This window comes from Talpa occidentalis, unplaced genomic scaffold (genome assembly GCF_014898055.3).
Source record: "Talpa occidentalis isolate TD23 unplaced genomic scaffold, MPIMG_talOcc4v2.1 talOcc4.4, whole genome shotgun sequence".
Taxonomy (NCBI): domain Eukaryota; kingdom Metazoa; phylum Chordata; class Mammalia; order Eulipotyphla; family Talpidae; genus Talpa; species Talpa occidentalis.
The window spans coordinates 32,158,474-32,405,257 of record NW_023604295.1 but is presented as its reverse complement, the minus strand read 5'-3'; the positions used below and the strand labels follow the sequence as shown (position 1 = coordinate 32,405,257).

Genomic DNA, 246,784 nt, shown 5'->3' with positions numbered 1-246,784 from the left:
TGGGAGACAATAAAAATGTAATGCTGTCCCTTCCAATTGTTGATTGGAGTCAACAATTAATATAATTTGCTAGGTAAATAGCTACATACCAGTTACCAGAACTTGTGTTGATTTCTCCTATAAAAGAAGATCCCATTTGGAATAGCAAGTGCTATTAGAGTCCTGATTCTTAATCCACTGTTTCTAAGTGAATTCTCTAAGACATACCTGCCTTTTACACTGTCAAACTGGTGAGTTAAATGGACCTTAGATAGGATCTTTCATCTTTGTTTCATAGAAGACTTTGATATTGGCACTAATGTTTGTGATTCTACAAATTTTCACTATTTTGATAGTAAGGGAACATTTCAGAAGCTCTTCTTACCACAATAACTCTTACCCTCTAGGTTAAAATACCAATACAGGGATTATGCACTTCCTAAATATGGTAAAATAATGATGGTAAAACTCCAACAAAATACAACCAGTTGAGTCCAAAACATCAATTGCCAAAATTACAGGAACATGTAATTGAGAAGTTAATAGCATGTTTGGGGTGAGCCAATCTAGTGTAGATTCAGAGCCAGTGTTTTCCAGGCCTATCTGTTCTGGTTAAGGTTTGGCACCACCTAGTGGAAATGATCTATTCCAGCTTAACAGTTGAAAGGGTGATTCTCAGTCCTCCTGTGGATAGCTAGCACTTCCAGAACAAACATAATAATGCCAGGAACATCTTGATCAGTTGGCATTTATTTTATTGGTTCAAGTTAGAATATTGGATTCTCCTCTACCTCATGTTATCCACAGAAACTTCCTACTGATGAATAACAGTCATTATCACTCCTTTTTTTTTTTTTTAAGTTAGTACTCTTCATGAAAGAATTTCCCTGTTTCCTGTTCTTTGGGACATAGAGCGTAGATGAACCACTAACAAAAAAAAAAAGAAATCCACTACAAATTTCTCATTTCTTTATTTCCTCTCCCAAATATCAAGTAATGTTCAAAAATAAGAAAAAATAGGAAAGAAAGAGATAAAATCTTCATTTGCAAATGAGTGTATAAAATGCTGAGAAAAACCAATAGAATCTAAATATTACACTAAAGAAAGTTCTGTAAGTTTTCTGCCTCTAAAATCAACCTACAAAAACTAATAGCATTTCTCACACCATCAATCACCAAGTAGAAAATATTGCTAAAATTAAATTTAATATGAGTAAATACTATTCATAAAAATCAGAATATGTAATATATTTGGGCATTAGTAAGATTTCTTGTGAAAAAAACTTTTAAATTGTTATGAAGGACATAGAAGAAAATCTGGATAAAAGCAGAAACAGTCATACTCTTGGGTAGATGGCAATATTAAAAAGATGCTAATTCTCCCCAAGTTAACCAAAAAATCTAATGCAATCAAAAATCAAAATTTCACGTGGAGTTTTTGAGAAACTCAATATGCATCACTACAATGAATCTGAGAACATATATTAAAGAAAACAGATATTTACTAGAGACAGGGAGGAGAGCAGTCAGTACAAATGGGGTTTCACTGGGGATGAAAGGCGAATGAGTAGGAATTAGCCAAAAGAAAGGCTTAGTGGAGGTAGAGAGAGCATTGCAGGTGGGAGAACCACAGCAATCAATCAGTGATAAAAGCACTAGTAGAGATAACCTAAGGCAGATTAAGCAACTACAAGACATTGTATTTCACCTATTAGATTAACAAAGTTTTTAATTGACAATGATGTTGTGAATATTCGTGATTGCAACAAGGAGTGAAAAATAAAGCTTTTCTGAAAAGTTGATAATATGTTTCCAAAATCATAACTAAGACCATACTTGTTGACAATTTTCCCTCCTTGAAATCTATCCTAAGCAAAAAAATTAAAACTCAGATGTATTTTATGGACAAAAATAGTCATTAAACATTACCTGACACGTTGAAAAATTAGGAAAAACAAAACAAAGTGATCAAATAAATTATGTACAACCATATGGCAGAATATTATACAGTCAATAGTATACATAAATGCTAGATATAATATCACTTTTAAAAGCAGAGGGGAAAAAAAATCAATTGGAGTGTTCCATTGCCAACCAAACTTTTTAGTGCTCAGTGCACAATTTGTTGCTTAATTATAACTTGAGTAAAAACTGATGATTGAAAACAAGTATGATTTTAAAATTCTAAACGTTTTCTAAGATTTTAACATATATGCAATTTTGCATTTGTACATCCAACAACCTATTAACTTCCACTTTGATGTCTCATGGCATCTCAAATTTACTGAGTTCAGAAACAAACCCTTATCCTTCCCACCAACCTCCACACCACTCTACAAAATCCTTTTATTTCAGATTTCCCCATCTCATTCTGGAGCAAGACATCTCTCCTTGCGTAACCTTGACATCTCCATTCCATCACGCCTCTTCAAGTCCGCTCAGTTCAGTCTCCAAAATAAACCTAAAATATGTCCATATCTCTCCATCTCCTTGGCCACCACACTAGTCCCAATGGTCTCTCTCCTGGGTCATTAATTACAATAGCTTCCTAACTAGCCTAGCTTTTACCTCCTTTCAACCCATTCTCCATTTACATTACAAATGGAAATATTTTGTAATACAGTTACAGGGCAGGGAGAGGGGAACCCCAGACCCCGCAAAACTGCCTGCTCTAAATAGGTTCTGCCATCCACCGCATCAACATGAAACATATGAGACTTTATTTTTTTTTTAAAGATTTATTTTTATTTATTTATACAAGCACTGGGTACAGTCAGAAGCATGGAAGGACGAGAGAATTCACCAGAGCCAGAGCGGGGAGCAGAGCAGGCAGAAAGACCGAAGGACACTGCTGAGGGGAGCAGTGGGCGGCAGGAGAGGTCTGCGCACCATGTGGGACCCTCCTCTGGTGGCCAGGGAGCAGCCAGGGATCGAACCGGCGTTGCAAAGGCTGTGGGCAGCTTCGCAACCCATTGCTCAACCGCTGCGCCACTGGGGAGGCCCGAAACATATGAGACTTTAATAGGAAAGAACTTTAATACAATTAGGAACCAATACAGGAAAGGCAGAAAATATAGTTTCTAAGTCAAGCACCCAAGTTACCCGTCCCCTCGTGGGTAAAAGTCCATCCAAATGGGATTGGCCCAGAGCAAGGCCTCAAAGCCTGCCCCAAGTCTAAAGTATCTTCCTGTGGGGACCCACAGAAAAGGATCAGTAACAAGCAGACAAGTCTGGAAGGAAAAGAGCAAAATCAAAACCAAGACAAAAACCTCCATTGTCACTTCCCCACGGGTCTCTCACCCACATCTGTGTCACCCAGTCCACCACCAAAAGGCAAGCGCAGTTTCTTCACGTGTCTCTCTGCTCCATGTGCCTCCTCCAGGTCTCCTTCTAGCTCCATCCTGCTTCCTTCCTTCCTCAGTCTCCTCTGCAGCTTCTTCTCTCCCTGCTCAGCTCCACCCTCCCTTGGGTGGGGCAGGAAACCTGGAACCTCCCCCTTTCCTGGGGACCACCCTGTTACAATACAACCTGTTTATATTATAAAATACAAATTAAGTCAAACCCTTCCCTGCTTAAAACATTTCAATAGTTTCCCATTGCTTTTAAATAATATACAGTATCTGTTCTATGGCCTATGTATTAATGGCTAAGCTATTATGGGTTAGACAAAATTGTCCTAAAATCTAAATGCTTTATATTTACTAACTCATGGAATCCTGACAAGGGTAAGAGGTAGATATTTTATAGATCCTATTTTATAGCTGAGGCAACAGAGGTACAGAAGTTAAACTGTCTACGGTCACCAGAGAGGCAGGGCTCAGTCTCAGGCCTTCCAGATCCTGCTCTCTTCATCATAAGCCCCCTACTGTGCTTGTGGAAACCTCAAGGTCTATTCTCACAGGAATTCCCTGGTCTGGTTTCTGGGTTCCTGGAGCCAGCAAGTTTTTACTTCATCATCTTTGTGCCGTGGTTGATCCCTCCCAGGCACATTATTCCCTGATCTTTAAACAACTCACTTTTCACCCTCATAAAAAGGGAATGGTAAAGTAGATCATGACACATGTTTACAAAGGAATACCATAAAACTGTTTTAAAATGTGAACTAAATCTATGTGTACTAATATTTTTAAAATTCAGCATATTTTAGGATTACTAAGTAAAAAATAAATGCCCAGAATAGTATGTTAAAATGAAAAATTATGTATAGGGACTCCCTGGTGGCACAGGGGTTAAAGTCTCAGTGCTACCAAGCTATCACCAGCCACCTAGGCATGAGTTCCAATCCCCAGCCAGGGAGCTAACCCACATGGTGCAGCAGAACTCTCCTGTCACCCACTGCCCCCCCTCAGCAGTGTATTTCAGTAGATCTACCTGTTCTGATCCCCACTCTGTCTGGTGAATCCTCTCATCCCTGCATCTCTGGCTTACACCCCAGTTCTTATATGCATAAATAAATACAAAATAAATATAGAAAAAAATTTAAATTATGTATAGCATGATACCATGTGTTCAGTAAAAAAAAAAAAATATTTGTCCATCAAAGATCTAAACAGTTATATACTAAATTTTTAACTGGGGTGACCTTGGATAAAAACTGAGGAGTGTGGGCCTACCCGGTGGCGCAGCGGTTGAACGCTGTGTTGGGAAGCTGCCCGCAGCCTCTGCAGTGCCAGTTCGATACCCAGCCTCCGCAAGGGTCCCACATGGAGCGCAGACCTCTCCTGATGCCCACTGCTCCCCTCAGCAGGGTACCTTGTCAATCTGCCTGCTCTGTTCTCCCCCCTGGCTCTGGTGAATTCTCTTACCCTCCTGTACTTCTGACTGCACCCAGTGCTTGTATAAATAAATAAATAAATCTTAAAAAACAAAAAACAAAAACTGAGGAGTGATATGCTGTCCCGGTTGCCACCTAGACTCAGAGCTCAACCAACTCCCAGCGAAGACATCATAGCCATGGCCATGCAGAAAATCTTTGCCAGAGAAATCTTGGACTCCAGGGGCAGGTGGAGGGGGCCTGTACACTGCCAAGTGCTGATTCCAAGCAGCTGTGCCTAAGGTAGCTTCCACAGGTATCTGTAAAGCTCTGGGACTAAGAGATGGAGATAAATCTAGCTACCTGTGGAAACAAGTCCTGAAAAATGTGGCCCTGCTCTGCTATTTAAAAAAATAAATAAATAAACAAGCATTGTAGAAGAAAATGAAGAAATGAAGAAAATGTTGACAGATTTATGACTGAGTTGGATGGGACAGAGAATAAATCCCTGGTTGCATGCAAAGTTAGAGCATCCTAAAAGGGGGTCCACCTCTATAGACACATTGCAAATCTTGCAGAAAATCCAGACCTGGCCCTCCTAGACCCTGCCTTCAATGTGATCAGTGGAGGTCGTGCAGGAGTTCAATCTTGACTTTCAGTCATCCAATGATCCTACACGGTACATTACTGGGGAGAAGCTGGGAGAGCTGCACAAGAGCTTCATCAAGATCTATCCTGGGGCCTCCCTGGTGGTGCAAAATGTTAAGCACAGCACTATGAAGCTATCCGCAGCCTCCACAACACGAGTCTGATCCTGGCAGCCAGGGAGCTACCCACATGGCGCAGCAGACCTCTCCTTTCTCACCTGCTGCTCCCCTCAGCAGTGTATTTCAATAGACCTGCCTGTTCTGCTCCCCACTCTGTCTCTGGTGAATCCTCTCACCTCCTCCCGCCACCCCCCACCCCGCACCTCTGACCTATATTAACCCCAGTTCTTATGCATAAATAAATAAATCTAAAAAAAAAAACTATCCTGTGGTCTCCATTGAGGACCCTTTGACAAGGATGACTGGGCCATCTGAACCTCATTCTATTCAGGGGTCAACATCTGGATTGAATGTGAGAATTCACAGTCACCAACCCCAAAAGAACTGCCCAGACCATTGAGAATTGCCCAGAATTGCTCAGATTGGTTCAGTGACCAAAGCAATTCAGGACTGCAAACTGGATTAGTCTAAGGGCTAGCGGGTGATGGTGAGCCACCGACTCCAGGAAACCAAGGACATCTGGCATGGTGCCAGGGCTTCTGCACAGGACAGATCAAGACTGGTGTCTCCTGCTACTCAGAACCAAATATAACCCACTTGAGGGAATAAGGAGGCTTTCAGGGACTAGGATGTCTATGCTGGTCAGAAATTCGGTAATTCCAAGGCTAAGGGAGAAACTGGAGCCCTCAGGACCCTATAGGAAGATCCAGAACTTTAAGCCCTTCTCCTGAACTAAACACTGGTGCCAACCTATATCTATCTATCTATCTATCTATCTATCTATCTATCTATCTATCTATCTATCTATCTATGTATCTATCTATATATATATATATATATATATATAGAGAGAGAGAGAGAGAGAGAGAGAGAGAAGACTAGGAAAGAATGGAAAACAAGACAAAGTGTCTTCTTTTTTTTATTGCACATACATATTGCCTAAATTATTTTAGCTCCAGTCTATATTAGTAATAAAATAATAATAATTCTAAGACAAAAATTTTCTTTATAGGTTAAATATCTGAGCTCTGAAATTTTTTATTTCAGTATTTTAATTTTCATCCCTTCCCCAGATTTCTTTAGGTGACTGAAGATCTCTAATTTTTAAAAGTGGTTTTCCTTTAGTGCTCAAGACACCCCAAAATTGTTTCACCATAGTTATTTATATGTTATAATCATAATCATCATACTAACTAAATTTTTTCTAAATTTCCTCTAAGTTCTAAGCTAGTTCATGAAAATCCTCCTTAACTAAGTTTCCAAGTTTTGACTTCCACATTTATGTTTCTAAGGAATGAGTGCTCTTTACATTTTATTGGGTATTAGTTTTTTGAGGCTACCCCTACATCACTCCTATAAGGATCTTGCTTATTCAATGTAAGCTTTCCATGACCATCTCTATACTGGTAATTCTAGTTTTGTATGTTCTACCTGGCTCTCCCCTGAACCCCAGATTCTTATAACTACTACTCACAAACATTTCGCTGTCCCACAGCATCTGCAAATCTACATGTCACAAATTGAAGTCTTCATTTTGCTCCTCTTTTTCCTTTTTTTAGTTAATTTACCATTGTCCTTCTGCCTGGTCGCCCAAGCCAGAAGATAAGTACTGGTTTAGTTTCTCCCTCTCCTTCACCTCCACATCCCAGAAGTATCTTGAGGGACCTCTTCTGGGGGCAATTTTGACTCAGTCAGGGTCCAATCAGGAAAGATAAATCACGTAGTTTATCTCCTTCTCCTCATGATCCGAGGTCTATACTGTACTGGAGAAGGCATAGCTGTGGCTCACTGGATGACATAGAAGTTGCCAAAGTGCCATGCTGGCAGAACTGAACAGAAATCTGCCCTCTGGACTTTTTAAGAAATCTTCCCTCTAGAATGCCAGGTAAAGCTGTTCATAGGGCAGTATCTCACCTACAAAATCATCTGGCATGGTGCCTGGGGGAGCTGCCAGCTGCAGGATGCTGCTTGATTCCATGCACTTCTAGGTACTACAGAAGCTGCAATGCTGCAGGAGCCAGAGGTCTCTTCAAAGTGGTTAGGGTTGCAAGTGGGGAGCTCTGGAGGAAGCTGCTGGTTGCTTGAAGCCGCTTGTACCCATGCACTGCAAAGTACATATATGAAGATATTCTCTGCACACTGCAGGTCAGTGCAGGAGAGAACTGTGCTCTCTAAAGGAGCTAGTCACTGGGAAAGCTTCATGTGCCACAAAAGCCTGTGAAACATTGGCACTAGAACAAAGAGGTAATCCCTTTCCTCATATAGTACCTGTCCAATATCTTACCTAGGTGACAAAGCTTCAGTGTCAAGTGGCAAAGAAAAATATTTAAAGGGCCATATCTATGCTCACTGAGCAAGGAAAAAAGAAAGGGTGAATTTGGAGCAACAAGCACAGCAACTCATTTCTATTCAATACTCTCTAACACCATTGCTACTGTCCTTTTTTTTTAAGATTTACTTTATTTATGCATGCATGCAAGAACTGAGGTCTAGGCCAGAGGTGCTGGGGGGTGAGAAAATTCACCAGAGACAGAATGGGGAGCAGAACAGGCAGATCTACTGAAATACACTGCCGAGGGGAGCAGCAGATGAGACAGGAGAGGTCTGTTGCACCGTGTGGGTTAGCTCCCTGGCTAGGAATCAAACTCCTGCTGCAGTGGCTGGCAATAGCTTGTTAGTGCTGACATCTTAACCCCTGTGCCACTAGGGAGGCCCCACTGCTACTGTCTTAGTTCAACCTTACTTACTTTCTCCTTTTCTTTTTATTCCTCTTTTTATTCCAGGACTAGTGGTCTAGATCACGGACCAAAATGATGTGTGAATTTGTCAAAGGAGGCCTTTCCTCTGGGTATATAAAGCACATTGCCTGGCCCTCAGCTCTCATGGACTCTTGCTAGGTACACAATGCACAGCTCACAGCAGAGTCTTGCTTCTCATCTGCCCCCAGTCTCCAATCCAACTTGCTCATATCACTCCTCAGATCCATGCTCCATGATGCCACTATTTCTCTCAAACCTAAAATTGACAATATAACCACCTTTATAACCCATTGATACCTCCCTATTTGCTATTAAATAAATTCTAAACTTCTTAGAAAGGTATACAACATCCTCACTGAGCTGCTCCTTGCCTTCTCCAGTTTGTTGAGTAAATGAGTAAAAACAGAACAAGAAACTGAAGAATGACTAGTGAATTCCAGAACAAAGTTGAATACCAAAAAAGAGATGTTGGGGAAGAGTGACGGAGTCCAGCTCCGACTAGGGCACGGTCCCCACAGGACAAGTCTCGTAGGGGAAGTGGAGGGATGAGGGAAGGGGGGAGATGAGGTAGATGAGGTAGTGAGGAGACACTGACACTTGACCAGTGTGCAGATATGTCCTACTGATAATCTCAGCGGAGCTTTATTTATACATCAGAAATTGTTATTTGATCATTACATTATGCAATCATGTGATTTTTACTTTTACATTGTTTCAGAAATTATTTTTGATCATCAATCATGCACAGCCCTTTCTTAATTTTCCCAGTCTATGATTTACTCGGTCACTTGGTTACATTAACTTGGTTACATTATTTCCCTAGGTGATGTATGTTATTCAGAAAATAGGAACAGGATGGGCCTCCCCCGTGGCGCAGCGGTTGAGCTCTGGGTTGCGAAGCTGTCCGCAGCTTCTGCAACGCCAGTTCGATCCCCGGCCACTGGGCAAGGGTCCCACATGGCACACAGAGGCAAGGGTCCCACATGGCACGCAGACCTCTCCTGCCGCCTGCTGCTCCCCTCAGCATTGTACTTCGTCAGTTCTGGCTGCTCTGCTTTGCTGTCCTCTCTGCCTCTGGTGAATTCTCTCACCCTCCCGCACTTCTGACTATACCATGTGCTTGTATAAATAAATAAAATAAAAATCTAAAAAAAAAATAGAAACAGTGATTTATGCATAAATCACAACAGTGATTTATGCAGTCAAACTAGGTAACTAAAACAAGGCTAAGCAGGCATTGCAAAATCGAGGGCGACTTCCCATTTTCTATATAGAACCAAAGGGTCCCGGTGCCATGGGAACAGTATGTGGTGTGTTTTTCTCGGCTACTTCATCTCTGGGGCGCCTCAGGGTCTTCTCTAGTGGGGACTTTTACTGGGCTCAGTTCCATCAGTTCTATCAAGTGTGGTTTATTAAAGAACTCAGTGTTACTATGGTAACTGAATTACAAACTGGAGGACGTGGAGAATTATCAGGAATCATTTCATCATTAATCATGTTAGAAAGTATTTTTCTCAAACTACTGAAGTGTGCATACCAAAACTGGCATTCGTGCCAACACTCATTGTGTTATTCTAAAGCTTATAGAAAATTTCCATGGTTTCAATAACTGCCACAAACAAATGAAAGGAAGTAGCAGAAGCCAGCTATGGAGTTTTCTGACTTTTCAGAAATTTTCCCCATGCCCGGACCTTGTCAGACAGCATGAGTAGCATGGCCCGTGCCAGAAAAGGGTATAGACTCTCTAAGGGACTCAATAATTTAAGCTATGGTGGGCCTCCCTGGTGGCGCAAGGGGTGAAGCACCGCACTATGAAGCAATCCACGGCCTCTGCAGCATGAGTTTGAAACCCAGCCGGTCAGGGAGAAACCCACATGGCGAGGCAGACCTCTCCTGTCTTGACCACTGCTCCCCTCAGCAGTGTGTTTCAGTCAGTCTGCCTGTTCTGTTCCCCACTCTGTCTCTGGTGGATCCTCTCACCTCCTGCATCTCTGGCCTGTGCCCCAGCTCTTATATGCATACATAAATAAATCTTAAAATAATAATAATAATAATAATATAAGCTATGGGAGTGAGCCTCAGACAGAGTACTCCCAAGTGGGAACATCATTTCCTACTGCATATACACCCTCCACCAAGACACAAAGTTCTTATCTTTTTACCGTTTTCCTTTTATCCACATAGTCCCACCATCAAGACCAGTCAAGGCCACCCTTTTAAAATCTATCCTCTCATATTGTTTACTCTCGATTTTTGCTGCCATAGAAGATCAGCCCTATTAGCTCCTATTAATTTGATAGGTGTAAACCTGTATTCCACATGTGTTGCATCAGCAGTGATAAAAGAAACAGGAGTCAAGGAGCAAGGTGTAGGATGCAGGATACTGCTCAAGAGCAGGATCTTGGCCTTTTTATTGACAGAGAAGGGTGGGTCAAACTGAAGACTGGATTTTGGGCTTTCGAGAGGGTAAGTACAATCACATACACCAGACGCCCACCCATGGCTCCAATCTTATGAACAAGGTGTTCCATTGATCAATCCCTGGGCAAAAAGCACATCTGTCAACAGCCCACCCCCCCCCTTCCCAGTGATACCTCTGGATGTATACCTATTATCCCAGAGTGATCAAGCGTCCTGCTCTTGGCTAACTTGAAAAGAGCCTTGTGGGCCTCCCTGGTGGCGCAGCGGTTGAGCTCTGGGTTGCAAAGCTGCCTGCAGCCTCTGCAGCACCGGTTCGATACCAGGCTGCTCCCCCGCATCCGGAGGAGGTTCCCACATGGCGCAGACCTCTCCTGCAGCCTGCTGCTCCCCTCAGCAGTGTACTTCGGCCCTTCTGCCTGCTCTGCTCCCCGCTCTGGCTCTGGTGAATTCTCTCACCCTCCCTCGCTTCTGACTGTACCCAGTGCTTGTATAAATAAATAAATAAATAAATCTTTAAAAAAAAAAAAAAAAGAGCCTTGTACTCTACACCCAAAACATGGCCATTCATTCAACAATCTGGCCCTGTTCTAGGCTGGAGATACAGGTAAAGTATGATACATCTCCACTATGGAATACTACTCAGCAATAAAAAGAAATTAAATACTGGTAAACACACACAATGTGTGAATTTTGAAAATGGTTCATTAAGTTAAAGAAGCCAATCACAAAGGACTTCATTGTTATGATTCTGTAACAGGGTGGTCCCCAGGAAAGGGGGAGTTTCCCTGCCCCACCCAAGGGAGGGTGGAGCTGAGCAGGAAGAGGAGAAGCTGCAGAAGAGACTGAGGAAGGAAGGAAGGAGGATGGAGCCAGAAGGAGACCTGGAGGAGGCGCATGGAGCCTAGAGACACGTGAAGAAACTGCGCTTGTCTTTTGGTTGTGGACTGGGTGACACAGATGTGGGTGAGACCCATGGGGAGGTGACCATGGCAGCTTTTATCTTGATTTTGATTTTGATTTTGCTCTTTTCCTTCCGGGCTTGTCTGGTTGTTTCTGACCCTTTTCTGAGGGTCCCCACTGGAAGATGCTTTAGACTTGTGACAGGCTTTGGGGCCTTGCTCTGGGCCAGTCCCATTTGGATGGAGTTTTACCCACGAGGGGATGGGTAACTTTGGGTGCTTCATTTAGAAACTAGACTCTGCCTTACCTGTATTGTTTCCTAGTTTTATTAAAGTTCCTTCCCATTAAAGTCTCATATGTTTTGTGTTGATGAGGCGGATGGCAGAACCCATTTAGAACAGGCAGGTTTGCGGGGTTTTGGGCTGCCCCTCTCCCTGTCCTATAACAATTCCATTTATAGTAAATTTATATAGACGAAACTAGAGGACAGTAGATTTGAAATTGCTAGGACTGCTATGGTTGTGGGGCAGGCTGAGGGGGGATGGGAAATGACTTAAAAGATCGCAGGTTTCTGAGGTTGAGGAAACTGTTTTAGAATTGTTTGTGGTGGGGCCTCTCTGGTGGCGTAGATGATTAAGCGTCAGCACTATGAAGCTGTCTGCAAATGATGTCGTTTTTTGGAGTCAGTGGGTTTGGAGTGCGGGGGTCCTTGGGTTTGTAACAGGGTGGTCCCCAGGAAAGGGGAAGGTTCCAGGTTCCCTGCCCCACCCAAGGAAGGGTGGAGCTGAGCAGGAAGAGGAGAAGCTGCAGAGAAGAGACTGAGGAAGGAAGGAAGCAGGATGGAGCCAGAAGGAGACCTGGAGGAGGCACATGGAGCCTAGAGACACGTGAAGAAACAGCTTGTCTTTTTGGTCGTGGACTGGGTGACACAGATGTGGGTGAGACCCGTGGGGAGGTGACAATGGCAGCTTTTATCTTGATGTTGATTTTGCTCTTTTCCTTCCGGGCTTGTCTGGTTGTTTCTGACCTTTTCTGTGGGTCCCCACTGGAAGATGCTTTAGACTTGTGGCAGGCTTTGGGGCCTTGCTCTGGGCCAATCCCATATGGATGGACTTTTACCCACAAGGGGACGGGTAACTTTGGGTGCTTCATTTAGAAACTAGACTCTTTGCCTTACCTGTATTGTTTCCTAGTTTTATTAAAGATCCTTCCCATTAAAGTCTCATGTGTTTTGTGTTGATGCGGCGGATGGCAGAACCCATTTAGAATAGGCAGGTTTGCGGGGCTTGGGCTGCCCCTCTCCCTGTCCTATAACAGGTTCACTGAGGGAAAGGTTTCACCACAGCTCCCCTTTCAGCGGCGCACAGCAGTTTCCCAAGACAGAGACATTAGTTAGATTTGAAAGAGCAGGTTTATTAGAAAAGGGACAGAAGAGTAAAAGATACTTGCATAAACACAACTGGGCAGGACAAGCTGCCCCCAAAGGGGCAGGTTTGCTGAGAGAGGCCTGCATGGTTGCAGGCGGACAGCCTTGAGGAGAGCTGCCTCCACTGAGGAAGGTCAGTGAAGAGAAGTCGAGGCATGATGCAGGTCACCGGCGGGCAGGAAGACTACTGCTTTGTAGAGGGAGTTGGAGAAACGAGGAACCTGCGTAGTCACAGGTGGGCAGAAAGACTACTGCCCCTTTGTGGGGGGCAGTGTTAGGTTTTAGCATCTTCTTTTGGCAGGGAGGGCCTTATCTTTTTGGGTGGATGGTGCATTCCCCTGACACTCCCTATAGCAGTCTGATAGTTTCTGGATGTTGTGCCTCCCAATCTGGGCGTTGATGCCTAAGGCTCTTGGTTTCTATAACTGGGTTAATGGCTTATGCTAATCCCTTCTGCCCTGACCTCCTTGTGTGCGTTTGTTCTTGACCTTGTATCTCCTTTCCAGTTTTTCTATTTTTATCCTCCATCATAGCCACTGCCCAGGTGTTTGATCCCCAGCCAGGAAGGTGACACACATGGCGCAGCAGACCTCTCCTGTCTCACCCACTGCTCCCCTCAGCAGTGTATTTGTCAATCCGCCTGTTCTGCTCCCCACTCAGTCTCTAGTGATACCTCTCACACACACCCCCAACCTCTGGCCTATACCCCTGCTCTTATATGCATAATCTCAAAAAAAAAAATTGTTTGTGGTGATAGCTGCACAATTTCACAAATATACTAACAACCATTTGAACTGTACACTTCATATGAGAGTACGGCATAGTATGTGTGTATATTCATACATACAACGGCAGAAACCTGTGATCTTTTAAGGCATTTACTTGTGGCACCACTTAATAGTCAGACGTGCCTTTAGCACTCAAAATCACTGTGTAAAGCTGTTTAACGGTTCTCACTTTTTAGACCACTAACTTCCTCAGGGCAGACTGTGCCGGAACCCGGCGCATTAACGTCTGGCAAAGTGCTTTGGTATATATAATAGGTGCTCACATGAAGACGTGTTCAAATAGGCAGGAAACAATGTACAACCTAGACTAAATAATTCAAGGTAAAGCTGGGCAACCAGTACACGGCCCTTACACCACGAAAGGCACAACAAAAAACAGCAATAAAGCGGAAAGGAATGAAGGAGGGGAAACTGAGTGCAACATTTCTGTCCCTTTCGCTCAAGCACGACGGCTTCCCTGGAGTATAACACAAGCGACGCAGGCGTGGCCCGCCGCGGCCACTACAGAAGCCTTCCAGCGCGCTCACTTTCCCGCCTCACTGAGCCCCAGGGATGGGGGCAGGGCCGGGGGAGGCGCGGGGCTGACGTCACATCCGGGTCTGACCTCGCTGCCGCTAGAAAGGGCAAGTGCGGGGCGGGGCTAAGAAAGCGCGCGTTCTGGGAGGGGGAGGGGCCGAGTTTAGGAGCGCCGCGTCACGTCCGGAAGACTTAGAGTCCGTGCGGAGGCGGTGCGGAGTGCTTCGGCTCTGGGCGGCTCGGAAACCAGTGCGCTCGGCGAGGCTGCGGCGGAGCCTCCGTAAAGAAGGTGCGGGAGGTTGGCAGCTTCGCTGGAAGCACGTCGAGCGGCGATAGCAGCTAGGAGTCATGAGCGACAGCGGCGAGCAGAACTACGGCGAGCGGGTACGTAGAGGTGTTGCAGGGGGCGGCTGTGTGGTCCCAGCTTCTTGTATCTTTCTAGGCCCGTCGGCCTCGAGGCGGGTGATTTACACGCCGAAGTCTGAGGCCGGGAGCGATGGAAGTCAGGGGCTAGTTAGAAAGCCCCTGTGAAAAATATCTTTAGTCGTGAAGGAGGCCACCGGCGGGTGTAGGTAGCCTTGTCCCCGAGACGGCGGTTTTTTTTTTCCGTTATAAGGGGGCGAAGATTAAAAATGGCCGCTGCGTCCCCTCGGCGTTGGGGGAGGGGAGCAGTATCTTATTTCGCCGTTGCTCTCCTGCGAAGCCTCGCCGCAGCCATCTTGGACTGGCGGGCTGGGCGCGCTGCCAGAGGCACAAAATGGCGGAGAAGCCGCGCGTCAACGCGGGCCCGCGCCTCACTGTGCCGCTTGGGCTTGAAAGAAAAAAAGGCGACCTCCTTTGGCGACTTCCGTACTCAAGATAAGGAAGGCTCATCTTGTGGGCTCCGAAAGTATGGAGACTAGGAAGTTGGCGATTTTAGGAGGAGGAAAATGAATGCGGTAGACGAACGTTCTGGGCCCGTTAGCTTGAGGGGATTGTGCGCGGGCTTTGTGTTTGGGTTAAATGGAGTGCTTTTATTTGATCCCAAGAAGGTTTTCAAAGCAAAGGTCATTATAGATCTGAAAAGAATAGACCACGAAGACGCTGAGATTTTGCTTTCAGGAGTGTTGTCCCGTTTACCCTCTCCTCCCCCACCGCGATTCCAGGAGAAATTGTCAGGGAAGAGTGTAGGGAGTCGTTCATTTGCATTGTAGTAGTTTTGTGTGTGTGTTTCGTTGGGGTTTTTTTTTTTTTTTTAAGTCTCCGCCTTCCAAAAGTGGAGTTGGGTGAAGGTTGAGTAAATTGCAGGGATAAGACATTGTCGGGCTTAAACGGCATGTTGTGGTGATTGGTTTCAGGGCCTTGGTATTGACGATGCAAAAAAAAAAGGTTTGCCAGACTATTGCATAGCCAAAGATTAGGAGAATTTGTTAGTGTAAAACTGCCTAAAACTTGACACACACTTGATAGGAGTGAGTTGTTAGTATTTTTTTTGTCTGGTAGAGTCACCTTAATATCTTAGTAATAATTGACAGGTAAATCTATTGAAGTATCTTAGCACAGTCGTATAAAACAGATTCGGGGTGAATTGATAGAAGGGTATTTTAATACAATACCTATGTGAATTCCTGGAACCTTAACTCAATGTGTAACTTTGGGGCCAAATCGGATCAATTTGATTTGCTAAGACCTCGCCTTTATATATAAGGGTGAATATTGGGTTTTTCTATTTTTTTTCCTAACATGATATAGCTTGCTGTGTCCACGGTGTATGCCTGCGGTTAGGTTTTCTTAGGTAAACAAAGTTTTGATTGAGCTCACCAGGTAAAATTGTTTCTACCAGAAGTTGAATGTACTGTTGAAACTAATCCTAGGTGTTGTTACTAACTCAGTCGTTGAGAAAACACGACGACTGACTGGCTAAAGGGGCGCTCAGTTGAATGTAGCTGAGTAAATTACTTAAAATTGGTGTGCTTGGGAAGATGAGAAATTTGGCTGAAGAAGAGTAAATTGGCATATTTTGCAAAAGAAGGGAAGCAGTTGTAAATAGGTCCTGATTTGAGATCCAGCTCTAGAGGCATTGGCATCTCAGTTAATTAGAAATTTTTGAATTCGTTTTCCCCCTTTCTGGTACAAACTACGACCTAGTGTTTTTCACAGTTCTATTACATAGACTGGGTATTTACTGAATTCTAAGGAGAGAGTTAAAAGTTACGTGTCAGAAGTTGATACTTTTATGAGTCTTCTGGAAGAGATTTCTTTAAACTTTGAAATTTTGGGAAACATACAGTATTTTGCGTGGTGGTTCGTGGTGGCTTTCAGTTGGGGTAGTTAGAATAGACATGAAACGTGTTTCTGCTCATAAACAGTGTTTGGCAAAAGCGAAAAGAAAGGTAGATGAAACTGCTTAAATTTGCAATTAAAAAGCATAGGTAGAACAGGTCTCGACTAAAAACTTACTTTTGTAAATGTCTGAAAGCAGTGGGAAAGTTGCCTTCTGGGTAATCTTCGTTCCTGGTTTGGATAACTTCTCTGGATCCTGAAAAATTACTTACTTTCATTCCACTCTGGGTCCTCCTAAACTAAATTAACTCAAGTGAAGTCAATTCAGGAAATGCAGTCATGGTCTCCTTGTCCCCGGTAACTTTATAGAAGGTTACCAAACACACTTCCTAAGACCATAAATTCCTTTTCTAAATAGAATGAGGTGGTGTGTGATTATTAATTTGGTCACTCTGCAAGTGGCTTATTAGGCGAGTATGTTGAACTTGATCAAGTTCTACATACTTAGAACTGTGGTTGGGTGTGTTCCCTTGTCCTAGGATGAGTTCTTGGGATTTTTGTAGTTCGTGTCACACTTTTATTAGTGCACTCTTGGCTTGCACTTTTCTCAGTTTATCTGGCCAACCAACATAAAGAAGAAAATCCTTTTCCATCTCCAAAGTCAAGTCTTGCTCTTAACCAAACCGTTTTTTTTGCAAAGCGGTTGACAAGTTCCTTTGTTAAAAAGAGGCAATCTTAAGTTATTTTGATTCACAATTTGGAAGTATGAGAGCATGGTAAGAGTTAGCAAGTTTAGAGGTGCATGATAATTGGGGAATTGTTGAATCTTTAAGGCTCAACGATAGTCAGTGTTTACGTACATAGGTTTGTATGTTTAATCTTGGTTTGGCACTGTTTTGCTGTTCCAACAGTTTTAATCGCTAATGAGTCTTAAGATCCAAAAAACTCAGTGGACCAAATGAGTTTATATTCTGTGAGATCAAGATTACAATGGCACACAGTTTAGGAAAATACTGATAGGATATTGGCTGTTTTGTATAAGTAACATGTTTACAGTAGAGATACTATCTTTAGTCTTAATTTCTTAGAAATGAAATCACCTGGAATGCCATCCCATCAAACTGCCTTTCAAATTCTGCAGTTTTTCTCTTCTGCTTAATCTTAGATTGTCCCTTTTTTTTTTTGTTCTTTTGTTTTCAGCCTCTAATTCTGATTTTCAAAACTAAAACATCTCAATCTGTTTCTTTCTAAAGAATTTTAGCCATTGCACCAAATTCCTTAAATAAAGAATTGTGTTAATGTTGAGTGAGAGGAAAATAGTTGCCATTGTTTTGTTTCACTGAGTCTGGTTAGGTACAAGTCTCTTGAAGAAACCAGGTTGAATATTTTTCTCGATTTTAATTAAGAATGCTTTAATGTTGTGAATATTGTCTGGCACTAGATGTTGGCATTTTGAGACAGAAATTGCAAGTGATTACCAGGTAAGTACTACTGGTTTTGTCAAAAGGTTGAATAAGAATGCAGGTGATAGCACATGATGTTAAATGGAATTCACCTCATACAGCCCTTTCCCCTTATGTTGCCTCCAATAAAACCCAAAATCTGAATGGTGAATATTAAATCTCATAGTTGAGTTCACACTTTGCCCAAGAGAAAGATAATATATCCGTACGTCTTGAACCTTAGCATTGTGTGTAACCTTTTCTTACAATAGTGATAGAAAGGTGAGTGATGTTTAGGCATTGTTAGTTTTACCCAGTGTAGATTTTGTGGATGTGGGTTATATAGAATATCGTCACTTAGTCTTGATTTTTAAGCGTCAAGTCCAAAAAAGTTCTTCACTGTAGCAGGTTAGTCTTCAAATTCCCCCAAAATCTTTGCTTTGAGTTGAATTTTGGAGATTCTGTTAGATCATTATTTTATCAATGTTGATTGTTAATACAGGATGAATGAGGCCTGTTTTTGCATTGATTTGTATTTTTAGAAAGTCTTCTGAAAAGGTCAAAAAGCATACTTTAACTTTTGCTAGAAAGTATTGTATGTTATATGAATGTATACTTAAGAACTTGTGCATTTTTTTGCAAAATGATCTTTTAAAAGCATGAGCTTACAACTAATGTAGACATGTCAGTTGGTTGATATGAGCCAAGCTTACTGTAGCAGGATCAAGTATTTCTTTACCCCCTCCCAATATTTTAAAAAATTAGCTTTTCATCAACAACTTGCATGTTTTTAATACACGAATTCCGGTTGTAACCCCTAGTATCTTTTTAACAAAAACGTTGATGGCAAACATTTCTGCTTAGTTCTAAGGAGGATCTCTTAACCAAATGTGTGTAACAACAGCCCAATAGTTGATCTGGTTTTATTAAGTGGCCACATGAGCTGGATTGAAATAAAGTTAATATTTACAATACTTGGTTGTAGTCTTCGATTATAAAATAAAGTAAGGAATGGGGTAACAATGACAGCAGGAAGGTGCATCCATTTTTGAATAGTTGTGATATGTAAAGGTTTGGCCTCTATTCCACTACTTTCTGCATCTAAGCCCCATGTCTGTACATAATCTCTAGGAGGCCCTGAGGAAACCTGCTTGGGCATTCTGATTCCACGATTACATTTGTGCTGCCAGCAAACATTTCCCATTACATTTTAGTGATGGATATTAAAAAGGAAAATCAATTAACTGTGAGTCCCTTAAGTTTTAAAAAAAAAACTTATATTTTCCTGGATTAAATAGATAGTAGTTGGTGTTGAAGAGCTATGCTGAAAATAATGCTTTCTTAGAAAAGACATCGCACTACTTACCATAATAGCCATGGTGGTTTTTATGGCTGATAGGTATAATAAAAACTTTCGTTTCTCACCCCCACCCAGAGAAAATAAAACTAGGCCAGGATATTACTGACAGTGCAATTAGAACAATCATAAGATGCAAATGCAGGATAAGGGAAAGCTAGGATGTTTTATAAAGGCAGTATTGTGTCCAGGGTGTTCAGCAAAGACATGTTTCATTGAGCTATTAAATGATACTGTCTTTTTAAATATTTCAGGAGGTGAGCTATAAATTTCTTTCAATCTCACCACCTTTAAAAGTAGGGTTTTCTCTTTTGGACAGCAGATGATTTTAATAGTTCATTGAGGGGGGAAATTGTAAAAAACTGAGAACACCATTGTTGGAGTTGTTTGTTCTGCTTTCTTTGCATGTAGTGCTGGGTCGACTAGATTTTGTTTGATACTAGTCTAAGATGGAAATTCATATTATAAAATCACATTAAGCACTTCCTGGGGTGGATTGAATACTATTGTCCAAATTTTTAGATTGCCTGGCATTGTATTTCTTTGAAATTTTTTTTGATATGCTATACAAAAATGCGTGGCATTAAATACAGTTCTCAGTTTATCTAGCCAGATCACAATTTGTAAAGCCTCTTCAACCCTGAGCCTTGTCATTATTGTACAAATGAATTGTCCGTGCTTTCCTTTCTTGCACTTTTGTATTGACATGTCACTTTTTGACTAGAAATGTGCTTTTGACACTTACATTCTATTGATGAATACAATAAGTAAGAAGTGTGAAATGTAATTATAGATTTTAACATGTTAGATGAACAGTAAATGTTCAGTTGCGCACTTCACATTGAACTTAAGCATGATAAATCTATTTTGGAGTAGACAAATGAGATTGATTACCATATATCAACAAGAAATTATGTAGTTTCAGTTTTTTGAGCTGCATATTCTAGTTTTTTTTTTTTTTTTAATCCAAAACATCAAAAGGGATTTTTTTTTTTTTCTAGTTTCAGTTTGGCACTGGATTTTATCCTGGAGTTTTAAAATATTCTTCATCCTGTTCTTTTTCTATTAAGGTTAATGTTGAAGAAGGAAAATGCGGAAGTCGTCATTTGACAAGTTTTATAAATGAGTATTTGAAGCTCAGGAATAAGTGAAGCTGAAATTTGAAAAAATAAAAGAAAGAATGCATGCTAATTATCAGACCAGAAGTCCCACTTGTAGAATATTGAGCAATTTGTGTGAAGTGGGGAAGATGAAAGAAGTCAGAATTTGAAACGGAAGAATGAAGAAAAGAAATAAAAATGAAGTTAAGATAAGAAGTAATCTGGAATCAGAAAGCACTACGCTAAGTAATTACTAGTCTGTTTATGTGTCCCTGTATATTTTGCTAAACATGCATGCATTATTTGTTTAATAGAAGAAAATATATACAGGGTAAAGAAGTGCCTTCCAGGGGAAACGTTTAAATTAGGTAATTCTAATTTTAACCTCTTAGTCAAATGATTGAATGCAATTTTAAAAAATAATCTATTGTAGTCAAATATCAGGCAGGAATGAGGTCTCCAAGCATGGGTAACAGTTGACTTCGTGTTGTCCCCTCTAGACTTTTCCTCTAACTTTGCTGATGCTGGGGCAACAGTGCCTACCTCTAGAGTTGGAACTGGTGGTCTCTGCCACCCCCACCCCTTTGGAATTTTAATGCACTGACCCCTCTCCTTCAATACTGAGCAGTGATAGTAAAGTGTTTCGTAAGTTTGTCAAAGCTTTACTAAAGAATGTTACTGGGAAGGCGATGTGTCCAAACCCCCAACATCCAAATAAAGTATTGAACAGGATAGTTTTTGAGGCATTTATGAAAGCATCACTTTCCAGGTGGCATTAGTGGGAAACCAGGCCATTTGGGCCCTAACTTTAAAGGGAATGTTTTTGCTAAATTCATATGGCTGGTTCTTAATTCTTTTGTTTGGTGCCTTTTCCAGCTGTATAACTTATTACCAAAAATAAGTTGACTTTCCTTAGAATAAGATGGGTCATGCAAGTTACGGGAAAATCTAACTTACAGTGACAATAGTAGCAGATTCTTTATTCAGGAATCAGCTTATTCCCTTTTCTACTGTCAACAGTTAGAATGTGAAGAGGTATAGATTACATAGAGTAACTTTGTTCTGGACCCCACTTCCACAACCAGTGGGAAAATAAAACCTGTAGTTCTGTCATTTCCTTTCTGTGTGTTTTGTTTTAGCTGAATAGAAGAGTCAAGTGACTGGTATAATGTTAACTTTCAGTTGGATGAGACAAGGAAAGTGTCAATAAGTAGTAGTAGCCAGCCAACAGCTGTCTTCTACCCTGTGGGAAAGCCAGGAGTGTCACTTCTCCTTCCTAAAGACAACCTTTTTAAAAAAAAAAAAAAGCTTTGAGAGTTGTCAGATCTTAAATCTCTTAGGAAAAGTGACATGACATTTCCTAAAGGTTGCATTATTTTAAGAGTGTAGGGCCTAGTAAGTGTGTAGTTTGTACTTTTTATTCCTATGTCTTATAGGTGGTTAAAGTATTTTAGCATTTGTGTTGCCTTAATACTGATTTGTAAAATTTCTTTATATAAGCTAATAGATTAATACATTACAGATTAGGTAGAGCAGGGAGGTAAAAAGGAAGTGGATGACTGAAAGATCCTTGGGGTTCAAAAGAGAAAAGTCCTGATAGCCCTCCAAGGAGAAGAATGCAGTTTGGAATTGACTATATGACTCAAGCTGTATATAGACATGAAGCAAAAATACATGGATGCTAGTGGACGGTATCATCCACTCCAGTTTTTTTCCCTTAACCAAGGTCTCTTTGTCCCCAAGAGTGTCTTCACTACTTCACTGGCCTTTGGGGAGATAAGGAAGTGGAGGTGGGGGGGGACATGCTTCTTCTGGCACAGACAATGAAGTACAATACCTCAAGAAGGCTGATTAATGCCATTGGCAGGTAGAGCTGAGATGATCATAGAAACAAGGTTTCAGGAAGATGCTTTTGCCAAGGAAAAAATCATGGACACGGAGCATAAAGCTTCTGAAATTGACTAAATGGGTGAGACTTAAATAGCATCATAAATGTCTGGTGCTTTTAAGAATTGGTTCTTAACCGACTAAAGGAACCTGTAATTTTTCAACCTGTGTAGATTAAACTGTATACTTCTCTTTAAGCCACTGTCTAAATCTAATTTGCCGCTTCTAGGTATTTTTAATTACACCGGAGAAAAGTAATGATTATATGGTTACTCCCACTTCTGTCATTTCTTTCAAAGAGTTTTCTGAAATATTCTTAGATTAGGAAGGTGTATAGATTAAAATGTTTTGTTCCATAAGATCGTGAGTCCTTGACTTTTTCAGGAATTTCTGACTATTTTGTTCATGCTAACTTTTAAGTTTATGATCCTTTTCCTTGAGGTATTGATATCGGGCTAGTGCTACTTTTTGGTAGGGTTTTAATGTGTTGACATTTCTGGTTTTTTTCAGTTTTAAGAGTGGACTTGGACTTTCTTTTCTTTTTTTAGGGGCTTTCCCAGCTGCTCTTTGTAGATTTACCTATAGATTAAGATTGAAAGTTAATGTTAGGCATTTAACAGTTGACTAATAGTTTCAAGTCTCATATTTTCTAGACTAAATTTCTTTGCATATATTTCTTTGCATGACCAATGTAACTACAAAGGGGTTTGACTTCTACAGTATCCTGGGTGAGAAAACCAAGTGTCAGTGTGGAAGGGAAAATTTCTGCTTTCTAGTCTAAGAAGTGGTTGCTTGAAAAATGTGTATATTTGTGCATGGCTAGGTTACATCAGGTTGAGTTGTAACATTTTATAGTTGGAGATAACTATCTTTGACCTAAAATTTCATAAGGGGGGGTTTGTTAGTCTTATGTTCTAGTCTAGAAGTGCTCTCTTCCTTAGTGGACTGATTAGCATAGCATCTTAGCTTAGAATAAGACTTCTGTTTAATTAAGCAAGAGGTTTAAAAGGAATCTTGATTTTTTGGTATCCTCCTTTTTTTAATACTCATAGAATAGTTTCATTGGTATCTTTATCTCCTACACTAAGACATCTTAGCCAAGGCATCTTTGTATCCAAGAGTGTCTTCTCCCCTGCTTTCCTTTCTAGATCACTGTTTGCTCAGATTTCCATTAAAGGTTTAAAATCATTCTATGAAATAATGTGCCATGGGAGTAAACAAAGCCTTCGTAACTTTTGGGTTCCTTATTTCTACTTTCTTTTAGATAGTTTTTGCCTGTGGCAGATACTACCCCCATTTTTGAGAACTTTGTCAAAGTAAAGGTAAAATGTCCCAGTGTCCAGAATAATTGCCAGGAAAGGAAAGGGATTATCAGGAGCTGCAGTGCATCTTTCAGCCAGCCCTTGATGTTAAAGTCAGCTATTATTAATAATGAAGAGTAATGAAGAGAACCATTTTTTTCTTTGCGTGTCTGTGCAGTCACTAAAAGGGAGTGAGAGGGCAGGCTGTTGCATGATGCCCCTTCACACCATGTTTTATGATGGCTGTATAAATTTGAAGTTTCAGTAATTGTTTTAGTTCTGGAGACCAGAACTCATTTTAACTTTGCTGAGTTACTCTTCCTTGTTTCAATCTTTAAGTCTTAATTTGTTTCTTCTGCATAACATTAAAAAAAATTATCCCTTGAGCATTATAGGAAGAATCTTGCACATTTTCTCCATATGCTATAAATCACAGAATGTATGTTTTGGGCTGTAGTTTAAAATAACCTGTGTCTTCCTTCAAGAAGGTCTACCAAGATAGAAAGGTCTCTTCTGATAACTTTTGTCCAGCAGTTCCAACATTGATAACTACAGTGACTTAATGCAGTGTCCTTTTTTAAGATTGACCATTTCACTCTGTCTTGGGTGGGAAGAGTCAGCAATTTTTTTTTATGCCTTTTAATTTTCAGATGGGTAAGATTGTCTTTTTAGGTATTGGATTCTCCTTTGGTTCTGTCTTACGTTTCTGTTTTGATTCCTTGGCAAAGCTTTCCATAGTTCCATTGCTTGCTATATTTGTGTGCTGCTTCTGGTAAATTGACTTTTCCTTAGGATCATGGATGAACTAGTCCTGTTAATTCATTCCTTGGCTAGTTTCTTTAGAAGACTTTTTTGATGCCAGTCACCTATGCAGCTAGTCCCAATTTTGGATTGTATATATGTAAACTTTGCCTTTTGCATACAGTCCCTGAACTTGGTTGCTTCTGGGCCCTATGAATTAATCTATTGTGGTTTTAGTGTGTCTTACATAACTTCAATCTTAATCATTCCCAGTTTTCCATCTGTTTACTCTGGTACATCTCCGTTTACCTGAGGAAGCTGTAGATCTCTGGTACTTTCTCTAGTGATTCTGCAGAGTTAACTGCTTCTCTGTTGTAGTTCTATTTGGTTCTTTAAGGATCTTAGTGGCTTCCCACTGGTTAGATGTAATAGGGTCTTAACAGTCAAGTGTCCTTCAAAAGCTAGTCCTTTATTTCCATTACATTTCTATTTCGGTAGGGCTTGAAACATCATCCTTGTCTCTCCACTCAACAATAAGTACAACTTGAAAAGGTGAGATCTTACTTTTTTAAGGCATTTTAAAAGTAAGTTTTATGAATTTCATAGGGTTTGGTTTCGTTGATTGTTACTTGATTGAAATAGGTATAAGGTGTAGGTGTCATAGTTAATAAGGTTCTTTCTTTAGTCTCAATGGAGTAATGTTCCCGAAACACAGTCCTTGGACAGCTCCCTTAACTGCTTGGCTTTGGCACCCCTTTCTGAAGAGTGGGGTCAGTTAACTCTTAATCCCTGCTCCAAAAAAGGTGGAAAGGTCAAGTTAATTGACTTATGTCAGTTGGAGCAATGTAACTATTAATATCAGGTATATTCAGTTCCTGCCCTTACCTGTGTTTTCTTATCTTGGAAGGGGATTGCTTTCCCTCACCATTTACCTCACAGCAGCTTATTTGTTTTTAAAGTTGCCCAGAAAGTATACAAATTAAACTTTTGACATCTGCGTGTAGGAATCCCGTTCTGCTTCCAGAAGTGGAAGTGCTCATGGATCTGGGAAATCTGCAAGGCATACCCCTGCAAGGTCTCGCTCCAAGGAAGATTCCAGGCGTTCCAGATCAAAGTCCAGGTCCAGATCTGAATCTAGGTAAGAAAGACTGTCTTGGGATTTTCTTCTGTTACTCTTAGCTGTGAAATTGGTGTGTGCTTTGTAAATTAGGAAGCTAGAGAGGGTTAGATCATTTGTTGGCCTATTTAATACCGGTACTAGAAATGAACTTAATTGTAAGTTCTGGGAGAGAAGACTAAGTGGTTAAGAGCCTGGGCTTTTGGAGTTAGGGTTCAAATCTTACTCTATTTTTTTTTTCCTGACTTGGGCAGATTACTTAACCTTTTTCAACCTTAGCTTTCTTTTCTATAAAAGGCAAGTTAGTAATAGCACCAACTCTTCATAATTGTTGCAAGGATTCACTGAGTTTAAGTATGCTGCTTTATTAGTATGGCAAATATATTGGAGAATATGGCTTTCAGTAACTGCAATTCTTGATAAATAGGTGTGGTCTAGTATTATATACATGTATTTTACCACAAAAATACTTCACCAGAGCGCATTCTTTTTTTTTAACGTTGGTCAAAGGTAGGCTATACGTCTTGGTTTGCCCGGTATGGCCCCAGTTTATGCCTGTTATCAGGCTTGATTATAGAGTACCTCTTTTCTCTCTTACAACTTGTCCTGGTTTATATCACAATTGATAATGCTCACTCTAATTAAGAACAATTGGTTGATTTTAGTGGCTGGAGAAAGCTACTATGATGGTGATTTTATCTAAATGAATGGTGGGCATAATTGGAGGAGCAGAAAACAGGGTGGTATTCTGAGTTGAAGAGAACACAGATCAAGCTATGAAACACTATGTTTTCATGATTTTCAAAAGATAATTTTCCCTTTCTTCCTTAGTTATTTTAGGAAATGTTAGAAGAGAGATAGTGGTGGTTTTTTGCAACTTTTTGTAGAGTTGAAGTAAGACAATAGAGCAGCAAGTATAGATTCCACTTGGCACCATTTGTTAGTAAATGCCTGGCTTGTGTTCCGTCTTTTGATGTGTAACTCTAGAATAGATGTTTTTAAAAATTGAAAGCTGTGTCTTATTGTCGGTTATTCAGTCATAACCTCTAAGCTTTTGTCTTGCAGGTCTAGATCCAGAAGAAGTTCTCGGAGGCATTACACAAGGTCACGCTCTCGGTCCCGCTCCCATAGAAGATCCCGTAGCAGGTCTTACAGTCGAGACTATCGAAGACGGCATAGCCACAGTCATTCTCCCATGTCTACTCGAAGGCGTCATGTTGGGAATCGGGTAAGGTGAAAAAATTGTGGTTTTAAAGTTGTGGACCCAACTATAGGCACTTTACATAACACAAATTTTTTGTTGTTTTTAAGTTAGGACTTTATATTATTTTACACTGGAGTTTTCGCATTGAATAAGCATATTAAGACAGTCCTTTCCTTTATTTTTAAGCTATCTTCAAAGTGATGTCCAGAGGTTGCCTTACCAGTCACATTTATTTTTTATTTATTTTTAAAGATTTTTATTTTTTATTTATGCAATAGCTGGGGTACAGGCCAGAGGCGCAGGAGGGTGAGAGGATTCACCAGAGACAGTGGAGAGCAGAACAGGCGGACAGACTGAAAGCACTGCTGAGGGGAGCAGCGGTTGCGACAGGACAGGTCTGCTGTGCCATCTGGGAATCTCCCAGGCTGGCCAGGAATTGAACCCATCACAGTGCTGTGCTCAACCCGCTGTGCCACCAGGGAGGCCCCATATCAGTCACATCTAAACAAAACATTGTCACATTGATTGCGCCATTACAAAAGCATGTAGTACTGTTACTGAGGTCTTTTTGGATGTAATATGCTTTTTACAAAACGTTCTGTTCACTTTCCCATTGAAAAAAAGTGTGTTTCCATTCAGGTATAGGTTTTCCCGTACTAGTAAAGCATGAGTATTTATTTTACTTTGGGTATTAAGTTATGTTTTGAGCTTGGGAGTGTTTATTTCTCATATAAAATTATATGGGGAAAGTTTGAGCCTTCCCAGACACACAAAATAACTACCAAGTCATACCAAATGGGGCATTCTACTTTAAGGTAGCAAAAAAAACTTACTTGTATTGAGGCTTCTCTTACCTTCATGAGAAGTTCCAAATGGGGGGTGGTATTTGAGTGAGTGGAATGGAATTTGTCTACATAACAAAAAACTAGTGGAATAAAACGTTTTGGTAAATTCATTGTAGCAACTAGAATATCAGCAGCCTGTCCTTTTTCTTTATTGTAATGATTGCAAGAAGCGTTGGATACACCTATAGCTTCACTTACGTGTATATGTGAACTCCATGATACGGTTTTTCCAAGTAAAGAATCAAGATGAGCATGCCCTTCTGTTGTCTCTTACAGTGCAGAACATTTCCTTGAATGGGCATTATATCAGTATTTTAATCATTTATCCTTTTTCTCTGACTCAAAATGCTATTTCTCATCCTTCTGTTGGATGTTGTAAATGTGTGCACATTGCTTAGAAGTTCCTAAAATGTGTGATTGCTTTAGCAGATTGCCCTTCAGTCTCCAAACAGGATGCCAGTTTACTTTTCACTAATCTGAGCCCCTAATTCCCCACTTAACTCTAAAATTGAAAAGTCATTTCTTATGTAGTCTCTTCTGCCCATTCTCAAATACACTTGCTAGCAATATTTTCGAAAGTATTTAATTGATTATCTGCTTTAATTGATAGTGACATTTTTTGACTAATTTGTGTATGTCTGGGTTTTTTTTTTTTTTTTAAACTTTAGAACAAATTTTTTAAGTTTTAAAGACCCATTTTCTATTTCTAGGCAAATCCTGATCCCAACTGTTGTCTTGGAGTATTTGGATTGAGCTTGTACACTACAGAGAGAGATCTAAGGGAAGTGTTCTCTAAATATGGCCCCATTGCTGATGTGTCTATTGTATATGACCAACAGTCTAGACGTTCAAGAGGATTTGCCTTTGTATATTTTGAAAATGTAGATGATGCCAAGGAAGTAAGTAATGTCTTACTGTATAAAATACAATTCTATTAATTCCAGAGTACTGATGAACAAGTGCTAGGGTAAAGCCCGTTTTGCTTTTATGGCGTAAATAGTGTGCAACTGTGGTTTGAGTAAAGGACATTGTTATAGCAGCAAGTATTGGAGTGTTTAGCACTTTGAATTTATTTTTTCAGAAATAGAACTATAGCAGTTGGTCCATTAACCACCCCCCTCCCCTTTGTGGCCCAACACAGCACCCACCGTGTTATTTGAAGTAAGTCCCAACATACCGCTTCATACAAAAGCTATTGAAGATAATGGCATATATTTAGGGCTTACAATATTTCATCTTTGTTTCCATTGGCTATCTTCTAGAGTGGAGCAAAACATTTTAAAGGTAAAAGTTATGTCTTAGGAAAAAGGAAGTGGTTTTGATTATATATTTGGTGACAGATTTTTATATTTAACTTGAAGCAACATAAGTTTTGATATAGATACTAAAGTTAAAATTTGAGGGTGTGAATCTGTTCTTTAAACACATTGCTCTAGATAAAATTATCTTAGAGTTCTTTATAAAACTGAACATTTGAAAGCCATAAACTATTTTAAAGGTGACCTCATCTACTATTTCTCCCTCCTCAAATAAGTTCTGAGCCAGATGCTCAAGTTTCTGAAATGGAATTTTTTTTAAGTACATACCGTGTTAGTGTGTACTACTTGCAAGCTTCCTTCATCTTTTCTTTAACATTTTTTGCTTCCAGAGACATCCATAAACTTTTCTGTGAAGGATTACACCATAAATATTTTTGGCTTTGTGAGCTTTAGGCTCTCAGTTACAGCTTTTCAGCTGTGCTGTTGTAAAGCAAAAAGAAGCCGTAGACATGTAAATCAGTGGAGCTATGTTCATGTTACTTTATCATGAAATATTTTGAACTCATTTTTCCTCCTAGCCATTTAAATATTGGGGGATTCAGGATTTGTCAACTAAATAATGCTGTAAAATAGAAATAGTGTGTCACATTTATAATTGGGCATAATAATCATGTTAAGTATTTTGTGGGTTAGATCAGCCTTTGTAGCTTTTTGGTTAAATTCTGAGTTTCTGTTGCTAGCTTTTACAAATAAATTTACTAGGGGGAGCAGCTACTAACCTGCTGCTAAGAAGGAATCCTACTAAGATGTAGGACATGTGTTATGGTCAACGTTAAAAGAATTTAATGCACCAAAAAGTAAAAGGGAGTAATATGTCTGGTTTAAGTTTTTGGTGGAGGTCATTTATGGTTATTGAATAACAACTGTATATCCGTGATATATATAACTACTTATGTATCTGTCTTTCAAAGGCAAAGGAGCGTGCCAATGGAATGGAGCTTGATGGACGTAGAATCAGAGTTGATTTCTCTATAACAAAAAGACCACATACACCAACACCAGGAATTTACATGGGGAGACCTACCTAGTAAGTTTAATTTTAATGGTTAATTTTGTTCACTTCCTCCAAGGAATGGGGGGTGTGGGGACTCTGGCATTTCATTTAATTACACCACAACGAAAATCATTCTTTTCACTGGCTAAAACTATTCAGTATAGTACATTAGTAGAAACACTATTTGTACTAAATGTTTTGATCCTCGTGATTAAGTAGACCGCATCCCACTTAATCATAAAGTAATGCCATATATTTTGCTTTGCTGGGTAATGAAATGTTACTGATTAGGCCATTTCTCCTGATAATGAAAACCAAACCATATAATGGGGATGGGGCAGTTTATAAAAATGCTGTTTAAGGACATAGTAAGTTTTTATTCCCTTAAGCATTGGAAAACCTAAACCTTCAGTGTTTTGAAATGTGAGACAGTGCTTCCTTCCTTGGTCATTATGACCAGTGAATATTTTACTGACTGAAAGCTCCAAAATAAATTCATTTACTTTAAATACAGTGCACTTACAAGGAAGAGGTTTGTAATGTACTACTTTCAGTCTACTTCTGTAGACTAAAGATTTTCTCGGTACCACTTTCCTCATACATAATGTATTTTACTCTCCTCTGGGGTAAATGTGGGATTACCAAACTTGAGTTGTTGTTGAACACAAATTAGTAAGAATCTGCCTCCTTAACCATAAAAGCACTGGTAATTACTTGTATACATTGTATGTGAGAAGAGAAAAGGCAAAGGTGACTTAATTCAGCATAAGTGACTTCATGGGGTAAAAGTATTCATTTTCTAATTAACATAGTAGTAGGAAAGCATTGCCTGGAGATTCATAGTTACTAGCAGATATCTTTTTGTTGAGGGAAAAGGGATAAAGAGGTTGAAACAGTTGTCTAGTGTCCATAAGCTTGCTTGTGTGGCCTGTATGTTAACCCCCAAGACCCAAATGAGATAGTCACATGTTCTGCTACTGCTACTCATAAGTATCTGATCCATTTTTAACAACAGATATTAAATTACTGTTTACAGTGGCAGCTCACGACGTCGTGATTACTATGACAGAGGCTATGACCGAGGTTACGATGATCGGGATTACTATAGCAGATCATACAGGTGAGTTAACCGTGGAGATTAACATTGCCAAGAACTCGAAGGAAGCATCAACTCTTATAAAGCACCACTGTACCTAAGTTTTAGCCTTTACTAGAAGCTTTCCCTTTTATACTTAAAAAATCCAGGAGTAGAGTTTTAAAACACCGCTTTATAAAAAGCAATTTTTAAAAGTATCTAATGTGTCGATAGATAGAACATGGGGGTGAATCTTAGAGTGAAGTAATTATGAAAGGACAACAGAGAATATTATAATAGCTAAGGGGGTTTATTAGGAAAATGCTTGTTATACTTGAAAAACACTTCTTTATGTTTTGAGAGTACTTGAACAGATAAAAATGAAGTGACAGTGTATTTTGGCAAGGCAGGCAACTTAGGCCTTCCCTAGCCAAAATGTAATTTTGTGTAGTATGCATTGACCACAGCAAGTGAGAGGTGAATATTTTAATATATTGATTTAAGATTTTTTTTTAAAAAAAAGATTATTTATTTATTTATTTATACAAGCAGTGGGTACAGTCAGAAGTGCGGGAGGGTGAGAGATTTCACCAGAACAGAGAGCAGAGCAGGCAGACCAACGAAGTACACTGTTTGAGGGGAGCAGCGGGTGGCAGGAGAGGTCTGCAGCGGGTGGCAGGAGAGGTCTGCGCGCCATGTGGGACCCTCGCCCGGTGGCCGGGAATCAAACCAGCGCTGCAGAGGCTGCGGGCAGCTTCGCAACCCAATGCTCAACTGCTGCGCCACCAGGGAGGCCCAAGATTTTTTTTTTTAATGCATATAAGACCTCGGTTGTGAGGGATGAGAGGATTCACCAGAAACAGTGGGGAGCAGAACAGGCAGATTGACTGAAATACACTGCTGAGGGGAATAGCCAGCAAGGGTAGGAGAGGTCTGCTGTACCATATGGGTCAGCTCCCTGGGCAGGGATAGAACCCATGCCACAGTGGCTGGTGATAGCTTGATTGCGCTGACTGAGACTAACCCCTGCACCACATTTTAATTCATTCAAGCATTTATTTAGAAATGTTACTTGTTTTATCAAATTTGTTCCAGCCACAAGAGAGAGCTATAGGCCCATTTGCAAAAAGGGATGTCTTATCATTTCACTTACAAGAAACGAGTTTTTATTTCTGTTCTTTGATTTTTCTGCATTAATGGTATATTTCAGAAGAACTTGCAAAAATGAATGTATGTTGTTTTTCTGCTCTTACAGAGGAGGAGGTGGAGGAGGAGGAGGATGGAGAGCTGCTCAAGACAGGGATCAGATTTACCGGTATGCCAGGAGAGAATTTCCAATCTGTAAAACAGTATGGCTCACATAAAAACCCCACTTTACAAGTATTTTGATAAATTATAAGTGGCATTCAGAACTAGATTGCATAAAAGTTCATTTAGATACTATAAATGAATCTTAATGACAGGTTAGCAGATTGTCGGATCAATATGGCGGGATTAGACCTGATAGATTGTGATTATGATAAAAGTGTATCATTTGTAATCTGTGGAGAGTTAGACTATCTTGACATTTGTTTACAGAAGACGGTCACCTTCTCCTTACTATAGTCGTGGAGGATACAGATCACGTTCCAGATCTCGATCATACTCGCCTCGTAAGTTATTCTGATGATTTTCTTAAAAAAAAAAAAAAAAGATTGGGGCCTCCCCTGGTGGCTTAGGCGGTTGAGCGCTGTTCTGAAGCTGTCCGCAGCCTCTGCAACGCCGGTTCAGTCCTGGCCGGCGAGGGTCCCACATGGAGTGCTCCCCTCAGCAGTGTATTTCGTCAGTCTGCCTATTGCTCCCCTCTGTCTCTGGTGAGTCCTCTCACCCTCCCTCGAATCTTTACTTTACCCCGGTTCTTGTATAAATAAATATAAAAAAATAAAAGATTTATTATTTATGCATAGATAACTGTAGTGTAGGTCAGAGGTATGGGGGTGAGAGGATTCACCAGAGACATAGTGGTTGGCGGAACAGGCAGATCTACTGAAATATACTGCTGAGGGGAGCAGGGGACAAGCCAGGGAGGGGTCTGCTGTGCCATGTGAGTTAGCTCCCTGGCTGGGGATCGACCTCATGCTGCAATGGCTTCATAGTGCTGATACTTAACCCCTTGTTGCACCAGGGAAGCCTGATAATGAGTTTCTTTACATATTGTAATGGTATGATGTTTCCTGGCTTACCAAACTACAGCAACTGTTCCTTTGACAGAGATTGGATTAATTCAAATAGTTGTATTTTGCACACATAAACATATCCCACATTTTGTGTCTAGGGTAAAGGAAAAGTATATGAGAACATTTCTTGGAATCCTACTTTTAGACCTAATTAATGTAGGAAATGTATATTCTGTTGCCATTTGTGACTTCTCTTTGTAAGTTTAATACCCTTTGAAAACATCTGAGGGTCTAAAGCCTCAGCTCTCCCTTGCTGCTGCTGTTTCTGTTAATTATCTTGACACTGAAGCATATTTCTTTTCTTCTCAGGTCGCTATTAAAGCATGAAGTTGAAGACATTCTGAAACATGCCCTACAGTTGGGATATTGTTTGTGGACAATATTTTTTATTGTCTCCTGTTTAAAAAGTGAACAGTGCCTAGTGAAGTTAGGTGACTTTTACACCTTTTATGATGACTACTTTTGGTGGAGTTGAAATGCTGTTTTCATTCTGCATTTGTGTAGTTCGGTGCTTTGTTCAAAGTTAAGTGTTTTCAGAAAAGTATGTTTTGCATGTATTTTTTTACAGTCTAAATTTTGACTGCTGAGAAGTTTCTATTGTACAAAACTTCATTTAAAAGGTTTTTCTACTGAATCCAGGGTATTCTGAAGATCGGCGTCTGTGTGTAAAATGCTACCAAATGGCAAAAAGCAACAATAAAGTTTGATTTTTACTTTTCTTTCTAACATATCAATGCTTAGCAGAACTGTTAAGATTAGGTTGTCAGTAGTAAATTTCAGGACAAAAAAAATTGCCCGTTTTCCTCCAGTCCATGATACATACCATACTTAATATTCCTGCAACTAAGTGTTAAAAATTACGCTCTGTAACTCTGTACTGCTAGTATTAGAACTAAAGATCTTTCAATACAGCAAATGCTTAATGCTTATATAAATGTGGAATTGTCAGCCTTTATGTAATCTGTATTATATATAGCAGGGAATAAGAAGAGTTACACAGTGTATGCCTTTAAAAGGCTATTTCTTAAAGCTGTTACAAGGGGATAATGGTATTTCAACCTAGTTATCAGCAAGTGACAATACATTCCACCACAATGTACTCTTGTTGTTCTAGCTCTTAGATTATATGAAAAAACTTGGGTGCTCAGAGTTTGGGGAAAGAGAAGGGAACACTACACCTGTGTTGTGGATGATCTGAAGACTTTGCCTGTTCATTTTTTAAATATTATTTTCAGGTCCTTTGCTTACCAAAGGAGGCCCAATTTACTCAAATGTTTTGAGAACTGTGTTTAAATAAACGCAAATGAAATGAGAAAAAGGCTGGTACAACTCAGTTTACAAAGAAGATTTTTTTTTTTGTTTTGATACTTAACAGTTACGGTTCTTTCGTACTTTTTAGTTCCTAATGCAGTATCCCTTGGCCTGAGATACATAATTTTTGCTGGTTTTGGAAATACATACTACATGTTTATGGGAAATTCAGTGAGAGTGAGTCACTAGGCATTGAAACAATTCTCTCTACTTCAGAATGACTTCTGTTAAGTAATTTTAGTTTCCACGCGACCCAGGGTATACCTGAAACATGTATTACTAATCAGTTTAGTTTTGTTTCGATGGCCAATTCTAGGGGAATTTCTGTAGGCAGGTAATTAAGCTTTATGAACCTACTGACCTTTTTTAGTACTTAGATGTTGTTTAGTAAGTCCCAGTACTTTATAGAGCACTTTGCATGTTTTTAGTGTGTAGCAATTGTAGTATAGCATATACTTTAGTTCAAATAACTGAGTGCCAAAAGTGACCATCCTGGAATCTGAGCCTGGGCAATCTCAACCCATAGTCGGAAAACCTTTTTAAAAACCTCTGATCTGAGTAACCAGATGGTTGTATATGCTGGTGGCTTAGGCAACATTTGCACTTACTTGTCAAACTCACTGGGAACAGTGTCTCAGATATATCATGCTTTTGGTAGCTATTACATACACATGGAAATCTGTCCTTGCTTGTGTTAAGCACCCAGAAGTACTTAACACCATTCAGCTACATTTTTTCTATCTGTTCTCCGCCCATTTGGAAAATAAAAATTATTCTCATTAGACAATTGTTTCAAGTTTTAGTATGTGGCCCAGAAGTTGCATTATGAGAGAGTAGTTTAAAAGCTGAGAAGGGGGTGGGGGTGGGTGTGTAGGAGGGTAGGGCCAGCCCCAAGACAGCATCTGGTAGAGGTCTCACTGGGTTTCCCTAGCCAAAGACCCACTTTAATTAGTGTGAAGGAAGAAATAAAGATTTCCGAGATCTCTGGTTGGACCAGGCGGCATTGGCTTGCAATTAAATAATTTATATAAAGCTACTGGTTACTTTGCCAATTAAGGGTTCACTTTTTAAAGCTAACAGCAACTGAATTTTACTTTTGAATCTGGAGGAATTTTAATAAAGATTGCTACCACAATTACGTTCTAGACCTTGAAGAAAACATAGAAATATGAATTAGGTTTAAATGGACTTGAAAAGTTGAGACACCTTTCCTAACTAACATAGGAAAGGAAGTAGAGGATAATAGTGATCATCTGGTTCCTGAAAAGCAGCTGTTTAAGGAGCAATTTAAAGTGACTTAATGTCAAAACCAGGGAAGGGGGATGGCATCAAAAGTGTCTTGAAATTAATTCCCACTTCAGGCAAAAAAAATAAAGGACTTTCATATATACTAATAACACTATTAACATTGCTTATAACTGTAAGACTTGAGATTATTGAAACCAAATGCAGTGGTGGTTTGGAGGATTGCTGAACTAATTGAATTTTGATAGTCATGAAAGCACATTCAGGAAATTTACAGCATCCCAGAGTTGAAATGAATTTGGGAGGGAGGCATTTAAGAAATCCTCAATCTCTGAAATAAAAATATTGAATGTTGGCTTATAATTAAATTGAAGCCAGTTCATTGGCACTAAAGACGCTTGGGGGGTCTTAAGGAGAATCAGATGGTGAAGAGAAAGCTGATCCAAATATATCTGTCAGGTTTGATGAAACTTTTCCATACAGTTAAAGTTACACTAAGTTACCTTTGAGTCATTGACCTTGGATGACTGTCAAATGAAAGCTGTTACAACTCCCTTTATTGAGGGAGTTGTGCATGAGAGTAGTAATATTGGGGATTGAAGAGAGTAGTGGCTCATAAATGGGATGCAGATGTGACGGTTTACCTTTCTAGTCACTTTGGTCAGTGTGTGAGGTTGGTGGGTATTTTATAAACAGTTGTAGACTGAGAGAGTTTAATGATTCCTGTTAATCTAAAAATGAGTTTCACCATTATAACATCAGAAGCGGTGTGCATTTATCAGCTTCTGAAGGGTAGCAGTTAACCTTTCACCTAGCCGTTAGTTTTGAGTTTCCAGAGATTGTGATGCTATACCCTGTGGACCAAATTGAACCTGCTTCCTGTTGTAATTATTTTGAAACCACCATGCCCATTCACATGCATTTACAAAGTTGCTTTTATATACAATGGCATTGTCCAGTAGATGTGACAGACCATCAAACTAAAGATGATTACCGATACTTTATAGGAAAAGCTTGCTCTTACAACTGATCTAGTTACAAGTGCATGAAATAGGCATCACCCTGCTTAAGCCCAGTTTATACATGACTCTACTCAACTAACATTAGCCAGACTTGAAATACAAAGACCTAGGTAAAGCAAGTTTTCCCAGAGAGAACAATGAGTTCACACTGGCGATCTCAGTATATGGTAAGGGTTTGGTATGATTATCGGAGGGCTGGTAGCAATAAAGCAAAAATGACCATCCTCGCTTTGGTTACTATCCTAACTGCATTCTAACTATTCTGTGACCAAGCCTGAACTCTGATGTGAAGTAAACACTGAGGAGGAAATAACTGCAATAGGAATTGCATTGAGTTGCTTCCATTGCAAGGAGAGGGGGTAGTTTCAGTTTTAATATTCTGAAACTGGATTTCCTTTTCTTGTCATGCCAATACTTGTAGCACAATTTACCTGGGTTCTCCAGTTTTTCATGCACCATAGGTTCTAGTTTAGGGAAAACCCATTTGTGGAAGTATCTTAAGTCATCACAATTCTTAGATCTATTGTCAAACTTACTGATCTAATTTTTTAAAGAGATTTTATTTATGCATACAAGAACCGGGGTGTAGGCCAGAGGTGCCAGGGGGTGAGAGGATTATAAGAAGTGTGTCTTTTACATTTCTAAAACACTTAAGTGAACTTTTAGTGGTTTTTTTAGGGTTCATGAATGCACCAATACCTATCACTAAGTTTTCCAGAAAGTTTTGCTCTTCCCCTAGAACTGCATGAAAGTACCTACATCCTAGTCTTGTCACAATTCTATTAAATCCTCAGAACCCTGGTGAATTTGATAAACAAGCACTTGCTTAAATCTTGGGAAATCTGGGTCATGCCTCCTATACTTTGTGCTTTTAAAGTTTGCCCTGATCTTCCATTGAATCCCCAGACAGGTGACAATGAGACTAGAACACCGGTGCTTTCCAGTATTGTATTCACTGCTACAAAAGATGGGATGGTGGAATTATGCCATAGACTGGCACGTCATAGGAAGCGACTTGGATTAGAATACGTAAGCAGTCAGCATATAGACGTCATTGTCTTTATAGTCAGTTGAACATTGATATGTGCATTCAACATTTCTAAGTTCTGTCTTGGGAATACCGCAATGGGCAAGGTACTATGGAGAAATTACAAAAAGTTCCTAATTGATCGGAGAAGCCTACATTTAATATGACATTAAGTAGAGACTGAAAAAGGCAAGAGTCAGGTTATTAAGGCGAAGAAAATCAGAAGGAGTGGGACATTTTAGATCAAATGTAAAGGATACCAGTGAGTTAAAAATGGGGTGGGAGTTAGGTAAAATTAGGTAAGCAGGGGTCGGGTTAAACTGTCAGATTAATGATTTTATCAGAAATCATCGTTGCGCTTTACTCAAATTCCAATTAATGGAAAATGATTGGGATTGTTGAACAGAAAAATGACAATCGTAGCGATCTATTAAAGTGATAACGAGTGTATAATAGAATGAGCTCTCAATCTAGTAGTCACATAAAAGGTGATTTTATTCTAATACAGAAGATGGATTACAGAGCTAGCTAGCATAGGGATGCTGTGAGAACCCACTGGAGGGTCCCTGGGCAAGGCTTATTTGCAGAAGTTCTTTGTAACCATTAAAACTATACAGAATTTTGAAAACCTTCCATATATAGTCATGCCTCACATTCAGTAGAACAATTCTTTTATTCACTGTCTATGGAACTCTCCTTGCTAACATTTTAAAAAGCTTTATTACACTTATTTGCTGACCTTTTCATTACCTTTGTGGAGCTCAGAGTATTCTCCAAATGTATCTGGTCAGCTTTGCTGCATAATGAACTATAAAATCTCAGAGGCACACAAGTATTTACTGATCTCACCGAGGCTCTTGTTCATGTGGAGAGTAGCTGAGGCTGGCTGATCTGTAGTGGCAGTGGCAATGACAGTGACCGGTTGGCTGCAGTTGTGTGGGTCTGCTGCTTGTGTCTCAGCCTTGCAAGAGGACGCCGGCCAAAACATGTTCTCATGGAAACAGCAAGTTCAAACACCCAGGTATGTTTCAAGCTTCTGTTTGCGTCACATCTGACTTTCCATAGCAAAAGCAAATTACATAGCCAAGGAAGAAGAAAGGCGCTCTACTTTTGGTTGGGGAAATCGCAATGTTATATGGTAAAGGGCATAAAAAGGTAGTCAATTCAACCATGACATATTTTCCACACTGATACTGGAAGTGTAATTTTTTTTTTTAATGATTTATCTATGCGTACAAGAACCGGGGTATAGGCCATATGTGCAGGAGGGTGAGAGGACTTATCAGAGACGGTGGGGAGCAGAACAGGCAGACTCACTGAAATACACTGCTGAGAGGGAGCAGTGGGGTGAGACGGGAGAGAGCTGCTTCTCCCTGTGGGTAAGGTCCCTGGCCAGGGATTGAACTCATGCCGCCGTGGCTGGTGATAGCTTGATAGTGCTGAGACTTTAATCCATGTGCCACCAGGGAGGCCCCGGAAGTCTTTTGGTTTTTTTTTTTTTCGGCTTCCCAGCATCCATACTTCCTACCTTTGGGATATTTCCCAGACATAAGTGAGTCATTCTGGAAGGCACAGCACACCTACATCAAGTCTCACATTTTTTTTACCCTGCCTCTTTCTTCTGGCACATAGGCATGTAACCTAGGCTCCCTTGAGCACGTGTATCCAAACAGTACTGGTGACTCCCAAGAAGAGACCAGTAGGGAATCCATTCAAGTGGGTAAAGTGAATAATAGATTAAGTCAAAGATTTCACATAGGAAGTGAAGGTGAGGGTTTGAAGGTCGCTCCAGCTCTGGGATAGAGGTGTCATTGGGAGGGGTGGTGTTCAGGGTTTGGCAGTGGCTACATAACTGACTGGTGACTTCGGCCTGGTTCTCTCATCTTCCTGTAGTGTGCAAACTACCTAAATATGCTTTTTTAGCAACACAAAAAAGTTTGTTTTAAGTCAGCTGGCATTGTTTTGCATTGTTCACAATCAAGAAGCTTCACCATCACAGTACTCGTTTGTTTGCCGTGTCTAATCAGTAGCCATCTTTGTAGTCTCGTTTTCTCTCCAATCTATTCTCCACATAACATTGAAGGTGAATGTTTTAGAAGGTAAAGCAAATCACATTACCCCTTTAAAACCCTTCAGTTTTTTTCTTTTTGTATTTACATGTAAGTCCAAACTTTTTCTAGTGGCCTACACGGACCATTGTAAATTGGTCAACCCACCAGGTGTCCCCAACCTCATTTTACAACTTTAAGACTACGAAAGGCTGGCGCTTGCTTCCTCCACTTTAGTAACTGAAGTAGGAGCTACAGCAATGAACTAACCTAGGTAAGAACAGGAGAGAAAAGAGGAAAAGGCAAGATGGAGACAACTCAAAGCTGGGTAATTCCCTAGTCAATTTTTTTTTTTTTTTTTTTTTTTTTGCTGCCTGCTTGATCTTTGTAATTGCAATTCAGTTTGTTTTAAACCATACTTTAAATTTCCTGAAGTTCTAAAAATCTACAATCTCCTGATTGTTAGGCTGAAGTTGTTTTTTCCTCAGTATAATGCATATATCTTTCAAGTTAAAATTATCAGATTCATAAGACAAATACTTTATCTCTTCCCCCAATAAGATCGTCTCAATAGGATTTTCTTATAATTGTATATTACAATTTCCTACTTCAGTCTAAATGTTATTTGAATGAAAATGTTACCAAATGACTTCTGGGTTCCAGTTCAGCAAGGAAGGAACTTGTAAGTCACTGCTCCATTCTAACAAAAAAGTTGAACAGTTCTTTTCAGATCTGTGAGAGAGGTGAGGTCACAGGACAAACTGCTGCCCCCCAACTTGGAAAGAGGTGAAAGTGGAGAATCCACTTACTGGAGCAGAAATCTCCCAAAAGAGCCAGTAGGAAAAACTGAACTGTTATTAACATACTGCTGGAGGTTCAGTGTAAATAAATCTGATTGTCAAAAACTTCAAGTGCACTTAGGCATAGGAGGAATCCTTACACTTCTGTGAGTTTGCCTGGAAATCCCCAAAGTGAATGTAGGAGAGAATCCCTTTGTGCTTCTGTATGGGGCAGGATGGTGGGGGGAGCGGGGAGTTAGGGCCTGGAGAGGAGGGCTGTGATATCTGTTGTGAATTTCACCAGGCCAATCTGTACTTCTCAAAATCTGCTCCCAGGAGGAATTAACCTGATTCTAACCAGCTGGGGTTTGATCAGAGCCTATCTGACCTGGAGAAAGGGAAATAGTCAACTCCAGCACTCTCTAGCCTTACATATGCAAGAAGAGAAATACCCATTTCTAACTTTCTATCTTGTACCACCTGAAAGGATTTGGGGATAATAGTAGGGGACTGAAACACTTGTGAAGTTTGTAGTACAGAGGCATAGGCACACTTGACTCACATAACTAAAAGGCTATCATAGCAATATCTTTTACCCATCATGTACAGCTACCAAGAAAAAAATAAAAGACAAGAACTGCTAAAAAATATGTAAGCATAAAAACTAGGTTCATATATGTCAGGGATGTTGGTATTAGAATTGTAATTAAAACAACATTAATATGTGAAGGGCTTTGTTTTATTTTAACATTTTTTTTACTTAGAAGAGCTAGGGTCTAGGCCAGAAGTGTGGGGGGTTGCGGAGGTGAGAGGATTCATCAGAGACAGAGTGGGGAGCAGAACAGGTGGATTTACTGAAATACATTGCTAAGGGGAGCAGCAGGTGAGACAGGAGAGGTCTGCTGTACCATATGTGGGTTAGCTCCCTGGCAAGGGGTTTGAACTCAGGCCCTAGCGATAATAGCTCTGAGACTTAACCCCTAAGCCACTAGGGAGGCCTCTATATTACGTGCTTTAATGGATAAAGTAGGCAGCATGCAGGAACACTGGGAATATAAGTGGATAAATGGAAATTTTAAGAATAGAAAAGAATTGCTAGAGATCAAAGACACTGATGAAGAATGCCTTTAATGCATTTATTAATAAAGACAGTTGACGAAATAATGTCTGAGCTGGAGGAATTCTCAATAGAAACTGCCAAAACTGAAAATCAAAGAGAAAAAAAGAACAAACAAAAAACCAGAATAGAATATCCAAGAATTTTAGACAACTACAAAAAGTCTAATAAGTAATGGGACTATGCCAGAGTGATAAAAAGAGGAAAGGAAGAAATATTTGAAACAATAATGACAGAATTTTCTACAGGTTAACATCAGACTGCTGCAGACTGAATGTTTACCCCAAAGTTCATATGTTGAAACCTAATCCTTAATATGATATTTGAAGGTTAGGCCTTTGGGAAGTGATTATGTCATAACAGTGGGGCCCTCATGAATGGAATTAATCCCTTACAAAAGAGACACCAGAAAACACACAGCAAAAATTTATTGTCTCGTACAGTTGTACTTCCCAGCCTCCAGAACTGTGGGAAATGCTGGTGGTTTACAAGCCCTCCAGTTCATGATACTGTTAGAACAACCTGAACGTGAGACAGATTCAGGAATCTCAACACTAGTAGGATAAATACAGCAACAACGACAACAGACTACACGAGGCACATCATTTTCAAACTACAGATAAAGATAAAATCCTTCAGGAAATCAGAGGAAAAACATACTGTACCTATAGAGGAGCAAAAATAAGAGTTACATCTGACTTCTCAAAGCCATGAAAGCAGGACTACATCAAACTAAAAAGTTTCTGTACAGCAAAAGAAACAACAGTAATAGACAGCCTACAGATTGGGAGAAAATATTTGCACTCCATGACACTGATAAGGGACTGATAATAAAGATCGATAAAGAGTTTGCACAACTCAACAAAAACAAAGTGAACAGCCCGGTCCAAAAATGACCGAGCAATTCCACTCCTAGGAATCTACCCAAAGGACACAAAAATATTCAAATGGAAACCTGCACTCCTATGTTTACTGCAGCACTATTTATAATAGCCAAGATAGGGAAACAACCCAAATTCCCAATAATGATGACTGGATCCAGAAGATGTGGTCCATATACACAATAGAATCCTACTCAGCAATCAAAATAGTTAAATTCATGCCATTCACAGCAACATGGATAGAGCTAGAAGGAATTATGGTCAGTGAAATAACTCGGAAGGAAAAAGTAGAATAACAGATGGTTTCACTTTTAGGAGGAATATAGGGAAACCAAAAAAAGGGTTAAAAAAAAAAAAAGTCCTCTCTGGTGGCGCAAGGGGATAAGCACCACACTATGAAGCAATCCACAGCCTCTGCAGCACGAGTTCAATCCCCAACCAGCCAGGGAGCAACCCACATGGCCAGGCAGACCTCTCCTGACTCGCCCCGCTGCTCCCCTCAGCAGTATACTTCAGTCAGTCTGCCTGTTCTGTTCCCCACTCTGTCTCTGGTGAATCCTCTCACCTCCTGCATCCTTGGCCTGTACCCCAGCTCTTGAATGCATAAATAAATAAATCTTAAAAAAAAAACAAAAAACTTGCAGGCAAGTTAGATCTGAAGCACACAGTGGTGGGAGGGGAGACAGATGGGTCAAAATAGGGGTAGAAAGAGCACAAGGGACTATGGTGACAGTTCACGGGTGATGTGGGAGGTAGGAGAAATCAAATAGTGTACAAAAATAACAATGTAAGAAAATAAAAAGTTTAATAAAAATCTATGAAGGTAAGAAGAAATATTTAAAGTATTGAAGGGGGATAAAAACAATTTAAAATCTGTGAAACAAAAATAAAAGAAACAAAAAAAGAAACTGAAATTATCCTTCAAAAGTGAAGGAGGAAAAAAAAAGGTGGAGAAACCAAAGACTCTCAAACAAAAATGAAGTGAACTTGTTGCCCTGCAAGAAATGGTAGAAGCAGCTCTGTAGAGAACTGAAAAATTATATAGATCAGAAAATCATATTACATAAAGAGGGTCAGCAAAGAAGCATTAAGTGAAGGTAAAATAAAAACTTTAAATTTCTTAATTGATCTAACATGTCTGTTCAAAATAAAAGAAACCGTGCTATTTGTTTAACAATGTATTATGTATGCTTGTCTATCAGACACAGTATGCTTATTATAAGTGAAATGAATGACAACAGTGTACAGGGATGAGAGGAATTATAAATACTTTGTTACTAAAAGTACTCACATAACTTCATATCCCATGGATATTAAAAGGATATTTAAGGAATACTATGAACACCTCTATGCCAACAAACATGGTAATCTAGGTGAAATAGACCAATTTCCTGAAAGATACAATCTGACAAAAATCACATTTGAGTTTTGAAAAGGCCTCTATCTGTTAAAAATATCACATCAATAATTTGTAACTTTACAAAACAGCACCAGACACAGAAGCGGATCTGAAACTCACATGAATAAGGCTTCTGCAACAAAGGGTTGAAAGGGTGCACCTAGCAGCCAGAAGCGACAGAGATATGCTCTTGCCAAAAAGGAAACCCCATCAAGCGGGAAATGAGGCACACTTAGGAAGAGATCTCTAAGGTGCTGAACTTATCTCGGGGGAGTGGGGGGGGGTGCTGTGTCTTAACAACCAGAAACCCAACCCTACAATCCAGTATAGCAGAGATGAGCCTCTGGAACTTCTGCACTGAGGGCCAGAGGGATGTGAGCACAGGAGAGCCAAAGCAAAAGTAGAAACTAAGCACATGTCCTTAGCAGGCCCATAAACAGACTCATTTTTCCAGGGGCCCAAAGCAAAACAAAGGTCAGAATAGCACCGAATAGCACCAGGCCCATAGATGGAGAAAGGGTTGACCCAGGAGGGGATGTGGAAAATGATTTCAAGTATGTGTGGAATATAGAGAAACAAAACAAAGGGCCAGACAAAATTAAACCATTAACAGATCCTCCCTGGTGGTGCAAGGGGTTAAGATGCAACCTATGAAGCTGTCCACAGCCTCTAAGCCAGGGATCTACCGCAAGGTGCAGCAGACCTCTCCTGACTCTCCCGCTGCTCCCCTCAGCAGTGTATTTCAGTCAGTCTGCCTGTTCTGTTCCCCACTCTGTCTCTGGTGAATCCTCTCACCCCCACACCTCTTGCCTGTACCCCAGCTCTTGTATGCATAAATAAATAAATCTTTTAAAAAAAAAAATCAAACCATACAATTCCCACCCGCCCTTGTTTTGATCCCACTCCCTCCTCCCCCGCCCCCCCCATAGTGTGTCTCTGCTTTATAGTTGTTTGTTGATTTTGATTTTTACTTTATTATAATTAGTCTTTTTCCTGGTTCCTTGTTTAGGTTTTCTAAATTCCTGCTATGAGTGAGACCATCCAGTATTTTTCTTTTTCTTTCTGGCTTATTTTGCTGAGCATGATCCCTTCCAGCTCCATCCATGTTGCTGCAAATTGCATGAGCTTATCTTTTTTGATTGCTATAACCAAGATGAAAAATGAAAAATAATGTGAAAATATATATAAAATTTAAAAAACAATAATAAAAAACCTGAAAAAAAATTCAAACCAAAAACAAACCCAAGAGCTCTGACTGGATTTAAAGCAACAAGATGGTGAGGTGGGAGGAAGCAAAGTGGCGAGAGCACACCATAAACTGTGGTGGAAGAGACCTTGGTGGGTGTGGTGTGATGTGGTGACACGCATCTGAGGAGGTGTGATCTGGTAATGCTATCTGTTTCCCACTTAGTACTGCTTTTGCTGCATCTCACAGATTCTGGGAGCTTGTGTCTTTATTAATAGTCATTTGTCACCAGATATTTTTAAACTTCTCCTTTGGTTTTGTCATTAATACAATAGTAAGGGCGAGCAGACCTCTCCTGTCTCGCCTACTGCTCCCCTCAGCAGTGTATTTCTGTCATCTGCCTGTTCTGTTCCCCACTCTGTCTCTGGTGAATCCTCTCACCCTCCCGCGCATCTGGCCTGTACCCCGGTTCATGTATAAAAATAAATAAATCTTTAAAAAAAATACAATAGAAAGTCAGTAGTATGCTGTTCAGTCTCTATATATTAGAGGTTTTTCCTTTCAATTTGTAGTTGATTTCTTTTTTTTTTTTTTATAGCGGTATGTTTTATTTATTTATTTATTTTACTTATTTGTTTGTTTTGTTTATACAAGCACTGGGTACAGTCAGAAGCGCGGGAGGGTGAGAGAATTCACCAGAGCCAGAGCGGGGAGCAGAGCAGGCAGAAGGACCAAAGTACACTGCTGAGGGGAGCAGCGGGTGGCAGGAGAGGTCTGCGCGCCATGTGGGACCCTCCTCCGGTGGTCGGGGAGCAGCCGGGGATCGAACCGGCGCTGCAGAGGCTGCGGGCAACTTTGCAACCCAGCGCTCAACCGCTGCGCCACTGGGGAGGCCCTGTAGTTGATTTCTAATTTGATACCATTGGAGTCAGAGAAGATACTTGATATAATTTCATGAATTTATTGTATCTTCCTAATGTATTGATCCCTTATCAATATATAATGTCCACCCTTGTCTCATTAACTTCTTCAGTTGGAAGTGTATTTTATCTGCTATAAGTAGGACTATCCCTGACTTTTTGGTGTTCCATTTGCTTGTAGAATTGTTTTCTAGCCAATTACTTTGTGCCTAAGCTTATCTTTCAGTTCAGATGGGTCTCCTGGAGATAGCAGAAAGCTGGTGGGAATCCATCCATTTTACGAATAGTTTGGTCAGGGCCTCCCTGGTGGCGCAGCAGTTGAGCGCTGGGTTGCGAAGCTGCCGGTGGCCTTTGCGGCGCCGGTTTGATCCCCGGCTGCTCCCCGGCCACCAGAGAAGGGTCCCACATGGCGCGCAGACCTCTCCCGCCGCCCGCTGCTCCCCTCAGCAGTGTCCTTCGGTCCTTCTGCCTGCTCTGCTCCCCGCTCTGGCTCTGGTGAATTCTCTCACCCTCCTACGCTTCTGACTGTACCCAGTGCTTAAATAAATAAATAAATAAATAAATAAATAAATAAATAAATAAATAAATAAATAAATATAAAAAAAAAAGAATAGTTTGGTCATTTATTACAAAATTAAACATAATCTTACCATAGAATCTAGCAATTGTACTTCTTGGTATTACTCAAATAAATTGAAATCCTACATTCACACTAAAACCTGCAAGTAGATGTTTATTACAGGTTTATTCATAATTACCAAAACTTGGAATAAACCAAGATGTTCTTTTTTTTTTTAAAGATTTATTTATTTATGCATGTAAGAACTGGGGTACAGGCCAGAGGTGTGGGGGGTAAGAGGATTCAACAGAGACAGAGCATAGAACAGAACAGGCAGATTGACTGAAATACACTGCTGAGGGGAGCAGCGGAGGAGACAGGAGAGGTCTGCTGTGCCATGTGGATCACTTCCCTGGCCGGGGATCGAACTCATGCTGCAGTGGCTGCTGATTGCTTCATAGTGCTGAAACTTAACCCCTTGCACCACCAGGGAGGCCCCCAAGATGTTCTTTATTTAGTGAACTGATAAACTGTGGCACATGCAGACAATGTAATATTCTGCACCAAAAGAAATGAGTTATTAAACCATGCAAAGATATGGAGAAATCTTACATGCATATTACGAAATGAAAACAGTCCATTTAAAAGGCTATAAATAATTATTCTTATTTTATTACTTTAAGGAAAAAGTAAAACTTATGAAGACAGCAAGAAGAAAATATCAGGGATTGGGGGCATAGGGAGGGTGAGCACAAAGGCGTTCTAGGGCAGTGAAGTTCATCTGCATGATCCCACAAAGGCAACTGTCATTATACATTTTTCTAAACCCACAGAATATACAACAAGAAAAGTAAACCCTAAAGTAAACTGTATACTTTGGGTGATTATGATATGTCAACATAGCTGTATCAGTTGTAACACATGTACTACTCTGGCGGGAAATGTTGACAATATGGGAGACTAGGGGTGTGTTGGCACAGGGAGGCACTGTACCTTTTTCTCAATTTTGCTGTGACCCTTAAACTGTACTAAAAGAAATAGTCTTTTAAAAGATTAAACAGAGTTTCTATAGAACCCAAAATCCACTTCCAGGTATTTACCCAAATAATTAAAAACATATGTCCATACAAAAACTTATGCATGAATGTTCACAGTAGCATTAGACTTAATTGCTAAAATTTAGGAACCCAAATAACCCTTTAATTGATGAATGGATAAATTAAAGTGATATCTCATATATAGAATATTATTTGACAATTAAAAGAAATGAAGTACTGTCCCATGTTACACATGAATAGTTCTTGAATACATTTTGCAAAATGAAAGAAGCAGTCACAAAGACCACATATTTTATGAGTTAATATACATGAAAAGTATGGAAGAGGAAATTTTTATATACAGAGAATTTTAAATATAGATTAGTGGTTTCCTACGGGTGATATTTTGCAGAAGGAATAAGAAATGGTTTATAAAAACTACAGAGTTTCCTTTGAGGATGATGAAAATAGTCTAAAACTGTGGTGATGGTTACATAATTTTGTAAATGTACTGAAGGTGTTGTACACTTCATTTTTTTTTTAAGATTTATTTTTATTTATGCATACAATATCTGGGGTACAGGCCAGGGGCGGGGGTTGGTGAGAGGACTCACCAGAGACAGAGTGGAGAGCAGAACAGGCAGATTGAAATATACTGCTGAGGGGGGCAGCAGGTGAGTCAGGAGAGGTCTGCTGCGACATGTGGGTTCCTCCCTGGCTGGCTGGGGATCGAACTCATGCTGCAGAGGCTGTGGATCGCTTCATAGTATGGTGCTTAACCCCTTGCACCACCAGGGAGGCCCCAGGTGTTATAAACTTTAAATGGATGAATGCAAATGGCCAACAGGCATATGAAAAAATGTTCAACATCACTTGTAATCAGGGAAATGCAAATCAAAACTACCATGAGATACCATCTTACACCAGTGAGAATGGCACATATTAAAAAAACTAGCAACAACAAATGTTGGCGAGGGTGTGGAGAAAAAGGAACTCTCCTGCACTGTTGGTGGGAGTGCAAACTGGTCCAACCACTATGGAGAGCTGTGTGGAGATTTCTGGACCTACTAAACATAGAGCTTCCATATGATCCAGCAATTCCACTCCTAGGTATTTACCCAAAGGACACAGAAACATCAATTCCAAAGAGCACCTGCACCCCTATGTTTATAGCAGCGCTGTTTACAATAGCTAAGCTTTGGAAACAACCCAAATGCCCAAAAATAGATGACTGGATCAAGAAGATGTGGTACATATATACCATGGAATATTACTCAGCATTCAAAAAAGATAAACACATGCAATTTGCAGCAACATGGATGGCACTGGAAGGGATCATGCTCAGTGAAATAAGCCAAAAAGAAAAAGAAAAATACCGGATAGTCTCACTCAACGCAGGAATCTAGAAAACTTAAATAAGGGACCAGGAAAATGAATAACTATAAGAAAGTGAAAATCAAAATCAACAAAAAACTATGAACCAGAGACACTTTTGGGGGATGGGGGGCGGGAGGGGAGGGATTGGGGTCAGAATGGGGGGTTGCAATTGTATGGGGAATATAAAAATAAAATTTATTACAAAATGTAAAAAAAAAAAAAAAACTTTAAATGGATGGATTTTTTTTTTTAAGATTTATTTATTTATTTATTTATTTATTTATTTATTTATTTATTTATTTATTTATACAAGCACTGGGTACAGTCAGAAGCGCGGGAGGGTGAGAGAATTCACCAGAGCCAGAGTGGAGAGCAGAACAGGCAGAATGACGAAGTACACTGCTGAGGGGAGCAGCGGGCAGCAGGAGAGGTCTGCGCGCCATGTGGGACCCTCCTCTGGTGGCCGGAGAGCAGTTAGGGATCGAACCAGCGCTGCAGAGGCTGCGGGCAGCTTCCCAACCCAGCGCTCAACCGCTGTGCCATCGGGGAGGCCCTAAATGGATGGATTTTAATGAAATTGTTCAGAACTTCTAGTCTTTAAAAAGCAGTTGCAAGAGATTGAAAAGCAAGTTGTAGGAGATCGAACTCATGCTGCAGTGGCTGCGGATAGCCACATAGGCTGCATCTCAACACCTTGCGCCTCCAAGGAGGCCCTAAAATAACTATTTCAAAGAGATATTTGTACTCCTGTAGCATTATTCACAAGAGCCAAGAGATGGAAACAATCTAGGTGTCCATGAACAGATGAATGGAAAAAATAAAATGTGTTGTATTTCAATACAGTGCAATATTGTTTAGACTTTAAAAACCAGTAAATCCTGCCACTTGCAACAGCAAGGCTGAATCCAGAGGATATTATGCTAAGTGAAATAATATAGACACAGAAATTTTTCAGGATCTCACTTATATATGTGATCTTAAAAAGGTGAGCTCATAGTGAAATAGTAACAGAGAATAGAATGTTGGTTACCAGTTGCTGCGGGGTGGAGGAGAAAGGAGTTCAAATGATACATGCTTTCACATATAGGATGAATAAGTTCCAGAGAGCTAATGTATAGCATGGTGACTATAGTTAATAATAATATGCTATATGCTTGAATTTGCTATAGTCTCAACTTTCATAACAGAACTAGATATTGTTTAAAACTGAGAGCAAACAAACAATACAGAAATAGAGGCACTATATACTAGAAGGAATACTAGGAGAAAAGGTAGAATTAGTGATTGTCTCAGAGTAAAAGAACTGAGAGAGTGAAGCAGGGCTCCCTAATTGTGGGGGTGCTGGGTGCAACTTGCCTCTGGCCCCACTGTAGCTGAGTCCAGCTGTGGTTCCTCAAAGCCTCCATCCCATGAGCCTGCCCTGACTTCAGCGCAGGTTGGGTCTAGGCAGAGGCCAGACTTTTCCTTTTTATATCTGCTACAGGACCCTAAATGGACAAACAGGTTCAAGCAAAATGGACCAGTCAGATCCGAGTATTCCAGCTGCCACTCAACCTTGAGTTAATTATTCAGATTGAAAATGGAAAACAAGTTTATTGGTTCCAAATGCTCCAATCAGGATTTTAGGGTGGAGGACCTGAAGAGGAGGATATAAGGCAGAGTAAAAGCCAGTCAGTCAGCATCTGGCCTCCAAAAAGAAGCATCAAGCAGACAACCTCTGTGGGACTCAACAGACCTCCAGTGCTTCATAGACCTTTTCAGAGACCCAGCTGCTGCACCTGTCTCTAACCCTGCCTTTGCATCACCTGCAAGGAGCACCATCAATCTTAGCTCATGACTCAAAGAACTGTTTGCTGTTGGTGTATGCCTACAGCTCACAAAGAGCTGGCCACAGCCTCTGGTTCTCCTGGTGCTGTTGAGTTCATCACTGTCTGATTTGCCATCTGGGCCAGCCTTCAGACTGTGGCTGCTGCATTGTCATCTCATCTTCCATGAGTGGCCTTTGTTTGGGACTTTCAGACACTGGACACTATCTGGGGTGAGACAGCTGACCATTTGTGGCCTTAGAGATTATTTCTCCAATCTCTTGCTTGTTATATAAACCCTGTTGTTGCACCCTGAGATTGAGTAGTCTTGCAATTGAGCGTGTGGGTGAGAACCCACTAACAGTGACCTGTCCCTCACCTTGGGCACTGCCCTTTGGCACTGTCTTAAGTAACTCTTTTAAGCACTATATTAAGAAGATGAGAGAAGTAGAGACTCCCTTGTTTTTGTTTCTACGTTTTTTAGTTTTGTATGATTATTACATTATTTTGATAAAAATACCTTCTATAAAATAAATTATAAACAAATGAATTTGGCTCCTTCTTATTTATTTCACATATTCCAAATGAAGGAACTGATTTCACTGAAAGATGTAGAAATCCATGATGCTTAACTTGAGGTAAAAAGAAAAATAAATATGAAAGAAGTGTTTGTGTATGTCTGTGGTATATGGTGTTCAATAATGTAGACATGCTTTTCATCACTTTTTCTGATTAAGTTTTCCTTAATCTTCAAAGAGGTTAGTTGATGCTTCTGAATTTCATGTGGTCTGGGAACTTTGAAAACAGGCTCTTCTGTTTCATATTCCCCTTCTTTCTGTTGAGAACTTCTGGCTCAGTTCTGTGGCATTCCAGGAAATCTAACCACTCTACTAGTGATCAAAATTGACCTGTTGGGAAAATAAGAAGTGGACAAGAAGAGGGACTTATTATAACTCAAAAGAACAATGGAAACAAATAGGAAATACTACTTAAAATAAGCAAAGATTATGAGAAAATAAAACTCACTCTGAAGAACCCAGCTGTGTTTATGAGCTGTGGTCTTGTTAGTGATTGCAGTGATTGGCTGGTCTGGAGGAGTTATGCAAACCAAACATGTGGAATTGTAGATTAAATTGGAGAATACAAATGTTATGTTGTATATAGAGTCATTTTGGGAGCAAAGTGCTTCTGCTGTCTTTAATGTAATAAAGTAAAAAACTATCAAAATCATTAAATTATTAATAAATAGTTACTGTGTTAGATATTTTACTAGGCACTGAGAGTGAGGGTAATATGTTTGGGCAAGAGGAAACAGAGAAATTGACATATAAAGATCTCTGAATTTAACAGAAGAAAGTAGACAAATACTGACATAAATGTAACACATAAATTGGAAGGAAAGATAAAAGAGGTACAGGTAAAAGCCAAATTGGGGGAATCAAGGCTGGTGTGAGGAAGACAATGCCATTTAAGACTGTATTAGAGGGGCCTCCCTGGTGGCGCAGCGGTTGAGCACTGGGTTGCGAAGCTGCCCGCGGCCTCCGCGGCGCTGGTTCTATCCCTGGCTGCTCCCCGGCCACCGGAGGAGGGTCCCACATGGCACACAGACCTCTCCTGCCGCCCGCTGCTCCCCTCAGCAGTGTACTTCGGTCCTTCTGCCTGCTCTGCTCCCCGCTCTGGCCCTGGTGAATTCTCTCACCCTCCCGTGCTTCTGACTGTACCCAGTGCTTGTATAAACAAACAAACAAACAAACAAATAAATAAATAAATAAAACATGCCTCTATTAAAAAAAAAAAAAGACTGTATTAGAGAATAGGTGAGGCATGTGGGCTGGACCTCCTAAAAAGCACTCACATATGTCTATTTCTGATACTTATTAAGGGATTAATATTTACAGAATTAATGGTAAGCCTGCATCTGAGCACTGGAACCAATTTTTCTGAGACACTTACTGCCATCCAGCAGAAGGTAGGAGGGTGTCCAGCAAGTCACTACATGACCTGAAACTGCAGACACCAGGCACTAGTCAGCCGGACGCAGGGCCAGGGGAGGAGCTGCACCCTTGGTGTATGCATCTTTACTGCAGCTGTTGGAAAAGGGTCAGGCCTGCAAATTGCCTTTCATGCCACTTGTCAAGTGTTCCTAATTTTTTTTTTCTTATGTGGCCAGAGGAGAAATAAATAACAGTGATTTCCTTGGCTTTCTCTCCTGCAGGAAGGGTAGCTAGTTCAAATGTAGTATGGTAAACTTTGTGCAGTACTTGTAAACCCAAAGTTACAAGTTACATCAATATAATTATGCTTGTGGGTTTATTATTATATCCCTTAACAACAGTACAATGGATGAAACACTTATGTCAAGTTTAACAACAGAAAATAATAATTTGTTCACACACATTTTATATGTATATAAAGTAGGATGATACAGATATATGATATTATATGGTAAAAACAAGCATGAAGGAAATAAAAACAAGGTTCAAGATAGTGGTTAACTCTGCAAGGGAGGGAGGGATATACAAGGAGTTTCTGGTTATAGTTGCATGATTTTGTAATCTGAGTAATAACAATAGGAATGCCCTATATCATAAGGGCATTTCCTATGCTTATTTGTAGGCCCAAAATATCTAGTAATATTGCTTTGACTCAAAGGCTTAGTCTTCCTTTTAATGATCTGTATTGAAATATAATTTACATACTATAAAATTTATTGATTTTTAGTATGCAATTTTCTACTGAAGTGTGAGTTGTGAAGTGTGCAGTCATGTAATCACACTTAAATCATGATTTAGAACATTTCCATCACCTCCCAGAATTGAAAATATAAAATCAGTTGAGAAGCAAGGATTTATGTTTATGACAGAAGGTGATATTCAGTCAGACCTCCCACTCTAAACCTCTACAAAAGCTTCTTAAAAGTCATAAAATAGTTGTTTTCAACTGTTACATAGATACGAGACTGCCAACCTTAATGAAGTGTTAGAAATGAGGTGAGCCTCCACATGCCCTATCTGGTGGTATAAGGACGGGTAGCCTGAACAGAGAACAGCAGTAACTGTCACTTGACACAATGGAAATCAGAGTCAGGGCTACTTAATTACCAGGTACATGGTAAAAATTTTCAAGAAACTAGGACTACAGCAAGACTACAAGTCAATAAAAGCTATGTATGAAACACCCAAAGAAAGCATCATACTCAATGGGAAAAGCTAAAATACAATAAATTTATTTGTTTTGCACCACTAAATTTGGGGGTGATTTGTTATGTAATAATAGATAGCCAAAGCCAAGTGACTAAACTGAAGATTTGCCTGGGGCTTATTATACCATATGACATGAGGTAGAAACCCAAGCTACTTCTTGTCCACACAGTGACTCCAGTGTCTCAATACTTTTATTCATATTTTGTCCCAGCATCAAATATAATGGTTAATACACAATAGGTGCTAAAAAGTACTTGTCAAATTGAATTTATTCACATTGATAATAGATATGTCATCCTTGCTATGTTTACCTTTATCAGGAAAGATTTTTCTCTTTTCTATTCATGCCCACTTTAATTATTACATTTGAGTTTTATTTTCTTTGAATACATTTCTTTGATTCCAAGTCAAGTCAATAAAATTTTTATTACTATCACAAATAGACGCTGTTTATATTGTATTACCAGCTGCATAAAAATAGAAGAGAAAAATAAAGTGAAATTTTAAATTATATTGTGAAATTTTGCTTCATTTTAAATTTCAGATACCTCAGGTAATTTAGGTTGACTTTTGTAGTATCACAGGATATGATTAAGAAGATGAAAACCCAAGCCAGGGACTGGAAGAAAATGTTTACAAACTGTATATCTGCTAAATGTTTTCTATCCAGATATATAAAGAACACTTACATTTCACTAATAAAAGCACTCAGTCTGAAAAATTAGCAAGATTTAAATACATATTTCACATACAAAAAGACATGCGCATGGCTAATAAGCACATGAAAATATGCTCAACCACATAAGTATTGATATTTTACGTGTGCCTATTCAACTCTTAACTAGGGAAATATAAATTAAATCCAAATGAGATACCACTTCACACCCACCAGAATGACTATAATTATAAAGACAAATGAGGGAAGTGAAAATCAAAAGCACAATGAGACAGCACTTCATATCAGTGAGAATGGCCCATATTAAAACAACCAAATGTTGGCGAGGATGTGGAGAAAAAGGAACTCTCCTGCACTGCTGGAGACCAATGCAAATTGGTCCAACCACTATGGAAAGCTGTGTGGTTTCCTCAAATTACTACAAATGGAGCTACCATATGACCCAGCTTTCCACTCCTAGGAATATACCCAAAGGACACAAAAACATTAATTTGAAAGGAAACCTGCACGCCTACGTTAATTGCAGTACTATTTCCAATAGCTAAGTTATAAAAACACAACCTAAATGCCCCCAAACAGATGACTGGATCAAGAAGATGTGGTATATGTACACAATGGAATACTATTCAGCAATCAACAGCTATAAACTTATGCCATTCACAGCAACATGGATGGAGCTGGAGGGAATTATGCTCAGTGAAATAAGTCAGAAGGAAAAAGAAAAATATTGGATGGTTTCATTTGTAGGAGGAATGTAGGGGAACCAAAGAAGGAATGGGGCGGGGTGGGGAGAGGGAAGAAAAAACTATCAGGCAACTATAAATCAGAGACATTCAGCAGGGAAAGAGGAGGGAGAGGGATTAAAACAAGGGTGGGAAAAGCACAAGAGACTATGGTGATTGTTCATGGGTGACTTGATGGTGGAATTTTTTTTAAAGATTTATTTATCTATGCATATGAGCTAGTGTGTAGGCCAGAGATCCGGTTTGGGGGGGGGGTGAGAGGATTCACCACAGACAGAGTGGGGAGCAGAACAGGCAGATCTACTGAACTACACTGCTGAGGGGAGTGGCGGGTGAGACAGGAGACATCTGCTACACTATGTGGGTTAGCTCCGTGGCCTGCCCGGGGATGGAACTCGTGCTGCAGTGGCTGTGGATCACTTCATAGTGCTGCGTCTTAACCCCTTGCACCACCAGGGAGGCCCCAGTGGTGGGAATTTTATGGGGACTACACCTGAGAGAAGAAAGCAAACTGTGCAAAAATGAACAATGATGTAAAAAATATACATAGAAATAAATAGAAATTTTTTTTTAAAAAAAGACAGATACTAGGAGTGTTTGTAAGAAAGCATAAAAACTGGAACCCTCATACACTGCTGGTAGAAATGTAAAATGGTTCAGCCACTTGGAATATAGTTGAACAGCTTCTTGAAAAGATAAACTTGCATACAACCCAGCCACTCCCCTTCTAGAATCTATCCAAGAGACATGAAAACTTATATTCACGCAAAGAACGTGTATGCAGATAAATGTTAATTGCATCATTCTTTTTTTTTTTAAAGATTTATTTATTTTTTTATACAAGAACTGGGGTACAGGCCAGATGCACGGGATGGTGAGAAGATTCACCAGAGACAGAGTGGAACAGAACAGGAGGACTGACGAAGTACTCTGCTGAGGGGAGCAGCTGGCGAGACAGGAGAGGGCTTCACCATGTGGGATTCTTGCCTGCTGGCCGGGATCAAACCCATGCTGCAGAGATTGCGGACAGCTTCACAAAGCGGCGCTCAACCACCTGCACCCCCAGGGAGGCCCTAATTGCATCATTCTTTATAATAATCAAAAATTGGAAGCAACCAAAATGTCCATCAGCTGATGAATGGATGAACAATATGTGGTATATCCATACAATCAAACATTATTTGGCAATAAAGAGGAATGTAATTCTAATACATACTTAAACCTCAAATACATTATGCTAAGTGAAAGAACCTGGATGCAAATGCTATAATTCCATTTACATGAAATATCCAAAAAGGCAAAGTTATAGAAACAGAATCAGGGGTAGGGGGCCTCCCGGGTGGCTCAGGGGTTAAAGACAGCGCTATCAATCTATTGCCAGCCACCGCAGCACAAGTTAGATGCCTGGCCAGCCAGAGAACAACTCACATGGCGAAACTGACCTCTCCTGTCTCACCCGCTGCTCCCCTCAGCAGTATATGTCAGTGGATCTGCCTGTTCTGCTCCCCACTCTGGTGATTCATTTCACTACCTGCCCCCTCACACCTCTGGCTTACACCCCAGCTCTTGTATGCATAAATAAAAACAATAATTTTTTTTTTAAATCCAGATACTTAATTCGTTGGGTTATAATCCAAAAAGGAGGCTAACTTACAATCAGTGTTAGCAAATCTGGCAGAAATTGCCACTTAGTCTGAAGATACAGCTTTTTTAGACAGGGAAACAATTGTCTCTGGAGGAATCTGTTCAGGAAATTCTGAGCCACCTTGTTAAAAGGAAGTGTTAAATTATATATCTTATTGTTGCCAACTGTTTCTTTGGAAACAATTCTGGCTATGGACTCCATTCACTCATTCAGCAAAGTCATACAGCGGTTACTTATTTCCAAGTATTATTTGTCAAACTGGAGGGGGTGGGTAGTAAAAAATGAAAAGGTATGGCTTGATCTTAACCAGCCAGCATTTCAAAACTTGGGGTTCCATTAGAAGTATAGCACTTGTTCCTTTTCTAGGTACTATCCTCTCTTTGATTTTAGTGCCAAGATCCTCATTGCTTCCACTTCTTCGATCTTCCTGTTCAATCATTTTTTCCATTTAGCAATATTTCAAGCGTAGAGAAAATATAGAAAAGAATATGATAAACATTCATGTACCCAATTAGCTATTAGTTGTAAGATTTTTTTAGGTTTTGGGGCCTCCCTGGTGGTGCAAGGGGTTAAGACACAACCTATGAAGCTATCTGCAGCCTCTGCAGCACGAGTACAGTCCCCGGCCAGGGAGCTAACTACATGTGCAGCAGACCTCTCCTGTCTTGCCCACTGCTCCCCTCAGCAGTGTATTTCAGTCAGTCAGCCTCGTCTGTTTCCCACTCTGTCTCTGGTGAATTCTCTTACCCCCAAACCTCTGGCCTGTACCTCAGTTCTTGTATTCATAAATAAATCTTTTTTAAAAAAGATTTTTTTAGGTTTTAATTTTAAATCTTAAAAAAAAAATGTTATAGTGCATAGAATTGAAGTCCTTTGTATTCACTTTTTTTTTTTTTCCACAGAGGTTACTAACTGGTACCCGGAAACTGGCATCTATCATTCTACATGTTTGTATACTATTGTTTTACATGTGTATGTATGTCTTTATTTCACTATTTATAAATTTTATATAAATGTTCTATTTTATATTTTTCCTACAGTTTGTATCAATTCAATACATATCTTTTGAAGTTGATACAAAATTTACATCTATTTAGTATTCCATCATATGAATAAAGCATATAATAAAGCACAATTTCTTTTCTTTTTTAAAAGATTTATTTATTAATGCATACAAGTACTGGGGTGTATGTAGGTCAGAGGTGTGTGTGGGGAGGTGAGAGGATTCACCAGAGACAGAGTGGGGAGTAGAACAGGCATATCTACTGAAATACACTGGAGAGCAGTGGACAAGACAGGAGAGGTCTGCTGCTTCATGGGGGTCGGCTCCCTGGCCAGGGATAGAACTCATATTGCAGTGGCTGGTGGTAGTTTATAGCTGGTAATAGCTTGATAGCACTGAGACTTTAACCCCTGTGCCACCAGGGAGGCCCAACAATTTATTTTCTATCTTTTTATTGTGGACATATAGGTTGTTTCCATTTTTCTTGTATTGCAAACAATGCTGCAATAAACATTCTTTTACATGTTTTCTTACACAAGTATGTAAGGTTGGGGGAGAATTGCTGGGCCACTGGGTTTATAATCTTTTTCAACCTTAGTAAATATTTCCAAACTTCTCTTCAACATTGTACAATTTACACTCTGATCAACAGAATCTGAGTATTCCCATTTGTCTATATCTTCATCACCATATGGTTGTATCAGATAAAATTTTACCTCTATAAAAAATATAAAATGGTGTTTCATTGTGGTTTTAATATATTTCTTACTAATTGCTAGGGAGGTTGAGCATTTTTCAAATTTTTATTGGCACTTTATTCCTCCTCAATAAGTCATCTGTTACTCTTTCACCATTTTTTTCTATTGGATTGTTTGGTTTTTTGTATTGATTTTTGCCCTTTTTTGTGATGATCTTTGTAAAACAGAATTTTTAAATCTTAAATGTTAATCAATATATATGTAAATAAATATATACAATTTAGAAAGAGGGAGAGAGAAATTCCTGCCCAACTCCAAGATATAAAGGTATTCTAAATCATAACTTTATAACCTGCTGCACACTGTCTCTATCCTCACTATTCTTTTGAAACTGCTCTTGAAAAGTTACTGATGACATTTAAATTGCCAAAATGAATGGAATATTCTTAGTTTACATCCTATTGAACTTAGTGGGATTTTACAATATTAGTAATTCTTTTTATTTATTTATTTATTTATTTGTTTAAGCAAGCACTGGGTACAGTCAGAAGCGCTGGGGGAGGTCTGCGCGCCATGCGGGACCCTCCTCTGGTGGCCGGGGAGCAGCCGGGGATCCAACAGGCGCTGCAGAGGCTGCGGGCAGCTTCGCAACCCAGCGCTCAACCGCTGCGCCACTAGGGGAGGCCCCCAAATATTTTTTAAACAATACTGTTTTAACGTAATGAACAGTAGTCTCTTAATACCATCAATTTTTTACCTGTGTTCAATTTGCAATTGTTTCAGTGTTTGTATGTATGTGTATCATGCTTGTATCATGTTTACACAAGAGACATCTACATTGTGATTTGTTGATATACCTGTTAATTCTCTTTTATTCTAGTTTCTTCCTCCATTTCTTTTCTTCCTTGAAGTTCATCTAAGATGACAATTCATTTTTCTCAGTTTCCTACAATCTGTATTTTTCTGATTGCATTTCCACAGTGCCATTTAACACTTTCCTCTATCCTCTCATTTTTCCCACTGTAAATTGATAATTGGGTATGGAGGCCTGGTTGTATTCAGGTTTAATTTCTTCTGTAACAACAACTGCATGGGTAGTTTTGTGATCTTTCAATTACAGTGGTGGCACATGATGTCTGCTTCTCTCTTCTGATCTTAGACACTACTACAGATCCATCAATAACTTGATCCATTCATTCTTAGGACTTCTAAATGGTGATACCCAAAGTCTGTCTTGCCCCTTTCATTTATTAGCTTGAATACTTTTATGAAGTTTCCCTCCCACCTACTGTTTGGTTACCCAATGGTACAGGTCATAAAGGACAAACAGAATAAATGATGATTCTGTCTCAAAATAAGGAATTGTTTACCTGTATCCTGAAGCAGTGACCAATTAATTTTTAGTATTATTATGAACTAATGTTGACTTAAACACATTACTTTTAGGTACAAATTGCCCCATCTTTGGCCAGTGGGAGACTCTTAAAGTTGGCCTCTAAACCCTTAGATAAGCCCTTAGAGGTCTTTGATAATTTTTTTGCTCTTTGGTCCCAGGCATAAAATGCACCATTTTTCTCCCTCAAGGAATCTTAGTTCCTTCAGTAGGAAAGAGCATTTTAAGATCACAATCTGGGGGTCCTCCCTCGTGGCACAGGTGGTTGAGCGCAGGGCTGTGAAGATGTCCGCAGCCTTTGCAGCGTGGATTTGATACCTGCTGGCCAGGGAGCTACCCACATGGTGCGGCAGACCTCTCCTATCTTGCCCGCTGCTCCCCTCAGCAGTGTATTTCAGTCAGTCTGCCTGTTCTGTTCCCTGCTCTGTCTCTGGTGAATCCTCTCACCCTCCTGCACATCTGGTCTGTATGTATAAATAAATAAATAAATCTTATAAAAAATCACAATCTGGGTAGCAGTACACTCATTTTTACTGGTTGGTCATTGGTTTTAGAATTTTGAAACAGACAAAACTAGAAAATGGTTATTTTTCTAAGATAAAGTCATTGTGTGTTTGTAATGACACTTCTAATTTGAATCAACAGCTTATACTTAACTTCTATCTTACATCTTCATTTTCTTTTTCCCATACTGAGAATCCTGGTTCTTGGTGACACTGGGAATGATACTGAAATATCACATAATTACTCATTTTCTCCCTCCCACAATACACATTCAACACCCTCAATAACAATACCAACACTAACAACATGATTGCCATAAACAGTTTAAAAATTTTTAGGCAGTTCTTTTTGTCCTTAGGGTATATTCCACTGGGATAAGCAATCAAATTATTGTGTTTCAAACTCATTTGAAATAGTTCCCTCTGTGGTTGTTGCCACTAACTTGATTTATAGTTAGGTTCATTTGTTTTGTTTTGCTTTTAGTTTTTAAGAGGTTGTTTTTAAATCTTAATTTTGTTTTATAATTATGTAAAATATTTACATAGTTGCTGAGTCAAATCTACATAAAGTCTGGCTTCTAGTCCTCTCTATACTTGATTCCTCCTCCTTCTACGGATAACCTTTCGAAAAATGTTATGGCTTTTTCTTCCGTATTTTTAAAGTATAAGCAGTTTTTTTTACATAAATAGTTTTCACTATGAGATCCATTTTATCTTCTCTTTCCGTGTATCTTTTGGTATTGGTAATACTGTCCCCACAAACCATGTGGAACTCCCCTTCTATAGAAAGAGAATCTGACCGGACTAAGCACCAGGCACCATTCTTGGGACCATTGATAAGGACTTCCTGGCCTGAAGAATGGGCTGCAGATCAGGGTAGAAAGAAATCTCTCTTAGCCCTCAGCACCTTGTATGTGGCTAATGGAGGTAGAAGGGTAGCTAAAGACACTTTTCTCACAAATGCCCCATCTTTCCCTGTCAAACAATTGACTCGAGTTTCCTCTAAATGACCTGTTTTTTTGTTTTCCTCTGAAGATTTGATTCTTAGTAGAAACAGAATATCAATTTGTAGAGAAACCTGAGAAATCACAATTTTGATTTCCTGACTGGTGGGCGATAAGGGACGCTGGGGTTGTTCTAACCCCAGCCCACTACTGCCCAGAACCGACTTTGGTCCTTGCTTAATGGCAGTCTTGGGTGGATGCAGACTCCACGTGTGGGTTGGTGAGTCATGGCCCACCACATCACTGTATGTTTGCTTCTTGCTAAAAGTTAGAATGGAGAGAAACCTAACCATGTGGTGCATTTCTTAGTAATCTCAAAGACTACATTACAAATAGGTCAGATATTCTAGCTAACCCAAAGGACTTTGCACAGTGCATTCTATCCCTGAACCCTCGATTCTAGCTCTTAGCCCTGAGATACACAATCACAACAACCTGCAGGCTCCTACTGACTCTTCTGGACATGTCTATCTTCTCCCAGTTCTTGCTCTGCCTTCTCTTGATGACACCATTTCCTCTCTCTACTCAGAAATCAACTCCACTAATCTTAAAGAGTGCATCTAAGTATTATAGGTGTGACGTAGTGGATCCCTATTGATGCCATCTCCAGCACCTGGTTACTTGTGAGGCGCACAGGCTGGAAGACAGTCACAGGAAGGGGAGTAGTACCCAAGCTCTTTGCTAGCTCTAGGAGTGGGTTAGCCCTGGGAGGAGCAGTCTCTCCAGGGGCCACAAAGCCCTAGATGTCAAAGCATCAGAAATACAAAAAATAAAACAGCATGATCACTATATCCCAAGCCAGGGTTCAGATCTCTATGTAAGGATGCACTTATTTATTGACATCTTCCTCTGCTGGTGTGTAGGGGATATTTTTTAATATAATTATTTTGTCTTAATACCTTCAGTACTTTGCACAGAGCAGTCTTGCCCATTGTTAGCGGGCAGCACCAGGTAGCTGGGATAGAACAGCAGATGATGACAAGAGAGCAAATGTCATTGCTCTTGTAGAATCCTCCTTTTGTCCACATATAAATGTGAGGCCTCTCAGGTCCACTTTTTATTTTCCTTTTTTTTTTTTTTTAGATTTTTTTAAACAATTTATTTATCTACGCATACCAGAATGGGGATACAGGCCAGAGGTGCAAGGGATGAGAGGATTCTCCAGAGACAGAGTAGGGAGCAGAACAGGCAGACTGACTGAAATACACTGCTGAGGGGAGCAGTGGGCAAGTCAGGAGAAGTATGCTGTGCTATGTGGGTAGCTCCCTGGCCGGCCGGGGATCGAACTCATGCTGCAGTGGCTGCGGTAAGCTTCATAGGTTGCGTCTTAATCCCTTGCACCACCAGGGAGGCCCTCCACTTTCTAATTTCACTCCATACTGTCTCCTGACATAAGCTTCTTTGTGACCATAGTTCCATGAACGAAACAAGCAGATGATTCCTATGTCTGAATCCCACACATCCGGGTTCATACATCCAAGTAGCCATAGGTCTTCTCTCCCTGGATTCTCCATGGCATTTTGACTCAACATGCTCAAACTGAATTTCTTCCTCACTTCACTTCTCTTCTCTGTGTCACCCTCATCTCCCCATGTATTTTATCTGGAAACCTGGAAGGCTTCCTTTCCCCTTATGTCCCCCTCCTCCCTCATGCCAACCATCACTGGGTTCTAACAACTCACTCTTCGAAATATCTAGTGAGCCTGTTTTAGCATCTCTACTGCAAATCTCCTGCAACATCTCCTCACATCTTTGCACAACTAACACCCTCCTCGTTGGTCTCTCTGCCTTCAGTCATCTCTGTGATATAGACACACTTTCATTTTAGTCACAGAATCGGGGTTTGTTTGAATCCAGATCAGTGTTCAAATTTTTAAAAATTCAAAATTATAGTAGCTTTAGAATCTTAAATTAGTTCTAAATCCAGAAAAGGATATAATTGTTTTTTTCTTTGTATGCTTTTTTAAAATTATTCTTTTTTTTTTTTAAGATTTATTTATTTATTTATACAAGCACTGGGTATAGTCAGAAGCGCGGGAGGGTGAGAGAATTCACCAGAGCCAGAGCGGGGAGCAGAGCAGGCAGAAGGACCGAAGCACACTGCTGAGGGGAGCAGCGGGCGGCAGGAGAGGTCTGCGCACCATGTGGGACCCTCCTGTGGTGGCCGGGGAGCAGCCAGGGATCGAACCGGCGCCGCAGAGGCCACGGGCAGCTTTGCAACCCAGCACTCAACCGCTGCGCCACCGGGGAGGCCCAATTATTCTTTTTTTTTTAAGATTTATTTATTTTTACAAGCACTGGGGTACAGGGCAGAGGTGCGGGAGGGTGAGAGAATCCACCAGAGACAGAGCAGGGAGCAGAACAGGCAGAAGGACCGAAATACACTGCTGAGGGAAGCAGTGGGCGAGGCAGGAGAGGTCTGCTGCGCCATGTGGGAATCTCCCTGGCCGGCTGGGAATCGAACTGGTGCTGCAGAGGCTGCGGACAGCTTCACAGCATTGCACTCAACCCACTGCACGACCAGGGAGGCCCTTTTTGCACGCTTTTGAGTTTATTGACTTGTTTCAATGAGTATGTGTTCCCACAGTAGTTGGAAAAGGAAATCCAACAAACTATGCTAAATGGGACACACATTCATGTAAATGGCATGAAAAGGCAAGAGAGAATTGCCAGAGAAAGGGAGACTGTCATTAAGGAAGTTAAAGCAAGAGAGGTTCAAAGAAGAGGGACGGGGAGCAATCAATGCTAAGTGCTGCAGAGAGCACTCAAGTTGGATGACAACTCAAAAGGCCCATACAATTTGCCAACTATGAAGCCTTTGGTGAGCATAGCAAAAATTCATGAAGGAGGAGTGGCAGAAGCTGAGCAACTCCTGAGAGCTATCAAATGAGTGTGAAGAAGTAGAGCTAATGAAATTTGGCTATGAAGGACAAGAAAAAGATATGTCCGTAGCCAGTGGGAACATCTTTGACAGAATTTTTTTTTTTTTTTTAATTTATACAAGCACTGGGTACAGTCAGAAGTGCAGGAGGGGGAAAGAATTCACCAGAGCCAGAGTGGGGAACAGAACAGGCAGACCGACGAAGTACACTGCTGAGGGGAGCAGCGGGCGGCAGGAGAGGTCTGCGCCCATGTGGGACCCTCGCCTGGTGGCCGGGGATTGAACTGGTGCTGCAGAGGCTGAGGGGCAGCTTCGCAGCCCAGCACTCAACCACTGCGCCACCAGGGAGGCCCTGACAGAAAATAGTCCTAAGAGGAGTAGAGGTGAATGGCTTGTTAAACAGAGTTATAATCATCCACCTGGTAAAATAAACAAAAGGAGAAGATTGTGGCTTTACTGTCCCTTTAAGAGGTCTTAAGCCTTGGAGGGGAGGACCTTCCTGCTCTTCTCCAGCGGCAGGGGTGACCTAGTGATGTGAGTGATGGCAAGAGGTTGCAACAGCCAGGTGCTCAGAGCACAGGTAGAAGGAGTGACATGAGAACATCAAGACTGAAGCTGGAGCAGAAGACAAGACCTCACAGAGTGAGGTTAGTGTTTGCAGAAAAGTTGGGGTTGAGGAATTTTTTTTATCAGGCCCTCCCTCATGAACATCTATTATGTCTGGTAATACTTGTCATATGTGTCACTTCTGCATACACTATAAATCCCACAAGAAACTGATATAATTTAACTTGGAACAGGTTTTTTGTTTATTTCTTTATTTATTCATTGATGGATACAGTTCCTTCTTTATGCTGTAATTTGTGAGAATTTATTGAATTACTGGGCCTCCCCTGGTGGCGCAGGCAGTTGAGCGCCTCGCTGTGAAGCTGTCCGCAGCCTCTGTAGTGCTGGTTCGATCCCCGGCCCCGGCCGGCTGGCAAGGGTTCCACATGGCGCAGCAGACCTCTCCTGTCGCGCCTGCTGCTCCCCTCAGCAGTGTATTTTGTCAGTCTGCCTGTTCTGTTTCCCGCTCTTTCTCTGGTGAATCCTCTCACCCTCCAACACATCTGGTCTGTACCCCGGTTCTTGCATAAATAAACAAACAAATAAATAAATAAATAAATCTTAAAAAAAGAAGAATTAATGAATGACTGCCAACTGTCATATACTATAAGATTTAAATAAATTTTATTTTTAAATTATTACCATGATTATGATTCAGTTATCTGACTTCTCTAATTGTACTTTCCATATGAGAGGGTAATAATTATTAATATAAAAATATTGCTGTGTAAACTTATTATTGTGTAATCTTTATTTGTAAAGCTTTCATCAAAAATTTTTTAAAGATATTTTATTTTTATGCATACAAGAGCTGGGGTACAGGCCTGAGGTGTAGGGGGGTGAGAGGATTCACCAGAGACAGAGTAGGGAACAGAACAGGCAGACTGACAAAATACACTGCTGAGGGGAGCAGTGGGCAAGTCAACATGCTGCGCCATGTTGGTTCCTCCCTGACCGGGGATCGAACTCATGCTACAGTGGCTGCAGTTAGTTTCATAGGTTGAGTCTTAAAGCTTTGCGCCACCAGGGAGGCTCAGCTTTCATCAATTTTACAGATGATTGATAGAGGTTCTGGTTTCTAACAAGTTTGTTTTTCCCACACTATGCCCTTTTGACATTTTCTCCCTTTTTCCCTCCTATTAACCTTAGAAGCCTGACTTTATTAGTGTCCATTAGCTTTTTTTTTTTTAAAGATTTATTTATTTATTTATACAAGCACTGGGTACAGTCAGAAGCGAGGGAGGGTGAGAGAATTCACCAGAGCCAAAGCCGGGAGCAGAGCAGGCAGAAGGACTGAAGTACACTGCTGAGGGGAGCAGCGGGCAGCAGGAAAGGTCTGCGCGCCATGTGGGACCCTCTTGTGGTGGCCGGGGAGCAGCCGGGGATCGAACTGGCGCTGCAGAGGCTGCGGGCAGCTTCGCAACCCAGCGCTCAACCGCTGCGCCACCGGGGAGGCCCGTGTCCACTAGCTTCTTAAGTATTTTGCTTTGTCCAATCATCTGCTACTTAATGTCCAATATTTGTCTCTGTCATTATTCTTTTAAAGATTTATTTATTTATGCATACAAGAACTGGGATACAGGCTGGAAGTGCAGGGTGGGGGGATGAGAGGATTCACCAGAGACTGAATGGGGAACAGAACAGGCATTCTGACTGAAATACACTGCTGAGGGGAGCAGCAGGCAAGACAGGAGAGGTCTGCTGTACCATGTGGATAGCTCCCTGGCTGTGGATCAAACTCCTGCGCAGAGATTGTGGATAGCTTCACAGTGCTGTGCTTAACCCCTTGCACCACCAGGGAGGCCCAAGAAAATTTTTCTTTCTTCTTTACAATGATTATAACAGTTTTTAAGTCCTTGTCTGCTAATTTCAATATTTATAGTCTTCTTACCACTGATCTCTGTTAATTGTATTTTCTCTAGATATTGGATCACATTTTCCTTAATCTTCAACTGTATTCTAGACCTTGTACATTCTCTGTTATGGAGATTCTGGAGTATGTTATGTTTCTCTAAAGAATGTGTTTTTTAAACCAACAGTTAATATGATGAATTTGGACTGCAGACTCTGTCTCTTGCATGATTGCTCAAATGTCAACTCAGTCTGACCAATGCATATGTGGTTCAGAAGTCAACCAGAGATTTGGACAAATTTTACTCAGAATTTATGCATGAATAAATTCTGCCTCTATGGGAGAGATTTCAACTTTCCCTTTTTATCATCCAGGATTTCCCCGAGCTTTATCCTGTGGTGCTTTTGATAAGACAGACAGAAAGTGGTCTCTATTTTAGTAATCCCTTGCTGCGTTGACTGTGGTGTGTCTTTAAAGCTTTCAGCATTAATCTCTAAAAACGAGTATGTTACCCTGTGGTGTTCCTTTTTTTACCTGAGCATTGACTCCTCTTCAAAATCTCCCTGTTTTTGATTACTCTCCAATGTTTTGTGCTTATGTTCTTTGTCCAGTTTATAAAATTCAAAGGGAAGTCTGAGTGTGCTAATAGCTACAAAAACACCTTATTGTCTATTGTTTAAAAATCATATGCTTGGGGCCTCCCTGGTGGCGCAAGGGGTTAAGACGCAACCTATGAAGCTATCCACAGCCACTGCAGCACGAGTTCAATCCCCGGCTAGCCAGGGAGCAAGCCACATGGCGCAGCAGACCTCTCCTGTCTCTCCACTGCTCCCCTCAGCAGTGTATTTCAGTCAATCTGCCTGTTCTGTTCCCCACTCTGTCTCTGGTGAATTCTCTCACCCCTCCCCCCCTACCTCTGGCCTGTACCCCAGGTCTTGTATGTGTAAATAAACAAATCTTTAAGAAAAAAATCATATGCTTAAAATAAATCTTCAGGATTGGAACTTATGAAGGAAAAGATATTTAAAAATTTATATTTCCTCGTTTGCTTGCTCATAGATATTTCTCATTAAGTATTAATGAATATTTAGGAAATCTCATTTGAATTTATTTCATGTTCATTGAAATAGGCTTCTTTTATCAATTTCATTTTCTTTGACTTTTCTCCCCTCCTGTTAATTTGCTTTCTGGTAGTTTCATTTAGCATATGTTTGCTTTGTATTTAGAGTCATAGTTAAAAAAATAAAAGATCATTAACACTTTTTTTAATATTGAAGAATAAGACATGAGAGGAAATGTTTCTGTCTGAATTCTCATGTGAAAAAATAGGTGCCCTAGGTTGCTGGACCATAGAAGAGAATATTCTATAGTTATTAATATAGTTGACTTTGAAACAAACAAAATGAAAGGGTAATATAAGTGTGGTGAAACTCCACCAAAAGTACACTTCACAGAAATGAGTCATAGCCCTCATAAATCATCCACAATTCCATTTCCCATTATTTAAACTTTGTAAATATTTGGGCATGGTTATTTTTTTTTCCTGAGCATATATTAATCACCACACAAATTTTGAATACACTGGTTTTTTTTTTTTAATTCTAACCTTAATATAACACTTCCCCAGATAGTAATTTTTTGAAAAAACCTGTATTTTTGGTCCTACCCCCCATTCTTGTCAGAGTTTTGGTGGTGGAGGTAGGGGTGTGTGTCTTAGGTGGTATGCATGTCAGAATCACATAAAAATATTGGTAAAAATATGGATTCTGAAAGCCACCAAACTTGCAAAGACAGAAGAATCCTGGGTTTGGGACTCTAGGATGAAATCTCCTTCACATATACTTTCAGGATAAGCTGATCGCCACAGTCAGTGGAGGGGTTTAAAGTCCTAAAAGGACCCAAGTCATATCTGCTTTGCATGCTGAAAAGTCATAGACACTCAGAGTGGTCATCCACTTATCTGGAATTGACTGTCAGGATCAGGAAACAGCATAGTTTTAAGTTGTTGCATATTTTTTATCATATAAGTGTAGCAATTTTTCTTTTGCTGGGCATTCAAGTTGTTTCCAATATATCCCTATCACCAATTAATACTGTTCCAATAAGCATATTGTATATAAATCTTTGACCACCTTTCTGGTTATTTCCAGTGCAAAGAGTCCTAGAAATGTGATCATTGGGCCAGAGGGTATAAACATTTTGAAGGGTCTTGAGAAGTGCTATATCGTCAAAGAGCTGAATAGCAATATATAGCAATTTATTTTCACACTAACATAATCTTTAAAAGGCTTTACTAATGTTTTCAGATGGAACTCCAAAGTGATTGATTTCACTTAGGGTGAGAATGTGGAACTGTCAGAATAGAACTGAATTGGTAGCACTTAAATATAAATTTCTTTTACAAACTGAAGTTGGAAGAAGAAATATAATTTTTGGATATGAAAGATGATATAATTTTCATTGAATATGCTAAATTTTGATGTCTTATAGAAAGCAAAGTGTTAGAGTAAGGAAGATTTCCAGGTAAAGAAAAATCTGAATGATAAACGGAAGAGGTATAGGAAATAAGTCCAAAACTATCAATTCACTTTTTAAAATTTTTTTCTTTTAGGATTTATTTATTTATATAAGGATTGGTGTACAGGCTAGATGTGCGAGAGGGTGAGAAGATTCACCAGAGACAGAGTGGGGAACAGAACAGGCAGGCTGACCAGACTGAGGGAACTATACTACTGAGGGAAGCTGTGGGTGAGACAGGAGAGGTCTGCTGAGCCATGTAGGTATCTCTGCGGCCGGTGGGGATCGACCTGGCACTTCAGAGGCTGTGGACAGTTTCACAGCCCTGTGCTCAAGCGCCTGCACCACCAGGGAGGGCCTCAATTCACTTTTTTTTTAAAAAAGATTTTATTTTATTTATACAAGTGCCGGGATACAGGGCAGATGTGAGGGAGGGTGAGAGGATTCACCAGAGACAGAGCAGGGAACAGAACAGGCAGACTGACGACGAAACACACTGCTGAGGGGAGCAGCGGGCGAAACAGGAGAGGTCTGCCGCACCATGTGGGATTCTCACCAGCTGGCCGGATCAAACCTGCGCTGCAGAGGCTGCATACAGCTTCACAGTGCGGCATTCAACCGCCTGCGCCACCAGGGAGGCCCTCAATTCACTTTTTTTAAAAAAAGAAGAAAAGAAACAAAATGAGTTTAAGTTAGAAAATGAGTTTAAGTTCAAAAAGTATTGAAAGGAAAATGACATAAGGGGAAAATATCTTGTATTCTAATAAAATATTGGAGAAACACAGAAGTGATCCTATGAGACATTGAAATCACCCCTTAAATTGACATTGATGTCAAAAGGATGAAACACTGAAGGTGAAGATGGCAGTGGTGCTGGGAGGGCAGCCTGCAGACCCTCCATCACCAGGGTAAACCAAATGTCAGCTGAGCTCTGTTGGCCCCTTCACGTCCAGCTCATCTGAACCTGAGCCCTACTGCGCCCAGCTGAAGTCCATAGCCCTAGCAAGACTTCTGCTGTTCAAGAGGGGATACGTGGTAGAGGGCCTCTGCTTCCCAGCTCTGGCTTCTCTGAGATCATCTCTGTTGCCAATGTCTTACTCCTCTTTCAACATCCTCCCCCTCCCCACAGAACATGAGTGCTCTCAAGTTCACTAAGATCTGCATGTGGGGGGGGAGGAGGGAATCTCAGGGAGGGGTCACATTGCCCATCATAACACAAACCACTTAACATTACACTTTAGGCTTGCTGGTTAATGTAGGTTTCTCACTGGCGGTTACCCCATGCAGGGCCCTTATTCCAACTGTCTTCTACTGCACGGTGGGGGTGGGAAGCATCTTCTCCCCATCCCCAACCCCCAAGAAAAATTAATTTCCTGCCTCTTCAAGAGCAGCCTTTTGGCCTTTTTGGTTGCCTGAGCTCTAGCCAGTCGTATGCCCTAGGGGCTTATTGTGGTATTTCCTGAAACAAAGAAGCTACTTTCCCAAGAATTCTGCTAATAGATCTTACTGTTGAAAGACACCCCTAAAAGATGATTGGATCCAGTAGTTTGTCTTCCTGAGGTAATTGAGAGTGAGATTAAATGAATTGACCCAAGTTCATAGGAGTGAAGAAATGGTGGAGACTTGAATCAAGTTTTCTGTTTTTTGGTTTTTTTTTATTTTTTTATTTTTTTTATTTTTTTATTTTTTTATTTTTTTATTTTTTTATTTTTTTTTTTTTAATTTTCTAGAGGCATGTCTTATTTATTTATCTATTTGTTTGTTTGGTTGGTTGGTTTATACATGCACTGGGTACAGTCAGAAGCAGGGAGGGTGAGAGAATTCACCAGAGCCAGAGCAGGGAGCAGAGCAGGCAGAAGGACCGAAGTACACTGCTGAGGGGAGCAGCGGGTGGCAGGAGAGGTCTGCGCGCCATGTGGGACCCTCCTTCGGTGGCCGGGGAGCAGCCGGGGATCGAACCGGCGCCGCAGAGGCCGCGGGCAGCTTCACAACCCAGCGCTCAACCGCTGTGCCACCTGGGAGGCCCAAGTTTTCTGTTTTTAAAGCTGTGCCTTTTTCATCTCAAATTTGTGTTTTCCACATGATTATGGTCATTCTTTTGTTCCTGATATGCGCTGATAACTTACTTCAGAAAGTCTGCATTGGTTTCTTATCAAAAGCAGCATCTTTGTCACCATTCTGTGTACCTTGTGTTTTTTGGCAGCAGATTTTAGGAGTAACTGAGTTGGAAAATTCAAAATTCTTTACTGCTAGATTTAAAAAGTCACAGATATGCAAATTGAATACTATCAGAGACCTGAGGATATAGTAACTACCTACTACCACCTCATCCCCTTCCTTTCTTTCAGAAAAGAGAGAGCAGATGAAAAAGCCTGGAGTTGGAATCATATTTCCCACTGATTTTCATTATAAGTTTGATGATGCTTTATCAGAAAAACAGTTTGGCCTGTATAAGATAGTTTAAGAAAGTAATATGATTTTTTCAGGGGAGGAGGAGGGAGGGGGATCAGAGGGAGGGAGGGAGGAGCACAGGGGACTGTGGTGATGGTGCACGGGTACATTGGTGAAGAAAACTCTATGGGGACTACACCTGAGGGGGCTGGGGGAAAGCAAACATTGTTTAAAAATGAACAATGGGATCTCCCTGGTGGCACAGCCTCTGCAGAGCCAGTTTGATCCCCAACCACCGGTGAGGGTGCCACATGGCTTGCAGACCTCTCCTGCCACCTGCTGCTCCCCTCAGCAGTGTATTTAGTCAGTCTGCCTGTTCTGTTCCCCACTCTGGCTCTGGTGAATTCTCTCACCCTCCCGTGCTTCTGACTGTACCCAGTGCTTGTATAAATAAATAAATAAATCTTTAAAAATGAACAATGATGTAAAAATAAATAAATAATAAATAAATAAATAAAATAAATAAAATGGTTAGGCATCAAAATGAAAAAGAAAAGAATATAATATGATTTTATAAATGAAACTTAAAAAAAAAAATTTAAAGGCACAAAGTGCAGATGCTTTACTGAACCAAAACCAAATTGCTATTTCGTGAATTTGCAGAAATGCTCCTTTCTCAGACTATAGAACAATGAAAAGATGCTCCCCAGTGCCCTGCCTACCTTTTGCATTTAGTCTTGCAGTCTGGCGTGAGCCTAGGATTCCCTTTGGAGTGTTAGGAGTTAGCTATTTGTTTATTTCCCTGACCTGGTAAGGGCTGATAGCTCTATGTTACTTATTCTTTTAAAAATAGCAACAACCATAAAATAATTGCCTGCAAGCAGCTGCATATGTGTTATTTAAAATTGCCCATTTGAATAATGGCAAATTTCTGACAACAACAACAATTTTTGTTTGGGTGTGGTGCTGATTTAGCTGTTCTTTTTGACAGCAGCTAGCTAATCAGATCAGCTGCTTCTGAAGGCCACTTCTGGTGTGATTGCTAAAAAATGTTTTTCATCTAAAGGAGGGTGATTTTTAAACAAATGTTCTTTAGGAGGGTATCTACCCAATTTGTCTAAAATGAAAGCAAAAAACATATAAATGAATAAAAACATAGGTATTTGAGACATAAACATGATAATTCCCATTAAAACTAGGTTTAGTCTACCTATTCTAACAACATCAATATTCAATGGTTTTTAATATTTAGCAAAGAGCTTCAAAATCCAAAAACCAGATGTGGCACAGATCTTAAAACAAAATATCATCTTAAGTTTATTGGTGGCTATAGCAATTTCACAAAAACAATTTCTCTGAGGATTATTCAGTTGAATACTACAGTAATATTTTCAGTCATGCCTCCTCTGTCCTTTTCTCAGAAATGTGTAAAACAGAAATCATTTTTCTGACTTTGAACAAAAGAACTCACTAGTTTTGTTTTGTTTTTTTATCACATACCAGGCATTTCTTTATTGTGCCTTCTCTTTCACCATTACCAGAAAACATCAACAATGCTGGATTTCTAAAAATTTTGCTTAGGTTTATTTTAACATCATGTGGTAAGCTCAATCCTTTATTTGGGCAAAATTGCTAATTAACAACTCTGGTTTGGGAACAACACATCTATTTCTCTTTGATACTTCTTGTCATCACTACCCTCTTCTTTTGTGTGAATTTGACAAAAAACTAGTTAACGTTAAATCTCTTTTAACAAATAATACTCAACACCTTTTCTGGGCATGACATAGATATCTCACAAGTATCTGAGACATATTCTAAATAGCCAGTGTCCAGAACAGATCCTGTATAAAATTAAACCATCACAACCACCTCCATTTCCATAAATGACCTGCTGCTGGCTTTGTCCAGCTCAAGTTCTTGGCCTTTTCGGGTCTCATGCCATCCCTTTTCTCAGATCTCACTCAGAAATAGTCTCATTTCACTCTACTGGGGCCAGATCACAAGAATCAGGATTAGTTCTGAGTACTACAAACTTGTATTATGAAGGTTGGCGATCTGAGTGATGAAGGGTGGACCTTGGTTCATGAGGGGAAAGATGAAGGATGGGGGCTTGACTGCAAGAACTGGGAGCTACACAGATAATACTGAAGGGCAGGGCATCTGTATTAAAAACCTGATTAAAATAAAGTGGCTTCTTACTCTCATAGCTCTTTCCCATGGTATTTATGTATTTCTAATTTGTTTATACCACCCCGTCATTAATCAATTTTAGCCATTATCTATTGACTTCCAATTGAGGCCAATGGCACCTAGTTCTTCCACATCCTCTTTTCTCCAACATTGTTAGAATGCAGTGTTTTTTGTTAAATGAGAATAGTAAGTCAGCCTTGTTCCTAGGTAGGATCATTCAACATTATAAAGGTATCTGTTATCCTTAAGTTAATTTACAGTGTAATCTGATCTCAATAAAATGCTAACAATATTTCATACCACTTGGCAAACTAGTACTAGAACAGAAAATCAAACTGGTACTAGATTTCATGTAGAAAATCAAACATTCAATAGTTATGCAAATGCTAAAAAAAAGTTACAAAATGGACTAGGCACAACAGACATGAAAACATTTGGCAAATTCTTTATAATGACACATTGGGGATATGTGCACATGAATAGACAGACCAATAGAAAAGTAAGTTCATAAATAGAACGAAATATATATAAAATTTTAGTATGTGATAAATGTGGCATCTCAAAATAGCTTGGCTAAAATGATTTTCAAGTAAATGGTATTGGAACACTTATCTAGTTATTTGGGGGGGAAAGGCAAAATTAGATATATACTTTATACAATACATAAGAATAAATTCCAAATGGAGCATGGATCTAAATATGAAAATGAGACTATGTAAGTCTTAGTGGAAAATGAGTGAATTTCTCTTTAGCTTGGGTGTACAGGGAAAGTTTTGTAACTGTAATTTAAAATCAAATGGAATGAATTAAGAGATCAGTAAGCTTGACCACATAAAAGTAAAAACTTTTGCATGGAAAAAAAAACAGCCTTAAACAGAATCAAAAGATAGTTAAAACTTGGGAGAAAATATATAAAGGGCTATGTCCCTAATATTCAGGTAACTCATAAAAACTGAGGAGGAAAAATAGATCAACATCCAATAGTAATAACAAAAGATTTGAACAGAAATATATCAAAAAGGGAAGAAAAGATTATCATTAAATATATATTTTCCTTCTCATTCATAGTAAGAGAAATACAAATTAAAATTACACTGAGATACCATTTCTCACCTATCAGGTTGCAAAAAATTTTAAAACTTAATCATATACACTGTTGGCAGGCTGGGGGGAAATGCACTCATGCATTGCTTATGGGAACACAAAGTGGTGTAAACTTTGTGGAGGAGAATTTTACAAAATATCTCTAAAACACACGTTTTAGCATTAAAATATAACTTTATATTATGCTATATATTATTATATTTTATATGTATTTTATATTTATGTTATATAATCATTTAACCTAAGAATTCTGTTCTAAGAATTTACCCTGAGGATAAATCTCCAATAATACAAAGAAAAATATATAAAACTTATTCAAAGTATTCATTTGTAAAGCATCAGTTTGTAAAATTTTAAAATATTGGAAATCATTGCTATGTACATGTGACATGTATACTATGCAGTTATTTTTAAAGAGTGGATGATCTCCATGAACTGATAATGAGTGATTTCCAGAATCAATTGTTAAGAAATCAAAGTGCAAAAGAGTGTCTCTGGCAAGGTATATATTTTGCAGGAACAAAGAGGAATAAGAAAACAGATACATATAGTTCATTTGTATAAAAAGAAACACAGGAAAGAAAAACCAGACACTAACAAGACTGGTTACCTTGGGGGTTAGGTTATACCACATTGTTCTACGATATTAAGTAATAAACTAAGAAAATGAGCAAAATGAATATCATCAAAGAACCATAGTAAAGGGACAAATCAGCACCATGTACCTCCTGATTCAATGCACAGTATCACTTCTGTGGTACTCCGGCAAGAAAATCTATAACCTAAAACCAATCATGAGGAAACATCAGATAAATCAAAATTGAGAGATAGTCTACCAAATATGTAGCCTATTTTAATCAACAAAGTCCATGTCATAAAAAACAAAAAATGACTAAAAAACAACATAAGGAGGAAACAAAACCAAATGTAATGAATGATTTAGATTTTTTGTTATAATAAACATTATTGACATAACTGGTGAAATTTGAATAAAGCTTGTAGATTAGATAGTGGTATTAATGTTTATTTCCTGGTTTTGATCATTGTGCTGGGGTTATATACTTATTTTTTAGAAGTTGTAACCTTAAGTATTTAAGTATAAAGGAACATCCTGGCTTCCATTAACTGTCAAATGATTCAGAAAAACAGAGAAATTGAAAAGAAAAATGTAAAATATAACATTTGGGGAATGTGGATAAATGGTATACAGGACTTATTTGTACTATTCTTGAAAACTTCCAGAAAGTCTAACATTACATTATATATGTGTGTGTATATATCTATATTAATGTATATTATATATAACCTTATTATGTGTATAACTTTTCTTTTATTTGTATAAACCTTTTAGTTTTTTTAAAAAATGTACATTTCTGGGTCGTAGCTCTGAAATTCTGGTTCAGTAGTTCTACTGGTAGAACTTAAGAAACTGCTTTTAGAGGACTTCTGGTGATTATGATGCTTAACCCATTTGAGAATTACCCTTTGCCTGATAGAACGATACAAGTCCTGTAACTAAAAAACATAACAAACACCCATTTAACTACCATACAGCTTTGAAAACAAAGACGTTAAAATGAAAATTCTATGTGAGCTGCTGCTCCATTTCATATTCTTTCTCCCCTTTCCAAGGTAATCAGTTTGCAAAATTTAGAACTTTTCCAGAAGTAATCATTATCTCAAATTTGAAGAATATCATTCTGATGTTTTTATATACTTATCCCAATCAAATATGCCCATATTAACAATAAAATTGCTTTGCATTTTAAAAAACACTATAGAAGTGGTATCATAACAAACATATCTTCCTACAGCACAACGTTTTATTCAGCAATATGTTTTGGTTTTCAGTGTGGTATTGCATTTATTTCATCTAGAAGACAGGTGAAACTGTCTTCAGAAAACAAATAAATGCATGTGTTTTTTGGCTTGATATATATTATTAATTCTGTGGCTATACCACAAATTATGTTTTTTAATCAATTTTCTGACCAATTCACATTTAGGTTCCAACTTTTGACTATTCTAGTGCTATAATGTCCCTTGTATGTTTCCTTGTGCATATGTAGAATTTCCTTAGAGAAACTGCTAGATAAAAGGGTGTGCACATTTATTAATTTTTCTCTGGAATCATTTTTTTCTTCTCTTCTGAAAACTGCATAGTATGATGTCTTCTGGATTATGTCCACAGTAACAAGAGAGAAGGTAGACTCTATGGGCAGAGATATAGATATGTGGGCAGATATGAGACTTTGCTTATGCATTCTTCATTCTTCTGATATTTTCTTAGTGAAGTAAAAAACAAGGGTATAAACAATAATTTTTTAAAAAGGTGGTTTGCTTGAATAAACAAGGGCATCCACCCAGGGTGGATGAAGAACTATAGGAGTTAAGAAATGAGATAAGAAAAGTCCGCCTGGAAGAATGATTGCCAGGAAGTGCTAGAAAATTTTTGTAGTTTTACCAGACATTGACAAATTGCTTTTCAGAGTACTCATAGCACCAATGTACACTCTTGCTGGCAGTGGGTGGCTATTTCTGATATCCCACACCAGATCAATACCAGGTATCATTAAAATATAATTTTTTTTCAATTTCATGTTTGTGAAGATTCAAGTTAGTTTCCCAAATTACATGAGTTGAGCTTATTGTCCATTTGAATTTCATCTTCTGTGAATTATCCCATTTATACTCCCTATTTTTCAAATTGTTGCCTTTTTCTGATTGATTTGCAAGTTCTCTTTATGCGGTTTGGATAATACATGTGTTTACATTAAAACTGTACAAATATTTTCACTGTTGATTCAGCCTATGACTATTGCTCCTTTCTTGTATGGCAATGTATTTTTCCTACAGTTAATGATTTCCTTGTTTTTCCATTTGCCTAGTTTTCCATATACCTGTGATTATTTTTTGCAAATACTCTAACAAGTTATCAAAAATAATTACTACGCATTCATATGAGTTCCATTTTTTTTTGTTCTTTGAAGTCCGTACTTTTTAAACCATTCTCTTGTTCTGATTGTGTTGGTTACTCTCTGGATGGTTGCATTTTTGGCTTTCTGATCTGTGTAGTTCCCTGGGTTGGATTCCATATTTCTCAAATTTCATGTGATTCTGCTTACATTTAACCTCAGTAGTTTCCCCCAAATGGTGGTTTGTTTGAATCCTTGTCTTCTTAAATGATAGCCTAACTAAGGTTTAGAATTCTAGATTGAAAATAATTTTCAATCAGTTTTGAAGGCATTGCTTTACTGCCTCCTATACCTTTGTTTTAGAAAACTATATTTGCATTCTCTTTCCAAATGATTTTTGGATAACCTATTTTCTTTCAGGTGCTTTTAGAATTTGACTGAGTACTGACTTCCATAGAGATGTGTTTTGTTTCTGGCTGTTTTGTGCTGGGTTTTTAGTAAATCCCTTAATCTGAAGATCCATATCTGTAATTCTGGAAAAATTCCCTCCACCCTCATTATTTTCTCGGTTCTTTTTCTCAAACTTGTTTCTTAACATTTGGTTTGATTTTAGTTATGGATCACATGGCCTTTATATCTCTTCATGCCTTTGCAGATGTCATTCCTTCTGCCTCAGATGCATTGTTCTACTTTTCCATCCAGCACATTCCAACTTTTCCTTGAAAACCTATTTCCAACATCAATTTTCCCATGATGACACCTTCCCTGACCTTAAGTTGAATGATATTGTCTCTTTTCTTTGCTCACAAAGTTTATTGTGGCACTGGCATATTATACTGGAATATTTTTATACATCTGCCTCCCCTACTGATATGCCCCTTTAGAGTAAGTGAGCTTTATCCATTTCTGTATCATCCATGCCTCACATTGTGATGCCACAAATAAATGAATGAATTTAACAGGGTGAGAAAAATATTTCTTCCTGCTTCATGTCAAGCATCATGTAAGATAGGTACCAGCTCATACATCTCCATTTAATTTCTTCTTTTTTTTTCAAATTTATTTATTTATGCAAGTACTGGGTACAGTCAGAAGTGAGGGAGGGTGAGAGAATTCACCAAAGCCAGAGAGGGGAACAGAACAGGCAGACTGATGAAATACACTGCTGAGGGGAGCACCGGGCACGGCAGGAGAGGTCTGCGTGCCATGTGGGACCCTCCCCGATCTAATCGGTGCTGCAGAGGCTGCGGGCAGCTTCACAGCCCAGAGCTCAATCACTGCACCACCAGGGGAGGCCCTCTGTTTAATCTTTAGAGCAAATCTTTAATGGTCATTGTTTATTCAACAAACGTTAATTGATCTCTTATTATGTGCTAAGTTATATATTGGCCAAGAGACTCAACATGAAAAAAATACCATTTCTGTAGAAATTCACCATACAGTAAGGAAGAAAATACCTCTTTATCATACAACTTTTATCAGTTGAGGTTTAAACTTATACACTGTAAGGTCTTCCCATTTAAAATGTACATTTCAGGGGCCTTCCTGGTGGCGCAGCGGTTGAGCACTGGGTTGCGAAGCTGCCCGCAGCCTCTGCAGCGCTGGTTCGATCCCCTGCTGCTCCCCGGCCACCAGAAGAAGGTCCCACATGGCGCGCAGACCTCTCCTGCCGCCCGCTGCTCCCCTCAGAAGTGTACCTCGGTCCCTCTGCCTGCTCTGCTCCCCACTCTGGCCCTGGTGAATTCTCTCACCCTCCTGCGCTTCTGACTGTACCCAGTGCTTGCATAAATAAATAAATAAATATTTAAAAAAAATAAATAAAATGTACATTTCAGTGATTTTAAGTATATTCACAAAATTATTCAGCCATCACTTACTTAGATATTTTTTATCTGTATGAAGTGCTGTGTACATGCTAGGTTCAGTCAGAGGCAGTGATAGGAGGTAAGCAGCGGAAAAAAAGCATTCTAGGGAAAGAGGGGCAGAGTTATAATACGGCCTGTTTTCCTACTTGCAAAATAACAAAGAGAATCAGGGACTAGGATTTAGAAAGATGTGGGATCAATAAAATTGTGCTTCTCAATCTTAGAAGGAAAAAAAAGAAATCTTGTCCCAAAACTTGTTCTAAACTTGGCAAACCTAGAAATATTGCCAAACCATGAGGATCTGAAGTAACTTCCAAACTCCTGAGAAAAAGGTTAAATAAAAAGGTTAAATAAATACTCTTTAAGAAGTAACATGCTTGGGCCTTCCAGGTGGCGCTGCAGGTTGAGCACCATGCTGTGAAGCTGGCCACAGCCTCTGCAGCGCTGGTTCAAATCCGGCTGGGCAGGGAGAAACCCACATGGTGCGGCAGACATCTCCTGCCTCACCCACTGCTCCCCTCAGCAGTGTCTTTGGTCCTTCTGCCTGTTCTGCTCCCCACTCTGTCTCAGGTGAATTCTCTCACCCTCCCGTGCCTCTGACTGTACCCCAGTTCTTGTATAAATAAATATTTAAAAAAAAAAAAGTAACATGCTTACTATAAGAATCTTTCCAAATTTCCAATCTCAGTTAAACATTCACAAACTCTAGGCTTAAATTCAGTCCAGATCAATCTCCATTTTATCTCTCTGAGAGGGGATGAGGTAGGAAAGAAAATGTGTGAGAAAAAAGAAAATAAACTTTGCCAGGCAATAGCAGTCAAGTTTGGGTTTGGTTGTGTATTTGGAGGCTGTACCCTTATTGTCCACCACCCCCTTCTCTAGCATGTAAAAGAGCAACTCTGTATTCTAGAATAACTAACAGCAGGTACTACAAATCAGAGGTGTGATGGAAACTTTATCTTGGTCCTACTTAACATTCAAGTCCTTCTGCAGCACCACTGTAGCACCAGCAGGCCAGAAGACACAAATCACAGCAAAGAGCAGTCACTTCTTAGAAAGAAGGTTGAAAGTTATGTGGTGAAACAAGGTAAAAAAGTTCACATTTGCTAAGAATCCTTGGGTGCTTGCTTCCCATTAAAGCACCCATGCTAAAATATTTGCAGTTTTGCAGTAGGACCAAGGAATTGACATGTCTAACAATATTATACAACAGAAAACAATCTTAATAACCTTTCAGAAAAGAATGAAGCCAATTATCCCTGCCATACTCCTTTCTCTTTTAGAACATGTACCTTTGAATTACTGGAAATAAGCAAACACACTGTCCCACAGTAGGAAAGAGACCATACCAATTAGAGACATTTGTGCAATTAATCTGAAGATTGCAACCTTCCAGTCGGCTGAGGTTTGTCAATATACAAGTAGTTTCATTTGTTATTCTCCACTACATTTTGCTAGGGAAGTATCCATAACTAGTTTATCTTTTAATTTGGGGAATAATGACAGTCTGTTCCAACTCCAGGAGCAGTGAAATCCAATTCTTTGTCTATGGAGGAGGAAATATGTAGTCCTCACAACAGTCCTGCGAGAGTTAGTTGTTTTATCTTTATCTTTTTTTTTTCTTTCAATAGATAAGGACACGTCAGCTCAGAGACATTGAATATTCTAGGCCATACAACTGGGGGCAAAAAGCAGGTCTGAATCCGAAGCAGACATGCCTTCCATTCGTCACTGTTTCCCAGACAAGAATTACCTGCGATACTTGTGGGAAACACAAACTCAGGCTCAGAGAATCGGTCTTCAAAGAAGGGGTCTGGATACGTATATTTTATAAAAACAAAACAAGCCACGCTCCTTTCATTCCCTTCTTCAGTCGGAAAACTTGGGAAAGACAGGACTTCATGACTTAGGAGACCCGAACCTGTTCCACCTTTACATGTATGGCCGCTCCATCAAGAGACTCCCAAACACCCAAAAAAACCCCAAACATTTCTCGGTCGAACCAGCATCTCCCGAGGCCCCCAGAAGTCCATATCTTGGAATCTTCTTCAGCTTCTCCTCCAGAGTCCTGCCAATTTTTTTTTTTCTTTCCCGTCGAATTTCATTTCCTGGCGGGGACCAGGCTCCAGCCACCAGCCTTGCAGCAGGGCCCCGGAACGCGCAACCGGCCTCCAGTCTGTCTGGCTCCTCTAGCCCCTCGGCTCCGGCTGCTCTCATCCCAACCCAGCCTCTTCCGTCGGTCACGTTGTTTCCTCCGCTCGGAAGGACCTCTTTCCTCCCCGGGCCCTTCCTAAGGCTGAGGATAGTCCTACAAAGCCTGAGAGCCCCCGCGTCCCCCACCCTTGCCGTGGGACTGAACCCCGCCTCGCCGCGGGCGCCCGTCTTTCCGGCCCCAGCCCCTGCGCCCTCCCAGCTCGCCTCCCCACCCACCCCCAGCTTCGCAGCGGCCGCCCGGGAAGCCCTGGGCACTCCCAGCACGGCGAGCGGCTGCCAACGTCAGGCTGCAGCCGGCCGCGGGGTTCCGGGCGCACTGGTTGCGCGTGGAGGGGACAGGACTCCGCTCTGGCCTAGCGTCTCCCCGAGCTGGCCGGGAAACTGAGGCCCGCCTCAGGGCGCAGCCTCCCCAGGGCGCACAGTCCGCGCGCAGCGCCCGGGCCGTCCGGGACCCCCAAGTGCCGCGACTCGCGCCCGCGATCCCTCGACCACACGCGCCGCCGGGTCGCCGGGAGAGGGCGGGGAACGGCTTTCGGCACCGGCGCTCGCCCAGAAACGCGCCGGGCGCCAGACTCCGCCAACTCGCCGCGAAAGTTGTTGTCTTCCAGCCTGCCCCGGCCTCTCACCTCCGGGACACACCTTCGCGCTCGCCCTGGCGGCCGCGCTCCCACATCCGGTCCACCTTGCGCACACCCTCTCCGCGCCCCGCCGCCCGCCGCCCCGCGGCCCCGGCGCGCTCCCACCCGCGCTCCGGGCGCGCCTTCCTCCGCGCGCCGCTGCCCCGGCCTCCGCGCCGCGCCCGCCGCGGCTCGGGGCGCCCGGGAGCCCCAGCCCGCGACCGCGATCGCTACCCGTTTCCGCCCGCCCGGCGCGGGGCAGAAGCCGGGGGAGCCGCGCCGCGCGCTCGGGGGCGCGGGGGGGCGCGAGGCGAGGGGCGCAGCGGCGCGGGGAGGGGGCGCTCGCTCGCTCACTCTCGGCTGCGCACACGCCGGCACAAACTCTCACACAGACACACGCGGGGTGCGCGGCCGCCGCCCGCCGCTGCTCCTCCTCCCGCCGCCGCCTCGAGAGGGAGAGAGGGAGGCAGAGAGAGCGCTTTGTCCGCGCGCCGCCGCCCGGCCCGGGACTCTGCCCCGAGGAGGCAGCCGCGCCGAGTCCCCGCCTCCGCCTCTGCCCCCGGGCGGGCCGGGCCGGCCGCGGTGGGGGGAGCCAGGCCGAGGGTGAGGGTGGGGGTGGGTGGCGGGCGGGCGGAGGGCGGGGAGGGGGGGCGGCGGCGGAGGAGGAGAGACGAGGGCAGCGCGGAGGCGAGGAGCGCTGGGTACCGGGCCGGGGGAGCCGCGGGCTCTCGGGAAGGGACGGATGATGAACAAGCTCTACATCGGGAACCTGAGCCCCGCCGTCACCGCCGACGACCTCCGGCAGCTCTTCGGGGACAGGAAGCTGCCCCTGGCGGGACAGGTCCTGCTCAAGTCCGGCTACGCTTTCGTGGACTACCCCGACCAGAACTGGGCCATCCGCGCCATCGAGACCCTCTCCGGTGAGCTCTCGGCGCGGCGCCTCCCCCCGCCTCGCCCGGCTCGGGCCGGGACGGCGCCCGGAGGGAGGCCGAGCCCCGGCGGCGCCGGGTTGGGGCTCCCGCGCCCGCACGCTCACTTCCACGCACCAGCCCCTCAACTCCCCGCGCCGGCCCGCGCGGGGGACCGCCCGCTCCCCTCCCCCCGCGGCTGCGGTCACCCCCTGCCCTCGGAGCCGCAACCCTGACGCGACCCGGTGTCGCTCCGAGGGACCCCGAGGCTCCCTCTCTGGGGGCACCCCACGCTCCCCTGGCGCCCCGAACTGCCCTCCAGAGTTCCCCCACCCCCATACTTAGAGAACCCTTGTCCTCCGCCTTCCCTGACCTTCCCGTCACCCCCTGGGTCAGGGACCCCCCCCCAAATCCTGCATCTCCTGCACTGGTCGGACCTTACCCCTTTCCGTGCCTCGTGCCCAGGATCGCTCGCCCGCCGGCGTCCCCTGCGCTGGACTCTCCCTTCGAGCCCCCTCCCCATCGCGCCCCTGTGTCCCCCACTTTCGGCACCCCTCGGCGCCACCTTGATGAGCCCTCCTAGCTTTCGGAGCTCCCCCAGCCCCAGCCCCGGCACGACGGCACATCTTTCTCGGTCCCCTCCGAACCCCTGTCCCCTCTCGCTCGTCTCTCAAGCGCTCCTATTTTTCTCTGAATTTTTTGTCCGATTTTATTGAGAAGAACTCGGGGCTGGGGGCTTTCCGCCGCCTGTCCCCCTGCCTCCCGCTCGGCCAGAAGCACCTTTTTACGAGGTGCCCTGTCTCAACTCGGTGGGGGCCCGGGCTGGGAACCGGGAAAGAGGCGACCGGGGGGCCCGCGAGCGCGCCGGAGCCCAGACGGGAGGCGGAGAGCGACACACACACACTCGCGCGCGCGCGCCCCAACTCGCCCTCCCGCACCCGCTCGGCTCGGAGCCGCGCGCCCCAGGCCCGAGCCTGAGCCCCCCAACCCCGCGGGGTGGGAGCCCCGTCCCCACGGGCGCGCGAGGTGGGGGCGGGGCGGCGCCGAGGCCAAGGTGACACCCCGAAGCCGGCGGACACCCCGCTCTCGCAGCCACCGGCCCCGGGGGCTTCGGCGCGTCTTCTGGGAGCCCAAGCGGGGCGAGGGCTGGGAGGGGGCCTCGGCGGAGTCTTCGGGTCCGGGGTTAGCGGAACGGAGAGGTGGGGGTCGGGGGAGGAGTGGGGCCCCGCCGGCCTGCAGCTTGAGTTTCAAGTGAGCTCATCCTTTCAAATTGGCGCCGCTCTTTATTAAATTTGTTTTTCCGGCATCGCCACCCACAGCTACACCTGGGGTCGGCGGATCGCGCGCCCACCCTTCCCACCTCCTCCGGAGAAACGGGCGCCCCACCTTGTCTCCCAAGCTAATAACCAAGTTTGCCCAGCTCGCGCGGCAGGGAGACCCCTTGAGGGCGCCCGCAGGCGCAGCCGGAGCGCGGAGTTCTGTGCGTGCCCGTCCTAGACCCCCGCGGGTGTGATCCAAGGAAGGTTCTGAGTGCTTTAATTTCTGTTTTAAAGGTAAAGTGGAATTGCATGGGAAAATCATGGAAGTTGATTACTCAGTCTCTAAAAAGCTCAGGTAAATATATTTTGCTCAGTTATTTTGCGATTGGGCTTATGTGTAAGTGAAAAAAATACACTAAGTTTTATAAAAATGTGATTTTATAATTTGCAAAAGACTTGTTTGTTTTGCTAGCGGAGATAAGATAGTTTAGAAGGGTCCATGTGTTACTTTCGTTATATAAGGTGTTGACTGTACTTGGAAAATATCTGGTGCCTTATTGGGAGTGGGGGGTGGCGAGCACTAAGTTAGATTCGCTGGGACCGTTGAACTTGTTTATCAAAACTGGCCTCCCACCCCCTATTCCTACCCCCATTCCCAGCACAATGGCAGCAAATGCTGTCAAGACTTCCTGTGAGATGTTGAGAGTAAATATTTACTGTGTCAGCTAAATTGCTTAACTAAACTTGGCGATTAATTAGTTTTCTTTTTTAGATAGCTTCATGTTGAATAATAAAATAATTCAATAAGGGGGTCGGTATTTTGCCTATCCCTCTAAAGAAGTAGGTTGTTTAGATTGGATGGCAGTTAAAAGGCAGACCTTCAGTCACTGAGACTGCTGAACATTACTTCTGAGCGTTTTGTTGCTGCTTTTAAGATGTGTTTGATGCTAAACAAATGCCACAGTGAAATCTATAGTTATATTTAAGTGCGCTGTTAATGAAGGAGTGAACAATTTTGTGGCGGTTGAATTTCTCGACAGTGATTTGCTTTCATGAGGCACTGTCTAGGAGGAAAAAATAAGGGACAACATCTTTGTTTGTAGTTTATTGTGGACTTTAAACTTGGGCCCTTTATTACTCATTCTAGACCCTCCCCCTGAACTTATTTTTTATCCCATTCACATACATTTCTTCACCATTAGTCATTAAGTAGCTGAATTGGAGACTAAGTGAAGTCTGATCCACCACTTTTATAATTTGTGATGGACAATAATCTAACCACTTACTTGATTTTTGTCAGGATGGAATAATTTTAAAACAAACTATCCTAATTTTATAAATACTCTGATGTTTTGTTGATGGGACTTTCAAAAACTACTTGTATGCACGTTTCCAGATATGTTTTAATTTAAGCAATAGAGTATCTTTTGTTTGCAAATGATTCTGCGGCATATCAGAAAATTACTTAATACCTATAAAAACAAGTCTGCCATTATAGTGGACAGACTGGATACTGTTATTTTCTCAGGGTCACTCTGAAGTAGAAAATGCTTTTCTTTTTGCCATGCATTTCATTCTCGTTAAATGCAAGATAAAAGTTAAATGCAAGATAAAAGTTAAAAAAAAAAAACCTAGGTAATATTAAGCTAGATAGAACCTCCAGGAAAAGGTTAGTGTGTAATTGATTGATTTTTCAATTAAGTATTCTAAATTTGTTACCTAAAAATTTTTTTTTGCTTGAGAAATCCAAGTGGAAGTTTTCTGATATATTAAGTATTTATTCTAAGTTTAGATTACTTGTCTCAGAACACCTGAAAATTTGATGAGTATCTTGAACAAGGTTTGAAAACTACCCAAAATATTTGATGGGTTATGTTTCTGTAAATGTCTAATTTTGTTGGCTATATAGCTGTTGCTTTTGCGGGGGTGGGGGGTGGGGGTTGGGGGTGGAGGGGGAGGGAGGATTTCAATTAGCATAAAACTTTAGAATTTTAACTTTCGTCAGGTATGTCTCATTTCATATTACAAAGAATGTCATTTAATGTTGCAATTTAAGTGAAATACTAGTTTATTTAAGGTTATTAATACCTTGTAAAACTTCTCACAAAATAGACTTCTTTTAAACTTTTTTTTTCCCCCAAAATGCAGAGGTTATTTGCTGTTAGCTGGATTTCTTTTTGGTGTGTGTATGAGTTCAGAGTTAAAAGCATGCCTCAAATTTTTGGTATTAATTAAATAAAGACCAATGTAGGATTTACACAGCACTATTAGTACATGATTTCTTTGAACATGTGGGCAGTATGAAATACCTAGGAAGTAGATTACAATGTGTTGTGTGATTCACTGCAGTGAGGACCTCTGACATACCAAGTGTATGCATAAGCTGCTGCTGTGGAGGGTTGCATCATTTCTGATTGAATGGTTTTAATCTTTTTTTCCTTTGCTTTATTAGTTTAAAATGCAGAAATGAGTTACTTGAACTGCAAGCTAAGGGAGAGATAGCTAATGACTGGTGTTGTATGCTGAGCTCAGACTTCTGGGATGAGCAGCTGTATGTTCTCAGGGCACTACTACCGAGGTGGCTTTCAGAAAGGAGGGTACTGTGACATTTGAAACCAAAGCTGTTATGTTATATGGTGACTGCTCTGGTGTTCTTTTGTTGCATTTCTATGAAAATTAACAAGTTAGAAGTAAATTTGTCACTGTTAAGTCAGTTCTATATGTGGTTTTTGTGTTAGTTCAAGTGAAAATGTGAAGAAAACAATTCATCCTCATGACTTCCTTAAAAAAATCATCCAAAAATTGAGTGCTCATTGTCTTTATAATGTTTTGATTTCTTTCTGTTCTCAAGAATCAGTTTTAGTGTCTGCATTCCAAATAGTTTGCTTAAACTAATGATGCTATAGGAGGAGATGTTTTTATCTTCAGTTATGAAATTATTGGCATGCCATTTGCTTACCAATTCGGTTTCTTGTTAAGTATTATTCTAGCATCATTTCTTATGTGCCATTGTAGTGGACAGACTGGATACTATTATTTTCTCAGGGTCACTCTGAAGTAGAAAATGCTTTTCTTTTTGCCATGCATTTCATTCTCGTTAAATGCAAATTATTGTAATGTAAACCATGTACTATTCATCTATTTTAAGTTGGTTGTAGACTCTGTTAAATAAAAAAAATCTTTGGATCTTTTTTCTGTCTTCATATTTCTTGCCTCGTATATATGAATCATAGGTTTCTTAAAGAGGAAAAACTGGTAAGTTTTCATATTCTCTTTAAAGTTGTGGAAATTTCCTTGATAGAAATTTCATTTTTCAATGTTGATGAGAGTTTAGTTTAAATAATGTGTATCTCTCCACACACACACATTGCATTAATTGGTTAGATCTGAGACAGACACAAACCTGAATGTGTTTCAAACTAAAGTTGAATGACTCTGTGAGAAACAAAACTTTGAAAAATGCAATTTCTGCCCACTTCTAGGAAGTAACTAAGTAGTGCTAGACTTGCTTTCACTGAGATGGTGTGAATACTATAAAATACTGTAGGAAAAAGCTATGAATTTGTCTTTCATGAGTTAAAAATCAGTAATTGTGTTCTCTCTAATGCAAATGAATTTGGTCTCCTATAGGAATGTTAAAGAAAACAGTATCTCAATTGTATTTTGCTTGTATGTACCACATTGTGTATAGTTGAACTAAATACCAAAAAGAAAAAAAAAAAAACAAAACCCACCCAACCTCAAGCCTTCCCGGCAACAAAGCCTTGCTGCATCAATTTTTAGTTTTGTAGAAACAGAAAAGACTTTATTAGGTTAAAACCATATAGCAACCTCTTATTTCAAGAATTTGTTCAATTAAAAATTAATGCCTGGATTTAATAAGATTTCATGTGTGGATATAACATATGCTAATAGAAGATATGATATCAGACTCTAAGGTTACTTTTGATATGACTTTGATTTAGATGTTTAGTTTCTCATGTAAAGGCTAGTAATTTTTTCATGATTCTAGATAATGCTATAGAGAATTATATATTTTGTGATCTTTAAGAGAGATGTGACAGAATTAAAATAGAAACTAGAGAAAAACAGTTACTTGGTAACTTGTAATTCAGATATTAATATAAATTTAAGACTAGTTTGCATTTTTAAAAGTCTGATCATTTGATTTTTTTTCATTATTTAGTTAAATATTAAAAACCAAGAAGGTCTGCAAATTAAAAGATTTTTAATATTGCTTGATTTTCTAGTTCACCAAATGCATATCAGTTTTAAATTGTAATAGTTTATGGAAATATTAAAGGACTAAACACCTGAACATTAATACTAAAAGGTGATTTGGCGATGTAATACATTGGTCAAATTATGTTTTTTTCAATAATAATGTTTCCTGACTGGATATAAGATGACCAGTAAAAAATGGCCTAAGAGTTTTGTTTTTAACAATGCTAACCTCAGACTGTCACTTATATAAAGAAGATGAGAGAAATTAACAGTATTTGTACAACATCTTGCATACATCATGCTCTAAAACATTTTCTTTAAGAAAAAATGCTTTAAAAGGACTTTGAAGTTCTAGAGCTAATAGCTTATCACAATTATAATACTGTGTAATTTTACTATACAATTATACTTTTACTATAATTTTGAATAAATGTTTTTATTTTGTGGAGGTTGCTTTAGATTTTCAAGTGGGGGAATGTAAATGTTAAAATGTGCAACTGGGGCACATTTATTAAAAGTAAAAAAAACTATAAAAATCCATTTTCTACAGGAACTATTTATACATATTTGATACTTTCCAGCTTTCTAAATATTTGCTCTCTACTGCTGAATCACTCTTCCAAGTCAGCTAATGAAATCCTCAAAAGTAGATGAGCAATTGGTCACAGTTGTTAGAGGATATTATTTGAGCTATGTGTGTCATCTCTGATTCAGTGGGGTGTGTGCACATGGGTGTGTGAGAGTGTGTGTGTGCTTTGTGGGGGACAGTAGTTTCAGACAGATGATATCAAGAGGAAAGAGGAGGAAACCTTTAATTTAGCAACTGTTGCTCTCTCTAAGTGTTTGACCTTGTAGCAAAGGGAACCAAGTGCAGTATTTGCCTGGGTACTGCATCTTCTTAAAGAAGCGAAAAACAAGCATGTGTAGTGGTTTTTTCAGTGTACATGAAGCTGGAAGAACTATCCAAAGCAAAACCTACACTCCTTCCTTTCTGTTTGGATGCCCCCTCTCTCAAAGAGGGTTAGCCAAGGATTCTGTGAAGGCATTAATGATCTATAAGCTATTTTTAAGGTTTTTAAGTTAAGATTTCAATATATTTTCATTTAGAAATTCTATATTATGGAAAGTAATATATTATTTTGCCTAACAAAAACACTTGATTTTATTAGAAGCATAGTGTCTTTACTGTTTTAAAGTGAATTATAAATTTCAAAAATATATTCTTAAGAATTAATTCAACACTACAAAAGTATCTCTGATGTTCTTTTTGTTATTCAAGAAGAGAATGGTGGGATTTGGCTAAAGCAATTTTCTAAAACTTTTAGTCAGAAGCACAGTTTCAAGTTATGATTAATAATTTCTCAATTTGGAGGATGAAAAGGTTTATTTAGCAAAATATTCTCTAATAACTTATTAAAGTTCAGTCTTTTTATGCTCAAATTCCAGTTCAGATTAGTTTGAGTGGTCATTCAAAATACTTATTGAAGAAAAGCTAATAACATAAACAAACAGCAGTAACAATAACAATCTTTCCTCCCATTTATTACCATTAAAATGTTTTTAAAAATCTTTTACTTTATAATTTTACTTCATGCTTACAAACTTGTAATTTTCATTCAGTGGCATGGACTATATGGGTTCTATTTTGGGCAGCAAAATTGCAGAGTGCTCAGAGCATTATTTTTAAGGTTTTACTTTTCATGTTTTGATCATAGAGTTTAGACTGATCCTTCCAAAAAATGGTAAAGAAAAATTATTTTCTTTCACAGAAAAATTCAAATTCTGCTGCTTTGGCTTTATAGAGGGATGAATTAAATAACTTACTCCAATTTGGTTTGATGATATCAAGGTGTAGAATTGGTTTGATAATAGCAAGGTGTAGAATAAGACTAGTGGAAATGGATGCTTTTGCATTAATAGTAAGCAATCAAATTCAAAAACTAACCCAGTGTTCACATTTAATAGATGACTGTCTTCTCCTTAAGCCTTTGATTTTTAACAATTAATAAGTTTGTATTTTTGAGATGTATTCTGTTTGTTTCTTCCTAGGTTTCATGGTTATTGATCTGCTGTTCTACACATTCTTAAAGTGTAAACATTTAGTTAGAATTTTCCCATACTGTTGACCCTCAAGAACATTTCATAAATAAAACAGATATGTCAATAAATAGAACAAATGAAAGTTAAGAGTTCTGATGCTTTTTTTTTTTTTTTAACCAATACTTACCTATATCATAAGAGATACTGTACCTACTGACCAGGAAGGTTTGCATGGCACTATTGCATTGAAAGGATATTTTCCGTTTTTCTTATTGTCATATAATTAATGAGTTCGACCATGTAAGAATTTGCCTTAGAGGGAAATGTGGATTTTTATTTTTGTTTTAAATGTGATCAAAAAGGTTGTTTCATTATTTTATGTATTGCTGTATAAGAAATACTAGTAGCATTATCAGAGAGGTTTTTAACTTCTTACACTGAATATTCATATTAGGCTGGGGCTTAGGTCTTCTAATTTTCATTCCAGCATGCTTCACCCGCATGAAGTTCTCTTTTTAGTTAAAGAAGTTAACTGAAGGTGTTACAAGATTTAAAGGATGCATTCAACAGTAATGGAAATATATGAAAATAGATCTGTTTGTGAATGACTCTATGCAGCCATCTTATTTTTTATATCCATCTGCATTATCTGTATCAGAGTTTTTAAGAAAAAAAAAATAGAAACATTGGCAATTAAAAAATTACCTCTTATCATCACCAGGCTTGTCCATGGTGGGGGGGGGTGGGAGGGGAGTATGTCTAGCTAAGCAGTTTGGATGTTGTTGTTACTTTGTTGGGTTTTTTTTTCCATTGTTCCTAGTCCTTGTGTTACAATGTAGGGCATGTCAAGAAAGATATTCCTCTCAACACAGACAGGCAGAGAACTGTAGTCCTGGTCCAGACTGTATCATGTAGTAAATGAAAGTCAAGCTTAAGGAATCACTTGTGTGAGCTCTTCACAGATTTCAGCTAATTCATTGCCAGAGATCAGAACTATGTTTTGGTTTAAATGTTTTCCTGGTAGTTGTCAGGCCTTTTCCAACTCTGCCACCAAGGTGGTATGTCTCTCTGCTTTATTTTCTGTACAGGATGTGGCCTTTAACCTTTACTATGGAGAAGGAATGAGTATTAATAGGATAACTTCCATAAGGTTCTCAGAATTCTTCATTAATGATATAATCACTCAAAAACATATACTGAAAGACTAAGCATGTGATTATGGTCCATTTCCCCTTAAAATTTTCCATGCATTTATCTCCTTGTTTGCTTTTAACTTTTGTGTATTCTCATTTTTGATGGTGGTGATGGGAGGGAGGAAGGGATTACAAAGAAAAAAATAGGTGAAAGAAGATTATTTCCAACCCCCCGCACATTTCATTTCTTAAATTAATATATAGTTACTCAGTAGATGGGGAAAGGAAGAAAGGCAAGGAAGGCTTGCTGGTAGCTGACATGTGAAGGACTGGACAAGGCCTTCTGCTTGCCTTATTGTCACCTCACAGCAGCCAAGGGAGATCTGTATTTCATCCCTTTTACAGATAGGGTTGTAAAGCTTCAGAATCAAAGCAACGCCTCCTTGCACCTGACCAAACCGGCTTCAAAGAGGCAGTGCCCGGATTGCCCTTGCTGTCCTTCTCATTTGAACACAGAAACAAGGCTCCAGCAAGAAAGGAGGAAGTGTTGGTAATGTGTACATAGCTATAGAGTAGCTTTGCCTATTTTTCGCAACTCAGAATAGAGACAAAATTTTATATATACAACAGATATGCTAAGGAAGATAAGGGGCTGAAGCTTAGTATATTATAAATTTAGTGCAATTGAAAGACAACTAAATGGTGTTCTTTCACAATTTGAAGAAACTTTCTTGAAGCAGTCTTATAGGCATCTGTAAATATATAAAGATGAAAACATGTTTTTAAAAATTACCGTGGTCGAAAGTGTAGAAAACATACACATGCACTGTGGGGCAAGATCTGTATTATTGCATTAAATCCAGGTGTTTTGTTTTTCTAGTCCTGAAAAAGAAACTCAGGATCTTTTGTTTAGGATGTAGATGTTGCCCAAGGTTTGTCATGCTTTCATTTTTATCTGTATGTAAAAACAAAATAAAACAAAAAAAAGGTCTGGTTTGGAGAAGGAAAATGTGGGATTCTTGTGAATTGCTTTTTATAAAATGATTCATGTCATTTAATATTAGAAAATTTTAAACTTTTGACACATGAACATGTCAGTGAAAACACAGGAAGTTGAAAGATTTCTGTTCTTTTTGACACAATACTTAAATGTATACCTTTTTAATATAGGAATTAAGATACAATTATACTACCAATGAAATGAGATATACAAACATTTGTTTTTAGATACAGAGGTGGTATTTTTTGATAAGATCATAATTTTATGAAATTTATTATGAGATAAAACATAATGACTTTTCTCAGTTAAGAACCTCCAGTGGAGCTTAAAATATTAACAGAAAAGACATTTTTATTGCCATGTTATATTTCCTCTTTGCTCTTTCTATTTAAAAAACAAAGCCAAAAATATGTAATTGAATGGTGATTCTACAGGCAGGTGAACCTCAAACTAATTCATGAAGTAGAGGATACTTTGAAAAAGCTCATGTGCGGACAGGCCATATAGGATTGGGTTTGTTTTGTTTTGTTTGTTTGTTTGGGGATTTTTTGGTCTTTTTTTTTTTTTATTACATGGAGCCCTTTTACTTTAATCCCTCCTGATCTTTGTTATTTTAATAATGCATATTTGAAAAATGGATTTTAAAAATCACTATATAGGTAATGCTTTAGAATAAAATACTTGTGCATCCTTGAGAGAATTGGAGTAAATGATTAAACATTTTAATACTTAAAAAATGTAGTTTATTGCCTCAATTATTAAGAAAGAAAAGAGGAAGGGAGGAAAGACAAGGAGGGAAGGAAAAAAAAAAAGGAGGAGAGAGTGAGGGAGACTTGGGGCCCGACAAGCTTATGTGACTGAACTATGTCAGTAGCTCCTACATTCTCTCTTAATAATTCTAGCGCACGAGTGGAAGAGTGTACTCGCAGACATTGTGGAAGACAGTGCTTCCACAGTGATTCCTTTGGTGACAGCAGGACTGGAAGTCTCACACAAGTTGTTCTTTTCTTGGATGTTTAAAAACTGATAGGAGTATCGTAACTGCGCTGCCCCTTAGAAGGTTTACCACTTCTTTCTATTATGCCCTGGTCTGGTTCATAGTCTCATTGTCATATTCTCTCTCTCTCTCTCTCTCTCTATTTTATTCTCTCATTCTCCTTCCCCATTGCATTTCCATTGAGATGGCTGGGCTGGCTTGGAAAGTGCCTGGTGTGCGGGCCTGCCTTCAACCCAGTGCCCCTTCTTTGGCGTTGGTGGTTTGGGGAAGCCAGGGAGGCGTGTGTGTGCTTGCTCAATGTGTTGGAATGTATGGGTTCCCTGGATTACACTTACTAAGAATGTGCAGCAGACAAGCTCCTCCATGGTTGTGGGGGTCAAACTACGTGGCCTCCTGTGAGTGATTAAAAGTTTAGGAAGGAATTTCCTTAGTGCTGAAAGTTTAGGTCACCCACCCCCACCCCCCTGCCCCCACAGTGCAATTGTGTTTATTATAAAGTCCAGTTGTAAAGGGTAAAAGTCTGAAAAAACACACCAACAATTGAAGATAGAATTTGTGGATATATTAGTAATCTGGGTCCAGCTGTATTCTTTTTCCCTTTTTCTTCAAAGTAACAGTGATGTTTTCAAATCATGGACACTATGATTTATAAACTAAATTTTAATAAACTAAACTTTTTTATTTGTTTTGCTAAGTATTAACTTTTTTTGTTTTTTTCCCCTCTCACAAAATATGCTTCTCCAAATGTATGTCACCACATCACACCCACCAATGATGTCCCAATACCCACCACCACAGTCCATAGGACCCCCTCCACCTTTGCCCCTATCTGTCTTCCTCCTGTGGTGACCTTCTAAGGGTTTGTTTTTGTCTACTTCATTTTGGTTCTCTGTCTCCCACATATAAGTGAAATCACCCAGTATTTGTTTATTTCCTTCAGACTTACTTTGCTTAGCAGAATCCCCTCTGGCTCCGTCCATATTATCCCACGTGGCAAGATATTATCTATTTTTTAATGTTTATATAGCAGAGTAATATTTCAGATTTTTATTTAACCATTCATTGTTGGGCACTTAGGTTGTTTCTATATCTTGGCTATTGTAAATAGCAGCGAACACAGGAGTGCAGGTAATTCATATTGTTACATTCTTTGGATCATACCTATGAGTGGAATCATATGTGGGTGATATGCAGATCTCTTTTAATATTTTGAGAAATTTCCATAGTGTTTTCCATAGGGGCTGGACAATTGTAAACTAAATTTTATAAAATTCTCTGAGTTGTGTAACCACTGAAAATGATGAAGTCAAGGGTCTTTAGAAACAAAGTTTCTGCGTACAAGGGCATCTTTTCCTCCACATCTTCACCAACTCTTGTTTCTGTTCTTGATATGGGCTGTTCTCACAGGCATGAGATGGAATCTTAATGCAGTTTTTATTTGCATTTCCCTGACACTAAGGGATGATGAACATTATATGCCTATTGGACATCTCTGTTTCTTTTTTGGAAAAATACCTCGTTAGGTCTTTCGCCCATTTTTTGATTAGGTTATTTGTTTCTTTTTGTTGAGTTTTATGAGTTTTTCATAGACCTTGGATATCAATCCTGCTCAGATATATACTGTGCAAATATTTTCTCCCATTCAGAAAGCTTAGTTATTGTAAGATGTATGATTTTTTCTCTCCCTTATAAATAATAAGTATCAAAATACTAGTTGATTAATATTCCCAAAATTTGTAGTTGCTTAATATTTTTATAATTTACACTTTATTCATTTATTTTTTTTTCCTTCACGAAAGATTTGAGATGACAAATGGTTAAACAATTATTTGAAATAAAGAAGGTAGGGATTTAGGTTTATGAAGTAATATTAAAATGGTTGTTTTAAGGACTATAAAGGACTGAGAACAGGTGGTTGTTTCAATACAGTTCTTTGTATCTTAAGAGGTTTGCCAGGGGAGAGCTAGGTTTTTGGTTCACTGATTTTTGATAATGGTTTACTATGTGTATCTATTTCAGTAATGATTTCAAAACAGTAATTTTGATATTGCAATCATGGTCAAGGTGTTAATACCTGTCTTAAAACTTTCCAGGCCAAAGTCATATTTTTTATTCCCCATGGCAGTGCTTTTAACAGTGTGTACCACAGAACCTGTGGGTTCTGAGATGCCATATTTTTGGGAAAAAGGAATGGATGGATATATTTGGAGGATGCTGACTCTGACCCACCTGCAATCAGAAAACAATTACATTCTTTGCTATTTTATATATTAGTTTGGTCTAGAATTTGATTTAGAAAGGGGTGAACTGCTTCAAAAGATGGTTTGAAAGTGTGTTTCCTATAATAATTCTGGATCCTTAGTTAACCCTTTGATTAGGCATTCCAGCAGATTTAAAGTTCTTTCTGGAGGACACTTTAGAGCCTGTGTTTGTTACTTCTGAATCTCCTTCCTGTCATTTTCCATCTCCTGTCATTTTCACTCTAGTAACAAATGTTTGCTTTGCCAACTGCAAGCCAAACAAATTTATGGATTTTTCTACAATCAGTAGTGCAGAATTTTTGTCCTTCAGGAACTTTCCAGGAAACTGGCCAGTGACTAAACCCCAACCCTTAGTAAAGTCATTATAATCAACGGATACTCAAGAGTGATGGGTCTAGTGACACGTACCCAGTAATTCATGGAGAAAAAACATTTACTTCACTAGTTCCAAGCTTCTTGGCCTCCCTAACCTTTCTTCAGAGTATTCCCTACTTTTATTTGTTGTATATGTTAAGGTTCCATAAGCACAGCTAGTTAAAAAGGGATGCCTGAGCTATTGTATGCCAAAAGGTACTTCTTTTGTGTCTGTCCTGCAAGCTTTACTCTTATTAAAAACCAGGGCATTACTTTTTTTTTTTAAAGATTTATTTATTTATTTATGCAAGCACTGGGTACAGTCAGAAGCGCGGGAGGGTGAGAGAATTCACCAGAGCCAGAGTGGGGAGCAGAGCAGGCAGAAGGACCGAAGCACACTGCTGAGGGGAGCAGCGGGCGGCAGGAGAGGTCTGCACACCATGTGGGACCCTCCTCTGGTGGCCGGGGAGCAGCGGGGGATCGAACTGGCGCTGCAGAGGCTGCGGGCAGCTTCGCTACCCAGCGCTCAACCACTGCGCTCCCAGGGGAGGCCCACGGCATTACTTTAAAAAAAAAAAACAAAAACAAACACTTTGTCCCCTCAGTGATTCCCCTGAAGGCAAGTCTTAAAGTCCTTGGCTTTTGGTTTTGTGTTGGGACACAACCTATGGGGCTGTCAGCAGCCTCTGCAGCACGAGTCAAATCCCTGGCCAGGGAGCTACCCACATGGCGCAGCAGACCTCTCCTGTCTCGCCCACTGCTCCCCTCAGCAGTGTATTTCAGTCAATCTGCCTGTTCTGTTCCCTACTCTGTCTCTGGTGAATCCTCTCACCCTACCGCACATCTGGCCTGTACCCCAGTTCTTGTATAAATAAATAAAATCTTTAAAAAAATGAATTTTTTTATTCTGTAACTTACATGCTTGTTGAAATAGCTCTTAGTGACCACTGTAATGGTGAGGTATAGTACTTGTTTGGAAGAACACAAGTTACTAAGTCTTCTGTGGTAAGCATTATGGAGTGGCCAGCAGGAGCTTGGGAATCAAGATTTCTTTTGTTTCCTTCCCTTCTTTGAGGTGGGTTGATGATCATCTGTTCTACAAAAATAGCCAGTTAGACTTTAAAAATTTGAAGTTAGATCTGGGTCTTGTCTGATTTTTTTTTTTTAAGATTTATTTCTTTATGCATACAAGAACTGGGGTATAGCAAGAGGTGTGGGAGTTGAGAAGGTTCACCAGAGACAGAGTGGGGAACAGAACAAGCAGATGGACTGAAGACACTGCTGAGGGGAGCAGCGGGCGAGTCAGGAGAGGCCTGCTGCGCCATGTGGGTAGCTCCCTGGCCGGGGATTGAACTCTTTCTTCAGAGGCTGCGGACAGCTTCACAGCGCTGTGCTCATCCCCTTGCGCCACCAGGGAGGCCCTTGTCCGATTTTCTATTTCCACCACTGCATCTTAAATGCTTTCAGTTGGAAACAGCTGCTCAATAAATATTTTGGAATAATGAATTAAAATTAAAACCATAATAAGATACCCTTAATCATTTACTTTTTCTTTTGTTTCCTCTTTTTCTCCCTTCTTTTTGATGGAGATGGGGAATAGTAGTTCAAGGTTTTGCTCTTTTGTGTAGTGTATTTCAAACCTTTGATTTAACCTTTTGGCTTAAGTAGAATAAAACCTTTTCTTGTGCGTCTAGGTTTGAAGACTCTAAAACATAAGTGAACTGCAAGGAGCAATTGCATAGCATTGGAAAGCAGAGATTTAGATTTGTTGGAACCAGAATGGTATTTAAAAGAACAGGTTGATTTAGTAGTATTAGAATCTGTATGATTATGATTACATGAAAATACAGTTTCCTAAAAAGATAGCTCTCTCTGTAACCTAAATTGCATTGAAAATCTGCTGGGAATCACGTTTTTAAAAAAAAAAACCTATTTGGGAAAAAAAATTGCCATACTTTTATCAAAGACTGAATCTGTGTGAGGTAGTTCATGACCAAGGCGATGAGTGGTCTTTAATGCTAATTGCAAAGCAAGATCTGCTGTCAATACTCTATATTAGTAATCTACTTCTGCATACAGGTTACTCCCAAACTTATCAACTTAAAAGCAACAAATATTTATTACCTTACACATTTTCTGAGGTTCAGAAATGTGGCACCAGGTTAGCCAGGTTGTTCTGGCACTGTGTCTTTCATGAGATCACAGTCAAAATGCCAGCTGGGGCTACAGTCATCTGAAGGCTCAACTGGGGCTAGATCTGCTACCAGGCTTACTCATGCGGTTCTTGGCAGGCCTCACTTGCCCTCTCCCTGTTGGCTGGAGGTCTTAGCTCCTTACAGCAGGAGCTTCTGGTTTGCTCATAACATGACTTCAGCTTCCTGAGTGAGTAATCCAATCAAAAGAGCCATATTACACTGCCTTTTATGACCTAGTCACTGAGTGCACATCATCACTTCCGCCTTATTTTGTTCCTTAGACATGAGCTGCTAGTCCAACTCATGCCCTATGGGAAGGAATTATTCAAAAGATGAATATCAGGAGGGTGGGGATCATTGGGAGCCTTCTAGGATTTAATTAAGTCAATTCAGGAAAAGCTAGCAAATCAAAGAGAGACTTAGCTGATTTGGGGCTTATACTGAAAAGAATAATCCCCTTAAATTAATATTTATATCAGCCTCTTTTGGAATAAACTAGAATTCCCCATGAAACAAAGTAATAACAATTACTAACTACTAAAGCCTTTCATAATTCTTATTCAGTTTTCATAATACCCTGTTAGGATAGTAGTATCCTTATTTCAGAGAGGAAGGGACTGAGGCCCAGACTGCTCAAAGACTTAGACAGGGTCACATACTTAACATTCAACCTGAATTTTTTTCTTTCTTTTTGCCTCTTTTTCTTCTTTCCCCTGAAAAATGATTTTCATTAGACTTTTAATGCCTTTTGAAAAGTTTAGAACTTCTTTCTTCCAGTATCAGTAAAGAGGCTTGTCACTTTTGTTTTTTTGCCAGAAGCAAGAGTCTTCTTTGCTATTTTTATAACTGGGTGAGGTCTGCTTTCTCCAGAATTGTGCCATACTGTGGTTAGCCATGGTCTACAAGAGAAAAATATATTTACTCTTCTTTAAAATCATTGGTTTTCTAAGAAATATACTCTTTACTATACCAAATCTGAGTAAATCTTTCTCAGCAAAATTCAGTGGTTACTTTGATGTCAGATAAAACCATTTATCTCCCCCACGAAAACTTAGGGCACTTAGGTCTTTGGTACCTATCTTTATTATACATTTATTTCTTAAAAAATTGGATAGTGGCTTTGTGTTGTTTTTAATGTCAGAAATACCCATGTTAATGCTGAAAGACTGAACTCTGTGAGCATTTTGCCACACTCATACAAACCTATCAACTTTGCCCACAGAATGTCCTAAATTACTTTGCCTTCAGTCAAATATAGCATTTTAACAGGCACATCTTTAAACTTTCACTGAATCTCAGTGCTTACTTGACCTGCATTACATATTGCTATAACCCATTTAACCTTTTCTCTTAAAGGTCCTAGTAACATGATAGTTAATGGGAAGTGAAACATTATTTTAGTAGCTGCTTTTTGGGAGGCTTATAGAATGTGAGTCTGTTAGGAGTGCCTCCTTTTTAGGAATGATAGATGCTTTTTATATTGCTTAAAAAAAAAAACAAGTGGTCATTTAAAATTTTCTGCACAATTCATGTATTCTAGTCAACCAACGTATGTCCTGAGTTATCATTTACCTACCTCTCCTTTTCTATATGCTCTGGGTAGATTGTTGAAATCTGTTTAAAATTTTGATGCATTTTTCCACAAAACAGTCAAATTGATTATATATATATATTTTTTTTTTCAGCATTTAGAGACCTTCCCCAGTGGGTCCTCAGTGGAGAGACTGGTTTAAGATTTATTTCAGGTTTTTGTCATCTTTAAGAGTCAGAAACTTTAAGGTCAACATGAATAAGGAATTCTGTGATTCGTAGCTCTCCACTCTTTTTTTTTTTTTAAATAATAAATTTTATTTTTATATTCCCCATACAATTGCAGCCCCCCCATTCTGACCCCAATCTCTCCCCTCCCACCCCCGCCCCCTTAAAAGTGTCTCTGGTTCGTAGTTTTTTGTTGATTTTGATTTTCACTTTCTTATAGTTATTTGTTTTCCTGGTCCCTTATTTAAGTTTTCTAGATTCCTGCTATGAGTGAGACCATCTGGTATTTTTCTTTTTCTTTTTGGCTTATTTCGCTGAGCATGATCCCTTCCAGCGCCATCCATGTTGCTGCAAATTGCATGTGTTTATCTTTTTTGAATGCTGAGTAATATTCCATGGTATATATGTACCACATCTTCTTGATCCAGTCATCTATTTTTGGGCATTTGGGTTGTTTCCAAAGCTTAGCTATTGTAAACAGTGCTGCTATAAACATAGGGGTGCAGGTGTTCTTTGGAATTGATGTTTCTGTGTCCTTTGGGTAAATACCTAGGAGTGGAATTGCTGGATCATATGGAAGCTCTATGTTTAGTAGGTCCAGAAATCTCCACACAGCTCTCCACAGTGGTTGGACCAGTTTGCACTCCCACCAACAGTGCAGAAGAGTTCCTTTTTCTCCACACCCTCGCCAACATTTGTTGTTGCTAGTTTTTTTAATATGTGCCATTCTCACTGGTGTAAGATGGTATCTCATGGTAGTTTTGATTTGCATTTCCCTGATGACAAGTGATGCTGAACATTTTTTCATATGCCTGTTGGCCATTTGCATTTCCTCTTCAGAGAAGTTTCTTTTTAGCTCTTCTGCCCATTTTTTGACTGGATTATTTTCTTTGTTGTTGTTGAGTCTCATCAGCTCTTTGCAGATTTTTGTGATCAGTCCTTTATCATTAGTGTTGGGTGCAAAAATGTTCTCCCAGTTGGTGGGGTTTCTCTTTGTTTTTGTTATTGTCTCTTTTGCTGTGCAGAAGCTCTTTAATTTGATGTAGTCCCAGCTGTTTATCTTTGCCTTCACTATCACTGCTTTGGGTGATGTGTCTGTAAAGATGTCTTTGATGTGCAAATCACGTAGTGTTTCGCCTATATTTCCTTCTATATATTTTATGGTTTCAGGTCTTATGTCTAGTTCTTTAATCCATTTTGAGTTGATTTTTGTGTATGGTCTCCACTCTTTTTTAATTGTTGTTGCTTTTTACTACTTTTGGCTACTTATAGATAGACACACAAATAAGTGTATTTTCCCCTTATTCTTCCTCAGTGACTTTCCTTCCTTGTGTAATACCAGCCTTTGGCAGAGGGAGCAGTGAAAATAGAAAGAGCAGGAGCTGGGGAAAGCAAAAGTTGTCTGGTGGGCAGAATAGCCTCAGGTGATCTACTCAGGCCTCAAAAAACCTCACTTCTTCCTTCTTAATTTGCCTTTCCAGTGGGTTTGATTTTTAAGTTAAAAAAGGGCAAGATTTGGCATACTTAGTGACTTGACATCACTCAGTTTCCCCTCCTCACAGAGCCATGTAGGTGTGTCTGCCTACAAAGCATCTCATCATGGGCGCTGTCTTCAGAGTTCCAGTTAGGACACTATCTTCGCAGCATCCCTCAGTGTGTGGAGTGGCTGTTGCCTTTGTATGGCCTTGGGAAACAAAGGTGTTTCTTGGGTTTTCAGAAATGCTTCTGGGCCAGTGTGGCTGAGGTTTGAACCTTAGATATTCACGGTTGTGTCTATGAGCCTAGCAGCCCCACTTATAGAGAGACTGCAGCCAGGCATTTTTCATCAACAGATGCATCAGGTTCTCCTCTCAGAAAACACAAGCAGCATCAATCTAATTTGGTTGCTGCTGTTCAATTTTTGACCCGACACTATGGTTAGAATGAAATACAGGCTTTATTGACGCAGACTAATTGATGGTAAGGGGAAGATAAATGATAATTCGTAGAATGTCTGGGGTAGATTTTTTAAAAATTGTATTACTTTCAATTAAGTATTGTAACCTTGGTAAACTGACAAAACAGTACTAAAGAGCGGATTCATCTTAGGTTTATGATGCCCTTTGCAAAAAGTTCATATCTGGGTACTGTTTTATTCTGGAAGAATTTAGGATGATGCTTTTGTAACTTTCTCATGGCAGAAAAGAGTTTAAAATCCATCCATTCAAAAGAGAGAATTCAATGTAAATCATGGCAATTGAGTATTACTTAATTGGCAGAAAACGAAGGCAATTTTGACCAGAATAATTATAGCTTAATAAAATGAAAATTTCTCCCTTTTTTTAGTCTTTTAATGTGTGACTACTTTAACATTGATCATTTGACAGTTGCTTCAGTACTACCCTTTAAAGGTAAAATTTAGATATTTTAGTTTTAGAAGAAGTACTGTGGGTAACTTCTAAGACAGAGCATAGCAAATTATATTAGTCAGAAATAGAATGCTGACCTCCAATATCCAGCTATTGAGTAGAAGAGGCACCTGGAAGCTGTATTTTTGTGGGTGGTACAGAGCCTGCAGCTAACCCCTACTACACTGGCAGTCCAAAGGATACATCAGCATTTAACTTCTGTATTTATTTCGGTTCTTCTATTAACAATAAAAAAGTGTTTGTGGGTATTCTCCTCTTGAGAAAAGCATTAACTTCTGCATATTTTCTCTATCATGGATCTTTAGAGACCCAAGTTTTGTTGCTAGTGGTTTGTCTGGTTGGTGGGTATATAAAAGGGATTCTATACTTAGTTGGTGATATTGCATTTGGGTTTTGAAATTAAGTGCCTGCCAGCTCTCAGTTACCTCACATAAATCAATTGCTGAGTGTCAAATAATGCCTAAGTAATTTTTAAGATGTTTTTGAGACTCAGGGATTTAACAAGTTGTTTCAACTTGGAACAGCATTGCTTAAACACCTACTGTGTGTTCAGCTAGAGTAGTGGGGTTAGAACACAGGGTACAAAAGAAGCCAGCCCTCAGTCACTCCATTAATGATCTCTAAGGGATCTTCTCTTGTTCTTTTCAAACCTTGGAGAGATTGTTGCTTGTCACCCTTTCTGTTCCAATACCAGCTTACTGTGTGACCATATTTTTGGTTAGTCAAGAATATGTCTTAAATGTCTATTGCATAAGGCTAGAATGGGAATGCTATTTAGAGAGTATAAGACTGGTGGTCTAAACCTGGCCGGTACTCTCTTTCTGTGTGCACCCACAGGGCACATTAGATTTACCCCCAGATTACATTTCTTTTCATCGCTTACTCATATACGTCTATGTGTAAGGTGTTGGGTTATTTGTAAAAAATGCAAAGGTAGATAAACCAAGAACTTACCTTCAGCCTGGAAGTAAAGTTAGCCTGTAGTTCTTGGTACTCCTCTAAACGGGGGGACAAGGTCCAGATGTACCCTGGTGGGGTAGGGAGTGTGCTGCGCTGCTGCTGTGAGCTTTGTTATAGACAGTGGAAAATTGGCAACTGGGAAGTCCCCTCCTGTGTAAAGCTCCCCTAAGTCCTGTCTGAAATGCATCATCTCAACTATAAAGGTCTGGCTCCTGAGTTACTATATATACCAGTCTTGGCTAATGATCTGTTCACTCTTCTAAGGAGGAAAGAATGACTTAGTCTGTGTGTGTGCCCAGATATCACTTGGGAAGTGCTCCTCCTAGTGAAGAGCTAATAATGGTTGAATGAATTGTGTCTGATTTCACCCTGGCTCAAATTTAGTAACTAAATTTCTCAGAGGATGGTATATTCTGATCAACTATCTGTTTTAACTGGTGATTAGGTAGAAAATCATTTTTTTTTTTTTTTGGCCCATACTGTTGAAAACTTTTCTAACAGCCTTGATAAAGAGTAGTCTGATATTTTTATGATCAAATTAGAATAGCTAATTTGGTTAGTTAGAACTAAGAATAACTATTAATATCTGACTAAATAGAGTATATGTTTCTCAAGTATAGCCCTTGGGCAATCAGCATCCCCCAGGGACTTGTTTGATTTTTATCCCCACCCCCGATCCACTGAAACAGAACTTCTCAGATGGGTCCAACAATCTGTGTGTTAACCAGGCCTTTTAGGTGACCTATGCACTCTCAAGTTTAAGAGCCACTAGCAGGGGGCACCTGTTGTAAACCCTGGACTCACACATTGAAAATACTTGGGGAGCTTTGAAATATGTAGTACTTGAGCCCACCCCTAGAAATTTTGAGGCACTTGGCCTAAGATATATTTTATGTGCCCTCTTATGATACTGATGTGCAGCCAGAACTGAGAACCACTGATGTAGGAGGTAGACCAGGAATCTGGAACTTGACTTGTCCTCTCCAAAATATTGCTTTTTTCTTCTAAGTTGGATAAAGAAAAAGTTACAGCTATATTTTGCTTAATTAGGGCTTTATTGAGTAGGAAGTCACCACTTTTCATGGCTTTGAATTAATAAAAACTTTCACAAAACAGGTGCTTTAAAGCCAGTGGTTTTTCCCACAAGAACAATATTATATTTAGGTGTTAACATCCTGATCAAGGTCATGGTATCAAATAAATCATAGATGGGACCCATAATATGTCAAAATCAATGACACAATAATTATAAACCTCTACTGTCATTAAAAATGGTAAAATTATGTTCCAAGTCCAATAAAGTAAGCAGAAATGTAGTGTACAACCCAGGACCACCCCAGAGGTCTCGGTGCTGTAGAAAAATGTATGTGGTCATAGGAAACTATTATGTAATAAATACTAATTAACACTGCTTGCTCGCACTCTAAGAATTTGGAGAGGAAAGATTTGGATAGCCTAACTCTCTAAAAGTGTCCAAGAAAGACTGGAATGGATGCCTTTCTCCCAGCAGACTTCTTGGGAGTAAGTTTGAAGGTAAATAAAAGTGCTGGGGCCCAATCAGTGTCTGCTGCTGCCGAAGACAGGTGTTTCTATCCCTGAAAAGCATGTTTTAATGAAAGGATTGATCTAAAATTTCTGTTTGGCTTTAGTTCTGTAAAAATTTAGCCTATGAGCAGAAATAAAGGTAAAAGAATAAATGTAATCAGTATACTCATACTTTGTGGAAAAGCCATAAATTGATTGTGAAATCATGAGAGCCTGTTTTTTTTTAAAAAGATTTATTTATTTTTGCATCCAAGAATTAGGGTACAGGCCAGAGGTACGGTGGGTGAGAGGATTCACCAGAGACAGAGCAAGAGCAGAACAGGTGGATCTACTGAAATACACTGCTGAGGGGAGCAGTGGGGGAGATGGGAGTGGTCTGCTGCACCATGTGGGTAGCTCCCTGGCCAGCTGGGGATTGAACTTGTGCTGCAGAGCCTGTAGATCACTTCACTGTGCCATGCTTAAGCCCTTTTGCCACCAGCGAGGCCCCTGTTTTTTAAGAGAGGAAATTCATAAGTTCTTTTTGGGGTGTCTAAGTTGACATAGATGAAGTGAGTGTGGGTAAGTGGTGTGGTGGAAAGAACTTGGGGAAAGGACTTGGAAAGGACTTGGGGCCAGAAGACTCCATACTACCTGTCTGGGCAAGACATTTCTCTGAGCTTTCATCTCCTTTCTTGTGATGTGAACATGAACACATCTGTCTCACAGGATTGTACGCATTGAATAGATTAGTAGAGATAATTATACACAGCATAGGATACTTTTCATAAAAGGTACTTTAAGTAGTTGATGTATTGACTGGTGAAACAGACATGAGGAATTCTCTCTGTATTTTGTACTTTCTGCCCCTAGAGTAAAAAGCCTGCTTTATTTTAGATGCTAAACAGAAAGATTCTGGGGACCTGGCAAAAAAGGTGTGGGGATGTTTCTTACCCTGCAGATCTTTCCTGGGGAGAGAGAGTAACTCTGCTTGGAAGGAAAACCCAAGAATGAGAGGGTTGGGAGTGTATTCTTGGTTTCTAACCTGTAGTCAAGTCTGTTTTTTGACTTACAGTGCATTGTCAGTCAGGGATCTTGGTGACAGTAACTGAAGTGTTGTTTGGATCTAACTATGGTAGCAATTTTTTCTTGGCAAATATATTCTCTTGATCTTGAATTTGGTGTGCATTAATTAATTGTTATTATATTAAACTAGTCTCAATGATTTTTTTTTCAACCTCAGGAATTCTCATTGACCCTAGAATTCTTGTCTCAAGAAAGCACTAAGTTCTTTAGCTAGAAACAGGTCTTTTAATATGCTTGGTGATTGAAACAGAAATAAAGGAAAATAAAAAAAAATTAAAGGACATACTAATCCTCTAACTAAGTTAGAATTCAAAATCCATTGACCTTAAGGATTATCTAGACCATGCTTCCCTCCCTATAGCGATCCATGCTCAGAGTGTCAAAAGTCTTGTCCAATGTGACCTTGGACATTAAATCAAAATTCTCTCCTCACTATCATTGCTATGCTTTTCCATCCATTTCATACACCTTCTAAAAGATATCTCATAAAATTTATTGTTTTTAAGTGCAGGAACAAAACATCCAATATTATTTAGTTTGAAAAAATTTACCAACCAACATGATTTAACTTCCTATACATTTCACAATAGCACTGACATTCTGTATGTTCCAGCAGTTCCACTTCTGGGAATATGCCCAAAAGAGTTGAAAGTAGGAACTTGGATAGATGTTTGTACACCCATGTTCACAGTGGCATAATAACCAAAAGATGGGAGCAGCTCAAATGTTCATCAACAGATGAATGGCTACACAAAATGTGGTAAAGCTGTTATCATGGACTGTTACTCAGCCTTAAAAAGGAAGGGAATGTTGGCACTTGCTACAGCATGCATGAACTTTGAAGACATGATACTGCATAGATTATAAATAAGTCAGAGAAATGCTGTATGATTCCACTTATCTGGAGTATCTAGAATAGTCAAAACTGTAGAGAGAGAAAGTAGAGTGTCAGGGGCTGGGAGGGAGAAAGTGGGGTGTTACTGATGAATAGTTACAGAGTTTCACTTTGGGAAGATGAAAAAAACCTCTTGCTGTGATGGTGGTGAGGGATACACACTAGTAGATCTCTGCTTGATACCACTGAACTGTATACTTAACAATGGTGAAAATGGTAACATTTATGTTATGTATACATCATCACAAAAGGAAATGCTGGAAGAAAAGAAGTGACCTCCAGATAAAGCCAGGACTTTGAAAGGCTTTACAAGAGAACAATACAGATAGGAAGGAAACTCTGTTTTCTGATACTTGAATGATACTGAAGTGTGATGGGAGGAAATGCTGGCCTGGGCTCTGCTTCTAGTTCTGTTGGTAATCAACTCTGAGACTCGTCTGCCATTAGTTGTCTCATCAGTAAAGTTAGGTTCATCTTTAACCTTCCTGCCTGCTCTAGAATTCTGAGCCTACAAGCCCTTATCAAAGGAATGCTTGTTTAGGGAGAGCTGCCAAAAGGAGCCTGGCACACCTGTGATAGAAGGGCAGACCAGTTCTCCGGAACTTGTTCTGACCACGCCTTGACTGAGATGGGGTTGAAAATACCGAGAGCGTTTTAATGTGTCTGTCTTGCCACATTGCTCTCCAGGTAGGGCAGAATACCACAGAGCTATCAGATACCAAAGCTGTGTACTAGGGTTCTGCACCTGCTTTGACGCCAGGCTCAAGGATGGGCTATTTCTCAGTGCTTTTTCTTCTTCTCTCAGTTTCTTGATCTCTGCCTCAGTCTGGGATTCCTCTTCCTGAGTTGTGGAAAAGGATCTTTTACCTTGGCTAGTCGATCAGTTAAATAAAAGTTGCTTCTTTTTGACTTTGGATAATATAGTTTGGTATCAAATGAATCTTTGCTCTTAGATTTCACATGGGGTCATGTTAGCAGAGCTTTGTTTTCATTAAGCACACACAGACTGATTGACAAGCTGGTATTAACCTTTAACACACTCTTTGAGTGGCTTGTGTGGGCAGTATGTGGATAATTGGATGAGAGGAGGCTTAGACAACCTGGCATGAGAAAATAGAGGCCATGGTCTTGAGGCAAGTGGTTGCAACTTCATTTCTCGGAAGAGGAGCCTGACATTCAGGGAGAGATTGCCACTCTCTTGAGTCCACTAATGAGAAAGGTGACAGACCTTAGACCTGAATTCAAGACCTGTAGTCTTTGTGCTATAAACCACACTTCTTAATATAGGAAGGCAAGTAACTATGCTATGTGATAACTTAGAACTAAAAAGTTAGAGAAGACCATAATAGACTCAGTAGCTAGTCCTGTTTATAATGACCCTTCCCCCCAATGTTGAGGTGTGAACACTTTTGTGACTGTCGAGTCATGTTTGTGATAACAGTGACCACAGAGTTGAAGAATTATCATAGCTCTTGTTCCTCTGTCCTAACAATAGAATAATATTCTAGCCAGCATGGTGAGGGAAGAGCTGTGGGCTGGTCATGAGAGGGTCTTAGGTGGTTTGAGAACTCTTCTGGAAGTCTATAGCTTCTAGTTCTTTGTAGGTCTGTTTGTAATTTCTTGTGACCGGATGCACTCCTCATTTTGTCTGTGCCTATATATTTTTTAAGTAATAGTGGCTTTTCCTCAAATCTATTTTTAATTTCTTCTCTGACTGTAATTTGTCATTTATTAGTCATTCAGCTGGACTTTATCAAGTCAAAATAAGAAGTAGAAAGAATACTCCTTTGTATTACTGGTGTTGAGAGTGTGCTCCTTTTGTGTGTGTCTCCTCACTGCCTGGTTTCTTTCCTAAGGCTCATGTGGTATCTAACACATAATTGGTGATCCATGGATGACTGGATGAATAGATGAAAGAGCTTACAGTATTTAGTGAATCATTGTTTATATCTTTGATAATCTCTGTGGCAAATGAATACATATGCAGTCTCTTTTTTTAGTTTTGACAGAGGAGAGAAAGGCAAATAGTCAATTCCAAATTTAATTTGACTTTTATTTTGTATATTGCTGTATTTGGAAGGGTCATAATTTGATGGTATCTGAAACCAATGCAGTAATGAACTGCCTTTTTTTTTTTTTTTTTTTTGGTGGGACCCTCACTGGCGGCCGGGGAATGAACCGGTGCTGCAGAGGCTGCGGGCAGCCTTGCAGCCCAACGCTCAACTGCTGTGCCACCAGGGAGGCCCAGTAATGAACTGCTTTTTAATGGAGTTTGCTATAATTTGATGAGTGACCTATGAGCATGCATTTAGTCAGAAGGCAGTAATAGTAACACCTTCAGCAAGGTAGAGTTTTATGTGAGAAGCTGCATCTGGGTTTAATGAAGCTCAGAAACAAAGGTGCAGCCACTCTAGTATTCAAATGCTTGACTGGTCCATATCATATCTAGGAATATCCTCTTCCCCCCTCCCATCTTTCCTTGTCATGTTTTTCCATTCTAGGAATTGTCCTCATATTATTACTTTTCCCCTTTGCCTCTGCTTGGGCAAAGCTGTAATGGGAGGAGAGAGCAGGAATTATGGAGGTGGTGGAATTGTTCCTGTAGGTCGAGGATCCCCATTAGAATGTACTTTTCTGTAGAAATTTGGTGGTGATAAGTTTTATGATACTGTGAACTTTTATGGCTAGTTGGGATACATAAATGCACTTAATAATCACCATCTTATTATGTTTTCCATGATGTTTTCTCCCTTCCTTTCACCTTGACAATCCCACTAAAAAATTAGCCTCCTCGTGAGAGGACTGCTCCTGTGAAAGTTGGGCCACCAGGTAATGGCAGCTCACTCTGATAGGACCTTGGAGTAGGGGCTCTGTCACCTTTATCTCTGTGTTAGCAGCCACTATATAACCTCATGTAGGCGACATAGCCCCAAATGTTGGTTGAATAAGGTTGCTTTAAGAAAGAGAAACATTTACATTCTCTTGTCTCATCCTTGGCAGTTTCTCAAGAATTTTCTCATCAGTGCTTAAAGTTGGATTGTATGTATTTAATTGATCCCTTTATTGACTTACTTTTATTGACTACCATGTGCCAGGCACTACCAGCCATTAAAAGCATAGGCAGTGGCATAGGGACACTGCCAGCTCTCCCAGAGCTTACAGTCTAGTAGGGAAAAAAAGGGTCACCCATCATCAGGAGACTTCCATACAGCCTGCAGTGGTACTGTTCTCTAGAAACTGCCGCTATTTTAGAAATACACAGATTGACTTTGAATTAGCCTCTTTGTGTAATGGCAAAATCTCTTTTCTTCCCTTAAATATCGGTGATGAAAATGTGACTTTTACAGTTTTTCAGAATTGTCCTTAAAAATAATGGAAAAGTTTGTTTTTACCTGGTTTTGACTTGAGAGTAATTCTTTAAAAAAAAAAAAAGAATTTATTTATTTATGCATACAAGAGCTGGGGTATAGGCCAGAGGTGCAGGGGGAGGGGGGGTGGTGGTGGTGGTAAGAGGATTCACCAGAGACAGAACGGAGAACAGAACAGGCAGACTGACTGAAGACACTGCTGAGGGGAGCAGCGGGCAAGTCAGGAGAGGTCTGCTGCACCATGTGGGTTGCTCCCTGGCTGGGGATCAAACTCGTGCTGCAGACAGCTTCATAGGTTGTGTCTTAACCCCTTACACCACCAGGGAGGACCCTTGAGAGTAGTTCTTATTTGCCTCTTATTTTACAAATAGTCTTAAAATACTAACCTGAGATGTAAAAAACAACTTTTCCCATATATTCTGCTAATAAATTGTTAATTTTCCTTGAAGGCGTGCTATCTATTTTTCTGGCTTCATCTAGTTTCATGTGGGAATAAATGATCCAAGTTAAAAAGAAGATAAAAAAGTGATAATAAAAAACCATAAAGATACAGGGTGGTTTATTAGTGACTGGTTGGAAGAATGTGAAATTTTTTCTTGATATTCTCATTGTGATGCAAGATTTCTTTCCGTAGATTAGTATAAGTACATGAGCTATTTGAAGGTATTATGTTCTTAATACTTCCCTATAACTCTCCTTATTACATATAACTTGAAATCCAGTCACTTCTTCATGCTTGTTTCTGTGAATGAATGCTCCATAAGGTATAAATACAAATATAATTCTACCTGATATCACTGCTGTCCAAAACCAAAAATACTTAAACAGTACTTTATATCAGATCTGCGTGTTTGAGGGATTCAAGTATACCTGGTCACAAAGAGGTTTAACCAAGGACCCCAGATGGAAACTTGAGGTATGGTGCAAGGGTGAGGAACCAGTTGAGGAACTGTTTACATTTATCCTACTTTCCCTGGGATATTATGTACTTTATTCTTCTCAATCAGTCAACCTCACCAGTGTGTACACTCACATTCTTTTGTGCAATCAAAAGAGTTTTTTCCTTGTTTGTTTTTTTGTTTATTTAACTTCAGGATGAGCTGGTTTGAAGTGCATTTTAAGGACACTGAACACAGTTGTGTATCTATGGCTTCTTTACTCTCCACTTCACCTTTTGTCTATCTAGGTTTTTGTGTTGACTTCCTTTTTCTCTATTGTAGTTGGGTAGAACCATGGTTGGTGCCAATCTATAGATGTCTCCACAGCCTGTGATCTGTGCAGTCAGGATCCTTACTCTCCAACTCATTTGAAAAATCTCAGGGAAGAGTTCTGATCAGCTTGCCTAGTCACGTGGAGGATCTGATGGTTAAGATGATGAGTTCCTGGTAGGCTTGGCATATGTCACCTGCCCAGAGAGATCACACACACATTGCCCTGAGGGAATTGTATCAACAGTCAGCCACAGCTGATTTTTTTTTCTTTTTAAGTCTATATGGGACTCTGTTCCAACAACTAGTAAAGATTCTTTCCCTAATTCACTCAAACTTTTAAAATATTTTTTCATTGTTTTTTGTTAGGTTGTGCCTTTACACCTGATTAAACTTCAGGTTCCTCTTCCATTTTACCCTGTATTTTCCCAAGAATGCAGGTCATCACCCTCTGCTATGGTGTGTTCTTGAGATTTATAGTTGACTGGCTGAATGATTTTCACTAGAATGAGTAAATTGAAGCTTACAATACTGAAATTTGAGGTGGAAGAAATCCTAGTTTCCATCTGCTTTCAGCAATTCCATATATATTATGGGGTCTCCTAAACACAAAGGACCCAGAGATAAAAGAGGGCTAATACTTTTCACGTTTCTAAATATTGGGAGAGTCAGACAGATGAGGGGAAGCCATCCTAGCCCTCATGAGCCTTATGTGTATCTAAAGAAAATCTTGAAAGACTAACTAGAATGTCATATTTCTTTAATTTTGACCAAAATCATATCACTTTAGGGCTTGATTTTTAAGAACAGGTTGTCTCACGAACAAATCTGAAACTCTGATTGTTAGTATGTATGTCTGGATAATTGATTAAGAAGAAAACCAGTTATTCATAGAGGATGATGTTTAGCAAATAAAATCTTTTGAAGTATGGTATCTGTTGGAAAATATAACTAAAAGGAACTTTTGGTGGTGAGAATGCCAGGAAGACAGTGCTCAGCCTTTTAAATGGACAGCCTAAGATTCACATCTCACACTCTATTAGTTTTGTAACTTGCAAGCTGTTAAAGCTCTTTCAGCCTCACATTCTTCAGCTAGAAAATGAAGATATTTATTTTATATGGTTTTTTTGATACTAAATGAAAGTTAAACAGTTACTTTTTAATAAAACAATTTTTATTGTGGTAAAATACACACAACAGTCTTAAATGTTTTTAAGTGTGCAGTTTATGGTATCAAAACATTCACATTAATGTGGAGCCTTTGCCACCATTCATCTCCCAAACTCTTTCTTAACTTGTAAAACTCACCATCTATACCCATTAAATAATAACTTCCAGGGCCTCCCCTGGTGGCGCAGTGGTTGAGTGCTGGGCTGCAAAGCTGCCCACAGCCTCTGCAGCGCCGGTTCGATCCCCAGCCGCCTGGCAAGGGTCCCATAAGGCGTGCAGACCTCTCCTGCCGCCCGCTGCTCCCCTCAGCAGTGTATTTCGTCGATCTGCCTGTTCTGTTCCCCGCTCTGGCTCTGGTGAATTCTCTCACCCTCCCGCGCTTCTGACTGTACCCAGTGCTTGTATAAATAAATTAATTAATTAAAAAAATTTCAAAACCCCCCTCCATTTCCCTTTCTGCCTAGCCCTTGGCAACCACCATTCTACAGTTGCTTTTTAAATAAATTTAAGATCTCGACAAAAGAAAAAAAAAAAGAGGTAGTTATTGTCCTTCTACATTAAGAGTCAGCTAACGTCATTCCACCCACAGGCCAAATTTGACCAGTGGCCTCTTTTGTTAGGGTCCTAGAATTAAGAAAGGTTTTTACAATTCCAAATAGTTGTAAAAAAGAAAATAAAGAATATACCAGAAGGGGCCTCCCTGGTGGCACAGGGGTTAAAGTCTCAGCTCTCTCAAGCTATCTGCAGCCTCTGTGGCATGAGTTCAATCCCCAGCCAGGGAGCAACCAACATGGCGCAGCAGACCTCTCCTGCCGCCCGCTGCTCCCCTCAGCAGTGTATTTCAGTCAGTCTGCCTGTTCTGCTCCCCACTTGGTCTCTGGTGAATCCTCTCTCCCCACGTACCTCTGTCCCACACCCAGTTCTTGTATGCGTAAATAAATGAAAATAAATCTTAAAAAAAAAAAAGTATACCACAGTATGTAACCCACAAAACCTAATATATTTACCGTTTTGTCTTTTACAGAGTAATTTTTCAGATCCATGCTCTAGATCATATGTCTGTATCCATCTGTCTGTATTAGATTTCATTCATGGGGTTCTTTAAGAATTTGCTTGAAATATCGTGTGTGTGTGTGTGTGTGTGTGTGCGCGCGCACATGTGCGCCGTGCATACCCTTTCACATATTTTGGGGGGGTATTATTGTTCCTAGGGATGAAATTGGTTCTTGGGGAGGGGTAAAGGGGTGAGAAATTTTAGGTATTAGAGTGACTTTGAAATCCTATGGAAGCAGTATGGAAACAGATACATAGTATATATGGGGTGTTAAATTTTCACTGGGCAGGGATGATAAGGAAAATTTCTAGTTAGACTTGTTGGGGGAGAAATAATGAAAACAAGTTTGAGGAACATTCTCCAAATCTAAATTCTGGAAGGCAGGACGTGTGTCTCATTAGCTTCTGAATAGGCCAACATTTAGCAGAGGGTCTAGAACATTTTCTTCAATTTGTACAGCATAGTTGAATGAATGAAACCTCTGATCTAGTTCAGTGACCCTTTCAGTCTAGAAATTGCTTCCACAGCAGACGCTGCACTGGAAATTAAAAAAAAATAAAACCTTTTTAACCTGTGAAAAGTTTGTTAAATGATTAATGTCTTTGATGTATAACAGACAAATGGTTCTTGCTTATTAGACTAGGTTTCTTATTATTTATATATTATTAACAATAAAAGATGAGGTTAGTGTTGGGTGTAAAAATTGCTAACCCTTTTAACTCCACATAAATCCCCTTAAAGGTATGTAACTCTAAATTGAAAAGAAAATACACAGTTGTGTCATTACCTTACTGGAAAAATAAAGGCTGCTTTATAATAGACAAATTTTAAAATATCGGAATTTAAGTCATCTTGACTTGCCTTACATGCAAGGTCTGGGCCTTAGCATCTCTATCCCCAGGGCCTGGCACATAGTAGGTGGTTAATGAGTGTGTTTCTGGCACTGGCTGTATTGGTCATATTTCTGCACATGCTTATTATACCTTGGAGTTCCATTTACTAGCAGTGTTTCATTGCCCCAACTTGTTCTCACTCACAGACCCATTTCTCTAGGTACAGTTAACCCATTTCTCTTTCTTGCCACCACTTTTGTAAGGTTTGATGATAATAAAATAGCAGGGAATTGTGCAAACACTATACTTGCACAGGGAAAGTCTTCATGGCGTGACCGGTGCTGATGGAGTAGTGCCTGTGGCTGACACAGTATAGTATGGTGGACATTACTGAGGGAAGCAGTGCCAAGGATTCCTGCCTTCTCCTGGACTGGGAGCTGGAAGCCTGAATGTTTGAGGAAACTGCCTAAAGAGCCAGCAGGTCTCAAATATCGCCACCAAAATTCCCCTACAGAATCAGTAAGTGTTCACTGAGGTGACCTCTGTGGACATAAAACTTGTCTCCTGATGTATTTTTCCACATTTTTCTCTTTCTAGCAAGGCACTCCACATGTGTATTTTGCTTTAATAGAAAAATGCCAAAAATATTTAAAAATTTTACAGGGGGTTGATAATCTACAAGTTGATATTCCATTCATCCTGCACCCCCAGTTCAACACTATGAATCTCCCGAAAGGTGTACATCACAAATGGAGAAGCATAGTTGGACCATTTGTTGGGCACAAACTGGTGTATTAGTGTGGTCAGTCAAATCTTGGAAGTGAAACAGGAAACGCCCCCCCCCCTCCTTGGCAGTGATAGTTGCCTTGGTGGCGGGAGCCGACAGCAGCATTTGGTGCTGTCTCACCCTACTGCTCCACCGCAGGCCAACTCTGGCTGTGGCTCCCCCGAGCCCAGCAACCTCTCTTTTATATGTGGTGCCAGAATCATAGAATGGACCGCTCAGGTGCGAGCTATGAACTTATTGGTTCTAAATGGTCCAATCAGCTATAGAAATGGAAAAAAAATGATCCAATCAGATTTTGTAGGTAGGGGACTGTGAAAGAGGATATAAGACAGGGCTGGAAGGAGCTGAGGGAACATTGTTCTAGCCTCTGAAGAAAGAAGACACTGTTCCTGGCCTCCAAAGAAAGAAGACCAGCAGCGACCTTGAAAGAAGAAAGAAGCAGCATCCAGCAGCAGCTCCTGTCTTTGACATTATCTGAAAGGAAGCTCAAGGCCCTGGGTCTGGTGTCTCAAGGAGCTGTTTGTTGTTGGTGTAGTTCAACAACTCACAAAGAGCTGTTAACACTTGGTGTCTCTGACATCGCCTCTGGGTGACCACTAGCGACCATCACTACTGGCCAGTGCTGTCCAGAACTCCTGGTGACTGGTGATGACCATCACTACTGTTGATAGGTGACTGGCACTTTTGTTTAAATCTGTACTTTTGGTGGATACCATCTGGAGGGAGATAGCCAGCCACTTGTGGCTGTAGTAAGCTCTTCATTTCCTGTTTGTAAAATAGACCCCATTGTTGTTCCTGGAGCCTCAGGTATTTCATAATTGTGCATGGGTGGGAACCTATAGACAGTGATCTGTCCTCTGTGGGCACTATTGTTTGATTGGCCTTAGCCCCTTATAGTATAGGTATTGTTATAGCCCTTGGTTTGGCTTTTTGGACTGTTGGCTGCTTTCTAGAGTATGGGCATCCTCTCTACCCTGTTTCAGAGATAGAGATATGTTTTTACATGAAGTGATAAAAACCAAGATTCAGGTGCAGAAGCGGTGGCCTGTGGTTAAAGTGACAAGGTGACATCTCTCTCAGACTATCCCAGTTTATTTCCCTGAGTTTGTAATCAGCTATTGGGTTAGAATCTCTGAGAACCCTTTGTCCTATCCTCAAGGATGAGGACTCCAGTTGCCTGTGGTCCTCCACCACCTTAAGACCTTTTCCATCCTTACAGAGCTCCATGCAACCCTGGAGGGACCCACCATATTCTCCCTGCTGAGGATCAGGGTATAATAAGACTTTTTCAGTCTTCTCAGAATAGAGGCAACAATCTATCTTTAGTAACATTCCAAATGGCCAGAAACCTATATATGTGAGGAACACATCTTTATTGCTGTTCACAGAGCAAAGGGGTTTACTCTGAGTTTACAAGTATTTCATATGTTTCAAATCTAATGAAATATATAACCTTTAATCCTATTATTATCCTTTTATCCATAAGCCTTAATAAAGGACCTAGTTTCATCATGACATTTTAGTGGAATTAAACTTGAACTAAAAATTATGTAATTAATTATAACTACTAATTGAGTCAAGTCTGCAACTTGATAACACAAGGCCCGAAGATGACAGGTGGTTAATCCCTACTGCATAACTTCTTTATATGTGTTCCTTAAGATAGGGTTTAAATAACACAACAATAAGACTTTTGGAAAAAATCTCAGGTGGGTATTATCATTAATCACAAGGTAGAAAGCCAGCAACTTCCTCCTTCTAACCCTCATCCCAGAGTCCTGGTCTACCATCATGGAGGTGCTCTGCCACACATTCTTGCAATCCATGAGTCTTAGCTTTTGACATATTCTCGTCACTGGGTGGACACACTTAGTCATGTGGCTATTTTCAGACAAGACCAGTGTAGTGTTGCTGAGCTTCTGGTGAAGGAATAAAATTACTCAGAATAATTTTTTTTGATGACCACCTTTAAGTGCCATGGTGTGGTAGAAAGCCCTTGTTTCTCAAAATTAGTGGGTGGTGTTATAACTTCCTATGTAGGTGAATATAAACCTTTAAAAGATAAAGCCATGATCACAAGATTAATTCCAGCTGAGATGATGAGTAAAATTTGTCGGACACCAACGTACACTGATGCTGGCTTAGTTGAGTATCAGTGTGGTAGAGAGGGAAAAGGATAGATTTGGGAGTCAAACAGACCATTGTTGGAAATTAGCTGTGATCCTAAGCAGGTTTTGAAGGTCTTCAACTCACTTACTCATCCAAAAGAAACGGGAGGGCTAATAATTTTCTACATCATTAAAAAGTTCCTGGCACATGATATTCCTGGCATGTAGAGGGTGTTTTCAGTAGTACTCTTTAGCAGGGCAATCTCTTCCCCTCTTCTCTCCCCAAAAGAAGGAAGGACTTGCCCTGCTACTGAGTCAGGGTTTAAATTTAGCAAGATCCCAAGTCAGTGCATACATGTTTTCGGTGGGTTTGGGAAATGTGCCTGATATTCGAAATGAGCTATACTTGATTCATATTTTTAATAGTATATGTATTCTGCCCAATTCTAAAAAAAGTTTGTTTTTTTTTTTTTTTTTTTTTTTTTTTTTTTTAGGCAGCTAATTCATTTCTTAGTCATACTGTGAACTCCTAGAACATTATCCCATGTATTTGGACTTGGTTAGAGCCCTTCATATAGCCTTTATTGCTTTATACTCACTAACCACATTTTGCACACTTCCCAAAATCAAGCACACATACAATTTACAACCCAACTTTTGGGAACAATGTTAAAACAAACAAACAAAATTCTTAGAAAGTTGTGAGGTCCTTAAAATAGTTTGAGTTTTAAAGGGTTTTGGAGTTTTTCCCATAAGACTCAATGCTTGCCGCTATAAATAGAGGTATGTGTGTGTGTCAACAGTAGCTCCTCTCTCATCATGGTGCTTAAGATGATCAAAAATTCAGTTGTGTTTTCTTGATATCTAAGGTCCATTGTGACCTTTTAACCTTGTTAACTCCAAACTTAAAAAAAAAATTTTTTTTAACTTTGCAAAGCCTGTAAGCCAGATTGAGGGAAATCTTCTAATTATCACTATCCTCTATTAAGGACAGATACTTAGGTGCTCCCCCCGCCCCCCCCCCGCCCCGCACCCGCGCCACCTATTGGTAAGTTGCTCATTTAGCTGGTGTGCATCATCTGTTGGACTAGATACCAGAAATGTGCAGCAATAGAAACAATCATATCTATGATCTCAGGTAGCTCATAGACAAATGAAACGAATACAGAATACACAGACAAATGAGCATACTGCTTTTTAAAAAGATTCATTTTATTTATTTATGCATTCAAGAACTGGGGTGTAGGCCAGAGGTGTGGTGGGTGAGAGGATTCACCAGAGACAGAGTGGGGAGCACAACAGGTAGATCTACTGAAATACACTGCTGAGGGGATCAGCGGTCAAGACAGGAGAGGTCTGCTGTGCCATGTGGGTTAGTTCCCTGTCGGGGATTTGAACTCATACTGCAGAGGCTGGCTGTTATGCCAGCAAAGCACAGGGAAGGTTTTCTATCGATTCAGGAGACAGGTAAAGGAGGAGTCCTGGAACCCTCATTGGGCTTTTAATGATCTTTCTACATCATCTGTAGTGCCTCAACCAGGTGCAGGGCAGACAGCAGAGCTGGGGCATCAGGAGGTTGGCAGGCCTCCTGGCCCTCAGCAAATCTTTACTCTTTCTGGGCTCTGGCTTTCTCTTGTGGTGTCTTCACTGGTTTCTACTGCACCCTGCCACACGGTCCTCTGCTGCTGCTCCTTTATATGCTCAGGCTCTAGGTTCAGGTGTGCCCACTTACACACATGGAAAAAAACTTTCAACTTCCATTTATCCTACACTGAAGATAGCTTGATAGCGCTGAGAGAGACTTAACCCCTGCACCATCTGGGAGGCCCTGAGCAAACCACTTTTAAACACATTTAAAATAGTGGAAAATATGCCCATTACCAGCTGAATGCATTTGTTGAAGAAAACAGTGAGAATAAGTCATCCATCATATATGCCCACATATCTGATTTCCAAATACCTACAGTTGCTCAAAGGTCTTTAAACTTTCTGTCTGTTTTTTTTTTTTTTTTTTTCTGGGGCCTTATCCTATACTGTGCCATTCTTTTCAGTATATAAACCCATTTGATATAAGAAACAAAATAGCTGCTTAAAAAAATTTGTACGCAAGGGAAGCTTGAATGCATTCTCCTTTAGGTAATTAAGCAAATAGGTAAAACATCTTTAACTCTACACACTTAACCCCAGTCCCCATGGCCTTTCCCAGATGTAACCATTGTTTCCTTTTGTTATCTGTCCTTCAGAGCTTTTCTCTTTCTTTACACAGGCATCCAGAGAAAATAGGTAACTCAGTGTTTGTTTCTTTTTTGTTTTAAACTTGAGTTTTTCTTGTTTAGTAAGTGGAACATTCTGCATCATTATTATTATTTTTTTCATTCAACAACACTTTCCGGAGAACTTTCCAAGATCTGGCTCATTCAAGCTAACCTCTGCCTGCTGCCCTGTACTGGTTGTTTCACCATTCACCTGCCGATGGACAGCTAGGTCATTTGCAGTTCCAGACAGTGCTGTGGTAGATATCTTTTTAATATCCTGTTTAAGCATAGAAGTGAATATTTTTTTTTACGTTAGCTATTGAGGAGCAGAATTGCTAGCTCATAAATTAGACCTTTAAATTTAACTCGTTAATGGCATATTCTCCTCCCAAGTAAAATGGACACTATTTTTCACACTATTTTTGCCTCTGAACCACCTAATTAAGGACAGTTATGGTGGTCTTGATAGACCAGTGCTTCTTAAACCTTAATCTAGAGAGAAATTATCTGGGGATTTTATTAAAATGCAAGTTATGACTCAACGTATTTAAAATGGGCTTACTAACAAGCTCCCAGGTGATACTGATGCTGCTAATCAGGGTCTACACTTTGAGTGGCAGGAATTTAGAGAACAGAGCTAACTCTTTTTTTTTTCATATTGCCTGTAATTTATTTTTATGGGTGTGTGTGTGTATGAGCATAATGCATGTACATGGGTGTGTTTCCTGAGGAAGCTATATTTTGTCATTAGCTGTATTTTGAACACTAGCCCCAGAAGGCTTGACTTTTTTTTTTTTTTTTAAAGATTTATTTATTTATTTAAATTTATTTATACAAGCACTGGGTACAGTCAGAAGCGCGGGAGGGTGAAAGAATTCACTAGAGCCAGAGCAGGATGCAGAGCAGGCAGAAGGACCGAAGTACACTGCTGAGGGGAGCAGCGGGTGGCAGGAGAGGTCTGCGCGCCATGTGGGACCCTCCTCCGGTGGCCGGGGAGCAGCCTGGGATCGAACCGGCGCAGCAGAGGCTGCGGGCAGCTTCACAACCCAGCGCTTAACCGCTGCGCCACTGGGGAGGCCCAGGCTTGACCTTTAAAATTAAATTTTTTTAATTTTTTTCCTTTTTCCTTTTTTTATTTTAACATTTATCATTTTTTACATTTTTTAGACAATATTTGCTTCCCCCCCACGCCCTCAGATTGAGTCCCCATAGAATTTCCTTCCCCAAGGCACCCGTGCACCATCACCACAGTCCTCTGTGCTCCTCCCTCCCTCCCTCTGATCCCTCTCCTACCTCCTCCCCTGCAGGATTTCTCTGGTTTATAATTGTCTGCTTTTGCTTTGTTGTGTTTTGTACTGTTATTATTATTATTATTATTTTTACACTGATGTCTTATTTGGTTCCCCTATATTCCTGTTATAAGTGAAACCATCTGAAATTTTTCTTTTTCCTTCTGGCTTATTTCACTGAGCATAATTCCTTCTAGCTCCATCCATGTTACTGCAAATGCCATGAGTTTATCTTTTTTGATTGTTGAATAATATTCCATTGTGTCTCTATACCACATCTTCTCAATACAGTCATCTATAAAATTAAATAATTTAATGCATGAACACCTATGGCAAATGTTGATGGTGATTGAAACTGGATGATGGGTGCGTGTAGGCTTATTGCACTTTCTACTTTTGTGCAGAGGATTTTGTAGAAATGCTCTTAATAGAAATTTTAAATTTATTTTAAATTTATAAAATTTAAAATATAAAAAGAGCCTTCTTTTATAGAAGGCTCTTGAAATTTGAATTCTCCTGAAGATTTTCAGCTTGCTGAAATACCTTTCCTGTTATACCTTTCCTAGATTTCCTCTGGTAGATGATTTGAAACTGTTGTATTTTAGTCAGTAGAATATTTTGGCTTGTGCATTTTAATTTTAATATATCTGAGTATTTTTAGAAATTTAAAAATAATTGTGAAAAGAGCTTTGTCCTATATCTGCCTACCTTAGCAGCTGCAGTCAAATCCCCCTCAGCCTTCCTCATTCAGAGGAGGCCACAAAATATGACAGACCATGATTACAGCATGAAAGTGTGTGTGATAGCAAAGTAGTACTGGAGGTACTTTAGAGCATATTTAGTGTCAGAATGCCTGTGTTGATTAATTGTTGATTGCCCAAAACACTGTGGTGCAGAATTTTGTGATCTTTCCAGGATGCAGCAGAAGTTCTGTGATTAACTAGGTGTCTGTGAAGGTGTATTAGATTGGAGAATGATGGCACATATGCTATGTGTTAGTTGACCCTGACTGAGTAGAAGATTTTAATTTATAGTTGATATGATGAGGCACAAAGAATGTTTACATGATTTGCCTTTGGGTTATGGTTAGTAGACGAGCTAGTGCTGTAACTAGGTATCCTGATTCCCAGTTCCATTTCCCTTCTACCATTCCTTGGTGATAATAGCAAACTGTATTGAAGAGTATTTGCATTTTGTAGCAGCTTGGTAGACTAGAATGAACCAGCCACTCATCTTTTTTTTTCTTTTTTGAAAAAGTTTGTGATACAGATACTATAAACATGAGTGATAAGAAAATATACATATAATACTACCAATCAAATAGATCAGCTTACTCTATTTTTCATTTTGCCTAGAAGTCTTGATTCATAGAGATAATCACCTTTACATATTTAATATTATGTATTCTGCTGTACTAACATCAAATTTGTATGGACCTTTTTCAAAGCAGCATGATATTCCATAATGTTGATACAACCATCACCTAATTAGCCCTCCCTTTCAAAATCTGGGTATGTGGTGTTACCAATTTTCCCCATTTTTAAATTCTATAATACACATTACTGTTGCTAGCCTCATCTTTTAACTGAGCAATCTTAAGCAAATTAGTGAGTCTTGAGATTGAATATAGTTTCTACTTAAGGAGATCTCTCTTTCCTTCTCTCTCTCTCTCTCTCTCTCTCTCTCTCTCTCTCTCTCTCTCTCTCTCTTTTCCTCTCCTTTCTCCCACCCCATCCCACTTTTGGCCACTTGGAAACCCAGAGCCAAATCTGCAATTCTCTGATAGCAACCCCCTAGTCCCCTTTGGCCTGCATAATTGTGTTCTAATCCTGTGGTCTTCCCCACTCTGCTTTTTTCTTGAACTCCTAATCCAAATCTACTTTTTTTGGGTCCTGATTTATTTGTTTCATTTTTTTTATTTTGCTATTTCATTGTATGTGTTTACCATAAGGTGCCTCAAATATTTGTGAAACAGATGGTATATAAATAAAGAACATTGGAATGTTTGAAGCGTTGTTACAGACAAGGCTGATGAAGATGAAAATAGTGTCAAAGTGCCCAGGAAAATGTTGAAGGCTGGCAGCTCTTTCTGCCTGCTTGTGTCTGTGCAAGTGTCTTCTTTCCTTTTTTCCTAATAAACTTGCCCTGATGGATATATGAAAAAAATATGTCAATCACTGTGTTTCCTCTCTTTTTCTCCCTGGTCCTCCTGTCTCCCTGACCAATCCATGTTGGTCACCTCCAGCCCCTCTTTTTTTCTCTGTGGCTTTGGCTGCATCCCGAATGGCTCCTCTCTGTCTCCAGCTTTGGTAGATTCTGGTGATTGTCAGGGTTTCCAATATGCAGCCTTAACACGTCAGCGTCTGCCTTAGAACAATATGGAAACCGCTTTGCAGAGATGCCAAGCCTCACAGCGTGTGATTCCACTTACGCACCTCCTGCCCTTTGTGCTATTGTGCATCTTAACTTCTCGTGTTCTCAACCTAAAAGCACATTGTTATTTTTGATTGAAATAGTCCATTGACTTTTAATGTTAAAACAGTTTTATGTTTACCCACATAATTACTTTCTCCTGAACTCTCTGCATCCCTGTTACACCAACTTCCCTCTGGGATTGTCCTTTCAGCCTGCAGGTCTTCCTGCAGCTGTCTTGTAGTATGTCTGCTGGCAGTTTAAAGTAGGACCTTTTGTTTGCCTGAAAAAAAAATACATGTCCACATTTCTCAATTCACTCTTACTGATGGCTCCATCTAAGTGGCCCCCAGGTCTCCTTAACCAAAATGTTTCAAAACTAAATTCAGTATGTTGGGCCTCCCTGGTTAAGCACCGCACTATGAAGCAATCCGCAACCTCTGCAGCTCGAGTTTGATCCCCGGCCGGCTAGGGAGCAACCCACATGGTGCAGCAGACCTCTCTTGAGTCGCCCACTGCTCCCCTCAGCAGTGTATTTCAGTCAGTCTGCCTGTTCTGTTCCCCACTCTGTCTCTGGTGAATCCTCTCACCATCCGCACCTCTGGCCTGTACCCCAGCTCTTGTATAAACAAATAAATCAATCTTAAAACTCAGTATGTTCTCCTCCAAATCCCCTCTGCCTGGATCCCAGTCGCACCCACCCTCCACCCTCTTGTTCCCATCTGTCATCTTGCGCTCATTTTTTACTTTTCCTCCTCTCTAATCCTTTACATCTAGTCAGCAGTCAAGACCTTTCACTTTAACTTCTAAATACTTTTGGAGTCTGTTATCTGTGTTCCTCATTGTTTTTGTAAGACCCTTTAGGGTTTTATTATTGCAGTAATCCCCAGTTAGTCTCCTTCCTCTTTGATTCCCACATTCCAGCTATCCTTTGTCCTAAAGCAAGGATCCACATTTATCTTCAGGCTAAGGTTCTGATTACTTTGGCCTTTCTTACTTTTGTCTTTGCTAGGCTTATTAGTTGAATACCATACCCCCACCTTGTCTGAGAGCCTTAACCTTTCATTTCTTGGGTCTGCCTTTTACAAATTTGCTTCCCCTTTCCCAGCCCTCTCTGGGCCTCTTGCTTTTCAAGCCCTGTACCCATCTCTTGTTAGATCTTACCGCTCTAATACATTGTTCCATTTGAATGGCTGCAATTTGAGGGCCCAGTTTGTGTCTTTTGAGCCTACATCTCTTAGTATGTGACACTGTGGTTAGTGTTCATTAAAATGTTTGCTGAATGGAGGCATCAAAATTCTCAGAACTCCTTTCGAAAACAATACTAGTCATAGAATCACAGCAACAGCTATTATTATCATCATTTATCGAGCTCTTACATGCCTGGCATGTATATGTTTATCTTATGTAAATCTGCACAGTCTTATGTAGTCAGTACTGCTATTATTCTTATTTTACAAATGTAGAAACTGTGGCACAGAGCTTAAATAACTTTTTAGACTTTAACCAGAAAATAAGTGATAGAGCCAAGATTTGAACCCAGATGTCCTTCTAATTATCACATATACTCTCTGTGAGACCTATTTGTTACCTATGGGAAGGCAGGTCTTTTTCCAATAGTGATTATTTTCTCCAAGTTTTAGATATTTATTAATCAGTGTAAACCCCAACACCATACACCAACATGATTTCATGCATTTAGAGAAATACTTCCTGGTTAAGTGGAAACTTATGTGGATGGCGTCTGGAAGACCTCCGTTATAGTAAAACAGTTGATTTAGAATGGGCCTCCCTGGTGGCGCAGGGGTTAAAGACAGTGCCAACAAGCTATCGCCAGACTCTGTGACATGAGTTCAATTCCCGACCAGGTAGCTGACCCACATGGCGCAGCAGACCTCTCCTGTCTTGCCTGCTGCTCCACTCAGCAGTGTATTTCAGTAGATCTGCCTGTTCTGCTCCCCACTCTCTCTGGGGAACCCTTTCACCCCTCACACCTTTGGCCTACACCCCAGTTCTTGTGTCCACAAATAAATAAATCTTTAGAATAAAAGGAAGTCTGGGCTTTCTTCAGTTTGCTGTAATCCACATTCACTGAGTAAAATTTGTATTGATCATTGGGACCCATTTTGGTCCGGGGTTCTGAGCTCATTCTTTCTGTCCAACTGACATCTAGATTGAGCAGAGCCAGACACTGGACATACAGTGCTCATCTAGTACCTCCAGTTCCAACAAATACAAAGAGGGGGCTGCTTCCTGGCCTGACTGAGGACCCTCATGGCTGTGTGAGAGGATGGAGAGAGAACAAATCTGCAAGGCTGGGGACTAAGTCTCTTTAGCCGTAATTTCTTGATGTCACTTAGTTTTAGTCTGCAATTTTGCAGTAATGGAGGAAAAAGGGGACACTTGAAACCTGGTGAATTGTCATTAACCTTATGTAAACCTTAGACAATGAGCTCCCTCCCTCTGCTTTTGACCTTCACACTCTCCCCTCACTGGGTGAACTGGAGTAAATATGTGTCCAAAGTTCTTTGCTCTTCTAGAAGGCATACATTCTGGAGCTCCTCCAGAAAACTGTTCGACACTATATTGAGGAGAAGTGGAGAGTGGCAGGCAGCTCTCACCCCAGTTTATCAAAGGAGATTTGTTTTCCCCCTTAATCAGCAAAGTCAGGACTTCCTGGAAGGGAGGGCCAGAGAGAAGAATCTGAGATGGTGAATGGAGCTGAAAAAGTTTTTGCTTTTGTCTAATCATGGACAAGAGTTTGCTCAACATGTCGAAGTATGACACAAGAGCTTTTAGAGCACTTGTTTTTAGAGTACTCAGATTGTAAGAAAGAAAGACTGAGCTAATGCATGGCCACAATATGGAAAAAATAGTACTTAAGCCTAATTAGTTACATTAAGAAATTAAACCAAGAAAGATGTGGCGTGTGAGGAAGCGGTCGATGAAAGCATTTGGAAAAAAACTGTAGGGATAAGGCCAGTTGCTCATTTACCCATTTACGAGAATGTTTCTTTTTACCTGATAAACTGTCCCCTCCTTGGTTCCTCTAACTTGGTTTGTATGTTGAGAATTTTAAACTTACTTAAAGTCTGCTTTTTTTAAAACTAAGCGATTTTAAACATAAACACTGAGTTTTAGAGCTATATATTTTCATTATATCTTAGACAGACTCTTATGTTCTGTCTTGTTGGTGTTATAATAGTGATTATTCCCCCTTTACAATGTAGAGAAACAGGACGGCTCTATTTTATTAATCATCATACAGAGAAATTAAATGGCTCAATTACAGGCACTGAAACAGTACCTGGAGGTATAACGATGTGCCAGCTGTCTTTCTGCAATTTGTATGGTCCTCTGGTCCTCAGTAAGGGGGGGTTGGAGCAGTATTGACATTATTTGACCTCCTCGGTAGCAGTCACATGTTTTTCTGCTCTGGGGAACCCAGTTGGTACTATAATGGAGGTCTCCCCCAGAAACTTTTCATTCCCTGGCATCATTTAAGTCCTGGAGCTGATGAGGCAGGAACACAAGGTCTTCTGCTCCTTTGTGTTCCATGGCCTGGCCATTGGCTTTATTGAGACCAAACATTTTGACGATTAAAAGACAAGGGAAGAAAAGGAAATGTAGGGCTTATGCCATTACGATGATGATAATACAGGACTCTATCCAACAGATGTGGTGCTAAAGTGCTAATGAGATTCCTTCAGAGGCAGAAGCATGGGGAATGGATAGGGAAGGATGAATTTAAAAATCGTTCAGATGCTGTGTGGAAGCATGGTAAAGACCAACTTGCAGGACTGAGTCTTCTCTGTTCAGAAAATAGAACATGTACATTGAATAAACCTTACAGTGGGAAAACTAAGGCTTACCAATATACTGATTGTGCAGCAAACATTCTTGAGTATATATTATGGGCCATGCATTGTTCTAGGCACTTGGGATATAACAGTAAACAAAACAGACAAAAATCTCTGCCCTCATAGAACAAACAATTTGTGTATGGAAGCAGAAAAAAATACATAAAATATAGTATTTAGAACCTTTTGGTTCCATTCTTGGAAACAGAAATCAACAGAATCAAGCTAGCCTAAGCAAAAGGCAATGCGGTAGGGAAGTTTCTAATTGACTCCTTTTGGGATAGATGTGTGCTCATGGCCGCAGGGACAGGGCTTCAGAATAGAAACGTGGCTTTCAAGAGCCTACCCTTGTGTGTGTTAGTTTTTGAAGGTGCAGAATCTCAAAAATTATGTCCACTATAGGCTTTCTACTTCTACTTCCCCACTTTCATTGTTTTCTTTTATTACCAAGAATGCATTTTGCAAAACAAATAAACTCATTGGCTTTGAAATGTGCTATCCTGAAAACTCTGAATATAAGACTGTTCTAACTGTAAGATATACAGGGTAAAGACAGAGGATAGGCAGAAGAGGAAAAGGATGAACTAATTGAGTGAAACTGTTGAGGAAAGACTTTAGTCAGTACCCTTGGTTATACCAGAGTTTTTTTGTGGAACATTTTTCTCCTTAAGCAATTATTTCCAAAATGCAGTCTCTCCAAAACGGATCTCTCCCTTTTCTGTGATTTTTAGGCAGAGTATAATGAATGTATACCAGTCGCAATTCTGTGATAAACTTAGGCTATTTTCAAGTTTTATGGGCCTGTTGTCCCTACTCTAAATGGCTTCAGGCTTCTTTGCTTTTTAAGTTTTCTGACTGTTGCTTGGATTTTAAAAATCCAAAGTGTCATCTGTTATGAATCTCTTTCTGCTGCTCTAACTGTGGCTATGTATAGGAGCTCCTCTTCCTCTCATGATTTATATTTGCTACGCCCCTTCCCCCGGGGTGTCACGGGTGCTGAGGGCAACACATTAGAGTACACGGTGACTTTTACTCTGCTTAACTTGCTAGCTTATACAAACAAACCAGTTAACTTCTCAGTCTTCTCTTCTTAATCTGTAGTCTTGGATTAAAGGTATTTTCTCTACAGGGTCATAACCAAAGGAGCAAATTAAGTATTTGTAAAAATACTTTCCAGTGTCTAAAAACACTGAAACTAGAAACCACTACTATTGCTCACATACCAACACAATAGTCTGTGTTCTCTGTTTTTGCCTTCCCTGCCACATCCCATTTTTCCTGAAAGAGCTAGACAGTTTCCTGTAAATCACAAGATATGCTCCCTGGGGCTGGCTGGTCCTGAATCCTAACTTTGTGGTTGTGTTCCTGCCGAACAAGGGGAAGGGCTTCATTTTCTCATGTCAGTTATACACCCACCACCATATCCCTTCTTATGTGACACAGAATCTCTTGGCATTTGAACTCAACGGGGAGACAATATCCCTATTCTACTTAAGGGGGGTTGTGGTGAAGGAACTATTTCCCTTCTGGGAATAGCTCACTCTTTCACGGTTTGTGTGGACCCCGAGTCCACAGGGGCTGAATTTTGGAAGGAAAAATGTAGTGGCTGCTGCTGTGGGCAATTGGCACTTTGTAAGGAATAAAGTATGAAAAGATGGTTCGTTCATCCATAGTTTGTGGTTTTTGCTTATTAGGTAGTAAGTATGGAAGAGATATAGCTCTCTTGGCTCATGTGGTTTTGTGATTGAGATGGAATCATTGGTAATCTTTTGAGGCGGTGGTTTTTCTATCTGTAAAATGGACTTGATAGCAAATCAAGCCATGAACTTTAAACAGAACACCCTTGTTTGCCACAGCCTTTACAGTTTAAGAGGGGCAGTTTCTTAGAAATGTTTGCTCTCTTCATAATTTTACTTTTGTGGACCCAGCCACTTAAAGATGTTTATTGATCTACCAAAAGCCTCAAAAATGAAAGTGTAGGGCCTCCCTGGTGGCGCAGGTGGTTGAGCACCACACTGTGAAGCTGTCCACAGCCTGTGCAGTGTGGGTTTGATCCCTGCCGGCAGGCGAGGGTCCCACATGGTGAGCAGACCTCTCCTGTCTCGCCCACTGCTCCCCTCAGCAGAGTATTTCATCAGTCTGCCTGTTCTGTTCCCCGCTCTGTCTCTGGTGAATCCTCTCACCCTCTGGCACATCTGGCCTGTACCCCAGTTCTTGTATAAAAATAAATAAATCTTAAAAAAAAAAAAAAAAAAAAAAGTGTAACACTCTACCACTAGGGGGCGGTGCTTCCTAAATCACATGATTTGAACCTATAAATTGTTGAATTTCAATGCTCCACTAAAAATTTCTATTATTCCTTTATACATGTTATGTATATGCACATATATTTAAAATATTTAAGTAATTGTATTTAAGTAGTATTAAATGACCTTTTATAAAGTATTTAAATCAACCTTAAAGTTCTTTATCGTCATTATCTTGGTCTTTTCCAAGTTAACCTGAATCTGGAGTGAAAAATCTGCCCCAAAGGTTTGTGATTTGTCATCAGCTTTTAGTTAGTTCAGCAGCACAATACTTGTTACCCAAATTTCTGCTTATCAGTGTCACCCAGGCTTCTCCCTGCTTCATTTATAGGGATGCTGGGCATCTGACTTACGCTGTTTAAATTAATAATAGAAATAGTCTTGGGAAAGTTTTCAGCTTCTCTTCTTTTGTGCTGCAGGTGAAGATCTAAATAACTGTTTATGTCATGTCATGATACCACTTAGAATATAAATGTGATTTGTCATTTCCCTCAAACATAGGGAAGTCCTTTTTCTGTCACCTGCATAGAAAGATGAAGCAGCCCTCCCTCCATGTTTTTCTTAATTCAGAGCACCTTGTTTTCCTTTTCATGAAGTGGCAGAAGTATACAAAAAAAAGTGAATATCTAACATTTGCCCACATTTCAGATTATTTTTTAGGATAAGTTTCTGTGAGTAGAATTACGGAGTCACCAAGAATAAGCATTAGTACATTTGCTAATAATTGCCAAAGTGCTTTCCCAAAAAGTGCTAGTATATACCCTCTTCAGTAGTATATAAAAGTATATTTTTTTCATTCCAGAATTGGAGTCCTCATTTTGACAGCCATATTTTTTAAAAACATAGTTTAGAACTATAAGCATTTTCTCTAGGTAAAGGATATATTGATCAGTATTTCCCAAAAGGTATTACTAACCCAGTAATGGTGAGATATTTCATTAAAAAATGATTCCTTGAACAGAATGATGATGAGCAGGGAGGAAGGGGGTCATGGGACAGGTAGAGGGTATTGATTGGTTAGTGGTAGGCGGTGACTGAACATTTGGTGATGGGTGTGAGGTAATGTAGGTAGTTGTCGATGTGAGAAGTTGTACAACCAAAGCCTGTACATTGTTTTAAATGAATGTTACTTTAATCAAAAAAAATGGTTCAGTGGCCCAACAAAATTTTCAAATGTAATGTACATGTCCCTTTGTTAGAGATTTATGGTGCACATATAAAAGCCTCTGAGGTATCCTGCAGTAGAGAAATCTGTGTCTCCCACTTTTTATTTATTTAATTACAGAATCCTTTTCTAAAGAGTAGCATATGGGGCCTCCCTGGTGGCATAGCGGGTTAAGTACAGCACTGTCTGCAGCCTCTGCAGTGCGGGTTCAATTCCTGGCCAGCCAGGGAGATTCCCACATGGCGTGGCAGACCTCTCCTATCACGCCCGCTGCTCCCCTCAGCAGTGTATTTTGTCAATCTGCCTGTTCTGTTCCCCGCTGTCTCCGGTGAATCCTCTCACCCTCCCGTGCTTCTGGCCTGTACCCCAGCTACTGTATAAATAAAAAATAAATCTTTAAAAAAAAAAAGAGTAGCATCTGGTACTATGAGAACAGGATTGTATTTGGGAAGATGGTGATGGTGGTGAAGTTGTTCCAAAAAGCTTTAGAAACTGTTGTATGTACTGTTTTAAGGATTTTCCTTCACTTAAGTTATATTGTTCTGTGATCATAGTTCTGCAGAATAGAACCACAGTAGCGTGATTAAGCAGAAGAGAATGTACTAAAGTTTGTCAGTACAGCACGGCATTGTTGGAAGGACTGAAGAAATAGACTCCAGGCTGAGCTTCCAGGAACCTCACAGAACCAGCCTGCAAAGAGAGGTGCTGCCTGTGCCACTGCCAGGAAGCCTCTGCCAGAGCCGGCTCTGCCAGGTGGGGAAACTGGTGCCCCCATGTGCACGAGTCTACCATAGCAGCAAGCGGGGCCGAGAAGTATAGTGTTTGCTTCCTATTTTAGGAAGGAGGACTTTTACACTCTGGCAGACTATTAGAGAGAGAGTTGAGTAGGACTTTGGGCAGCCACCATTGGCAGAAAGAGGACAGAGCTGTGCGATGTGCACTCTTCTGTAGGCCACGATTTTTTTTTTTTTTAAAAAGCTGAATCTTTTTTTTTTTTTTAAAGATTTATTTATTTATACAAGCACTGGGTACAGTCAGAAGCGCGGGAGGGTGAGAGAATTCACCAGAGCCAGAGCGGGGAGCAGAGCAGGCAGAAGGACCGAAGTACACTGCTGAGGGGAGCAGCGGGCGGCAGGAGAGGTCTGCGCGCCATGTGGGACCCTCCTCCGGTGGCTGGGGAGCAGCCGGGGATCGAACCGGCGCTGCAGAGGGTGCGGGCAGCTTCGCAACCCAGCGCTCAACCACTGCGCCACCGGGGAGGCCCTGTAGGCCACAATTTTGCATTTAACGATGGCCTTATTTCTTATCAGCACCTTGACCTTGGGCAAATCCATTTTCAAATTTTAGTAGTCTCATCTCTGAAAGGGGGGATAATAATCCCTGCTTCTCCAGCATATAGGAGTAAAGATAAAAAGTATGAGGGTGGATGCACCTGGAAAAACTTACAAAGTAAGAAATAAATGGAAGCTATTTCTCACACCTCACCTATGTCTATAGACCAGGAGATGGCAAATGTTTTATGTAAAGGGCCGAATGGTAAGTGTTTTTGACATTGTGGGCCTATGTTCTCTTTTGTATCCATTTGATTCTGTAAAAGCAGTCATAAATAGGGCCTCCCCGGTGGCGCAGCGGTTGAGCGCTGGGTTGCGAAGCTGCCTGCAGCCTCTGCAGCCTCTGCAGCCTCTGCAGCGCTGGTTCTATCCCCGGCTGCTCCCCGGCCACCGGAGGAGGGTCCCACATGGTGCACAGACCTCTCCTGCCGCCCGCTGCTCCCCTCAGCAGTGTACTTCGGTCCTTCTGCCTGTTCTGCTCCCCGCTCTGGCTCTGGTGAATTCTCTCACCCTCCCGCGCTTCTGACTGTACCCAGTGCTTGTATGTATAAATAAATAAATAAATCTTAAAAGAAAAAAAAAAAAGCAGTCATAAATAAAATGTAACTGAATGGCCATGGCTGTTCCAATAAAACTTAACTGATGAACACTGAAATTTGAACTTCATATAATTTTCACATGTCATAGAATGGTATTCTTTTGATTTTTTTTTTCCCCCAACCATTTGAAAAAATAAAAACACAAAACACATTCTTAGCTTGCAAGCTGTACAAAAACAGGTGGCAGCCTGGATTTGGCCTAAGGACCATAGTTTGATAACTCTTGTTCTAGACTGTTTTTACTTAAAATATGTCATAGTATAGAGTTGTTTTTACCTTAAGATAGTAGAAAATAAATTTGTTTTTTTCTGATGCCATTGTCTAGCCTTACTGTCTTTATTGCCCTTCAGATTAGAGTTGATAGTAGCTTCCTCTTTGATAGTAGAATTAACTTAACTTAGCGGGCTGTATGGAAGCATGGATACATTAAGAGGACTCTCTGAAAGGTGAGTTTGATATGCAGCCATTAGGTTCTAAACTCCCACATTTAAAAAATAAATCTTAAAAAAAAAAAGAAATTCTACTGTTTATTAGGGATTGATAACTTTAGCTTTGTTATGCCAATAGTTCTATCTTTGCACATGACCTAATGACAGAGAACAAAGGGAAAGACAATCAGGCATTTCTTTTTCGGGAAAAGCTAGAATTGCATTTGATGCAGTTTCCCTGTCCATGCCCACAATCCATGCTCCTCAACCTACCCTGTTCCCTCCTCTGGAACATTCTGTGTTTAGGTTTATAGCTTTGCTAGTTTATGGATAGGAAGTGTTCGCCATAAACCTAATTGTGGCTGTAGGCTCATCCCTATTGAAAAACCAGAACCAGTGTGTTTCCCCTCTGTCTCAAGTCCCATTAGAATGACCTTTAGTCAACAGAAGTTTAAGATCAGTTTAAAACAATTAACAGATAAAAATGTATAGCACTTACAGTGGCATACTTCTGAACTAGCTTGATTTAGAATTCCTTGGTCAGCTAAGCAAGTCTCCATACTTCCTTTCATTAAAATTTACCCTTTTCAATTTTCTGGATATAGGCAGAGAGTAGAGGATCATATAAATACATTGCCATCTAGAAACGAGAGCAGGCAGGTGGGGTGTAATGAAGGTGGAAGGGCAAGATGTGGGAGCAAGAAGGGGAAAAGGTAAGGAGAGAATAAGGAGAGAGAGATGGTGTTTGCCTTCTTTGGCGCACCTGCCTTTGGTGAGTCGGGGAGGCTGCGGCCACCTTTGGAGAAGATGTTGCATCTCATGAGTAGATGTGTGTTCACATGATCTTTGCTCTCTTAGTTTCTACTGTATAGACCCACTCTGGGGTTTACTGATTCAGAGAAACTATATTTAATTTTGCTTTGCCTGTGTCCCTTTTATTTGGGCTTTACTAAATATAGCTGGATGGGAGGGAGAGAAGGAGAAAACAGTGTGTAGAGCAGAAGTTTAAATACGCCAGAACTCTGGCAGCTTTGGGACAGAAAAATAAAACTTTAAACTTGCTTTCTATTTTGGGGTCATCACAAGATGTTTTGTGCTTACGTTCATTTCTAAGTCATGAACAGGGGTAGGAGGGACTGGGAATTGAGTAAGTTATCTCTTGAAAAATATTAATTTAAAATTGAGCTAAAATTAGCAAAGGGGAGAAGGGAGAAGAATGAAACATTAGACTCAACCTATCTGGAAGCAAAATAAAATACCTCGTGGGGGTAGAAGAGGCATGCAAATTTCCTTCCAGTTTTTGGCCCTGCTCCTGCGCAGAACCCCATTGCGTTGAGTAGGGCCAAGGCTGAGTGCTGTGAGAAATGACTTGGCAGGGAGAGCCCGACAGTGAGTTTTGATACAGGTCACCCTCTTGTGGCTGTGATCTCAGAGTCAACATTTCTGACTAACAAGCAGTAACTGTCATACTATGAGCTGTTTTATAGCATGATAATCATCACATATTAAATTGAGCAATTCCCTGTGTTTAGGATTTCCCTACTGGGAATCATGGTGAAGATGGTCTCTAGAAAAGCTCTCCCCCTTCCTGTGACACAACTGTCCCATTCCTTTCCAGAGATAAGACTTCCCTTCCTAAAACATTTAGTGTTTTGCAAATCAGTCTGTCCACTTCCATCCAAGGCTTTTGGATTTGCCCAATTGTGAATGTTAGGTAAGCTTACCCTTAGGCTTTGGCCTTGGACTTCCATTCAGATGCCACTTGCCTCTTAGGACATTCATGTGGGTCTTTCTGAACAGCCAGACTCCCTTCTGACCGTGCAGGTATGAAACATGAGCGGGAGAAGCTGTGTTTGTATGAGGAAGGCTCAGCTGGTCACGTCTGTTCCCGGAAAGTTCACTTTGTACTGAGGCTTTCTTGTAACCCAGTCTTCCTAAAGCATCACCTGATGATGTCACATTTCTGCTCAAAAATCTTTCGTAATTATATATATTTACAGAAAAGACTGAAGTAACTGTGCCAAAATTATATCCCCCCCCCCGTATGAGCTCCCTGGTGATAACTTTTATTTACTCTATGATGTTTAATCTTTTCCAGTTATTTTTACAATGAATGTGTACTACTATTTTTTGAGAAAAGTGATTTTTTTAAATAATAAAAATTACCACTTTAAAGTCATCAGTGATTCCCCTTTGCTGATTGTAAATTCTTCCCCTCACCATTCAGGGGCTTTGCAACATTTTACCAATCTCAAACTTCCATCTCTCTCTGTCCTCTATTTCAAGTTAAAGCAAAATAGAGTTCTTGTCTTTGCTTACGTCCTTCTCTACCTATCAATTTTCTGTTTTTCTAACTGATTTCATCTTGCTAAGAGAGTATTTTTTTTATCACATGCTTATTGTAAGAAACTTGCAAAAACATGGAGAAATGCAAATAACAAAGCCCTTAATCCCACATCCTCTGTTAACATTCTGATATGTCTTTTGGAAATATTTTTTGCTCTCAGTTGAGAGTGGTCTGAGTATCTGTTAACAAGTTTAGTCTGACTTGTAATTATTCATACTTGTTTTGTCTCCATTCTGGATTTTAAGTTCCTTGAGTAGCAGATAAAGCTAACAAGAGTGACTTCTTTGCAGCCCCAGAGACTTTGGGTATGGTGACTTTCCCAGACTGAGCAGTGCAGATTCCTCTGACGACAGCATGATGGCTACATGGTATAATGCTGACTACATTCACAGATGCCAAGTTGAAGGAAAAGTACAAAAGCTTTAATATTGGATGTGTGTCAGAAATGGTTTAATGACTGGGGTCCTGTTAAGGTGAACTGTTTTGGTACATCATGTGGAGGAGATTCAGCCTCGAAGGAAGGAAAATTTATGTGAGGCCTCTGATAGACAGATATTGAGTCTCAACTGTGGCCCACATTGGAATCACTAGGGGACAGGGGCTGGGGAGGGTAAAGAGAGGGGAGAAGGGACTTTTAAAACCATATGAGCACCTGGGTTTAATCCCAGACCAGCTAAATTAAATTTTACGTCTGGGAAGGAGGCTTACTTGTTCAAAAAGCCTGGTCAGGTAGTTGTAATGGGCATCCAGGATTGAGAACCACAGCCTTTGGGAGAGAAATCTTACTCAAAAAAAGGGGGGGGGGAGAAAGACAATGTAAATGTCTTACTGTGACCTTACTGGAGAAACTGGGAGGTGGTTATCTTGAGAAAGGAAGAGTTCTGGTGGTGATGCAGCTCTACCATTTTCTATGCACTTGAAAGCATTCGGATAAAATTCATCTGTTGACTTTTATTAAAACATAACCTTTGTGCATCTCAGCTAGCCCATGCCTTTCTTCTCTCCCCCAGACTCATTTCTCCTAGAGCAACAACTGGAAGAGAATACAGCCTGTTGAAGTTATGTTATCATATTTACCTCTGTTATTATATTGAAGGTTCCTTCTGGGATTTGACCCCTATTTAAATACTATCCAGAACTTGATTTGTCTGAGACATGGTATTTCCCACACAGGTGTCTCTCTTTTGCATGTTAAAACCTAACAACCCCCCATCCCCACCTCAATAAAACATACCAAACAGGCGAATTTTTCCTTATGCATGATCTTCTAAAACCTTAAAGCAGGGTGAAATATCTGCTGCAGTTTATCACATGGGAAGGAAACCCCAGTTCCTTTCGCTACCTGTCAAGCAGCCATACACCCGAGAGCAACGTGCTTTCCACTCTGTTCCCCCTTGGATTTAATACAGGACATTTACTTTACTAAGTTATACTTTCATAGTATCATACATCCTGTCTGTCATACAGTAGTGTTTAAATCCAAACCAAAGTGATTTTGTTGCAATGGAAATATTTCAATTAATGTTTATGGTTGGAATATATAAACAAAACTTGGGTCCACATTAGTTGATTAATCATTGCATTCCTGGGTGCAGGAAGAGTTTTGTTGGGCTCTATCAAGAGAAGGATTAATGTCTTCTGCTTGTGAGGTCTTTTACTGTTACTTGTACAAGATATTTTTCTTTTGGCAAGAGTAGAACAACCAATACCATCATATAAAATGTGCTGAATAATTTGGTACCTCACACCCCTAGCAGTAAAGCTTCGGTTCTTGTTCTCTGAAGTACACACATGCCCGCGTGTGCACACACAGACACACAAACACACACACACAGTGCACACGGTATGATATGTTGTTGAGACTCCAGGTGGGGTGATTCTTGCAGTGTCTCTTTCCTTCCCCCATCATCAACTCTGTTACGTTTGGTTCTCTAGACCATTGAGTCACCAACTTTTTTGTCACAGGTTTTGCCCCCAAACATATGCCCTCTTGGGGCCTCCCCGGTGGTGCAGCGGTTGAGCGCTGGGTTGTGAAGCTGCCCGCGGCCTCTGCGGCGCCGGTTCGATCCCCGGCTGCTCCCCGGCCACCGGAGGAGGGTCCCGCATGGCGCCCAGACCTCTCCTGCCGCCCGCTGCTCCCCTCAGCAGTGTACTTCGGTCCTTCTGCCTGCTCTGCTCTCTGCTCTGGCTCTGGTGAATTCTCTCACCCTCCCGTGCTTCTGACTGTACCCAGTGATTGTATAAATAAATAAAAATAAATCTTTTAAAAAAACAAAACATATGCCCTCTTTTTTGCTTGTTCAGGAATAAACTTCATATAACTTCTCTTAAGTTACCTTTTATGCGTTCATACCCCTTATCTGGAGTCATAGGACCATATTTTGGGGAATGTCAGCCTCAGCATCATAAAAAAGAAAATGCTCGTAGTCAGTACTTTTCTAGGCCTTTAAGACATGATAGTACCAAAATGTCTGCAGAGAAATGTGGTGCATTTAAATCTTTCCTTGTTCCAAAAATGTGTTTAAAATAAAGTACAAAAATTCTTGAATTATGAAATTAAAACAAATGAATAAATCAAAAGGAAAATTAAGGTAGAATACTAGAGTGAGGACAGAGAAGTTTGTTCAGAGAAATGTATCTGATATTAGGCTACACAATCATAGAAGCTGGACCACAAATTCAACTCCGCTTTCTCACAGCAAAGCTAAAAGAAATTGTGAATTCTCTGCTCCCAAAGTAGGGGATTGGGGGAGAACCCCTGCTAGGGAATCTTGTTTCCACCAGAGTCAGGTTCCCCTAGTGCCCTCCCAGGACAGCTCCTGCCATGTCAAACAATTTTAAAAACAGTATGATATTGAGCAAAATATCCAGAAAAGGCAAAATCCAGAGACAGACAGCAGACTGGAGTTTGCCAAGGTCTGGGAAAGGGACTTCTATTGGGTACGGGGTTTCCTTTTGGGGTGATGAAATGTTTTAAAACTAAAATAGTGGTAATGATTGTACAATTTTGTGATTGTACTAAAAACCAGCGAATAGTACAGTTTGAATGGGTGCATCTCACATGCAGTTTGCAGCAACATGGATGGAGCTGGAAGGGATCATGCTCAGCGAAATAAACCAGAAAGAAAAAGGAAAATACCGGATGGTCTCACTCATAGCAGGAATTTAGAAAACCTAAATAAGGGACCAGGAAAAAGACTAATCAATACAAAGTAAAAATCAAAATCAACAAGCAATTATAAATCAGAGACACACTATGGGAGGGGGTGGGAGGAGGGAGGGGCAGGGAAAGGAAGGACTAGAGTCAAAATAAGGGGTGGGGTGCAATTGTATGGGGAATATAACCAAAATGAAAATTCATACATTGTGCAAAGATGAAAAAAGATGTAAGAATTATATAAAATAAAACATTTAAATAAAAAAATAAATGGGTGCATCTTATGGTTTGTGTCTGTAACTCAATAAAGCCATTATTCAAAAAATTCAAAGTTGCAGTTATTAAAAAATGGTAAAATGACATCCTGGAAGAAAATAACATAATGAGGTAACTGCTTCCAGGGGGTTTGAGTCATAATGGGTAGAAATTGGACAGTGAAGTCTCTAAGTTTCTTTTCCGTTGTTAACATTCAATTTTTGATCAACTCTTAAAAGATGAGGTTATGTGACATTTGGAGCATATTTGAGAATATAATGGAATTACTTTGTGTTAAGATATGATAATGGCATAGTGACTTTTAAAATGTTTTCATCTTTTAGAGCTACGCACTGAAGTATTTCTAAATTAAATGTTATGATATCTGAGTTCAGCTTTAAACTCATGAAACAAGATCGGTCATATGTTGATAACTGTTAAAACTGGGTTCATCACACTATCAACCAAGTTTTTGTGTAAGTTTGAAAATTTTCATGGTAAATGTTAAAACAGATTTTATCACTCTCTACAAAAAAATCTAACAACATAGCCAGGGTTTTTTGCTCATGAGAAATTGTGCTATTTGCAGCACATGTCTTATTTGCTGATTTACAGTTAGCTTCTGAGAGTTTGGAAGCCTGAGGACTGGCTCCAAGTCACTCGTATAAATAAGCATGAAATGCTAGTCAGATCATCCACAGCCTTCTCAGCCTTCCTTTTCAGACATTGTGTCTGGGATTATGGAGGGAATAGTTGTCACTCTTCTGCAAGGCTGAGAACACTCGAACACTGGACTGTTATGTCTTTGCCCTTTACATTTCTTTGTTTCCTAATTCTTCCTGTTCTTCAGTGGGATTTGAGTACCAAATATTTAGTATTTTCTTGGGAGGAGAGCTAATTTTTTTTTTCTAGCAAGATGCTAAAGAATAGCATTTATCCTTGGCTTGCTAGATGAACTTGAAACCCAGTTAACTAAAATGTGCACTAACTGCCCACCCCCATAATTGTAGAAACAGGATAAAGTTGACAGTGGCCCATGTTTGCAAGTGAATACCAGGTTTTGCTTCAGTACTTTTTCCAGGTACTCTTGGTTCTCAAGAAAGATGGAAACTGACATTAGTATTTCCTTCTCTGATTCTGAAGATCAGAACTCTTTTTTTTGGAAACATTTTTACTTTGGCATCTCAGGTGTTATACTATGCTGAATGTGGGGATTCATTGTAATGGAAACTCATTCTGTTCAGCAAACATTTGTGTGTCTGTCTACTATAATGCTCGGTGTGTCCTTTCTTACTTTTGCCTGCAACCAGAGCAGAATTTTCCACTAGTTGTGAATTCCCAGCACTGCCTTCCTTCAAGAACCAACTTTGGTTTTAGAAACAATAATGACTTTCTTTTTTTAAAAAAAAAGAAAAAGAAAAAGATTTATTTATTGATTGATACAAGCATTGGGTACAGTCAGAAGTGTGGGAGGGTGAGAGAATTCACCAGAGCCAGAGCAGGGAGCAGAACAGGCAGAAGGACCAAGGTACACTGCTGAGGGGAGCAGCGGGCGGCAGGAGAGGTCTGCGCGCCATGTGGGACCCTCGCCCAACAGCCGGGGATCGAACTGGCGCTGCAGAGGCTGCGGGCAGCCTCGCAACCCAGCGCTCAACCGCTGCGCCACCGGGGAGGCCCAACAATAATGACTTTCTATGCATTTACAAGCTATTTATTAGCTCAGGGCAAAATGCATGAAAACACTTGAAGTGCAGTCACATGTTTTACCATTGGCCTATAATTCCTCAAAACGGTTTGGATTGTTGAAAATGTCAAATGACTATGACAGGAGAGCAGTTGGAGGAGGAGTATTTAACTTCATAAATGCTTTGGAATAATGTAGCTTGTGGTTGATATCAGTGAAACAGTGAAATCTCCACATTAGTTAGACTTTAATGATAGATACATAGAGTTCCAAGGCATCAGATAGTTGAATATTATTCATCTGTTCTCTCTCACTCTGTCAGTGTCTCCCTTGAGATGGCCCTGTTGGCTGTCAGTGGCCAGCACAATGAATCCTCTGCTGCCTGTTCTTCTTCAACTACAGCAACGACTCTACACTCACTGAGCAGCTACCTGTGCCAAGTGCTTTGCATGCATTGTCTCATTTAATCCTCAAGGCAATCCTGTACAGTAGGTGGCCTCTTCCTTGCTTTAGAGAGAAAGGAAACTAAAGCCAAGTAAGGTTTGATGTCCTTCCACACAAATAGTGGTAAATCTAGGAATCAACCTGAGGTTTTTTTGGTTTCAAAGCTTATGCTTTTCTCTATAAATTGTGTTGCCTCTTCTTAGTGTTTGGTAAATATTGGCCAAATTGATGCATATTTTAGATGCTTGATCTTTAACATACCTCCTAAATATATATACAAGATGGGATAATTATGAGTTTACAAGGAATATCAAAGGCATTATATGAATGGGAATCTTTGATCAAACTCATGTTTTGTTTCGAACATGTGAAAGCAAAGATCACTGGGACCATCTCCTGTTGCCATTCAAAAGTGTGCCCTTTGCTGTTGGCTCACAAGGTATTCTTAGTGTCTGTGGCAAACTACTTTTATTTTCTGCGGGAAAGAATACTATTGTTCCCATCAGGTGGCCTGTTAGCCACATTGATTTTGGAGCATGGTGTTAATAAAGGTTAAACCCTTCAGATATGAACCAGCTAACTTGGATGCACAAATTGCTGCTGCAACTAGCGTGTCAGGGTATGTATATGTGAGTAGATTGGATCTGAAAGCACTAATCAAAAATCAATCAGTAAGCATTTACTGAGCATTTGCCACGTGCCTGACACTATGTGAGGAGTGCTGAAGAGGAAGAAAAAAATATGTGAGTAAAATGCAGCTTCCAAAGGTTTACACCTAATTGATGCAGATATGACTCATGGAGAGAGAAAAATATAAAAATAGGAACCATGTCTGTGTTGGTTTTTTTTTTAAATGCTCACACTCAGCTGCTAACTTAGTGCCTGGCACATCAGTGGAACTCAAATAGTTTTTGAATGAATGAGAATGCAGAGGAGAGTGATCAATAGCCCTTTTAATGGCTTTATAGAAAATATTGGATTTGAGCTGGACACTCAAGTATGAATAGAATTCAAGGAAGAGAGAAAAGGTGTCAAGAGTAGTTTGGAAACTGAAGAGTATTCATGTAAGTGTGTCCCAGGAGAAAGAACACAATAGTTTTGCTTCACTGATATGACCATAACCATGGAGCATCTTGAGTACTGATTAAGCACAGTCAGGTTTTACTCCATAACCACCTGAGTTTTTGATCAGCAGAGAGTTCTGATCAGAATAGGTGGCAGTGGATGGAATGCACTGATGGGTGGGAAAGCCGGTTAGAGCCCATTGATTGATATGTCTAGATGTTGGGTAATAAGTGCTTGAACTGTGATATTAATTGAGGAAAAAAGAAAGAGGCAGATGGAAGAAATGTTCTGAAGAGGCAGGACTTGGTGTAACTTAGTGATCAGATATGAAAGTCAAAAGTAAGGAAATAGAATAATAAAAAATGGCCCAGTGATCTTGTCCTGGGAATCTTGGGAGAAGGTTGCTATTTTGTTTTATTAAGTATTATATGGAAGTCAGAAGAGGGAGGAGGATTTGAAGAGATAAAGTTTTAAATTGGAGGCACAGGGACATCAAGAAGAAATGTCTGCTTGAAATAAGCCAGAAAGAAAAAGAAAAATACCGGATGGTCTCACTCATAGCAGGAATCTAGAAAACCTAAATAAGGGACCAGGAAAAAGAATAGCTATAAGAAAGAAAAAATCAAAATCAACAAACAACTATGAACCAGAGACACACTGGGGGGGTGGGGAGGGGAAAGGAGGGATTGGGGTCACAATAAGGGGGTTGCAATTTTATGGGGAATATAAAAATAAAATTTAAAAAAAGAAAAAAAAAGAAGAAATGTCTGCTTATCTATTGGTGGGAGGGGATGGCTGTGTCCTGCTGGTCTTTTTGGATTGGGCAGTTCTCTTACCTGCTTATGACACTGGCAGACCCTCACATCCCCCAGGGATGACTTGTCATAGGAAATGATAAAAAATCGAATTTTTCAGACCTCCCTGGTGGCTCAGGGGTTAAAGTCTCAGGGCTATCAAGATATCGCCAGCCTCTGCTGCATGAGTTTGATCCCCAGCCAGGGAGGTGATCCACATGGCTCAGCAGACCTCTCCTGTCTCACCCACTACTCCCCTCAGCAGTGTATTTCAGTAGATCTACCTGTTCTGCTCCCCACTCTCTCTGTTGAATCCTCTCATCCTCCATACCTCTGGCTTGTACCCCAGTTCTTGTACGCATGAATAAATAAAAATAAATCTTAAAAAATTGAATTTTTCCACAAAGAATATAAGAGTTGATTCTTTCTAGATTATATACATAATCTTTTCTGCATCTTCTAGTAGTGTTGGTCCTCCCAAGATGGAGAGGAAGACACATGCTTGAAAGCAAGTAGTGAAAAAAAGAAAACCAACAAGAAGCAGGAGGCACAGATTTGGAGGGGCTGGGTAGAGGAGGCAAATGGTCCCATTGGAGCAGAGCATACCCTGCAGATATTTGACAGTCTTCAGGAGAATTTTCAGCATTAGGTGTGGAGGCCATGACCATTCCCTAAGGTAAATGCTTGGTGTTGGAAAGGTGATTCTTGTACTCATAAGTTTAATAAGATCTGGTTGAGAGACAAGAAGTGTTGGATTTCCTCTCATATAGGGTCTTTGGTTCTTCAACTATTTTAACTAGTTAAAATGTACTGTATAAGACTTAGATTTGTTTCCCCTACCACTTTCAGCTCACTACAGTGAATATAAAATTAAATCATAGTAAATAGCTATACATTTTAATTTTCTTACTTTTTAAATTAAAAAAATGTTTTAAATGCTCTACTGTCTTTTAGGCCCTGGGGAATGTGTATAAAGTAAATTCCGATTTAATTTAGTTTCACTGAAAAAAATTAAATTTCTCTTTAAAAGAGAAGTGGGGGAAATGCCTCAGTTATATTGGAATATAAAAGGGGAGGGGTTTGTGGAACACCTGTTCTCCAATATTAGAATGTGCTAAAAATGAACGGAAGCATTTTAATTAGTTAATTAAAATATTTTTCTCATTAAGAAATTCTACTGTTGGGCCTCCCCGGTGGCACAGCGGGTTGAGCGCAGCGCTGTAAAGCTGTCTGCAGCTTCTGCAGCATGGGTTTGATTTCCGGCTGCCCAGGGAGATACTCACATGGTGCGGCAGACCTCTCCTGTCTTGCCCACAGCTCCCCTCAGCAGTGTCTTTGGTCAGTCTGCCTGTTCTGTTCCCTGCTCTCTCTCTGGTGAATCCTCTCACCCTCCCATGCCTCTGGCTTGTACCCCAGTGCTTGTATAAATAAAAATAAATCTTAAAAAAAATAAATTCTACTGTTTATTAGGGATTGATAACTTTAGCTTTTTAGGCCAAAAGTTCTATCTTTGCACATGACCTAATGACAGAGAACAAAGATTGTAAATGCACTAACTCACTGTGCTGGATCCTAACAATACACAGTATGTGTGTGAAAGGAAAGGCTTCAAGGGGTTAAGTAAATTATTGCCCAGCCATGCCATGAAACCCTTTGTAGCCATTAAAGTTTATGTTGTAGAAGAATATTTACAGACTTGTACACTATACTAAGCAAAAAAGATTGCAGAACAATAAATAATGAGATTGTTATTTCCATAAATACATACACAACTGTAGTAATATTCATAAAATTATTAATAGTAGTTGTCTTGGAGTGACAGAATCACCAGTGGTCTTAATTTTCTAATTTCTTTTCTATATATATTTTATAATAAAAATGTTAAAAAAACAACATTTAAAAGGAAAAAAATGTGTGTTGATTTATATGTCAAAGGAAATGCATGTGTTCAGTTGGTATGATGGTTTGCTTATCTTTGGTTGGCTGAATTAAAGAGGATCTTTCTTCTTTTATTCAAAAGGCTGTTTTTTGAAAGTGGTGAGAGAAGGGAAATGGAGGAATGTGAATGAAAGTATACCCAGTGGACTTCATACTTCAGCATATAAGGAGGGCCTGGGTTGAAGCATAGATTTAAGATTGGCAGGAGGACCAAGAAATCCAAGGGGACTGTGAGTGTTTTCTCAGGAGAATCTCTGTCTTCTGTCTTTGTCTGGGTAGATAGAAATTGTCAGTGAAGGAAGAGTCCCTGAATTAAAAGTGATCTGATTAGAGAATTCTAGAAGTTGTAAGGATGAAGCATGATAGCATTGACATTTATTGAATATTCTATGAATTAGATTTTGAGCTAGGAACTTCAGATATGTTATTTCATTGAATTCTCACAACCATATTATGATTTGTAGGCATTGTTATCATCATTCCCATTTTACAGATGAAGAAACAGTGACTCAGAGATTAAATAATTTGCCTAAGTGCTCACAGTTTAGTCAAAGAGCCAAGATTTGAACCCACATGTGTCTTACTCTAGAATTTGTCCCTGTAAGAGATGGAAAGCATGTTTTCCCAGGTGAGATGGTTCTTAGGCTGGGGGAATTGCTCTCATTTGCTTTGGAAGGTCTTAGATCTAGAGAAATGTATAATTCAAAACCAGAAGACAATACATTGCCACTCTCGAAGGCAAAGTATGGGCTATGTGGACATTTCCTAAAGGAATCTCATATCCTATAGTTCTTCCATGCTGTTCAGGGGATGTCCTCCACAGAACAGTAAATGTCCTCTCATCTTTGTATACCCCATGTCATATATTAGTGATGTTCAAAGTGTGGTGCCCTTAGCATTAAGTGGGAACTTTGTTAGAAATTCAGGTGCTTAGGTTTCACCCCAGATCTCCTCTATCAGAAACACTAAAGTTGGGACCTGCAACACGTGTTTTCACAAGAACTCCAGGGGATGCAGATGTGGCTAAGGCTGAAACAACTGATCTAGGAAAGAGTCTCCACTTTTGAAGAGTTTACAGTCATATTAAATCAACAGGAGGGATAAATGCCTCGATGCCATTGTGGTTTTGGTGTACTTTTAATTTTTGTTCAAAATGTGTGCTTGCCTGATTTATCTCAGGAATCAGACTCTTTTCTCTCTGAGCCAAGTTGATTTATGTTCTTGGCTTGCCATCAGGGACCTTTTTAACACTGCGACTTTGGTAATTGTAATAGTGTCTTTGCCTTTCTTTTTTTTTTTTTTTTTTTTTTTTAATAGAGGCATGTTTTTTATTTATTTATTTGTTTGTTTGTTTTGTTTATACATGCACTGGGCACAGTCAGAAGCGCGGGAGGGTGAAAGAATTCACCAGAGCCAGAGTAGGGAGCAGACCAGGCAGAAGGACCGAAGTACACTGCTGAGGGGAGCAGCGGGCGGCAGGAGAGGTCTGCGTGCCATGTGGGACCCTCCTCCGGTGGCCGGGGAGCAGCGGGCGGCAGGAGAGGTCTGCGTGCCATGTGGGACCCTCCTCCGGTGGCCGGGGAGCAGCCGGGGATCGAACCGGCGCCACAGAGGCCGCGGGCAGCTTCGCAACCCAGCGCTCTACCGCTGCGCCACCTGGGAGGCCCAGTGTCTTTGCCTTTCAATGAGAGATCATATCCTGGGTAATCACAAGTCCCTTTATAAATTCTTTTTTTTCCCACGTGTTAAACATCTTAAAGATTTTGTTTTTGTTTTTGTTTTTTTAATACTCCACAGGAAGAAATGATGGTCCTAAAGCTGCATTCAGAGTTTTCATTACTTTTAAATATACACCTGGGAGGAAGTGGCTCAGAGTTACCATAGAGATTCAGGATAGACAGTCACAGAGTCTGTGTGAGGAATAGAGGCCAGTCTCCATTCAGAAGAGCAGTTAGCCCATTCATTCACTGTTTACAATTCTTTTTTTTTAAATTTTATTTTTATATTCCCCATACAATTGCAACCCCCTTATTATTTTGACCCCAATCCCTCCTTTCCCCACCCCCCACCCCCCATAGTGTGTCTCTGGTTCATAGTTGTTTGTTCATTTTGATTTTTTCTTTCTTAGTTATTCTTTTTCCTGGTCCCTTATTTAGGTTTTCTAGATTCCTGCTATGAGTGAGACTATCCGGTATTTTTCTTTTTCTTTCTGGCTTATTTCGCTGAGCATGATCCCTTCCAGTGCCATCCATGTTGCTGCAAATTGCATGTGTTTATCTTTTTTTGAATGCTGAGTAATATTCCATGGTGTATATATACCACATCTTCTTGATCCAGACATCTATTTTTGGGCATTTGGGTTGTTTCCAAAGCTTAGCTATTGTAAATTGTGCTGCTATAAACATAGGGGTGCAGGTGCTCTTTGGAATTGATGTTTCTGTGTCCTTTGGGTAAATACCTAGGAGTGGAATTGCTGGATCATATGGAAGCTCTATGTTTAATAGGTCAAGAAATCTCTACACAGCTCTCCATAGTGGTTGGACCAGTTTGCACTCCCACCAGCAGTGCAGGAGAGTTCCTTTTTCTCCACATCCTCGCCAACATTTGTTGGCATGCCCAAATGCCCAAAAATAGATGTCTGGATCAAGAAGATGTGGTACATATACACCATGGAATATTACTCAGCATTCAAAAAAGATAAACACATGCAATTTGCAGCAACATGGATGGCGCCATTCTCACTGGTGTGAGATGGTATCTCATGGTAGTTTTGATTTGCATTTCCCTGATTGCAAGTGATGTTGAACATTTTTTCATATGCCTGTTGGCCATTTGCATTTCCTCTTCAGAGAAGTTCCTTTTTAGCTCTTCTGCCCATTTTTTGACTGGATTATTTTCTTTGTTTTTGTTGAGTCTCATCAGCTCTTTGTAGATTTTTGTGATCAGTCCTTTATCATTAGTGTTGGGTGCAAAAATGTTCTCCCAGTCGGTGGGGTTTCTCTTTGTTTTGGTTATTGTCTCTTTTGCTGTGCAGAAGCTCTTTAATTTGATGTAGTCCCAGCTGTTTATCTTTGCCTTCACTATCGCTGCTTTGGGTGATGTGTCTGTAAAGATGTCTTTGAGGTGCCTGTCATGTAGTGTTTCACCTATATTTCCTTCTATATATTTTATGGTTTCAGGTCTTATGTCTAGTTCTTTAATCCATTTTGAGTTGTTTTTTGTGCATGGTGTGAGGTAGTAGTCAAGCTTCATTCTTTTGCATGTAGCGACCCAGTTTTCCCAGCACCATTTATTGAACAAACTTTCTTTGCTCCAGTGCATATTCTTTACTTCTTTTTTTTTTTTTAAAGATTTATTTATTTATTTATACAAGCACTGGGTACAGTCAGAAGTGTGGGAGGGTGAGAGAATTCACCAGAGCCAGAGCAGGGAGCAGAGCAGGCAGAAGGACCGAAGTACACTGCTGAGGGGAGCAGCGGGCGGCAGGAGAGGTCTGCGCAACATGTGGGACCCTCCTCCGGTGGCTGGGGAGCTGCCGGGGATCGAACCAGCGCTGCAGAGGCTGTGGGCAGCTTTGCAACCTAGCGCTCAACCGCTGCGCCACCGGGGAGGCCCATATTCTTTACTTCTTTGTGAAAGATTAGTTGACCATAAATCTGTGGGTTTATTTCTGGGTTTTCTATTCAGTTCCATTGGACCATGTGTCTGTTCTGGTTCCAGTGCCATGCAGTTTTGATTATTATGGCTTTGTAGTATAGTTTGAAATCTGGGAGAGTGATGCCTCCATTCCCTTTTTTTTTCCCAGGAGGGTTTTGGCTATTCAGGGTTTTTTTGTGGCTCCATATGAATTTCATCAGTATTTTTTCTATTTCTTTGAAGAATGACATTGAAATTTTAATTGGAATAGCATTGAATCTGTAGATTGCTTTTGGTAGGATGGCCATTTTGATAATGTTAATTCTTCCAATTCATGAGCAGGGGATGTCTTTCCATTTCTTTGTGTCTACTTCTATTTCTTTTAACAGCGTTTTATAGTTTTCTTTGTATAGGTCTTTTACTTCTTCTGTTAGGTTTATTCCCGAGTATTTGATTTTTTTTGTTTCAATAATAAAAGGAATGGTTTCTTGATTTCTTCTTCTTCAGATTTGTTTGTGTATAGGAAGGCTACTGATTTTTGTGCATTGATTTTGTATCCTGCCACTTTACTAAACTGATTGATTAGTTTAATTAGTTTTTCTGTGGAGTTTTTGGGGTTCTCTATGTATATTATCATATTGTCTGCAGATAGTGATAGTTTGACTTCTTCCTTGCCTATTTGGATTCCTTGTATGTCTTTCTCTTCTCTTATTGCTCTGGCTAGGACTTCCAGTATTATGTTGAAAAGCAGTGGTGAGAGTGGACATCCTTGTCTTGTTCCACATCTTAATGAGAATGCTTTTAGCTTTTCATCATTGAGAATGATATTGGCTGTGGGCTTGTCATTGATGGCCTTTATGATGTTGAGGTATGTTCCTTGTATCCTGAGAATTTCAAGGGCCTTTATCATAAATGGGTGTTGTATTTTGTCGAATGCTTTCTCAGCATCTATGTATATTATATGGTTTTTGTTTATGTGTTGGATTACGTTGATTGATTTTCGGCATTGTTTACAATTCTTGTTTCAATCCTAATTGCTTGTTCGAACTATGGATTCCATTCATTATAATCATTAGTGCCCAAGCAGTAATTGATTATGCATTTTAATTTATCTGTAGTAGTTGAAGTTTTTTTTTTTAAGATTTATTTATTTATTTATACAAGCACTGGGTACAGTCAGAAGCCCCAGAGGGTGAGAGAATTCACCAGAGCCAGAGTGGGGAGCAGAACAGGCAGACTGACGAAGTACACTGCTGAGGGGAGCTGCGGGCAGCTTCATAGCCCCGCGCTCAACCGCTGCGCACCGGGGAGGCCCTAGTAGTTGAAGTTTTAAGTGATGACCCCTAGCTTCTCAGTGCTTTTACCTCTTGACATTTATTTTTAAAGCTATTAAAGTCTAATAATATACTCATAGTTGATAATCTTTTACAACATAGCCTTGGCATGTACATGTTTAGGTTAAATTATCATTTTCAGTAAAATCAAGCAGGAAAAAGAAGTTCTTATATTACTATACATATTTTTAATTAATTTCAATGACTGGAGAAAGATAAGAGAACCATATGAAATTTCTGAGGGTTATCAGTGATTTTGGAGTTATATGTGTCAAGAAACTACGGAACAGGTTTCACAAGATGGGACTTATCTGACTGACTTTATTTTTTTTTAAAGATTTATTTATTTGTGCATACAAGAGCTGGGGTACAGGCCAGAGGTGTGGGGGGTGAGAGGATTCACTAGAGACAGAGTGGGGAACAGAACAGGAAGAGCGACTGAAACACTGCTGAGGGAAGCAGCGGGCGAGACAGGAGAGGTCTGCTGCGCCATGTGGAAATCTCCCTTATCAGCTGGGATTGAACCAGCTCTCCAGAGGCTGCAGACAGCTTCACAGAGCTGCCGTCAACCACCTGCACCAGTAGGGGAGGTCCCTTAAACTCTAAATTTCTTAAAACAGTAAATATATACCTGTTTATAAGTTGTAAGTTAGAAGCTATAGTGGATAATTAATTTTTGAAGAATGAGCACCAGAGGAAGTTAAAACAAAGTAATTCCATTGCTACAAAGCTGGATAATTTGCTTTAAGTCCCAGTGATTTGGTAATTGTTCATTTGGAATTTTCTCTGTCATTTTTACTTCTTTTTAAGTTTTGCTTTTTGCTCAGTCACACTTCCAAAAGAAGACAAGTCAGGAATGAAAAAGAACCCACGCTCAAATTTAGCATGGCCACATTTGGATACCTAGATCTTTGCGGACCTAACTTTTCAACTTAAAATATCAGAGAGATGGTCCTGCTTCCAAACATTAGAGTATATTCTGTTCTCTCATAAAATATTTCAGGTAATCTCTCCAGGAAGTCCTAGTTCAAGAGTCTGTTATTTAAAAGAAAAGTTAAATAAAAGTTTTAGCTAGGTATCCTGCCTGTATAACGTGATGTGTGCTTCTTTATTTCCATTTCTGCCCCCATCCCAAATACAGTCTTCCTCGCAGAGGCCCACAAAGCTTGTGAATCAAATTATGCCTCTTATCCATGTTCATGAGAACTAATTGTTGGGATCCAAAAGATGGGGACATTCAGTTTGAGCTGGGATCCCAGTGCTGGAAAGGCTAGTCCTTCTGAATTATGATACCCTACCTGGCCTCCCCACTATTGGTCAAGAAAACAGTGTATCTTCAGTGGGTAGATAGAGCCCTGTGTTGGGGAGGACACAGAGTTGCCCATGTGAAAAGCAGCTCCATTGCAAATCAGTGTCTGCTGTGGGAGCACCTGCCTTGCCAATACAGGAACCAGCAGTTGCTGTGTCAGCTGCACCCAGCTTCAGCATCTCCAGAAGATTGCTTTCTATCTCTTTGAATGTCCCCCACTGACTCAGCATGTTCCCAAGTAAAATTTGGCATGTCACATAGACTATATTTTAGGTTATAAGAATAAATGAATAAATGGACTTAATTTTTTTTTTTTTTTTTTAGAATCAAGGAGTGGAGAGGGGCTGGGTGGATTTCCCAGTAAAGTGTAGCTAAACATTTTGGTGTTTTCTAGTAGGTTTGTAATCATTGTCTTCTGGAGATGCTTAGATGTTAGGGTAGATTCTCTTATGTTTGGAGTGATTTAGTTGTGGTTCTACTTGAAGCAAGTTACCTTCCCAAACCTAGGTTCTTGGCCACTTTAGTTAGCAAGGAGTGTAAAAGAATGGGCATGGCTTTGTTAAAAAGACCACCCACCAAACCAGAGGTAGACTGAGACATTTTTGTTTTTGGTACAGCCTTTCTATAGCTCACAGGTTTTTTTTTTTTTGTTTTGTTTTTTTTTTAATTGCCGCCCAGGGGTATTTGTGGTGTTAAATGGTGAGATTTCAACCTGTTGGGAAACTGCTAAACTGTGTGCTGTGACCAGAGCTATTTGTTTGTCCAGCTACTCCAGGCGCTCATTTTGTGGCCAGTGTTTTGTTTATGAGTGTCTTCTTCTCTGTGGTTTCTCGCTTCAGTGACTAGGGGTGGGTGTTGTGGGGACGTCGGGGAGAGGACAGACAGAAGATAGTGGAACTCATTTCATTTCCTGAATCGTGTTCGGCATTCCTGTGTCTTTTGGTTCCATTTTGGCTGGGCAGCGCTTCCCACTAAGTTGTTAGAACAACTTTCCCAGACGTCTGGGGATGGGAAGGAAAACCACACCTTGCCCTGTGTCACCAGTTAACAGGCAGACTTTTGTTCAGTAAATATTTATAGAACCTCCCTTCTAACCTCGAACCCTCCAGCCTTGTAACCTCTGAAACGTTTATTCTCCCTCTCTGGCCGTCTGAGTAATTGAACCTGGTGGTCCAAGGCAGAGGAAAAGTGATGGTGTCTCATCTCAGACCAGGTACTGTGGAAACACATCCTTCCTGGTCTTCACTCTGACCTTGATGGACTGTGCCCTTTTTTTATGCCGAGAGAGTTCATGGGAAAGAGTCAGGGGAGGATTGTCTTTCACTATTTTCCTCTTTAATTTGTCCAGTTAAGCCCTGTGATCAGAGGAAGTGCAGCGCAGCTTATGGAGAGGAATGAAACCTCCAAACTCGGTGAGCTGTAGCCTCTGTGGCCCCTGGCAGAGCAGCTCTAGGCCTTCAGCCTCCAGGCTGGTCCTTTCCCCTGAAGGAGAGAGAGCTGCCCTCTGGTCGTTTTGGAGATAATTCAGAAGCAACTGAAATATCCAACAATAGGGATCTGGTTAATAAAATAGGGTTTATCTTTCTTAAGAAATACCATGTTCTTTTTAATGTTGTTTGAAAATATGGTATGTTGAAGAAAAGGAGACAAAACATCTTGGAAAGAATGATTCCAGTTTTGTTAAAAAAAAACAAGTTTGAGACTGCTGTGTCATCCAGGGATTTGCACTGAAAATGGATCAGTTATACCTCTTGTTCCTATTTCCTTCAATATAGGTGATCTTAATCTTTTCGGATTTCTTAAAATGAACGTTTAATCAGTGTATGTCCTTTTTGTAATGGACATACACAAAAGCACATAAAAATATACATGTGAAGTTTAATGAATGATTAGTGATCATCCTCGTAACCACTACCCCAGACAAGAACATTAAAAAACAACATAACTTTTATATTGTAATACCGATGGTAAAATTTTTACTAAAAACTACTTTTCCCGAATCCCTCACATAAATATGGTAGCAATAAAATAAGACTGTATATGTAAGTGCTGTGCTCATTAAATCCTAAAATGTCTATCAAGCATAAGGTGGAACCTCTGTCATCTAAAGTGCCAAATATAACAGGTGCACATAAGCACTAAGTCATTGCCAAAGTCTGAGACTGCTTGTGTCATACAGAGATTCGTACTGAAAATGTGTCAGTTATACCTCTTATTGTGTCTGTATGTTCTTCCCTCACAGGGCAGCCTTGAGGAGCAGTCTTGGATGCTTGGGTCCTGGGGAAAGTGTTGTTAATTGACTTCGGAGGGAAAGCCTCTTTCCCTCTTTCCTCCATTTTAGGCTAAATATCCTTAGTTTTCTGTGATCCTCTGGGTTATTGCACATAGTGAAAGAAGGGTGTGTGTGTGTGTGTAGTTGATTTCACTCAAGTCAGAATTACAAGTAGTAATATTTTTTTCTTTATTATTGAATTATCTCCTTTCCCCTCTGGATTTGAAGTTTGATTGGAAGCAGGCAATAAACATCATAATTTAATCATTTTGTCTGTTATTATTGACAAGGCCACTATATAATTTGTGAATCCAAGAGAAGAATGAAAATGGGGGGGTCCCTTTTTCAAAAAACAGGGGAAAGTAGTTGTTGAAGATACTAAAAATGAAAACTTTTTCCTTTCTTCTTTGCCTGGTGGACATGTCTTTATCGTAACTTGTCATGATGTATTTTATTTGCTATTAATTAATGTCAGTCTAAGTAATGTCAGTCCAAGTAAAGAAAAATTAAAAATTTAAATTATTATGAATTTTACTATTCACTTTTATATTGTACAGTGTATTTTGTATAGTGCCAATTTAAAATGCAAATATAAAGCCATTTAGTTGATATTGCAGAGGCACCAAAATGAAGCAATTTGTATTTTGCAGCTCATACATTGCTCTTCCAAGAACAGTGGAAATGCTACTACCAAGTCAGTTGTTTTTATTTCAGTTATTATTTGCACATTCTATGAGCAGTTTGTGACACAGAAAGAATTCTGCTTACTGTTCATAACTATTAATGGAAAAGGAGCTATTGATTGCCCTATCAATTATACCATTAATTTATATGGAAAAGTTTTTGAACATCATGTTTTCAGGTAGCAGGGATATCTTATCCTATGTAGGATTTCTTATCTTATGTAGGATTTCTTATTTCTTATCCTATATAGGATTTCTTATCCAATGAGTTGGTTTCCTTCAATGTCATTGCCTTCTTTCTACATTCAAAGCAAGTTCTGTTCCCAGTGCAAAGCATGACTTCTTAACCTCTGCCTATTTAGTTGCAGACATTACATGCTGACCTTGTACTTGCTCTGAGCTTGCTGACCTTCCACATATGGTGGGTCCACTGGGATTCTGTTCTCACAGGGCATCAGGGATGCACTATGCAAGTTGGGCAACAAGACGTGGCAACCAGCATGCTCATACCAATGTTAGTTACAAAAATGTTAGTTACAAAACACAGGTCAAAGACAAAATTATTATTAAGAATTATTACATGGTGACATAAGAGCATAAACCAAATGTTGGGCTCTTCTGAGTGCAGGACCTTTTGTGCCTACAGATCACATGCCCAGAAAGCTGGCCTTTCTTTTGTAATCTTAAGGAATGGCTGTTGTTGTCACCCTTCCCAAGATTTTCTACTCTGGGTTACAAGTCCTTCTTATCTGGAATCCTGTGGGGTCCAGAATTTTGTTGAGTGTGAATTCCAGGGTTTTTTTTTTTTTGTTTTTTTTTTTGACAATAGCAGTGAAACAGAAGTTATTCATGGTACAAGATGCCAGATGTTACTGATACCAACACATTTTTTCATTATGTGCTTGTCAGTCAAACAGATTAGCCCATTTCCTGAATGGGAAAGAAATGAGGCGGAGTCTAAAAGATCAGGCTTTTCAGTTAAAGAAGTTTAATAAAAATTAAAATTTATAACCAGTAGTTTCACAATTATCCTTCCTCCCACATCAAGGTTTTCTCCATATGTTAACTGTCTGGTTGATAAAATCATCATTGGGCAGGTAAGATGCTTGCAAACCAATAACTTTATGAGACATTGTCGGAGTATTTTGTCCCTGTGCTTTTAATAGAACAGTTCCTCAGAAAACATCCCCAAATTCTTCCCTTTTACAGCTAATCTTCACAGTCACTTGAGTAGGTGGAGGCCACAGAGCTTGGTAGTCCAGAGCATAAGTACTAATTGGGCACACCTGAATTCATGTCCTGGCTTTAGTGGGTGGGAAGATTATTTTAGGCAAGTCATCTGTGACTGAGCTTGGTTTCCTCACCTGTGAAGAGGCAATATTAAGGGAGGCTAGCTCAAAGGATAATATACAGAGTGGCTTGATAATACACAGAAATGGATGTTGGACCCAGAATGGATTTTCAATTTTAACTACTATGTTTATTAGTATAAAACTAATATTTACTAATATAAAAGTCTAAAAGACTTTTGATGACTATATTTTTAAGATTGGAAGGTGAATAAATCCGATATGACTAAATATTCCGGTTAACATAATTAAGTCTAGTGTTTTGGAAACCCTTCAGATAGAGACTGTGTGTTTTGAGAACAGGGACTGTGCATCATTCATTTCAGCATCCTCAGTCCAGCACAATGTCAAGCACATAGTAGGAGCTTGTTGATTAAATAATGAACGAATGAATAGGTAAATATTTTATTTTTCACTTTGTGTGGCATTGGTATCGTGATGAAAGGTTTTCTTTCTGCCCCACCACATAAGCATTCCTATCTCCTTTATTTACCTTGTTTCTTTTTTACGTTCAGAGGAAAAAGAGAATCTTAGGAAGATAACATTCTGGATTGCTGACCACCAGGTGATGGCGAAAGCAGGCAGGCATCAACTGGTTGCAAGGATAAACATGCTGGCCCTTGCCTACTCCCCCTCCACTCCCTTATAACGGGCTAAATACCCTGCTCTCTGCCATAGAGCAGGATGGTGGTCTTTCAAACACGAGTCTGCTGCCCTCCTCCATTTGTCGACAAATTAAACTTCTTTCCTTCTCCTCAAACTCTGTTTCCTTTTATTGGCCGAGGGAAACTGAGGCGGGCTTTTGATAACAGCATTTCTAAATCTAATTTACAGACAAGAGATAGAGTTTTCAAGCCAGTAAAAGTAGTGTGGGTATGTGGTTTTGTGTATGTGAGGATCCTCTTTGTTTTTGACATCTGGAGAGAAAAAAAAAATAGAGAAAAAAACAGACAAAATCTGATGGTATTTTTATTCTGAATAAAGATGGAACAACATAATTTTTCTTATTTATTTTTATTTATTTTTTTAATTTTTATATTCCCCATACAATTGCAGCCCCCTTATTTTGACCCCAATCCCTCCTTCCCCCCCCCCCAATTTTTCTTATTTTGATCTGTGAATCCTAGGCTTAGTTTCAGTTGGAGCCTCAGCTGGGATCTGGGCTGCATCAGGGACTGGACAGAAAATGAAGCCCCACGTGGCTTTTTACCTAGGCTTCTGGGTCACAGCCTTGCTTAGACTTCTCTAGCCAGAGAAGCTGTCCCAGTCATGGACACAGCTTCAGAGATGATAGATGTCTGCTCCTGGCCAAGCTCCGCTGCATTTGGCAGATGGTGGTGATTCCTAGGGAGCCAGAGAAACCCCGCTGCCACTTAGCTTCTGAGGAAAATCTGTGTATCTTTTTGATAACAAGGTGTATAGGGAACTATTCAAGCCAAAGGGCACAATTTATAGGGCTTAAATTTAAAAGAAAATAATTGACAAAGTAATTCAGAAGTCACTTTCTAATAATTTGTAAAATGCCAGGGGCCTGATTGTATATGATTTTCTGCCAGTTCTATTTAAATCCTCTGCAATTTAAAACCAGAGGATTATGACCAAAAGAGGTGTTTTTGGCTTTGAAAATTCTAGGGTAATTTAGAGCCTTTTAACCTGGAACATTTGCAGTTGCTAGCCTTCCCCACTCCCTCCCCGCTCCCTCCTTCCTGAAGTGTGCTGCTGAAATACATATTCCACAAGAGAAGTTTTTCAAAACATTGTTAAATCCTAGACGTGGGTATTTATTATATGATCTGTGAAAACATGTAAAAGGGCAGCTTTTAGTACTATTTTTATTATTTGGAAATGATATGCCATTAATAAATGCTTATACTATTTTTAAACTAGATTTTGTGTGGATATAATCGTTTTATTTTTGTAGGAGTGAAAAATTATTCATCTCATTTATATATCCTCTCACCTTACTTGAGAAGCTATTTACAGATCCTTAAGGATTAAAGATTCTCTTAAAGCTTGACAATCTAATTTTAACAGTTTGTATTGCGCAAAATGGCTTCCCACCCATTTTTTATAAAACTCTGTGAAGAAAGCAGGAGTAATCTTGCACTCTCAGTTGTTGCGTGAAGTACCAGAAAGACTTGCTGATTGCTTTTTCCATGGGCAGAAACACAACTGCAAATGATAAAGAGATGAACACAGTAAAACTACCCATGAAGCTTAAATCCAACTGCTGGAACCCTACATAAGAAGACATTTTCTGGGAGATGATGATAGTGAATGCAAAGACCATTCCTCTGCGTAGATAGTATTCCTGCCTTCTTCCCTGGTGACCTGTTCATCCTTCAAAATCCGGCTTCTATGTCTCCACTTCCTTGAAGCCTTCTACTGCTCTTGGCTGCTCCTGCATTCCCCTTCTGTGTTGCTTTTGCATTTCCCATGTACTTTCCAAAGAAGGCGCTCTTTCCACAGTGTCCTATAGTTACTGGTTTCTCTTTTGCACTGGATTATGATCCCTTTGAGGGCAGGGTCTGGTCTATTTCATCTTTGGGCTCTAACCCCTAGGGTAGTGCCTGGAAAGTGATAGGCCCTTGATTCTCTGAGACACTTAACAAGGCAACATCAGAATAGATATCATCAGGTAGGGAATATTTGGGTTGGTAGAAATTAATTCATTTTATATTTCCTCATGTTTTTATATATGATTTCTAAAAGCAATCCATTACATGTGGGAGGGGGTAGCAATAACACCCAGTGCTTTGTAATGATGTGTAAGAGATACTCATACATTGGTGATGAAGGTATAAAGTAGCATACCCTTTCTGGAAAACTATTTGGAAATTTGAAGCTTAAATATGGGCAACACTTTGACCTAGTAATTCTATTTTTTATAATCCATTTTAAAGAAATACTAAAAAATCATCCCAATGTTATAACATAAAGCATAATCAAAGTTCCAGCAGCAACAGCTTCCTGATATATGGGATCTAAAGCAAGTATTGAGCTGCTAAGAACTTGAAATGATAGTGATAATTTCTTGAAGTTCATGTTTTGTGTTCTCCAATACCATCCAGTCTATTGTCTTGCACATATTAGAGGTCCAGTAAATACTTTTAGTGAGTAAATGAACACTTTCTTAAATTGAAATAAATGCATCAGATACATAATATTATAACCATAAAGTAACTATTAATCCCAATACCACCACCAGATTTAACAGCTATCAGTTGATCAATTGGTTTCCAATCAATTTTTTTTATGTTTTTAAAATTGTGCAAGTAATATATGGACTTAATCTTCCTATGTAGTACTTTGTAACCTGCAAAATTATTTTTTAGTTTATGTTCTCTTGGTCATATTGTTAGGGGGAAAAGGATGACCTAAAGCTAATTCCATACAGTCTTTGTGGACTCCTCCCCCACCCCAGGCCAAAGCCAAAGACACTGGGAACTCCAAATCCCATCACCACCAAAGAGAAGGTGGCTGGGACCTGAGGGTGGGGTTAAGCAGCCAGGTTTGGTATAAAACCAGACACGTGGGCTTTGGGGATTCCTCCATTTTGGCTCTCCGCCAGCTCGCAGCGCACTGCCAGCTCTGAGAGTGCCTTTGGGTTTCCAGGTCGGCAAATCGGGTAGGATGCATTAAAGACCTTATTTCCCTATTTTCTCCCAGAGTTGTACATTTCCTCAATTCCTTTTCCCTTGTAAATAAACCTTTTATTAACCTTTTGTGTGTGCCTGTAGTGGAGTATTAATTAGTTCCTTTTTAAGCGCGCGGATGAGGACCCACAGCCAGGCAACCCGTTTTATATCGAAGGGACAACTGAGGTTTGGAGCAGAGCCAGGACTAGAACCACCAGTACTTACTTTTGGCCCAGTATTCTTTCTACAATAGGAGTCTTTGGAGAACTCTCAGGAAACAATGAGTACCTAGAATGTTTATTAAGGGAGGGTGTGCATCAGTTCCAGAAAGATGTTGACAGATTAGAAGGAATTTAAAGAGGAGCCAACACTGCTGGAAGGAAGGACATAGGAGAGATGAAAGGAGCTAAATATGTATAGCTTGGCCAAAGGATGATTAAAGGGGATATGATAACAGTCTCTAAGAATGTGAACGATGTAAACAACATGGAAAGAGAAAATGTATTTAGAACTGATCAAAGCAGTATATAAAAAGAAATAAAAGTTAATGCTAAACATCAAGTAAAGCTGTTTTCATAGGGAGACTTGTTAGCTTGTAAATTGGAATCCCATGAGAAGTATCAAAAGCCCTATATCGGAGGCATTTATCATGGAACAGTCCTGCCTACGGTTGGGGAGGACTTTTCCACTTCTAATTTTGATAACTGACATCATGTCCCTTGCTAGTGTGGATTTACTACCCAGTTCTGATTGCACAGTTTTGCCTCTCAGGGTCAAAGGAAGAGTCTTATTACAATCTTGTAGAAGCCAAACTCAGGCATGTCCCAGTGTCATGCAGGCCAATGATGCAGATGGTTGTGAAATCCTAACTTGAAGCCCTAAGAGCTTAGCTGAGTAACTCTCTCATCAGAAGGTGACTAATCCCTCCCTCTATGGTGCCTCCTGCTGGGCACATCAGGCAGCCACATTGGGTAAGCAAATGGGACATTCCTGAGGGAGCGTAAGAGGAAATGCAGTCCTTTGTCTTTTGAAGGCAATGAGACATTGTGATTGCATGGGCAGGGAATGATCTTGCATGTAGTGTGCGTGTGAGTCATGTCCCAGGAGGGACTCCAGAGCCCCATGGGAACATTAGATCAAATTAATTTGAGGATAAAACTGTAGAAAGTATTCACCTTTCATTGGCAATGTAGCCATGGAGTTATCTCTGCCACACGGGAGTCAGACAAGAGATGTCTAAACTAAAGAAGAGTTTAGAGAGCAGTCTGAAAAGGGGAGGGAGTAGGGTTGGGAGGGATCAGAGGTCCATGTGGGCCTTTAGTTGTTGGAAGGCACTCGGACCTGCAGGAGTGGGCCACCCTACCTCTTAACTCATGACCTCTAGTGAGTTGATGCCCAGTGCCACCTCACGCACTAGACCTGCCAAAGTGACTTCAACTAGGTGCAGGAGCAGCTAGCATTAATGACCTGGTGGAGTTGATCTGGCAAACTGGCCACAACTGGGAAAGGTGCTGGGGTTGTTTATAGGGCCCGTGACATTACCACTAAGAAAAAGTTCTGAGAAGGAGGGAAGAGTTTTAGAGATCAACCTTGTTGGAGTGACCCAGCTTTCTATCAAGTCAGGGCTGAGCTGGACTTGAGTTAAAAAGTCAGTATTGGGCCTCTCTGGTGGCGCAAGGGGTTAAGTCTCAGCACTATGAAGCTATTAGCTGCCATTGCAGCATGAGTTCTATCCTGAGCCAGGGAGTTGACCCACATGGTGCAGCAGACCTCTTCTGACTCACTGGCTGCTCCCCTCAGCAGTGTATTTCAGTCAGTCTGCCTATTCTGTTCCCCCTTCTGTCTCTGGTGAATCCTCTCACCCCCACACCTCTGGCCTGTACCCCAGTTCTTGTATGCATAAATAAAAAAATTTTTTTAAAAGTCAGTGTGTAGTTTGTAAACTAATCTTTTTCCCTAAGTGTCACTATTCTCCATTTACCCATGTCACAGTCCCAGTTATCCAGTCATGCTACAAACTTATTGAGCCCCAGTTAGGAGTCCATGATGATAAAGATATGAATTAAGGCCACTGTGGTAGGAATAAAGAGAAAATAGTGAGTTTTTAGAGATATTTAGGAACTAAGATGTGGGATGTAGGGGGAGATGCTGATTAGGGGCTTCAGGTTTCTAGGGCAGGGAGCTTTCCCCTCTGCTGGTAAGATGTTTTATATACCTCGAGAGGAATTCTGTAATTTAGTTTTTCTTCCTAACCAAGGACTTGGCTTCAGATTAACCATAGATGTGACCAACAGTATCGTAAGAGCAAAGATTGAGACTGTATCTTCCTTAGCAATCTATATGTCAAGTGTACATATTGTCATAAAATGCAGTTCTACTATGACATAAAGCATTTACAATGTTTTCCTTTAGTAATCACTATAATTAATAATTTTGTCTGTCCCTCAGAATTTTGTCTGTCCCTTTTGTAGCTTGAGAGCTTACTGTGTGCTCTTTTGGGTAATGACTGTATCTTCACTCCTAGACTCTGAGGTAGGTACCTGCCCTTCTGTTCTGCAGAGGGGAGACTGAGTTAAACTGGAGTTAAGCAACTGGCCAGGCCCCATGATAAGTGGCAAAACCTAAATTTGAACTCATGCAGTCTGGCTTCCAAGTCCAAATCCTTCATTGCGTTGCTCTACTCTCTCTTGCAAAAGAAGGCCTTTGGAGTTTCATTTTACCCTGAATCCTATAAGATCTGTCTAGGGAAGTTTGTGTTTATACTTAATTTCCCTGTAATAAGGGATATTTAAGAATGTCCATGTTAATGCTGCTGTAGAAAACTGTACACAAGTATTAGCACTCTTCTCACCTCATTGGAAACCCATAAAAAAATTGCCAGGTGTTCACACTTATTAAAAAAAAAAAGGAGCTTCTAATATCATAAAGGCAAACAGTTTCCTGGTGTATGATTTTTTTTTTCCACAGAAAAGGCAGAATGGATGGATGGAAGCACTAAGGGAATGAGGTGTGGGTTTTGATTATGCTCTTTCAGGGAAATAAGGAAAATGTATATAGGACTTAGGGAATTAGAAGACATTAATTTGTCTTTGGGCTCTGACTTGATTCTTTCTTTGCCCTTGGGCAAGTCACTGCCTGTGTGTGTTTTTCATCATCTTTAAAGTGGGGTTGATACATCTTACTCTACGAACCCTCACAGAGTTACAGCAGGAATTCCATGAGGTAATATTCTCTAAAAGGGGTTTAGCCTACATAATTGTGCAATGCTCTTTACTGAGACTCAGAACTGGGGAAGAGAGTTGCTGAACAGAGGTGGGCAGCTGCCTGGAGGAATTTTAAGAGAGTTTCCCTTAGTTACTCTATTGGTAATGTAGTGTGCATGCACCCTCTTGTGGTGAAGTGAGGGGCTTCAGAGAGTGTACTGGAAAATATTTCAATATTGTGGGTTGTTTTTTTTTTTTTAATTGTCACCAGAGACCCTTTCCCAGTGATAAATGTGCACACACTCTTTCTAAACATCCTTAAATTGCTCCATGCTTAGTCTTTACCCAGGGTTGTTTGTAGTACAAGCTACATTTTTTTTCTCCAGTCAGAACAAGTATGTTGTTTTCCTTCATTCTCTTCTATTCCATTCATAGGGAAGCGCCTGCTAGGTTTTTTATTTTCCTGGACTCCTCTATATAGTTTGCTTTCCTTTGTGCTGTTCGCATTTACTTCATTTCTCCCTTTCATTTAATATCTGTTAAGTTCCACGGTTTGATTTAATACATAGCGTTGCTCTACTCTCTACCTTTCTCTCTCTACCTGTGCCAACACAGGGTTTCTGCTATGGTATCTGGTAGATGCTCAGTAAATGGTGCTGAGTGGACTCTGACACTTTTCTTAAGCATTCTTTGGTTTCTTTCCCTCTCTTACCTATGGGTACCCCCTTTTCTTTGGCACTGCTTTTCCTGAAACATACAGAACTAAGTTGATGAATGATTTTTCAATTGCTTAACATTTGTTCAGTTTCCTCTCTAGTAAAATGGGGCCTACCGGGGTTGTAAGAATAGGTGGCTTACAAAGCTCTTACTTTGTAAGATAAAGACATAAGATTACATCCTTTGCCAGAGCCTAAGGAAGCTGAGGATGTCTTTTTTTTTTTTTTTTTTAATTTTTTTTTATTTTTAAAGATTTATTTATTTGTTTATTCATTCATTCATTCATTCATGCATTTATTTATACAAGCACTGGATACAGTCAGAAGCGCAGGAGGGTGAGAGGATTCACCAGAGCCAGAGCGGGGAGCAGAGCAGGCAGAAGGACCGAAGTACACTGCTGAGGGGAGCAGCGGGCGGCAGGAGAGGTCTGCGCGCCATGTGGGACCCTCCTCCCGTGGCCGGGGATCAGCCGGGCATCGAACTGGTGCTGCAGAGGCCGCGGGCAGCTTCGTAGCCCAGCGCCCAACCGCTGCGCCACCGGGGAGGCCCATGAGGATGTCTTATGTCTGCCAGCTTTATTATATTCTCCCTCAGTTCCTGGGTGAACCAAGGGAGGAAACAGCAGTACATGGTATAATAGAAGGGAAGGTAAAGGGAAAGGAAGGGACAGGACAGACAATAAAATAAGAGGACGTTATCCTGCCGGGGACATTAGCTGGACAGAAGCAGCATTCTAGAAAAAAAGCTGTAACATCCTGAGCTATGTGAAAACTTTGTCACTTATTCATATTGTATTGACTGTGATGGTCACAGAGATTATCTGATTCAACATCCTTTATTTCCACACTTGTTTACATTAAATTTGAGGGGGGGAGATCATGTTCTCTAATTGAATTATGAAGTTCTTCATCATGCAGCAGTTTAAGCTATAGCAGTGATTTTATAATTGACATTATATGCTCTCCATTTTATGGAAAATATTCCCTTCAAACCCAGCAGCATGAAAGCATTTTGTTGATTTTAGAGAGCTTGTGTCACAGGTATCCAAGAGGACACTGCTGATGGCACAGGGAGGACACTGTGGTGTGGGAACAGTACAGGGAGAACTTGCCTTGAACTGAGTCTCCGTTTCAGAATTTCAAGATTCATACCATTCAAACAAGGGTCTTTATAGTGAACCACAATGTCAATTGAATAACATAATGAGAAACTAGAAAACTCACACTATTCTTGTTGATTGGCCAGCAGTCTTACGTTGGAGAGGTCAGGTGGCCTCTTGACCTCTTGAAAGGTTGCTTGGTAAATGGTGGGGAGTTTATTGATTTCATTAATTGAACAGATCTTTTTTGAGTTTCACTCAATGTGCCAAGTTCTGAACAAAGTGCTTTAATTAGGACAAAATTCTAGCCTTCATACTGCTACATTTGCTCAGTAAGCAAATACCAGAGCTCTTTGCTTAGTGTTATAGTAAGGGATGTACAAGATTCTTGGAGACAGAGAGGAAGTGTGAGCACCTTTCTGTATGGCCTTGGGCTCACTTGGGATTCTCCTTCAAAGAGAAGCATTCAATATGATGCAATATATTATTTCGGTTGAAGTATATGAAGAAATCTGGACTCACCCAGAAGAATATTTCAACTGCTTTTTTTCAGATACTTACAAATATTCTGCTTTTATACTATATTAAAATTTGACAAGTAGTTTCTTACAGGTCAGTTGCCATATAGTGTCTAAAACCATGTGAATGAACTTTAATATTTTGTTATGTTAAAACCTTTTATTAATGCAGGATTTTGAAACTCAAACTTTGGAAATTAGGGAAATACTGCTTTGCTGGGTTACTTTTATCTTGTAAATGTTGGTGTGTTGCCTTATACAGTATCAAAAAACCATGATCAAAATTAATAGGATGACCAGTCTCATCCCATTAAGTCTTTAAGTATTGGGAAGCTACAATGGTAAATACAAATTTCTCAAAATTTTAATTTTTGCTGCAGAGGTCATGTTTTATCATAGACAACAAACACCTTCAGTTGCTTTTCTTGAAGTGACTCTTTTTTTTTTTTTAAAGATTTATTTATTTATACAAGCACTGGGTACAGTCAGAAGCATGGGAGGGTGAGAGAATTCACCAGAGCCAGAGCAGGGAGCAGAGCAGGCAGAAGGACCGAAGTACACTGCTGAGGGGAGCAGCGGGCGGCAGGAGAGGTCTGCACGCCATGTGGGACCCTCCTCTGGTGGCCCGGGAGCAGCCAGGGATTGAGCCGGCGCTGCAGAGGCTGCGGGCAGCTTCGCAACCCAGTGCTCAACCTCTGTGCCACTGGGGAGGCCCTTGAAGTGACTCTTGAAGGCTCCCTTCATCTTCATTCATTTTGAATGAATATGTCAGACACCTAATTCTGAATAGCAATTGTTTTTTCAAGTAAAAATGGTCCTTCATGAAGAAAGCTGCTTTTTTCAGCTCACCACTCAATCAGTCACTCAAGTACTTAAGACCTCTTTCTTCAGTATGCATTAACAGTTCTTTATTTGTGCTACCCATTGTCACACAATATTTTCAGTGATCAGTATTTTGAAGTCTATTTTGAAAATTAATTTTTCAAGTATATCTTTTGCTTATTTTATTTATTTATTTATTTTAATAGTATGTGTTTTTTTATTTTTTACATAGAAGATCTGGGGTGTAGGCCAAAGGTGTGGGGGGGAGTGAGAGGACTTGCCAGAGACAGAGTAGGGAGCAGAACAAGTCGATCTACTGAAATACACTGCTAAGGGAAGCAGTGGGCAAGACAGGAGAAGTCTGCTGTGCCACATGTGGGTTAGCTCCCTGGCTGGGATCGAACTCTGGCTGTAGCAGTGATAGGCCTGAAATTTAATTCCTAGGCCACCAGAGGGGCCCCCCATATTAATAATTTTAGAGATTTATTTATTTATACAAGAACCAGGGTACAGGCCAGATGCACAGGAGGGTGAGAGAATTCACCAGAAACAGAGAGGCGAACAGAACAGGCAGACTGATAAAATACACTGCTGACAGGAGCAGCAGGCAAGTCAGGAGAGGTCTGCCACCAGTGCTGCAGAGGCTGCGGACAGCTTCACAGTGCAGCGCTCAACTGCCTGTGTCACCAGGGAGGCTCCAAATTAATAATTTTTACTGCTTTCTCAGGAAGAACAACTTTAAGTGAAACTGGTTCTATGGAGAGTGCATAGCAGAAGACAGTGACTATTCAGTAATTACAGTTTGGTACCATTGGTTTTACACCATCTGTATAAATAATTCACAGTGAAAAAAGGAAAATAACATCTCAGTATTATTAGGAAAATAGTAAAGTGCCCCTCCCAGCACATCCTCCAGTCATCTCTGGAACTATACAATAAATTTTACTAGTTGAGACCTGGCCAATATTGAACTTGTGACCACCGGGAGGCGGACAGTTGTACAACGCACAGAAGAGAACATGAACTCTGCAGTGAGGCATATAAGGACACAAATCCTGACTTTCTCATGAACTAGCTGTATGGCCTTGGGCAAAGAATTAAGCCTTTCTAAGCCTCCCCTATTAAATGAGGCTATTAGTACCTCACGAAGGGATTCTAGTAAATGAGATAGCCTGATGGTAGGCACTCAATAAATACTTATTACCTTTCCCATGCTAGCTCCGTTAATCTTAAACTCTGTCACTCTCAATTTATCCTAAGGCCCCGACTACTATTCAGTATCCCCATTACGGTTTTACTTTTATTAAAGCATTTCATTGTTAGGAAATTTAAGACATTTCATTGTTAGACATTTCATTGTTAGTACTAAAAAATTGTGATACTCCTTCTCCAGGGATTCCAGGAAAGCTATTTCACAAACCCCTCCACTGTTTCCATGGACCCCCAAGGTGCTTGATCCAGAATCCCCCGTTCTGTGGTACTACACCTTTGTCCACCAATTTAACCTGAGAGCAACCCAATCACTGCTTTGTCTTTGAAACCAAGAGTCTCAACCAGCCTATTCTTTTTCATGCTGTGTCTGCTGAAGGTGAAGAGACAGAAGGAAGCATGTATGGAACAGCTGGCACACAACTACCTCTCCAAGGTCTTGCCCAAATTCCTGCTCCCGCCAGGCAACCACCCAGACTGACTCTTCTCAAGTGCCCCCCAGCTCCCTTCCTGTTCTTAGAATCCCCATTACTCCTGGAACTTCTTTTATTGTTTCTTGAATGGGTGAGCTACACCTTTGTTCCCTATCCCCCTCAGAGAGCCTTACAGTCATTAATGAATCTGTTTCCACAATCTTCTCAGAAACAAGCCTCTTCCATGTTACAGATCAAAGAACCTATTACTGACACAAAAGGAATCCAGTCAATTGGCCTTCCCCACATGGAAGGCAGACCCCGTTCTAATCTTGCCTTAGCTTTTGACTTGCTGTGTGGCCTTTGTTTCCTCAGCCAATGATAATATCTACCTCACAGGAATGTTGTGTAGTTCAACAAATGCTAAGAACTATCCCTCTTAAAGACTGAAAGATAGATATCAGATCTACTACCACACCAGGGAACTTAAAACACTTTATATGCATCTAATCTGTAACTTGCCTGCGTGAGGTCGGAAGGCGGCAGGTGTTCCTGCGCCCACTTTATACTCTCCGAAATGTGCATTTCATCATCTCATTCTATCAGCTTCTATCTACTTCCAAACTCATAGGACTAAGACTAAGACTGAAGTACTAAGCAGGCTTTGTGTCATTTTCATTCTTCAGGTTGTGTGTCTGATCCTACCTTTGGGCAGACGTGGAGATAACCTTCTCCACCTGGCTCCCTTCCCCAGTCTCCTTTTTGGTTTCAATCCCTTTCTCAATCATTTGTTTTCATGATCTCTCTGTAGCACTTGTCTGACGTTGTACTGCCAGAATTCTGCCTCTGTGTCTGACCAAACTGGATCCTTCTCTTCTGCTGTTTCCCTAAAATATAGATTGAGCTAAGGTCTTTTCTCAGCATAATCTCAGGTAATCTCATCCATTTTCAAGGTTTGGGAAAAAACAGTGTTGAACTTCCAATCCCAAATTTCTAATTTCTTGCTTGACACTTCTCATAGATGATCTTGACATCATGCATATGCACCATTTTTAGAATGGAATTTATTTTCTCTCCTCTACTGGTACTATCCATCAGAAAAAAAAAAAAAATTAGTCCCCCTTCTGGATAAACTTATTTCTGTTAAGGGCTCCACCATTCATATCTTGGAGTCATTTGAACTCTCTTTTTCCTTTAATCTGTCTCCTGGATGCTCTGTAACCTCCCTACCCCCCCACACACACACACCTCCTCTGAATATTCAGGTTTGCATCACACAGAGCCTCCTTTATTATATCAGTGTTTTCCTACCAGATGCCCCTGCCACCAGTCTCCAATCACTGTATTCAAGTTAACTTTTGGAAACCTTCATCTTGCTTTTTCTTTTTTTTTTTTTTTTTTTTTTAAAGATTTATTTATTTATTCATACAAGCACTGGGTACAGTCAGAAGCGCGGGAGGGTGAGAGAATTCACCAGAGCCAGAGCGGGGAGCAGAGCAGGCAGAAGGACCGAGATACACTGCTGAGGGGAGCAGCGGGCGGTAGGAGAGGTCTGCGCGCCATGTGGGACCCTCCTCAGGTGGCCGGGAGCAGCCGGGGATCGAACCGGCGCTGCAGAGGCTGCAGGCAGCTTCGCAACCCAGTGCTCAACCGCTGCGCCACTGGGGAGGCCCCATCTTGCTTTTTCAATACTTTCAAGCTTTTCCATGGCCCTCTATTTCCTTAAAATAATTGTGGCGATTATCTATTGCTGTATAATAAACCCAAACAAGTAGCATAAAAACAATCAGTGTTGGGCCTCCTTGGTGGCGCAAGGGGTTAAGCACTGCACTGTGAAGCACTCCGCAGCCTCCGCCGCACAAGTTCGATCCCTGGCCGGCCAGGGAGAAACCCACATGGCGAGGTAGACCTCTCCTGTCTCCCCGCTGCTCCCCTCAGCAGTGTATTTTAGTAGATCTGCCTGTTCTGTTCCCCACTCTGTCTCTGGTGAATCCTCTCACCCCCTGTATCTCTGGCCTGTACCCCAGCTCTTGTATGCATAAAAAAATAAATATTAAAAAAAATCAGTGTTATCTTAGAGTCATAGATTCTTGAAGTCAGATGTTTGGAGAAGGCACAGTGGATGGCTCCCCTCTGCTCTGTGATGTTTGGAACCTCTGGTCAGGAAGACAGAGGAGACAGGGGGTGACTTGACATCTGAGGGCTCTCTCACTCATATCTTTGGTGCTCCAATGCTGGCTATCAACTGGAACCTCAGCTGCAAGAGTGATCTGTCCAATTATTGTTTGTGCTTCCTCGCAGCATGGTGCCTGGGTTCCAATAGCAAGCATGCCAGGCAAGGGGCAGGGTCTGATGCAGCCTTAGAAGCCACACGTGATCATAGTCACTCCTGTCACAAACTTCACTGTCACAAACCTCACTGGATTCAAGGGGAAGAAACAGGACCTCATCTCTCAGTGGGAGGAGCATCAGAATTGCATCATGAGAAGAGCACGGGAATGATTTTGTTGCCATCATCTTTTGGAAAACACTATCTGTCACATAGTCCAGCCTGACATGGGAGTTCCTTTAAAACATGGCCCAGCTTACCTTATAAATTGAATGCACCTATCATTTCTTGACATTTCCTGCGTGGCAGGCACTGTGTTCTCATCTGCTGTAACAATTCTGAGACTTTGGATGAGGTAACTGACTCAGGGAAGGTAAAGCAACCTTGTTGAGTATCACCCATTTGATAAATAGCTCCGGTCTTGTTGATTCCAGTCTTCAGCTCCAGGGTACATTGGCTCTACTTTTATCAGGGCAAAAAATCCAGGGTGGGGGTGGGGGTGGAGAGGATGGCAGTTTTAAAACTTACTAGGAGTTAGTTTTAGTTTAGACTCTGACCTCCATCCTTACACAGTTGGAGTCCCCCAGGGGGCACAACTCGAGGGAAAATAAAGACTCTTGTTGGCTGATGGTTTAAGCCACCTCAATCCTCTGACCACATGCGGCCCCAGCGAACAGGAACCCAGCACTGTCTCTTGTCTGCTCTCAGCCCTCCACAGGGCTGTTGCACATCTGTGTTCTCTGGGAGGCGCCCCTATCTGTTCGGCCTAGCCAGGTCCCAGTGCCACAGAGGATTCCTCAGTGCCAGCGCGTGTTAGCTATGCCCTCATGCTCACTGCAGCCCCACATAGAGTTACCAAGATTTACCCCTGAGTAGTTTGGCTTCTCCCTGGATTTGTTGCTCTGGCTCCCTGGGATTGCCTAGCCTGAACCTGCTTCCCCTCCTGGGTGCCTCCCAACCCAGCCCCTCCTGCTTTCTCTGGGGTGAATGTCCTTTGCGCCCCTTCTTTACCTGAATGACATCTAGTCTTCCTCAAAGTTTAGGCCAGGTTCCTCCCTTCCCTCCAGACTGGTTATGGCTCTTCCTCTGAGCTCCCGTAGTTTCCTGTACATTCCTCTGGAATGGTTTTTACCCCATTCTGTACTCATCTATTGTTTAGTTCCATGTGACCCTCACAAGCCAGGAAGCTCCTGCAGGGAAGAAATTGTGTCATTCATCTGGGAGCTCTCTGTGCCGATTAAGAACTGAGCATATCAAAGACCCTGAAATCCTCCTGAGGTGGCTGGCATGGTGCCTGGAACACAGTGCTTGTTCATGTCTAGTAATGGATTGACGGGGGTAGATGCTGCCAGCATCAGGGTGGGAAGAGGATTCAGGGATCTTGAGACTCAGAAGATGTAGTTTCTCATTCAAAAACTATTGTGTGTCTTTGGACAAATCACTTCTCTGGAACACAGTGTTCTTTATGAAATGAGGGGGTTTCCCTAAGGAACTAGCTTCCCGGTCCTAATACTCTGTGAAGATAGTTGTATCTGATAAGCATTTGCCTATCAAGTACCATGGAGCCAAGCAGTGAGTTCTCAGTATTAAAAATATCACCATTTCTAAAGTATAGAAATTTAGTTGTTTGCACAATCTTGATCGTGCCCCTGGGGTGGGGGACTGTAGCTGATTAGAGTTGATGGGATCATAAACATGTCCACAGTTCACAAACCCTTTTCACTTCCCACATAAAGCTCAACTGATCCTAATTTTCAGACTCATAAATTTACACTGGATTTTGTTGTCTTCAATTTAGTCAACAAGAAACATTTCAACAATTTCCAGCTTTTAATTAGCAAAAGCAAGACAAAATGACATATCCCTTTGGCAACAAGACAGTGTTTCATGGCTAATGGTTTTCCTTACAATGAAGTTGGTCTTGAAAATACTCAAACATTGTAGATTCTTGTAACTCAATTATAATTACTTAATTATATATAAATGTGTGTATATAAATGTTTTATATATAAGCATGCATGTATATGTACATGTCTTTGTGTGATGTATAGACACGTGTACATGTACACATAATTACCATAGCATGAGGCCTTTGTTCCCCATCCACCAGCTCTGATGTGAAGGAATCTTTCCTGCAGTTTTCCTGTGAGCTATGAATCAGCTCAGGGTTATTTCCTGGAGTCTCTGTAGCCTTCACCAGATTGATTATTCTTAGTGTGATTATCCCAATGTGGATCATACAAACCTTAGCTTTACTTTCCTGTCTCTACCCTTCCACCATATCACCTGTTTCCAAGCTCGCTCTGCCTCCTCCAGAAATCACAAAATGACATAAAGTTGAAAACCTAAACCTGTCAGAGTTGCCCTTCATTAAAGGTTCATTTCACAGTTGGCTGGTGGTGAGGTTAGAAAGCAATGCTGCATTAAGGTATGATTCAGTACTTTTTGCAGTCTCTTCTTTCACTTTTCTTTTTTAAAGATTTATTCATCTATGCATACAAGAGCTGGGGTACAGGCCAGAGGTGTGGGGGGTGAGAGGATTCACCAGAGACAGAGTGGGGAACAGAACAGACAGACTGACTGAAATATACTGCTAGAGGGAGTAGTGGGCCAGTCAGGAGAGGTCTGCTGCGCCATATGGGTTGCTTCCTGGCTGGCCGGGGATCGAACTGGTGCTGCGGAGGCTGCAGATTGCTTCATAGCGCAGTGCTTAACCCCTTGTGCCACCAGGGAGGCCCCTTTTCTTTCACTTTTGAAAATAACCTGTGAATTAACTCTTACTTCCTATCTTGCTCCTATGGAATGTCCTGATGTTGATTTTCTTTCTTTCTTTTTTTTTTTTTTTGTGCCTCAGTTTCACTCCCCAACAAAATGGGAATAAACAAACAGTGCCACCGGGGAGTTTCTAAGGGCTGCCAAGGAGGCTGGTTAGTGGTGAGTGAATGGTTGGTGAATAGAAGGTATTATCTGCCACCCAGAAGAAAAGTGCCTCACAAACAGACCAAAGGCTGCCCTGACTTGCCAAAGGAGCATTCTTTGTAAGTAAGAAGAGTTAGAAAGAAAGCTAACCTGGGTGAATTTTCACCAGGGTCTGTTGGTCCTGACAGAGGGAACTCTCTGGGTGGGTGTTTGTCTTCTCAGATGAAGATGTGGGTGGTGGACAGAAAGGGCGGAGGAAGACAGGCTCACAAGAGACCTGCTTGAGCTTTAGATAGGTAAACAGATTTTATTAATCTAGAGGAAAACGGCATGAAAGTGCAGTTTTTAGGGAAAGAATTGATTTCCGATAAGTTTATGTTGGATTTGCTGAAGTGAGCTGGTCACAGAAAAAGAAGTTTTAACCATAAAAATAAAGGGAGAAATAAAAAGCACTAGAAGGAGAAGAGTGTGAGCCTCTCTACATCCTTTCACATGTGACATTAACTGGTTGAAATTCACAGACTGATTTTTTTGTTATTTCAAAAAAATGCCTGGGGCACCTTGCTCTGTTGACAGCACACAGGAGGTGGCCATTGGAGCTTCTGACTTCCACACATGCACACAGCTTCAGGGCATCCCAGGTAACCTTTCCTTTCTCTTCTTTGACCAGACTACCCTTGGAGTAATTTGCAGTCCCGTGTCAGCTGCTGTTTATGCCTCGACTGCGGACTGCCTTCTCACTCCACAGCTACTCTGGTTTCGGAACTTGTTTCTGATCATACAGAGCATGGTCGCTCCCCACCCCCAGCCACCTCCACCATGTAGCCCACAGTGAGCAGTTCTAAAACCCTGGATCTGGGCCTCCCTAGTGGCGCAAGGGGTTAAGCACTGCACTGTGAAGCTATCCACAACCTCTGCAGCACGAGTTCAATCCCCGGCCTGCCAGGTTGCTACTCAAATGGTGCAGCAGACCTCTCCTGACTCACCCACCCGCTGCTCCCCTCAGCAGTATACTTCGGTCATTCTGCCTGTTCTGTTCCCCACTCTGTCTCTGGTGAATCCTCTCACCACCCCCCGCACCTCCGGCCTGTACCCCAGTTCTTGTATGCATAAATAACTAAATCTTTTTAAAAAAAATAACTTGGATCTTAGTTTCCTTATCTGCAAAATTAATTTATTCTGTGCCACAAAACAAAATTTTCAAATCTCAGAGCTGATATGTCAGTGGTAAGACCTTAGTCTCCCAGTAGTGGCGTGGGTGGATTGGTTCCTGCAGCTTGCCTTCAGAGGGGGCCTGTCTGCATCCTCTTACAGCATCCAGGTAAAAACACATGCTGGATTTCTGGTGGTTCACTGCAGGGAGGAGGCTCGCTCAGCCTACCAGAGCCAATTACGTGCATCTCTTTCCAACTTCCATTTGGTGACATCATATTGGAACATTAAATTAGCAGTGGTGAGAGTATTAATACTGTGGAAGTTGGCAAAAACTATACATTGCTCCCCCATCAGCACCGTGTTTAGGTATATACCAGTGGCCCTACGATCCAGTGCAGCTTGCTTCTTTCCTTTAAGTTTGTCTCTGTCACATCATACTTCTTTGTACTCTAGCTTTCTCTCTCCAAGCAACATTTCTAGTCACTTCCAGGACATCACAGTTTTCTTTTTCTTTAATGAACAGAAATGTCCACTCAATGAAATGAAGCACATATAAGAACTGGCCTGGATGTTTTTGAGGCTATGGCTGCTGTAGCAGATTCTCACACTGCTAGTGACAACCCAGTTCATTTTGTCTTTTATATTATTGTTACTGAAAGAAATGTAGTTAGTGATTTAGAGTTTTTTAGAGCTCTGTCACACCCCATTACCTTTGCCTCACAAATGACTACAGTTATGAATGACTGCCCTGCTCCAGTGCCTGCAGTAACCTCCCATAGTCTCTTACACTAGTGCCAACTCCTCACCTGTTAAATAGGCCTCTGCAGTTGTCATAACTGAGCATTCTTCCCTCCAATCCGACTCATCTCTGACCATCATAGCCCTAGCATAGTCCATACTGAATACCATCTGTGTGACATGACTGGGGTGTCTGGCTTCCCAAGGGTGTGGCTCCTTTAAGCTACCAGGGTAAGCACCTTGGGACTATCTGGGAAGCTCAGAATAGCCACTAAAGGGTGTTTTTGACACTAAAAGATAGAGAACCATATCTCTGGTGTTATCCTGCTCTTCTCTACCCCTGAAGTTTTTATCTTGACTTTGTTCTTCCTGCTTCATTTTTCCACAAAGATTTCTTCCTACCCATTTTGATTGACTCTTAAACTTGCCTTCCCTTGGTCTTGGTCTTCTCAGTTTCAATGTCTGGCCTCCCTAGTCCCAAGCATCAGCAATTTTTTTTTTTTGGTGAAGAGTCAGATAATAAATGTCTTAGATTTTGTGACCCATATTGTCTCTGTCACAACAACTCATCTCTGCCACTGTAGTGGGAAAATAGCAGCAGACAGTATGTAAACAAATGGGTGTTTCAATAAAGCTTTGTTTAAAAAGAAACAGGCTTTTGGCTGCAGGTAGCCTATGAGCTATAGTTTGTTGCCCTCTGCCCTGATCAAACACCTGTTAATATCCACTTCTGACACCTGGTCATGTAGTTAACTGGCAGCTTGAATATGTGATGTTCAATAGTGTAGCTCGTGCCAGAGATCATGTGTGGGTATCCTGCAGCTGGGAATCCTGAAGCCTGAACTGAGGCTTCTAGAGAACTTGCCCCATTTGCTTTACTCACAAAGGAGCACTGATTGAAACCTGGGCAAGAGAGCTTGTATTCCAAGGACTAGTACGCCATTGAGCAAGCTTTCTCAAAGCCATCAGTATGGTTTTCATGTTTTCTGCTATGTCTCTACTGACTACACTGCTATTTAATATTGCCTTTTAAAGTGATCATCTTTTAAAAAGAATTAACCTAAGTTTACTTTAAAAAGCAGCTTTATATCATTTATATAAATGGAAAACCAGTACATTAAATAGAAAGTAACTATAAAAATAAAATACAGTGAAAACAGAATGTTGTTATTAAATTCTAACTCCTATTCATGTTGCTTTTTGTAAGATTCTGAGCCTAACTTCACCTTTTTAAAGGTGGGGCGAGGGTTGGTCTTTGAGAGGTGTTGAAGAGTGTCCAGTCCCAGGCTGGGACTTTCCTTGATGTGAAGGGGAATACAAGAAGAAATTAAATGTGATGCCTTGTTTTATTTTAAGTTTATTTATTCATGCATACAAGAGCTGGGGTGTAGGCCAGAGGGGCAGAGGGGGTGTAGGATGGGTGAGAGGATTCACCAGAGACAGATTAGGGAGCAGAATAGGCAGAATAGGCAGATTGACTGAAATACACTGCTGAGGGGAGCAGCGGGCAAGATAGGAGAGGTCTGCTGTGCCATGTGGGTAGCTCCCTGGCTGGAATTGAACTCATGCCACAGTGGCTGCAGATAGCTGCACAGTGCTGAGACATAACCCCTTGCACCACCAAGGAGGCCCTGATACATTGTTTTTATTGCCATATTTGCTCACCTGTGCAGTCATTGTATGGAACTCTTTCTTATGTGCCACCTAAAACCCCACCAGAATAAAGAACTGGCAAATTGGGCATCAGACAGACCTGTGTCCAAATTCCCCAACTGCAAATGGAAACAGTTAATACTCACCCACTTTCATTCAGGCAGCAATGGGAGTTTGGTATTGCGTGCCTGGGGCAGGCACCGTACCAGCACAGGGCTCTTTTAGACCCTGGAGGTGTTGTTGGTAAAGCTCCCCCAAACGATGCCTGTCTCTGCATAGCACTATTGCTTTCCTTGGAACCCTTGCAGATTCAAAATGTCTCTTACAGTTCTTACAATAGTAGGCATGAAATTTCTATAACCGGCTCATCCGCCTCACAGCTCAGATACCTTGGGTAAGTTACTTAAGTCCTCTTCTGGGCCAGTAACCAGTATGAGAGTTAAATGAGATGATGTGTGTAAAAATTCTTTGTAATGCCCAAGTCTGCATCGGTTTTATCATTTAAATACCTTGGGTGGTGGGTTTTGGTGTCCTGTCTTTCTCACCTTCTGAAGAGTTCCTGGAAGGCAGAGACAGTGGTGGTAAGCTTCTGTCTGCATCTCCTCTTTGTATTTGCCTTAGCATAGTGCAAAGCTAGTCAGAGAAGGGACTGGAAAGTGTCATTCCTTTCATTCTCATGTCTCTCTTTCTCCACCTCCCTGGCTGGAGTTTTCAGCCTTATAAACTCTAATGAATCACAGTGGCCCCTCCTTCCCATCCAAAAAATACTACTACGGCAATCTATTCCATCCCCATCCAGGCAGGCCTGGGAGGAAAGTGTGTCTCTTAGTCGTCTCTTGACTCCGGGTGCTGCTTGAATTCATGTGTGTCACTGTCTGCAGTTGCATTCTCTACCATTTGCCCTTGAGCTGGTTAATTCTCTGCTGTTTCAATGTTCACTCCCCACCTCCTGTGATCCTTCTGATTCACAGTCTTTCCCTTAGAACTTTTGTTTGTTAGAGATGTTTTTACAAGTTCTTAGCCATAGGGTTCTTTTCTTCTAGCCTTTACAAATCATTTTTCTTGGCTCACAGATTAAAGTCTGTCTATCCATGTCATTGAATGGAGATTTCTAAAACTTCTTTGACTTCTATTCTCAGAATAGACCACTCACAGCACAGAACTTCTTGCTTCCAAAGTTTTTTTGCTTGGACAACTTAGTTCTTCTACATAGTTTTGTGGGAGGAAGAGGCATCTGTTCTGTCTTGTGGGAAGACAGCAGCAGGACTGAAGAACTCTTGACACTGAGGAAGAGCTTAGAAAGAGGCCATCTGGTCCCAGAGAAATGAAATAACCTGCAGCAGTCACATATCCAGGTGGTGGTGCCCTGCCCAACTGTCCTGATGCCTACTCTAGCTACCCATGACTTCCCGGCAGACGGCCTCAAGCTTTCATGGAAAGAGCTTCCTTTTAGAGCTCCAAGGCCATCAAAGGGTTACCGTTGTGTGGCCTATAGAGAGTCTGGTAAGAGTCAGAGTGACCCGTTTATAATCAGATGACCTGGCCTGAGCAAAGTAAGTTGAATTGAGAAACCTGATCAAAGGGGCAGAAAGGGTGTGTATGTGTGTATGTATACACATAATCATCCTGTGAGCATGTAGAATGCTAGATGATAGAATGAACAACTCACAGTGGACAGCGTCTGACTGGGCAGCAGAGATTTAAACAGAAGGTTATGATAAATGCAGCAAACACAGCCCTAACTAAGGGCTGTGGGAGCACAGATCCTTCCAGACTGGGCAGCTGGCCGCAGCCCTTCAGTTAAAGTGAAATTTTGATCCTGTCTCCTGCTATTAACTAGATACAACCTGAAATGAAGACCGTCTCCCTGTCTCCCCTTTTAGGATCGGCCAACGCTGGTGGAATTGGTTTCCCCATCCACCTGCCTGGCCTGGAGTAAATGCCCTCTCCTTGGCCAGACCAGGGAGCTCCAGGCAACCAAGGATGTTTTTTTCCCTAGTCCTCTCTGCCCTCCACCCCGGGAGGAAAATAGAAGGTAAACCCTTTGTGAAGCTAGGTCGGTGGTACAAGTGTGATGGCCAACCTCACAGTCCTGGCTACTGAGGAGGCCCATGAAGAGGCAGCCCACTCACCCGAGCTCTGTGCTTTTTGCTGTTAGCAGAGGCAGAAGGAGCAGCCTCTAGGTTTATTTTGTTTCCTTTTTTTAATATTATATTTTATATAATTCTTACATCATTTTTCATTTTTGCACAATGTATGCATTTTCATTTTGGTTATATTCCCCATACAATTGCACCCCCCTCCTTATTTTGACCCTAATCCTTCCTCTTCCCGCCTTTCCCTGCTCCCCAAGTGTGTCTCTGGTTTATAGTTGCTTGTTGATTTTGATTTTCACTTTCTTATAGTTATTCATTTTCCTGGTCCCTTATTTAAGTTTTCTAGATTCCTGCTATGAGTGAGACCATCTGGTATTTTCCTTTTTCTTTCTGGCTTATTTCGCTGAGCATGATCCCTTCCAGCGCCATCCATGTTGCTGCAAATTGCATGTGTTTATCTTTTTTGATTGCTGAGTAATATTCCATGGTGTATATGTACCACATCTTCTGGATCCAGTCATCTATTTTTGGGCATTTGGGTTGTTTCCATAGCTTAGCTATTGTTTCCTTTTTGAATATAGAAACAGGAGGAAGGAAAAGAGGGATCCAGGCATACCTCATTTTATCCTGCTTTGCTTTATTGTACTTCAGAGATACTCCTTTTTTTTTTTTTTTTTGTTAATAAATTGAAGACTTGTGGCAACCCTGCATTGGGCACATATTGGCACCACATTTCCAATAGCATGTGCTCATTTACTTTGTGTCACATATATAAATATTTATATGTATACACATTTATATGTATACACATTTATATGTATATACACATAAATATGTATATATATTTATATGTATACACATATATGCATATACATTAAGGGATATTGCTATTACACATTTAATAGACTATGGCATAATGTCAGATAGCTTATATGTACTGAGAAATGAAGAAATTCTTGCAGCTCAGTTTATTGGAATATTCATTTTATTGCTGAGCCAAACCCACAGTATCTGTGAGGTATGCCTATATTCTGTTTCAAAGCATGTCTGTGTTCTTACAAAGGGTATTTGTAAAATTACACTACAAATTGCACCTTGGGCAAATCACTTAAATAAATATTTATTGGCTAGGTACTGCGGAAAATAATAAAAAGAATTCATATTTTTGTAATATGGGCCCATGCAGAGGAATCATTATTGGAATAAGTAAATAATCTCCTTAGGGCATTAGATAGAAGCATAATAAATGTGGATTTAAAAAATTAAAGTTCTGGGCCTCCCCGGTGGCGCAGCGGTTGAGCGCTGGGTTGCGAAGCTGCCTGCAGCCTCTGCAGCTCTGGTTCGATTCCCGGCTGCTCCCCGCCCACCAGAGGAGGGTCCCACATGGCGCGCAGACCTCTCAGGCCGCCCGCTGCTCCCCTCAGCAGTGTGCTTCGGTCCTTCTGCCTGCTTTGCTCCCCGCTCTGGCTCTGGTGAATTCTCTCACCCTCCCGTGCTTCTGACTGTACCCAGTGCTTGTATAAATAAATAAATAAATAAATAAATTAAAAAAAAAAAAATTAAAGTTCTAGTGCATTCATTTAAAAAAAATCAAGCAAGTTATTTAATCATACCTTCCACTAACTCAAAGCACTCTTAATATTTTTAATAGATGTGTCTGTTGCACTCTCAATAGGTGTGGTAAATGGCAGTTGGTGAGATGCTTTTTGTTTTTTTTTTTTGTTTTTTGTTTTTAATTGTTTTATTTATTTATTTATTTTTAATTTTATTTTTACATTCCCCATACAATTGCAACCCCCTTATTTTGACCCCATTCCCTCCTTTCTCCTCCACCCCCCATAGAGTGTCTCTGGTTCATAGTTTTTTGTTGATTTTGATTTCCACTTTCTTACAGTTACTCATTTTCCTGGTCCCTTATTTAAGTTTTCTAGATTCCTGCTATGAGTGAGACCATCCGGTATTTTTCTTTTTCTTTCTGGCTTATTTCGCTGAGCATGATCCCTTCCAGCGCCATCCATGTTGCTGCAAATTGCATATGTTTATCTTTTTTGAATGCTGAGTAATATTCCATGGTGTATATGCACCACATCTTCTTGATCCAGTCATCTATTTTTGGGCATTTGGGTTGTTTCCAAAGCTTTTGTTTTTAAGATAAAGAGGCACTTAATTTATTAAGTGTATCTGGCAGCCTGTGTCAAAGAGAAGTAAGAAATGATTGTGGGATCCACACAGCCTCATGGGATCCACACAGCCTCTGGGAAGGGTAGAATCATACTGACACCCAAATTTTCAGAGGCACAAGTCTCTCTCTCTGAAGAAGGAAAGGATAAGGAAAAACAGCTTCTGAGAAGGAAGTTCAGGCTGATGGCTGTGTTTGTGTGTCTCCCATGGTTTCACTTGGTGTTCCCAGCGTGGGGTGTGATGATTCTAGGTCTTGGTGAAAGGTTTAGTGCCTTCATGTTTCAACTCATGACATGGGACATCTTTCCTGATCTGGTTGCTGCCAGTCTCCCCAGCCTGCTCACAGCTCTCTAGAAGTAGTCTCTGCTTCGCTTGAACCCAGAGCCTTGGCACCATACCTATGTGCTTCTCATTCCTTTGGCTTGAAAGTTATTTCTAGCCTCCGATATACACTCAACCTTACCCCTGTCTGCCTGCTGCTCTGCTTCCTGCTGCTTAGGACTTAGCATTGCCTTCTCTGGGCACCACCTCCAGTTGGTGCAGGACTGTCTCATGGTGACATGGCATGTGGGGGGCACTGACTTCTTTTTTTTTTATAGAGGCATGCTTTATTTATTTGTTTGCTGGTTTGTTTGTTTGTTTTGTTTATACATGCACTGGGTACAGTCAGAAGCGCGGGAGGGCGAGAGAATTCACCAGAGCCAGAGCGGGGAGCAGAGCAGGCAGAAGGACCGAAGTACACTGCTGAGGGGAGCAGCGGGCGGCAGGGGAGGTCTGCGCGCCATGTGGGACCCTCCTCCGGTGGCCGGGGAGCAGCCGGGGATCGAACCGGCGCCGCAGAGGCCGCGCGCAGCTTCGCAACCCAGCGCTCAACCGCTGCGCCACCGGGGAGGCCCGGCACTGACTTCTTACTTGGCTGTCTTTCCATCGGACAGAGCTCCTCGAGGCAGCGAAAAGGTTTTTTCCTCGTCTCTCTGGTGTCCAACATAGTAAATGTTCAGTACGGATTTATTAAGTGAAATAAATGAAATTAATAAAACAGGGAATCACCTACCAGAACATTGAAGTAATGCAGAAAAGAATTCTGTAGATTTTTCCAGGGTGGAGAAGATGCGGGAGGTTCTTTAACATGAAAAATGGTCAATCTCATTCATAATTAAAACAAATTAAGGTAGTCTTTCTCACCTGTTTTAGGCAGAAACAAAATTTGATCATTTTGTGTTTTCAGATGTGTGGGAAACAGCATTGCATTTGTATGATAATATTACAACTGTGCAGTCCCCCGACCCAGGGATTCCACTTATAAGAGTTTGTTTTCCAAGACACAGTCACACATACAAAATTATATATGTAGATAGGTGAGCAGATAGTTACTACATCATTTTTGGTTTTTGACATATCAAAAGATTAGAAACATCATATATCCATCAGCTAGGAGAGGAATTAAATTAATTATGCTGCATTAATAAAATGTAATATTACACAACTGTAAAAAAGGAATACTATAGCTCTATGTATATGAATATTAAAAAATCTCCAAGTGAAAAAACATACAGAGCGGTACCATTTGTATTTCAGAGGGGAAACGGATATGTACATATGCTCATGTATAGGGTTACATAATGATTAAACTATCTGATACCAGGAACTGAGGCACTGGGAATTGGGTGTAGAATAGGAGAATTTTTCTACTCTTGCCTTTTTGCCATTTGAACTTTGTACAAATATGTAGCACTTATTTCTAAAAAATCATTTTGTTTTTTTTTTTTTTTTTTTTTTTTTTAAAGATTTATTTATTTATTTGTTTATACAAACACTGGATACAGTCAGAAGCGCGGGAGGGTGAGAGAATTCACCAGAGCCAGAGCGGGGAGCAGAGCAGGCAGAAGGACCGAAGTACACTGCTGAGGGGAGCAGCGGGCGGCAGGAGAGGTCTGCGCGCCATGTGGGACCCTCCTCCGGCGGCCGGGGAGCAGCCGGGGATCGAACCGGCGCTGCAGAGGCTGCGGGCAGCTTCGCAACCCAGCGCTCAACCGCTGCGCCACCGGGGAGGCCCAAAAATCATTTTGTTTTAAAGAAGCCAGTTGAGTAGTAGAAATAATTGTTCAGATTTGTTGAGATCTGCAGGATCATCATGTGAAAATCTCTAGGGTGAGCTCTATGTACCATCAACACTTTTCATCCTGGTGTCTAACCATGCCCATCCCTTTGCATTTGAAGTCTATTTTACTCGCTTGTTATGTAAGACTAGTGGAGCTGGAAAGGGCCTTGGGGACAATTACCTAGTGGTGTTTCCACGAAACCAAACTGAACACTACTACTTTTCCAATAAGTGCACCATGCCTTAAGTTTCTCTCACCTACAGCTGAAGCATGTTAGTTTAAAAATGTGAATGTGGGCTTTACAGAATCGTTTAGATCAAAGTTGCAATAACAAGTGGAGCATCATTACAATACTAATTAAGTAACATCTAAATTATGGGCCAGAGCTCTGTTCCGTGTAGTGGAAACATAAGCTTTGATCTAGTGGCTTATGACATCAGTGGAGTTCCTTGGAAGTAATTATAGTCTCCTCATTCACAATCCCAGGCCAACATCTCTGTATACTTACAGGAAATAGACAAACACCTGCTTCGTTGTGCCATACCCTTCATTCATAGAAAATGTCATGAAATAACATTACACCTTCAAAATTCAGACACCAGAGATTATGTAAGAGCAACCCTAGAAAGTATAAATACAAAACTTTCTGTAGAAATGAGATAAATTGTGGCTATGGGTTGTGATATACTATTTCTGGATTGTTGGTCATCCAGTTATAAAACACTGTAGACTCTGTCATCTAACTTATCTTATTGGGTTGTTAAAAATTGTGGCCCAAGGAAAATGCAAGATTTGTGATGAGTTTTTAAAAATTCCATCTCTCTTTGTAGCCATGGAGATAACTCTTATTTCTGCTTCTTACCTTCTCTTCATGACAGTTTTGTTTTGCTACCAAATAAGTGAATCTTGCTTGGAGAGGATCTTGACTGCCTATTATCTTTTTTTTTTTAAGATTTATTTATTTATTTATATAAGCACTGGGTACAGTCAGAAGCGTGGGGGGTGAGAGAATTCACCAGAGCCAGAGCACGGAACAGAACAGGCAGACCGACGAAATACACTGCTGAGGGGAACAGCAGGTGGCAGGAGAGGTCTGCACGCCATGTGGGACCCTTGCCTGGCGGCTGGGAATTGAACCTGTGTTGCAGAGGCTGTGGGCAGCTTCGCAGCCTAGCACTTAACCGCTGCGCCACCAGGGGACGTCCGACTGCCTATTATCTTGTCTAACTGCCTCATGTCTGGGACATTAACCAAAGGCCACGACTGGCCCAACATCTGTCTGATAACTTGTCTGACATCAGATTGAAACCATGGTCTCCAGTTCCCAGCTCAGCAGGCCTCCCACTATGCTTCTCTGTTGTGCTGAAATCTTGGGGGGCCTTTGGCAACAATAAAATGTTTTATTTGGGGAGTAGGGAATTACCAAGTAATGAAATCTGGGAATATAATTTATATATATATTTTCTGCTATCATTACTCTGTAAGAAACCAAGGCCTTTTGTTTTGCTTGTAGACATTAGTACTGAAAATGATTGTATTTCCACAACTATCTGTATTTGAATATGACAGTATTTTTATTTCCCACCAAAGAACAAAAATACTTTAATTAAGCACAGTAACCAAAGTGCTCTTAAATGAGGCAGAAGCATAATTTGTCAAATCCATCAGTTTTTGAATTGTACTTTTGAAATGTCAGCTTCTGAAATTGTTTCAACACGGATTTTTAACATGAATCCACAGTGATTATGTGTGACTTCAGTAGCCTCTCCTGGTTCAGTGTGGGTTCCATACAAGTCCTTTTTACTGATTATCCTGATTGTGACTCTTCCGATGAAATACGATTATTTTACATGCCATAGGAAAACGAGGTACCAGCTCTCATGGGCACATAAGAACCAAAGCTAGGGATGAGAGTTATAAGAGGATTTTGAAAGTGTTGTATTTCTATCAAATAAAACCTTAATGCCCACATGTGTAGGGCACACTGCAGTTTATGGAGTGTTTTCTTATAATCCCCTGGGATTTGGTGCAGGACAAATGAGAGGAGGGGGCAAAAGTCCATTAGAGGGCCTCCCCGGTGGCGCAGCGGTTGAGCGCTGGGTTGCGAAGCTGCCAGTGGCCTCTGTGGCGTCGGTTCGATCCCCGGCTGCTCCCCGGCCATCGGAGGAGGGTCCCACACGGCGTGCAGACCTCTCCTGCCGTGCCTGCTGCTCCCCTCAGCGTGTATTTCGTCAGTCTGCCTGTTCTGCTCCCCGCTCTGGCTCTGGTGAATTCTCTCACCCTCCCGCGCTTCTGACTGTACCCAGTGCTTGTATAAACAAAACAAACAAACAAACAAACAAACAAATAAATAAATAAATAATATGCCTCTATTAAAAAATAAAAAGAAATGTTTAAAAATTAAAAAAAATAAAAAAATAAAATTTAAATAAAATTTAAAAAAAAGAATTAAAAAAAAAAAGTCCATTAGAACTCCAAGGGATTCTGGGGTTCTGAACAAGTGAGCAAGGGCACCTGTTGACCTCCCCGCTTCCTCAGTCATGCTGTGGGTGAGGACCTGGCTTCAGGAGTCAAAAGGAACAGGTTGCTGAAGTAGGGGGCAACCTGTGGCATCCAGGTATAGAAAAAGGAACTTGAAGTTGTGCCTGCAGCATCTCCTATAGCCACCTGCAGAGCCAGGTAGGTGGTTCATGTTTATTCAAACCAGGCATTGACTTCTATATACAACTTCCCTTTGATGGGTCTTCCTTGGACCCACCAAGCTAATGATGCTGGTTTGAGAGGAAGTGATGAAAAGTCAGGAATCTACTGAGACAGATGATCTGTTTACTATCTTTGTAAGATGGGTAACTCAGAGGAGAGGGTGAATCAGCAGCTGGAAGGAATTCTGTGTTTAAGTGCCAGAGATCTTAACCCTGTCCTGTCCATTCATTCATTTATCAAATTTAGAGCACTACTATGTCCATGTTACCAGGTTAGAAACTGTGGATGTTCAGAGATAGGGGTGGAATATGCATAGTTCAGTTTGGGAGTTTGACTTTTCTGTCAGAACCATTTGGGAAAAATGTTCTCTGCAAAAGTCTAGTTCCCAAAATTGGTATCAATCAAAGTTGTACTTTTGGAGTTATCTCCCTACTAATTTACCTCATTTCAGAATTGATGTAAAGGGATCTTAAGATGAATCCTCATTAAGATGATGAATCCTTTTTTAAATAAGAATAACTTATGTCATCTTCACCCAGTTCATTCATTTGTTTTTGAAAGTTAGCTATTCACGTTTTAAAAGTGAATTGCCTAGTCCTCAATCATGTAACATTAGCACTAAGAGCTAATGATTTACCTTTCTTTTTTCATTAGCACTTTATGTAAGAGCAAAGATATTCACTGATTTGTTGGGGTAATTTTTATTTTTTTTATTTTTTTTTTTTTTTTATAGAGGCATGTTTTTTTATTTATTTATTTATTTGTTTGCTTGTTTGTTTTTTTCATTTTATACATGCACTGGGTACAGTCAGAAGCGCGGGAGGGCGAGAGAATTCACCAGAGCCAGAGCGGGGAGCAGAGCAGGCAGAAGGATCGAAGTACACTGCTGAGGGGAGCAGTGGGCGGCAGGAGAGGTCTGCGCGCCATGTGGGACCCTCCTCAGGTGGCCGGGGAGCAGCCGGGGATCGAACCGGCGCCGCAGAGGCCGCGGGCAGTCTCGCAACCCAGCGCTCAACCGCTGCGCCACCGGGGAGGCCCTGTTGGGGTAATTTTTAAACCTGTGAAGTGCTTTTTTATATTGGTATGTAAGAAGTTATCTTTCTGACTCCTTTCCCAATTTTGATAAGTAACTCCTGATGATCTTTTTTTATTTCTCTAGAGGTCCCTTCATGTAGCAGAGGAAATCTGGGGGGTTCAGTCCATGGGTGGAGAGGAAAACTTCCTGACACCTCTTTGTAACAATGAAGCTGCCCCACTGTTGTTACACTAGAAAGGCCTGTCCCAGTGTTAACTTCTCTCTGCTCTTAGAACTTAGGGCTCTGTGATGCTCTTTACCAGCTGCGATTACATTATAAAGATATTGTATAGAAGTTAGTGTTTTAAAATAATTTGGTTCTCTTCTACCTCAAACTTAAAAATATGAGCTAGAAGAGACCTTTTTGGCTCTTTTTCTGGCTGGAACCATGGAGGGTGCAGAGGAAAAGGAAAAAAAAGGTTCGTGCTATGCTAGAAACCCTAAGAAAAAGTGAAAGAATTCCATGGAGCTGAAGAGTAATAAGCATCTGAGAAAGAAGTTTGCCCAAAGGAAGCTTCAAAAGGCAAGGAGGAAGCTTATCTATGAAAAGGCTGAGCACTATCACAAAGAATGTAGGCAGATGCACAGAACTGAGGTTTGTAATGGCCAGGATGGCAAGAAAAAGCTGGCAACTTCTTCGTGCTTGTGGAATCCAATTAATATTTGTCATCAGGATCAGATGTATCACTGGTTTGAGCCCAAGGGTCCAAAAGGTGTGGCTGCTTCCTTGCCTGTGCCAGATCTTCAGGGGCACTTTTGTTTAGCTCGACAACACTTTAGTTAACATGTTGAGCATCGTGGGAGCGTGTATTGCAAGGGGGGTCCCTAAACCTGAAGTCAGTAAAACTAATTGATCTCCAAGTGTGGTTTCGATAAAATTAACTAGAAGCAATTTACCCTAATAGATTAGTCATTGATTGCTCCATCTCTTGGCAAATATGGCATCATCTGCATGGAGGATCTGATTCATTAGATCGATATTGTTGGAAAATGCTTCAAAGAAGCAAACACCTTCCACTGGCCCTTCCTATTATCTTCTCTGAGAGACGGAATGAAGAAAAAAGGACTCCCTTTTTGCAGAACGTGGAGATGCTGGCAACAGGGAAGACTAGAACAGCAGGCTTATTATAAGGATGAACTAAGGTGTTTACAGAGATTATTTTTGTAAACTCATCAGTTAATAAAGAGTGACTGCATTCAAGTTAAAAAAGAAAAAGCACCTTTTCCTTGAAGATGTAATTGGCTCAAGAGACCATTCTGAAGCATATCCTGTTGTTATATTGAAATTAAGTAGCGAGTTCTAGGGAGTGCTGAAGTCAGTACTGTCTTGTTTTTTTATTCTCTAGAATTGGACATGAGGATGAGCACATTTTTGCTTTGTTCACTACTTTCGCCCCAGGGCCTCAAAATAAGTGGCTGGCATATAATAGGTGCTTAGTGAATATTTGCTAAAGGAATTTGGAAAATTTTTTCTTTATTCTTAGAAATCATCCTACTCTCCATAATCAGATAAACTGTCCAGTATTTAACCTCCAGTCAGAAAATTTGGGTGTGGGTAGCTTGGGTTGTTCATACCACCCCAACCCTTGGCACAGGTAAGATGTTACCTTGTGTGAGATGGTGAATGCTGTTTAATTTACATAGCAAGGAGTTCCTTTATGAGATAAAAATACATGATTTAGCTGGCCCTCTACTGCTTTTGTATTTTACTTGGGACTTAAAGCCATATTAGAGATGAATTTATCTTTTCCTTAATCATTATAATGGCTCTAAAGGATATGATAAAGTCTTTTATAACCTCTTTGAGCAGTTCCTTCTTTTCAGAAGCTAAGTGCTATTGGTTTATCACTCATTTCCAGACATTGAGGACTCACAGCTTCTGACGTGAATTTTTATGTTAATTGAAACTGTTTCTTCAGTAACTCAAGGCATGCCATTGTACTTCTTAGGAAAAAAAAAATCAACTCCATATGAGTCATTACATCTAATCACAGGAAATGTATGAAGTGGCTACTGTGTTAGGAAATGTCTTCCTACATTTTCCAGTCAGCCAGCTCTTGTATCAAGCAGTTGGGTAAAACGGAGTGAAAGACATTGGCTTGGTTGAAGACCAGTCAGTGTCATCTGTGAGCACCTGTTTTCTTAGAGTTGAAAGACAGGCTGTCGGAAGAAGTAGGTCAGGAAAAGGAAGCCAGTTGTCAGCAACAAATGCTTCTAGTGAATTTGCTGATTGCTGAGCACCTGCTCTACTCTAGATACTGCTTGGGCTGAAGAAGAAAAAATATGAAGAAGACACAGGTAGGAAGGAGGAAAGAAAGGGTATAGATCTGAGTGCTCTTTGGAGAACTAAAGAAAACAGTTATTTGAAAATGAACTGAAGAGATACTGAAAGGATGGCACAGTTGTTGGTGACAGGGCACTCAGCAACCTTTGTAGCTTTGCCTTTACAAAGATGATTTGGGGGGCCTCCCCGGTGGCGCAGTGGATTGAACACAGTGCTGTGAAGCTGTCCGCAGCCTGTGCAGCGTGGGTTCAATTCCCGGCCAGCCAGGGAGAAACCCATATGGCGTGGCAGACCTCTCCTGCCTTGCCCGCTGCTCCCCTCAGCAGTGTCTTCGGTCCGTCTGCCTGTTCTGCTCCCCATTCTGTCTCTGGTGAATTCTCTCACCCTCCCACGCCTCTGACCTGTACCCAGTTCTGTATAAATAAATAAAGAATCTTTAAAAAAAAAAGTGTAAAAACTTAAAAAAAAGATAATTTTGTATTTACCATGTGTAAAATTATCTTTACAAAAGATAATTTTGTATTTACCAGGAGACAAACATTATATACTCAGATTATAATGTGTTTACATTATGTATCTGGGCTCAAATTATGATGTATAAATATTTGTTTCTGTACTGCTTAGTTTTAATTGCAAATACTGGGTTAAGGACTTTATAAGGGTAGTTAATCATATCTCTAAAAACACCATTTTGGTTTTACTAACTGAAATCTTCATCATAGCAAAATAAAAGAATTTTAAAAATGGCTTCAGTTCTTATTCTGTTTAGATCTAGAAAAACTGGATGCTTGACTGGCAAAAAAAAAAAAAAAAAAAAAATCAGCCTTCCCAAGTTGCCAAAACAATCCTGAGAAAGCTGGAGTCATCACAGGATTGCCTTGATTTCAGAGTATATTACAAAACTATAATAATTAAAACAGTATGACATTGTCATAAAAATAGACCTAGAGTGAAGGTACAGAATTTAGAGTCCAGAAATAAATTCATACCTATATGGTCAATTAATTTATGACAAAGCAGACAAGAAAATACAATGGAAGATCTTGTCTTCAATAAATGGTATTGGAGAAACCATACCACCCCATATACAACAATCCATATTTTGGGGAGGATTCTTTGGCCATATGAGACTCAGCACCAGTCCAGGTTGGGACCAATGATAGTAAGCAAAACTGTGAAGCAGATGATTTCTCACATGCTCAGCCCCACTTCAGGTGCTTGCAGGTATGCTCAGCAACCAGCGGGGCTGGAGAGCCTTAATGTAAACCAGGTGTCAGCTAATGCTGTGGAGATTACTAGTTAATACCTTCACTATCCTCTTTCAAGAGAATATGTATTTAAGTAAATTCCTTTGAGGAACAAAGAGTGAGCCACTATGGTGAAGTTTTCAGAGAAACCCTCCCAGGAGGAGATGTTCTGATCACAGAACATACCATGGGATTGATACTTGGTGGGGGAAAGGTGAAATCCCCACCTAAGAACCATTTGCCTAGAATTTATCTGAGAGGGCACATCTTGTCCAGGATTCATTGAATTGTAATAGACACATGAAATGTAAATTTTGTTGATGAATTGACAATTATGAGTAACATTTTAAGGTTAACACTTAAGGTTATTTAAAACCACAAGACAAAAATATCACTCCCTAACTTTGAGATTCAGATAGGAGATGCATTAGCTTCAGTTAACTTATCTGAGAAATGGGGATACTAATGCCTGCTTTTACAGGGGAGTGGTAAGGTTAAAATGAGATGCTTATCATCCATTCATATGAAGTGGTAGTTTTGTGAAAACTTCCTACTAAAATGAATATTTTGGGTTAAAGCCTCTTTAATATTTAAATGTTAATATACGTTTTTTTTTCCAATATCTAACACATTCCCAAATGATAGAAAAAAAACTTATCCTCATATTTCTGTTCTTTTTCTACCTAATTTTAATACTTAAGTTAAAAACAAAGAAACAATCAAAATAACTCAAAGTTATCAGACCAGCAAGGTGTCCTGGTGGAAAAGCCTCTAAATCAAAAAGGTAGGAGAAGGCCCAGATGTCCATCAGCAGAGGACTAGGTGCATTCAGGCAGTGTATTCAAGACCAAGGACCACTCTACCTGCCAACACAGTCAAGTCTCCAGGATATTGCTGTTAGGTGAAAAATCAAGGTGCGGAATTTGTAGATCTGCAAACATCTCTGGAAGAAAAGGGGAAAACAAGAATTTACATATTTGTTATTATTTGCATAAAGAAATGAAAGGATACACAAACAAAAGTGTTCATTTCTGGTGAGGAAGGGGGCAAATGGGAGTAAATCTTTTTATAATATTGTAAAGTATTATCTAGTCAGGAATAAAAACATTTTTTAAAAGATTAAGTAAGAAGCTAACTAAATCCAACCCGTCCCCATTATAAGCAACTTCATGTTTGAGCCTATCTACCTTTTGGGCTAGGGTCAGTTGCTGGACCATATATTTTGAGACGGAAGGTGATAATTCCATGGTTACAACCTATGTGGCCATTTAAGTTTTGACTGCTTTGGTAGGAAAATGAAAAGGCAAACATGCATGTAAACTGTTTCTTCAGCTTGTTCAGACAACTTGGATTTTTTCTTTGTTTTCTTCTGAAACTAATTGAAAACCTTAAAGTATTTTGCGTCCTGATACTCATTCACATTCAGAATCTCACTGGTGCCTCAGTGAACACAGTGAGAAAGTGAACTCAAATTGTGATTTCTTTATTATCTGCTAACGTTTGTGTCCTGGAGAAAATAATATAGTCTGTTTTTTTCTTACAGGAGCAGGAAGATTCAGATTCGAAACATCCCTCCTCACCTGCAGTGGGAGGTAATCCAGTGTCTTTTCTGTCTTTCTGTTCTCATTCTTCATCTTACCAATGCACTTTTTCCCATTAATTCTCTTTAACATTTGGGAATTACAGGTTTGCAGACTTTTTCCTTTCTCACAATCCTAACGTGCATGACCTGTTACGAGTTTGGTCGTATTTGTCCCCTTCATTGTACAGCGTGTGCACTTTGATCTGATAGGTTCTGTCTTCTCCAGCACTAAGCGTCAACAAATAAATTGTGAAACAAATGCATACTTGTTTTGTGATTTCTATCCCGTAATTTTTGTAAAGGATTTTTATCTTTCCAAATTATGACTTTGGAAAAAAATCAATGGAAAAAATAATAAAAATAGGAGTTTCCTTATTAGTTAGAGCAGTTTTTCATTTATTTTGAATTAGTTGCTAAGAGTAACAGTTATGGTATACTTTTAGAGTTGTAAAACTTCTTATAACTGCTACCTTAAAATAAAACTATATTAATGCAATAAAATTATTGCATTATTTAAAAATAACTGGCCTCATATTTTCCCCCAACCCAAACAAAAATCAAAACAGCCTTAAAGGAAACAATATTTTCATTACTTATTAAAAACCTTTTATTCTGAAAAATTTCAACACACATCCCATTGCTTTGTGAAATTAGGAGATCCCTCAGAAAAACAGAAGGAGAAATGGTTATGTCTTCCAGGAAGAAGTGAGTTTTGTACTTTATTTTGTTTCTCAAAATAAAGAGCTGTCAGTGACTTAGAAATAACATGATGAATATGATTATTACCATTTACTAAGACTCTGAAATGACCTCTATCACCTTAGTGAACGGATTACCTGGGAGCTAATAAGCAAATCAAAGTCCCCTGTATTTATTCAGTTCTAATTGTTTTTATCAAAGACTTGAAACATCAATGCTGTTAGATTATTCCTATGATTGTCCTTGTTTTCCATTAATTCACTTGCTGGAGATATTATTGCACCATTTTTTGTGAGTCCAATCTTGTCTTCCCATTCTGACATTGAAACTATTTTTCAGGTGTTGGATGGACTTTTGGCTCAGTATGGAACAGTAGAAAACGTGGAACAAGGTAATAAATGAGGAAATTAGCCTGTTGAATTTTGGAAGCGATTACTGTTACTTTCTATAGGCTGTGTCAACTCCAGGGAGAAATAGTAGGTTCAAATTCCTTTGAAACAAGCGCTCGATAGTGTATGTTTGTTATCTATGTGTAAGAGATATCAGTATCTTTCTATCAGTTTCTGTATAATTTTTTTTCAAGGAATATGATTTTCAGGCTATTTTTCTTATACTCTGGACAAACACTGTCAGGTTGCCGTAAGCTTAAATTACTAGGAAGATATTGGATTTATACTGTTTAGCCTTTCTCTCTTCCTGGCTAAGAAAAATAGTGTTTTTTAGAAAGTAGGAGACACGAGAATGCCCTAGAGCTTGTGAAAGTACAAATTCTAGGACTCACCATAGACATACAAAACAAGACTCTGGGAGAAGACTTCATGAATCTGAATTTTAAAGAAACACTCCCAAGTGTTTTTGTGTGTACCCTGGTTTAAGGACCACTGTCCTTGGAAGAGTGTTAGAATTGCCCAGAAAAGGCATACCTTTTTCCTGCCACCTTCATTTTTAATCTTCTAACACATGAAATATGATTTAAAAGGGAAGCACCAGAAATTTTAAGATGCCTAGAGATGTAGATTCCAGCCTCCTGAGAGCCCAGGCAGTAACTTTCAATGAAGATTACTTTTGTGTTGGCCTTAAAAGCAGAATGTGAATTCAGTCATTTACTGACCATCAGCCTTTAAACCAGTCCCTTAACTTGAGTCAGATTCCACATGAGTATAAAGTGGGGAGAATAATCTTGACCTTTCCTATATCACTGGATAATTGTGGCACCCAAAGCTAATCTGTGTAAGGTACTTATAGACAGTGGTGTCACTCATACGCTCAAAAAATTATTAAGCTCCACTTAGGAAAGATCACAGCGAACCCATTGTCTCATTTGCAATCTGTTCTGTCTGCCAGTGTAAATAATATAATAGTTTTAAAGCAGTAATTATTTAGATGTTCTCCACTCCATGAATATTAAAAATATTATTATTCAATTTCATGCTGCTGACCGCCCATGCCCACAGGTGAAGGGAAAGAGCTCAGAAAGAAGACATGATTTACAAGGATTCTGTTTCTCAGTTCTTGTTATTGTCCTCCACATGGAAGAGAAGACATTCTCAATAAAGATTGGATGTAGTAGGCAAGATGGCCTTACAGACATGAATTTGTAAAGTTACTAGCTAAGACCATATGGTAAATTCAGGAGACTGCTACGCAAGGAAGAAACATTCCAGGTATCTGGGGCAGCTGCTAGGGCACCTGTGCTCTGGAGACCACTGAGTTTCCAGCTGCCTCACACCTACAGGATAGCAGTGGTGGGCTTTTGTTTTGTTCTGTTTCATATATTATTCCTGATTCAGCAGGAAAACATTTTCAGTCGAGTTTTTTTTTTTTAAAGATTTATTTATTTATGCATATATGAGCTGGGGTACAGGCCAGAGATGCGGGGGGTGAGAGGATTCACCAGAGACAGAGTGGGGAGCAGAACAGGCAGACTGACTGAAATACACTGCTGAGGGGAGCAGCAGGTGAGGCAGGAGAGGTCTGCTGCGCCATGTGGGTTTCTCCCTGGCTGGCTCGGGATCGAACTCATGCTGCAGAGGCTGTGGATCGCTTCATAGTGTGGTGCTTAATCCCCTGCACCACAAGGGAGGCCCTTCACTTGAGGTTTAAGAAACTTTATAGGGCTTTCATGCCCAATGAAAAAATCATTTGAATGGAACTCAGTTCTTTCCAGAATCAAAAAACTGTCTGATTTCCTGAAGACATACATCTTTGAAAAACAGTGACTATGACCATGATGTGAGAACAGAATCTGAGAATCGTAGTGGATAGCTATATTCAGGATGGTCAAACACAGTCCTCTCTCCCTTTCTGAGTCTACGGCCTTGTCTGTAGCACTAGAAAGCAGCAAATATGAAACCACTGTAGCGTTCTGTGTGTCCGCACTGAGAGAGGATGGTTGTGGGCTACAAATCCCCTGTTTTGCACTGTGAGGACTTCTCTGGGTAAGTGTGAATTAGAAGTTTGGAGCTGGACCCAGCATTTAAGATATGCAAATCTCAGTGGCAGTTCCTTTCTGAGGATTACTAGTCCCCTCCCCCACACAGGCTGCAGCTACTTTGAAGTTATTGGATAAATAATATTTTTTTTCCATTGGTAAATATATTTTATTTTCACTTATTTTTTTTAACTTTTTTAAAATTTTATATATTTTTTACATCACTGGTCTCTAACTTTTTTTGAGAATCTTTTGGAGATTATATACAAAAAAATTCATATATCCATTAATTTGAATCATTGGGTGGTGTAGAGGTAATTTATAGACTTCCAAAACTCAAGCATAGTTCCAAGATTAAGAATTCTTAACTATAAGATTTTATAATTACTTTGAAAAACAACTTCATTATGGTTTTCTTGAATTAGTGTTAATGTTAATTTTCTAGTCACTTAATAACAAATGTTTAAAGGAGGGGTTCAATTTGGTCATATATACTTGGTGGTCTCTAGTATTTTTAGTTTAAGTTTACAGGGTGGATTAAGAAAGTTTTATCTGCCTTTTTGAGCTTATTTTGAACTTCTCACTTTGGAGGAAAACGCAAGCAATTGATAAATTAAGGCAACTCACAGGGTGACCTTACTAGACCATCTTAGAGTTTGTGGGCTCTTTCCTTCAGTCAAGTGAGTTGAAATTGTCCATTTTCTTACTGGTAGTAGATAGTTACTAAATTTAACTCATACTTAGACAAGGAGTTTAATTAGAGGGAAACAAAATTAGCGATAGCTCAACTTTGTCAATGAGCAAAGAATCTCAAATCTTAATATTTTTTACTTATATCCAGTAATGTAAAGGTAATTGCAAATCAAAGTTAAAACCCATAACTTAATAGTGGGTACATAAATTCATACAAACTTCTGAAAATATGCATTAGGAAGCATCATGGTCTTTTACCTGATAATCTTTCCTCAGTGATTTTTAGCCTAAGAAAGTAACTCAGAAGAATAAATCGCATGGCTGTAGTAAAAGTGATTTTTAGCAGCATTATTTAGAATTGCAAATAGTAGAAACAACCTATTGTCAATAACTGAGGAATTTGGCTAGGCAAAATTATGGCACATTTACTTATTGTAATTTTTTTCAGGCACCAAAATGAAAAATATAAAGAAAATGTACATACACATGCAAAAGTGTTTTTTTTTTTTTTTAAATAGAGGCATGTTTTTTGGGCCTCCCCTGTGGCGCAGCGGTTGAGCGCTGGGTTGCAAAGCTGCCCGCAGCCTCTGCGGCGCCAGTTCGATCCCCGGCTGCTCCCCGGCCACCAGAGGAGGGTCCCGCATGGCGCGCAGACCTCTCTTGCAGCGCCCGCTGCTCCCTCAGCAGTGTACTTCGGTCCTTCTGCCTGCTCTGCTCCCCACTCTGGCTCTGGTGAATTCTCTCACCCTCCCGCGCTTCTGACTGTACCCAGTGCTTGTATAAATAAACAAATAAACAAACAAACAAATAAATAAATAACTCTTTAAAAAAAAATAAAAAAAAATAAATAGAGGCATGTTTTTTATTTATTTATTTGTTTGTTTGTTTTGTTTATACATGCACTGGGTACAGTCAGAAGCGCGGGAGAGTGAGAGAATTCACCAGAGCCAGAGCGGGGAGCAGAGCAGGCAGAAGGACCGAAGTACACTGCTGAGGGGAGCAGCGGGCGGCAGGAGAGGTCTGTGCGCCATGTGGGATCTTCATCCGGTGGCTGGGGAGCAGCCGGGGATTGAACCGGCGCTACAGAAGCTGCGGGCAGCTTCGCAACCCAGCACTCAACCACTGCACCACCGGGGGAGGCCCCTCACATGCAAAAGTGTTTATAAACAAAGTGAAAAAATAGCTTAGAGTTGTACATGCAATTGATCACAAATTACTATGAATGAATGTGAATAAAGGTAGAAATTCAAATAATGATACAATTAAGGTGGTGAATTTTAGGGCATTTTTCTCTAAAGTTAATCTGTTTATATTGAACCAAAGGGCGACAGATTTTTTTCCTATGACATTGTAATTTTTGCTTCTTTCCTAGTCAATACAGACACAGAAACTGCTGTTGTCAATGTCACATATGCAACAAGAGAAGAAGCAAAAATGTAAGTGAATGTGAGCTTGTTTCCTTTGAAATTTTTTGGAGGGTTGTCTTTGAATTCCATTGCATTCTAAACCTTTTCTGAAAAGATGCAGGTCTTTGACATACCAGTGAAGCCCCGTCAGTAGAGCGCTGGGGTATTTATACCAAGATGTCTATTTGCTGACTACACAGAGACTTAATCTTGAAAAATGTCTTAGGCATCAAAGCGGAGATAGCAGCTATGTCTTGACATGATCAGGAATAGAGGGTGCAACGGCCCTGTGACATGCTGCCCCCAAGACTCTGCTTTGCCAATCACTGGGAGCCACATCCACCTGGAATTTATAACATGCACTATGAGGAAGAAGCATCCTCAGAGCCACACTGGTTGGAGTGTGGCTGATAATCTTTACCTGATAATCTTTCAGTGTAATGCTGACTTTTCCTCCGTGTAATATTAACAGAGGGATCAGCAGCAGGGAGAACTATCTGGGGGTAGTTCATCACAGAGTACTCAGCATGCGTTCTTTTCCCTGCCCCCCCTTCTCTTCCTGTTCACTTCCTGTTCCCCTCTCAGGACTGTGTGCTTCAACCATGGTTAATCTTGAGCTTGGGCATTAATGAATGCGGGATTAATTTTTTTTTTAAAAAAACAACAAAAACAATTTCCCTTTTGTAAAGAGGTCTTTGAAGTGCCAGTCAGGTCACTGTGTCTAGAATTATGGTAAAATGTGGTCATGCTTTATAGATGTAGAATAATATTGGTTAAATGTACCAGGATTATAGTTTATTTCTTCTTCAAGGTTTCAATACACATGAAGACACATTCTACCTGCTTTCATACTGCCAGTTTTGAAAAACTTAATTTTGCTTTGAAAAATGCAAGAGTTTATTTGCTGTTAACTTTGCACACGTATGTAACCAGGACATGTACCAACACACCTTTATAGCTCTTTTTCAGCTGCCACTTAGGAACTTTGTACATATTACTTGGTTGCTTTTATTGAATTTAAAAGGCACTGCTTTGCAATAAATTGACAAACCCTACACACTTAATCTAGTAGTATATAGTTAATGCTACCAAAGACATGTGAAAAAATTGTTTCACTGCCTATATAATTTTTTAAATGCAATAGTGGAATATAATTTATTCCCATTAAATGATAAAATATTTTAAAATATTACTCCAAGGGTTTAAGGAAACTAATACCCTTTTAACTGCTATGGGGTAGTAAATGTTGAGACCTTTCCAGAGGACAGTATGCAATAATTAATGTTAGAATTCTGCATACTCTCTGACCCAGCAGTTGCAGTAGGAATTTGCCTTTGTGCAGAATTGTAGTTATAAAGATGCCCATGGGAACCTCCCTGGTGGCGCAGGAGTTAAGTCTCAGTGCTATCAAGCTATCACCAGCCACTGTAGGCATGAGTTGATCCACAGCCAGGGAGCTGACCCACATGGCACAGTTAACTGCTCCTGTCTTGCCCACTGCTCCCCTCAGCAGTGTATTTCAGTAGTTCTGCTACCCACTCTGTCTCTGTTGAATTCTCTCACCCCCTCCTCCACACCTCTGGCCTAGGCCCTAGTTCTTGAATGCATAAATAAATAAAATAAATCTTTAACAAAATCAACAAAACAAAAATGCCTATGGTAACATTGTATGCAGTAGTAAAGGATTGAACATGATAGATAGATGATTGATAAATTGATAGATGATTGATTGATACGTCGATAAATAGATGTCTAGCAATATCGAATCAGTGTAAAAAACTATGGTAAATCAGTAAAATGTTAACTAGAAAAAATTTAATTACAGAATATTTAATTGCTTGGAACAATTTTTAGAATATTAACTCCTTTTTAAAGTTAGAAAACAGTACATATAATGTTAACCCACTATATATATATATATATATATATATATATATATGAAAGGTATAGAGTAGCCTAGGAATTTTTTCTTATTTGCTTACATATTTATGAATTTTCAATAATAAATATATCTTGATTAAAGAAAAAAAGGAGTCATAGGTTTTTTTTAAAGATTTATTTTATTTATGCATACAAGAACTGGGATGTAGGCCAGAGGTGTGGGGGTGGTGGTGGTGAGAGAATTCACCAGAGACGGAGTGGGGAGCAGAACAGGTGGACTTATTGAAATACACTGCTGAGAGGAGCAGCACCTGAGACTGGAGAGGCCTGCTGCACCACGAGGGTTAGCTCCCTGGCTGGGGATCAAACTCAGTGTTGCAGTTGCTGCTGATAGCTTCATAGTGCTGAGACTTAACCCCTTGCACCACCACGAGTCATAGTTTTATGCTGATACTTAACAAAAAATCTTTGATGATGGGGTTACAACCTTGGATGGTTAAAAAAAAAAAAAGAATGCAAAATTATCTATCAAGTCTAACCAGGCCTATAGTTGTGATTTTTTTGTTAACCACAAGCTCTGAGGGAACAGAGGTGACATCTGTCTTGCTATCACTGGGGAAATGGCTGTCAAATAGGCAATTAATCAATGACAGTGATTGTACCTATTCACTGACTTTGAAGGTCTTCTCTGATGTTGCTCTCTAATGAAGCCTACCTGCCCATTCTGCATTTCAGAGCCATCGAGAAGCTTAGTGGGCATCAGCTTGAGAACTACTCCTTCAAGATTTCCTACATCCCGGATGAAGAGGTGAGCTCCCCTTCGCCCCCTCAGCGAGCCCAGCGTGGGGACCACTCTTCCCGGGAGCAAGGCCACGCCCCTGGGGGCTCTTCTCAGGCCAGACAGATTGATTTCCCGCTGCGGATCCTGGTCCCCACCCAGTTTGTTGGTGCCATCATCGGAAAGGAGGGCTTGACCATAAAGAACATCACTAAGCAGACCCAGTCCCGGTACGTGCCTCCCGGGCTTCCTTTACTTCCTTCTGAGGGGTCCCCTGAGTGCTGGTGGGTCCCAGCCACCATCAGGTTGCTATCGCTTGCATCAGCAGTGGGGGGCTGTGCTGTATGGGATGGTGGCTTCTTTAAACAGAACTACTAACAGACTAACATAAAACCCAGAACTTGAATGAGCTTTCATGCCAATGGCCTAAAAATCATACTCTGAAACACTAAAGGTTCATAAAGAAGGTACTAATGACCTCACAAGCCAAGGATTGTTCTCTGAAGCTAACTAATGCTTGTGAACACATCTATTTCTAAAACAACATAGGTATGGGACTGAACTTTGTGGGATCCTAGAATCTACTTACTTAGCTCTTACCTCCTCTCCTGAGTCAGAGTCTTGGGTGGTAGTTATTCTTTGAGACTACCTAGGCGGTCTCACAGCTACCTAAAGGAAGCAGGTGAGTCACTGCCATATTGAGCAAGAAGTAAAATACATTAGCCTTATGTTTAGTTTTCTGTCTAAGGAATTATAGTTGTTGACATTTGTATGTGCATTAAGGTCACAACATGATGTAATGTAGAAAGTACAAGACTTGAAAGCACAGACCCATGTTCAAGCTTTACCACTGAATGGCTCTATGAGCTTGAGAAAAATTTTAACTACCCTGAACATCAATTGCTTCTTCTGTAAGCCAAGATTATTGTGATAATTAAGATAGGCAGAATGAACAAAATAATTACCATGAAAGCACTTAAATTGCAAAGTACTGTTACTGATGATATTTGCTATTTATATGTCTGTGTATTTTATTCAGATAATTCATTGAATGTCTTGTAACCTAATATGAAAACACTATTTTCTTCAAAGTATCTGAGTTACACCCAAATTAAAGCTACTTATTTGAATGCTGGAATTCATAAACATGGGAGTGAAGTGATGAGGTGGTAGAGCAACACTACCTGGTGTTTCATTTATTTTAAAATAAGTCCTTTTCCCTCCTCCAAATTTGCTTTACTTCAAAGATGATTTTTATGTCTGTCTTTTTGTTCCCAAAATAGTTTAAAGTAGCTTTAAAAATACAACCAATCAGTTTGAATAAAAGGAGGTAACTTCTCAAAGTAGGTTCCCATTTTATAGAGTTTGGTCAAAACTTGGATATGGACCTTTTAATAGTCAAGGTGAAACAGGATACAATCATTATGTGATTTTTTTAAAAAAGTTAACAAAACCAAATAGGACCACAGCTACCCAAAGAAGTTCGATAAAGTCATCAAGATTTTGAGCCGTGAGTTTGAAGAACCTGGAAGAAGGCAGGTGTTCAGTAGAAAGCAAACGAACTCAGAGAGGCAGAGAGAGGGTGTGCCTCTGGTTTTGTCTACAACCATATATATAAAGCTTGCTTAAATTTCATGTTTGAATTAACATATGGCTTTTAAAAGCTGCAGTCAGTTCAGAGACCAGCACTGTGCCAATGTGCAGTATTATCCCACTCGCTTTACTCCTCACTTCCACAGTCATTTGAAAGACTACACAAGATACCTCATTTGCCAAACTAGCTTCATTACCAAGTTGGCTTGGTGCCTTGTCCCACAGCACTCCTATAAGAAATACTGCCTTGAGATGTACATAAGATGGAGCTGCATAGAATTCAAGTGGCACGAGACCCCCTGCACTGCTTGCTGCCTTCTCAGAGAATCGCATTGGTTGCAGATGTGCTAATGACACTTTCTTGTCTGTGTCCTTGCTGTGCATTGACTGGTGCAACTCGTTCTTGGGACTAGGATCCTGTCCCACATGACTTTGTGCTATGGCTCCTGATTCTTTCCCTGCAGGGTAGACATCCACAGAAAAGAGAATTCTGGGGCTGCAGAGAAGCCTGTCACTATCCATGCCACCCCAGAGGGGACCTCTGAAGCATGCCGCATGATTCTTGAGATCATGCAGAAAGAGGCTGATGAGACCAAACTGTAAGTTCATATGCAATACCCAGACCACTCAACAGGGAATAAGAGCACATTCTCATCCATTTATTTGAAGAAATTTTTTAAAAAGCTGTAAATCTGTTACTTAGTAAAGTGAGCAGGGGAGGAATTATTTTTAAGAAATTTGTTCCTATGGAGAATTAAGTGGGAAATAGATCTTTTATATTTATAATATGGCTTTTTTCCCCTCTTTTGTCTCTCTTGGTCATTCAAATGTTTCCATCTCTTGTTGATATTTATCCCAGGCATGTATAGATCCATGTTGTCCAAAGCTTTGTGTGTTGTCTATATTATACCTTGCATGTTTAATATGCTAGCCACCAGCCACATGTTGATATTCAATAACTGAAATTTGACTAGTACCATGAAGGAACTAGATAGCTTATTTTAATTAGTTCAAATTTAAATGGTTAAATATATGGCTAATGGCTTTCATATTGGACAGTGCAGGTGTAAAATGTACATTATCATCAAAGCCATCATTTGCTGGGGGGTTCCCATTCTGGAAGGTTCTCTAAACCTTTTGTATCCAAATGGCTGCTTGACTCATCCTCTTTTTTCTTCTAGCTTTCCTACCTCCTTTACAAATTACTTCTTAGGATTCCATGGCTTAATGAATGTGGTATCAATCTTATTTTTTTTTAAGATTTATTTATTTAGGGCCGCCCTGGTGGCGCAGCAGTTGAGCGCTGGGTTGCGAAGCTCCCCGTGGCCTCTGTGGTGCCGGTTCGATCCCCGGCTGCTCCCCAGCCACCAGAGGAGGGTCCCACATGGCGTGCAGACCTCTCCTGCCGCCCGCTGCTCCCCTCAGCAGTGTACTTCGGTCCTTCTGCCTGCTCTGCTCCCCGCTCTGGCTCTGGTGAATTCTCTCACCCTCCCGCGCTTCTGACTGTACCCAGTGCATGTATAAACAAACAAATAAACAAATAAATAAATAAATATACATGCCTCTTTAAAAAAAAAAAAGATTTATTGATTTATACAAGCACTGGGTACAGTCAGAAGCGTGGGAGGGTGAGAGAATTCACCAGAGTCAGAGAGGAGAGCAGAGCAGGCAGACTGAAGAAGTACACTGCTGAGGGAGCAGCGGGCGGCAGGAGAGGTCTGCGCGCTATGTGGGACCCTCACCCAGTGGCCGGGGATTGAACCGGCGCTGCAGAGGCTGCGGGCAGCTTCGCAACCCAGCGCTCAACTGCTTTGCCACCGGGGAGGCCCTGGTATCAATCTTAATGGCAAATACAGTTCTTACTAAACCAGTTGACTTTGTATTACAAATGAATTAATGGTAATGGAATAGACACTATAATAAAAATAAAGGCTCTGTCAGTTTGGCAAAATCTACTGTGGGTAGAGGTGGCAGTTTTATAGAGAAATAGTAAGGGATGAATTGAATGTAAAATTAATTAGCAAATAATGTCAAATAAGAATGTTCTAAAACCAAAATGATGAAAGTAGCCCTTTAAAAAAATTGCAGATTTCATAAGGGACTCTAATCTTTCATTTATGAATTATTTACTCTAATTGGGACTTTTGAAACCCCTAAACGCTGTGGCTTAATTGAAGAATCTCTCATCCAAGTTATTGAGAATTTTTTAAATAATACCTTCCTAGGTCCTTTCAATGAGAGCAGCTATCAAAAATTTATAAATTGGGCTTTTAAGTTTTTCTATAGAGCTAAGATAAAGTTTGAATATCTTTGAAATAAAATTGTTTTTGAGTACCACCCTGTGCCAAGTACTGTGTTGGGGGCTGAGGCTAAAATCATGAATAAGACTCAGTTCTTGCTTTCCTGGAGCTCAAAATCCAGTGGGAGAGACATTTGCTAAATAAATAATTACACTAGTGACTAATTAGTAACAGCTGTGAGAAGTGCCACAGTGGAAAATGACTGCCTCTCACTGGAGGTCCTAACCAAACTTCCAGAAGGATAGGGAGAGATATGGGGTTACAAATAAGGCTTCCCTGTGGGACATTTGAGCTGAGCCCTGAGGTAGAATAGTAAGAGGTGAAATTTTAGGAGAGAGAGCCTAAACTTTCCTTTTATTTATTGAGCACCTGCTGTGTGCCAGAACTTCCTTAAGCTTTTACTTATTTTGAGGCAATAGTGATGAATCTGTTAGATGGTTTTGGTCTCAAGTAGCAGAAAATATAACAAATAAGCAATAAGAAACAACATTTTGTCACATGACCAAGGAAGAGTGATTCCAAGGTCAGTTGAATCGTGAACTCGAAAACCCATAACTTTGCTTTCTGTTTTCTGCTCTACCCTTCTCAGGATGTCTGCACTTCCCCTGGTGATGCCAAGATGATTGTAGTGATTTCAGACCTTGTGTCCTCACAGAAAAATATTCAGAGGTTGAAAGAGAGGGCATCCTTTCCTTGTTCCATTTTTATTTGTTTGAACTTTTTTTTTATTGTGGTAAAAATATATAAGATTTATCTTCTTTAACATTTTTAGGTTGTTTTAACATCCCATAGGTTGTTTTTCAACTAATGTGTTCTTTGATACACAGATTTTTTATTTGATATAGTCCCATTTGTCTATTTTTGCTTTTATTATCTATAATAACTAGTTCAGTAGTGTTAAGTATATTCATATCATTGTGAAACAGATCTCCAGAACATTTTCACTTTGCAAAACTGAAACTCTATAGCCGTTAAACAACTACTCTCTTTTCCCCTCTGCCTCTAGCCTCTGGTGACTACCATTCTATGAATTGGACTATTTTAGAGATCTCAGATGAGTAGACTCATTCAGTATTTATATTTTTGTGACTGCCTTATTTCACTTAGCATAAGTTCCTAAAGATTTGGGCCTCCCCTGGTGGCACAGCGGTTGAGCGCTGGGCTGCAAGGCTGCCCGCAGCCTCTGTAGTGCTGGTTCACTCCCCGGCCACCCGCAAGGGTCCCACGGAAAAAAAAAAAGATTTGTCCAGATTGTGGCATGTAGCTTTTCCTTTTAAGATTAGAAAATATCCCATTGCATGTATGGACCACATTTTGTTCATTTATTCACCCTTTGGTGGACATTTGGGTTGCTTTAACTCTTGGCTGTTATGTCTATAATGAACATGAGTCAGCGATATCTCTTTGACGTTTTCAACTCTTACACATTCAGATATGAGATGGCTCGATCATAGGGTAGTTCTATTTCCAATTTTTTGAGAAGCCTTTTATACTGTTTTCTGTAGTGATTGTACCATTTATAAATCACCGCACAAGGGTTCTAATTTCTCCACATCCTCACCAACACTTGTTATTTTCTGTTATTTTGATAACTGTCAAACTAATGGTTGTGAGGTAACATTTTGTATTCACAATATCTCACTGTGATTTTTATTTGCATTTCTCTGATGATTAATGATGTTTAATATCTCTTCATATATTTGTTGGCATTTGTACGTCATCTTTGGAGAAATATCTGTTGAAGTCCTTTGCCCATTTTTAAAAAATCTTTATTTATTTATGCATACAAGAGCTGGGGTACAGGCCAGAGGTGTGGCGGGGGGCAGTGAGAGGATTCACCAGAGACAGAGTGGGGAACAGAACAGGCAGATTGACTGAAATACACTGCTGAGGGGAGCAGCAGGAGAAACAGGTGAAGTCTGCTGCGCCATGTGGGTAGCTCCCTGGCTGGCCAGGGATCGAACTCATGCTGCAGTGGCTGCGAACATCTTCATAGGTTGCATCTTAACCCCTTGCACCACCAGGGAGGTCCCCTTTGCCCATTTTTAAAACAGGTTATTTGATATTTTTTGTTGTTGAGTTGTAGGAGTCTGCATTAATCCCTGGTAGATACATGATTTGCAAATATTTATTTCCATCCCATAGGTTGTTTTTTCACTATTAATTGTGTTCTTTGATACACAGATGTTTTTATCTGATGTACTCCCATTTGTCTATTTTTGCTTTTGTTACCTATGTTTGTTAACTATGCCATTGCCATGTCCAATTTCATTCAATTTTTCTCTATGTTTTTTTCTGGTCTTAGGTTTCATATTTAGGTCTTTAGTCCATATTGAGTTCATTTTTATATATGAAGTAAGATAAGGGTCCAGCTTCTTTTTTTTTTTAATAATAAATTTTATTTTTATATTCCCCATACAATTGTAACCCCCTTATTTTGACCCCAATCCCTCCCCTCCCGCCCCCTACCCCCCATAGAGCATCTCTGGTTCATAGTTTTTTGTTGATTTTGATTTTCACTTTCTTATAGTTATTCATTTTCCTGGTCCCTTATTTAAGTTTTCTAGATCCCTGCTATGAGTGAGACCATCTGTATTTTTCTTTTTCTTTCTGGCTTATTTCGCTGAGCATGATCCCTTCCAGCGCCATCCATGTTGCTGCAAATTGCATGTGTTTATCTTTTTTGAATGCTGAGTAATATTCCATGGTGTATATGTACCACATCTTCTTGATCCAGTCATCTATTTTTGGGCATTTGGGTTGTTTCCAAAGCTTAGCTATTGTAAATAGTGCTGCTATAAACATAGGGGTGCAGGCGCTCTTTGGAATTGATGTTTCTGTGTCCTTTGGGTAAATACCTAGGAGTGGAATTGCTGCATCATATGGAAGCTCTATGTTTAGTAGGTCCAGAAATCTCCACACAGCTCTCCATAGTGGTTGGACCAGTTTGCACTCCCACCAACAGTGCAGAAGAGTTCCTTTTTCTCCACAAGGGGTCCAGCTTCTTAATTTTGCATGTGGATATCCTGTTTTCCCAGCACCATTTGTTGAAAAAACTATACTTTCCCCATTGTGTAAACTTGGTACCCTTGTTACAGATCATTGACCATATATGTGAGGGTTTATTTCTGGGATCTCTAGTCAATTTAATATGTTTTGAAATCAGGGAGTGTGGGCCTTCTGACTTTGTTCTTTTTCAACATTCTTTTGACTATTCAAGGTCCATCAAGATTCCATATGAATTTTAGAATGAAATTCATCTATTTCTGCAAATTTTACCATTGGGATTTTGATAGGGGTACACTGGATCTATCCATCACTTTGGATAGTGAGGACATCTAAACAGTATTAAGTCTTCCAATCCATGAAACGGGATGTCTTTCCATTTATTTCTATTTTAATTTCTTTCGACAAAGTTTTGTAGTTTTCGGAGTATAAATCTTTTACTTCCTTGGTTAAAATTATTCTTTGGTGTTTATTCTTTATGATGTCATTGTGAATGGCATTATTTTTTAAATTTCCTTTTCAGATAATTAGTGTATAGAAATGAAACAAATTTTTGTGTGTTGATTTTATATCCTACCATGTTGCTGAATTAGTTCATTAGTTCTAATGCTTTCTTTGTGGAGTCTAGCGTTTTCTACATAGGAATAATTTTACTTCTTTCCAAGTTAGAGACCTTTTATCTCTTTTTCATACTTAATTACTCTGGCTAGGACTTCTAATACTATATTAAATATAAGTGGTGCAAGCAGGCATCTTTATCTTATGTTTTTGATCTTAAAGGAATAGATTTCAACCTTTTACCACTGAATATGATGTTCTCTGCACCTTGCTCTCTAGATTCCCTTGAGTGAGGCACCTCAGAGGGACCAGGGCAAGGAGGGCATCTGGGGTCTGCAAGAGGGTCCCCAAAAGCCCCTGCCTGGCTGTGGCAGGGGTCACAGGTCCACCATACCTGGTTGGGGGCAGTGTGAAGAAGGATGGTGGGGTGCAGCTGCAAGTAGCTCTTGGCTGTCCTTGTTCTCCAAGACAGCCCTCCACCTCCCCCAGGCATGAGGAGTCCTAGATCAAAGAGGCAACTTCCAGGCCCTGCCAGGGTGTGGGTAACACAGCTGCTGATCCCAGAGGAGCCACTTACTGCATCTGGTCAGGCTGCAGCTGAGGAGGTTGGTACTGTAGGAAGATGGCACCCAGGGTGCTGCTGCCCAAGGGCCTGGGCACGGCAGCCAGGTAACCATGCCCACGAAGCTGGCAAGGGAGAGACAGCTTACAGTTCAGGCCATAGGTGGCTGGCGGATACTGGGGGTAGGCTGGGCTGACTGGGCTGGCCTTCGTGTACTTGGTGAAGGCGAGAACAGTGACGGGGCTGGTGTGTCCAGGATCACCATGCTGGGCTGGACAATGGCATCCACCCATAAGTACTCTTTATTAAGGTGTGGTGCAGCTGCTGCACATCCATGGTAAAGCCCATCTGAAGGCTTTGTGGCTTGGCACCCAGATACACTAAGTTCTTGTTGGCCTTACAGCGGTGGATATTGGGGTTCGGGTCTTTGCAAGCGCTCTCAGCTGCCTCCCAGTTGGCCATAGTCGCAAAACCATAGTTTCTGTATTTGCCCAACTGGCTGCCAGTGTTGACCACTTCCTTCTCGATGTCCCCAATGCCCTCAAAATACTTCCTGGGCAAGGCATCAGTGGTGTGGTAGGACAGGCTGCACACGAAGGTCTTGGTGAAGGTGGTGTCTTTTTGTGAGCTGTGCATGGCAGTTGGGGGCACTGGAGGGCTGTGGAAAGCCCCGCTTAGGGAGCAGTGTGTGGGTTAAAGCAGCACGGGGAGCGCTCTGCTGCCACCTCTGGACCCAGGGACCTGGGCCACTGGGTGGCTGTGCTCACCAGGGACCCGGACGCGCGGGCAGAGGGAGAGAGAGCAGGCCCTTATGTGGGCCGGCTGCTCCTGCACTGTGTGCCATGCTGCCCTCCAGCCTGCTCTGCGGGCACTCTCCCTTTCATTTTTTTTAAAATGTAATTTATTTATTTATACATATTTTACATTGTTTGCTTTCTCCTCTCAGGTGTAGTCCCCATTAAATTCCCACCATGGATTCACGAGTGCACCATCACCATAGTCCTTTGTGCTCGTCCCTCCTGTTTTTTTTTTTTTTTCAAAGATTTATTTATTTATGCATACAAAACCAGGGTACAGGCCAGATGTGTGAGAGGGTGAGAGGTTTCACCAGAGACAGAGTGAGGAGAAGAACAGGCAGATCTACTGAAATACACTGCTGAGGGGAGCAGCGGGTGAGACAGGAGAGGTCTGCCGCGCCATGTGGGACCCTCACCTGCTGGCTGGGATCAAACGGGTGCTGCTGAGGCTGCGGACAGCTTCACAGCACTGCGCTCAACCTCCTGCGCCACCAGGGGAGGCCCTTCCCTCCTCTGTTTTGATCCCTGCAGAATATCCCTCCCCTGCAGAATATTTCTGATTTGTAGTTGCCTGTTAATTTTGTTTTGGGGATTTTTTTATTGTTATTATTTTTCCCCATCCCTTATTTGGTTCCCTTTTATTCCTCTCTTTTATTTTTGATGGGCAGTTTTGCCAGATGCAATATTCTTAGTTGACAGGGGTTTTTATTTCCTTTCAGCACTTTGAATAAGTCACCCCATTCCCTTTGGGCCTGCAGAATTTCTGCTTAGATATCACAGATAGTTGTATGGAAACTTTCCTATATGTGATTAATTGCTTTTGTCTTACTACTTTCAAGATTCTCTCTTTGTCTTTGACTTTAGACAATTGAATTATAGTGCATATCAGTGCACTTCTCTTTGGATTTACCCCTGTTGGAGTTATTTACGTTTCCTGAATCTGCATATCCATTTCTTTCCTCAGATTCTGAAAGTTTTCCACCATAATTTTTCTAAGTAAATTCCCTATCCCTTCTCTCTCTTCCTCCTTGGTGTCCTCCTCGGTGTCCTATGATGGGTATATTGGTCCATTTGATAGTGTCCTACAAGTTCTCTTAACTTTTTAAATTCCTTTCTTTTTCCTCCTCTGACTTGATGATTTCAAATAACCAATCTTTAAGTTGATCACGTTAAACCCCTTTAATGAATTTTTCAGATCAATAGTATTTTTCAGCTCCTTTATTTCTGTTAGGTTATAGTTTTAGACTTTATATCACTTTGTTGATATTTGCATTTCATTCATGTATCCTCTTCCCGATTTTGTTTAGTTGTTTACCTATGGTCTATTTTAGGCCATTGAGTATTTTCTGACAGTTATTTTTAAACTATTTGTTGGCTAACTTATAGACCAACATTTCTAAGGTCATTTTCTGTGGTTTTATTTTGATCCTTTGATTAGGCCATGTTTCCTTGTTTTTTCTTTACGTGCTTTGTAATTTTTTTGCTGGGAATTTGCTGTATATTGGCTTCATTCAGGAGAAGACTTTGGTAATTAGCTCTGCAAAGGATTCTAGAACCTGTCAAACTTTTTCTAACCTCTTTCTTTCTCCCTGTGACTTCTGATGGTAGAACTGTAGCTGCAACATACACGCTGTGTTTTCAGCGGCTTCCAAACTCTTGCAACAGTCTCGTCAGCACTCTGAGTCACGCGAGACAGAAAACAATCCCTCAGGCAACCCCTAGACAAACCAGGATAATGAACTCTTGGTCCAGTCTTGTTTCCCTCCCAAGGGAGAAACCCTAATGTAGGGGATTTCCTCCTAGTCTGCTCCTTGCCATGCTGTGTAGGAGGAAGGAATATGAACAGACATGTCAGATGCCACAAATTTTCCTACCCCTTTTAATAGAATCCCTGTTTTGTTTTATAATGGCCTGGGTACCATGCTTCTCAGCTGATCTCTGTAGAGTTGTCACAGAGGTATTCTGGCCTGTCTGTTGTTAAAAGGGTGTCTCTGTGGGAGTCAGAAGGGCTGTGGTTTGAACCTGGCTGATGTCATTTTTACTTGTGCCTTTTTTTGAAAACAAGGAAACACTTCCTGAAGTCCCCCAACAGATTTCGCCTCAACTTCTTGGCCAGATCTTCCTCATGTGCTCATTACCATCCAGTCACAACAGGGAGTTTAATTACTATAGTTTAGCTTTTTTAAAACAATTTATTTATGCATATAAGGGCTGGGGTGTAGGCCAGAGGTGCGGGGTGGGGGGTTTGAGAGGATACTCAGAGACAGAATAAGGAGCAGAACAGGTGGATTTACTGAAATACACTGCTGAGGGGAGCAGCAGGCGAGACAGGAGAGGTCTACTGCACCATGTGGGTAACTCCCTGGCCGGGGATTGAACTCATGCTGCACTGGCTGCTGATAGCTTCATAGTGCTGAGACTTTACCCTTTGTGCCACCAGGGAGGCCCAGTTTGGCTTTTGTTAATCAGAATTTTTGCTATGGGGTTAGTGAGGGACCCAGCCTCTCCTAAAACCCATGGCCATTGGCACCTACAAAAATGATTCTGATGTAAGAAAAAAGCAAAATAATAGCTCTTGGGAGGCAACCACTGTGTCTACCTTAAGTGTCAAATTATTGTTTTTTAGAGCTGAAGAGATTCCTTTGAAAATCTTGGCCCATAATGGCTTGGTCGGAAGGCTGATAGGAAAAGAAGGCAGAAACTTGAAGAAAATTGAACATGAGACAGGCACCAAGATAACAATCTCATCGTAAGTCACAAGTTCAGATTGTTGCCTAATAATGGACAGTCTGAGCATTTTGATATGCATAACTCATTCATAAATCATAAGTGATGTAATGATCTCTAACACCATCAGAACAAATATTTATAGTTCCCAGTAAAACATTTTCTATTATGGATATGATCTAAGTCACTACTAAGATTTCAGATGCAATTGGCAGATACCTTGTACCATAATCCACCTTCTCTCTGCCTCTTCCATCAGAATTGTTTTTGAAACTTCTGGGATTTTATTTTTCCTTTAAAAAAAAAAGAAATTTTTCTCTTCCTCTTCATGACCAGCTTGCAGGATTTGAGCATATACAATCCTGAAAGAACCATCACTGTGAAGGGCACAATCGAGGCCTGTGCCAACGCGGAGATAGAGATTATGAAGAAGCTGCGTGAGGCCTTTGAAAACGATATGCTGGCTGTTAATGTGAGTGCCTGGTGCTTTCTTCTGTACTGCTTTCACATGTCTTTTCAGGTAGGACCCAAGCCTCTGTAACAACAATTGTCATTCAGTTGGTGAAAAAGCATCTTATAATAGGTACACAGAGTTATTCTTGCCTTTCCAGGGCAAGGACATGTAAATAATCAGAAAAGCAACTAGTAAAGTATTACAAATGTTGGACAAAATAGGGTGAAGCCACTAATGTCATCACTTTAAAGACTGTAAAGTGAGGAATTGCTTACAATTAATGTTAATTGGGAAAAGATTATAATGTATATAACTAGGGTTATTCTTTGTAAAAATAATATTGATCAAGGACCTCCCCAGTGGTGCAGCAGGTTGAGGGCAGCACTGTGAAGCTGTCCACAGCCTCTGCAATGCGCTTTCGATTCCTAGCTGGCCAGGGAAAAACCCACATGGCGCAGCAGACCTCTCCTGGCGCGCTCGCTGCTCCCGTCAGCAGTGTATTTTGGTCCACCTGTCTGTTCTTTTCCCCATTCTGTCTCTGGTGAATCCTCTCACCTTCCTGTGCCTCTGACCTGTGTCCTGTTTCTTGTATAAAAATAAATAAATCTTTAAAAAAATAAAATTAATCAAAATAATTAGATGACTACTTGCAAAAATTAAAATAGCTGGTATGTTAAGTAAGTGGGATTTTTTTCTTTTCTAATTTAAAAAATCATACTTTAAGATTAACGTCTGATTTATCTCTTGCTTACTGATTTACTTCTTTAGACTGTCCATTTAATGTTGTCAACCACCTAAGTCACTAATACTTGTAGAAAACTGATTTAGGTTTGTCCTTCCTGTGATTGCTAGTTAGTTCTCTCTTTATAATAGGGAGACGCTAGTCTGGCATTAGAAAATTTAAAAATACTTGTCCAAGCTAAGCTCAAGCTCAGCTCAGAGGAGTAAAACTTTTCATTTTTTATAATTATTTTGTACCATATGCAAAATAGAAAGGATATTATGATAAACCCTCATGTGCCCATATTCGAGCTTCAACAGTTATCAACTGTTCTCATCCCTCTTGGAGACTGAGGGGCAAATCCCAGAGCAGGTGATATTTCATGGAGTAGTAAATGTGAACACAGGCTGTATGTAGGTTAAATCCTCATCATAGCACTTTCCACATAGTCCTGTGCCTCAGGTCAGCAGTCTGTCCCCCACCTCGGCCCAGCCCCCAGTGTAGCAGCCCATATCACTTGACAATTAAGTGACATGGTGAGAAGACTCCAGAACAACCTTTTCTCCCCCTGCTCTGTGTACTTGTCAGTGGAAGAGTTGTCTGATAATCTCGTTATCTTCTTTTGGATTCTTGACATCTTATGATAAACATCTTTTCCTGTGAACACCCAGAAAAGCTGCCAAAGAGTATGGGTATTCCAAACATCTTCACCCAAGCCCATCACTTTAATTCATTCTCTACCAAAGTCATACATTGATAGCTGAATAGCAAAACTGCTAGATCTTATATATCAACCTGGGCAAAGGCTAAGGATCCCAGCTCTACTTTTCTAAACATTCTAAAAGAAAGGCAAGTTACTGGATAACCAGAGCCACTGATAAGAAAATAGGAAACATTGGGGAACTGCTGAATAAAAGTTTGGGAACGAAAAGGCTGGACCCTGTCCAGGGTGGGATTCCACATCCGGGGCCTCTCAGGGCTATGTTAAAAATCATCCCAGCTCATGGGAACATCCCCATGTTTAAATATGAACTAAGCCAAGCAAGAGGACCATGAAGCTGGCAACTAAATGGTGAAAAGCCAAAGTTGTAAACCTTCTGAATCTGGAGTGGTGTAGGCATCTGTGGTATCCTGGCAAGAGGTCTGAGCTTTCCTTGAATATAGCTAGAAAAAAAATATTGATTGGACTTTTTAAAAAATATTCATTCAACAAATATTTGTTGAGTACTTGCTATGTACCAGGCACTGAGAACACAACACTAAGGAAGGCAGTTCCTATCCTGCTTTTAGGAATTATGGTCTACATAGGGAAGAGGCAACTGAACAGGAGACTTAAAATACCTTGTGATAAGCACTGTTGCAAGGGCACAAAAAAAGGGGATTTGAGCTGACATCATTGGGATGCAAGGTGACTTCCTACATGAGGAGACACCTGAACTCAGGTAAAGCCCACATGAATAGGACTTAGCCAGGTGAGGGAAGGGGAGAAGCACTCTCCTTGCAGGCAGACATCATGTGATGGCCCAGTGGTGAGAGAGGAGCAGGACTGGGCAGACTGGGACTGAGGAGTTAACTGGAGAGAGATTGAAGAGGTAGTTCATGTCCCCAGAAACAGCCTCGTTGGCTGTGTGAAGATATGTAGACATTCTCAGGGGCACAGAGTTTTGAAGGAATGCCATGGCCAGATGGAGGTTGGAGAACCGACCCTAGTAGCAGGGTGGGCCAGAGGTCCACAGGGCCAGGGCAGAGCTGAATAAGAGACTCTGGTGCCACCCAGACAATGGGAGTTGACCCAGGCAAGCTGGGCCTCTCTGGCTCCTCCCCTCATCTTTTTTTCCATTTCTGTTCCCAGCAACAAGCCAATCTGATCCCAGGGTTGAACCTCAGCGCACTTGGCATCTTTTCAACAGGACTGTCCGTGCTGCCTCCACCAGCAGGGCCCCGAGGAGCTCCCCCCGCTCCCCCCTACCACCCTTTCACTGTAAGTAGCTCAGCATTCAGAGGTTTGCTCATGCTCGGGCCACCTCCTGTAGTAGCATTTCCCTGCCATGTTAAATCAAAGGTAAATCAAGCTTTAATTCAAAGGCCATGCTTATAAGTGATTGTAGGACAAATCCTCCTTTCCTAGGACTTTTTCCTGATGGACAGATTAATATTACTAGACCATCCTCTAATTATGTGCTCTTAACCTTAGTATATGTCATAGCTAGGAAGGAGAGAAACTACCAGCAAATTCATCACTAGAAGCCTATTCATTGGGAAAAAAAAGATTGTTGACTCAAATAAGAACCTTCATGGGTGTCGTTCCTTTATTAAAATATTAGAGCACTTGGATGATTCTTGGCAGTGCACAAGCACACACACCCACACCCACCCACCTACCCCCATAAACACCTATGTCTACAATTCACATATATTTTATTATCTGCAGTTTTTTAAACAAAATAACAGTGTGTGTTTCTGAACATTTAGCACAATGCCTGGTATTTAGTAAGTTCTCAATAAATATTTTTCGAGTCATAATTAGTAGCAAGGAAATAATGTGAACTTTATGAGTTTTCAGTTTGTTGCTCCCATCCATGAATATTATTTAAGATCAATACATTACCAAATTGGTTTGAGGATACTTGACAGCTTTTTTTATTTCTTCTCCACATTGCTTATTTTTTAAGGAAAATTTCCCCAGGGTTTATGAAACTGTTAAAATGGGAAGAATCATTACATTAGCTTCCTTTTCTTTTGAGAGGTGGTCTCTGGTGTAGTCACTGCATTGAGAGGATTCCTAGCAGCTCTGTGGGTTATCTGTACAGATAGACAGCAGAACCCATTGTGCTGTTCTGCCAACAAAATACAGACATGGGCTGGCACTGATGTCCTTTGTCATGGGAACACACACATTCTGCAATCCTTGTTTATATCACATCTTCTAAGCTTTCTCAATCTCTCATACTACTACTTTAGGTTTATATTCATTTTATTTTAAACTAAAGAATTTCCTTTAAACAATATTGTCCTGTGTGTGCTGTGTGTGTATGCTATGTGCTCTGTGTGTGTGCTGTTTGTGTCTGTGTGGTGTGTGCATGTGTACTGTGTGTGGGGTGTGCTGTGTATGTGTGGTGTATGTATGTGCTGTGTGTGCGCTCTGTGTGCATGCTGAACGCTACGTGTGGGGTGTGTTGTGTGGGGTGTGTTGTGTGTGCGTGTGTGCATGTGTGCATGTGTGTGTGCTCTGTGTGTGTGTGTGTGTTAGAGGGAGCTGAAGAGGTGCAGGAGGGATAGTGGCAGCTGCTAGGTCACATGGCTCTAAGGAGTAAGAACAGCTGAGAGATTCGTGTCTTCCCTGTGAGATCTGAGAATGTCCAAGCTTGGTACAATTAAATGGTATTAGTAGACATATCATTTCTCAGTAGAAAGGCTGTAGATACTGTCCTTAGAAGATAAGCCCCAAATCAGGCTACCCATTCAATCTAAGCAGCATAAATGGTGGGAGAGAGGTATAATAAAAGAGACCACTTCTATAAAATTGACCATTTAAAGGAGGAGTCAGCAAACAACAGTCTGAGGTCAGATCAACCCATCACTTATTTTTGTAAATAAAGTTTTTTTTTGAGCACAGCCATGACTGTTTATTTATTTATTGTCTATTTGCTTTCTTACTAAGATAGCAAAGATGAATTGGTAAGAGTGTTAGAAACCCTATGGCTCTTTATTTTTACAAATGAAGTCTGCAACCCTCTGAACTAAAATAAGAAAAGTGTATATGTGTATATAAACATAATTTATACATGATGAATATATATATTCCAAGTTTTTCCTCTATAATGGAAGTCTTTATAAATACATCTTCACTCTTTTATCCAGTTATTTGCTTGTAGCAAATTTCCTGAAAATATAATTGCTGAGCCAAAGAAAGGATTTTATAATAATGATTTTATAATAAATAATCAATACATTTTATAATAAATAATTATAAAACATATAAATGTTGATGCACATAATACATAAATTTGATATGAAAAGGGTGCCCTATACTTGTTGCCATCAAGAACGTGTGACAGAGGGTTTTTTCTCCCATGCCCTGACTACCAATGGCTATTCCTTGCCATCTGATACTTAAAAATATAATTCCTTTTGTTATGAGACTCAATTCTTGAGTTTATTGGCCTTTTTTGTTCCTTTCTAATGAAATGTCTGTCTTCCTTGCCCATTGGTCTGTTAAGAGGCAGTAGAGGTTCTGGATTCAGACTGCTTTTGAACTTCTGAGCTATCATTTGCTATTTTTAACTTGGGCAAGCCACTTGGCCCTTGTTGCGTCTCCATGTCCCTATCTGTCAGACGGGGGTTATAAAAGCCTACGTATCATGGGATTGTTCTGAGACTGAGTGAACCAGCTAAAACCTGCACGTAAATTGCTATGTAAATCTGACCTGCTATTATTATTTTTTCTACATCCTTTTCCTTCATTATTTGTAACAGCTAATTATATATCTGTTAACCACGTTCATGGTATAAATCTTCTCCACCAGATTATTTCTGCTTTATTTGTGATGTCTTGTGCCATAATAATTTAAAATAGATTATACTTGAGCCTTCTTCTCTTTCCCAAATTATATACAACAACCACACCTGGAAAATATAACACTATAATATGTATACATGTATTAAATGTTTTCTCACTTAAAAATACAGATGTAACCATGCCATCTATAAGGAATTACAAGTTTTCTTACTCATCAGGGGCATCTTTCTATAGCTAGACTTCAGTCTCTTTAATGGCTGCATAGTATTCCATTGTATGAATTTACTCTTATTTTTCTAACCGGCACATTATTTTTAGACATTTTATACATCCTCAGGTTTCCTCTACTACAAACAGTATCAAAATGAATATCCTTATACATGTCTTTGCACAGTGTATGAGTATATCGGAAAGAAAATTCTCTACTCCTGGAACTATTGCATCAAAGTGTACATGTACCAGCCTGGTTCTCTTTCTTTTGTAAATAACAACTTTTTCTTGTCTGTACATTTTTTGCCTTCACCCTTGAAATTGGAAATTTGAATCTGAGCCCTTTGAGATAAAGATTCATGATTTTATTTTTTTGGTTCTGGAAATCTTTTGCTTCTGTAATTGATTTTCGTTTTGTTTCTCCTCCATCTACTTCATTTTCAGATTTCACTTCATTTCCAGATTTCTCTCCAACAGAATTTAATTCATGCAGAAATTTTAAGAGTTGAAGCAGTTCAGTCAGTGGTGTTTTCCTTTGTGTATTCTGGCCTTTGATATTTATTTATTTTTTTTAAGATTTTTTTTTTAAGATTTATTTATTTATTCATACAAGCACTGGGTACAGTCAGAAGCGCGGGAGGGTGAGAGAATTCACCAGAGCCAGAGCGGGGAGCAGAACAGGCAGACTGATGAAATACACTGCTAAGGGGAGCAGCGGGCGGCAGGAGAGGTCTGCGCGCCATGTGGGACCCTCGCCCCGTGGCTGGGGATCGAACCGGCGCTGCTGAGGCTGTGCGCAGCTTCGCAGCCCAGTGCTCAACTGCTGCGCCACCAGAGGAGGCCCTTCTCCCATGTTTTTTAAAGTGATTTTCAGTTGCTGATTTGGGGAGATTTGTTGTTTTTATTTATGTTTGTAATTCATAGAGAATTTATATTTTTTATACTTTGAGACAGGGATCCAACTTTATTATTTTTCCAATTGGATAGCTAATTTCCCCCAAATTGCATATTGACTAATGCATCTTTTTAATCACTCAATTTGAAATGCCAGCTCTGTCATACACTGCATTTCCACTGAGTCAGATTTCTGGACTGTCAGCTGTTCCACCCATCTCTTCATCTACACCACAGTCACCATAGGTTTATAATCTGTTTGCCAATTTTAACAGCAGGGCTATTATTTTTTTTTTCTCCAAGAAAGAAAGATGGCCAACTTTTAATATGCTTAGTAAATTTAAGAGATATATAGGAATTTTCTGTTCTTCAAAGATTTAATAAAATCTTTCCTTAAAACATCAGAGCCTTGCCTTTTGTTTGGTGAGAGATCATACCTCCTCACTCTTTTCTAAGGTAGATAACAATTTTTTCCTCTGTATGTACATTTTTTGCCTTTGTTGTACAAAGCAGACTGTTGCCTTTTAAATCTCCAATCTTGTGGTTCTATCTCTCTTTTAATTTCTTTTTCATAGCCAAATTTGTTAGGGGATTTTTTTGTTTGTTTTCTTTACATTTGTAAGTGATTAAAGGCTTCTTTTTTATTATCTTGTGAATATATGTACTTTATACTGGGTGAAGGTTATTGGAACATTTCTAATCTTCTAATTCTCGTAAGAATTTTTGGAAATCTTCAATTTTGGGGAAATTATGAGCATTTAGAAAGATGCAAATCTGATGGAGTCAAAGTTGTCTTCACAACTACAAAACCAAGCTTTTCATTCATGAATTGCGTCCTCTGCATAAATATTTTTATCTATAAGACTTCTTCAATTTTGACTGTAGTATACTGTTTTCACACTGGGATTATGGTTTGTCACAATCTTTATTTTCAACAGATTTTTATGTGGTTTGATTGTACTATTCTAAAATAATCTGGAATTTTCTTTTTTCTTTTTTTAAAGATTTATTTTTAGGGCCTCCCCAGTGGAGCAGCGGTTGAGCGCTGGGTTGTGAAGCTGCCAGCAGTTTCTGCGGCGCCGGTTCGATCCCCGGCTGCTCCCTGGCCATCGGAGGAGGGTCCCACATGGCGCGCAGACCTCTCCTGCCGCCCGCTGCTCCCCTCAGCAGTGTACTTCGGTCCTTCTGCCTGCTCTGCTCCCTGCTCTGGCTCTGGTGAATTCTCTCACCCTCCCGCGCTTCTGACTGTACCCAGTGCTTGTATAAACAAAAAAAATAATAATAATAAAAATAAATAAATAAATAAAAACATGCCTCTATAAAAACAAAACAAAACAAAAAAAAGATTTATTTTTATTTATTTAAATAAGCACTGAGTACAGTCAGAAGCGCGGGAGGGTGAGAGAATTCACCAGAGCCAGAGCGGGGAGCAGAGCAGGCAGAAGGACCGAAGTACACTGCTGACGGGAGCAGCGGGCGGCAGGAGAGGTCTGCGCGCCATGTGGGACCCTCCTCTAGTGGCTGGGGAGCAGCTGGGAATCGAACTGGCGCTGCAGAGGCTGCGGGCTGCTTCACAACCCAGCGCTCAACCGCTGCGCCACCGGGGAGGCCCAAATAATCTGGAATTTTCATCCGAATTATTATTTTTTTCATAGACAATCTCATGATCCAGTTTAATCTCATAGTTAAACTTGTATTGGTTTCTTCATTCAGTGCAGATGGTTTCTTGTCTACCATATTTTAGTTATTTGTCTAGAGTTCTCTTCCTCCGACAGCTTTTTTTTCAGGAACAGTACATCAGTAGTAAAATGTCTAAACTTTTGTGTCTAAAAATACTTCTTCTTTCCCCTCAGACATGAATAAATGTTCAATGCCAGGGCCCCAGTTCCTTTACAACTCTGACACACACTTTTTTAGTTTTTTGGTTTTCAGATAAATGTGCTACCAGCCTGGTTCTCTGTCTTTTGTAGATTACATCTTTTTCCTCTGTCTGTACATTTGTTGCCTTTTGTAGTCTTTGCCTTCACCCTTGAAATTGGAAATCTGAATCTGAACCTTTGAGGTAAAGATTCATGATTTTCTATGGTTCTGGAAAATCTTTTGCTTCTGTAATTAGTTTTGTTTCTCCCCTATCCACTTCATTTTCTCCTTCTGTAGTTCTCGCTTTATAGACAGGTACGTGTTCCCTTCATGTCTCTCTTTGTTTTGCATGGGTTGCTTTTCTCAAACACTGATTGGCTCTCAGGAGTGTCTGCTCTGCTACATATATGACTTCTCTTGAGCTTTTACTTCACCAATCATGTCTTTAATTTCCAAGATCAACTGAATTCTCTTTTCTCCTACCAGTCTACTCCCACATTAAAACATTATCCTTTTGGCACAGATGGTTGAGCACGGCACTGTCCATAGCCTCTGCAGTGCCGGTTCGATCCCCGCCAGCCGTGGAGATACCCACATAGCAGGGCAGACCTCTCCTGTCTCGCCTGTTGCTCCCCTCAGCAGTGTATTTCAGTCACTCAGCCTGTTCTGTTCCCCACTTTGTCTCTGGTGAATCCTCTCACCTTCCTGCACATCTGGCCTGTACCCTGGTTCTTGTAAAATAAATCATAAAAAAAAATTATCCTAGCCTCCCCGGTGGCGCAGAGGGTTGAGCGCAGCACTGTGAAGCTGTCTGCAGTCTCTGCAGTGCCAGTTCCACTCCGGGCCAGCCAGGGAGATTCCCACATGGTGTGGCAGACCTCTCCTGCCTCGCCCACTGCTCCCCTCAGCAGTGTTTTCGGTCCTTCTGCCTGTTCTGCTCCCTGCTCTGTCTCTGGTGAATTCTCTCACCCTCCCATGCCTCTGCCCTGTACCCCAGTGCTTGTATAAATAAATAAATCTTAAAAAAAAATAAAAAAATTATCCTTTTGAACCTCCCCATGAACTCAAAGCAGACTTTTTAAAAAAACTTGCTCTCTTTCCTGAGTCAATTCACTGGGATCATTTGCTTCCCTGCCTTGGCCTTGCTCCCCTCTTGAATGCTGTTGATTCTCTATATATGTCTAATGAGTTTTGATTGCCTAGTTATGTTTTTAATAAGCCCAATAGAGGGTATATTAGAACCCGTAGGAAGCTGTTTAATAGAATGTGCTGAGGGCCGTACCTGAGCCGGTGAACTCAAGTGTTCCAGGTCAAGGTGTACGAAATAAGATCTTGGGCTGCAGAGGCAGACACAGAGAGCTGAATTCAAATCTTGACTCTACTTCTTGCTGGCTTATTATTGTTTAGTCCCCATCAACTCTTGATCTTGTCCTGTGAGGGCACCCGAGGTAAATATGCAGATGCTGTGGGGATGCACTTTGACACTCTGATCTTGGACGGCTCTGTTGTCACACTAACCCTCTGGCCAAGTCCACTGCCCTTCCCAGGCCTGTGTCCGTATCCTGGCTCCAAGGGAGAGCACCTGCCGTCACACCATTCCAAAGCCATGCAGTATTTCACATAATTCGCAGCACATTCTCCACCCCTTACTTTCCCCTCCTCCTGACTTCTTCATGCTCCACAGTGTCACTTAACTCATGCATTAACAACCCTCTTAACAGCCCAGAGCCAGGGCCCTGCAGTTCTCCCAGGAAAAGCAAGCCCAACTGCTTTTCATTCCCTTTTCAGTTTTCACAAGTGTTTGATATAGACTCCCTTGCCTGCCCCCCAGCAAACACTAATTCCCCTCAATCAGAATGTGAAATAAACCAGTGGGTAGTAATTACTAGCCCCTCACGCTTCTGGGGGTCGGAGGGACACTTGGCAGGGACACCTTCACAATCAAACCTCCTTCTGTTTCCCCAACATGATGCTTTTGAAATACTCAAAAGTAAAGTGACTTCTCCCTATAAAATAGTTACGGATCCTCAAACTGGGACAGTAGGCCAGTTGCCACTTTGGGGTCCTAGGTCCTTAGAGACAACCCCCATCCCCTGTGTGCAGCTGCTTTCCCATTAAAGAGAATATTTATTCACGACACTGACAGGCTACTTTTTTCATCATTATGTTTAGAAAGTCCTTTTCCATTTAGTTTATAGGTTGTAGATTCCCTATAAACTTTGGGGGGATGAGAAATAGGAAATACTCCCTGAAAAACAACACATTTCATTATAAACAACTAATTCAACACCTTTTGACTGAGCCAGTGCAGTGTCTGATGGTAGCTACTTCCCTTTTTGTGACCTCATCAAATGCTTCACATCCTTCCAGCATCCTCTGCTCTTGTGGGTTAAGCCCATGTGCAGAGCAGGGCCCACAGCACCAGCTGAGCTCACTCTGGCTGCCTCCGCTTATCCCGCTGTACTCTCCTGCTCTTACATGCCAGCCTCTTCTCTTTTTTTTTCTAACAGGCCAAACCCTCCCTTAGCTCTGTCCCTCTGTGAGCCCTGCATAGTGTTATCTCCCCTGTCCCTTGAGTGGAGCTCCTCTCCTCTGCAGGGCCCAACTTGGGGCTCTTCCCAGTCTTCCCAGACCACGGCAGCTGACACGGTCATCCTCATTCCACAGCCTCTTCCTTCCGCACTTCGCCCAGTTCATTTCGTCCCTCAGGGCTTGTCTGCCTCCCAAAGAACATGCGTTCCCTGGTATCTGCACCCTCTTCTTTCTTTTTTTTTATGATTTATTTATTTATGCATACAAGAACTGGGGTGTAGAGCAGAGGTGTGCCGGTGGGGATGGTGGTGAGAGGAGGATTCTCCAGAGACAGAGTGGGGAGCAGAACAGGTGAATCTACTGAAATACACTGGCTGAGGGGAGCAGCAGGGAGACAGGAGAGTTCTGCTGCACCATGTGGGTTAGCTCCCTGGTTGGGGATTGAACTCAGTCAGCAGTGGCTGCTGATAGCTTCATAGTGCTGTGTCTTTAACCCCTGTGCCACCAGGGAGGCCCTGACCTCTTCTTTCTTAGTAGCTGTATTCATAGCACCTGAGCAGTGCTTTGCACATAGAGGGTGCTCAATATATGTTGCATGAATGAACAAGCAATTGAATAAACCCTCAAACAGTATTATAAGATATAGATATTAATTTTAATCCATTTGTGAATGAAGCTCAGGAAGGTTGAACAAATTATTCCAACTTTATACAGAGTTAGTGGTTCAGACCCACGTCTTCTGAGCTAAATCCCATGTCACACACACAGAGGGGAATGGCAGGACCACAGCTACAAGCAGCTTCTAGTTACTGAGCTCAGGGTTCTTTCCCCATGACAGTTTTCCAGCTATAACATTAGTAAGAGGATGGGGATTGTCCTTTTACCTTTTACAGCTAAATTTTGTCCTCAAATCCAACTAGTATATCTAAATTTGGTGGTGTTTGTGTTAGGAATATTTAAACCCAGATTGGGAGCATAACTGCAGTCTATCTTGACCTTACACAAGTTTCTGTGAGGAAAAGGAAAACCATAATTCAAAAAAACAATTTCTCTTATGAGAGCCGAAGGAAAGTTTTTCTAGGTGAGAAGAGACAGAAACTTGCTTTCTCCAGGATAGACGTTTGAGCAGAAAAGCTGCAGGAATTCTCTCCCATCGCCATGGCAGAACAAGCCCCAGGTCAAGGACAGGGTCTACATACAACTGATGCTTCAATAAACTCAGGACCAAGTGAGCCAGACTTCTTAGCCTCCCTCGGTGTTGCCAAGAGAACACTGGTCTCATAGCACCCTCTTGTGGGCACCAGGCTTCACTGCAGCCTCTTTCCAAGTGAAAGCAAAGGCTCTATGATTACGGCGCCTTCCCATAGGCGGCGCTCCTGCAGGCCTGGGCTGGAGCATCCCTGGGGAACCGCCCCCTGTGTTCACATCTCTCCTTCCACAAACCCAGCATTCTGTCCTCCAAGCTCAAAAAGGGGTAAAAGTTTCATTTTGTCCCTAGTGAGTCATCAGGTGAGGTTGTGCTTGGGAACTCAGTCCCCCTGGAGAGGCAGAAGATGGAGGATACCATGAGATTTGCTTAAGGGCCCTCAAAGGAAGGTTATGTCCCCCGACTGCAAGTCTCTTGAATGACCACTGTTGGAACTGTCTTCATGGAAGGTTATTTTGGGAGAAGGGTTCTGGGGGGGCAGAGCAGGGATTGGAGCTCAGAGTCATTGACTGCCTCTCCTCTAAAGGGAGTGTCAGCATTTACTTGGTCATTAAAGTGAAGTTACCTGGATTTTGCTGACTGATCAGTGACCTGCCCAGAAGAATTTTAAAATCAGACATATCCTTGTCTTGCAGGACTACTGTGTGGATTAAGAGAGTTTATGAATAGATAGAAAGTAGCTAGTGCCTAGTACACAGTAGGTCTTCAGTAGAAAGCTACTATTTTTTTTAAATGTTCTTGTCAATACCGTTGTTTTCTTTTATGCACATCTGCCCTCCTATCTTCTGCCTCCCTCTCCCTCCCCAGTTTATTTAATCATTCCTTTTCTTTTTCTTCTCTCTCAACTTCTTTTTCAATTTCTCCATCTCCATCTCTCCGTTTCTGCTGAAATTCTCCGATGGAACTCACTGATCTGACTTCCCAGGAGCTTCCCATTTGTGTCTTATGAGTATCTCATAGTGTCCTAACACTGCCTGTTCCTTTTAATCCACCATTCACAATCCCCCAGAAAATAGAAGCCACCACCCCTGGCTCTCTAGCTGAGAGCAGGTTAAAGATGGTAGGTCTCTAGGAAGCCTAAGGCCTGGCTCGGCTTAGAAATGATGAGCACTCAGTGCAGCGTGGTGCTCCAGGGAGAGAGGAGTCCAGTGCTCCAGGGAGGGAGGAGCCAGATCTGAGCTTCGAGGGGCCCGGTGTGCAGGCTGGTGGGGTGCTGCTTAGAGAGCCTGTGTTGCGTGTGGCAGTGCAGCTCCCTGAGGAGGGTGAGTGTCCCTGAGGGCACCGGCTCACTGACTGTGTCTCTCCCACTGCAGACCCACTCCGGATACTTCTCCAGCTTGTACCCTCCTCACCAGTTCGGCCCATTCCCGCATCATCACTCCGTAAGTGGCCTCTTCTCCCTGAACTGTGGCTGGCCCTAGCAGTCCTGGACAGACAGCGGATATACACTGTGCAAGTGCTGGACCTCGCTCCAGGTCATCCCAGAGGAATATAAGCCACCACGTTATTCAGAGGACAGCACTGTCCCTTTCAGCAGTCCCACTGGTGCATGTAGATCTATAGGTGTCAAGAGGCTGGTGCCAATAGGTAACCAGGGGCTCAAATTAGGTGTGGCTGAGCTAGCGGAGTTCCAAAGACCTTGGAACAACTTCCAGGCAGTGGTCTCCCATCCCGCCAGAGTCCACAGCATGGATGCTGGTGGCCTGGCCGGCACTATGACACTTGGTCAGGGAGTCTGAACATGCCATTCCCAGCCACAGACGGGCTGGGCTTTTCATTCCTGCTAACACAGTGCTCCCCACCCTTAGTTAGGTGTTTTATAACTTGATATCTTGGATGAAGACACAGGAGAATTGCAGATCACATTTGTATATGACAAGAAAGCTCTCTATCTGGCAAGTTCAGAGAATGGCAGGTGGTGCATTTCGGTTTTCAAGTGTGCTCAGGTAATTGCTCACACTTCACGCCTGCAGACAAGTGTCCATTCACCAACATGCCCACTTCCTTGGGGAGATGCTCGGTAATTGCTGCGTGCTGGCATTTGCCGGCAGGAGCAGCCCAGTGGGGATGATGCCTGCGTCTTGTCTTGCTCTTGCAGTACCCAGAGCAGGAGATTGTGAATCTCTTCATCCCAACCCAGGCTGTGGGCGCCATCATCGGGAAGAAGGGGGCGCACATCAAACAGCTGGCTAGATTCGCGGGGGCCTCCATCAAGGTAAAGTTGCTCTCAGCAGCCACCTGCATCCCACCCTCCTCCACCCATGGCCTCCTTCCACCTGCCAGTCCTAGGCCACTCTACACCACCAGGGGCAGGAGCCAACGGGACCCGGAAAACTTACCTCCAGGATAGTCCCCTCTGCTCTCACCTCTACTTCTCATTTCTTTTTCTTCAATTAATAAATGAATGAGGAAAAATATTAGTAACAGATAAGCCAAGTCCTCTGACATTACCACTGTCCTCTTCTCAAGAAGGTGAAAAGCAAAGAAAGGCTGGGGATTTCTTCCCTCGCTAAAGGAGTGGACTTCAGTTGAGCCAGTGATTTATATGCTTATCAGTTATCAATGCTTCTTTGCTTTAATTAGCCTCTCCTGCAAAAACCCTTTACCTTTGGAAAAAAATAATTCAAGTGACAAATTCTTTGAGAAGTGATGATAAAACCACAGAGAGATAAAAGGTGTGGCATCTCCTGAGGGCACCCTGGGCTGAGCAGGGTGGAGGCCCCAGGTTTATGGGGGGGCCGTGGGTACAGACGGAGCGAGACACATGCCCGCAGCCTGCCTGCTCCAGCACAGTGGGAAGAGTCACCAGAGGCTGAAAGGGAAGGATTATTCTGCCCTGGTCCTGCTCCAAGCCCGGCTCGGCTCTGACTCACGGGCAGCATGCTGAGCGCGTCCAAGCCTCATGAAACACTGTCGGAAACAGAGTTTCCGTTGTTATGTAAAGTATTTTGCTACCATGGGACAACCCAGAATTCCCAACAAGCAGTCTCATGACTTGGAGAGAAAGAATACTCACACTTTCTTCCCAAGAATTGCTGAATTTCTCCCACACCAAGTATGCTAGAGAAACTCTCTCTCTCTCTCTCTCTCTCTCTCTCTCTCTCTCTGTCTGTCTCTCTAAGTGGTGCAGAACAGAGGTGGCAGTGAGACTATAAAAGAATATTATTTAGGTAAATCACTTCCCCTCTTGGGCCTCACTTATCTCACCTGCAAAGTGGACCATCTGGGTGAGGGCGTGGGGGCAAGAAAGGGGTTGTGGGGGAGGGGATTGATGCTGCGGGACACTGATAGAGCATCTGGGGCCTTTGCACCCAGTGGGCTGGCTGCTGGTGAGGCCCTGGTCCTATGGTGGGAGGTGAGGTGTGAAGTCCCCCGAGCTGCCTACACCTGGGTCTTTCCCAGTCTGCAGCCCTGGGGCTTGAGATCCCATGCAGGGGACAGGATGTGATGGCTTCTACTAAAAGACACTTGAGGGATTCTCACTGACCCTCCTCTTTATCCCTGGAGGGAGTGAGGCTCAGAGGGGTGTAGGAATAGAGCCAGCACATGCGTGGCAAAACTGGCCCATCTCAGATCTGCTGCCTGAAGGGTGTTGAGCACCTCCTGGGGCCAACTACAGCAGTAACCCCCTGTTTACTGTTGCCCATAAGGAAGAGGGCCCCAGAGAGTCATTGACCTGTGGAAGGCCACAAAGCTATGGAGCATGAGTGCCGAGATTGGACCAGGTTATCCAGTTTCTGGGCCAGTGTTGATTGCACCAACCTGATACTGAATCAGAATCACTCCAGCATTTCCTGCTTGGGAAGATAGGTAGAGAGAGATCATCACTAGGGCTTCACCACATGGCCTCTCCAGGATCCGGCCTAGGTTGTGTGGTCCCATGTCACTTTGTTCGTGTCCTCTGAGATGGGAAAAGAGGCCAGGCCTGACCAGGGGCACAGAGTGGGCTCTTCCGCCAGAGATGTCTGATTAACAACCACTTGTTAGCTTCTCCTTCCCCAGGAGAACAGTAAAGAAGAGGAGAGACACCAGCAAGGCCAAGCATTTGCAATCAAAATCTTCAACTTTTATTTTATTTATTTATTGTTTTTTGAATCTCAATAATGACATACGCATAGATATGCAGATGCAATCGACACCTCAGACATCTTGATGTATTAATATATGATATTGATGAATAGCCATAAAATTGTTCCTTCAGATATTTAAAGAGGGAGAAAGAAAACTGCTATCTTAGACATTCAAGAGAAGTATTTCAAAATGGAAACAGCAAAATCTCCTACTTTTAAACATCAGTCTGGTCTTTGCCAGACTCCCTTGATCTCAGTGGATGTCTGAAAGCATCTGTCCTTCACGCAAGAAGGATGATCGCACTAACTCCACAGAAACCTCTGTCCTGCATTGCTAGTTACCAGGGCCACATGGAGGGGCAGGGAAAGAATGTCACACTAACAGGTGGTTGCAGGGTGCTAGAAGGGGCTAGTTGGAGCGAGGACTCAGAGGTGTACCCCAAGAGATGGCCACTTTGGTTGCAGGCAATAACTGAGCCTCACCACACGCCTTCCCTGCGGAGCACTGGTCAGCATGCTTCAGAATCCCGCACAAAATCCAGTCAGCAGTGCCAGACAGAGACCCCAGTTCCTGGTCCTTGCTCCCAGCCCTGCTCCCTTGTGATCTTGGCAGACAATGTACCTCTTAGGGTCCCATTTGCTTCATTCATAAAGTGGGATTTTCATTCCTGGTCCGCCTGAGGGAGTTTGCTTATAGAATGTTGTTCTGAAACTGCAGGTGCTCGCATGTGGCTCTCAGACCCCTGGTCTGGCGGGAGAGTAGACAGGGTGGGTGGAGCTTCTTTCAGAATCTTAGCAAGTGGCCCTGAGGTCACTGGGTGGTGACTGGCGCCAGGACTGACTTGGTGAGCAGGCTACATGTGTTAGCCTTTCAGCCCTTCTTGGTTTGGTTGGGTAAGAGCTGAGAACCCCGAAGTCCATCAGCTGGTTTCTCTGATTTACTCCCTGAGATAAGGACCACCCAGGTTAATGCTGACTATGGTTCTGGAAGTAGAAGTGGGGTTCCTGACATAGGGCAGTCTCCTGGGCAGGGCGGTGTGAGGAGTGCTGGATGGCCTGGGTCCCCAGACACACTGCTACTTGCTTTTTTCAACTGAGGCTGCTGCCCTGCAGTTGAAGGCTGTCAGGTATTCTGCCTGCAGCAAAAGAAGTCCCCCCAAAAGTTCACTCACTGATGGCCTGTGTCTCACATTCCTCATGCCACAGAGTGGGCAGGGCCTGCAACCTCTTGGAAGATGTCACCCAGGCTCCCTCCAGAGCGTGGCGCAAGTCAGCCTATGCCTGCTATGTCTTCACAGTAAAGCTGGGACAGTGGCCTGGGGCCCTGGATGGAACCTGACTTGGGGAATGATCCACAAAATTGTAATTGGACTCTGGGGATTGGGGTGTTACTGCAAGCCCAGCCTGAGAAGCAGAGGTTGGGAGACAAGGAATGCATAGTTGTGCGTCAGCGTGAGGCACACTCACTGTGCCCAGATGGCTTCTCAGTCCCAGGACGGTGCCCCCTCGAGTCACTGGTCTTGTTTTGCTTCAGGACACACTGAGCCTGGAACTTGTCCTGTGTCTTAGCTCTTCAGAAGCTTAGACTTAAGCCTGGCAGGTGCGTTTGTCCACTAACCTCACTGCTGCTCAGCCTCAGGTTCTTAAATGCCTATTGCGCTTTTAATTCATTTTGCCTGAAGTTTTGCTACATTGCATTTCGTTGTTAAAGCCACCTAAGGGTTTTTTGGAATAAGGCAAGGCATGCAGGGAAAAATATAGATAAGAATTTCTCTTTTAAAAAAAATTCGCTTGTGGGCCTCCCCGGTGGCGCAGCGGTTGAGCGCTGGGTTGCGAAGCTGCCCGCGGCCTCTGCAGCGCCGGTTCGATCCCCGGCTGCTCCCCGGCCACCAGAGGAGGGTCCCACATGGCGCGCAGACCTCTCCTGCCGCCCGCTGCTCCCCTCAGCAGTGTACTTCGGTCCTTCTGCCTGCTCTGCTCCCTGCTCTGGCTCTGGTGAATTCTCTCACCCTCCCACGCTTCTGACTGTGCCCAGTGCATGTATAAATAAATAAATCTTTAAAAAAAAAATAAAAATTCGCTTGATCCACCATTTAAAGTATATTATAGAAGAACTGGGTATCACAGAGTGAGATCTAAAAGGTTTTGAGCTTCCAGGTTCAGTCTCCCCATTTCACAGATGAGGGAACTGAGCAGCCAGGGCGGATAGGGCCCGCAGAGCCGTTGCTGGTGCCCGGTCTTCCTCTCCTGCTCTGGTGCTGGCATACTTGGATCGCCTGCCACCCCGTTCTAGCTCAGGTTGCAGCCTGTGACCTGGCAGGTGGAGCCAGGCTCAGCTTGCTCACAAGCTGGCTCCAAGGTAATGCCTCTGTGGACTAACCCTTCCCCCAAGAGCCCCCGCTGGGTTGGCAGAGCCTGTACCTTCCTCTTCCTGGAGCTCTGGCCCCCCTTGGCTCCGTGAAGGGACACCTATTTGCTGGTGCCCCTTAGGGATGGGCAGCCACTCTAACCTGCTTCCAACCCTGCCTGGGTGACCAAAGGCCCAAATTTGATAGGCAGCACTATGGTTGTCACTTCCTAGGAGCAGAGTGGAGGCCACAGGGGTCAGACAAAGAAACAGGTGCAGAGGCAGAATCCTGATAAAATCTTCCTTGTGTTGTGTGCCATCCGCTTAGACGTGAAAGAAGGGGCCGGGGGTACAGCTCGGCAGTAGTGTTTCCTCTGTCCTTGTGAACTGTAGATTGCCCCCGCGGAAAGCCCAGATGTCAGCGAAAGGATGGTCATCATCACCGGACCACCTGAAGCTCAGTTCAAGGTTAGTGCCAAGGGCCACCTCAGCCCTGCAGGCCCTGGACACAGGGCAGCCTCTGTAGGGGTAGCTGAGGACTTTTAGCAGATGCAACCACCTCAGAGACACATTCAAGAGCCTTTTTGGATGCCCAGCCTCCATCGCCCTTGCTGCTACCCTGCTTGTCTGTCTCCCCACCTCCCGGCTGCTCCCTCTGCCCAGAGCACGTCTCCTCTTCTCCCCAGTGGAAAGATCTCTGTCACGTCCTGCTCATGGTCCTCTGGGATCTCGGACCCCTCAGCCACGGTTTTGAGGATGGATGTTTCAAACTCATAGAGTCATTTGTGTCCTCCCAGCTTTGGGGGAATGAATATAGGGAAACAGCCTGGTCTGATGGCTGCCGAGTTTTGTTTTCTTTGCCTTTTTTTTCTCCCCTAGGAAAATTATAAGCTGGGCTTTCTAAAAGTCAGAAACATTTATTAAAGTATAATCCTTACCATGAAAGATATTTACAATTGGTCTTAAAATTAACACATGTGAACCACTTGAGAACAATCACTTTCAACTCGTGAATGGATGAACAAAATGGGGCACATCCATGGTCAACTACTGAGCCGTAAAAAGGAATGAAACCTGGAAATGGATGAGCCTAGAAAACATGCTGAGTGAAGGAAGGCAGACGCAGAGGACCACATCTTATGATTCCATTTACAGGAAATGTCCAGAAAAGACAAATCCACTGACACAGGCGATGGACTAGTTGGCAGGGGCTGGAAGTAGGAGGATCTGGGGCGGAGACGTCTGTGTAGTGGCGCTGGGTGCATGATGCAGCGAATATGCTAAAGGTCACTGAAGAATGATGAATTTTAGGTTCTGTAAAATATCTTGTTTTAATTAAAAAAAAATCCTCTGGGCTTTGGAGTCACACGCCACGCCAGAAAGCAAGATCAAGCTGATAGTATCCTGTCACCACCACACTCCCTCCATCCTGTAATAACCAGAGGCCCAAACATATCCTGGTGGAAGTTAAGAATTCTCTGAACAAATTCATTCAACCGGACATGTGCAGGTGCCAGAGATCAGAGTTCTGCCCTCTCGCCTTCCCCTCCACTCTTCCCTGCACACCCTCCCTCCCCCCCAAACTAAGCAAACTTCCCAGAGGAGGCAGTAATCCTGGGCAAGCCACAGGGAGTGCCCTGCGCATTTTCCGAAGTGTGCATTTTCCTTGGATGTGGCAGGTCTATGAGGGACCTGAAGCAGGCACACAACTTTCCTGCGTCTGACCCCTGTGGGTTTGGGGGTGTGGGAGTGCCATTCCCTGGGCTCCCCAGTTCCATTAGCAGCACTGCCAATGTAGGTGAGTGACTGGCAGCTGAGAGTTGCCAGTCTTGTCTTGCTTTCTCAGGCCCAGGGGCGGATCTTTGGGAAACTGAAAGAAGAAAATTTTTTTAACCCCAAAGAAGAGGTGAAGCTGGAAGCCCACATCCGGGTGCCTTCTTCTACAGCTGGCCGGGTGATTGGCAAGGGTGGCAAAACCGTAAGTGTGCTCCAAGCTGGCTTCTTCTGGACTACATTTGCTCACCCCCACATACCCCCACCAATGACTCTTCAAAGACAGAAATGTAATTAACATCACCACTCCAGAGCTGAGGGCCCCAAATCCATGAGCCAGGCACAAAAACTGCCAGGGTCTTGCACCCCCAAACACATCTCTGCCACATGCTGGGGACAAAAGTCTCCACTTCCTGAAGACAGGGCAGCTGCCCCTGCCCCCTCTATACCCACCACATACAGCAGCAAGAATGCATTTAAGGAAGCAGAATCCCACCCAGAATGCACCCACCTGGTACAGTGTTGTCACCTCTGAATTTCACACTCAGAGACCTTTGGCGTCCAGTGTCCTACACTCTCTTCTGACTTTGAAAAGCTCCTAACATATGCCTTGGGGGCACTAACTCCCCCTCCTCCTACAGAGTCTCTTTTGGCTAGTGCCCAGACCTGGCCATCTGCTCCCAGGGAGCTGGTTAGCAATAGGGTAGTGGGTGAGAGGGAAATAGTTTTCAGGAAAATAATCAGTTTTAATCTGAAAGTGGCAGTAATGGCATATTTTGAAAAGTGCCAAAGAATTAACTCTGAAGTCTATAGGAATGAGTAGATCATCTGGGACATAAGTATGTCCCAGAAATGACTTATCCCCTCATGGGGTGATGAGCCCTGAGAAGTTCCCTGCTGGTAAAGCGGCAGTGTTATATGGCAGGAATGTGGGGGGTACTTGGGGTCCTGAGTGTGTGTGTGTGTACACAGAAACTCTTCAGAGGAATCAAAGCCAAGTCCTGGATATAATGGGTCACTTTATATAAAAGGATGAAGTTCCAGGACTTGCAGGGTGGTCCCTGTGTCAAGGAATGTGACTGACACCCATGGGCGCACACAGAGTTCTAGGCAAGTTAGAATGTAGTAGGCCACGGAGAGCAAACAGCCCACAGGAGGAGACTCAGAGCTTGTCAGTGTCCTGTGTGGTTATTAGATCCAGACACTGAATTAGGTGCCCCCTCCCCAGGACTGTCAACTGTCCACTCGGCACTTACTGACCCCACCTGTGCCCAGCACTATGCCAGGGGCCAGAGGCTGGGGAGCAAACCCTCAAGAAGTGTGGTCTCATTGGGGCGGATGAGAAGGACCGTGGAGTACGAGAAACAATATTAGACAAGGTGGCTCAGCAGGGGCTAAGCTTCACGGAGGAGGTGGGCCTTGGGCAGCACCGAAGGGGCAGTGAGAACCATGATCCAAGGGTAGGAACAGCATAAGCGGAATATGGAAGGCGGGCTGAAATTGACAAGCAGCAAACACAGCAGGATCCAGTGAAAAAGTCTATTTGGTGATTCAGACGAGAGGGGTGTCAGCTCATGGTGGGCACCTGCAAAAGCACATTAGGTAGTGCCTGGACTGTTGGAAAGCCCGGGGCCACTGCGAGCATGCGGGAACTCTGGAATAAGAAAACTCAGCCATCAGCGAGCCTCCGAGGTCCATTTGGACCAACACGGCACCACGTGACCAGAGATAGGGCAGCCCAAGGCGTCCTCCTTGACTTTTACCAACCCCTCACTGCGCCTCCTGAGCCCTCGATTTCCTCCCTGTGCAGGTGAATGAACTGCAGAACTTAACCAGCGCAGAAGTCATCGTGCCTCGTGACCAAACACCAGATGAAAATGAGGAAGTGATTGTCAGAATTATCGGGCATTTCTTTGCTAGCCAGGTACCTATGCTGGTCCCAGTCCCTCCTGCCAGTTTCTCCTCAGCTCTCTGAGCTCTAGATGTCCTACCCAGTGGCCTCAGGACCTGTCACATGCCCCACCATCCTGACACCCCAACCCAGATGGACTTGGGGAGCTGTTACATGCCTTCTTACCTCTGCCCTCCCCCAGGTGCACTAGAGGAGGCTGGGGACAGTATAGAACTTGGGGGTCAGGCCGAGCACATTTCCAGCTCCTGAAGTGCTCAAGTGCGAGGTCTCTGCTCCCTTCCCCTCTGACTCAGGTCTCAGGCAAGACCTTCTATGCTGGGATCTACCTACCAGGTGAGGGCACCTGGGGCTCCCCAGCCAGGCCCTGAGAGCCATATTGGTGTCACGTTGCGCTGTGCGGGCTGAGTGCCCATCACAGGAGCACTTGCTCTCCATCTCACAGGACAGCTCCGGCAGGACACAGGCCTGCACAGGGTGGCTCTTTCCTTCTCAAGGGTCAGCAACTTGGCATATGATGGCCAGTTATTTTAGATGCTTTTGTTAGCTGGGCTGGGGATAGAAAAAGAGCAATGCTGGTTCTTGTCCAGTGGCGGCGGCCTGAACTCACATTCAAGGTTTGCCTCAGCTGCCAACTTGCTCTCCCATGCCAGACCCATGCCCGGAGACCTGACCTTGGGGAAGGGGCCATGCCCTTTGACAATGACCATCAGAACCTGGCCAACCCACCTCTGCTGCCCTCACACCGCAGCTCCTCCAGCGCCCTGGGAATGGGTCCGAGCCCCCAGGGTCCTGCAGTTCAGACTGCAGCGCTCTCCCTGCAGTGGGCACCAGGTGGTAAGGGGTCAGGCTTGGGTCCATGTGTTTTCTCCAGTGTCTGGACATTTTTTCACTTCCTTTCATCCCATTTACTGTCTGTCTTTCCCAGTGATCACACTAATGTTCTTCCTAGACCCTGGAAAGGTGGGTGGGGCCAACAGGAAGCTGAAGTGTGAGTAGTTGGAAGGAGCACACTGATCTCGCCTAGTCCCCTGTGACCACCGATTCCTGGTTCTGCTTCCTGTCCTATGTGTCCAGCTTAACTGGAAGGTTCTGAGGGTGGGGGTGCAGGCTAACTCTGCCTCCCAGTAGAAATGGCCCCCACCACCTCAGATGATGTTTTCCTGGGCTTACCACCACCAAACCCCACCCCCACTGCATGTCCTCAGGCTGGATTCCTTTCTCTCCCCCACCCCTCCTTTCCCTTGCTGCAGACTGCACAGCGCAAGATCAGGGAAATTGTACAACTCGTGAAGCAGCAGGAGCAGAAATACCCTCAGGGAGTTGCCTCACAGCGCAGCAAGTGAGGCTCCCACAGGCACAGCAAACAACGGATGAATGTAGCCCTCCAACACCTGACAGAATGAGACCAAACACAGCCAGCCAGATCGGGAGCAAACCAAAGACCATCCTGAGGAATGAGAAGTCTGCTGAGGCGCCAGGGACTCCGCAGAGGCCCTGAGGATCCTAGGGGCCAGGAGGGAGGCAGGAGGCCCGAGGCTCCAACGCCAGCCTCCCGCCTCCCCCCAGGCCTCTGCAGGCTTCCCAGCCATCCACTTCACCATCCACTCGGATCTCTCCTAACTCCCAGCACGCTATCCCTTTTAGTTGAACTAACATAGGTGAACATGTTCAAAACAAAGCAAAATTCACGCCCTTTTCTTTTTGGGGAAGATTGTCTCTGTACATGTGTGTACATATTAGAAGGGGAAAGATGTTAAGATATGTGGCCTGTGGGTGACACAGGGTGCCTGCAGCGTTAATATATTTTAGAAATAATATATCAAATAACTCAACTAACTCCAATTTTTAATCAATTGTTCATTTTTCTTTTTAAAAGAGAAAGCAGGCTTTTCTAGACTTTAAAGCATAAAGTCACTCTTTGGGAGGTCTAATGATTTAATAAGGAACTTCAAAGCCACCCCCACAAAATTCACCCGACAGGAAATCTTGTCAAAAGGACACTCACAGCAGTTCTGGATCACCTGTGTATGTCAACAGAAGGGATACCGTCTTTCTGAAGAGGAAGTTCTCTCTTCAGCCCTCTCTAGCTCACATACCCATTTCTCTTTGCTTCACAGGTTTTAAACTGGTTTTTGCATACTACTATGTAATTCTCTGTCTCTCTCTGTTTATCTGTCCCCTATTTTTCCTCCCCACCCCCTTTTCTCCTCCATCCCCATTCTTTTGATTCCCTCATCCTTGTCTCTATTCTCCATCTCTACACATTCCCCCCAGGCAAAGCAGTGCTCTGAGTATCACATCACACAAAAGGAACAAAAGCTGAAACACACAAACCAGCCTCAACTTACACTTGGTTACTCAAAAGAACAAGAGTCAATGGTACTTGTCCTAGCATTTTGGAAGAGGAAAACAGGAACCCATCAGACCAACCAACCAAACAAAGAGAAATTCCACAAAAAAAGAATGTATTTTATCTTTTTTATATTTTGATGTCTAAGCCATCACTATACAGCGGAATGATTTCTTTCTTTAAAAAAAAAAAAAATGTGGAGGAAGATAGCAATTTACAGGAGGTTGTTGGCCCAGGGCGTTAAATTTACAGATTTTTTTAACGAGAAAAACACACAAAAAAAAAAGCTACCTCAGGTGTTTTTTACCTCAGCACCTTGCTCTTGTGTTTCCCTTAGAGATTTTGTAAAACTGATAGTTGGAGCATTTTTTTATTTTTTTAATAAAAATGAGTTGGAAAAAAACAAGACATCCACTGCCAGCCTGGAGAAGGTAGACAGTCCAAGGTTGCACCAGCTGTTCTGAGTCGTCTTCCGCTAGCCAAGAACCTGTATGGCCTTCTTTTGGACAGACCTTGAAAATGTTTACTAAAAATAAAAGATGAGAAAGAAAAACAGAGAGAGAGAAAATATTGGAGATGTCCTGAATTTCGATAGGGTACGCGCCATTAGGACTTTTTGCGCTAAAGGATGAACATGTACTGGTTTATGTGAAGAAGCCATTTTACCACCAGACTGCAATGCCAGTTTCCTCTACTGCAAACAGTGTTCTGTGACAAAAACAAAACAAAACAAAACAAACAAAAAAAAGAAATATATCCAGCTAACAAGATCCTGGTGTCTTAGTCTCTTATTTTACTAAACATTGCCCATCCCCAGGTGTCAACTGAGTTCCAGCTCTGAGGGGACTTTAGGAAACTGACAACACAGTCGGGGCTGAGCAGCTACCCTGAGACCAGCTTCCCCAGGAAGGTATTGGGGACAAGTGAAAAGGGTCAGTGGTTCTCAAAGTGTGGTCTCCACAATAGCAGCATGCTAGGGAGCTTGTTAGAAATGCAGGGTCCGGGACCTTCTGTTCAGTGTGCAAGCAAGGAGTAGCCAGAGACACCCCCGCCCCATGTTAAAAGGTGCACGCTCTGAAAAGGAGTGCACAAAGGCAGAGAAACAGATTCTAAGTATGGAAGATCTTTAATAAAATTAGTGTGCACAGAGAGACAAGAGAAGAAAGGCTATTCCCGTCAGAGTTGGCCAATAAAACCTCCAAAATAACCCATTCCCTTGTGGGCAAGTGTCCAGCCAAGCAGGGTTGGCCCAAAGCAGGGGCGCTGAGGCCCAACAGCTTGTTACAAGTCTAAGGTGCCTTCTAGGGGGGGCTGTAATAAAGGGGTTACACTGGTCTCAGAGCTGGGACAGAAGGACAGACAGGAAACGCAACAAGGTAATGACTGCCATTGTCTCTGCCAAGGACTAGGAGCAACCTCCTGGCATGTCTCTCACCCACAGTTCTCTTGCAAGTGTCTGTACAAAACATGTCTCCTCCAAGTGTCTCTCCTAGTAGTAGCAGGGTGCATGGTGTTCCCTCCTGCCTCCCGCGTTATACAGGTTCACCTGGCTGCTCAGTTTTGCCCCTGGCACCCAGCAAGCCCCCACCACTGCCCACCCGCCCAAGAAAACCAGTTCATGGCACACTGGGGCTGACACTTCAAGGCTGCTGCGTGTGAGCTGTGGGCCTAGAGTGTTTCAGCAAGTCCTCCACGTGGTTCCTATGCTAAAGCTTGAGAATCACAGAACTAGAGGGATGGACTGATGCCTGTCAAACTAGGTCAGGCCAGCCCCCTATCATTAAGGAATTGCTTTGAGGGAGTTGATTTTTTTTTTTTTTTTGAGGGGAAAAGGAAGATACTATGACTGTTTAAGAGAAGTATCTCACCCTTACCTCCCCAGAAGTTCAGTTGCAAGTATTTCAGGAGCTCAGAGGAGGGTGGGGCTAACCTTGTACTGGGGTGGGCTGGGGGGTGGGGAACCTGTACTGGGCTGTCCTGCCAATGTGCTGTGAAAAGTTGGATGAAAATGGTCATGCTTCATTTGTAAGCATGACCTTAGACCCAGGGGTCTGCCAGAAACAGCCACTGAAGTCCAAGTAGTTTTAGAAATGATGAGCTGATACTTGACTGCCAGAGGTAGTCAGGTAGGCTTTTTGGGGTGACTGTTCATAGCACAGCAGGAGCAGATGGTAGAAACTGATGGGATTCTAAAGTAGTCACATCCGGGGCCTTCCTAGTGGCCAAGGGGTTAAGCACAGCACTATGAAGTTATCCGCAGCCTCTGCAGCACAACTTTGATCCCCAGCTGGCCAGGCAGCGAACCACATGGCACAGCAGACCTCTCCTGACTCGTCCGCTGCTCCTCTTAGCAGTGTATTTCAGTAGATCTGCCTGTTCTAAACGTTCCCCACTGTCTCTGGTGAATCCTCTTATCCCACCCACACCTCTGGCCTACACCCCAGTTATTGTATGCATAAATATTGTATGCAATCTAAAAAAAAAATAAATCTTAAAAAAAAATAAAGTAGCCACATTTCCCTTCTAACAAACTCTGAGGGCTCTTCAGTGATGTCCTAGCCCACACCCGATTTTCCCTTTTCTGTCACACTGGTTTACTTTTGAAGTTTTGTGGTGTGCAGATAGCAGCTGCTCCTCTCACTGCTATGGCCAGCACGAATATGGGCAGGAAGAGATGAGCCCTTCATGTGGTCATTAGAAATCCTGACACCGATGGCCACAGCTTTCCCTCCTCCCCCTTTTAGGACTCCAGCCCACTGCCAGCTCACAGGGAGAGCAAGCATTGGTTGACAATGCCAGAGAAGTTACAGGGTGCCTGAGCACCAGGGTTACTATTGAAAGCTGTTCAGGATTGAGGGTTCCGTGTCAGGTGAACAGAAAGGCAGCTCATCTTTCAAGAAAGGGCTTTCAGGGCCTCCCTAGTGGCTCATGGGATTAAGATGCAGCTCTGTGAAGCTGTCCACAACCGCTGCAGCACAAGTTCGATCCCCTGCCAAGGAGCTACCCACATGGAGTGGCAGACCTCTCCTGTCTCACCTGCTGCTCCCCTCAGCAGTGTATTTCAGTCAGTCTGCATGTTCTGTTCCCCACTCTGTCTCTGGGGAATCCTCTCACCCCCCTCCCCACACCTCTGGCCTACACCTCAACTCTTGTATGCATAAATAAATAAACCTTTAAAAAAAGGGGGGGCTTTCAATACAGATCCAGGGGCTTTGCCATGACTGTCAGGAAAAAAAGAGTCAGGGTTGGAGATAAGAGTCACAGGACCCTTCAAAACTCACTCTCTGGGCTTCTCCTTCCTTGACCTTTATTCCAGGTGGCAGAATATCATGTTTACCTTTCACTCCTGTCCATTTCTAAATACTTGCCTCTGGACAGATGAAAGGAAAAAGAGGGGAAGACGTGCTAAGATGATGCCTGGCTCAGCCAGCAGAGCACCCAGAGGCTGTGTTTACATCACATAAATGAAGGGGAGGCAGCATGGAGAGGCAGAAGACAGGAGCAAGACCCACTGGCCTGGCCTCAGCAAAGATGTGCTCCTCACAGAGAGGATAGTCCATTAGCACTCGGGCCAGGCTCTTCTGAGCTTCCCAAGGGCAGCCTGAGCATGAGGCCATCCCTTTACAGGATGGAACCCTAGCCCATCTTACTGTAAATAAGAACAGCTGTAGATCTGTGCCCTGGGCTCTGCTGAATTGTTATCACGTGAGGGCTCAGACTACTGCAAGCTTTGTATTAATCTTCTGCTATAAATCCCAGACTTTTCCTGTCTTGACAAGAATATCTGCACACCCCAGAAAGTCCAGATTGCACAGGATTTCAAGCAAAATAACTTAGCACAGGAAAGGTTTTATTTGTTAGCTTATACTATTGATACTTATAAGCTTATTCATTAGCTTATAGTCAGCTCCTCATTGTTCCCTTCAACTGAATCCCTTGAAAATCCATCACCCATGGGGGTCTTCAATGAGCTGACGTCTCCCTGGACTGGGGATGAGGCTTGAACATCCCTTCTGTCCTGGTCCCCAGTTCAGCCTCAACACATTTTTGTTTCCTCAACATGGAGCTCTGGAAAGATCCTGTGGGTTGTTCCAGACTAGAAGTGGATTCCAGCAAAGATGAGCCCCAGAGAAGAAGATGTCTTGACAGGGACGGTAGGTAAGGAGGGAGAAATACTGGACTTGTTTGTAGCTGAGAATCCGCATCACTTAGGATCTGAATGACTCAGTGACTGAGTAGACAGAAATGGGCTGAGGACGTGAGGAGTCTCAAAACATTTGATCCAGTCTTATTCCTAACCCCCTGGAGGACTGGGTAAATGAGGCAACCCTGTGTTAACAACTATGACAGGAACCCACAACTATATCGATTTAGACAAGCATCCAAATCTCTCATTGTCTTAAAGCCAAATGGAGATGTCTGTCCTACTACCACTAATACCCCTGTTCACAAATTCCTCACATTTGCTGTCAATTGCTGCTGCTTTTATTTTTTTCCTTCCTTTCTGTTAAGATGCTGATGAATTGAAATTAAGACTTAACCCATATACAGGTTAATTTTCTATTTTAGCTCACATCTGCTACATAGTTACTATCTTTCTAGAAACAGTAATGAGTGTTCTTAATAGTTCTTGCTCGTGTAAAAACAGCTAGCATGAGAAAATCTTATAGAACAAAACTATAACAGGCAGATCTACTGAAATACACTGCTGAGGGGAGCAATAGGCGAGTCAGGAGAGATCTGTTGCACCATGTGGGTAGCTCCCTGGCCGAGGATCGAACTCGTGCTGCAATGACTGCGGGCAGCTTCATAGGTTGCATCTTAACCCCTTGCACCACCAGGGAGGCCCCCAAACTATAGTCTAACTTGACCTCAATACTCCCTGTAAAAGCAATGATCACGTATCAAAGGCATTTGGTTTGTTCCCACACATGATTTTTAGGACACTGCTTCCAGTCTTCTAGACTTGACTAACAGACTGAAGAATCTATCATTTGTCTCTAATAATTTCTCGTGATTAAGGCAAACTGAATGAAAAACTAAACCTATTCTGATGCTTATCTCAGTTTATCTGTAATTTTAACTTCCAATATGATTCACTTCTAATGTCCAGATTCTCCCATAGATACTAATCTACCAGACACCTTTAGCGATTCCTGTAATGGACCTTCCAGTCACCTTCCCTGAAGTCAGTAAAGCCTGCCCTCCACTCGGGATTCACAGAACAGCAGTCTTGGGACAGGACCTTCAAGGTCATCAGTCCACTTAATGCCCTCTGAAATCTCCAACTCCACGCCATCCAGCAAGTGGAAATGTGGCTCTAAGGCAGAAGTGTCTTCACTGGCCCAGACTCCTCGTTCCTCCTCCCACTGACAAGAAAGCTCTCCCTACAGCCATCCACAGGTCTGCTAAAGTAGGACGTTGTTTGATTTTTTTTTAAATAGAGGCATGTTTTATTCATTTATTTGTTTGTTTTGTTTATACAAGCACTGGGTACAGTCAGAAGCACGGGAGGGTGAGAGAATTCACCAGGGCCAGAGCGGGGAGCAGAACAGGCAGAGTGACGAAGTACACTGCTGAGGGGAGCAGCGGGCCGCAAGAGAGGTCTGTGCGCCATGCGGGACCCTCCTCCGGTGGCCGGGGAGCAGCTGGGGATAGAACTGGCACTGCAGAGGCTGTGGGCAGCTTCGCAACCCAGCGCTCAACCGCTGCGCCACCGGGGAGGCCTTAAAGTAGGACGTGTTTGAAGAGCGCTGTCTTATCCTCCAATCATCCCTCCTCTCTGGTACTTGCTTGATCTCAGCTCTTCAAAATCATGTTGTGAACGAACGAACACAGCCCCTAGAGCACCTGCACCAAACACCTTCAAATGTCCTGTACCCGGTGGCGGGCATGGGGAGCCTTGCTGGAGAAAAGCAAGAGGCATAGCAGTGGCCAGAGCCAGATGTCCCTTTCCTCTACCATGTCTCCCTTCTCATCAGAACATCTTCTCCTTGCTTGTCTGTCCCTGGCCCTCTCACCTCGCACATCACAGCCTTTCAGAGGCCTGTCTCCTTATCTGTCAAATAGAAGTTTGAACAGCCAAAGTCTCTGACTGAAGGATAAGAGATCTCCAAGTCAAAAATGGCTCTTGGTTAGCAACTTCTGAATGTTCCTTCTTACTGAAATTTTCAGTGAAGGTTAAAATAGATGGAAAATTAAAAGCACCAAAAGCAGAGTTAAACACCATAAAACAAGGGAAATTGACAGTAATCATCAGCTGTACAGAATGGAATGGGAACCCAGGTGAATGGCATGTTCTAATTTCATGGAAACTCCTGAAAAGATAGGAAGATGCGTACTTCCCATCACCTGAATGTGCCCTGGCAGGAACAGATGGCGCCACCACTTCCCCCCTCCCCACCGGAGGGAATGCAGAGTGCAGGTGAGAGCTGTGGCAGGGCTGGGACGGCTATCTTTTTTTTTTTTCAAGATTTATTTATTTATGCATACGAGACCTGGGGTACAGGCCAGAGATGTGGGGGGTGAAAGGATTCACTGGAGACAGAGTGGGGAGCAGAACAGGCAGACTGATTGAAATACACTGCTGAGGAGAGCAGCAGGTGAATCAGGAGAGGTCTGCTGCGCCATGTGAGTAGTTTCCCTGGGGGGGCTGGGGATCAAACGTGGCTGCGGATAGCTTCATAGGCTGCATCTTAACCCCTTGCCCCACCAGGGAGGCCCTGGGACAGCTATCTTAAAGGCACAAAGTCAACTGTTAAGGAGAACTGAAGCCTAGTCACTGCTCACCATGGCTTGGGCTTAGGGTAGTAACCCTGAGAAAATTCTACTTGCTTAAGCTACTGCTTTTATGACCTTTATTATAACAACAAATCAGTGTGTTGATGCCACCAGACAAAAATAGGGATTCAGGGGCCTCTCTGACACAGCACTATGAAGCTATCCATAGCCACTACAGCACGAGATCAATCCCCGCCCAGGGAGCTAACCCACATGGCGCAGCAGACCTCTCCTGATTCAACTGCTGCTCCCCTCAGCAGTGTATTTCAGTCAATCTGCCTGTTTCTGCTCCCCACTCTGTCTCTGGTGAATCCTCTCACCCCCCACACCTCTGGCCTGTACCCTAGTTCTTTTATGCTAAACAAATCTTTTTTAAAAATAGGGATTCAGATCTACACATATTTTGGCATATTTTTTTGAATAAAGTATTCTAATAGGATGCGGCCAAGAATCAAATTTACCTCAAAACAAAAAGAAAGCAAAAAAAAAAAAAAATCAAGCTATTTTCAGACACCTGTGCTCCATTACTGTATGCCAGAAAGTAAGTTTTGAGGAGAAAAAAAGGATTGTAATTCAAAATGTTTTATAACATCTTTCATAAACGTGTGAAATTTTCAGAAAAAATTCTCTTCAGGATTCAGGTAAGACTATCCTATGTTCTTAAAAATATGTGAAAATACTTTCAACTAACTGAAAAAATAAAGCCAAATAAAACTCATGTTAAAAAAAATACTAAAATTAAGTACGGAAACCAGTTAAACTGGAACTGTTAAATTGTTGTGGATCTAAATTTAGAGCTGAATTATAACTAAGTTTGAAACTGAGTACAAAAACTAAATTACCTTGGATAGGAAGCAGCAGCAAAATATATAGTAATGAAAACAATAAAATTCCAAAATACATGCTAAGATTTTTTTTTTAATATGCGAGATTGGGAGGCAGTGGGGGGAAAACCCAAGTTTCATGAATAGGGAGCACAAAAATTGATCATTTTGGCAGCGTGTTACATGCTGCAAAACAAAAGTCCATAGTTTCTTCTTTCCAGGCGCCAACCAGACTGTCTCCTAGTCCACTTTGTGCCACCGTGGGCCCAGGTGGCTTAGTTCTGACCAAAGAAATGGGAGCAGAAGTGATCTGTGCCATTCCTATGCCTGACTTGTTAACAACTGCCAACACCATCTCTTCCATGGGTTAATTAAAAACTACCTACACCAGGCCTCCCTGGTGGTGCAAGGGGTTAAGCACAGCACTATGAAGCTATACACAGTTTCTGCAGCACGAGTTCGATCCCTGGCCTGGGAGCTACCCACACGGCATAGCCGACCTCTCCTGTCTTGCCTGCTGCCCCCCTCAGCAGTGTATTTCAGTCAGTCTGCCTGTTCTTGTCCCCACTCTGTCTCTGGTGAATCCTCTCACCCCCTGCACCTCTGACCTACACTCCAGATCTTGTATGCATAAATAAATATTAAAAAAAAAAGAAAAAGAAAAAAACTGCCTACACCACCTCGCTCCTGGCTGGGTGCTGAGGACTGCAATGCTATAGGGCAGCGTTGACAACAACTTTCTGAAAACAGAGTAAATATTTTAGACTTTGCAGATAAGACTATGAGGTCATGCAAAATGACTTCCTTTTGGGGGATATTTGGCAAATCACATATACTATATATTTGACACAGCAATCAGCAGTTCCACTTCTAAGACTCTAGAAGATGTAGGAAGTGACCTGCACAAGGTACATGCATTGCAGTACTATTTGCAACAAAAAAATGATTGGCAAGCTAAACAGCCATCACCACGAGGGGTAATGAGCCACAGCACCCTGACACATTGGATTATTATGAAACTGTAAAAAAGAAGCAAAGAATAAGGAGTGACATCCAGATAAGTTAATTTTTAAAAATCAAGAAGTGTGTTTTTAATATGGTACCATGAACATATTCCTTGTTTTGTAGTAACATCACTCTCTAGTCGCTGTTCTATAGTTCCATTACCTTCTCTTTACTTTTTTAAAAATCTCAAAAGTTTATAAAGTAGAAAGTAACAGAACCTGTTGAGACAATCACTCTTAACACAGAGGACAGTTTCTAGGTTTTTCTTTTCAAGATATGTATAAGATTTTTTCCTCCACAAAAATGGTAATAAAATCTAAGTGCCACTTCAGCCCATTTTAGTGCCTTCTCTTCTCAAGAGTCCCTCTCTCTCCTGTAAGGCATGTGATTGCACTTCAACCTACCCAGATAATCTGCTATAGAAGGTAAAGGAATTAGAATTGGTCCCAGGTCCCAGGAATTAGAATTGTTCTTAGTCTTTGGGGGCCACCATTAGCCCACTATGTGTTGTGATTAGAAGAGTAATAAAAATTTTTTAAATGATCAAGGAAATTTGAATATGAACTGAGTACTAGATATTAGGAAATTCTTACAAGTATTGTTACGTATGAAAATGACAGGATTTTTATTTTTTTTTATTTTTTTTTTTTTTAATAAATTTATTTATTTATTTATTTATTTATACACACACTGGGTACAGTCAGAAGCGCGGGAGGGTGAGAGAATTCACCAGAGCCAGAGCCAGAGCGGGGAGCAGAGCAGGCAGAGGGACCGAAGTACACTGCTGAGGGGAGCAGCGGGCGGCAGGAGAGGTCTGCACGCCATGTGGGACCCTCCTCCAGTAGCGGGGAGCAGCCGGGGATCGAACCGGCGCTGCAGAGGCTGCGGGCAGCTTCGCAACCCAGCGCTCAACCGCTGCGCCACCGGGGAGGCCCGAGGATTTTTAAATTATTATTAGTTAACCAAGTGTTCTTAAGTATTTAGGTAGAATGATATACCAGTTTTGCTTTTAAAATATTCCAAACCGGGCCTCCCCGGTGGCGCAAGCTGCCTGCGGCCTCTGCGGCGCCGGTTCGATTCCCGGCTGCTCCCCGGCCACCGGAGGAGGGTCCCACATGGCGCGCAGACCTCTCCTGCCGCCCGCTGCTCCCCTCAGCAGTGTACTTCGGTCCTTCTGCCTGCTCTGCTCCCCGCTCTGGCTCTGGTGAATTCTCTCACCCTCCCGCGCTTCTGACTGTACCCAGCGCTTGTATAAACAAACAAACAAACAAACAAACAAATAAATAAAACATGCCTCTATATAAAAAAAAAATATTCCAAACCCTCCCCTTTCCTGTGAAGATTTGGGGTGTAGGCCCGAGGTGGGGGCAGGGTAAGAGTCTTCCCCAGAGACAGAGTGGGGAAAACAGGCAGATCCACTGAAATACACTGCTAAAATGCAGCAGCAGGCAAGGCGGGAGAGGTTTGAAGCGCCACGTGATTCAGCTCCCTGGCCGGGGATCGAACTCAGGCCATAGCAGTGATAGTGCTGAGACTTAACCACTAGGCCACCAGGGAGGCCCTGTACATTAACTTTTCTTTTTAAAGATTTATTTATTTATGCATGCAAGAACTGGAGTATAGGCCAGAGGTGCGGGCTGGGCGGAGTGAAAGGATTCACCAGAGACAGAGCGGGAACAGAACAGGCAGATTGACTGAAATACACTGCTGAGGGGAGCTGCAGACAAGACAGGAGAGGACTGCTGCGCCACGTGGGTAGCTCTCTGGCCAGCCGGGAGCTACTTGTGCTGCAGAAGCTGCGGATAGCTTCACAGTGCTGTGCTTAACCCCTTGCGCCACCAGGGAGGCCCTGTACATTAACTTTT

At 41.3% G+C, this 246,784-nt stretch overlaps 2 protein-coding genes and 2 pseudogenes across 6 annotated transcripts; 3 read left to right on the top strand and 1 right to left on the bottom strand.

Annotated features, from left to right (window-relative positions):
- The first annotated feature begins 14,424 nt into the window (after positions 1-14,424).
- On the top strand, positions 14,425-34,478 carry TRA2B (transformer 2 beta homolog). Of its 3 annotated transcripts, none has more exons than XM_037525240.1 (9): positions 14,425-14,693; positions 25,404-25,537; positions 26,582-26,744; positions 28,276-28,464; positions 29,796-29,911; positions 30,915-30,998; positions 32,209-32,268; positions 32,532-32,605; positions 33,479-34,478. In XM_037525240.1, exons 1-9 carry the CDS (start codon positions 14,658-14,660, stop codon positions 33,487-33,489), a joined length of 867 nt encoding a protein of 288 aa, XP_037381137.1. In that variant the 5' UTR covers positions 14,425-14,657; the 3' UTR covers positions 33,490-34,478. The 3 variants fall into 3 exon arrangements, with proteins under 3 accessions (XP_037381137.1, XP_037381138.1, XP_054556397.1); XM_037525241.2 differs by having other exon boundaries at positions 14,489-14,693; positions 32,535-32,605; XM_054700422.1 differs by lacking the exon at positions 25,404-25,537 and having other exon boundaries at positions 14,655-14,693.
- A 49,089-nt stretch (positions 34,479-83,567) lies between these two features.
- On the top strand, positions 83,568-237,030 carry IGF2BP2 (insulin like growth factor 2 mRNA binding protein 2). Of its 3 annotated transcripts, XM_054700419.1 has the most exons (16): positions 83,568-83,825; positions 85,367-85,427; positions 191,992-192,040; positions 193,069-193,120; positions 197,226-197,289; positions 199,876-200,148; positions 201,976-202,110; positions 211,361-211,483; positions 211,798-211,933; positions 214,489-214,617; positions 225,172-225,240; positions 225,957-226,073; positions 230,669-230,743; positions 232,122-232,253; positions 233,859-233,972; positions 235,211-237,030. In XM_054700419.1, exons 1-16 carry the CDS (start codon positions 83,648-83,650, stop codon positions 235,301-235,303), a joined length of 1,800 nt encoding a protein of 599 aa, XP_054556394.1. In that variant the 5' UTR covers positions 83,568-83,647; the 3' UTR covers positions 235,304-237,030. The 3 variants fall into 3 exon arrangements, with proteins under 3 accessions (XP_054556394.1, XP_054556396.1, XP_054556395.1); XM_054700421.1 differs by lacking the exon at positions 214,489-214,617; XM_054700420.1 differs by lacking the exons at positions 83,568-83,825; positions 85,367-85,427 and adding an exon at positions 173,145-173,333.
- LOC119257366 (60S ribosomal protein L7-like) lies at positions 187,203-189,417 on the top strand (annotated as a pseudogene).
- Positions 207,949-208,576, bottom strand: LOC119257368 (RNA-binding protein 38-like; annotated as a pseudogene).
- Positions 237,031-246,784: the final 9,754 nt, after the last annotated feature.

What these genes read in the sequence shown, in the direction of transcription:
- TRA2B (XM_037525240.1), top strand. Translation starts at nt 14,658, where the DNA reads ATGAGCGACAGCGGCGAGCAGAACTACGGCGAGCGG. An exon ending in AGCAGAACTACGGCGAGCGG is followed by an intron (nt 14,694 to 25,403) that starts GTACGTAGAGGT and finishes ATCTGCGTGTAG; the next exon opens with GAATCCCGTTCTGCTTCCAG. An exon ending in GGCGTCATGTTGGGAATCGG is followed by an intron (nt 26,745 to 28,275) that starts GTAAGGTGAAAA and finishes TTCTATTTCTAG; the next exon opens with GCAAATCCTGATCCCAACTG.
- IGF2BP2 (XM_054700419.1), top strand. Translation starts at nt 83,648, where the DNA reads ATGATGAACAAGCTCTACATCGGGAACCTGAGCCCCGCCGTCACCGCC. An exon ending in TCAGTCTCTAAAAAGCTCAG is followed by an intron (nt 85,428 to 191,991) that starts GTAAATATATTT and finishes TTTTTCTTACAG; the next exon opens with GAGCAGGAAGATTCAGATTC. An exon ending in TTGGCAAGGGTGGCAAAACC is followed by an intron (nt 232,254 to 233,858) that starts GTAAGTGTGCTC and finishes CTCCCTGTGCAG; the next exon opens with GTGAATGAACTGCAGAACTT.